Source organism: Cuculus canorus, chromosome 2, assembly GCF_017976375.1.
Source record: "Cuculus canorus isolate bCucCan1 chromosome 2, bCucCan1.pri, whole genome shotgun sequence".
Classification (NCBI taxonomy): domain Eukaryota; kingdom Metazoa; phylum Chordata; class Aves; order Cuculiformes; family Cuculidae; genus Cuculus; species Cuculus canorus.
In genome coordinates, this window is record NC_071402.1 from 118,455,337 (window position 1) to 118,743,694 (window position 288,358).

The following is a 288,358-nucleotide window of genomic DNA, read 5'->3' on the forward strand; positions in this document are numbered from 1 at the left end:
TCGTTTAGTTTTTATTAAAATAACAAGCAAGCAGTAATATTTGCTTAGAGGAACTAGGAATTTCCTTACTCTGGACTAGGTTCTGCTCTTGGTTACATTGACACAAATGAAGACAAGCTTTGAAGATAGTGAAACTGTCTTGGCATAATCTCTGTTTGAAGGCCAGTTCCACAGTCGAATCCTCACCTATGTAGGAAAGAAACACAGGGGAGTTTGATGACTAGACTAGTAACCTCAACGGTGTCCCATTGTAGAGAACAAGGAAAAACTACAGATGAACTACTTACACATTCCATCCATACTCTTTCAGTGCAGGTGTCAGCCTCTGGCCTGGACAGGCGCACACTCTCCTGGGTTGAAAGCTGGTTGGATGGCCGGGCCCAGAGAGTGGTGGTCAATGGAGTTAACTCCAGCTGGAGGCCAGTCACAAGTGGAGCTCCTCAGGGCTCAGTACTGGGTCCAGCTCTGTTCAATGTCTTTATCAATGACCTGGATGAAGGCATTGAGTGCACCCTCAGCAAGTTTGCAGATAACACTAAGCTGGGAGGAAGTGTGGATCTGCTGGAGGGTAGGGAGGCTCTGCAAAGGGATCTGAACAGGCTGGACTGCTGGGCCGAGACCAATGGCATGAGGTTTAACAAGGCCAAATGCCGGGTCCTGCACTTGGGGCACAACAACCCTATGCAGTGCTACAGACTGGGGGAAGAGTGGCTGGAGAGCTGCACGGAAGAGGAGGACCTGGGGGTGTTAGTTGACAGCCGACTGAACATGAGCCAACGGCATCTTGGCTTGTATCAGAAATGGGGTCACCAGCAGGTCCAGGGAGGTTATTCTCCCTCTGTACTCGGCACTGGTGAGACCGCACCTTGAGTACTGTGTTCAGTTCTGGGCCCCTCACCACAAGAAGGATGTTGAGGCTCTGGAGCGTGTCCAGAGAAGAGCAACAAAGCTGGTGAAGGGTCTGGAGAACAAGTCTTACGAGGAGCGGCTGAGAGAGCTGGGGTTGTTTAGCCTGGAGAAGAGGAGGCTGAGGAGAGACCATATTGCTCTCTACAACTACCTAAAAGGAGGTTGTGGAGAGGAGGGAGCTGGCCTCTTCTCCCAAGTGACAGGGGACAGGACAAGAGGGAATGGCCTGAAGCTCCGTCAGGGGAGGTTCAGGTTGGATATCAGAAAAAAATTCTTCACAGAAAGAGTCATTGGGCACTGGCACAGGCTGCCCAGGGAGGTGGTGGAGTCACCTTCCCTGGAGGTGTTTAAGGAACGGGTGGATGAAGTGCTTAGGGACATGGTTTAGGGATTGTTAGGAATGGTTGGACTCGATGATCCAGTGGGTCCTTTCCAACCTGGTGATTCTGTGATTCTGTGGCTGTGTTTCCATTTCTGAAGTCACAGTGAAAAAAAGCAGAAAGTACGACTGCTTCAGTGACACTATTAATTCAGCCACAGGCACAGCATGTGTGTCAGCATAAATCTTCAGTAGCCTTAAGCCAGCTTCTGAAACTGCTGCTTCTGCATTTGCTTTCTCTATGCTTACTTAAAGAAAGAAACTTCAGAAAACCAGAGGGCTGTAGAGGTGTTAGGAAAAAATGTCACTCAGAAAATTAACAAAAAGATAAGTATGATATTTTTCTAGGCATATCTACAAGATTTATTATTGCAAATGAACCATCCAAGGCTCTGTAAGCACGTTAGATGGTTGAAGATTTTGAGGCAAGTGTTCAGGAAAAAAAAAAATGACAAATAATGCGAACAGATTTTAACACAATCAAATAATAGTTTGAATTCTACCATAGGGTTTAAAGTAGAGATGAGGCACTCTGCATTTCTCCAAAACATTGCACATAGTGGTGGGCCTCCAGCACAAGGACATCACCAGTCAGCACATGGGGCCAAGTTTGAAGGTGGAAGTGTGTTGTTGGCTCCATGCTGGTGCTAAACAGCTCCATGTTGGCTGTGAAGCCCCACTGCCTGCAGCCATCCTCTCAGCCCCGTGGAGAAGGAAAGGCAGGTAATCTCTCAGCAGCTCCCAACATGGAGAAGAAGCGTGATGCAGGAGGGAGAAGGCTCCTACTTGAGAACCGAGCCACACATGAAATTAGTATTTCCTTTACAGTAAAAAAAAAAAAAAAAGAAAAAGAAAAAAAAAAAGAAAGCCTGCAACATAGGAATAATGTAAGCTTGAGGTGGGAACAGGCTTTGAATCTCGTTGTGAGAAGGGGAATGCTCTGGCTGGTTCATGTCTCTCCTTGTCAAACAGCACAGCACCAAGAAGTCTAGATTGAGTTGCACCGTTAGGTCTTGATACCTGACTGCAGCTTGGGTGAAATTCCTGTAGGTCTTGTGTTCTCAGTCTTCCAGGGAAAATCTCATCCATGAGGTACAGGCAGGGCTCATGCAATCCTTCAAATGCACAGGAATGGATTACTGCCTTCCTTCCCTGCTCTGAGCAAATAATAATTGTTGTGTTTTTTTTAAAAAAAAAGAAAAAGTGGAAGAAAATTCTTCCTTGATTGCTGAGGCACTGATGGCAGGACCCCTCCTCCTCAGTGGGTTTCTTTCCCCATCAAAGCACTTAATCAGGCCAGACCTGCTGCCTCCAGCAGTCGCATTCCCACAGCAGCAGGTGCGTGCCGAGGTCACCTCACGAAATCTCCTCATCACCAGCAAATGGCCCTGATGATGAAACAGCGGGTGCTGAGTGAAGCCGGCTCTTAGAGAGCTCAGAGAAGCTTCACCGGCAGTGCTGGAGCATCTTACTTCTTCTGGCAGTGGGAAGGCTGCTCCGTTGCTGCCCCAGACGGCTCCCTTGGGCTTCGTCTGATGGCTGCTCATGCTGAGGATGCTCAGCCCTGAGCCCTCGTGCTGACGGTGATGGTACAGCCCTGCACTCCCCAGTTTTGAGTGTAAGGGCTCGTAGCTCTGTGGACAGAGAGGAAACACTGGGATTTCAGGGGCTGTCTGTGACATAAACTGACTTGGCTGATCATTTTCCTGGCATTGCACCTCTGTTTTACATACACACAGAATCACACACACAGAATCACCAGGTTAGAAAAGACCCACTGGATCATCGAGTCCAACCATTCCTAACACTCCCTAAACCATGTCCCTCAGCACTTCATCCACCTGTTCCTTAAACACCTCCAGGGAAGGCGACTTGACCGCCTCCCTGGGCAGCCTGTTCCAGTGCCCAATGACTCTTACTGTGAAGAATTTTTTTCTGATATCCAACCTGAACCTCCCCTGGCGGAGCTTCAGGCCATTCCCCCTTGTCCTGTCCCCTGTCACTTGGGAGAAGAGGCCAGCTCCCTCCTCTCCACAACCTCCTTTTAGGTACTTGTAGAGAGTAATATGGTCTCCCCTCAGCCTCCTCTTCTCCAGGCTAAACAACCCCAGAACTTACAGCAATGTGACTGGGCAGGCACTCACCGCTCATCCTCTGGGAAGTTGTGCTTTCACAAACGGTGCCCATACGGGCCCCTATTCCCAATCTGAGTCAATCTTGCTCAATGAGGGTAGAAAGCACAGTTTTGGCACAACTCTAGTGCTTTCCCCTTGGCTTCTGTACCACGAATACCAGTGCTCTCTGGTGACCAGCATCTCTCTGCACTGGGCATTACCAGGGTTACATGGCTGTCCTCCTAGCTTTACTCAAAGTGACATGATTACAGTCCCTGTCTCCTCTGGATGAATGTCTTTAGTTGCTCAGCAACCTCCACACAAGGATTAAATTAACTTTGATTACAATTATAGACAGCACGAATCAGCCCGCACCATCAGAGGACAGCAAAGCACAGGCTGTTTTTTTGCTCAGGATTTTCTTCCCAAATCGCAGTTCTCATGGGGAATCACATCACCCCGCTTTGCTTTGTGCAGAGCATGGATGCATCTCATCTCTGATGCTTTAAATGTACAGCGGGATTGAGCACAAAAGAATTGAGGTACATGCCTGAAAATATTTCCCTGCACGGGAAAGAAGACAGAGAGGAGACCCAAGTGCTGAAGGCAGCCTGAAACTTCCTTTGGTGAAACCAGTAGGCTTAAATACAGCTGCTCACCACTCCTATAGGGCCCTTGCTCTTGTCTCCTCCTGGTCTTCTATTTAATACATGGGAATGTGTGGTTATTACATGTAGCTCCATAGCTCCCTGAAGCAGGCTCGCTGGCTGTGGGGAGCATCTCCAAGGACTCCTTGGGCTATGAGGGGTTGTGGGTGACTGACCCCAAAGGGATCAGACCTATGGAGTGCAAAGTGAGAGGATTAAACACCTCTGTCTGCTGTTCAGGCTCTTCTCTGCCCATGCCTGGAGCAGATCTGCTTGGCTGGAAGGACACTTTTGTGGTGCCCGGCATCTCACTGTGTGGCATGCCGTGAGCGACACCTGGACTGGCAGGAGACCATCCTGCCTGGGCCTCGGCCCCCTAGAAAACAGAATGTTGCCTGAAGCACTGCCCATTTGTTCCTGGCTTTGGGGACGTCAGGCTTCTCTGCTCCATGCTCTTACACCTCTTCATTTCACCTGCTCCTCTCAGCTGAACCAAAGCCTCTCCTTCACTGGTCCTCCCTCTTTCCTGGCTTGTCATGAGGGAGATGTGAGTGCTGGCCACCACCAGCCTGACAGAGAGCCGTTGGTGTTGCCCTGAAGTGCCTGCTGAGCTGCTTCTTCAGCTAAGAACCTCCTTCAGGTAGACGGAGAGGAAACCGGTTCAAAGCAGCATATTGGTGTGGGAACAGGAACTGACAGGGCTGGCAAGAGGCATGTAAAGCCTGGGTGTAGTTATAATTGAGATTGGTCTTGCTAAATGCCTTACTATAGGGGCTTCTCTCCTTGGATGAGGAGGAAGAGGAGGAGGAAAGGACAGGGCAGGAAAGTAGCCTTTGCTTCTCCTGCTGTCCCCTGGTCAGGAGACCTTCGCCAACTCAGTAGTTAGCATTGTTTGCTGCAGGAATTAGCCAGCAGCAAATGACTGCTCCCAAGTGGGAGCAGGGAAGGAAGCGTGGAGTCTCATTACATTTAATATAATTATTCTGGACTTACAGCAGGGTATGCGACAAAGGAATTTGGTCTTCTTTCTTTTTCCCCCCTCCCTGCCTTAATCATCAATGATACAAGAGTCTGGTCATGCCAGCCAGTGTTCAAAAGCAGCTCTCTGCATCTTCTCCTTAGACAGGGACACCCCTGGCTTTGCACAGGCAAAGGTAACATGGCATTAATTTATAAATTAAGGTAATTTATAGTATATATCATTATAATTTATAATTTATAAATTAAGGTAACATGGCATTAATTGATAAATCAGCCTAAAATCTGCCCAAAGCTGCTGCTTTGCAGAGGTCTGACAAAAGTGGCTCCTGCCCTGGCAGCCCCCCCGAGAGAGGTCCCTGTTCTGCCAGAGCTGCTGCCCTTCCAGTTCTGCCAGGGAAGGCTTGAATCTACTCCCTCACCACCTGCCCATCACGTGAATGGGAGGCATGGATGTGGAGGGCAGCAGAGTGGTCCCTCTGCCTAGGACTCACCATTTAACCTGCACCACCTGCAAAACAGGTAGCTGGAGAAGCGTCCGCCGGGTTGTCCTGCAGAAGAGAGGAATATAGGGGCTTTGATTCAACCACTTCTCCCTCCCCAGCTCTTGGTTTTGCCTTCCTTGCTTACTGCTGGAGGAGATGGAGGTGACTAAAAGGCTGTGGCAGCAGTGTCCTGCTTCCCTGGGCACATGCCTCTCCCTAGCACTTTGTGCACCAGGATTTTACCCCTTGTCCTGGCACAGACCGCCCAGATCCCAGGGAGTGGCCTCTGGGTCACCCAAAGCTTGTCCACATAAGACGGCCTGCAGCCACTTCCCGTCAGATGCCTTCATGGTTTACGCAGGCAGGTTCCTGGGCTGTGGCAGTGGGCGGCTACCTGCCCCTGGGAAAGCACATGGTCATCATCCATCACTGCTCACAGCTGTCTTTGAGTATCTGTTTTCTCTCTCTCGTGAGTGTTTTGATGTTTCCTGACACTTTCACCTTCCTCCTCTTTGTGTGCACCCAAGGGAAATTGTCTTTGACTCACATTTCCATTTCACCGTGACGTATTTCAGTCCTGCCGCAGCCTGCCCTGACCGCTCGTCTGAGTACAGTGCGTCAGATACATGAGAGATTGCCAGGATTTGTCTTTCCTAACAGTATTTCTTACAAGAGGAGCCTTTGCATAGTCCAACTCTCACAGACTTGATCTTGATCTCACACTTCGATCGTGGGATCATCAAGAAGGCTCAGGTCCATGCTCACCTTTTCACAGGGTCAGGTTGGATATTCACATGACTTGAATTTGGCTTTCTTCTGTCCCTTGCTGTAATCTTTGCAAACATCTCATACCCCAGTTTGTTCCTGCAGAAAATATTCTCTGGGGCTGCTATGTCTCCAGGAGTGCAAGTTTTATCTGTTCGTGCTGCCAGCATTACATTTACTTACACCCCCAAGCAGCCTGATTTAAACAAATTCCCAATCTGTGTACACTGCTCCTCATTTTCCAGTGCTGGAGGCAGCATAGGATGCTTGTTTTTTTCAGTCTGGCCAGTGCTGATTTGCCTTCAAGCCACTCTGCACTCAACTCTACTCAATGTTTGTCAGGAGCGGTTGGAGCCTCCCACCAGAGAGGCCATAGCACACAACAAGTGTGGCCAGGTCAGTCTTTTCTTCCGCTGAACTATTTGTGTCATACCCTGTGTGTCCCACTTGTGTGGGAGACACCTCCTGCTCCATATAGATGTAGAGCCACCGGTACTGTGTTTTGTAGACAGAAGGTGTGGTCAGCCATATCTCCTTCCTGGTGCTTCCTCCTGGCTGGTGGTTAGGCTGTGCGTCCTGCTGGCACCCAAGACAGCCCACAGTAACCACCCATCTCCTCCCTACGACTCTCAGGGCTCTGCTGCAGAAAGCCCCAGCCCGTTGACTTCACCAGTGATGCTCAGAGTCCCTCCTCCGTGGTGGTGCACGGAAGCACTAGCAGCCCGACCTGCCCTCAGCATGTCAGTGCTCAACCATACTTATTGTCCTCTTGACACTCAGCTGCAGAAAGTGGACTTCTTTTTTCACCCTACTGGTCACCAAAGTCAGTTGGCTGCATGCTACAAAAAAAAAAGAGGTGCAGAGATGCAAAGGCAACACAGAGACGCGCTGCTCCATCAGCAGTGACAGAGACATCCAAAATGAGATATCCAGGTGTTCTCATTTCCCCCTCCCCTCCCTGTCAACAGTCATGGAAACACCTTTCCTAGCCTTGCAATCCACACGTGTTAGCCTACATCCTCCATTGAAGCTGCTGTCTGTCCTCGGTTTCCCTTTCAGGAGTCCATGGCATCTGTTTCTCCCATGGAGATAAATCCAACTTTCAGAATATGAAGGACTTTAGGTCCATTTAAATACTTATTTGCTAGCACAAAAGCAAGTGACCCTGTAATTTAATATTCTTCTGGAAGTAATTGGATAGAAGTCCTTTGTTTCTTTTCCTCCTGTCAGCTTGCATTTGTTTAATTTGGCTGTCATGACACGAAGTGACAGATCCCATGCTCCAGTTTTACAGATAGTAAAACTCTGGGATTCTTCTTTCTGCATTGTTAGAAATTTATGTATTCTCCCCATTCACTCATACATCACAGTTGTGTCAGATTACCAACCCCCTTAAGAATAAATGCATTTTAATACAGCTGACCCAGAAACCTCCCAGAGGGGAGATAAAGCGTAGCTCCAAGAATCAGCTGAATTTGCTGTAGCTTAGAGAGGAACCAGAGAAGGGTCCAAAGCGGGCAATGGCTCAGTGCCACAGCTATTTCCTACTAACAAGTCTCCTGCCATGTCCGCATTTCCTGATGCTCACAGCACTCGTGTCCCAGGGCTATGTTGCTCCTCTGGGTGGAAAGGAAAAGCTCAGGCAGAGTTTTCTGAAATGCTTTCCCAGAGATACAGATCCAGGGCAGGATCAGGCTTCATCCTTGTGCAGAGCAGGCAACAGGGCTGTCCCAGAGACCAGGGATCCTGGTGTGAGGCACAGCAGACATGGAGGACAGCAAAATTCAAGGACAGGTATTATTCAAACTCAACGTCTGCAAGGGTAAGAAGGCAGGGAAAAAAGCTGTCTTCAGGGGTTGGGGAGGTGCATTGCCTCCTACTATGTTGCCTGGCTGGCAACATTCCTGGCATTTCACTTTAAAGAATATTTTTCAGAACAAAGGAGAAGCAGCAGGAAATTGCGGATTTGACTTTTCATGGAAATGTGAAGATGCTGTCTTTCTCCTGCTAGAAGTCTTTAGATATTTTCCTCAAATTTCACACCCTGTCCATTTTAGCAGGTTGGTTCAGACTGATTTCTATGAAACGCATTAGAAGGTTGAAGGAATTGCTCAGTTATGAGTACCACAGGCCAGTAATGCTTTCCTTGCTTTCAGGTTTCTCAGTCATGTGTTTGGGTCCCTGTGGGTGTCTTCAGCTCAGAGGAAATGTCTTCAGAGTATGGCTGTGGCAAATGGTTTGGGGAAAATTTGTGTCATGTTGGGTGACTCCAGCTACTCATCACGTTATTCTAACAGCTTCCCCAAGCACTACAAGCCTTAGGTGCTTAATCTGTGTGCTGTAATGTAACAGTGACCAAATAAAGTCCTTTTCAGGCAAAAATTCACTTAATTTATGAGCTGCATGTTGAATGTTATCCTCAAGTAGTTTATAATGGCCATGTCATTATTAGTCCTAAGAGGCTGGTCCTATAGTAGCCTGGTAATGATCTTGCCTTATGGGAACAGCAGATGCAGTGGGTGCTGCTGCTCAGGAGCCGGCCCCCCGTGTTCAGGTTGCCACCATGGCCAGCTGGGCTGTATGAGTCCGTGTCCACAGAAGAGATGGACTTCCCACACAGCACTGCTGACGGCACCAGGAAAGTCCCTCACCCTCACCACCCTTTGCACTCACCCTCAAAGGGACCAAACCTCCTCCCATTTCCCATGCGCACACGTAGGTAATTTTCCCTCTCTCACCTCCCAGCCTGGTCCCTGCTGTCATAAGCTGAATCAGGTCTCTGTTCTCACTGCTGAACAAGAAGTTATGGGCACAGCAGGCAGTTTCACATGAGCTGGTGAAGATGTGCTTCCCACAAATGTGTGGGGACTAGTGGTTCTGCAGGTACTGGGATGCAGCACACCTTGTGTAACCTATTAACCCAGTAAGGGCTGAGCCTTTCCTCAGTTGTATTATTGATGATTAGTGGCGTAGGGATGAATGAGAAAGCAGCTAAGTTCATTTGCTTGATCTTCCAGGGTAGCAAAGACTGAATAGGTTCTTCTAATCCTTGTTTCTCTTCCCTGAGGGCGTATGAAAGCCAAGAGGAGAAAATAGCTGAGGTCTCAGATCTCAGATTGATTTTGCAGCATGGGCAAAAAAAAAGAAAGCAAATTCCTCCTCTTGTTTGGATCTGAAGAACATTTGCTCTGGAAGCTCTGGCAAGAAAGCGAACAAGGTGTAATATGGTGTTGTTTGTACAATCAGTTTTCTGGGAAAAACTTCACTTTAAATAGTTATGGAGATCTGGATAATGTTGATCGTGCATGTAGATATAAGGACTCTGCAGTAGCCAGGGTAATATTTCTATAGATGCTCGATTATGGAATAAAACAGGCATCAGAAAGATGCATTTCTGAAAGCCACTCTCCTTCTCCCTGATACAAGTGGGCTCACACACATGCATATAATATACATATATATACGCTAGAGTTTGTTTAGATCTAAGGCCCATTAAACAACCTGGCTTCAAGACTCATGATGAGATTAATCGGGCATGGTAATTATACGTGCTTGAAGATTACTTAGCAATTATACTTGAAGCTACCAAGAATTTCTATGATGAACTACCCTAGGATTTTAATTCTGAAAGAGATAAGGACAAGGTTAACAGCGGTCTAGTTTGAAGATAGTCAAGCACCAGATAATTATCCTGTGCTGTTGTGTATTTACAGCATGTACTGCTGCCATGAATCTTCAGACCTGTTGCAAAGTAATTATTTTTGTTTTCCATAATATGAAATTAATTCTGCACCATGACTTGGGATTCCCTGCTCAAATCCATGGATATTTTTTTGTTTGTGGTCCAGAGGAGGGATGTGGCAATCTCTCATGTCACTGCAGATGGCTCATCCCACTCCCCTTTCCTTATGCACGAAGATGTGGATTAAGATGCCACACATCAAGCACTTATTTTGGGTATTTTCATGGAAGAGAACTCAAAAAAAATTGAAATTTCAGAAACCGAAATATTAAAGTTTTCAAAAAATGTGATGTTAGGGACTGCTGCTTGCCTGTGTCGGCTGAATTGAGGAGAAGGCAGAGGGCTGGCGTACAGGAGCACACTTTTTTCACCTACAGATATCTACTCTGTGTATTAAAATCAAAAGGGTCATAACCTTGTTTTGCTGGCCTCAGCCCCCTGGGGCTTATGAGGCTGTGGTTCTGGTGGAAGTTGGATGGAGCGGGTTCTCAGACTGACGGGGGACCAGGGGATGGTTTCAGCAAGCAGGCTTGGCACACAAGGTATGCAGCGCCTGCATGGGTGTCCCCGGGCACAGCGTCAGTCTGCTGGTGCTCAGGCAAGACCAGCAACCTCCTCATGGCAGGCAACAGGCAGAGCCCAGCTCATCTTCAGCAACATTGGTGGGTCTTCAGAGCGGTTTTGTCTCTAGTTCCCAGGTAGTGGTAGCAGGGGAGTGGTGGGGTTGCATGAAATCTCTGCAGCACTTAAGTTCCCAAGTAAATATCTAATTAGAGAAATGTTTGACTTCAATAATAGATGAGCAGAATATCAGGAGACATGAGTACTGGCAAAGTACATCTACAGCAAAGTGTTTACAATGGGGGCATTTTTTGGCCTGCCCTCCTATTTAAGATATTCACGTAAGTGGAAAAACCATGCATGCAGCTGCTAAGGGTAGGGCATGACTTTCCTTGCTCTTGCTCTAACAATTTGGAGGCACCCACCAACAAACCCACCCTCATCAATTCTGCATCTTCCTGAAAATGTACTTTTAAGCACCTTAATTGCATTGCAGAGATAACCCTGCAGGCAAAGTGACAGGAAGAGAAACCATATGGAGCAGTTTGGCGGTCGGGCTCTTTGTTTTAAATCAATCAAACATCTGCGGCTAATGCAGCTTTGGGCTGCTCCTCAGGAAACATTAGCCCTATTAGTCTGGGCTGGCAGGAACACAAAATAATATATTTATGGACAAAGCACATGTGCATTACTGCTGGAGAGCAAGCGGAGGAGGAGGAGGAGAAGGTCTGTGGTCAGCACTTTGCCTTCTTGGGAGGTCAGCTACAACGTGCAAAGAGCAGGGGCATGTGGTCCTGTCTCCTTGCCCCAGCCCTGTGCTGCCCACCCCTTGTCCAGTTGCAGTCTCAACACCCATTGCCCCAACCCAAAGGGCTTGGTGGATTGACACTGTGCCCAAGGACACCCACACAGGCACAGCATATCCTGAGTGCCAACCCTGGCTGCTGAAACCATCCCCAAAAAGTAGCCGGGTGGCTTCTTTCCTTAGATTAAATGAGATGAGATAGTGTGGTGGGATGTGTTGCAGTCTACAGAGGCAACAATGGGAGAGGAGCACTGAGCGGTAGGGCAGACCATGGGGCTATGTCTGGCTCCCCACAACACCACATCCCTGTAGAGCTGATGTACGCCTTGTATGTACAAGCACAGCACAGGGATCACTCTTATTGTTTACGGGTGGAGATATGTTAGAGCAGCAGAGCCTTACTGGGCTGAAACCAGTTTCAAACCAACAGCTATGAAAGCTAGCGGTGAGCTGGTTCCCAATATAATGTTCCCTTTTAAATCTAGACAGCTTCCAGGAGTTTTATTCCCTGTTCCTTCCATGTGGTGTCTTTCTGCGGGCTCACGTAACAGCAGCAATCCCAAGGAGGAGGTGGGAGTGGAAAGGGTAACAAGGTTTTTCGTTTGTGCTTTTGTGCAAATATGTGTGTATTTGGACATGCAGTTGTAGTTACATTTCTGTTTTTTTCATGAGCATGCTCATTTGTAAGCTCTGGGTTTCTTGCAGGGTCACAGAGAAGTTAAACTGGTTTGGCAAAGCAGAGTTCCCGAAGCAGGTAACTCAGCATGTCCTGCAGACTTCCCTACTGCCTCTGCAACTTATGTCCCCTCACATATCCTACGTCATATTCCTGCCCACACCCTCTCCCTGTGCCTCTCATGAACACAAGTCCCATGCAGGCATGTGGACGCTCCCTCCCCAATCCATCCTCTTGTTCCTTTCACAGTCCTTGTGCTTTTCAGAAATGCATGTCAACTCCCAATATTTTCAGGGGCACTAAGTCCAGTCCTGCCCCAGCAAATAGCTCCGTTTCAGAGCAGACATGAACTTCCACCTTCCTCTTCTCTAGAAATGGATGAATTGTGTCAACTTATGACCCTGTTCTCCCAAGAGGGAGCTCTACCTTTTATGAAATGATTCAGTCTCTGGGAAAGCCATTGCTGTCTTTTCCCTTCCCAAAGACTTGCAAATCTTCAGGTGCACAACTGCACAAGAGACTCACCATCCTTTGAGAGTTCATAAATGCAGCCTCTGCAAAATACTTTGTCTCTAAGGCAAGGCTGGAGAAACATCTAGGCTTTTCCTCTGGCGCATTCATGAAAAAGCAGAAGTCTGAAGACTGCTGCTAAATTTGTCAAAGGACGTATTTTCCAAAGTACTCCTAACTCAGACAAATTATCCAATTTATTTGCAAATTATTTGAAAATCCATCCTCTACTCAAAAGAGTAAGTGCTGTAATTGTGCCAGAAATCCGCTGCATCTGCACCAGTCACTTGCCACCTTCTCGACGCACTAAGAAACGTTGTAATTCTCAGCAGCATCCTCATCATGCCAAACACATTGGTTTGGTTTGAATTTTCCCAGCACCACAAACAAAAGGTTTTCTTGACTCATCCAGAGCCAATGGGCTTCAGGAATAAACTGAGGGATAGCTCAGCTGGACAAGGGAACTGCTGCCAATGAAGCTTCCCAGTGTGATCAAGGGCCCCCTGGGAGGATGGGAAGAGAAAATAAGAGGTATTTCTGGAAGGGAAAAATGGTAGAAGGGAATTTATTTGAAAATAGTATGTACCTCCACCCATAGGACACATAACATGATGGGAAACACAGGAGGTAGCTAAGGTCTTGCAGCGGACCTCCCCCAAGCATCAGCTGCCCCATGATCCCCTCGGTGTCTCAGCAGAGCTGGCACCAGTGTTTTGTGTGTCACAGAGCAGGATGGGGTTGAAGGCAGCACGTGGGGTTTGAATTGTCTGGATTTCCACAGCTTCCCACCAAGGATATTACTATTGGGAGGCCCATGTGGTCAAAGGCCATGATGAGATACACTGTATATGTGATCATCACCTATAACAGGGGGAAGGTTTTTCTATCTTCACCCATGCTTTGTGGAAAGTCTTTTTCCAAGGAAAGAGTGTGGAAGCTTCTCATCAGCAATGACAGCTGCTAAAAGCAAGAGTGACAGTCCTTCCTTGCGCGACTGAAGGTCTCTCGTGACCCCAGAGAGCTGATACTGCAAAAAAGATTTCAGAGAATAGTCAGTGTAATTCCAAGTTTGGTTTGTCCTGTCGCCAACTGCTTGAAAGACTTCAGTGCTGGACCAGTGTTTGAAGTGAAGGACATGGAAAGATAATGATACAAGGAGAAATTAAGTCCTTTGGCATGAGCGTTTGTTGCTGTGGGGAGAGGGAACTGGTGGCAACCCTTGTAAGAAGTGTGCCTCACAATTAAGAGAAGTGATAATGTGGTGACCACATGTGCATTCGAATATGGTCTGATAAAAGCCTGATCCGTGTTTAGAAACAGATACAGGGGTGGGATGTGATGTCAGGGAGTTGCCCCACTGCCTTCACACCTCCTTTGAATAAGATCTGTAGTGGCGCCCTTCTCCCAGGGAAAAAGCACGTGCAGGGCTGATACCAAGTGAGCTTTATCCCATGGCCTCCAGGCTGGATCACATTTGCCTCTTGCCCTTTAGTTAGTTCTTCACTGATGAGGCTGTGGGTGGGCTGTGGCAGCCCTTTGCAAACAGACATCAGGGAGGACATTTTTATGAGCTCACTTGGTGGATCACCAGATAAGGTGGGCTGATAGTGGCTCTTTGCACCTTCACCCTGACGAGCAATGCCTCTGTGAGCTTTGCAAGACGCATTGCCCAGCACCATCGTGGGCCTAATCTTCTCCTTGGGTACCGAATCAAACAGTGTTTGTTTTCTTTTGCTTTAAGCAGGCTCCGTAATTATTAACCTTTCAGAAGGGCTTAGGGTTTACTGCATGGGTTACCACCGAGAGCCAAGCTCTGAGCTCTGAGAAGGTACTCTGCACAAGTTGAGGGGCTTGTTTGCTCATTGGCATTCCTGCAAGACAAGTGAAGACATTGAACAATGGGAACCCAGTAAGTCTTCCTTCTTTCCCTCCCTGTCACCCGCTTTGACCATTAATTTGATCCATGCTACCTTTTTTTGCCACTTATGAGTAATGAGCTATTTCATCTTCACTCCAGATCTATGCAGAAATGATAGGTACACATCAAGCCACGTAAAAGACGTAGAGATTTAACCCCTTTGCCCAACAATGTGCTGCTAATATTATGTGCCTCAGGAATAGTGCTGTGGTAGCAGAGGGGAGAAGTTTTCTTTTTAAACTTACCTTTGATTAGAGACATACATTTTTGGAGTGACGGCCTGCCAGAAATACAGTGTTACACAAGCTCTCATCATCTGAACCAGCATCCTGGAGTAGCTCATTTTTCTCTCTCAAGGTCATTTTGTTATTATGCAATTGCACAAGCATGGCAGGGAGTAAAGGAGTAAACAGACAACGAAGGTTTAGATGCACCCCCAGGAACGCAGGGCCTTTAGCACTGTTCATTTAACTGTATAAGTTTGAAATATTCCCCACGCTTTCTCTCATTTTGGCCATTTCTTATGCAGCCTCTTTGCAGACTAGGGTACAGAAGCACCATCCAGCCCTGCACGCCTTGGGATCCTGCTCTCCCTGTGCCAGGATGCAGCTGTGTGAGGAGGGTGCTGTGCAAATACCTGAGCCTCCTTCCCACCCATCCACAGCATGGAGCACCTGCTTCGGTCTCACCCTGAGCAGTAACAACCAGAATACTCCATGCCAGGTCAGCTCGGTGGTCTCTGCAGCTCAGTTCCCTTTCTCCAGCAATGCCCGGTAGAGTATAGCGAAGGTTTGCAGCCACTGGGACCAGTATAGGTTACAGGCAGCAGCACCCAGGCACCCCTCGCTCATGCCCTCTGCCTCACTCCGAGTGCCAGCAGGAAAATATATGTGTGCGTTAATAGTGATGCCGAAACGGTGATGGTTTTCCAGAGCCCTCTGAAGCTGACTCATAGGACAGAGCTCAGCCAGAGATGACAGGGGGATAGAAATCAGGGCCCTGATGAGCTTCTCTGTCAATTATCTATTTATTTTGTGCACCATCTTCTCCTTCTGCCTGTTGGCAATGAGGAGAATTCATAAATGACAGTAATGAATGCAAAATGACAGCTAATCTTAATTGACCAAAGCTTCCCTCAAAAGCCTGGGTCATGCTGGATGTAATATGCTCTGAACGTAAAAATATAAGCCAGGAAATTACACTGGCATTTTTATGTGCTTTTAGTTGGGTGGGTTTTATGCTGCCAAGCAATAAAATCAAGGTGGGATCTGGCTGGGAGAAGGACTTTTTTCCCCCCAAACAGGAACTGTGCAGGTCAGTGACCTCGTGTTGCTCTGCCAGCCCACTATCTCTGCTTCCCAAACCTGCAAATCTGGGCTCTGCAGTGGCACCACTTGGTACAGGGGGTATTTTCTTTCTAATCTAACCTCATCTTTCTGGGCATCTGCCACCTGCCTGGTGCAGCCACTGTGCTGAGATGCAGCCGAGATGTGCCCTGTATTTTGCCAATGACATTTTACCCTGGTGGGTTACTTATTTTCTGTCCACCTACAATGCACCATGGACTGTTATTTTTCCAAGAAAACATTTTTTTCTCCCAGGAAATGGGTGTTGATAGTAAGGTGTCCCCTCAAGTCCCACCAACTCCAGCACATTTCTCTCTGAAAAACATCAGGGAATGCCTGGTGGGCTCACTGGGGCTGGGGGGGAGGAGGAGAAGAAGAAAACACACAACCCCATCTATTCTCTTCAGGACAGGCAGGCAGTGCTTAGTGCACCCCCGGCAGGCATACTTTCCCATCAGAGAGTATCCGAAAACTGCAGTATTTTCCACATCATCCCACAGAAGCTGCGCACTAGGGAGCCAAAATTGTGGTGGCTGCTGCTGGTCCCACCTTGGGCTTGCAGCACCATCTCGCTCTCCGTATTTCTTGGCTGAGCAGGCAGAACCTGGCATGCTGGGACTGGGACATAAGAAGGACGAGGGTCAAAGGAAAGGAGAAGGTGAAGAAGGAAACCTGAAGACAATAGTGTTTTTGCAGTCCTGCCAGGATGCTCCTGCTTGGGGTTTCTTCCTCTCTCCCCAGCTTGGGTGGGTCCCCTCCGCACCACCTCTGCTGCCTGCCATGCCAGCTGGGCTGGGGTTGTACTGCAGCACTTTGCTGAGAGCATCCCAGAGACTTCTAAACTCGTTCTGGCAGAATGACTTGCAGCTTTTCCTAAAGCTGGCAGGCAGCCTCAGTGCTTTACCATGTGAGGAGGTTTAACCCCTTCCCTCCTTTCCTCCTTCTCTCCCATTCCGCCAGTCCAGTGCATCATTCTGCCGGTTTGATTGAGAACCGTCTGAGAGGAAGGACAGAGGAGGAAATAATTTATTTTGAATAGTATTTAGCCCTCATGGCTCTGCAGCTCAGGGTGATAGGATGGCAGCCTTGCACTGACAGGCTATGGCTTCATCCATCATGAGATAAAATCATTTGCATGTGATTTTTGAAAGGGGCAATTACTGAGGATTTAGGGGTCAGCTGGTTGGTTGGGGGAACACAAAATGTTTAGAAGTGGGAAGAAAAGGTTTATTCCTCAGGCGCTGCAGGAAGAGCTGGCAGACACTCAAAGGGCTCCCATCCCTGAAGGAATATTTGAAAGTTTTCTTATATTCTAGCTCTGCGTAAGAGCAACCCACAGCAACTGCACAGTAGGATCTCCTTCTCTTCCTCACTTTGCTTTGGGCTTTTGGTAGGGTCTTCTTCAAGAGTGCACAATTTCTTGGTTAGTTTTCTAAAATGTTACTTTTTTTTCACAGGAGGCTTTGCAGGTAAAAAAATCTTTGGTGTTCAATAGCTGCAAACCCAGCTATCTGCTCAGCCCCTAGCTTTGAACCCGGTTAAAAAGTCTCCCAAGAGACCTTAGAGCAGCCTTCCCGTACCTAGAGGTGGCCTACAGGAAAGCTGGGGATGGAGGGAGTGCAGGGACAGGATGAGGGGTAGCAGGTTTAAGCTGAAAGAGTGGAGATTTACATTAGGTATTAGGAAGAAATTGTTTACTATGAGGGTGGTGAGGCACTGGAACAAGTTGCCCAGAGAAGGCACGGCTGCCCCACCACTGGCGGTGTTTGAGACCAGGCTGGACGAGGCTTTGAGTGACCTGATGTAGTGGGAGTTGTCCCTGCCCATGGCAGAGGGGATGGAACTGAACAGTCTTTAAGATCCCTTCCAACAGAAACCATTTCATGATTCTATTCTATGATTCTAGGAATGTGGGACCCTGGGGTGCTGCCTCCATCCCTCTCTGCAACATGGCTCCTCTGTGCCCTGCACGTGTTTGGGGCACCCCTGTCCCCCTGCCACTGCTCAAACCAGAATAACCATCCCTGTCAGAGGCTGGCTGGGGTGGCCAGAAGTTGTGTAGTGGGGGAGGTGATGGCTGAGTAGGAGGAAGACTTAGAGGCTGCTACAGTGAAGGAGTCCAACCCAGCAAGCAGGAATTTAAACTTTTCCCTTCTTCTTTCGCAGACATGATTCCCACTCTTGCGAAGTTGAGACTTCAGATTATTGGGAGATAAATTTAGAATAGATCTGAAAAGTAATTTAGAGACCTAAAAATAGCCTGTGAGCAGGCCTATCCTGTGACTGTAAAACCAGAATGGAGGAGAAAGGAGAAAAAATGACTGGGGGTGGTGGTGGAGGGACATAGGAATAAACAGTTATTAGCTGGGTTAGCTGTGACAAAGAGAAAAGTTGAGCTCATGTCTGCTTGATTGCAGGGATCAGGAGCTGGACAGCTTGTCTTAGCTTGTCCTTACACACATTGATAAAATACAGCCAGCTATTTTGATACTAAAATTGAGAGATGCTGTTTCACGTTGCAGTGGGTAGCCCCACACGAGCGCCCGCTGCTTTGCCCTCAGGACCTTGCCCTGGCAGGGGGCATCAGGGGTGCCCACAGTCCAGTGGGAGTAATCCCTGACCTTCTTTATTTCTTTCCTTGATAAAGTCATGGGAAACACCATTTGCCCTGGGCGCTGAACCAGACGCAGAGCTGGCAGAGTCAAATAGCAAAGGGGAATAAAAAACACCTGGTGATTCGGCATAGCAGGGTTGGACCTGGGGTCCAATGATAGCTCCCAGCACGGTGAGCCAGGTCTGGGGTGCCACCAGAAAATCCAGCCAGAAGCAAAAGGAGATGGGGGTGCAGGAAAGTAGCAACGCATGAGCAAGGTATCCACACTGGGGAGAAGCTTCCTGTAGGGCAACGGTCCATGTTGGAGGTAGGGCCAGAGGCAGGCAGGGAAGTGTAGGCAGGGCCAGGTTTCCCAGCTGGAGCTGAAAGAGATTTTCTTGTCCCCTGTGAGAAAATGACCCACGGTACTCCATCACCATCACAGCACCACCCTCCCCGGGGGAAGCACAGCAGCCGTGGGGGAGGAGGGGAGAATGAGGAGAGGGTGTCGGGAGCTGGCAGATGTTTCCTGTGCACTGAATACGAGCTGCGGAGAAGAGATAAATGTCGGCTCTGCAAGCTAAGCCTTGCCTCATATCGCGCCTTGCTTTTATAATCTCTTCTTTTTAATATCCTGTTGAGACAAACAGCCCACGTGTGTATGCTAGGGGGACCTGCAGAGCAGCTGAGCATCTTAGAGCATCTCAGCCTGAAAAATGCTCTAAGAAGTTCAGTATTGCAGCAAGTGCTGGGCTGTCAGATTGTTCCTATGGCGACCTCCATCCCCAAAGACAGACATGACATGGCCATGAGGTCTGGATTGGGCACTTTGGTTCAGCGATGACAGAGTAGGGGGAGCAGGAGCTGCAGTGGACAGAGAGATGATGTTACGGGTGCTGAGATGGTCAGTCCAAAGACTGATAGGGTGCCAAGGACATCTCCCTCATGATCTTTTCTAATGCCACCCTGGGCACTATAATGCTTTATTTTATCTGGAGCTGGCATATACAAATACTGTCTTTGGGTAGGTGAAACAGGGCTTTATATGTGACAACATTGCTGGCTACCACGAGTCCATGTCCTTAAAATGTTCCTGGCTGCAGTAACCATCACTTCTCCTTCTATATCTCCCATTGCAGCCTTCTGGCCTGATATATTTTTCCTCCCTCACCTCAGTAAAAATCTCTTTCCAGAAGGTGTCATTAGATGTCCATGGGAATGAGGAGTCAGAGAGCAGGAGCCTCTCCTTTACTTACACCCATGTCCCCTGATCGAGGTCCCCATGATGACTGGGACACAATGGGATTTCAATTTTCCCCTTGAACAGTGAGTCATGTTCTGTTACTGTAACAAGTGCTTTTGGGGCAGATGCGTCATCCCTCATGTGATCTGCCACCATGCTCCCACTGCTGATTGGAAAGAGAGACGTAGGGGAGGGTGTGGGCATGGGCAAGGATGACATCTCTTCTCACATCATCAGCACCCAGCCAAGGAAGGCAGGTGCCCAGTGACTACGTCCAGCAGCACAATGTCCACATGCACTTGGCTGTGTTGCCTCAGGTCCTTGGGCATCCTATCCAGCCCCATGCTCCAGTCATAGATGGGCCAGATACTGCTCCTGACCATGGACTGATCACCATCCTGGGTGGGGGAGCCAAGCTGAGGGAAGCAGTCTCACCTTGGCCCAGTTCCCGTGGTCACCAGTCCCACCAGTAAGGTCTGGTGAACAGTCCCTTCCCCTCAGCAGCAGCTGATGCCATCCCAGTTGTCCTAGCGAGGGTCTGGGCTGGCTGGGAACAGCCACTAGGCACACTTGCTGCTCCCCTGTCCCCACTTATCAACACCACGTCCTACTTTGTTGCCTCTCTCAGAAAAAAAAGCCACCCTTATGATTAAACATGTAGCTCAGACTACTCGTTTCTGCCACTTTGAGGACAATCTATTTTTGCAGAGGGAATTAGGCCTTTTGGCTCCTTTGCCTCTCTGGTCAAGGGATCTCATCTATTGGCTTCCTGCAGCCCATCTCCACCAGAAGTGGTCCTTATTTCGGGGACAGCGGGATCCGGCCCCACCAGAGCTGCATAAACCTCAGGCCATCCTAACTGCATCGCTCTGTCCTAACAGTGACATGCAGTGGCGGCTGGCTGAAACGAAGGCTGGAGATACCCTTCTGCTATGTCAGAGCTTACTTACAGCACCTAACAGCTTTCTGTGGGTATATCTTTATTTTTTATTTACTAACGAGTCAATATTATCTTGGTAATGAATTTTCTTCTTGTTTTTTTTTACAGCACTGTTTTTTTCAAGCTCCCTTTTTCTTGCACCCACCCACGCTCACATCCAATCCTACTACAAAATTTTCTGGGAAGACCCAGCTAAGCAGCAATAGAGCTGCCACCGCTTGTCCTAAGGGTACGGCCAGCAATGGGTTGCTGCACCTTCCAGAGCGAGCAGGGTATACCGAGAGGCGATGCTGGCAGAGGCTGGGGGGATCTGGGCTACATGCCTCACACCCTGTGCCCCACTGTCTCCCTGTCTTTGGGGGTCTCAACACCTGCCAGTGACAGGTGTTGAGAGCTTCTGCCCTGCCCTGAAGCCAAGGGTGGTAGCAGCCCTGCCTCTCAGCAGGGTGCAGTGCCCATCCAGCCTGGCAGAGCACACCCGTAACTATACCCCAGCACATACTTCTGCACTTCTTACCTGCTGCTGCTTGCAGATCAAGTAGCTAATGTCTATGCAGGACCATTTAAACCCACAATCAAATTACAGGAACAAAATTAGAAGCCAGACTGGAGCCACTTTAAAAGTTGCCCCTTATTAAATAATTACACTGCAGTTATTTTTCCTCTTATCACCATTTATTCTCATTCTGGAGCTGGTCTGTAATAACACAGAAGGTTCATTTGTGTTCCCTCTCCTCTTTCCAATGTCTAGTCTTTCTATGTGGGCTTCACTCCTGCCTTGCGAAGAGGCATTAGGATAAACAAAACAGTGACAGTGCTACAGAGGTCTATGTTAATGGGATCACATCACACTCACCCCTTCCATGACCCTCTCTTTCCCGTATGAAAGGGGTGAATCAAATAGGTGAATTTCCTATTTCACCCCTGCCTATACTAATAGTTATCAATCTGTCAGGTGTGGAAGGAGAAATTGTAGGGCAGCTCTTTCCATCAAGGCAGTGCCATGCAGAAGCAGGAGCCCAGAGGAGGTGCTGCGGTGGTTTGGGAGCACTGTCTCCCATCTAGTGGGATCTCCACAGAACTGGTTGAGGAAAGGAGGTGAGAGCCTCCCGTTCCCCTCTCTGCTCCATGTGGCCCCCTGCACAGCTGATGCTGCAGGCGAGGGGCTGTCGGTGTGGTGGGGACACACAGCCCCAGCTGGCAGCTAGCTTGCACTGAAGGAGCCTGGGGAAATGCTTTTGTAATAATTTGCCTATTAATTAAAGATGTGAGTTGATGAGAGTTTGGATTCATTCACCTGGCTGGATATTCATGCTTCTGGAAGTTGCCAGGAAAGAAAATAAATGCAGCTCTTCACTAGCCCTTCAGCATTTTAGTATAAACTGCTTTTAAATCCCTTTTAAAAACATATCTATAGGCAAACACTGCTGTGTGGTTAATAACTGTTGTCCTCTGTACTACTACTGAAATCTGCCAGTATGAAAAAAAAACAAACCAAAACAGTTTATGCCACATTTTGGTGACAACTGCCTCTGTAGCACACCTGAATTCTTGTTTTCTATGAACAAGATGTGACCTCAAATCATGGTAGGTACCAGCTTGGGCATTTCCTGGCAGGAACCATGGCAGGTGCCACACAGCCTAGAAGCTGCTACAGGATGATGCAGGGTCCCAGCATGCCCTGATCCTGCCTGTGCAGAGCAACGAGTTACCCACAGGAGTGGAGGCTGCAGCACGGGAGGTCTCCAGGAAGGAAAGGGTGAGGATTTGTGACCAGGTACAGGTGTTCCCCAAATAGGGGACCTGCTGCTCGCCAGGCATGTTGCAGGGCATGGAACGGGGCTGAAAGCTGGGCAGGAGTCAGTGCAGGGGGATGTAACAGGGTTTTCTCCTCAGCTTTCTCTGCACCCACTCCTACCCTGCAAAGTTCCTGTGTAGAAACAGCCACATATTCCTGAACACTTCAGCAGCAAGCAGGCTAAATCTACCAGTGGATCTCTTGGACAGACGTGCCCAAGAGGCTCAAAAGTTTAATCCTGCAGCCCAGGACAGCTGGATGTGAGGAATTAAATTGTGGGTCAGGGTCGTGCAGCAAGCAGAACTGGCAGAGGAACAGCTCTTAGCCCCTGCAAGCCTGGAAACAACTCTCCATCCCACCACTCTCAGGAGTCACCCTGTGCTGCTCCCTCTCCCCCGTGCATGACCCCACCACTGCAGTCTTCCTTTCACCTTCACACCCACGCTAAGAAGAGTGTTCGAAGAATGGTTATTTCCCTTAACCCTATATTTATCAAAGCATCTGCTGAGGGCACTCAAGAAGCAAAACTAGTCACTAGCTCGTGGTCAAACACAAGGACTCAGCATCCGGCAGGACAAGCTGAGGGAGATAGATCCCATTCCAAGGAGAACACGAACCTTGGGTAAATGTGAGCAATAATCCCCTTTTCAGAGGGGTGCTCCATCTGGAGGATTTGCATCCACTGAGCTGTTTAAGCCTCTGGTTTAGATATGAGCTCTGAGTGGATGCAAATGGTTTTAAATAAAGTCAAAGCAGGAAGGCTGCTGGGTATCAGGCAAGCGTTGAAATATCACGAAGCTGCAAAGGAAGTGATAGCCTCACCTTGCTCCACATAGAGCTCCATTTATGCATGAAGTAAGTGAATTCAAGAGTGCAGAAACCGACCTGTAAATATATGGAGATTCTGCTTTTGCAGGAGTTCATTTTTAAAGCACACCTACTTCTTAGTGTACGTTTGTGGTCGCACTCTGCCACCTCACAGCCCTCACCCAGCTTTCCCAGACTGTCTGAGCTTCCTATCTTTCCTCTGTAAGTGAAGCATTAAATACAAGTAAACACCTAACTTTTGGTGTTGTCTTTGCATCTTGCTAATTACTATTGTAAATTATGTGCATATTCCCAAATGTCTAAATTTCAGCACAGTACTATGTTCTCGCTACTTGTGATTCTTATTTTTAAAATATATGTGACAAATTTTCAGTGTTTTATATTCCTGCTTTCTGCTGACCACATTCAAATCTTAAGGTAGGATATTCCCACAATCAAAATGTAATGAGGCAAACTGGAATACAGTCAAAGCCTTCCGCTCCTCTTGTAAAAGATGGATTCATGATTAGTGACAAGTCTTATTCTATGTCTTGATTTTTTGTTTTACCTCAGGCAGTCTCTCACCTCATGCTTTGTCATCAGCTCATTTTTTGACTTGTGAGAATCTCATTTCTCATGATCTCCCGAGCGCTGCAGGAGGCTGTCATTCTTTAAATGCTTCCCATTCAAGTACCAGTCTGAGGCAACCGTGCCCATCTTGTGGAATAACCCTTGCATCCAGAGGACAAGCTTTAGCCAAAGCAGGGATATCAAAACTACACAGTGCCTGGTGTACCTCCAAGCTTGCCAGACAGTATTCCCTCTAGCTGATGCAGCAGGCATCTTCCTTACCCTGGTAAGCTGCATTATTGTGGGACAGCCTTAGCTGGTCCAAGAAAAACTCAAGAGAAAGGAGTGCGGAGATGGGAACGCTATCCTGCTGTCCTATTCCAGCACCCAGACAGAAAGCTGTAGTTAAAACAAAGCTTCAGTGTTTTAGGGAGCCAATGAGGAATTAATTATAGGAGAAGATACTTCAGTTTAGCACAGCACAGATGCTGGCAGCCTGGGGCTTTGTCATCTTGCTGTCGCTCCTTCTGCACCACACTACCTTCTGCTGCAGCCCAGGACTTCACACCCACTCCAGGCACATCAGCCAGGTTCTCCTCTCTCCTCGTTTGCCAGCCTTGGCTCTCTCTAAGCCCCAGGCACCCTGAACGTTTCCCTCACCACTAGCCTCACCCTCACCCAGAGCTGAACTAGCTCTTGAAGCAAACATTCACACTCCCTCGCTTTTCAGCTGAATATTGCTGTTTTCAGCTGCCTCATTCCTTTCTAGCTCTTACTGTTCCTTGTGGTGTATGCTGTCATTCCAGTTACAAGCCTCTGCTCTGCACACTGGTCCATCCATCAACTGCCCGAAAACCTGAAGTTTCTCCACCCATTTTCACCTAGTGCCACTAACGCCAGAAAGCAGCTGCTCCAAACGCCTGTGTCCTGTTCTGATCTTACCAGACCCACTAAAACATGTCTCTCCCTATTTACCTTCAGTGACTCATCCTTTGACAAGTTTCACTTGTGTCTCCTACAAAATAAAACCCCAAACAGAGGCTTCTGGCAACTTTGGTGCGCTGCCATGCTTACCATCGCAGGGTGGGCTGATGGTGAAGTGGCCAATGTAAAAGCCAACAAACTCATGGAATTATAGAATGGTTTCGGTTGGAAGGGACCTTAAAGATTATCCAGTTCCAATATCTCTGCCATGGGCAGGGACACTTTCCACTGGATCAGGTTGCTCAAAGCCTCATCCAACCTGGCCTTAAACATCTTTAGGTATGGGGCAGCCACGATTTCTCTGGCCAACCTGTTCCAGTGCCTCGCCACCCTCACAGTAAAAAAATTCTTCCTGATATCTAAACTAAATCTCTCTCTTTTCAGCTTAAAACTGTTACTCCTTTTCCTACCACTACACTCCCCATCTTTCCTGTAGGCCCCCTTTAAGTAGGACAAGGTCGCTATAAGGTGCCCCCCGGACCCCTACCTTCTCCAGGCTGAACAAACCCAGCTCTCTCAGCCTGTCCTCATATGGGAGGAGCTCCAGCCCTCTGATCATCTTCTTGGCCCTCCTCTGGACCTGCTCTAACAGATCCGTGTCCTTCCTGTGCTTAGGACTCCAGAACTGAACACAGATATGTGGAAAAGCCCCAAGAAATTACTCATTTAAACAGCAGTTGACTATTAGCCTTAGGCTTTTGGAGGATCACAGCTCAAGGAATGCTAGCAAAACAGGCATTCTTGAATGTATCTGCCCATACATTGATTCCAGGTATTTTTATTGTATTTAATTTTGTCTTATGCCCAGTGAAGAAGCAGAACCTGGAAGGACTGGGAACTCGAGGACAAACTGTAACAGACCACAAAGAGCATTTCAGAGATTGTCACGTCAATTTGGTACAAGCAATTGTAGCTACCTTAAAAAGACAAGGTTTTAAAAGTAATGCCAGCATTAATTTAAGACGAGTGAAATCAGATGACCGCATTTCCCCTCTTTGGACCTATTTTTCCAAGCTTGATGCCTACGAATTCGCATTCTCAATTTCCATTTCACAATCAGATACAAACAGAACTTGCTAGTGATGGTTGTGAATCTTTTATTATAGAATCTTATCAATAAATTACTTCTCTGAAAATCAGTTTTTCAGAACTAAAATCTAATCTGCCAGGGTTCAATAAGTAACAAGACAAACTCAGCCATGCAAACAAAATATTACTAAGTTACTTTAATAAAATTTTATCACAACAACCACAGGAAGAAGAGCGTGTCCTGGAGACTTAGACAGTTAATCTTGGATTTTTATTAATATTTTGGATTCCTTTTGTTATGCCCTAGCCTCTGCTACACAGCTGTCTTCATTTTGATGCTACAGCAGGATAGATCTTTGGGTGCCTTTATGCCTGTGATTCTTGTCTTGGTTCACAGTGTTGTAATAAAAATAGCACCAACAGTGTTCAGTGCTCGCCACAGTAAATTTAAACAACTGGTCATCACACTGAAACAGATCTTCTAGAGAAATTGAGCTTATTCCTAGACAGTAATTGCTCACAAAAGGTCTAGCTCCCAAGTCGTTTCGGTACGTGCCATTCATTTTCTGTTCAGTACCTCTTAACGCTGTTTATTAAAGTAACTTTATTGGGTTATGTTGCACACAACAGGATATTCAGAATTCCATCGTGACCTTCACAGCAGTATCTAATACTGCCTGCAAGATAACCAACAAACATTTTCTTTCTATATACAATCAGCATTCTGAGCCTGCAGCTACTTATTGACAAATGCTTACCAGTTTCAATTAAATACAAGAAAACCTAAGGACATTGAGACATTTGAAAATAAGCATTACCGTATTTTTAATATGTCTTGCATGGTTAGTTTAACTTATTAATTACTCTTGATTTCCAGAGCTTAATCACACGCAATTCTTACAAAAGTAATATCATGTCTTAACATAAATCAAACATAATATTTCAGATTTTTTTTTTTTGTGCAAAACTTAGGCAATAAGTCTTATTAGTACAGCAAGCTGAAAAAGCAAGGGATATTAAAAACAGTATTCACATTCAGTGTGCAATTTTTATCCCTACTTCCATCTTTTGATGTGGAATTTAGAATTCCCATCAGTAAGTGCTATCTAAAAATACCAATAGTTTGTTTCACCTTTTCTTATTTGGAGGACACTCAGAATATACCTTTGCATTAGGTTTTTGCACACAATTAAACCAGCTGTTTAAGTCGATAATTGGAATTTGACTCAGAAAAGGGTGAAAAAATACCTACTGAAGGCATCAGCCTAAAGGGTGGCATGACTGATAACCTATAGCTTATACTCAAAAATAAAAGTGATATTCTGATTTTCCATTTTGAATTCAAGCTTTTAGCAAACAACCAAAATTTTGTTTAAAATTTCTGGCATCTTCAATAGTTAATTTTAATTAAAATCTTTAGCTTGTTAGATTTTAAGCACTACCAGCCAGGCAGTCACAAAGACTGATGCTTACATAGCAACATATAGATAAACACCTCTTTCAGAAAGAAAGATACTCTGGCTGGGAACACAGAGTATTTCCTGAAGATTTTGGGTATCTTGTCCTTCCACATCATAAACATGTGCAACAATTTCTTAGTTTGTGTAAAAATGCAGAGAATTCCACTCAAGCTTTAAGAGGGTGCTCTCATTAATTCAAATTCTCTATGTATAAAAGTATCAAGAATTCTTTAGTAGTCAATTTAATACTCAAAAGTACATCAACAGTTTTATGTAAACTTGTTAAAAAACAAACCACCACATAATTTGGCTTTAAAGTGACAAAGTATTTTTCTTAATATAATCTACTAATGTCAAACTATGATTTCAAAAAGATGCAGAGACTGGATTATCTCTGATATTGAAACACTCAATTAAAATATATAATTATATAAAGAATCTCCAAAACATGTCATTAAAATCTGTTACAGTGATCTTGTTCATTCCAGTAACAACCCTTCCTATAAGGAGGCTGCATGTGAACTAAAATACACTAACTTGCTGTAGTTCCCAATTAGAGAACTTCAATATTCTTCCTTTGCTTCTTCTCTGCCCCAAATTTACTAAAAAGTGGATTAGGTTTTTCTATCTAAAAAGAGAATTATGCTCACTATCCAGATGGCCATTCCCTAGCCCTAATAAAATCTTGTCAACTTAGCTATGATTGTTAGGTTTAGGCTAGTAACAAATCCTGCAGTTAAGTGTTAAAAATAGATGGAGTAACTAACAAGCCATCTTCTGTACTTTAAATCACTGAAATCAACATATCAAAATATTTCTGGAAGCATGAGTGCTGGTGACATCATTGACTCTCACTGAGCCTTCCGTAAAAGTTGCACAGAAGGAAAAAATGGAAATAAAATCCAACAGAAGAAAGATTTCCTACTATTGAGCCCCAATTCCTTACAATTACCACATATACCTCAGTGACTGACACCACTCATCATCTTGGCCTTGTCCCTCTCAAAATCAGCTTTATAAGCTGTTATCATTCCAATTAAAAAAAAAATCCTCTTAAAATATTCTATATGGAGTTCTGTATTCTGAAAATAAAATACATAATCAATTTCATATTCTTGCTATGAAACGTCAACTAAAAAATACAAATGTTTATAAAGAAACCAAATTGCATTTTAGACATTCTATCGGTATCGATACAGCTCTTTGTGCCAATGGAGAATTCAGCATTTTTAGAGAGTTCAATATGTGCAAACTTCAATTATACTTTGAAGAAAATTCCAGTTTTAAAAAGTTATATGTAATTTCACATATGACAGGCCAATGATCTAAAGACCAATTCCAAACAAAGCTGTACAAAGTTGGCTTCAGATCTCCCTATCCCTCCCCCAAGAAGGCACTCAGTGGTTTAAGTGTGCAAATGGCTTCTTAGAAGAAACAGTGTGCAAATAGAGCCTGTTGTGTTAGCTCCGCATTATTTTGTGATTTCCTAGAGTGTATTGCTATTAAATGCTATCTGTGGTACGACTTTGTAAGGGACAGAAGAGACTCAGTCCACAGAATCACAGATATCTTTCACTTTCTGGTTGAAGTCTTCAGGTTGATCAGCGTACACATAATGACCCGCACCAAGGATAGCCTAGAGAATAAAGGAGAAGAAACAGGTCAAAATTACAACTACGTAATAACAAATAAATAAATATTGGAATGTGTGAAGAACCTGACTTTTATGCGTTGCTTACTTGATAAGTTATTACTCGAAAAGAAAGGTATCACTGGAACTTCTCTCTTGCACCCATCCTGTGTTAAACAGGCAGCACGGCTGCAGCCAGGAGGTGGTATCGTACAGCCTAAAAAGGGCTGTCAACGCTAAAGAAAAATGATAGCCTGCTTCACCCATTGAAGGAACTTTGCTACACAGGAAGAGAGGGTGAAACTACTGCTTATGCAACCGCACACCTTGTCAAACAAAAAGCACTGTTCAAGCAGACACAAGTCACTGCAAAACAAACCTAGGCGAACATGCTTTACATATCAAACTTCTGATTCATCTTCACCCCCTTCATTCTCCACCCAAACAGTTCTGCCAGGTCACTTTTTTGTTCTGTGTTTTAGAGGAAGCATCAAATACTTTGCATTCTCTTATTATAAAAACGACATGGAAGAGACTAAAAAAGGTGCTAGGATAAATGATTAAGAACTTAAAAGCTTAAATTGCTGGGGATCTCCTAGATGTGTGGAAGTAGATTTTCAGCCCTCAGAATTAACGACTACTATGTTAAGCAGGGACAAGTAAAATCATAATGATGCAGTACGTGGGGGAAACCTCATGTTTGTGACCTAGATTACTTCACAACAACTATGTAACAAAATGAACAGCTTAAGTGACCACAAACAGGGTGGTTACCCTATTTCTATAATTTATCATTCTCTGCCAAAATTGATACAAAGCAAGCCAACGCCATAGTGTACAGCAAAGGTATTTGACCTATTTTCTTTGCATTTTATAATCAGTTCAAGATTAATTTGCATTTAAATCTATTTCCCCTTCCCTCCCTCTTAAATCTCTAACCAAAGCCTATAAAGCAGTTATTGTGTTAAAAACCCCCACAAACTCAAAGTAAAAATTAATTAGAAATAAACACACACAATAAAATCCCAGAATCTTTGTGCATTTTACCAAGGATGTCACTGCCAGCCCATGTCTCAGCCTTACGCGGCTGCATAAGAATCCCTTCCTTTCTTCGGTCTCTTAAATGTCCCTATGATTTCTACCAATTTAGTTTTTAGAATCTATATCGAGCTTGACAGAATTTTAACCTGGAATACAATAAAGTTTTCCACAGTCCCTTCTAAAAGCCATTGACCGCACTGGAAAAATCTGCCTGAATGCTATATGCTCATGCTAGCAATCTATTGTACACTTCTTAAGAGTGACTTTTTATTACAGCTTTCTCTCTGGTGATGTGCCTAAGTGACACTTTCAGTCTGGATGTCAACATTTATGACACATATTTGTGCTCTCTAACACACATAAACAGTTTAATAACAATGTCTTTTCTCCAAGTTCCAGCTCTGATGTCAGCTAGATGAAGTTCACAGAACTTTATTTGAATGACTTGTTATAGTATACTATCAACACCACATATTGTACACTTCTGTCCAGATAGATCTAGACACCAGTAAGATGACAGCTGTTGTATTCTAACATTTTATCACCTCACAGCATTGTAACATATATACATAGTCAATTATCACAGCTCACAGATCTGACAATGCGTGAAGAATACTTTCAAATTTTGGTTTTTTTTAAAAGAAATCAACAAAAAAAAATGCAGTGTGCCCATTTGCATCGAACTGCAAGTACACACATTTTAAATGACAATGCCAAACCTCTCAACAGGAATGAGTCAGCTAGGAACACAACACTAAGTATTTTTTTAATGACTTAAAGATGCTTAGAAGAACCTAAGCATCAGGTACCAACCACTCTCTTATCAGAGAAATAAAAGCATTTTAAAGACAGATCAGAACAGTTTGTGAGAGCTTCCTCACTACATCATACGTGTATGTAGACATTAGGACTGCGTGTATGCAGATATTAGGATTGCTGTGGTTTAAAGCACAGACAAAACCCCAGACACATACCAGTGACCACAAAACCTACTTGTATTAGCACACTGTAGAGTAAAATATTTTGTAAAGCTGAAGAATGACCTTGCTCAAAGATCTAATTCAGCTCCTTGTGCTACAGTAAGTCTCCTTCTCATGCCAGGAACTCAATAGTCTTTTGTTTCCTTTCCTCTCACTTGCTTTTTCTGTGTTACAGAAAATGGAAGTTATTACCCCGGGCTTTAAGTCAAAGGGCCAGCATTTTCACAGCTCATATAAAAACCAGATACAATCTAAACAAATCCACACAAACAACCAACTGCTTTAAAAGTCAACTTACTATCGTCTTCACATATGAATTTGGTCTCAGAGACTGGATAGTGCTGCCAGAATTGCCATCTATACATGAACGTGCTCCATACACCACAGTGATAGGAATGTTTGGATTCATCTGTGGAATCCGTTGCAGCATCGGCCTTTTCGCCCATCCATAAGGAATAGTCATGTTCTTGAATGCTGTTTCACCACTTAAGTAATTAAAAAGAGTAAAAACAATTACATTTCCATTGGACCTGTCGTTTCCCTAAATTGGAGTATTTGTGCCTTTTGGTAACACAAACCATGGCAGTACATGAGGCTGGGATTTTTTGCTATTAAGAAACACAAGTTTTCAAGGTTTGCATGTAATTTTCAACAGAAAGAGCCTATGTTTTCACAGTACTGAGTGATAACACTGAAAAGAATGAAATATCCTACTTTTAAAGTTTTTTAAGACATTCTTTAAAAATTAAACCATTGTAACAATCTTTTAAGATGAAAATTAGTGCTTGAATTATCTCACAATTAACACGTAAGTAGTTTAGAAGAAATACAGAATTAGGACAGCTTTTACATTTTTCAGTTTCTGGAATTCAGAAAAAGTGCAATGCTATTTTTTTCTTCAATTAATACAATAAACATTACAATTAAAAAAAACCAACCCAAGCATGCACACTGGTGCCATGGCCATCAGAGGGAGTAGCAGGCACTCAGTAAATGAAAGACTTCAAAATCCACACTGGAGCACTCATACTTACCTGGGTGACTGTACATTGCAGTGATAGATATATTCGGCCACAGTGTTATCATCAAACATTGATGAATATTTTCGCTTGAAATCTGGTCTTAAACGCTGAACAAGGCTTAATCCTGTTAAAGCAGAAAATGCTATTAAATGAAGAATTAGCAGAGACTTTTATCAGATTGCCTAGGTAGTTTCCTTAGAACCCCCCCAAACACAAGTTACTTTGAAACTTGTGGCTAAGTTTGATGACTTCTAAACCAACATTTTGCACCACCAGTTCTGTCTCTTAGGAATGAAACATAAATACTCTAACGGATTTTACGCTGCACCAGAAGAGGGGCAATTCAATCCCTGCTGAATACATATTGGGAATGTCTGAGAAGGGCCAGCGCGGTAACAGAAGAAACATACAAAAGGGATCGGCAAAAGGGCTAAGCAGAGTATCTTTTTGCTATCAGCTTAGTCTCACTTGATCCCAACACTTTCTCCTTGCTTTGATAGCACTGGGTGGGCCAAAAACATTCTGCCGTTCAGAGCCAGAACGCACTGTTGAAAGAGCTGGGCTGTTTTTCTTCCTTAGATATAGCTCTGTGCTCTCCTTTTACAGAACAGTCACCTCCTGAAGCTAGTTCATCTAACTAGTGTTTAGTTGAAAGAACAGAAGTCTATGCTGAAAAACAGGTGTAGAAGCCTTGACAGGTGTATAAGACACCTGTATAAAGTATGAGATTTAACGTAGGAATGCTATTGTCTCCATGCTCTCTGAACAGCCAAAGTAGAGAAACAGGTCCCTTCAGGTGCTAGTTCAGGCTTTCTAAAGCTAAGCTTCTATTGTGAATCACTTCTTTAGTGAAGAAGCCTCTTCTAGTTGGCCAGGCCAACCTTTGCCACTAGAGTGTAACCAAAGGCTACTTTAGGCTAAGAATATTATTCATCGCTGAAGAGATAGGCTCGCAGTTTACTGCTTGGGTTTACCAACTGAAAATGCTGTTGTTAATCTATGCAATTATGATGACGTCACTTTTTCCCCACCTGTCCCTGCCCAAAAGCTGGTACTATTTATGTGGACCTTGTCACAGTGATCTATGTTTTTCTAACCTTGAGATTAGACTATTGCAACACGCCCTTGAGTATGCTTTAAATGAGTTTGGAAAACTAACATAGTGCAAGAGAAAATAATTCCCTTTAGGAACAGCAATTTAAGTCCTGAAGTAATGAAGATTTTACAAACATTCTGCAATTTGTTGTTCTGCTTGTATTTGCTCTACAGAGAGTTCAATTGCTGGACTTTTTCTGTCTGTCATTTTTTTAAACACAAATGATACAACTGGCTTGGAATAAGAGTACCTGGAATAAAGAGATTAATTCTGTGTCTTCCCCTGCTAGCAGCACAGAGGCCACAGCATCCTCATTTCCAACAGGCAGAGGACTGAAAGTTCTCAAACTTAAGAATTCAATTTCTGTTTTGACAAGAAGTGTTCTGTCTGTGGGTTCAATCGTAAACCTGTTCTCCTTCCCTGGCAATTTACAGGGCAGAACGTAACAAGGAGTTAAGGAAACTTGGAACAAATTTATGAATGAAATGATGGTTCATTCTTGTAATGTTTACTGAAGACACTTCCAACTGCCTGGCTGATGTTTTTCTGCAGTGTGGATGGAAACGTTAAAAGAAAGAGTAACACTGAAGATGGCGAGTTCCACAAAAAGGGTGTTGATTACAGTGACATTACTGTTGCCCTGAGGAATTTTTAGCCATTCACCTCTAGGAATGAAATTCACAAATCCAACCTAAGCACTGAAACACCTATATTGTGAGTCTCCTCGGTGACTGTTGCACTTAAATGAAGGAAAGCATGCAAATCAACTGGAAACCACTCAAAGCAAAATACCTCTCTTGATGTCTTTCAGGATTAAGTATCTGCCTGTGGGTCTGATTAAATATCCATGTGATACCATCGTCATAGTCCAAAGGAGCTGGCTCATGTTTAAGTGCCTAACTCATACCTTTGAACAAGAGTAACTGGCTTTATAGTGAGGATCAGACAGCCACTCCTGCCCAGCAGCTTAGGTACATGTGCATGTTGAAGGAAACCCGGCCTCGGCCCAGTGCCTTCTTCAGACTGGGTTTGACGCCCACCTCACAGCACAGTGTTTAAACTCACCCTTCTCTAAGAACTACACTTCACCTGTCAAGAATTGCCCGTTAAGTTGATGATGGAAAACTATAACCTGTTGAGTGGGAAACAGATGGAAAAGTTTGAAATGCACTGCTCTCTACAGCAACCTGTAAGGGAGGCTAAGTTGGGGACACCTTGCCATGACATAGTCTCTTTCTGCAGCATGGCTTTGACTGCACTTCGCTGCTAAGGGAAGCAACTTCAGCTTTGAACTCTTCCACATGGATTCCTTCATGCATACATTTGTTATTGCACAAGAGGCATTAAATCAGTGCTTATGGCTCCATATGCCTCAGGTTGTTCTGTTAATCGAGTTAGCACTTGACATAAAAAATGTTTGTGCAAAACATGCTGCTTGTCTGAAGAGCTAATTTTGTCACACTCCCCAAAATGATCAAATAGATCAGCATATTAAAAATATATATATATTCTATAGAAAAAGATTTAGGAAACAGATGTGGTTTAAATGTAAACAAAGCCTAGAAATGTCACAAGTGAATCATAGAATGATAGAATAGTTTGAGTTGGAAGGGACCTTAAAGATTATCTAGTTCCAACCCCCCTGCCACTAGACTTATCTTCAGACTAAATAGTAAAAATGATGAAAAGGTCACTCAAGTTTAAGTTGTGAGAGGCCCAAAGGATACCTTTTTCCAAGCCCCTCTAGCAGATATTCCTGTAGAACTGAGTGTAATTGACAGATAACCTCTTTTCCCTCTAGAAGAAATATATATGATGAATTCAAGATTTGATCACACCCTTCTCCCCACTCTCCACATAAACAAAAACCATATTATTTTTGGTCATTCCTACCTAATTTTAGGGTATATAGAGTTCATCTAACATCTCATCAGTGCTGTTGAAGAAATGAAGAACTATGAAGGACAGACTGTCACTGTAATGTAAGACACAAATGAGACCCACAAAACAGAGTAATAACAAAATGGCTAATGGGAAGAACCCAGTTTCAATTTAACTTCTCTAAACTCAGGCCAAAGACAAATGAGTTTATGAGAGTCTGTCTTCTAATGTTTACCAAATTAGGTAATCCTGTTTGTCCAGGAAGGAAAACGAAATGGAATGTGACAGGAGGCAACAACAAAAAACCCTTTTCACATTCATGTCTCTTTGTCAGGCTTCCCTACAGATGTCCACACAGTCTGACTCACTATAACTGTATCCTACAATAACATAGAGTAGTTTACTATAAACTATCATACTAGTATTTCTAATAGAAAGAGCTTGCCCTCTTGTCCTAAAGAGTCCATCTTTCACCAACCCCTCCCACTTTCTCCTCCAGCTCTTTTCTCTGTGGGTGACATGGGCTTGCAACAAAGCTTATCTTAATGGGGCATCTGCCCCATGTTTATGTGCAACGAAAACAGAAACCATATTTAAAAACAGCTAAAACTCACCAAAGGGTCCTGCTATCCTCAGTCCAGCTAATGGATTAAATGGACTCAATATAGCTCCTAGCGCTTTGATCCAGATTGGAATTGGTCTTTCATGATCAGCATTGTCAGGCCTCTCTGGAAAACCCCATGGCTCCACTAAGATAAGATGTTTGACCCTGTTGGCAAAAAAGGTTCAGAGGTTTAGAGTACATGAACTTTTCTTTGACTGAGTATGACAGAAATGTGCTATCTGTGGACTATGCAACCTGTTTCAGTCATTTATATCATAGTGCCTTATCACCTAGTTTCTTATTCATCAATCGGTTTGCTTTCAATTGCTAATTAGAAAGAGAATAAATTGCAATTAATCACACATATGAACACCAGAAACTTGGAAGCTCATGTCACAAAGAGAAACACAGTATTCAATAGATACCCACTGTCACACACACTTGAGAAAAAAGGCCAGTCTTGTTCCTGTTTCTAAAAATAGCCTAGTCTATATGCTCAGTCAATACTATTTGAAGGAGCAGTATTCTCTCAATACTATTTGAGAGAAACAAAGATAACTGCAACTGTTTCACTTAAGTAAACTTGCTATGAGACTTTCCTTTCCAAGCCATCCCAAATCTCTGTTCTAAGAAGAGAGAGAAAATTTACCTGAAAAATCAAGTTACCAGAGTAAAATTTAAACTGAGAGAGGCAGAGCAAAATTAACAGATGTTTTCTAAAGTTACTGGTTTTAGGGCACGAAAGAAACATCAGGGAGACAGTTTATAAAATTATTACTCAAAAGAATCTCAGTAAAGAGAGTTCAACAGGAGTCTCTAGCACATGCAACTATCAATCACCTCATCCTGCAAGTCCCCTTCACGCAAAAAATCAATTTCTTCTTGGTAGACTGGAACCGTCCATTTCTGTTTAATTACATAAAAATACCTACTCTAAATGTCCTACATGTTGCCAATTCCTGAAAAAGTGACTCTTAACTAAAGCTTTGCATATTTAAGGTGATTTGCCATGCAAGTCTCATCATCTTTACTTTCTTCTTCACAACTTCCTTCTCTTTCAAAGATTAGCTATTTAACACAGAAAAATTCTTAGTGCCTAAAATGATGTCAGAAGTGATTCCAACGGCTATTTCTGGACTATAATCAGTTGGGAAACCAAAAATCTGTACTTGAAATAAGGAGTTGAAAAGGATTAAGCTCACAAAGATGCTTCTTGGCTGTCAGCTCAGCCGTGAGCGCATTTGCACACAGAGGCAAACACCAGCGGTAAGGGAGGACTGGGTAGCATTTAACTACACAAACCAAGAAGGAGAGATTAGAGGCTAAGAAGTGCGAGCAATGAGGAGCCGTTCAGGACAGCCACACATTCTGTGCACAAACTATGGCTTTCAACATAACACAGCAAACACATGAATAAAAATATAGTAAGCCTCTTTTCATGTTTCCTTTCTTAATACTTTCCTTCCTATTTGGCTTTTTGGTAATCAAGCCTAAAAGATAACCCAGGATAATGGGAAGTTGACCAAGAATCATTCCAAAAGTAGTACTCCTGAAGCTGCAGTATTTGAAAATCATGACCCAACACCACTTGGGAATATTCTAAATGGGAGTTTTTTGGATTCATAACCTCAGCTGTCCCATGAACAACTTCAGCACACTGTAGTAAATTAATGGATCATCTAAGCTTGGAGAAACAGATTTACTTTCCTAACAATGAGTATCCAGAAGCCCTTAAGCCTCTAACGCATTGTTAGATAATCTGGCTGAAAGCTGTGCTATATTTATCACTTGATTCAATGCTGTCTTAAGATCCTATCAGTCAATTTGCTAATTTGATGGTGTTAGTTTAATTTCAGGGAAACACTAATAAAGTGAGAGCACAAACTAAAATACCTCTAAATTAATTAACTCCAACTTAATCATAGTGAAGCACGAAAACATAAAGTGTCACTCTTGATACTAGTCAGCAGGGGGCAGTAATAATATCCCGCAAGGATGGGATATAGTGCCATTTACACATACTTCAGAAAAAGGAGTAAGAAACTTCTAAGTGATCCCTTTAAGAAACTACCTAAGTTAGCTACAAGTTGCTTTATGCCTCAAAAGATAAAAGGTTTATATCCCTACAGCAGAGGATTGCATTTCTTCACTGCAATTCTGGATTTAGACACGTCTACTTCCACACATCATTGCCAGCTGTTGTTTACTTGGAAAGAGAGAGGTAAAGTGTTCTAGGAAAAAAATATGTATGAATTTATTTCAAGATCTCCAAAAGAGAGAAAAAAAAATGTATATGGTATAAATTGATGTGAACATAAAAGAATAAAATATTTTGTGTAATACAGAATCTGCTATATGATGTGGAAAGCTAAACTTATATTCATAGTTTTTCACAGGGGTCCACTACGTGTATATAAAAAAAGCACTGTCCTTTTTTTGATATAGAATGACCTCAGCTGGTGGGAATCTAGCTCTCCAGGGACTATATAACCAGACTGTATAAAAAAAGAGATAAATTATTCTTAAGGGAAAAAATGGATCAGCCGTTGACCACAATGTTGTACAAAATCCTCTGATGAAGACAAATTACAAGACTGCGGCAGCCGAGCTGTTTTACAAAGAATATGAAGTGGCATACAGATAATATAAATTAAGAAGTCACTAAAATAATTTTTACATCGTGCTAGCACTAGGCCAACTGCTAGCATATAGGCATAAATTACCTACAGTAACTGTATTCAAAAGTTTCAGTGCTATCCATAATATTGGGAGGTCTAACAGAAACAGGCCTGTTTTCCCTTCACAAACCTGTCTTTGATCAGAGATGCTACTAAATATTCACCCATAAATATGATCTTTGCAATTTAACCTTATAATATGGCAAGGGGGGTACCGAATAAAACCAAAGAGGTACTGAAAAGTACACAGAAAAGCATGTTTGTCATATCTACTTATTTCTATTCACCTGGAAAGAAACCATACAATTAATACTTTGGGCTTAAAATTCAGTATCAAGTTTCTTTAAATCAGCACTGTCATTTACTTAAAAATTATCTATACAGCACCTGTTAAAATAAAATATCTGTAAAAATCACTAGTCAAATACAGAAAATTAATTCCTTCATTTTCACATACCTTGATGGGTATTTTAATGAGTAAGCAGCAGCCAGGAATCCACCTAGGTTGTGTCCAAGTAAAATCATTTTTTCTAACCCCACCTCCTTCCTCCATTCTTCTATGGATTCCACAAACTGGTTTTCTGCTTCCCGAGCATCAGTGTCAAAGTGTGGTCTACTGCTACGTCCAAATCCCAAGAGGTCGAAAGCATGAATGGTCCTGTTCTCACAGAGGTCTTCAAAATTGAGAGCCCACAGTCCAACACCTCCTCCAAACCCATGCAGAAGAACGAGTGGAGTTTTATGTGAAAGGTCCGGAGAGAAAGTCAGTGTCCATATTTTATTTCCTTTAGATATATACACATATCGTTTATTGTATGTGCTTGTAATACCTGAAGAAAGAGTGGGGAAAAAATGACGTTGCTAGACATGTCTGATAAAATATGAAGTACATTCTAAGGAAACAACTGTTTTAAATAGGAGCTCCCTCTCAAAGCAGAAAGCCTACAATCAAATATCTAAATAAGGGAAAAATGGAAATCTAATTCTGAACCTGTTTATTAAATCTCAGTCTAAAAGACATATTTTAAAACTTCTCTGATTCTATAAATTTAGTACAAATTTATAGAAAATCTACTTATATATATATATAAGAATCTTATTAAAAAACCAAAGACTTACATTTCAGCATTTTGTCCTCAGCCTCCTTAAGGTGTAGCAGTGATGTGGGACACCAGGCAGGAAGCCAACTGAATAACCATCCTAACCTACAACACCAATACAGAATAAGAAATTCTTGAACAAGACGGCATTTTTTTTCCCCCATCTGATGCTTTGAAGACATTTATTTTGCTCCTTTTCATAAAAAGACCCATGTATATTACATGTCGTGCGGGAGAGGAGTGCCTAGTGGGAGGGAGTTCACTTCCTCCCGACTTGTCATGATCAGGGGCGTTCTTCAAACAGTGCGATGTTTCTCCACTGTGTGTTCCTTATCAGAGTGTACCGATCTACCTCTGTCAGAGCAGGCTGCTTCTGAGAATCAGGAGACATCAGCCCTCAGCTGACCCCACAAACTGGCAGAATACATAATAGAATCACTGGGTTTCTAGCGTCCTCTCAAGTTCCCTTCCTTGGAAGCCTGCCTGCACACACGTTACCCGGCATGAACCTATTGCTAAAAATGCAATCCACCACATGCTCGCGAGCCTAATCTGAATGGATTCACACACTAGATAAAATCTGGAAGTGAAAAATAAGCAGGTTTATTCTAGCAAAGCAGAAACCTAGAGCCTTTGTTACCAACCCAGAAACAAAGTCCCAGAGGAAAACAAAACAGCGGAGAGAAACAAGCAGCGATTTCAATTCCCCCAACAGGAGCTGCTTTTCCAGCTGCCAGTTACTATCTTGGTAGCACCGGCTTGACCAGAGAGCAGGGAGAATGACTCAGCGAGCAGCACTGCCTCACAGTGCTTCAAAGGACACAGCAATGGGTGCAGCTCCTCCTGGCTGCTAATTTATCCCTTGTTTTTTAAGATGGAATCCTCTCTTTCGCCTGCTTGTGAAGTGTCCCAGGCCATAGGGTTTGAAGTGTGCTACTGCAGGACTCCAGTCGTCACAGGGATGAGGATAAGGTCATTAAATTCACAATCAACTTGATTTCTTGAGCACTTTTGTCTTACACTGAACTGATTTCCAGGTAGTTACAGTATTTTTGGGACTGAATACTGCGAGTAGTAGTTGTACAACAATAAAGTTAAAAGACTGTGACGTTACTATTGTCTTATTTTTCAGTGCACCTATAGGATTTATAATAAATTACAGATTGGGCCTCCCAGGTTCTTTATCTGAAGGACCTTCTCCCCACCTTCTTAAGGCTATTCCAGCTGCACACTACTTAAGTTTACGATACAACATGGAAGGTTCTCTGGCGAACCACAACGCAATCGCAAGCAGCACTGTTGAGATTCATAGAAACATACTAAGGGATATCAAGAAAAAAAAAGCAAACCCAAACCATGCTTGATCAAAATGGATTAATCACCCAGTCACCCATGCCCACTGCTATTCAGTATTATTTACTCCTCTGAGAAACACACTGAGGTCTGGCTGTGCTGTAAATCACCTTCCCAAACCACCAGACCCTTGGAATCATTACAATGGTGTATTGAAGGACTGGGAAGGGATGGCTGTAGGTCCTTCCAGGCCATGTCCTCATGCAATCTAGGAACTGAAGGAACTCAACATCTTACAGGAATGGGCATCCAAGTGTTTTACTTCGATATTAATCTACACATTTACTTAAAAGTAAGACTTTTAAGAGGTTAAAGCTGGCCCCAGCCAAAAGTAATTTAACCAGGAAATAACTGTGAAATCTGAGTTTAGCAATAACACAAATCGTGTCCAATGTTATGAATTACTCTGGTAAATCATTAAACCATAGCTATATCACCACCATTCTCAGCCAAACTTTCTGCTAGTTATATGCTCAACTAGGCATTTTCATTCATAACTCCTAGGTCAGAAGTGTAAAACCCAGCCACTATTTCCACCAAGCCAAAACTACATGAATCATAGAATGTTTGAATCGGAAGGGACCTTAAAGATCACGTAGTTCCAACCCCCATCTGAAAATCTTCTTCTTGGCAAAATCACTGATTTAGCACAGAAGCTTCTTTAAATAATTTCTCTTTTTTTTTAACAGAAACATATAGCTGCAACATGTCATGATGAAAACAGCACAGAAATATGACCACAATGACAAAAAAAAAAAAAAAAAAAAAAAAGAAATCTACAGTTCACAGTCCCAGAATTTCATTTCCCAGCCTTAGGGAGACACCTGGGTACTCAGGAAAAAATATTTAGGAAATTGTATCAGCATGAGAAAGCTGTAGTACAGATGTCTACTCCTTCTTTTGTTAGTTACCAGTACTGTTTATAAATACTGAGATTGTGATTCAGAAGAGACCTCACATACACATAGTTTAACAACAGAGTCAGAAAGCTGAAACACTTAAAATAAAAATGTTTGCAAGTCATTGTGTACTTCCTGAACTAAAACAGCAAACAAAGAAGGCTCCCTGTAAAAAAAAAAAAAGGGCTTACTTTCTAGAAAAGTTATTTTAGAAGAAAAAATATTTAGTTATCTATATTCAAGATTTAATCCTCTGTTTTTCCCTGCCTCCTTCCAAAAAATTACCATATAGCTAGGCATTTTGCATATGTGGAGAACAATAACCTATTTAGTCTATTTGAATTCTTTCTCTGATATCTTTGGAAGACTAGAGTGTGGCTGTGTCATTTCTTCTGCTCACCTGTTCTGAATATGTCTTCTAAATGAAAACAAGGTCAGCTGCTTACATGGCCTAATATTTTTATTTCTGATAATACAGCGATATAAGTTAAAAGAGATATGCGATGTCAAAAAAACAGACTTCTCAAGGTAGTGTGCTCACCAGCAATGGAGTTCATATAGGAAAGAAAACTAAAGAATTCAGTAGTAGTTTCACATTGTAAGTGAGCTACCCACAAGTAGAATGACAGAATCATCAGGTTGGAAAAGACCTTTGAGATCATTGAGACCAACCATACCCATCTGCCACTAAACCATATCCCTAAATACCTCATCTACTCAACTTTTGAACACTTGCAGGGATGATGACTCAACCACCTCCCTGGGCAGCCTGTGCCAGTGCTTGATGAACCTTTTGTTGAAAGATTTTTTTCCTAATGTCCAATCTGAACGTCCCCTGGTGCAGCTTGAGGCCATTCCCTCTTGTCCTATTGCCTGTGACTTGGGAGAAGAGACCAACACCCACCTCTCTGCAACCACCTTTCAGGTAGTTATAGAGAGCAATAATGTCTCCCCATAGCCTCCTCTTCTCCAGACTAAACAACTCCAGTTCCCTCAGCCGCTCCTCGTAAGACTTGTTCTCCAGCCCCTTTACCAGTTTTGTTGCCCTTTGGACACCCTCCAGAACCTCAATATCCTTCTTGTAGTAAGAAGTCCAGAACTGAACACAGTATTCAAGGTGCAGCCTCACCAATGCTGAGTACAGGGGCAGAATCACTTCCCTGGTCCTGATGGCCACAGTTTCTGATACAAGCCAAGATGTCATTGGCTTTCTTGACCACTTGGGCACACTGCTGGCTCATGTTCAGTCGGCTGTCAATCAACACCCTCAGGCCCTTCTCCTCCAGGCAGGTTTCAAGCCACTCTTCCCCAAGCCTGTAGCACTGCATAGGGTTGTTGTGTCCCAAGTGCAGGACTCTGCATTTGGCCTTGTTGAACCTCATACCGTTGGTCTCAGCCCATCATTCCAGCCCCTTCAGATGCCTTTGAAAAGCCTCCCTACCCTCCAGCAGATCAACACTTCCTCCCAGCTTAGAGTAATCTGCAAACTTGCCAAGGGTACATTCAATGCCTTCATCCATGTCATAAGAGGCAGACTCCACTCTGCTCTCATCACCCACAACTTCCCAGACACCATTTGCATCTTTCTTCTTACAGCAAGAAAAATCAACAGTGGAATCTTCTATTTTGAGGCATTTAGAAACCTATCTGGCTTAGCTGCTTGCTGTATCAAAAAGCATGAAAAAATCTGGCAACTGACAGCCCAAATTTCTATCATTTTTATACTGATTATACATATGGGTGTTACAGGTCAAATTACCAAGGCACCTAACTAGTGGAATTTAACCTGTATATTTGTTTGGGGCCATGCAGTAACATGAACCGACACGCACATCCATGCCAAATAAACAATAATTGCTAGGGCAGAGCATGCCATAAGATCATAGAATCATGAAGGCTGGGAAAGACCTCCAAGATTGTCCAGTTCAACCGTGAGCCCAGCACCACCATGGATGCTTCCTCACATCTCCTTATTGGAGTCAGTTACACAGCCACCTGAAAAAGTTTGGAGTCCCGGAGGCTGGTAAAATCAGAGGCCAGTGGGTGGGTGGCTGCTGACCTGCTGGGCATTCAAAGAAGTCATCCTCTCTGTCAACAAATCTCCACACTTCTTATAACATGTCTGGGGCAGGAGATCAGAAGGTAAGGGGAAGCCCCAGAAGACACCCACTGAACACCCTTAGATATGGAGAAAGTCAATGTGCTTACTGTGAGGCTAGAAGATTAGTGAGGCTATCAGTAGCCTATGCTGACAACCAAACACAGTAAAATATAATGAAAACAAAAGGGACACATAGGCACTGTCATATCACAAAGTGGAGCTGCAACCACCATGTGCATGGACCAAACCACCAGCCAGGACCTAACATGTTGGCTGGATGAAGCAAGCATCCTCTTTCCTTGGGTCCAAGCATAAAAAAAAAATTAAATAGATGATTAAGTAAAATAAGTATTTAAAAATAAATAATGACTACTATTTTTAGACATCTAAGAAGTAAAGAATATTGTGCAAAGCATAACTAAGGCTAATACTGCTTTTCCTTAGATGCCTGAATGTTAATTTGAGCTCAGAACTTGCTGTCACAGCGCAGCTTAAATTGCTCAAGGGTGACTTTCAAAAGATCTGAGAATCAAATAGCGGCAGACACATAGTGAACCTGACCCACCCATCCACCTCCACTAATTAGGTCAAATTGAATGAAGAAGCTGGCAAATAGGTACCTCAGCTACTGCTGTTCTGCCAGCCTGATTAATCCTATTTAGCTCAGAGAGAATTCATTACATGCAAGACAACTGATGGATCTGTGGCCAGTTACAAACTTGATATACTCCACAAAAAGCTCTTGAAAACATCATTTGTAATGCTGAGGTGCACTCAAACAGCTGAATTTATGGCTTGTATTGGGGATTTAAAGAATGATGCTCTACTATAAAAAGATGCTTAATGAATGTTCAGCAGAAGTTGCTTATACCTCTATTTAGGAGACATAAATGTACAGACATGTAGCTCACTCTCTCACTTTTCAAACTTACAACTTACTTACATTAGAGTTATATGAATGCATGGCTTACAAGTACTAAGCTCAAAATCATCCAATGGAGGTGATTTTCCCATGTACACCACCATTCTGGAGCTAGCTGTAACCACCTCTGCAAAGCCTGTGTAGCCGAAAAGCAGGATAAAAACCTGTAAGCAACAGAATCACAGTAAATGAAAGCAACACCACTCACCACATGATGATTTGTCAAAACTTGCTGACCCACCAAGACAGGAAAAGCAGAAATCTTTCTACAATACTGAATATAAAAATCAGCTTTTCACTAAGAATTTTGATGCCAGTAAGGTAACCAAAACTCTCAATATAGACCAAGAAACGGATGCTTTAACGTGCATCAGTGACAGAAGTGTGGACAGTAAACTTTCCTGTCATGAAGACTACTTGGGCTTAAAAATTATATCAACAGGGAAGCCAGAGCTCAGGGAATATGACAATTGCACAATAACTCACAAGCAAAGATTACAGGAATGTAACTGAATGCACAAGCAACAAGAGTTGTTGCCTGGTTTTGTCTTGCTTCCAGCAAATGAAGGTATTTCATATTTTTAATTTAATTAGTGAAAAGCATGTTGTAAACTACCAAGGTTTTAGTGAGGGAACAAGCTCAAAAGCTTTAAAGCTGAAACAGAGTGAACTCATTGTTAAACCATTTCAAGCTTTACCCTTTACCCTTAAATCTTACTAGAATCAAGCTGATCATTCAAAAACCTTACCCTTTCCTCTCCTGACTCTCAGAACTAATTCCAGCTATTTATAAAGAAGGAAATAAACTCAAATGAATGCAAAGAATTTGTTGTACTCTTTCTGCTCAGCACCGAGAGGAATGGCATTGTGATTTTCAGGGCCATGTAGCCAGTGTGGCGGTTATGAACACCCAGCAATCTGAGCTAGCCCCAAATTAAGAGAACCTTGCTCCATAGGAAAAAAACAAGGGCAAGTTAATGGAATAACAGCTCAGACTCTCCCACCCTGTTTCCACGGATTTTTGAAGTACTGTGCTAGCAAAGGAATTAATAAATGTTGAAATCTTAACATGATAAGCATCATAAGGTTTACTCTTCTAAAGTCTCACGTAACCTCGTCACATAAAAGCACTTCAGCATTGTACTTCAATGAAACTAGTCATATATTTAAGTGTTCTGGTGAATTGAGGTTCATGCGCTCAGCATTTTACCACAACAAACCTTAAATACTTAAATATCATCATTGATCCATAAGCAACACTCAAAACAGATCAAGAATTAAAAGAATGGAGCAACTCCCTGCCGGCAAAAGCAACTCGCTCAGCCCTTTCAATTGTTACAAAAATATTAAGAGTGGGTAAAACAGGAGGAGTGAAAAGGAGTATCAGGTATTCATAACAGGGCAAGAGATCAACATACAAAATTCAGGGCCAAGTGCCAATTTTAAGAGTAAAACCATTTTACTACAATGCTCTAAGAACACTCTACAGTTAACATAGGACTTTGTATGGATGGATACTTAAGTGAAACAACTAGAGGTACCCTTCTCACTATATTTTCTTTTTTTTTTTTTTTTTTTAAGAGAAACAGTAGAAATCTCTGTTTACTGAATGTTTTCTGCACTTTTATCAGCATCAGCAGTAGTCTACACAAAGCCTAAGAGGTAAATAGGTGGTGGTTTCTTCCACGTTACCACCACCAAGTTTCCAAAGCAAATACTATTTTTGGTAACTAAATTTCAAGCTTACAGTAATAACCTGAAACAATACAAAGCAAAAGAAACACTCAAGGATGACACAATCAAACAGGACTATGTGTGTCAAAATGTTAGAGAAAGATAGTTGTTTTACATCTGCCTAACTTATGTCCAAGACAGAGTTAAGCTATAATAAACTTTTCCTTTCAGATTTCATTAATTTAACAGCCTGCAACACCAGAATACTGAGTGCTGTTTACATGACTGATTAAGGCAAGAAGAAATGCTTCTTTACCAGCAACACTTTCTTTACAAAAAAGGTACTATTTAAGTAAAGAAAAATATTTTTCTTTTCAGCATTCACAACACCCAAGTTCCATTTTGGTCTCTATTTAGTCCCCGGAGAATTTCTCTTGAATGTATCTTGTTTAACAAATCACTGGCGAAAAAAATTACTTTGGAGAAAAATGCAATAAACCTATTCAAAACCAGTGTGTGAAAGAACAAGAGAATACGTTTCTAAATCTCCAGTAAACTGAAAAGTAAACTTGAGGACATACCCAAGCTGCAAGTATCTTCAACTCAAGAAAGTTTTAAAATTGCTATATGCTGGCACTGCGTATCTCTGAATCAAATTTGATAATATTTTTCTGTTTGGTAACACAACATTAGATGACTAACAGTGATAAGAAATTTAAAATGCCTAAGGTAGTACCTCTGGAATTAGATGTCACTTAATCATTGGAGATTCAATTTTATGAACATGTACTAGGTCTCCTGTGTGGTTTCAGACAAACCAGCAGTCTCTTTAGCATTTCAACAACAGCAACAGTTTAAAATCCAAGAAAATGCAACAGTCAAGCTTGGTACGAGTTTAAATCAGAAATCTTGATATCAGAGGGAAAGCTAAGGTGGAGACAGTTTTAATATAAATAAGTAAATAAAACAAATTCTTACAGACCAAGATAAATTCTCCTTCTGTTCAAAGAACAGAAGACTATAATAGTGAGATTTTATTAATTATAAAATGAAGTAAAAACTATAAAGCAAAGCCTATTAAATTGAAAATGCCAGAATGCATTACTGATTAGCATGAAAGAGGACTGAAATTTCCTAATTAAATTTGGAAAGTTTAGGGAATTAGAAAAATATCTCCATCATGTGAAAGCAGCATGCTCTGCATAAAACTGAGAACAAGAGGCGGCAAATAAATACATATTAGACTTAAACCCATGACAGAGTAATTGACTGCAGTAATATTCAGTGTTACTTTTAAGTCAGGAAGAGTCAAGTTTTAAAATGAGAAAGATAAAACACACAGAGAAGTCGGTGTGTTAGCCCCACTCTGAGAAGCACCCCATTCTGCGTTTTCATCCCTGCTGGTGTCAGTATGTGGTAAACCGGGGGATGTAATACCTGAATCTCAGGCCATCCTCACTGCCAGAAGATCGGATCAGATCTAAAAGCTTACTACTCCCTCCACCTTGTCAATTCAATCGTTCTGTGGCTCCTCTCTCTATTAGATCTGTGAAATTATTTAGCTTTAAAAGAAACTATGCTCTAAACCAGATAATTACAGAGCTACAGAGCAACCAAACAGCTGGACCAACAGACCTATGGGCTAACAAGGTGAACCAGTGAGGCAAGGTGGATGGCAAGCTTTGAAGTCAGAGCTGACACTGATGGACAGTAACATACAATCGTGACCTCGGTCAGTCTGGATTTAACTGAGTAGGGATGTCTCAGGAACCAGGCTTAGGATACGGTTTCATGAGAACTTTAAGAGCATTAAAAAATTTTAGGCGTCCTTGTTGTCCCTCATTCCTGTTCCCGAAGTGCAGCATGTTCTTTAGCACTTCAGTTTTCTGAGAGTAATGAACACAGTCAGAAGCATTCAAGCACACACTATCCATCTACAGTAACTGTTTCTACAAAGGGTGTATCCGGTGGCAGAGCTTCTGCATGGACAGTAAAAGTCAGATGGAGCAAACACAACCCCAATTCAAACATGGTATTCCTAGGACAAAAATTAGGCTCTGGCAGTTGCAGACAAACACCAAAGAAAAATACTCCACGTTCCACTTCATAATCATTGCATGAAAAGATCAAAAATGTTATAATCCTCAGGGAAAGACCTTGAGGAACATACCAGAGAGACAAGACACAGAAGCAGGGAGTAGGCATGTGGTATGGGAAGAAAAGACCTCAGTCCTTTAGCAAATGTCTGGTTACCATTTTCATGCAGTGACAAAAAAAATGTATGAAACAGGATGTGAACAGGTTAAAAAGGAAACAATATTTTTCCCTCAGATGACATTATACCCCTGCCTATAAAGTTCTGTTTAGATGAGCTTGGAGCCAAGATGCAATTAGATATTGTGAAACTCTTGGATATTTCATTAACACTAAAATAGAATGTTTTGAAAATATTTCTAGGAAATGCAATGTACATCAGCCCCATTCCAACAAAAAGCCTGTGATAGGTTATTTCAGAATATTGCTACATTAGGTCAGAGGTAAAAACAATGCATTCCTCATACTTACTGCATCTTGGAACTCTGTATTCAGAACATTCAACATCAGAATTAATGTAAAAATTCACAAGCAAATTTAATTACTGTCTCTGTTTATATTACTATCACATAAAAATTAACCTGAGAATGCAAATAATGAATGTGAATCCACAACCAATGAGCATTTTCTGGCTATTTTAGTTTAACTGAATTAATTTACAAACTAAGTTTGTTAGTTAAATTCGCTTGGGCAACCTGAGCATTCAGGCATTTTCCTCCCTCCTATACTGAACCTCAGCCATACGCATGCCCTACTATATACCTTACACCACTGTGGCTCGCTCCTCACTGCCTTCTCTGTCTCCCAGTACAGCCTTCCTTTTTTTTATCCCTATGTATCCTTTTTATGTTTATTGTCATTTCTTCCATCCCCTTTCTAGTGATATCCAAAGGTGTTAATTTCAGGGCATGTGCTTTTCAGTACAACATGAACGATGTTTACCCATGGAGGCCACCCAAGCCTGCAACCTGCAATGCTCATACTGCTTAAAAGTAACTGTGGAATCAAACTGTGGTTTGGGTTGGAAGGGACCTTCAAAGATCACCCAGTTCCAACATCCCTGCCATGGCCAGGGACACCTTCCGCTGGATCAGGTTGCTCAAAGCCTCATTCAACCTGGCCTTGAACGTCTTTAGAGATGGGACAGCCACAACTTCCCTGGGCAGCCTGTTCCAGTGCCTCACCACCCTCAGAGTAAAAAATTTCCTCCTAGTATCTCATCTAAATCTCCCCTCTTTCAGCTTAAACCCACTACCCCTTGTCCCATGACTGCACCTCCTGATAAAGAGACCCTCCCCAGCCTTCCTACAGGCACCCTTTAAGTACTGGAAGGCTGCTATAAGGTCTCCCTGGAGCCTTCTTTAGGTTAAACAAACCAAACTTTCTCAGCCTGTTCTCACAGGAGAGATGTTCCAGCCCTCTGATCACCTTCCTGGCCCTCCTCCGGACTCACTCTAACAGATCCATGTCCTTCCTGTGCTGAGGACTCCAGAACTGAATGCAGTACTCCAGGTGAGGTCTCAGGAGAGCAGAACAGAGGGGGAGAATCACCTCCCTTGACCTGCTGTTTGCACTTCTTTTGATGCAGCCCAGGATACGGTTGGCTTGCTGGCAAGCGCACTAATGGGTCATGTTGAGTTTCTCATCCACCAGCACGCCCAAGTCCTTGTTTTCAGGGCTTCTCTCAATCCATTCTCCACCCAGATTGTTTTTGTGCTTGGGATTGTCCCAATCCAGATTAGCACCCAACGCAAGAAACCATGAAGCATGTGTACAATAATGAAGAAACCACACATGTGGCCATACAGCTATTAATGATTCCTATTACTGTTCACTGCTATGTAGGTTCCAAATATACAAACAAGGGCAGTGTCCTACCGTCCTTCAAAACATCACCACCTCTTCTCCACAGTCACAAATACACTACACGGTGAAGAATTAAATAATTCTACTGAACTTTCACAAACACTGTTCCTCCCGAACTTAAAACACACACTCTAACATACAGGTATTGTCCCTTAAAAACTTTACAATCCATCACCTGCTAACAGTAACCAGTTAAGCAAGACCTCAGTATTTCCCTCCATCTCTACTAACGACTCGCTATTTTATATTTTGATTTAGAAGCTAACATCAAACACAATCTTCAGAAAAAAATGTATGAGCAACTACAGACCAGGTAGAAGAAATGCAGAGACAAAGAAGCAGATGCAGAGGAGAAGAAAGGGGGGAGCTGCACAGTCCCACCAAAACTACTCAGCCTTGTGACAGAGATCACGTGTGTAACACACAGGTTAGGTACCCCTGCGGACCTGCAACCCTCTTCCTCCTCTACATCAACCTCACATCTGATAGAACTTGGTGGGGCCACAGCCATTATGCATTTTTTACAAACAACACATTGCATATTCCATTAAGAACTTGTGAAGAAAAGCAAAATTAAAATAAAGAAAATTAAAATTTCCTCCCGGTGCCCTTCAGATGTTACAGAACTTCCCACTACTTTCATTTTACTCATCCACCTACTGATGTACTCCTGCTGCCCTTCATATAGTGTATAACCGCAACCTTGCGTAAATCTTATTTATCAGCCTCTTCATACCTACCATGACAGAAGCCTGCAGTTCAGACTGTCCCCGAGTTCCATCAAAGAGGACAACAAAATACACGTCACAGGCACCTCTCATAAATCTGCACCACTGCCAACCCATACTCCACCTCATCTATCTTTTGTTCATACCCTGTAGTGTATTATACCGAATTTAGATCACAACTTAAACAGGAGATGGATGTTTCCACTTTTCCATAAGAAGCCATGTAAGAGCACAGTCAAAAGACTATCTGAAGCACCTGATTATTTCCCTCAGCCCCAAACACGCCATACACAAACCCCACTCATGCTCGAATGTGAATACACACTGGAGATCGGTTGTTTCACTGTAGATAATTAGAATAACTTCTTCATTGTGTTCCTTTATCATAGCCATCTACAGTGATTAACAGTTACCTAGGTCAAATTTCGAGAACAAATATTCAATGTTTTGGGCTCCATAGCCTCATCTCTACTTCTTGAAAACCTAAGAAGCGCACAATCCTTTTAATAACAGACTGTTTTGTGTACATGCCTACACTAGAAATGCTTCAAATGTCAAGGAAGCATAAGTAGTCTTAAAAATAGGTAAGAATTTACATGGGTCTAAAAAGCCCAAACACCCCCTTATGGAAAGGTTAACAACATAACCAATAAGCCTTTAGTGTCAGTCTGAAACTTACTAAATGTAATCAAGGGAACAAAACAATCTACAATACCCTGCTAGCGCTACCCTACCCAATTTCAGTTTTTTCCTCATTACAATACCCTTCTCTTCCTCGCTTCAGTATGAGTGGACTTTCTCAACGGTAACAGGCACTCTTGCATCTTCTGTTACAGAACACATTTTTCCATGCCTGTGTTTTCCCCTCTTTTCTGTAGTCTCCTATGATCGTGAGTTTTGTATTACAACTCATTCAAAGCACCTTCCTCCCCTGCCATTCCTCACCATGTTTTTTTGGTGTCGCTTAAAATCATCCTCTTCTACCCTCTTAACCTTATTCCAGACTGACCTCATTCCCTTACACAGCTTCACTGACTCACAAATCTCTCTTCTCCACTGACCTCTCTTCTGCTGTTCAGCTTCTCATCTGGATCTTTCAGAGCCAATGCAAATACAGACACTCGCCTTTCCTCCCATTTCCTCTTCTCTCTGGCTGTCAATACAAATCATGCACAAAACCCTATCCTGAAAGAATATCAGAGTTGCAAGTGAATACTCAAAAGTTATGAAACATGAGAATCAAAGTCTCCTCAATAAGCAATCTTAAAACCCCACTATAACCAGAGGGAAAAGAAAAGATGTTTTAATAACTTATCAGTTGGGAAAGTTGTTCAGATTCTCCCATAAAAGTTCAGAAAAGTCAGGGCTCCTCCTGGCACTGACATTGTCCCCTTCAGAGAGGCAGATCTCAAACTGGTCTAGCAGGCTCTAAAAATGCTTAACATACTCATATGCACGCAACACCGGCTAAAGTTTGTCTTCCGCAGCGACCCATAGTCACCAACACTACTCCAACAACACAGCTACACCCTAATTTCCACTGGGGCTACAACCCCCTTCACTCACAGGCAGCCTAATCCTACTTTGACAGCTTTTGTAGTGGAGTCTTTGCTTGATGCGTGGAAAGGTTCCACTTGACCAACACAATTAGTAGCAGACTTTCTAATGTCACCTCTTTAACCTGCCTTACCCCCTGCCAGTAACATTCTAAATGTAAATTTAAAGCTACTACATAATTGCTATCTTCCTATCTCTGCCTCTCCTACGTTTCTTTAAAGACTTCAGCCAGACGGCTGATAAATCTAGTCAGATTTTCTTCCTAATGGGGAATTTCTGTCATAGCAGATGACTTAGCAAGGTAGTCACTGAAGAAGGGGGATCTTCTATGGGAAGTGTGGAAACCTTCATGCCAGACACTGGAAGTCTGGTGACTGTATCTGTAAAAATGTATGTCCATCTACTGCATACACAGAGCATGACACACATAGCATGCGCTCACCTGCATGTCCAGCAGTGGCAATGGAAACCACACTCTTGAATGCCTCTGCCAAAGTTGGCAAACAGCTTTTCCACAGGCCACTGGGAAGGAACAACTGAGAAGATGCCGTACTGCTCAAACACAGGCGGAGACCTTCCACAGCTCACTGGAGCATGTTGGTGTGGCCTCACTTCCTATTGTCTAACATTAGAACAGGGTTCCAAAAGAGTGGAGGATAAAATCTCTCTGTCTAGATGTGTCCAGTCTGTGGCATTCAAACCTCTAGATGATGTCTCCTAAGGCAGTCTACCTTAGGAACTATAAAGAACTAAAAAGAACTAACACTGAAAACTCACAAACATATTTGTGAATTATAAATTAAATGTATAAGATGCGCTAATTTTACCTGGTTAGTTTATAAATGGTGAAAGAAAGTTCAGGGGCCTCACTGCCACCTCATGAACAGATCCTGACCAAAGCTGCAGTTCTTTGGTGACTCCTTGTCAGCAACTCTGTCATCTGATTTCCTGCTAAGCTAAGGGAGCTCGAAAAGTGGTAGGTATATGTATAAAGCTAAAAGTACCCTTCAAATAGCTAAGTACCTCATGTATAAACACAGAGAACCAGTGTGAAATAGGAGAAGTAAATGAAAAAAAATAACAAATAGAAAACTCTTTCTCTGAATCTCTATCCTAAGTCGGAGTCAAAGAATATCCATAAGCAAGGGAACCCAAAGGGCAGTCAAAACCAGGTGAAAAGAGCTGAACAGCTCATCAACTTCTATATCCTCACTACATTTATTTTTTTTTTTAACCTTGTTGCATAATGTTTGCCTACAGCTGCCACCTGGAAAAGCTGAATATTACTGTTCTATCTCTTACAGCATTTCATCAAGCCTCTCATTGGAGCATTTAGATGAGAGTCTTCCTTGTCCAGGGAAAGGTCCACAACCACACTGCCACGACCATCTTTTTTCTGCCAATGAAACAAGAAGATAACCTCTATTGCATCTTGCCATCTTTCCCTCTCTCTCTGTGTTGGAGGAGAAGAGAGATCTTCCTCATCATCATAGATTCTCCCTTCACAAATTCATACAAGGGCAGGAAAACTGAAACCATCCTACAAATGCTCAAATCCCTGGTCATACCTATACTTTCAGATGAGCACACAAATGTAACGAAACAGGCAGTGAGCACCAAATCTATGACTGACAAACCACCACCAGTGAAAAAGACAAACTAAGAAAAGAGGAAGGAAATGTCCCTTAACCCTTTCTTACCTGGCTTACCACACTGCGCTTATGTCTTACTTGCTCTTTAAAACTGCAAATTGTAGGTCCCAGACCTCCCGACCATCATGTGTGCTCAGGGAACGGCCTTATAAATAGTTTTCTTTCGCAAAGAAATGTAAGCAGGACCCTGCTTTCAGCAGCCTACCCACTCAGATTGCTTTAAAAACCGAGATGAAGAGCCGAGCAAAAAAAACCAAGCAGACATAGGCTCTATTAAGCCTAATGAACTATTCCTCTTTTATTAATGAAACAGTTCATTTCACAATTATAAAAAGAATTCTGTCGCACAAACAAGCTTGAAGAATACAAAAATAGTTGATTACTGGTGTTGCAGTGCATGCTTTTACCTGTTACTTCAAGCCATTATTTTGTGAGACTTGCAAGCATAGTTTGCTCTAGCCTCATAAACAAATATCCCTTAGAATTTGTTTTAAATAAGGTGACTCCACTTATCTCAGCAGGGGGGAAAGCCAGCATTCTGCGTTTTGGGATTTTCTTCCCATACACACGCACATACATTTAGTAGCTGCTGTTACTAGTTGTATTACAAGCTATAAGCAGTCCTGCTGAATCCAGAGTGAGCATAAGTGAACTGAATTCTGGCAAAAGGCTTATGCTAGGCTGTCTGCCTCACAGGCAGAAGTCTGCATCTAAAACTTAGGCAGAGAAGGTCCAAAGCTGTGAAGAGGTTTGGAAATCATTAGCAGGTGACACGTTAACCAAGCAAATGTTTCCACGATGAATACTAAAACATTTGTTTAGTTAATCTTCTCATTCAAAGTTAGGACAATGTCATGAGTACCATTCAGCTGCTATCTTCTATAAAGTAACTGAGCCAGTGCTATTCCTTTTCGGCCACACTTTACACGGTTACCAGACTGCAATAAGCTGAGTGTGTTGCATAACAAGTTGAGTCACACTATTTTTTTCAAAACAGATAAAGTAAACGTCATATTTATTGCTCATATACACCTGCCACTAACAAGTTAATCTAGAGTTTGGATGGTATATTGTAACTCTTCCCCTCACTGCCATGGAGTTTTAAATCAAAAAATATTCAACATAATTCACTTGTTCACAAATTTCCTCTGGGTACTGAGCTTTGCTCAGCTTCAAAAGATGAAGAAATGCTAATTTTGACTATTGTTAGAAACAGACCAATAAAAGCACTAACAACTCGGACCAATAAAATATATCAAAGCTAATGTGCTTTCCAAATTCATGGAAAAGAAGGATGAGATTTTGGTTTTAGAAGTCTTTAGTGAACTGGAGGGCTTACTCTGAAAGACCTCACATCAAATGGCCTGAGTGTTCAGAAGGGGGGCCTGACAACATCTGAAAAACAATACCCTTTAAAAGCAATCTAGCCCAGTAAATCATGAGAAACTTGTCATAATCCTTTGGAATATTCAGCCTATGATGCCTAACCCTATGTCCAGCTCATTGAGTGTTACGACCCTGCAATCCTGACAGGCTACTGAAGTCAAGGGCCCCTGGCACCCGCTCAGCAGCACTCAGCACTCGATGTGATCAAACCAGACAGCTAATACAGTTCAAGCTAATGCGCTGAATGAACACACAAACAAAACAGGTTGAGACAGAGCTATTTTAAGACTATGACTTGGAAAACCCACAAACCATCAACCAGAGGCTTTACAAATGATGTGTATTTCATGAATGTGAACAGGTCAGAACACGGAACTAAGAAGGGGACTGTAGTTTAAAATGGGTGATGCTGCTGAGGGTGGGGTGAGGGGAAGTTTATTTTGCAAAGCAATATAGAGTTTGAGCAAAGGAGAAGAGCAGAGTTACCAGTAGACAAACCTGCACAGTGCTTTGAGAGAGAAGCCTTTTAAGTTTATATTTGAAAAAAGAATGCTATGTATATATGGTGATAAAGGCATAATAGGGAGTTTGAAAAAGACGGATAGTCCACTTCTAGTCAGACTGAGCTGGCAGAGAAGCAAAATACGTAAGATGAAATATCAAAACCAGAAGTTGGAAAAAGGACTAGAAAGAGAACAAGACTGAGAATGCAGGTAGCTTTGAAAGACAACAGCACAGACACACAGCATGACAACATGCCAATAGTAACGACCTTGATAGGAAGTCATGAATGCACAGCACGACTTCCATGAGAGTAGCTAAAGAATTTTAAGTGGAATTTCTCAAAATAATACGTGACTTATAAAAATATGAGAGAAGGGAGATGGAGAAGAAAAGGCAATAAATGAGTTTTTGAGAGCCAGGCAATCAGCAATGAGGTATAGCACCAAATACTTAAAGGATGGAGAAAAAATTAGTGCAAACAGTGCATACAAAATACATTTACACATCTGACAGAGGGCATAAAGCACATGTATGACTACAGCACAGCTAGTATTTTTTTTACTAGAAACATAAAGTGTGATGGAACAAGGAGGAAGATAAGTGACCAGCAGACATATTAACCACGTGTGGTAAACAGACTCAGAGAAAGCATGACTGTATTATTCAACAGTGGTACAAAGAAGAGCAGAAAATATATTTGTCGGCAATGGAAGGGTATAAGAACAGGTCTGTGCTGGAAGCGGAAGTGTACAATGAGAAACAAAACATACACTGAAAGACAAAGTATGAGAAGGCATACACAAGTAGAATATCTGACCAGAAGAAAAGCAGATCACTGATTAACAACTTGATTATTATGGAACCATTTGAATGTACACTGACAAAAGATATAGTATGGAACTATGTGCTTTCATGCAGAAGAGCGATTAATAGATATAATGAAGTCATATATCGATGGCACGAGCAAACAGTTACAAACAAGTATTGGGAATATATGTCAAGAATGGGCAGGATGGTTTATACCAGAGGAGTTATTTTGGTAGACATGAATGCCCTGGGATGGTGAGAAGAAAGGAAGGTTAGCAGAGATAGCTGGAGATGGGGTATGCATACAGCACTACTAAACCGCAGTCAGAGCAACCAGTTGTTAGGGCAGCAGCATATATGTCTGTAATTTAAAGATAGAGGTAGGACAGGGGAGCGTATCAAGCATTACACAGAAGGATGATGATACGGTGGCAGAGAGGCTGGCAAGCCTTACTGTCTGCTTTACACATAAGCGAACATAAGGAATGAGAAGATGAGCTAGGTGCATGTACAGGTACAGCCGCACACGCAGGGCCGCGCCTACCGGACTCTGCCGTGCACAAGGCAGCAGTAACAGCGCGCACTCACGCCAAAGCGAAGCGGACAGGGTGTGTGCGTGCCCACACGGGCAGCTGAGCAGCTGCGGCAGGAACCACGGAGCCCGCAGGGGAGGCGAAGCAGCTGGGACACGGCGCCTGCCCGGAGCCGGTGCCAAAACCCTCCGGGAGCGAGCCCGTGCCAGGAGGGATCTAAACTCGCTCCCGCAACGGCGGAGCAGCCAAACAGGGCAGGCGGCGTGCCCGGCCGCAGCGACAGCGCCCGGGAGGCGACACGGGCGCTACGGGGAGGGCGCAACTCCCTGCGCTGCGCAGCCGGGACCCGCGGGAGCCACTCCGGCCTCGACCCCTGCCCTCCCAGCAGCCCCGGGCGAACCCTGCCTGGTGCAGAGGGAGGAGATGTGCGAGCCCTGCCTGGTGCAGAGGGAGAGGATGTGCGAGCCCTGCCTGGTGCAGAGGGAGAGGATGTGCGAGCCCTGCCTGGTGCAGAGGGAGAGGATGTGCGAGCCCTGCCTGGTGCAGAGGGAGGGGATGCGCGAGCCCTGCCTGGTTTGGGAAGGGATGTGCCAGCCCTGCCTGATGCAGAGGGAGGGGATGTGCGAGCCCTGCCCGCAGGAGGAGAGGATACGCGAGCCCTGCCTGATGTGGACGCAGAGGATGTGCGAGCCCTCCCTGATGGGGCGGGAGGGGATATGCGAGCCCTGCCTGATCCAGCGGAGGGGATGTGCGAACCCAGCCTGATGCAGCGGGAAAGGACATGAGGGGATGTGCGAGCCCTCTCCGGTGCAGGAGGGGATGTGCGAGCCCTCCCTGGTGCGGGAGGGACGGGAGGGGATGTGCGAGCCACCCCTAGCGCGGGACGGACGGGATGTGCGCGCCCTGCCCGCAGCGGCGGGAGGCGCCGCTCCTTCCCCTCCCCTCCCGCAGCGCCGCACTGGCCGCGCCGCCCGGTCGCGCTCCCCGCCCCCGGGACACCCGCGGCGGGGACACGGGCCGCGTCGGCCCCGTCGCACTCACCCTTCGCTGGCAGCCTCCTCCTCGGCCATGGCGGGGGCGGCGCGGCGGCCGGGCGGCGGCAGGGCGGGCGGCAGCGCAGACGGGGATAGCGCGACAGCGGCGGCCCCGGCCATGGCCGGCTCCTCCTCCGCCCCGCCCGCCGCTGCCGTCATCCCGGGGCGGCCGCAGCGACCACGGCGCCGCCTAGCGACGGGGAAAGGGGCCGCCCGGGGCGATCCCCTGCCGGAGCGGAGCGGGGCAGCACCGCGGGAGCGCGGGCAGCAGCTCGGGGGGTGGAACGGGGACAGAGGAGGCTGCAAGGAGGGCTGGAGCACCTCAGCCTGGAGGACAGGCTGAGAGAGTTGGGGTTGTGCAGCCTGGAGAAGGCTCAGAGGAGACCTTATAGTAACCTTCCAGTACCTGAAGGGGCGACGGGAAAGCTGGGGAGGCACTGCTTACAAGGGCGTGGACTGAAAATACGAGGGAAACCGGCTTTAAATTGGAAGAGGGGAAACACAGATCAGACATCAGGAAGAAATTCTTCACAATGAAGGTGGTGAGGCACTAACACAGGTTGCCCAGGAAAGTTGTGGCTATTTAGTTCTGGAATCCTCAACATAAGAAGGATGTGGAGCTGTTGGAATGGGTCCAGAGGAGGACTACAAGGATCATCAGAGGGCTGGAGCACCTCCCATAGGAGGACAGGCTGAGAGAGTTGGGGTTGTGCAGACTGGAGAAGAGAAGGCTCTGAGGAGATCTTATAGTGACCTTCCAGTACCTGAAACTGGAAGGCTACAGGAAAGCTGGAGAGGGACTGTTTACAAAGGCTTGTGGTGATAGGATGAGGGGCAATGGGAATAAACTAGAGAGGGGCAGATTTAAACTAGACAGAAGGAAGAATTTCTTCATGATGAGGGTGGTGAGGCACTGGCAAAGTTGCCCAGGGAAGCTGTGGATGCCCCATCCCTGGAGGTGTTCAAGGCCAGGTTGGATGGGGCCTATGGGGCCTTGGGCAGCCTGATCTAGTTGGAGGTGTCCCTGCTGATAGCAGGGGGGGTGGAACTAAATGATCTTTAAGGTCCCTTCCAACCCAAACTATCCTATGATTCTGTGCCCCCTCCCTAGGGGTGTTCAAGGCCAGGCTGGATGGGGCTTTGCGCAACGTGTTCTAGTGGAAGGTGTCCCTGCCCATCGCATGGGGACTGGATCTAGGTGATCTTCAAGGTCCCTTCTGAACCAAGCCATTCTATGGTTCAACTGTTCTGTGATCCTGTTGTCCTCCTCCCTGATGCTAAGAGAGCAGGAGCACCTGCCTGTGAATGGCTGCAAGTTCCTGGCTGGGCAGGAGGTGATATTACAGAATCAATCGTAGCATCATAGAATAGTGAAAGGATTGGTAAAGACCTCTAAGATCATCAGCCCAGCCGTCAGCCCAACACTACCATGCCTGTTAAACCGTGTCCCAAAATTTCACATCAACAGTTTTTCTAACACCTTCAGGGATGGAGACTCCACCACTTCCCTTGGCAGCCTGTTCCAGTGCTTGACCACCCTCATTGTGAAGAAACTCTTCCTTATCCTTCCCTGCTGCAACCTGAGGTTATTTCCTTTCATCCTATCCCCTTTTACTTGGGAGAAGAGACCACCGCCCACTTCACTACAACCTCCTTTCAGGGAGTTGTAGAGAGCTGTAAGGTGTCCACTCAGCTTCCTTTGCTCCAGACTAAACAGCCCCAGCTCCCTCAGCTGGTCCTCATAAGACTCGTGCTCCAGACCCGTCACCTAGTCCTGCTGTAGTCAGAAGTCTCTGACTTCTCTATACTGATTTTCAGTGAGATTTGTATCTGGCCTCCTTTACTGAATTAGTTTAATGCCATTCTCTTTAATAAGAGGTTGCTATTATAAGCCAGATTTGTATTTTGTTGTGCTCAGCAGCATCACCCTGCCCTGTGAGCCACATGTCTGCAGCACAATACATGTATACATGCCCACTGAGGGAAGTCCATTTCCCCCAGTTCCCCACTGTGGGACACTGCAGCGTGGCACCCAGGGGACCACTGAACACCAGGCAGTCACATCAGAGGGGCAGCGAAGCCTCCACTCCAGACAAGTGAAACAAGTGGAGTGGTATCAGGGACCAAACAAAAATCCCAACCCTTCCATAAACAGATAATTTGCTGCCTCGCTGGGATGACAATGGTAGCCAGCACTGAGTTTTCAGGTTGGTGGTTTGTTTTTGTTTTTACATACAAGAAGCAAATTAGGAGTTCTGCATGTAACCTAAATATCATCTGTCCCTAAAGCGATTACAAGTGGAACACCTCTTGTGATTTTCGTTTTCAAGTGTCTTAAAAGATTTCAGAGCAGCCGTGCCTACAGGGAGGAGAACGCTGGGGGCAAGGGATATGTTTGTTTTAGACAGCATTTAGCGTCACGATACAGGTTGCATTGTTATTAAGCTGTGTAAGAACTGCATTCGGACTGAACAATCAACAAACCTTAACTGAAATAAAGCAGTGAGGTGCAGTGAGGGGAAGGAGTCACAAGGTTTTAAGTCTTGTGTTTCTATTGAATTTTGCCACTGGGCTGAAACACTTTAGAAAAACATATGGGAGACTGATTGCTGTTTCTTTTGGCTTCTAAAATCCTTCGGTAAAAGGCATAAGGTTAATTTGGTAACAGCTGAAATTCTTCTCAGCTAAAACCATTCTGCAATTGTAACAACAGTGATCGTTGAGATTACACAATCTCAGCTAAAGTTTGTTTGGCTCTGTCACAGTGGTTTGACAATCTCACACTTTTCTCTGGAGAGTGGATTTATTTTTTATTATTGCTCTGAAAGGGTTTTTTTACCAAAGAATGTGAATATCAAGGAGTGCAGAAGTATATAATCACTGGTAGACATTGGCAATGATGCTTTCTAGAATTCGCAAACAGCCTGAAACAATAGCTCTGAATGCTATGATTTTTGTCTGAAGTAGTAAGTTTAAAACCTCATAAATAAGATTTATGCCCTACTCCTGGAACAAGCAAGTGTTCACACACAATTATCCCTGTGATTTTAATTCAGTGATGCATACACAAGCACTAATTGGTTACACTTGTTTAAGAATGTAAATGTACGAGTAGCCCACTCGGACTTTGCAGCCTCTCTTTCTCTTACTTTCTCAGCCTTTGATAGAAATTACTCAGTTTCTTTTAATGCTAATTTCATTATGTGGATAAATCAGCTGTATTTTTGTGCATTAAGAAATGCCAGCAGTAATGCTGATAGATGAAAGAAAGTCATGCATCAGTTGGCTGATGTTGCAGTGGAAATGAATGAAGGACAGCTGTATCATAATGAGAAGCAGATAGTTCAAATAAGCTTTTCCATTTTTGTATTTCAGATAAGTTTCTGGACACTGAAAATATCTCTGACTCTAAGGGAATGGTCCCTGTCACTGTTTAATCTCTGACTTCTCTATGTTGATTTTCAGTGGGACTTGTATCTGGCCTTCTTTATTGAATTAATGTAATTCTCTTTAATAAAAGGTTACTATTATATGCCAGAATTTTATTTTCATATGCCGTTGTCTCACATAGATAAGTTTAAAATAGACTTTCCTCTCCCACATAAAAAGAGATAAAATAAAATAAAAACCAACAGATGTCTGCTCATTTTGTTGTTATTCTTCCAGCTTTGTTATACTTTCTTTCAGGGCAAACATCTTTTCCTGCTAGCATCAGAAGAAAAAGCAAGTTCCCTTTGCTCAAAGAAGAAAAGCAATCCAGATGACCTCTCAAATCCTCCTTGTCTTGGATTGAGATTTAAAAAAAATAAATCAATCACTATGCTACAGAAAAGACTCCAGAGGACATTATAGAAGTTTGAGTGTCAATGCCATCTTGCTTACTCTGGATTTCACATAATAACTTTGAGACCATCTATGTTAGAGTCAGTTCACAGTGAGTATCATTGTTCTTAGCTGTTTAAGTTTTGGGCTGTACCGTTGCTTATGTCAACATTCTTCGAACACAGAGAATTTCTATATTATATGTATTACGCATGTGATCCTACTTTCAGTCCAACAGAAGTAGCTACTTGTCAGGCAGAGCTTGTGGCTTAATGAAGCATGAAAAGAGAGCAACAGACTTTAGAACCCATTTTTTTTCTTATGACACACTTAATAAGCTACTTCTCCAAACTGCATCACAAATAGCTTGCTAAAATCAGTCTGAGCAATAAATAGAGAGAAGGCTGACCAGGCCAAGTGTGTACAGACACTGGGGAAAAGGTTGTTTGTGCTTGTTATTTATATCAAAGTGACAAAAGTGGCAGCTTAATGAAAGGAACATTGTATACTATGCCTATTCTGATTTGGTAGCAAAAACCAAGATTATTGTCCAAAATGTGTACAGTGTGCAGTAAGCCAATAACTACATCACTGAGAGAGACATTGTTTTATTCATATTTGTGTGCAAATCCCGGGTGTTTGGAGGTTTTCCTCAAATCAAAGCACACAACAAGGGGTTTGTCCCTTTTATTTATACACAGAGTTACACAAAGCCGTACATTATTCATCAAGTGTGTAATCACAGGTTTACGTGTAATTATAATGTATGCCAAGTCATTCCTTGGACTATTTGTGGGTGCTCCAAGAGGGCCTTTAGGGGTGCTGGGTAGTCATCACCCCAAGAATTACCTGCCAAGTTCACTCATAGGTCAACTTCTCCCAGTATCCTCACAATTATTGGTGCTGGCTTGGAACTTCTTAGTCTAATTAAGTTCCCAGCTCCCCATCCAAAAGTCATGCTAATAAATTCCACTATTATTTAACCATACAGCTGAACAAACTTTAGTCCCATACAACAAAATTTACAAAAACTAATTAACTGGGACCCATCTACTGTATGTCTCCTGCCTGTCAGATGATCCTAAAATATTTTTTAAAATACATTAAAAATACCATGGGCTTTCACCAACATTTCCCCCATTTGAGACTTTTGAGGCCACTTGTCTTATTTTACAGGCCTCTTTAGGTCTCTCTTAGGTAACATCACATAGGTTCCAGCAGCTGCCTGAAGAATCAATTGTTTGATACAACTTAATGTAATAGGGATAATTATTAAAATTATTATAACAACAATAACATTTTGTAAAAGGCTTGCCAACCATCTGGTCAATGAAAATCCAAATCCATTCAATAGTTTATTCAACCATCCTCCTCCTAATCCTGCCCATAATTCCTGACAAGCCTTAGCTACTTTTTTAATTTTATCCAATTGAACATTTCAATTTTCCATTACATTTGGGTTATGAACTCAGCAACTATCATTTTGAAGCCATTTTTGAAGTTGCCTGTAATTATTAATTTAATTCCATAAATTCTAATTGTGTTGCATTTGCCATTTGTTTCCATTTGTAGTGTTAAGTTCAGTATAGCCAATCTATTCCTAAATGATGCTACCTGAAGTGTAATTATTGATTCTAATATCCATCCTACTGCTATTCCTGTACTTAGATATTGCCAATTCATCTGATCTCTTAACTCATCACCACAAACTATGCCATAGTGGGGATCTTTTCCACAGAGAACATAAAGTCAGTAGTCCCGATGTCCAATATTTCCTTTCTCTAAATAAAGGAAGGTGAGTTGTCCATCCAGTATCTCCCTGTTTACTGAACACTGTGCCATTATTTTTCCACTGGATTCTATAATATCATTCCGTATTATTCCATCCCACAGTACAGTTTTTCCACAAATGTTTCCAAGTTTCATAAAGATCTACTTTTAAGACCCACCAAGGAACTGGAATTTCTGCTGATTTAGGAGTAGGTAAGCAAGCAATTATAGAAAAAACATTTTGCACTTTACTAAAATCCCAAATCAGTTTCCAAACAGGATTACTCACTAGTTATTGTCCATTTCATCCAACAAAAAAATCACCAGAGCTTTTAGTTAGTCCATGATATCCTATAAAATAATTATTCCTTTTACACAAACCCCACAGAAATATAATAAACATGATTCCTATTAAGCTGAGTATCAACACCTCTCCCTGAATTCAATCCAAATGAAAATTAGACTCATGTATTAACAGTAATATAGTTCACAAAGATTTCTTCAGCTTCAAATCATTGGCCTGGTTTGTGTTAACTGCCATTTAGCAAAAGGAGCGTTCTTGATCTGGGTATAATGAATCCAAGGGTCCACTTTCAGTTTCACAGCAGTGTTGGTTGTCAGTAAAACCTGACATGGCCCTTTCCACTTCTTGGACAAAAGAGTATCATCCCAAACCTTTAAATACTCTTTTTACTCCCGGAGTAAAAAGGTGTACAGGCAGTTCAATTGGAAGTGGTGCTCGCACAAGAAGGTATCGCTTCAGACCTTCTGAAGTCTTATCCAGAGATAAAAGTTAATCTGTTAATATTTTATCTCCTGCTACATGCAGCTGGTCAGCCCCTCCTGTTAAATTTACATTACATGATTTTCCATATAATATTTCAAAAAGACTTACCCTTTCTCTGACTCTGGCGGTAACCCTGATTCTCAAGAGGGCTATTGGTAACACTTCAGTCCATTTTAGTTTGGTTTCCTGACAGAGTTTAGCAAACTGCCTTTTTATTGCCTTCTACCTGTCCACTTGACTGAGGTCTCCATGGAGTATGTAAAGTCCACTTGATTTTAAGGACTCTACATACCTCTTTTGCTACAAGATGGTACCCCCGCTCACAAATGAAGAGCTTTCACGAGCTGCATCCTTGTGGTGTTTCAGCATGTAGTTGACTGTCATCCAGTCTCACCTCTGAGTGTCTACTCCACATGTTCTCCATCTTTTAGTTCAGGCCTAACTTCCAGCTGAAAATCGGAGCCTTGCAACCCAGGTAGCCCTAGTTGAAAACGAAAAATCAGAATAAGACTGATTTCTGCAAATAAACCTGTTCCTGATGGCAGGAGGACCTTTAAACCATCGTAGGATGTCCGTGGGAGCTCCTATTTTCGCCTTGTTGTCACTGGAGGTCTTAGCTTATCTGCCATGCTTCTTGAGGGGAGAAGCCTAACATTTGTCATCTGCCTAGGGGACTGGAGCTGAAGGTGTCGGTGCTAGCTGTGACTGTTTCTGTGCAGAAGCCCAAATAGGGCTGGGGGACTGCAAATTTACACAGGTCTCAGGATCTGTAAATAAAGAAGTCTGCCCAGAGTCCTGTATGTCTGTGTTTCTCTGGGAAGAACTGTTGGTGTTGCTGAGGTGGAGGAGGAATCCTGACACCAACTGAGCCTCTGCTCTCTAATTCTAAACCTCACTATTATGTCAGTCTGGCAGCTGAATGTTTCAGCCTTGGATAAGTCAGTGAAGAAAGGAAAAGTCATGACCATGTCAGACTTTGGTAGAGTCTGGAGATTCATATTACTGGGCACTCTTCAATGCCACTGGTTTAGTGGGGCACTGTAGCCCACAGGCAGCTTGTTCAGCTTTTTATCTGTTGTCCTGCTTTGTAGTGTCTGTCACAGTGCTACCCTGCAAAGTTGAGTCACTGTTTGAGAACAATGGCACCACGCTTGTTGTGTTCCTAGTATGATTGCTCCGTGTTATTCTGTTTCCTAGATGCATCTGGGTGTGGGAAAAGAGTTTAAAATCAGTATAGGTTTACAAGGAAGTGTTCAACCACCTGGGGGTCCTCCTTCACATTAATTTTGCCAACGTCTTCCAGCCAACATGTGCCTACCTTTGGTGAGCATTAGGAGGCTGTTTCTACAGATATCGAAAGTCTTGGAAGCTGTAAGCAATGTGGTGACATCGGAGTCCCTCCTTGAAGCAAGGTTAGTGTTTTGCTATGGTCCTTGGGCCTGAGGCCAGCCCTCCATAGGGACACAGTCTCTTGGCCTTTCACCTTCTTGCTGTCCAGAAGGGCAAGCTTTCTTGTGCCCTTTTCAAGACTCATACCTGATCCTGCTCTGAAAACAGGCTGTGTGTGAACTGGGAATCATATGACATTGTGGCCATGACAGTCCTGGGGTCAATGGCTGGGGCAAAGGAGAGTCTCTGTGAGCCTGGCACTTGAACAGAAGTAGTCCAGTTGAGGAGAGCTGCAAGAAAAGTTTTGCTGGTTACTTCACTAGGGTCATGTCATGTAAGCAAAGCAAATAGCAGTCCTGACTGAGTTGCTGTTTACAACATCTCAGAGGGGTTTTGCATTCAGAGCCCTTACAGCACCGTTTTGAAACCGTGCCCACAGCAGTTGCGGTAGGAAGTTGAGTAACTATGTGCAAGAGTCAGCTACAGGGAGGCCAAGAGAAGTTTAAGTGCTCCAAGAAGCAAGTGAGCTGTGAAGAGGGATGCCTACATACATCTTTATTAATATATCACTATCAGCAACAGCTGAGGCTGTGGCAGGCTATGTTGCTAGCCAGAACTTCCATCTTCTCACACTCAGCTGTTCTGCAGTACATGACTCACATGTGATTAACCAGAAATTCCCTCCCGGATACAGGAGTGGTTGGGGAGAGACAAGGTCTCTTTTTTTTTTTTTCAGGTGGGTGGAAGGGTGCTTCCCTCAAGTGTACTGTGACTGTGTCTGCCTGGGTCATACATGTTAGCTGCGATAACCCAAGCCAGTGACACTTTCATGGGACAGGGCACGTAATCTAAGCAGTGTCCCTGTGCCACAACCTCCTGTTTTCCTCAGTTGATAACGTGAACACCTACATGAACATGCTAGCTGGAAACAGCTGAGCCTTCCAGGCTTTCTGGAGAAGTCCACAAAGAGTAACGAGGCTATTCTAGTTTTGATAACAATCAAGAAGAAGCAACTAGCTGAAAAGGTGAGGGTAAACATTAGGTGAGACCGTCCAAGAAATAGCAGAGTGAATTAGTTCTTTGCAGGACTAGAACAAGGGGTAGGAACAACATGAACCCAATGATTAATTCAGGAAGGCAGCCTTCAATGAGCTTAGAGAAGAGGAAGGCAGGGGCGCCCTTGGAAGTTGGTATAACAGGTAAACGGAAAAGAAAGTGAAGTCACAGGAGCTGCTAATATTAAGAGCACACAGGTTTTCATTAGGGAGTAAAGTCAGCAACTTTAACTAGGAAACCAGCTTGGCTAAATCACTCAAACAGAGGGAATGAGGAAGCAGGTTAGGCTATTAGGGCTGAGAGGAAAGGTATAAAAGAAGCATGTAGGAACAAAATAAAAAAGACACAAGAATGAAACAAAATGCAACTAACAACCAGCTTGCAAAATAAGAAAAATCCCACCTCACTCTAGGAGCCCACTAACTGTGTGAGGTACAAAGAGTTCTCTAACTGTAAAGTGAGAAAACATGAACGTGTCAGGAAGGGCAGTACCTTCTAGACTTGACTAGAAAATATCAGTAAAATCAGTTAAGAAAAGGGCAGAGTACTTAAGTCAGGCATTTTCTTATTGATCTCAGGTCTCTCTTTAAATTCATCCTAGCATATGTAAAGATCTTGCTAACAAAATCTCAGTATCAATAATCAGTGTCTTCGAGAAGTTATGGATGTTAGGTAGGACAGAGTGAGGCTGTAAAGTGACAAGCATGGTGGAGGGGAGGAAGGAGAAAAAGGAGGAAGTATAAAATTGCAGATTAAGCAAATTAATTTCAATTTCTTGAAGAACATTGAAACAAATAATTCTATATCTGTACATCCCCAAAAAATAAAATAGGGATGAGTAACTGTCAGCAAGAACTAACGTCTCAAAAATCTGATTGCCTTTGCAACAGGATCACATATCTTGTGGATAGAGAAGAGCTATGGATGTGATATGTTTTGATTTTCAGGTAACTTTTCCTGTGATTCCCATAAACAAATTAAAATCTGTTCTAAGTTGATTTACAGCTAGATGCTTGCAAAGCTTGGAAAACCAGAGAAACAGGGTGGCTCTCTCTCAAAATGGAAATGTGTATCAAGTTGGATTGCATAGATCCAGAATCTGGAAACTGAGGAATGCTTATAAGAGGGAAAACGCTTACTGAATTCACTTATGTATCCGTCTGGGAAGGAGAAAATATGCTGCAGGACAGGAACAGAATAAAAAATGATCTACAGAAACACAAAAAAACCCGGAAGATCGTAAACAAATACAGCTGCAGACCTAGGCAGGACTAACCAGCTGGTAGGGAAAACTGGTTAGGTAGCAGTTTTGTCCAATAGTAACTCAGACTTTGAGTGGTCACAAACTGTGTGTGAGTCAATGACTGTTATTGCAAAAAAAGATAAGAGCACTACTGGGATGTATGATGAGCATTAGGGTTTACAAGACTTCACAAGGAATACTGCTTTGCTTACCCATTGTAAAGCTGGTTTAGGATGTTGCATGAGAAGAAGGATAGGGACCACCTGCAGAGCAACCAGAATGTCCAGGGGCCTAGAGGAAATACTGAATTATTTCAGATTGCTTAATTAGGGAAGAATAAGATGAGTAGGAGGATGACAACAGTCCACAAATCTCTGCGAAATTACTGATGAGATGGAAATAACCTAATTTCTATTGTCCACAATGGGCAGAAATTTCAATCAGGTTAGGGTAAACATTAGGACAAACATTCTTCAAGGCCAGAGGTACTGGAAAAAAGATTGCTAGTGGTATGTATGGTCAGGGTCTGTTGTGGGGGTCTTTAAGAACAGGCTACATACACCTCTTATCCTCCATAAATAGAAATCTAGTAGGTGTAGTGGAGCTGCCTGGAGGCAGGGAGGCTGTGAATATGACTTTCTGAGGACACTTCAGTCCTGTGTTTCTATTGTTGTTAACGTCACAGAATGACATGGAATCACAGAATGATCAGGCTGGGAAGGGACCTCTGGACATGATCTAGTCCAACCCTCCTGCTAAAGCAGGTTCACCTAGAACAGGTTGCACAGGAATACGTCCAGGCAGGTTTTGAATATCTTCAAAGAAGGAGACTCCACAACCTCTCTGGGCAGCCTGTTCCAGTGCTCTGTCACTCTCACAGTAAAGAAGCTTTTTTTCCTTCATCAAGATAAGCTATGGCCGCAGAATGGACTGGGGTGGGCAGGGATCATAGAATTAAGAATGGTTTGGGTTGGAAGAGACCTTCAAAGATCAACTAGTTCCAACCCCTCCTGCCATGAGCAGGGACACCTTCCATTAGGTCAGGTTGTTCAAAGCCTCATCCAATTTGGCCTTGCACACCTCCAGGGATGGAGCATCCACGACTTCTCTGGACAACCTGTTCCAGTGCCTCACCACCCTCACAGTAACAAATTTCTTCCTTGTATCTAATTTATATCTACCCTCTTTCAGTTTGAAACTGATGCCGCCTGTCCTATCACTACTGGCCTTGGTAAAAAGTGGACCCTGTCCACCAGTACACACATTGTCCCATCTCATGTCCTGGATTCCATGCCACTCCACTTGATGCTGGTTGAAGGTTTCAACCCCCCAAAATCCTCCTCATAATCCTGATCCTATTTATTAATTTGCCTTTGAAACACAGTGCAACTTCTCTGGTGTAATCCTAACCCTGTTTGTTGTAAATAAAAACTTGTGCAATGTTTTGGAGTTTTCTTTTTACATAAAATACATCTCTTTTTTTAACCTTAAAACATCTGTTGTAACATAAAACTGGTCAATAATCTCCGAACATCTGCTATGGGTAAATACAGGAAGGGTCTTTTGGGCATTGTACTTCATATCTGGTACAGTCTGAACCTGACAATTTCCAGTCATTACTCTTGAGAAATAACCTCATACTGCAGGGTTTTTGTTGGTTAAAATAAGATTTTTAATACTTCTCTATACTTGAACTAGAAGAATAAATTAATGTTTTCAACCAGATTCATAAAAATACCTGATAGTTTCCCAGCCATGCTGAGTCCTAGTTATTTATATATACAACATGAGTAAAGAATTATTACCTTTACTAGTGAAATATTTTGCTTTTTATGTTTGAAGAGAATATAGAAAGCAATTATTTAAAGTCAGTAACCATGTTTTGTTACAATTTCTTAATTTTTATTTCTTATTTTGAGAGAAATTGTTCTTTCTTCTTTCATTCTCTTTTGACAATAAATCATTAGAGCTCAATAAGGCAAAAATATTTTCTATTTGTACTCATTTTAGCTGGTAGAAAATAGTAGTAGTAAGTAGCAGTAGAGTGAAAAATACTTCTCTTCTTGGGATCTGGCCTTCTTAACATCAAGATCATTTTTGTAAGGCAATGCCAAGATAAGTACTGCTTAAACTCAGTTTAAAGTCCTTTTATTTTTTCCCCCTTAACTCCGTAGCCTCTGCTGCTGGCCAGATTCAGCCTTGTGAGTTTTTTTTTATTTATTTTACATTACAGAACACAGGGACAGTGAACCCAATTATGTCTGTGGTTCACTGTTTTCATTTACAATAAATGTACACAAAGTCCTGTTTCCCTGAAAGGAGAAAGAATCAAACAAAACAAGGCAGATTGTCTGCTTTCAGTTTGTCCTTTTGACTTTGTCTGGGTGACATACAACTGTTGCTTCCCTTGCTCTCTGTGGCTTGCTTTCTGTTCGCTTGCTGGGTGCTGATGACACACAGACGGACACTGTCATTCCAAACAATACTCAGCCTTTGCATTCGCATTCAAACCCCAGCGCTACGCTTTAAACCACACACCTTTGTTCCTACCCCAGCCTTGTCATGCTCGTCTAGATTTCAGCCAGTGTTTTTTACCATGTCAGGTATTGATAAAGGCAATTTTAGCATGATTAGGTAATTCTGTCCTGCTTATTATTTTCAGCAGTGCCCACAGACCAAAGTCAATGGCCACTTCCAGCAAATCTACAGAATGAGTTTATACTAAAAACTATGTATGTATTTATGTAAGCCCATAGTGCTGTGGTACATGGCAGTATGTATGCTGCATTTGTGTCTTTTTTCCTTCTGGATCAAAATATGCTAGCATTTCTGAAGGAAAAGGGCTCTTTCTCACACTGGTATTTCCCAAAGGACTACAGGAGAGGGCTGGCTTTGGAACTACTGCTTCCCACAGCAACAGAATGGTGCAGAAGGGTGGCTGTGAGAGGCAGGGACCCACGGAACATAGCTCTCGCTCTTCTTGAGCTAAGTTGGAGGAAAGGATGAGTGACCCTGCAGCTCACGGAGGCAGCCCTTTCGTTACCTGAAGGTCCTAGTTCATCTGTTCCACAGCTACTATCCATCATGGCTGCATGATCTGCCCCTGTGTTGGGCAGGGAGTTCTCCCGGAGTTCAGAGCTTGTCCAAAGGTGGGGAAACTTGCAGTTGAGCAGAGGAAGAAATGGCTCTGTGAACAGTAGAGTTGCTGTACCTGTAGTGGCAGAAATTCCATTATTGCTACAAATGCCATTCAAGGATTTGACAAGACAGTCTCTGAAATGGAGTAAAAATATTTTGGGGAGGAAAAGAGTATTTTTTTTTTCCTAGGTGGTTGAGGAGCAAAGTTATTCTTTCAGCATTACCACATCTGTGCCTCAAGACAGCTAGATGTCACTCACACCTCCAGGTAAACTCCTTGGTGAACAAGTTCTTCAGCCAAACTGACTCGATCCAGATGGGATGCCAACGGCAGCCCAGGTCACACCTTTTCATTAAATCAAGCATATGATCAAGCGTGATGTAGGGGAGTTTTGCCATTGAATTAATTAGGATCAAAAGCAAATCCTAATGGCTGCATGCAAGACCCTGTTATGTCAGTAAAAGTTTTCCCATTGTACTTTCGTACCAACTTCTTAACACATCATGACTCCCACCTGCATGTGCACAGAGACCCAATCAACAGTGCTTTTATCAAGCTTCTGGGATAGAGTTGATCAAAAATAAAATACTTGGCCAAAATCTGCTTTTAGTTATTTTATGTTTCATACACATTTCACTCCATTAATTGTCATGGAATTTCTTTTCAGTTGCAACCTTTTGCCTCAAATGTGTCCCAGCTCCAGAAAATGTTCTAATCAGGAATCTTTTAATTTCTTTCATTTGTCTTGATGTTGACAGTATTTCACTAATCCTTCTTTATCTTTGCTGCTGAATATACATTTGATTACTAAATTTAGTGCTTTTCTTCACATGACCTATTTCTTTGGAGTCTTAATGCTGTTGCTTGGATACACTTCTCTCTTCTGAGGCACTTGGTTTCACCTTGCTTTTTTCTGTGCTTTGGGTGATACAAATGGATTGTTATTGAATATTTTTTTTTCAGGTTTTTAAATTTATTGGGTTTGTCTGGCACCTTGGTTGCAGCAGAAATTGTCTTTCGTTGCAGATCTGTGGTTTTATGTGTAATATAATTGGCTAGAAAAAGACACCATTATGCCCAGTAAAGGCCAATCACTACATAACTCATGAGAATACTAATATTTATAGAGGAATACTAATACTGATAGATAAACAGGGAGATATTCAATTTCTGTTTTGCATGCGTACTGTAGCTGCAAGTTAACTTCTGGGGCATCTTACATAATTCATCTTTTTGTATTAGACCTGGGCTGGTAAAAGTAGATGACAGGAATAAATTAAAGCCTTTTAATTTGGGCTGAATTACTCTTACCCCTGCCATTTACCAATATCTCTGCTTTTAAGAATGTTAAATGCTCAGAATGTTTTAGGTTGGAGTGTTTCAGACCTAGGTTAGTGTGAGTTTCAAAGTTCTCTAAAGTGATAAAACTCTGCAGCTGCATATACTTTCAACGGTTTCAGAGTACGCAACCATATGAAGCAGGAACAGGCCAAGAATAGCCTGTTCTACCAGCCGTTGCACAGATCCACATTTCTGGACACACAAAGATCCTTGCTTTCAGCAGGACCTACCTATCTGGCATGTGGAGAAACATCTCTCTAAACACACTTGTCATAGACCACTGCAGGCAGCCTTTCAGCGTCTCCACCAGCCATTTATAGTTGCCTGAGGGAGTGTCTTGACCGTGTGTGTTGCTTGTGCGCTTATACTGGCGTGGTGGCTACTTGTGGACATCTGAAACCATCTCACTTAGTCTGGAGTTGTAATTTCCATTCGGACAAGCTGGCTCAGCTGGGACAGAGGACCAGCCCTGCTTCCTACTCTCACTCTTATTAGTAAGCAGCCAGCTTCACAGTGACGGCATATTGATGAATGCTGACAGTCACACAGTATTTCGCAGCACTTCCCAGAGTATCCAGGAGAGCAGATGAGATGCAGGTCTGGATTTAATAACGCAAAAGAGAATTTAATTTCCACACACCTCAACATTAGTCTTTGAGGTTTTAAAAAAATGTGTAGATATGGCACTTCCGGACATAGTTTAGTAGGCATGGTGGTGTTGGGCTGATGGCTGGACTTGATGGTCTTTTCCAACCTTACTGAATATATAATTCTATTTTTCTATGATTCTATGACTGCCTAGATCCCTGCCATAGTACAGGGAGTTGGTGCTATTTGTATAGCACTGTGGCCTCTCTCAGATTCTTCAGTTACATGTGCCTGGGAAGAAGCTGTAGCTGTCTCTAACAGCTGAGAAAGGTATCTCTCTCTCCCCTCGCTGCTGGTCCACGCAGTTGTGTGACCCAGCCCAGGGAGCTTGCCTACCTTATGTGACATCTGGGGGAGCATGTTCTTGCCACATAGCCTGATATGGCCAGCGTGTGCACCTCCAATGCGTGGCTTTACACAGAAGAGGGGGGCCTTTGTCTGCCGTCTTCATGTACAGCCTCCACTCACCCCAATACTGCAGTAACATGTAAGGCATCATGTTCCCATGAGTTCTAGCACCTTACACGCAAACACCAGTGGGACTTGCTGTGACTCACATACAGCTTTAAGTATACTCCCTCACATCCACGCTGGATGAACTGAAACTGTCTGTGCTCAGACACCCATCACTCCTTACATCTGAAGGGAAGACAGACTCTTGCTTTATAATGTAGTAAAAATTGAAAATTATACATTTCCTGAAAAAGAAAGAAACCCAAAGCACAACTTGTATTCTGTGCTCCTTTCTCAGTATATGACTTTAGTTCCCCCAGGAAAAAGATTTTCAGGGGCGATATTAATTGTTAATCTTTTCTTGACTTTCACTTGACTTGACCTTTGATACTAAGAATGGAGAATCCTTTTTTAATTTAAAGTTTTGCTTAGTTTCTTTCATTGGAGTACTAGCATGAAGGAGCAGTCTCTTCTTTGGCTTAAAAAGGGGCAAATACTACACACGTGCCATTCTATCTTGACAAGCATTAGACATCTGCTTCAGAAAGAACTAAAAGAGGAAAACAGAAATAGGATTCGTGTTTTCTAGCACGTAGCATTTCTAATTGCTGATTGGAGATGATTTTCACTAAAATAAAGACTTCTTGAATTTAGGTTTGATACATCTGAGGGTGCTTCGAATCAGATTATAGAATTATACACCCCAGAAATAAAAGACAAATTCAATGACCCTAATAAAATCAAGGTTTTTCTGTACAAACTTATAAAACTAAATTTTAAATGGACCACTTGATACTAATAAAGATAATATACCAGTCTCTAGTAAGTTAGAATCTATAGACAATTTCTTTCAATTTACAAACATTATGTCTCTGTTATTTCTGAATGTATGACTATAACACAGATCAGATTAAGTGTTTTTTCAGTTTCACTTAGCATGCCTTGTGTTCCCCTGAACTGACAGAATATACCATATATATTTATTATCCCATGCTCTGAACATTTGATGACAGCACTGGGACCCATGTGGGCTCAGATAGTGAAAAACTGCACCAGAAACTGCATTCACAAAGGAAATAGATAGATACCAAAAGTACATGTTGAACTAAATCGGTGCATGCAGTCTTTTAACAATAGCATATGCACACCTCCTTGTTCTGTCAGTAATTTGCTTGCCAGCCCTGTAGAAGAGACTGCAAACAAAAGACTTTCTTTTTTAACTCATCCATTTTTTTCTTTAACAGCTAGTATTACTTCAGTGATTGTGTTGCAGTGTTTCGCTGATTATTTAAAATAGTACTATTTTTACAAGTTAAACATTATTTTCTTGGTAATGGTGTTGGTTTCTAAGGGGCCAAGTTCCATAACTTTGCAATTCCAGTGATCACATCTATATGTTGGTCAAAAAAATGAAGAGTGATTATTCAAGTCTTCCCATTTTTATTTCTGTTTTGGAGTCTTGAACCAGTAGGTATCTGTACTCGTCAACTGGGGATCATTTGAAAATGAAGGGGAAGCTATGTTTCTGAGTAGGTAGATGTAGTACGTAAACTAGATTCATATCAGTAATAATGACACACTTGGGCCCTTAGAAATAGCAATTAACAGAAATATATATCTGTAGTTTAATGGATTTATATAGTTTTGTCATTTTCCAAGCAATGGTGAGAACAGTCAAATGAACAGATGTACAATTCATACTAGCAGATAGCAAGTAAACAAAGAAATTACATACACACCAGTGAATGTATCACATAACACAACAATGTATACTGTATGAAAGGAAGACAGATCTCAGTGTCTTTAGTTTAAAAACTGTTGGACAGCTGTCAAATCTATGATTGTTTTGCCAGCAGTATGAGAGTGCTGCAGCCCTTGCCTAACTGTGTAAGCCAACGTATTTCCCTAGAGAAATCAATTCATGACAGTTTGAAAAATCAGCTGGAAAACCTTACACAACTCATCTTTTCATAATCAAGAGCTCCAAAAAAGACCAGCTCCCAAGTTATGCTTTGAGTTACCTAAAAGTTAGAGTGAAATGGAGCATATAAAGTAAAGATGTGGTATCTGCATTTTATGCAGGTACTTTCAAAGAAGTTTTCTATAAGAACACATGAAGTATTTTCTGAAGCACAATAAAAACCACCATGTGCACATCTAGTGTAGTTTGGAATGGCTGATAGCATTGCTGCTCTCTGATTTTGCTTTGCCTTAAAGCCTCATGCTTTGGTTGTCCAGCAGCTGAACAGCACCTGAATTCAGGCACAAGGGGTGAAAGACAAGGCGAAGGGTTACTTCTTCAGCCCTCCTACAGTCATTGCCATTAATAACGCAGAGCCCTCAGAGTAGAACTGTTAGGGGATTTATCTTATCGGATGTTATCTTGTGTTAATTTGAAGGTAGTAGCTGGAAAGACTTCTACTGCATGCTGCATTCCTGAACTTGCCCCTCCCAAAGCTTAGTTAAGCTCTTTCTGCTATGATCATAATTTAGCAGCCTAGCTAGGAGTTAGTATAATCTTCCTTCAGTTTCTAAATCCAGGCAGAGGTATTATTAAAATAGGTATTTGAAAAGCACAGTCTATTGAAAGGCTGCATCAGACGGTGCAGTCAGGGATCTCTGTGAGGCACAGGCCCAGTTGTAGCATCATAAGTACTGACGTATCCAGTCTCTACAAGTTTTGCTAGAGTATGTTCTTATAAATTCTGCTATATAACTCAGAGCAATTAAACAATTGACTGCACAGTACTGTTTCTAGCCATGGAGTAACAAATAAACCAATTGTGTTCTGCCCAGGTGGAATGAACTTTGAATCTTGGAATCATTTATGTTTTAAAAGACAGGTAAATCTCCAAGTCCAACCGTTAACCTACCTCTGCCAAGTCCACCTCTAAACCATCCTATCACCTGTTACTTGTAAGAAGAGACCAGCACTCATCTTGCTCCAACCTCCTTTCAAGCGGTTGTAGAGAAAAATATCTCCCTTCAGCCTCCTTTGCTCCAGACAAAACAATCCCAGTTCCCTCAGCCACTCCTTGTAAGACTTGTTCTCCAGACCTTTCACCAGCTTCGTAACCCTTCTTTGCGCACTCTCCAGGACCTCGATGTCTTTTTTGTAGTGAGGGACCCAAAACTGAACACAGTATTCAAGGTGCAGCCTCACAGTGCTGAGTACAGGGGAAAAATGAATTCCCTCATCCTGCTGGCCACACTATTTCTCATACAAGTCAGGATGCTATTGGCCTTGACGCCTTCTAATTCACTTTTCTTCAATTCTTGTCTGAATGATGATTAACACCACATGCAGATATTTTACCTTTTATCCGCTCTTTCTGGATAATAATCCGAGAGTGGTTTCTCTCACCTCTTCCACGCTTCGGCAGGCTGATCCAGCTTCTTAAGCTGTTTGTTTTGTTCAGTGGGACAGTGTTTTCTGTCTTTCTGTTTTTCTCTAATGACCTAATTTGGAAATGGTTAACTGGAGATAACACTAGATGCTTCTAATCATCTAGACACAGTGTGAAATGGAAGAAATGTGTCTTCCTTGTACCTTGCAGATTAAAATTGATCAGCTTCATTGCTCTGTGTTTATGAATCAAAGCTTGCACACTTTGACTCCAACAATGCTTGGACTGCCTGAACACACTTACATGAAAATTCCTGGCAGGAAAATTGTGCCAGTTGTGACTCAAAAAATAATTTCTCCTCCATTTGCAGGAATGTAAAATATTTTCGTGATGTTTATTACACTATTGAAAAGATCCTGCAGAATCCTGTAGAATCTGACCAAAAACCACCACTGAAGACTGGTAAAATGTCACTATTCCTTTCTCTGACAAGCACATGAATTTAAATTTAATTGCAAAAATTTTAATGTAATTACCATGTTAGCCTTAAACTTTAGGTGTCCCCTCATCCATTTTACACTCAAACCAATACATCATTAGTTTGTGTAAAAGTCCTTACTTCTATGATAACACAATGTTCCAGTATGCCTCAAAACGTAGGCAAAGGTAAATCTTAAGAGAATGATTACTAGTATGGGTGACTTCAGATAAGAGCCAATATTAATCTCATTTATGTGATTATATAAAGTATGGTCGTCACACCATGCACGTCTATGTGCATTAGAATTAATAAGGTTTACTGTTATGGAAAGGTGCTTACCTTGTGCCAGTTCTTGATCTTATCTAGCCCTTCTCTGAGATTATTTAAATCACTAAAATAGAACAAAGCAAAGTCAGCCCCAAAGGGATAGTTTTCCATGGAGCTGGTAGGTTGAATGGGCTCAGAGCAGGATCTAGTGAGTGCCAGAGGTGGTGCCAGTATTGGGCAGAGCCTCAGAGCTGGCAATGAGGGCACAGGAAAAAGGAAATCATAGAATCAGAGAGTAGGTCAGTTTGGAAGGGACCTTAAAGATCATCTAGTTCCAATCAATCCCCGGTCATGGGCAGGAACACCTCCCACCAGACCACGCTGCCCAAAACCCCATCCAACCTGGCCCTGAACACCTCCAGGGATGGGGCATCCACAGCTTCCTTGGGCAACCTGTTCCAGTGCCTCACCACTCTCATCATAAAGAAATTCCTCATGTCTAGTCTAAATCTGCCCCTCTCCAATTTATACCCATGGCCCCTAGTCCTATCACTACAAACCTTTGTAAAAAGTCCCACCCCAGATTTCTAGTAGGCCCTTCAGGTACTAGAAATGGTATTGTTGGATTGGAAGCAATATCTCATCCTTTCAGTAGCAGTGACTTACCGTTGGGCTCAATTAGTGATTGAACTATATCCAAAATGTGAGCACAGTTTCACAGAGGTGTAAAGAGAATTTCACCCCGCAGTAGGTTAATGGCTTGTTAATTTAGTTAAGTATTGTGGTAGTTGTTATTACAGCGAGAAGAGGTTTAACCACTCAATAAAAAAAAAATCCTCTGCTTTTGAAATTTTGATTCTTTTGTGTCTCTCTCTTTTTTTTTTTTACCCTGCCTTACTACAGGTCATCCATTATACTATGGCTACAGTCTGCACTGTAACTTACTGAGACACACCATGAAAATGCTATGGTCGGCTAACACAATTACAAGATGGGACTACAGTCACACACGGATGTAAGCCTGGATTTTATATTTAGCTACTGTGATAGTGGAGTTTGCAATTTATGTGTGCATACTGATCCATCTTTAAATTAGCTAATCCTCCTAATGGAAAATGCCGAGTCACTACAACCTTCTGCTCTTAGAATCTTTTAGAAAAGGACTGTCAATGGTTAAGAATTCATTGCATAGCAAGAACGTGACACCTAGTGGATAGCTGACATTGAGAAAACATGACAGTCCCATCAAGGAATATTGATACAAAATGACCCTATCCAGTACAACAATTAATTTTATACCAGAAAAGACATTAATCTTGAATGACTCTATGCACAAGCCCAAGTAACTGGCAAGTCCCCATTAAAGGCTCAGAAGTGAAGTGTCAGAGACTATTTTAAAAGGATGTTTTTTGTAAATCACTGGCAGAATGAAGATGTCGGGTCAAGAAGGCTAGAGGGCTCCTAGAAGACCAAAGCCAGTAAAGACATTGTGGATACTCATGAGATGCATTGGACATGGAGATTTCCAACATGCAAACCAAAAGAATAAAGCTTGCCTAACCCCCCATTTTGTTAAACACATGTCTCCGTTATTGCCATTCTCTTTAGGAAGTGAGAGTTTTCACAGTCAGAGATACTCAGTGGTGAGTAACTATATGGTTAGGCCATGGGGAGCTGGATGGTACTGAGACACAGTTTAAGAAGTCTAACAAGAACATTCTGCCCAAACTAGCTGATACAAACTATGTCTATCTGCTACTCAATGGTCCAGAGCTATTTGCTGTTAGGCAACTTGCAGTGTGCTCATTTGGCATAAACCATAAGGAAAACCACTGTGCAACTCCCAGCTGGTGTGTTTCAAACTGTGAGGGACAGCTTTTGTGATCATTCTAGATCTGCATGCACTATTCACATCTGCAGCTTTGCCTAGTTGGCAAGAAATACTTAAGGCCCTAATACTGTTCAAAATAAAAAATATTTAGAGAACCTGGTTTAAGGAAAACTAAGAAAAATTCCACAAGCCCAGCAGGGGAGCGTGCTTTGCTAGCCAGCCTCTTTCCCTGCCATCCCTATGCTGCTCTACACTTGGCTCTTCTCAGCTGCAAATGGATGCATGGAATGAGGTTCTCTAAAGAAATCTTGGTATTGAAGTGCAAAAAATCATAAAATTATAGAATAGTTTGTGTTGGATGATCTTGGCATAAAGAGCATCTAGTCTAGCCCCTGCCCCCACCATGGGCAGGGACACCTTTCACTAGACCAGGTTGCTCAAAGCCTCACCCAATCCAGCCTTGAACAGCTCCAGGAATGGGCATCCATGACTTCTCTGGGCAACCTGTGCCAGTGCCTCACCACCCTCACAGTAAAAAATTTCTTCCTAACACCTTATCTAAATCTCTCCTCTTTCAGCTTAAAACTGTTCCTCCTCATCCTACCTCTGCACTCCCTGATAAACAGCCCCTCCCCAGCTTTCCTGTAGGCCCCTTTGAGTACTGGAAGGCTGCTGTAAGGCTCTCCTTGGAGCCTTCTGTTTTCCAGGCTGAACAACCCCAACTCTCTCAGCTTGTTTCCTCTTTTCCCTGTAGAAAATGATGTTTAAAAATAAAACTCATCCAGCTGGAGTGCAGGGTTTTCAGCTTAAGCTCCAAAAGGAGATTGGGATGACCAAATCGGTGGAGAAAATACCACGAGGAAACGTGACGTGGTCATCACAGGCGGAGCGGAGCCACAGGGAGGGGGCGTGGTCAACGAGGCGCGGGGGCGGTGCCAGAGGCAGGGGGCGTGACCAAGGCAATACGGACGGTGCCACAGAAGGCGTGGCCAGCGCACCCGGGGGCGGTGCTATAGGGATCGGTGGCGTGGCCAGAGCAGTGCGGGGGGTGCCGGGGGAGGGGGCGTGACTAGTGCAGCCGGGGGCAGTGTCACGCCGAAGGGGGCGTGGCCATCGCGGCGCGGGGCGGTGCCGGGGGCGTGGCCTGCGCGGGGCGGTGCCACGTGCGCGGGGCGGCACACGAGTCCGGGCGGTGTCGCGCTGTCCGCCGCGCTGCGCCCTGGCTGCCCGCGGCCGCCGCCCGCCCTGCCCTGCCCTGCCCTGCCCTGCGGATGCGGAGCCGGCGGTGAGTGGGGAGCGGGGTCTGTCGCCCGGTGGGATGGGGCTCTCCCTGCTTGCGCCGCTGCCGCGAGGGGAGGAGCCTGCCCCTTTACCCGCCCACCCAGCGCGGTCATGAGGGTGGGGAGGATGCCGGCTTTGGCCGAGCCTGGAAGTGGCTCAGCTGCGGGAGCTGGGCCCTTCGTGCCAACCCCCCCGGGCTCGCCCTGATCCAAGAAGCGGTTACTGTGACAAGAACTGGAGTCATAGAACCACAGAACGGTTTGGTTTGGAAGGGACCTCAGAGCCCATCCAGTTCCAACCCCCCTGCCATGGGCAGGGACATCTCCCACCAGACCAGGCTGCCCAAGGCCCCATCCAACCTGGCATCGAACACATCCAGGGATGGGGCATCCACGGCTTCCCTGGGCAACCTGTGCCAGTGCCTCCCCACCCTCATCGTGAACAATTTCTTCCTAATGTCTACACTAAATCTTCCCCCTTCCAACTTAAAGCCCTGTGCAACCCCTCTGACAGCTTTGTGACTGGGGGAGTCGGGGTTAGCAGTCCTTGGTCTCTTCTCTGTGTAAAGCTGCTTCTGACAGCTCTGCTAAACTCCTCCCTAAAACTCGTATTTCTCTGGTGAAGCAATTTCTGTACTCACCACACCAGTGTTGGCTATAAAAGGTCAGGCTATTTTGCGAAGAGCTGTGATGTTTTCTTAAGCCCATCTTCTCATCTCTCTCTGTCCAGAAGCATAATAGCCCCCAACATGATAGTCACAGTTGTGACTGGGCTGTCACAGATGAGATGGCCATGGTGGTGTCATGGGATTCAGAAACGTGCAGCAATGGGAAGGGTAAGGCTTCAGCCCTATAAGTTCCCCTTCCTCCTTCCCTCCACTATCAGATCCATGCTCACCATCATATCACACTGTATAGGTCTGATGAAGGGGCTGGAGCGCAAGTCTTATATGGAGAGGCTGAGGGAACTGGGGTTGTTTAGTCTAGAGAAAAGGAGGCTGAGGGGAGACCTTATTGCTGTTTACAGCTACCTGAAAGGAGGCTGTAGTGAGATAGGTGTTGGTCTCTTCTCCCAAGAAACAAGTGATAGGATGAGAGGAAATAGCATCAAGTTGTGCTGGAGGAGGCTTAGAATGGATATTAGGGACAATTTCTTTCCTGAAAGAATGATGAAGTATTGGAGCAGGCTGCCCAGGGAAGTGGTGGAGTCGCCACCCGTGGAGGTGTTCAGAATATGTGTAGATGCGGCAATTCGGGACATAGTTTAGCAGGCACGGTAGTGTTGGGCTGACAGTTGGACTGGATTATCTTAGAGGTCCTTTCCAGTTTTAGTGATTCTGTGATTCTTTTGTCCCTGTGCCCCACTTTGCTGGGCCTGTTGTAAGTTACACTGTGCTAGGTGGAAGAAGAGGCCAAGTTACATCCCACAGGATCTGTGCTAGGCACTAAATGGCTGACTGTTGCGGTACAGGAAATCACAAATGCAGGTGGGAAGATTGTTTCAGCCCTGTTCTGGTTTTCAGTAGTACTAAGCATAAAAATAACAAATCTTAGTCACTGTGCCAAGGACAATGATTCTCAATAAATGATAGGAGCCAAGTTTACTGGGTAGGAATGCTGTTTATGCAAAGGCTGTCCTTAGGAGATAAGTGTTCTCTCAAGTGATATCGTTAGCTACTAATACCTAATAACTGTCTAGTGCTTTTCATTATTTAAATTCCACAGAAGCTGCAATATGCACAGTGTGACAGGCTTTATCTTTCTTTTAAAAAATAAAACTGACCATGGAAAGTGATGTGGTAAGGCATCGTGGTTTGTCAAGACAGTGTCGTCAATCGTTGGTAATCACAGTTACAGTGCCTAATTGCTGATTATGTTTTCCTTTGTCTGATTCATTCTGCTTGTACAGATGTGCATCTAAAAAGTTTGTAATACTTTATTAGTCTAGTAGATTTCTTTTTAGGCATACATACTTTTGTCCAGAGCTGTAAATCCAAATTCTGCAGAATTGTGTGTGTATGAACTGGCAGGTGAGACAAACTGAAAACCCCACTGAAACACTGCCACCTGACAACACAGCAGTGACAATACCCCAAGGCAGGATAGAGGGATCAAACTCCTGTGTTCTGTGGCCACCCTGCCCAACAGGCAGCCCAAAGACATCCAAGCAGAAGTCCTTGAAGAGATGGTGAGATTCCTTGGAAGGAGCTGCTGGAGGTTCATTGCTGCAGGGCCAGCTCCTGGTGGGGCCACGTTGAAAAACTGGATGGAAATGCTGCTTCAGCCCTCAGTGACCCTCAGTGAACAGACACTGGGTCCTCGGGAACTGAGAATAACCACCAACCCCAGTGGAGGACTGAGGGAATGCCTTCTGGAGAAGCACTTGAGGTGCTCTGTCCTCATCCTCTGGAGAGCCAGTGGCAACAGCAGTAAGCAGTGGGATACAGAGGTATTGCGAAGGTGCTTTGGAACACCCAGCGGTGTCCTGCCAGGCACAGGAACTTGTCTGCCCTGTGGGTCAGGCCAGGAGCGTGTGGCCGCTCTCAGAAGCCTCTGAGATGGCTCCAGGTTGAGGGAGAATAGGGCTTGGGCATCTGCTGGGAGGCATGACCAAACTGTGCGATGAGGAGGCAGGTCTTGCTCGGATGCTGAGGGACTAGCTGATTGCCAGTTCTGGGGTCAGGAAGGAATGCATCCGAGAGAAGGAAGTGATTCCTAGGGTGGGCCTTCATGGTATCCCTGGGGGTTGCTTCATGTTCTCTGTAGCACTGAGCACAGCCCCTCATCGGGGCTCCTCTGGGCCCCTTCAGTCAGTTCTTGCCTGGTGATCCTGCACCTCCAAGGCTCTCTTTCCCATCGCTGGCGAAGAAGCACAGCAGAGCAATTTTTGAAGGGAAACAGTAGGACTGGCGTCAAGAAGAGTAATACTTTGGAAAATATCATGCAAACACCTCTTCCTTCTTTATGTGGGCTCAGTCCAAGTGGTCATTCTCCAAATTCTCATTCTCCAAATTCTCATTCTTGAGAGACTGTTTGGCCTATGTGTGTTCTTGCTGCCCCATTCTTTGAGCTTTTCACCCTAACTGATACGTGACGTTGGGGATAGTCCTTTTTTCCTTCAAAGGCCGAAATAAGAAAAGGTTTTGGAAACACAAAACCAAGGAGAATTAGAAACTAGGGAGTGGGAATGTTTTGGGGTTTTTTTTAGATGCCAAAATCAAAATTCATAAGAAGACAATTCATCACTCAAGACCAAGAGAGAAAAACGCCATTCTGAAAATTGTTCTGTTTGTTTTTGAGAGTGCCTTCCTTGTGTGTCTGTCAGTTCCCTGTTTTCCTGTGCCTGGGAAAGGTTGCTATTTTCTTAGCCACAATCATCATGCATCCGGCTCCTCACACGACGCAGGGGACTTGCCATTTTCTGTGGCTCTCACTTTCCTTTGCCAGGCTACAGGGAGTGTTTTTTTTTCAAGCTAAACTGAGGATTGCATCAGCCTGTCCCTGGCTCTACCTGTGCACCGCGTTAAGGCTTGTGAGCATCTGCTCTGAACTGGGTTGAGGGAATAGAATAAACTCCTGTTCCCACTTGTAATCTTTGTGATAAGTGTCCTGGAAAGTGGTTTGGAAGCTGACCCCCTCCCCCAGCACTTCAGGCAAAGAATGGTCTTACCATTATTTGACTCACTGGGAAGGGAAGGAGGAGGAGATCATGTAATAGTTTGCATTGGAAAGGACCTTAGAGATCATCCAGTTCCCAGCGTCCTGCCATGCACAGGAACATGGCCCACTAGATCAGGCTGCTCATCCAACCTGGACTTGAATACCTCCAGGGATGGGGCATCCACAACTTCCCTGGGCGACCTGTGCCAGTGCCTCACCACTCTCATCATGAAGAAATTCTTCCTTATGTCTAGTCTAAATCTGCCTCTCTCCAATTTATAGCCACTGCCCCTAGTCTACAAGCCTTTGTAAACAGTCCCTCCCCAGCTTTCTTGTAGCCCTTTTCAGGTACTGGAAGTTCGCTATAAGATCTCCTCGGAGCTTTCTCTTCTCCAGGCTGAACAACCCCAACTCTCTCAGCCTAAGCTCATATGGGAGGTGCTCCAGCCCTCTGATCATCTTTGTAGCCCTAGTCCGGACCTGTTCTAACAGTTCCATACCCTTATGTTGGGGATTCCAGAACTGGACACAGTACTCCAGATGAGGTCTTACAAGAGAGGAATAGAGGGGCAGAATCACCTCCCTCAACCTGCTGGCTATGCTTCTTTTGATGCAGCTCAGGACACAGTTGGCCTTCTGGGCTGTGAGTGCACGTTGCCGGCTCATGTCGAGCTTCTCATCAATCGGCATCCCCAAGTCCTTGTCTGCAGGGCTGCTCTCAGTCATGTCATCTCCCATCCTGTATTGAAATCAGGGATTGTCCCGACCCAGATGCAGGGACTTGCACTTGGCCTTGTTGAACCTCATGAGATTCTCACAGGCCCACTTCTCCAGCTTGTCCAGGTCCCTCTGGATGACATCCTGTCCTTTTAGTGTGACAACTGCACCAATCACCTTGGTGTCATCTGCAAATTTGCTGAGGATGCATTCATTCTTGCTGTCAGTATAATTGATGAAAATGTTAAACTGCAGTGGTCCCAGCGTGGACACCTGAGGGACACCACTTGTCATGGATTTCCATCTGGGCTTCAAGCCATTGACCACTACTCTCTGAGTATGACCATCTGACTAGTTTCTTGTCCACCGAACCATCACTTTCAGGTAGTGGAAGGTCGCTATAAGATCTCCCCGAAGCCTTCTCTTCTCCAGGCTAAAAAACCCAACTCTCTCAGCCTGTCCTCATAGAAGAGGTGCTGCAGCTAGAAGAGGAAGAATGGAAGGGAGGGAGAAGAGAAGAAAAGAAGATAGGGAGAGAAGGGAAAGGGAAGAAGAATGAGGAGGGAAAGGTATTGGCAAACATTTCAGCTGTGCTGGTGTTACTGAAATGGATTTCCTTTCATTTTTCTTCTAGTTTATGTGTGGGTATCAGAGGAAAAAAGGCAGCAGAAGTATGCACTAGCTCAACCACCTTTTAATTGGCAGCAACAAAGGTGCCTCTTGGCTGGGAGCACAGGGAGGACCCCTTGTTACAATTCTGAGTTTCTTAAATGCAATCTAAAGACAGTGTTTGTATTTGTTTTTACAATTTACAGAGTTGTTGTCTTTGGCCGTGATATCGTCTGTTATCATTCACTTTTGAGTATTTGTACAAGTGAACCCCTGTGCAAGCCTGTAGATGTGACACTTAGGGACATGGTTAAGTGGTGGAGTTCGCAGATCTGTGTTTGCGGTCGGACTAAAAGTCTTTTCCAATTTAAACTATTCTGTGATTCCATGAAGGTTCACTTAGATCATGTGGTTTATTTACATATAAAGCTATGCTGATGCTCAACACTTTGCGGCTGGACTTTATTACAGAACATTTATTTTATATTTTTTAAGAAGTCATTTAAGTGCTTTGTGCATAATTTGCCTATCTATATGACAGGTGTCCTGCTCACCTACCCGATGTGGTGTAAGTTTCCTTGAAATGATTAAAGCTTCACAAGATTAGCTGAGGAAGTTCCTCCTTAAGCATACAATGTGTTTGCACACGCTTACCAGGAGAAGACTATTGGGTGTAAATATCAGTTTGTCGAATGTTCTTTCCTGTTAGTGTTTTCATTTTCTGACAAATAACACACTGTAAGAAATTGCAAGCTGTTGCTTTTGTTTCTCCTTATTACTTTGTTTTTCTGTATTTATTTGCTTTCTCATCACCATTACTTTTGCTATACATAGCAGCAACAATTTTCTTGCTTAGAGCAGGGCCTAAATGCCACCAGAGACAGGTAACATCTTGCCAAGATGGAGAGGTTACTTAAACTGCTTTTTTCAGCAGGTCCCCAGAAATGGGCACCTGCCACTTTGCTAAGCACAGACATATCACTACAGTAAAGTTTTGAGTTTTTTAGGTTGATATTAAACATCTTTTTAACACTGACCTTTTTGTTCTGTTTTTGTACTTAGCAAGCTCTCAAAAGATGGCAGAAAGCTGGTCTTTCTTGGATACTTCTGAGCCTAACTTCAGGCCTCTGGTAGTGATTGAGCTTGCAAAAGGCACCAAAGAGGAAACCGTAGCATGGTTCACTAAACGAATTGTGGACAAAAAAGGAAATGGAGGTGAGTACAGTAGGGTCTTGTGTAACTCTTAAAAATTAAATTGGCTGTCATCATATTATGAACAAATACAGAAAATTAGTTTCCAGGTAATTCATGGTTTGATTATTGTTTAGCCAATTCAACTCCATTTTGCTGTTTTGAATTTGCTTAATTTTATGTAAGAGTAGATCTTCATGCTGGTGTCATGAAAATGTAATAACAGAACTCTGGTAACTCAGTTATTACTGAGAGTGTCATATGCCTGTTGAACTCTAGAACCCTTTCATTCTTGCAGTGAAACTTTTATAGTTTATCTTTCAACCTAGTTTTGGTATAAGTTCTTGTATTAATTGTCTAGAGCATGTTTTTGTTGTTGCTTATGAGAACATTGTTAGCCTTGCCAAAACAATGTGCGTCACATCTACTGTTCTTTCCATAAGACTTGCTACCACGTCATAGAACAATATTAGGTTAGCAGGAAACAATTGAATCTTGATAAATCCATTTTGGATTTTAATTATCTTTTTGCTAGCTTGTAGGCTTTAACAAAGACTTACGTTACTTGTTTTAGTATATTTCCAGGAATCAAAGTTAGACTAATGAATTTGTAATTCCTTAGACTTTTTGGTTGGTTTTTTTTTTTTTTTTTATATTTTTTAGAAAGGAATGATTTATGTCTGTTTTAGCTTGTATCTTATGGTAAGTAATAATTCTGAGGCTGTTGGATTTGTGACTAGAAACTTACCTTCAGATGTCTGTTAGATACGTCAGGGATGTTTCTATTTCAAGAGTCTAGTCCCCTTAAAATGAGTGGGACTGTTTGCAGAGGTGCTGGTGACTTACATGATGTAGGAGTTAGGGGAGTAGATCAAAACTGTCCCAATTTTTACAGTTCACTGTCTGCATGTGCTTCCACAGAAACAGGGCTAAATCACGGAGTTAACCCTGCAAGACTGTGAACACCTCGTGTCAGGTGCTGTTGAAGCCTTCATTCTAGTTTAAACAGATACTGCTGAAGCCTTCTTTCTGCTCCTAAAAAGATTCAGCCTCAGCACTCATGATAACTAGGTCCAATGTGATGGATGCTAGAATACTATTTTTTGAGACATAATTTCTATGTATTCTCTTCCTTACTTTGCCTTTTTTTTTACTTTAAAGGGGCGCAACTGCTGGTTAAACCATTGGTCACAGAAAAGGGAGATGAAAACATTTATCTCGTTGGAGCTTCCCACTTAAGGCTGTTGCTGGGAGCTGAGGCTGTGGGTTTGGTGAAGGAATGTAATGATAACTCAATGAGAACTTTTACATACAGCAGTAGAAAAACTTTCAAAGATTTTGCAGGTAAGTGATATCAGGGCTCATTGTCATTGCGAAGCTGTTGTTAAAGATTATAAGCAATTACACTGTCAAATCTTTCAGTCTTTCTACTTCTTGGAATGGTTAACAGCAAACAGAAATAGGAAGAACAAGCCAAGAAAAAAAAAGGTTTTTGTAGAGAAAAAGACAAGAAAAAATAGTTGATAAACATGAGTGCAGGATTTACAGTGAATGCTATGAATTAACACAGCAGTTTGATTTCTTACACTTGTGAGCCTGCTTTGAGACTTATTATATTATAATTAGCTGGAGAAAATAGAAATATTTTGCTCTGTTAGATTTAAACATTGATCAGAATTAAATAATTAAATAACACTGCATTCAATGAATCTGGGCATGATTAGCAAAATCCTTCCTTTTTGTCTTTTTTTCTGTGAAGGGGCCAACACAGTAACATTTTCTTTGAAATGTAATACCTATAAGGTATTTAACTTCCCCTGCAGTGGCGGAACTCATTTTGCTGTCTTGATAAACATTGGAATTCCGGCTTAGTCATAGTCATACTTTTCACGTGCCTGTTTCAGCGATACCTTTCACCACATTTTCAATGTAAGGGCTCTTGGATCTCTGAAACAATAATAAAGTTTCGGTTTTTGTGCAGTGCCAGTTTATCCAACACTGCTGCTGTGTTCAGTCACTGTTGCAGTGTCTTTTTTGTGACCTTGCTCTCCTGAAATTAGGAAGCCTTGAGAAGAATTGTCAGTTCCAAAGGCACCATTTATGTTTTTCATAAATTTACGTTGTTGATGCTAATCTGATTGTCATTGCTAACAGATTCTCTAGTGGCAACTGGGATTCCAACTTCTGTAAACCTAAAGGCTAATTTTTGCTGCATCTCCTGATCTTTTTTCTTTACTAAAACAGATCTGATCAGAGGATAAAATCATAGGATCGTAGAATCATAGAATAGTTTGGATTGGAAGGGACCTCAAAGATCATCCAGTTCCAATCCCCCCTGCCATGGGCAGGGACATGTCCCACTAGACCAGGCTGCCCAAGGCCCCATCCAGCCTGGCCTTGAACACCTCCAGGGATGGGGCAAAATAGTTGACTATGCTTAGATGAGGTGAAAGAGGTGTCATCTACAAAAGAAACCCTGTAGCCTGTGTTGTCTTACTAATATCTCTAGTTCTGCAGTTTAACTGATAATTGTATTCTTATTCTTTGTATTAGAGTTTTGTCACTGTTTGACTTCTTACCTTATTTAGAGCAATTACTATAGTTTCTTATTTGTAAGGGGAAAAAGGAGATATCAACTGGGCATTGTCTGAAGGAAACACGACTACTTCCTTGATGATAAATTGATGGGGCCAACAATAGATTTGTTGCTGTAGCTCTTAAAATTTGGGGATTTTTTGAAAGTTTTCTTATTTTTTTACCTTGTTTCTTTATTTTTATTAGAACTAATTGTCTTAAGTGGCTTATCATTATTTTGTATGGGCAATAAAGAGCAAGATACTCTGATATTTGGTATGAAATGCTTACAGAAAAGGAGATTTGTCTGATATCTTACTGTTTTCCGTTATGAAAGTACCTCAGGAACTGTATGGCACGAAGTGGTATGGAGATTCTGAGATCGGCAGATAGTGGATGCCTAAGTAAGAGTCTTTCAACAAGGCAAGAGTGTACTTGCCACTATGCTAATCTAACCTCCATCAATTATTACAGTACATCAGGGATGTCTTTGTCTCTTGAGTGATTTGTTCTCTTAGTTCCACTTGGGGAGTCAAAAATGCAGTGGCCAACATATGCCGATTGAAGAAAACTTTTTCCCAAGGCATTTAGTTTGAAAAGTGGAGGTTTTCCTAATGGATGTCAGTGGGTAGTAATTGTCATATAAATTTTTTTTTTTTCTGGTTCTTGTCATTTTTGATAGTTATTTGCTGCCAGGGATGTCTTCATATGCTGCACAATTTCACACTGCCTTCTGTTTTATTTAGATGACAATCACAATTTCCTTACAATGGCAGAATGTCAATATATCATCAAACATGAACTCGAAAATTTGAGAGCTAAAGATGAAAAAATGATACCTGGATATCCTCAGGCAAAGCTCTATCCAGGAAAATCAATTGGTAAGCAATATGGTTTGTCTGTAACTTGTCATGTTGGTGTGGGATAGTGTTCACAGTGAAAATACACTAATTTTCATGCAAATAAGAGAAATCCTTCAGACATTAAAGTCCCCAACTTTGTTTTCTCAGAGCTCTGCGGTGATAGAACAAGAGGCAGTGGATGCACAGTGCAACAAGAGAAACTCTGAAAGATATTAAGAGAATGTCTTTTCACAATGACAGTAATCTAACATTGGAACAAAGTTTTATAGACATTCTGGTTTCTATGTCCTGGGAGACTTCTAGATTTTGACTAGGCAAGGTCCTGAGCAGCCCGATTTAAGCTGGACCTACTTTGAGCAGGAAGTTGGACTTCCAGAGGACTTTCCAACCTGAGTCTTTTTGTAGTGCTGACAATCTGGCCTTGTGTTCTTTTCAGCCAGATAATTTTCATGTATATTGCTGTCACACATTATTTTTATAATTAGTACAAAAAATACATAGTTTTTAAAATTACATAATGATATACTTAGCATCTCTGTATAAAAATGAGTAACAGTGTTCCAGAGCTATAAATTTCACAATATGAAGGAAGTAAGTTTTATTGTATCCACTTGATTTCATTTAACCTTCTCCTTGCTTCAAGAGATCTTTCATTTCATGGGTGAAAGAAGCAAGGGGAGGTAGTGCTACTTTTCTGGCAGCTCCAACTAGTTAATTGGCAGAGATGCTGCATTTTCTTAGGAGAGTTTATCTATCTTTAAATATTTGTATGTCCTTTTAATAATGTTTTTAATTCATTAGTGCTGGTTGTCGAAGAAACAGGTCTGTGTATGTTAGTGATTCAAGAAATGAAATAAATGTAGAAGTCTGAGTTTACAGTTTTGCTTTTTTGTATATATAGCTATTTTTCTAGTTATGTCAAGTAGATGCCGATAGGAAATGGTAAAAAGACACTCACAACTTCCAGTGCTTCTCCTCTCTTGTTTTTGAATTTATTTATTTATTTTTTTAATATATATTTCTACGGCTGTAGCTTCTGGAGCAGTTTGTTTATCAACACAGGTAGTATCACTTTCTATAACAAATACAAATTGTGGAATATTTGGTTTATTTGCAGTGAAGGTGTGCTTTAATTTATGGATTAGATTCAGTTGATCATTCAAAGATGTTTCTACTACCTTTCCCATAATTGATACAACAATGGCTCTTCAATGTAGTGTTTTGTTTTTGCTGTGTCAGTTTGATTCATTATGAATTTCTTTGCTTAAATGCCAGAGCCAGACCTTTCCTGGCAAAACTACTCATGGCATTTCAGTTCTGACCTGCAGCACTTTTTGTTATTCAAATTGCAGCTGTTTCTGTTGCAAACCTATGGAATAGTTTATAGATGTAAAAAGGTTGATCTTTCTCTTCTAGTGCACAGCACAGCCTTTGTAGGGATAAGTAGAACTGTTCTCTCGAAACTTTTTAGGGGAAGTTAACCTTCCCCTATCTAGAAGGCTGTTTCTGGAATGGATAATTTTTAACTACCATGCAGACACTTTATTTGTTTTTAGGATTTAAATGCTACATTTAGTAAAAAAAAAAAAGTAACGTTAAAGTTACTGTGGGCTTGCTAAGTACATATTGTAGCCTGCTTGCCTATGTCATCTTCAGTGTCCTCTGAAGGAGTTCTAGCTACCTTTTTTTTTCCTGTTCCTAGTGAGAAGATTATTGACCAGTGGCATTCTAGTTCAGATTTTCCCACTGCATGATAGAGAAGAGTTGAAGAAACTCCGTCACAGCTGGTATGGCCGAGTTAAAGTTGGCTATCAACCTTTAGGTATGTGAACACTTACCTCCACTACAAATAAAGTGCAGGGTTTCTTCTGGAGAGTTTTTCTCCTCAGTTTGTGTGAGAAGACCAGGGTCTTTCCTAACTTCTACTCCAGGATTTAGCCTCAACAAGAGTGAAACTGCTATGTAGAAGGTAAGTACTGTACAAATACTGCTGAAGGGAATGTCTCAGCCTGAGTGTGCTATCTGACATGTGTAGCACTTAAGATTTCAATATACCTTTCCGTCTATTCCTTTAGTTCCTTGAAGGCTGGCAAAGAACAGCTAGTCCTTTTTGGCCCTGAGCAGGCTGAAACAGATTTGTTTCTGAGGTGCATGTAAACCAGCGAGAAGCTTCAGAAGTAAGGTGTCACTCACTGTTAACGTATGTTTTTATGCCACATGTCTTCCATGCCATTGTAGCCATTCATTGACAGATTCATTTTTTAAGATTGCTAGTGTTTTGGGTTTTTTTTCCCCTCTGGATATACGATGTTGGTATGGTAAGCGTTGAGATATTTGACTTTCCTACCACCTGAATGTGTGTGAATATGTTTCTGTATGTATATATATAATGTTAAGAAAAAATAAAATTAAATGACCTTCTGAGTTTTTGAAACATGGCAGAAGGAGGAAAACCCCAACCAATATTCATTCTATTATTTAGAAAAAAACCCAGTTGGGCTAAGGGATTAATGTAAAGTCAAATTTGATATTATACTGACATTAAGTGTAGTCTTAATTGATTCATTTTTTTTCTGCAGATGAGATACGCAGTTACTTTGGTGAAACCATCGCTCTCTACTTTGGCTTCTTAGAGTACTTCACGTTTGCCTTGATTCCAATGGCTGTCATTGGCATTCCTTATTATGTGTTTGCATGGGAAGACTATGACAAATACGTGATGTTTGCCACATTCAATCTGCTCTGGTCCACTGTGATTCTGGAAGTTTGGAAGCGTATTTGCGCCATCATGTCATACCGTTGGGGGACGTTGTTGATGAAACGGCAGTTTGAAGAACCAAGACCAGGCTTTCGTGGTGTCTTGGGTATCAATCCTGTCACTGGGAGAGAAGAACCAGTGTACTCAAGTATTAGGAGACAGATACGGATTTACCTGGTGTCCCTACCATTTGTGTGCCTTTGCCTCTACTTCTCACTGTATGTGATGATGATTTACTTTGACTTGGAACAGTGGGCTCTGGATTATCATGAGGAAAACGAGTCTAACTTCAGCAGCTTGATGCTGTACGTGCCCAGTATCATATATGCTGTCGTAATTGAAATCATGAACCGTATCTATCGGTATGCTGCTGAATTCTTAACTTCATGGGGTAAGAAAGTTGTTTATTCTTCCTTAAAGTTAGAATCTCAGATGTTTAAAATTTGTTTCTTTGTAGAATACGTCACTGTGAATTCTTATGGAGTGGAATACTAAAGAAATTTCCTGAAATAGATTTTTACTGTGGGATAAAAGAAGTGGCCATTTTAACTTCTTATTTTGAGCATTCTGAGACTTCAGTTTCATGTTTGATTTATTTTGGTCTGCAGTTTCATGTTCGATTTAATTTGGTCTGAGTCTAGCATGCCATGAAAAGGGGTGATCCTTCCTTCATCCTCAGCCTCTCTCTGCCTTCGATGCTGAAGTCCTGCTTCCCCGATTGAGCGCTTTGGCTGTATCAGCCATAGTGCTGGCATGTCAGGTGAGGTGAGATTGTGAGGATGGGAGCTCAGAGGTTGATGGCAGGAAGGGCTGTCTTGGCAGCTTGCATCCACAGTCTGGGTTTGCTGAATATATCTTGGTCTACTGGTGTATCTTTGCAGAGGACAGAGGCGCTGAGGTAATGGAACAAAATCTGAAAACATCACCTGAAGACCATCTGAGGGTGTTTGTGTGTGCTATAGCGGCGACAGAGATTTCACATCCCTATCAAAATATCTTTCTCTGGCCATAGAATCATTAAGGTTGGAAAAGATCTCTAAGATCAGCCCAGTACCACCATGCCTACTTAAACCATGTGCACATCTATGTGTTTTTTCAACACCTCCAGGGATGATTACTCAGCTGCTTCCCTGGCAGCCTGTTAAGTGCTTGACTACTCTTTCAGTGATGAAATTTTTCCTAATATCCAATCTAAACCTCCCCTGGCACAATTTGAGGCCATTTCCTTTCATCCTGTAACTTCTTACTTGGGAGAAGAGACTGGCACTTACCTCACTATAGCCTTCTTTTAGGTAGTTGTAGAGGGCAATAAGGTCTCCCATCAGCCTCCTTTAATACAGACTAAACAGCCCCACTTCCCTCAGCTGCTCCTTGTAAGGCTTCTACTCCAGACCCTTCACCACTGTGGCACTCTCAGAAGAGGAGGACTGTTACAATAGCCTGCCTTGTTTTCCCTGTGTGTGACTTATTTAATAAATGGGGTCTTATGTTTTATAATCTAACATATGGATATTGAAATGTTAGTATTTATTTTGAGTTTAAGCACTTCTACAGACTTGTGCAGTCAATTTCAGACAAAGTTAATAGAGAACCTAATGGAAAGTGTTTTGTGTAACTCAACGTGCCATACATTTACTGGACGTAATACAGATTACTAAGGCTGGAGGCCCAGAAAATTAACCTAGAAAAGATTAAATGAAAGGGAGATTGATGCCGAAGACAGACTACAAAGAGGTATTGAAGTGGAGGATGGTTAAGTATACCAAAATTATTTGCTCAGCAAATTCAACTTGACAGCAGCAATAGTAAAAGCAGTCAATTTCTTCATTTGTTTATGACTATTCAAGGATTTTATTTAAATAATGTCTTTTAAATTCATGTGTAGGTTTCAGCTGACTGTTTTGTTTAATTTTTTTACTATACTGCAAGAAAAAGCCTTTATGTGAATTGCCCAGTTGTGTTGATCAGGTAGACTAAAATGTCTTTAGTAGGCAAGCCAAGTTTTTTTTTAGCCTTTTTTTTTTTTTTTTTTTTTTTAAGCTGATTTTTCACAGCAGCGATGGTATTTATGTAACTCACTACAGTGACAGAGGTTAAGTGAGGTACTGGTACAGTATAAATTCCTTTGGCCACAATGTGTTGAAGGAACTATTCCCTGTGAACTGTTAGTTAAGTAATTTGAAGGGGGAGGAAAAATGTCTGTTTACAATGTCTAGTATGTGATAAGTGCTTCTGCTGTTTACTGATTAATAAATTTGTTGGTATTTTAGAAAATCACAGGCTGGAATCTTCGTATCAGAATCATTTAATTCTGAAGGTTTTGGTGGTAAGTATGTAGTGTAAGCAGCTTTTAAAAAGATTTAAAAAGAGAACTTGTCATGTGTTTTATTAGTGCTTTCCTAGCATTACCTCACTGACCTGCAGTTTTATTCAAGGCCAAAAACTAGGCCAAATATCAGAGTAAACAGGATTTCTGTTGTGGTTGCAGTTAACTGCTAGACTGTTTTTGATGTTTCTTTTCATAGCAGAGAGTTGGGGGTTTACTTGTATTGATTTGTTTGTTCATTATGATTCTGTCTGTGTAGTTTTTCCTCTTAATTGATGTGATCCTGTCTTCCACTGGGAACTATTCTTTCCACTTTTTGCAAGATTGTATGTTAAACCTGTATTTTAAAAAGTTTGTGTATTAACTTCCACCTGTACTAACATTCAGACAACCATTCAGAGGGTGCCGGAGATACATGCCTGTGTGATTTATAGTATATACTGATGCATTTACTTTGTGGTTCTGAACAAGTAGCCTTTGTGTGTTTGTTTGGTTGTTCTTGTAGGTGTATATCGCAATGCAACACTGATTCTAAAAAAGTGTGTTGTAAATCTTGAATTCTCATATAAGATGTCCAGTAAAAGCAGTTGTAAATACCGGCTTGTTTTGAGACTTAAGGTTGTTCAGTCCTTCTCCAGAACTCCCTTTTCCCCCCTCAACTCAGCATGCTTTTTATTATTGTTTTTTTAGCCTGCTTATTATCCTTCTGTTACTGGTAACTTCTAGAGCTAAACTCTTGTATGCATCAAATATAGCTTTGTCCCTATCTTTCTCAAAAAATAGCACTCTTTCTTTTTCCCTATAGGAAATTCATAGAGAATAATTTAAAAAAATATAAAATTTAAAATGTAAACCCTGCCAAGTGTCACTTGCAACCTATGAGTGGCTCTCTGCATTCCCCAGTATTATCAATGTTATCAAAGAGCTCCAGCACTGATAGCGATTAGGAAAAGTTTTGTCCTACTTCAGAGCTTGATTATGATTTTTCATTCACAATACTGTGACTATGTCTCATTTTGGAAGCAGAGAGTATTTCTTTTGTCCATAAAACCACTTGAAGTGAATAAACATAAAGCTCAACTAACTTATATCACGAAACAGTTGTATGTGCGAGAGATATGTAATCTAATACATATATTTTGATAAAGTATTTCTTTGGGGAAAAAAAATCATTACTCTAAATCAAGATGAATACATCCATTTTATTGCATTACCTATCGGAAATTGTCAAAAGGTGAAAGCTGTGTAGGAAGTGATGTTTTTAATGTCCACATTTCTTTATATACTGTCTTTAGGAAAGCATTAAACTTGTCAAGTGAGAATCTGAGTAGAACCAATATTGAAAATGATTTTCTGACCTAAGTTTTAAAAATGGTAAATAAAATTTTAATAGAAAGTTTACATCTTCATAGAAGCTATTTAATCAAGGCAACTATTAATTTAGATAATATTCTGCATTTGAACTTTTACTTGAGTACTAATAGTAAGGATTTTTTTAATTGCAGTTCAACTTCCTAAATTGTTTTGCATCTCTCTTCTACATTGCCTTTGTGCTGTTTGATATGAAGCTTTTGAGACAGGTGAGTTCCAAGAACACCTTAAAAATGTTGATGAATCTGGGAAAATAAAAGATTAATTGTAATAGGACTTTAGTTTTTAGTTGTTTTCCTAAAATAAATATGAAATATGAGGTCCAACACAAAAAAATGAGACTGTGCCTGTAAGTCTTTTTATTTAACAAATTAAGAAAATCAACTACAATCACCTTGAAAATAGTTCCGTTCTGAGTTAACACACAGCTGCATATGATGCTGCCAATTTTCAAAGCAATTCCCCAGATCATTTTCTGAAAGGCTGTTGAAGATCTCTGTCATTTTTGCTTTCACACCTTCTACTGACAAAAAATGGATTCCTTTGAGCACCAACCTGATCTTTGGGATCTCTTCATCATAAGCCTCACTCAATGATTGAAAAGTTGCTGTCACAGATTTCTTCAGTTTCATGAGAAGCTTGATCTTAACTCTTGTGTTCACTCTTGCACACTGACATTTTCCTACCAAGTGTAAGAAAATGTGTATACTTGAACACATGTCCATTTGTACTGAGTGAAGCAGTTGAGTTGAGCTTTGTCTCACTGTGACAGGTTTGACCATGTTCTATAACAATCTTTGTCTCTCCCCTCCCAGTCTTCATTCCTGAGCTATAGGGTTAGTCTCATTTTTTTTGTGTGTTTGACCGTATATTCATTATTGAGTTAATATTTTCTTACAAATCCAGCTTCCATATTTCACTTCCTCTAGCACAGCTGCAGAATTATAACAGAGTAATAGATCATAGAATCATAGCACGGTTTAGGGTGGAAGGGACCTTAAAGCCCATCCAGTTCCAACCACCGTGCCATGGGCAGGGACACCTCCCACCAGACCAGGCTGCCCAAGGCCCCATCCAACCTGGCCTTGAACACCTCCAGGGATGGGGCATCCACAACTTCCCTGGGCAACCTGTGCCAGTGCCTCCCCACCCTCATCATGAAGAATTTCTTCCTAATATCTAATCTAAATCTCCCCCCTTCCAATTTAAAGCCCTTCCCCTTCATTCTATCACTCCATGCCCTTGTAAAAAGTCCCTCCCCAGCTTTCCTGTAGCCCCTTCAGGTACTGGAAGCTGCTATAACGTCTCCCTGGAGCCTTCTCTTCTCCAGGCTGAACAACCCCAACTCTCAGCCTGTCCTCATAGCAGAGGTGTTCCAGCCCTTCGATCATCTTTGTGGCCTTCCCTCCATGTAAATGAAGAACCGTTTTCAAATAAATTGATTTTTCTCTCACAGATGAGGCTGAAAAATTTTCATTTCTCCCTTCTTCTCTTTATGCTAGAAAATAGTTATCTCTGTAGTATTTTTAATGAGAGACTTTTGAGGATAGGACAATTATTTAGTTTTTGACTACAATGAGGAGCTGAGAATAAATATAAGCAAACAGAATTTATAGTTGGTATTTGAAATCAGCTTTCCGTTGTTAACGTCTTTTGAACTCAAATGCATGAAAATCAGGTATAAGGAAAATATTTTTGCTCTAAACATATTGAACAAAAGAAAAAGAATTTCAACTTAAAAACTCTGTTCCTCTAAAGAGATCTCTAGCAAGACACATTGCATATCTATGCCAGACATGACATTCATGACATTTCCTATACTTCAAGGTGAAAAGCAAAAAGAAAAAACGTAGAAAAATTTCATTGTTTACCAATGTTAATGGTTAATGGTGTTGTTATAGATTTAAGTGTGTATCTTTACCCTTCATTGGACTTTCTGTGCTTTCTCCAAGATACATCCTGATCCACAAAATATATAGACTCCTAACTCACATTTTATCCTTTTCAACACTTAACAAAGAATGGGAACAAGAGCAGCTGTATTTTTCATATGTTATTGCTAGTTTTGTTAAGCTGACCTTTTCTTGTCGTGTAATAACTTACAGTGTTACTAGAACACTCAAATAGGAAATGATTATTAGTTTAACAGACACTTACTAATTTTCTTTTATGTGTGTTTTTCTATTTTTTTTTTCTTGACTGAAGAGCTTGGCCACTTTGCTGATAACTTCACAGATCCTTAATCAGTTTGCAGAATCCTTGCTTCCTTACTGGCTCCAAAAGAGACATAACAAGAGGATGAAGAAACGCATGTGTTCCCTGAAAACAGATACGGACATGTCGTTATTAGAACAAGTCAACTTGGAGAAAGAAATGGGCACTTACTTTGTACGTTTCACTGCTGTAAAAGAGTTAAACGTTTTCTGAGCTGTAGTTGACAGAGACATCAGCCAGTGCAACCTAAAATATTCCTGGCTGTCTGGCCTATCACCTTATTTCCAGCTTCATCTATTTTTCTGGTAGTATTGTTTATACAGCTATGTGGTGCACTGGATCAGGAAACTGAGAGTGCAGGATCCCAGTTATACAAGCAGGACGAGGTAGAAACAGCAGCTGAATCTGGGACTACCTAACCCTGCGTCACTGGAACAAGTATTTGTCAAGTATGCCCTTAATCTCCAAGGGTAGCCTGAGGGTAACCAGGATGAGTAGCCTGTCACAGGGAAGGGGGAGGCTGTCTCTGATTTAGGGGTTTTCTTGCAGTGATACTAGTTTGACATGTCTATTAAACTATAGCCTGAGAGAGTGTTCTTTTGTCTGGGTGGGGCCAGAAATGGAGAGGGAAGAAGATACCAACTCTTCAAAGCAGTAGTGCTGCTGGAAGCTCTTGCTTCTTGATACTACAGCTTCGTCATTCACTGTCTTCCCATTTCTGTTTCTGTTCACCTCCTACCCAGTACAATTTTGAATTGTCTTTAACAGACTCCATGCCCTTCATTACTTGCAGTTCTAAAGGAATTGACAAAGCAGGCACTAGTGAGTATGTTAAGGCCTTACAGACTGGCTCACAGCTGGCTTGATTGGATGCTGCTAGGATAGTCACAAGAGGCTTGATACTGTATGCTTTATGCTTTTACAGAATGAGAATTCTATGTAGATAATGTGCTGTTTATGTAAAAGGTAGAGAATAACATCCTGAAATTTGATATCAATGCCAAATCAGATTCCTCTTTTCCTGCATAAAGTGCCATGAAATGGGAAGAGGAAAAAGAAATACGACCTTTGTGATTGAAATTCTGTACAAACATTAGTAGATTCCTCTGGAAGGTTGGTATTTGCACGTTTTATATGAAAAGAGAGAGATTTAGAGGCCATGGCCATCTTACAATGGAGAACACAGTGGAAATCCCCAAGTTAGTGTCTGTCTCAGCTGGTAAATCAGCACAATCCAGCACTGCGCCTGCGAATAGACCAGCCCGGCTCCAAAAGCTGTGTGTCAGCATTAGGCGTTGATATGCATTACGAAATAAGCTCTGCCTCTTAAATCTGAGCTGGGTGGTTCTCAGCTGATGCATACAAAGCCAGTGTGGTGTCTTTGAGTCACGTTGCCCAGTGCTTCTTGTGCAGAGCTGGATCAAATGTATCTGCACCTGTTGTACCATTCTACCCTGAATAATTTTCCTCATAGGCCTAATGGGTCAGTTGTAGCGTTGACTTTGCCTTGGAGGCATCCACTGTGAGCCTCAGTTTCAGTTCAAGGTGCCGTGTACCCAAGGCCTTAGTTTTATTTTCAATCTAAAAACTTTAATTGTGCTGTGCTTGTGAATACACAATATTAGAACCATGATTTGTTTGCAGGCAGTAAGCTGTCAGCAGGCAGGAGTATTTCTAAAATTAAATCTGTCACAAGGGGGAAGCATTTGACTGTGTTTAGAAACTGAGGAGTTTAGCAGGAGTCTTGACAGAACTTGGTGTTTCAGGCTCTTCTCTTTTCCTTACTGCACTTACTCTTTAACTTAATTCTCTTTTTTAATTTGTCCTCCTTCTCTCTCAGTTTTCAAGTCTTCAGCCCTTAGCCCAGTTTAAGATGGAAGAACATTCTGCAGTAATTTTTAATTTTTTTTAAATTTCTGCTTCTCTATTTAATTTTTGCCCTGAATTTCTCTGTCGATTCTGTTTACTCGATACCGTAGTTCATGTGCTGCTTTTGTGGCTGACAGTGGCACCCTCTGAAATTTCTTTAATGTCCCATCAGACTCCTCTCTTCCTGCACAAAGTGTCATTTACTAGGAGAAAAAGAAATACTCCTTTTCTTTTCACACTCTGCTGTTCTAAAAGTAGGTACTGGATGAGAAAATGGGAAGAAATGTGTGAGGAAGTAGTGGGAATACTGTGCAATTACCAGAAGGAGGAGCAAAAAGGGAAGCATTGCTTCCTACCTGCAACAGTTATCTGAGAACGTGATAGCAGGGACAACTATGTGACTGCAACTCCAGTGAGTGATTCTGCACAAAGGTCCCAACTGACTAAAATTCAAAGTTTGTACAAAACATTTCTGTGGAAAATTCTCTCTGGTTTTAGAAGCTAGGTAGCTCATCAGGGTGTGGCCTGCAGATCAGTTTGTCAGACCCAACTATATACACTACTTAAAATTGAGCTGAAGTGAAAAATATGTGGGGGTAATGACCCCCACATGTTGATTTCTGAGCTTGCAGGCTTCTGCTGCCTCAGTTAGCAAAACAACGCCAGGTGCTGGAGAGGCAGTCAGTTTAACAGCTATAACCACCAAAAAGGTTAGAGAACCATGTGTCTGATGTGTGGAGCCCAAACCAATTTTATATGGTTCTTATATCTCAATTACTATCAAGTGTTTAATTTTAATATCTCATTTTTGAGAGATATGAAAAAGTATGCGTCTTTATGAATACAATATAGCTACATCCCAGTTTAACTTCTTCATGGTATTTTACCATCCTTTGTTCAGCAAAAACCTTTTCTTTAAAAATGGTTTGGTTTTGTTTTTCACTTCTGTACATAGCTGCCACAATCACAGAAAACTATTATTAATATACAAAACTAGTACGCAACTATGCATAATAATCTATACGTGAATACTTAATTGGTAATTAAGTACCCACTTTCTTGGTTTAAAGGTCAGGTGGTAGATGTGTTGCATGTTTGCCAAAACAGAGCTTTTTGTTTGCATAAATTGTTTCTTTCAGATGTCAGTGCTGCATTCTGTCATTTCATCTTTCAAGGGGGCCACTAATTTTTACTTACCTGGTTTGAAATAAACAAGCAGAAATACCAGGAAAAAGTTGCCTATCTGCCAGCCTGCCTTTCTGCTTAGGTCTTTCATGGACGGTCTGAAATACTAAGACTTTTCTTGTCACTATGCTCTTAAGAAAATGTTCTGACAGTTTAAATGTGTGGTGCTGTTTTCCTTTGTCCCCCTGTTCCTTCTCTAGGAAGCTGAGATAGTCAGGAACTTGATTGGAATGAATGTGTTTATAGAATTACTTCATGTAATAAGGGTAAGAAGTATGACTGTTGCTGAAATTGCGTCAGGCAAAAAGAAAAAACCTTGGTGTCCCCTAATTAAGAAGTTTTGAGTAATTGAATAATTCCAAATTAATTAGGTGCATTTTGTTGTTGTTTTCTACCTCCAGTCATTCTCAAACAACTGATTTGTGATGAGGAAACATATTTGCATCTGTATTGTTAATTCTGTGTTTCTTCATGTATTTTTTTGTGGTTTAACGTTGTTCTTATTTTTGCTCTGTTTTTCAGGGTACTTTTGATGATTATCTGGAATTGTTCTTACAGTTTGGCTATGTGAGTCTTTTCTCCTGTGTTTATCCACTGGCAGCTGTCTTTGCAGTGTTAAACAACATCACAGAGATATATTCTGATGCCTTGAAGATGTGTAGAGTTTACAAGCGGCCCTTTGCAGAACCCACAGCAAATATTGGTGTTTGGCAGGTAATTTTTGTGTGTTTTTTTCCTATTCATTTGTTTTAAAAGAGATTTCAACAAAGATATTTAAGGCGTGTGTTTGACCTATCAGTCGCTTTTAAGGTTTAGTGGGTACTTAGTTCTCTTCACTGCCTTAGGATATTGCTGATCCAACTGTAGTGTTTGGGGTTTGATCAAGTCAGTTACTTGCCTTTGAAAAGAAAACAAATGATTCTTTTAGTCCTTGTATGTGTATGTTTTGTGGTCCTGTTGCAACTGCAACAAAGCAAAGCTGCCAGGTACTGTCCAGTACTCTTTACAGCCAAACATATTTTACAAATTGTAAGATCTGACGCAATCTCAGAAGCATGAAGCTCTGCAAGGGTTTCAACAAAAAAGGATGGATGATTGGTAGGTACTTGGAATCCTATGCCATGTTTGGCTCTGTGCTCTTGTGATTACTGGTACTCAGGCTGATTAATTTTAAAATAACCTAGATCTGTGAGCAGGAGCTGGACCTTTCTGCACAACCTGGATGTTGTATTTTATCTAAACAATTCCATCCTGGTCATACTGGCTTAGAGATTTTCTGTCCTCAGTTGTTTGCTCATGTGAATGTGGTAGCACCGGCTAGTTTGGAGTCTGCTGAGTATGCTCCATCAGTGAACTGATTCTGACTAAAAATAACCGGTAAGACTCCTCCAAAACCAAAGATTTTCCTGAAGGGGAAGAAGGTAGTTAAGTCACACCCAGATACTTCAGTATTCTGTAATAGCAGTGGCCAGATAAAGAGCGTGATATAGTTGGAGGAAATTTCTGGGAGATGATCCATACTCTAGTTTTATTTAACAAATTTTCTAATGATATGGAATGCAGATAAAGGGCACAATGAACTAGTGGATTGTTTAATTTGGAGGGGTTGTAAATGTTGGTACCAAATGAAACAAATGGAAGATGAGAAATGAGATCAGGAAACCTCGAGGGGAACATGTTGTAAGATCGTGCAAACCAAATATTCTGAGCAATGTTTGTAAGACACATACATAGGTATTAATGAAGTGGACTTAGAGGAGAAGTCTTTTACTATTAAGTCATTAAAATTGTAAATTATAATTTTAGTTATTAAAATGTATAAATTATAGTCTGATTGCATTTTAACATCTGATGCATTTTCAGTCCAAATCTGTGCTGCCAACATCTTGATAACATTGCTGGGTTGACCCAGTGGTGTGATTACTAGTTAAATGAGGTGGTGGTCCTAAGTTCCAAGCATAGCTGCAGGTGTATTAATAGCATTTGGTTTTGCTAGAATAGTTTGTTTCAGTCTAGGGAGTAGGCTGAAAAGCCATAGCACTAATGGTACAGTCATATGGGGTTTTTTTATAGTGTAGGTTTTTAACTAAATAGTAGAAATACATTTGCTTTGTGAAATAAAAATAATGACTTAAAATTTAGTTACCTGATTCATGTAGAAAGGTGGCATTGGCTGAGAGATTACTGTTAAAGGAATATTGGAATTATTTTGTCAGGTTAGCTGAGTCACCAGCTTGTTGTCAAGGAGAAGGTTACTTCTGCTAAATCATTGAGAAAATTGCTATGATGCAATGTCAGTCTTTCTCATTTCAGAGAGGACCTTGGAATACGAACCATTATTTTCAAAAGTAGATGTCACACTGTAGTGATATTTTCGGGCATTTTGTGGGAGCTCTGTAGGCAAGAGGTTCTTACACTTGTGCAATTGCATACATTTAAATTTAAATCTTTTAACAAATATCAGCTTGTATAACTGGTTGTGATTTAAGGAAGGCATTCTGAACCATCCTTATATTTTCCTATTACTTAACATTCAGACAAAACAGTGTTGGGACTATTAGTTTCTCTAGGAGTTTTGCATTTTTTCCTTTGTCTTGAAAGAAATTTATGTTTAGGAGTAGAACTGTAGATGAGCACATAATCTTTTATGTGTTCAAATTAGGATTCATGAAGATACCAGGGATAAGGCTGCTTTCCTGTCTTCCTTCTTCCTTTAGGATTATTTGAAGATTTTCAGGAGGTATTCTGGCATTACCTACATCTAGGATGTCAGTGGTCTGTAAATAACTTCTCAAGGTCTTTTCAGTACTACAGAATTGTGGAAGGATAGTATTTAACTTCTTCACAGCAAACACGCATACATGCACATAGAGAAAAAAAAATCAGAGAAAAATTCAGGGTTGCCAAGTGGTTTTTGTGGTGTTACAAACCTTGTTGTGGTCTTGTGGTTGCTGGTTCTTAAAGTTGATAGAGTCTGGACTGCTTGCCAAGCAAGTTCTATGCCCTAGGATTCAAAGGACAAAGGAAAAGAAAATGTTGAAATAATGAGTCTTCTGAGGACTTAATGGAGAGAGAGATATTGTCCAGAGCATTTTGGAGACTGGTAATAGAGAGAATGGTCATAAACATAAATATGTTTGTGTTTTGTTTCAGTTGGCTTTTGAAACTATGAGTGTAATATCAGTAGTCACTAATTGCATGCTGATTGGAATGTCTCCACAAGTGAATGCCCTTTTTCCAGACTCAAAAACGGACCTTGTTCTGACTGTGGCATTGGTAGAAGTAAGTCTGCCTTCAAAAAGTCCATGTGTTTTTATAGCAGTTAACATAAACAATAGAAGAAATAATACTGGGAAGTAGATTTTTATTATTTTGCTCCATATATTAAAAGGAAATGAAGATTTTCCTATCAAAGAAATCTTTTGAAGTGTTGCTTTTTAATTTCTTTTTTTTCCCCTCTGTGATTTCATGTACTATGAATGTTGTTGCCATACTTTGCCGTACATTTGCAAGATATTGTGTATTTATCACTTCATGTATTTCAAGAATTTAATGGTGCTGTTTCAAGAAGCAAAATAACCATATGTTTGTGAACTGTTTGTTTTTCTACTTGGTTTGTGACCACAGAGTATCTTACAAAGACCTCCTACATGATCTTTATGGATATTTCCTCTAAGTTTTATCTGAAACAAGTATATATGATGACCACAAATACTGGTGGTTGTAACACCTTTTGGTTTTCATCTTATTGTGGTTCTGTGTGGTGAACACTTAAGTGTCATTTCTCTTCATTCAAGGAGGGATGACTATGAGTATCTTATCCAATAAATGAGACTGTAGGACTTCTCCTTGACGTGTGTTTCTATCGGAGCTTTCTTGTATTGCATTGCAATACAACATTATGCTGTTTTAGCTTTTAGGAATTGGATTACTTTTCTCGTGGCAAAAAGTCTAGATTGTGTAGATGTTAAACTGCATCACCTTACAGAAGTGCAGCAAGAGCACATACTTCGTTGTTTGCACAGGTGTTGTGAGTTGTGCAATGAATTATGAGCTTACTTTGGGTTTTCTTTTCCAAGCTTTAGGGTTGCAGAGTGTCAGCTGGTTTACTGAAGTTCAAGGCTGCAGAAAGCCTGATGTATGTGTGAACATTTGCATTAACCTCAGTGAGGTATTTTAATATAAAGCTAGTTTGGCAATTTAAATGCAATGCTATGGTTCATTACTGGACAACATATCCAGAGAGATCATATCATGAAAACTGTATGGCTAAATGTCAGCAATGGGGATTTATGGCAGCTTAAAGAGGCTGGTTTTGCCTTTGCTTCCTGGATATTTATTCCCATCTTATCTGTTACACTGGCAATTTCTTTTATCTGGTGCATGATGAATCAGATTAGGGAATCGATCTGGGAGAATGTCTGACCTAGTTCACCGGTGAAAGGGAGAAGGGCAGAAGCAACTATATGTGGAAGACTCACAGCAGTGCTGTAGGTTTGTGCTGGATTAAATTTGTGGGATTTCCCCACCACTGTGTCTTTCTCCTGGGAGTATTGCTTCATCTACAGGAAGATCCTTAAACTACGAGAGGAGCACAAATCTCATCTATTGGCAGTATTCCTATGTACCTTTACTGTATTTATTAGTAGTTAAACTGTGCATTTCAGTTGTAAAGAACAATTCAGAAACAAAATACATCACTCTTAAAGCTCAGGGACAAACCTGGCCCATCTAAAGTACATCAGTGTGAAGAGAGGAAAAAATTCTGTTGAATGTGTCAGGGTGTTGGTAGAAATGCATTTTAGATTACCTAGTGAGATTCAGAAACATGTGATAGAAGTGAGTTATTTTCCTTTCTGGTGTTTGCCTAAAGTGGAGATGAGAATTTTATGGTGTGTTTATGCGATGTTGCCCACATCAGGCAGTGTGAAAATGTTAAGGAACACAAGAAATTTCTTTTACTAGGTCATGTATGCCTTTACCTGTTCAGTTCATGTTGTAACCAAAAGCCAAAGCACAAGGCACAAAGCACGAAGCACTTACCAAAGCCAAGCACAGGTATTAGCAATGTCCTATTTTTTTTCTCAAAAAAATAAAAAACCCCCTAAAACTAATACTGTTCAAGTGGAAATATATTTATACGGCACCATTTGCCATCACTCAGTACAGGCTTAACAGAGAACTGTGTGGTGTTCTTGTAAGGATTCTGTGCCCAGCCCTTACAGATTTATGCAAACTAATTTTTTTTCATTAACAGCAATTACTCCGATGCTGTCTCCACTTTTGGTGGGTATACATGTACACCAGCAAAGTAAAAGCTAATTAAATAGAATAAAATATTAAGCATTTAATAATAAATAATGATCAGCATTAAAACAATAACATTTAATGATATTTTTTAAGTATTAAAACTGATTCATTTTGGATGGTTGACTTATTCTCATCAATTCAACATCTGCCTCCATGACAACATGATTTGAACCAGAAGCAGAATCCTGAAACTCCCCTCTTTTACTTATGGATGGATGCTAACTGAGTGCAGCAAGTGCAGTTTTCAAACGAAGTAGATGAATGTCCTTAAAGCAGGAAACAATAAGCCCTTATTAACATAATTTAAAATTAATCATATCCCATAGTGTGTTTAGTTTTTCTTTCTCTACATAGACACGTACTTCTGGCATGAACCAGAGGTGCAAAGTAGGACATTCCAACCGAGTGTCTGTTCCTGTGTGAAACTGTTTCCAATCACCTCTGACTTCTTACACTGATTTGAACAAACTGAGGAAATTACTCTGAAAAAATTTGGTGAGTGTTTGAGGGAGTGGGTTAAGATGAGGCGTAACCTTAATTCTGTGGGGTTTTTTTATTTTTCTTTGAAAATTGTGGACAAAGAGTTTTAATTCCTGGCGACTATTTTTAATTTAGATTCTCACAAATCTGAAGAATGCTTGTTGAATCAGTTTCAAGACTACTATGAAAGCTGAGTCCAAGAAATCAATTGTGTGTACAACTCTTAGTAGTAGAACATGAGTAGAGGTGTATTGAAGCAATAGTCTTACAGGACAGCTTAACGTGAGCGTATCCTGATCTTGAAAAGTAGCTTGTTGTGTGTCCAGCATTCAGTTGTAGTAAAATATTGGAAAGCTTTTATGCAGAGGTACACTTAGCCTGGATGTTTTACGCCACATTATGCATTCGAGGGTTAGCTTGGAAATACTAAGTAGTAATGAGGGACCATCTTGATAGTTGTAATATTAAAGCTGACCTTACAGTCAACAAATACAGTGTTGGGAGGAATGTAATCAGCTCTGATATAGATGATAATGAGTACCTTAGTGTAAGTACAGGACTAGCGTATTTGTAGTACACATGACTTAATAAAAAATTGGGCCACGTGGATTTAATTTCATGGATTCTTCATAAGGATTTGAAATAGATCTTCATGATCTTCATAAATATATATGTAAATATCTATATGTAAATGTGTATATTTAAAAGTCAGTTCTGTAAGACGTATAGGGTGGAATAAGGGAAGTCACCCTTTCTTAAGCTATGTTTTTTCTGAGTGAGAAGGAGCTGACAGTCCATTTATCTCAAGGCCAGAAAGCAGAAATTGTAGCTTGTTAATAAAGCTGAAAAGGTAGTGGTGTTACTTTTAAAGGTGGTAGCCGATCCAAAATCAAGGTGGTTGAAAGGTGCCTGGTACATCTGCTTTTCTCTAGTGTTCCATTCTTATTAAGTGTGTTTCTTCATCAAATTCCTGGTGTGCGGTAGAAGCTCTTCAAACTTCTTCTGAGCGGTCTTAATGTAATGGTCTCAACACTCAGTCAACTAAGCAGTAAACTTGACATTTTTTTCTGAAATAATGTTGCAAAGAAACTGTGAAACACTACCAGAGTCAAGCAGTTTGGATTCTAGTAGATGGAAAGGTATACTTAACATCTGGTTCTAGGCATCATCATACTTTGCCTTCTAGATAAACTTGGAAATTAGTAAACATTCCGTCCTGAGTGCAGTTAAAGATCTTTTGAATTAATTCCTGAGCAAAAGTAATTTTAGGTGGCTTGCTAGATCAAAATTAAAGTATTTTCCCTTTAAAAAAAAAAAAAAGAATCCTTAGATGCTTTGCAACAGATTTCAGTGCTGCTTGTTTTTTCCTGATAAATCTAGGGGGGGTTACTTTTATTTTTTCATCACCAGTACTAGTTGGCATATTTCTTAGCAATGATGTACGTGACTAACATTGCAGCAGGATGAAGCTAAAGCCTTGTTCTCGTGGTACAATGTTCTGCATTTGTGAAACAACCAGCTTTATTTGTGTGGAATTCAGGAGTCTGGCATTTAGCAGATACGCAAAGTGCACTTACATATTGGCCAACTTTATATAGTAAAAAACTAGGAAAAAAAAAAGGAGAAAAATTGACTGCATCAGCTTCTACACATGTATAAATCCATTGAGATTAATGGAGTTACAGCAGTGCACAGTTCAATCAAAAGAGCTGTGCATGAAGCTATTTTTTGCTAAATTATTTCTATGTTTGTGGCAGGTACTACTTTAAAATACTGTAGCTGCAGAGCTTTGCATCCTGAATCATAGAATAGTCTAGGCTGGAAGGGACTTCTGGAGATTCTTTGATCCAGCCTTCTGCTGACAGAAGGGCTCCAGATTAGGTTACCTAGGGCCTTGTCAGGCTTAAGCTAAGACTTGAAGAATTCCAGTGAGGGCAAGTCCACCACTTCACTGGGCAAACTATTCCATTGTTTAATTTTTCTCATGGCAGAAAAAATGTTTTTTTTCTTAGGGCAAGACAAAATTTCCCTGAAGGAACTCTGTGCCCCATGGCCTCTTGTCCTTTTGTCGCATATCCTTGTGAAGAGGGCACCTCCATCTTCTGTAATACAACCCAGTAGGCATTGGAAGACTGATTAGATCCTCCCCACCCTCCTGAGCCTTCTCTTTTCTAGGTGGAGAAAACCCAGTTCCTTCAACATTTCTTCATATATCAGGTTCTTCAACCCTGTAATGTTGGTGGCCCTCCAATAGACCTCATCCAAGTTTTCAGCATCTGTGTTTTCCAAACTGGCAGTGCCACTTCTGAAGAAACGAGGAATGCTTTTCATGTGTGCTTGTCTCCTTACATCTCGCTGCCAGCTGCAGTGTGTATTATTTCATTGTCCTCAATCTATTTACTCTTCAATCAGAAACAATCATTGTGATCATTTCTGGGAGCAGTTGCACAATTCTTAACTTCCTTACTGCTGAATGTTTTTTGGCAACAGTCTCCAGGTATTTGTCCTTCCAAGTGCTGATTCTTGTAGTTCTTCTTGAATTCTTCTTGAGTCAAAGTAGTTTTCCTGTACTGATACGCATACTAGTGTGCATTCATATATACTACACGAAGGCATTTAATTTCTAAGTTTTGGTTGGAATACTGCTACTTCACTTGTACCCCGAGTAGCTTGTCAGTTTTCACATATAAATCTAAGGATAGTTATTTACTGGTAAGTATTTGATGTATGGTTTAAATTTTTGTCTATAAGTTTGATTTCTCTTAAAGAAGTAAAATGTATTGGAAAAAAGTAATTGATTATTTAGCAATAATGAATAAGTATTAAATAGAAAGTTATACATAGGACTCTTTTTCTGAAATGTTTCATGGTAAGGTACAAACCTTACTGACAGCTTTGCAGATCTTTTTTGAGAAAAAACTTAGCAAACTTATTCATCAGGTACTTTATTTTAGTAAAACATATTCTTGCCAAGACCAGTCTGTTCTTGCACTTATGATGAAAGTCAGAAAATGCAGAAAGGTAAATGCACTTTATATAAAATTGTGTATTTATATGGTTTGTTGATGTACACATACATAAAATAATTCTGCAACTTTACTAATTCTGTATGTTAAAAAAGGTTAATCCAAGCCACTGATGCTTTCTCAACAATAGCTGTATCTCAGCTGTGAACATATGCTTAATATATATGCATATATATAAGAAATCATATCTGTAAGTCCTCCTTTAAAAATCTGATGTGTGTGCTTTCATTTTTAATGTCATTCAAAATAGTAATTTGATTTTTATATTTTATGCTAAACAGGTATGTCACTGCAATACAGTTTATTCCTAGATTTGCAATTGTGAGCTATAAAAATAGTTTGATATTTTAATTCCAAGCTGAAACTCTGGCAAATATTATCAGAAGATGCTGAATAGCATTGGTATAATGCTTAGTGGAAACTTCCAAAGGTTACTGTAGTATAAAGGCTTAGTACAGTTTAGTGGTTATTTATTTTTGTGTGACGACATTTTACAAACAAAAAGAGATTCAAATTTGTGTGCATTTTATACACACTGCTTTGCAAAACATTCTTGAAATTATAAGCTTAATTTGACTATAAAGTTATCAAGTAATTTTAGATAAGTTATTTTTCTGAGTAATGCGAACAGAGTGTTCTCAGATTTTTCTCTTTTCTGCACCTCAGTGAGAGTTTTAGTCAATAGATCAAGGGAGGATTAATGGATTTTTCTGTATAAAAATTTATAAAATGCTGTTACAGAAGCCTGAGACCATATCAGTGAAGTAAAACAATAAATTACCATTTTACTAGCTGTACATTATACATACTGTGTTTATTTCCAAAATCAAGTTTTGTCACAGATCTTTTTATTGCCATCTACTGGCTCTATTGAGATATTAATTCTGATTTAATGTAGATTGAACAGTAAAGATTAATGGAAAAAGCTTGTCAGAATGAAAACAAACATTAAAAAATTCAGAGATCCAAGTAAGATTGTAGTTGCTGGTTGTATTCCATAATTTTCTGTTATTATAGAAATGGAAATGCAAATGCATATTAACATCTGTCTTAAATAATCCTATGGCTTTTTGAAAGTCTCAGAATTTAAAACCGTATTTGTACATTTCTCTGTTAGTTATTTTAATCCATTCTTCTTAATTTTGTGTTCTTTTATCAAGCCCTGTTTCAGATTCTCAATTTGTGATGTTGGAAGTTGAGAAATAATCACACAATGAATGAATCATGCTGTTCAAGCCATGTACAAACACTGAAACGTGTTAGATATTTGGGTATGTGTAGTAATGTGTAGGAGAGCAAGAAACCACTGTACAGCATCAGGTTTTTCGACCCTAATAACTGAAAGACGTTGATCTATTTTACTGCTTTGTCTACCCCAACTGTGGAGCGTTGTAGTTTGACAGTAATTTTTATTCCTCAGTTTAGGATAACGGAAGTCAGAATGCGATGTTATCTTTAAATAAATACATGTGTTGGCTGTAAAGGTTGGACTTGGTGTGTGAAATACAGTTTTATTATTTTAGAAAGATTTTTGTGATAGAATAGAACTTGTAGTATGTGCAAAGGGATGGCTGAGCTAGGTTCGATCATGGGTCTGTCTAGGCCAGAATAATTTCTGCAGCAGAGGCCAAGGGAAGAGTAGATTAGTATAGCCAGCTGTGTTGTCGTGCTTCCTTCAAATTAATACCTGAGATCTAGAGATTTGGAGTGTAAACTGTTTTAAGGACCTGTCTTATTAGTGGAAGTGAGCTGTCCAGATCTGCATACAAAAGTGTGAAATGCATTCAAAAAATGGCATATCCACTGTTTCAAAAGAATTTCGATTATTTTATAGTAAGAAGCTGTTTAAGCAATTGATGTTAATGTACTCCTAGCTTAGTAAATTGTCATTGTGTGTATCATAGAATCATAGAATCACTAGTTTGGAAAAGACATTTGAGATCGTCAACTCCAACTGTACCTATCCCCTACTAAGTTATACCCCTAAGCCCCTCATCTACCCATCTTTTAAATGCCTCCAGGGATGGTGACTCAGCCACCCCCTGGGCATCCTGTGCCAGTGCTCGATAACCCTTTTGGTGAAGAAATTTTTCCTAATGTCCAATTTGAACCTCCCCTGGTGCAACTTGAGGCCATTCCCCTCTTGTCCTATCACATGTCACTTGGGCGAGGAGACCAACACCTACCACTTGTCAACCTCCTTTCAGGTAGTTGTAGACAGTGATTAGGTCTCCCCTCAGCCTTCTCTTCTCTAGGCTATTGGTTCTGCCCTCATTTTTTTCAGCTTTGCTATGATCTTTTTTTTTTTTTTTTTTCAGTTGTCTCTTCTGTGTAAGAAGGATTTGTAATTCTGAATTGGACACTACCAGCGTGGGTGTGGCATTATAGTGGAGATTAAGGAATCAGTGGCACAGGAAGCCCTCTCAGTGGGAAGGAAAACCTGGGAGGTACCTTAGTTGAAACAAGGACAGCAAAAAGGGAATACTCTCTTCTTGCCCTGGTGGTAGGAATGGGGGGTTACAAGTGTGTCAGGTGCTGGTTAGCTGAAAGACCTGAATGTTGAAGAAAGATGTGGCAATGTTTTAATTCATGTTGAGGTCCCTTCAGTAAGAAGCAGAGATGAGATTGTGCCATTCCTCATGCATTCAACACCTTCAAACACATGGTGTGAATGTCGGGGTTGTCCAATGCAGGAGTTGGACTCAATGATCCTTCTGGGTCCCTTCCAACTTGGAACATTCTATGACTCTATAACATTATCTGATAGATACTACTGTATTTTTAAATTATGCACATACTAGGAAGGTTGGATGGGGGAGATACCTTAGGAATTCTTCTTGGAAAAGAGCATATTTCTTAACTATGCTAATAAGTGCTTCAGAAGTGTCAACCTGGAAAAAGAGCAGAAGACTGAGTAGGTTTTTTTTCTGTTCCTTCTGGGATTGTGCAAGGCTGCCAAAATGACAAAACTTCAAAAGATGAATAGAGAACAGAGCTTTGGAGACAATTAGAAGCTATTTTAAAGAACTCTATAAGAATCAGACTTTCAGGTCACTTAAAAACACAATTAGCCTAATATTTCCCACAGAGAAATTTCCTTTAATGCATAAATATGATATTTCTAGCTCTAGCCTGATCAGAATGTACAGCTTCCTTGCTGGAGCTTGGAAGCTGAATGGCCAGACAAAAGCCAAGTTAATACCTGTTAATATTCATTGTTTACCTTCCACTTGGTTAAGATTAGTAATTGTTTAATGACAAGATAGGGTATGAACATTCAAAGCCTCCTGGCTTCGTAATCATTCCAAGGTTGGCTTAGCATTTCATGGAATGGAATTGTTCTGTTTTGCAAATAATGTGTCAGTTTATTTGGTCAAATTATTTAAATAATTTTCTGCAAGTGTGATATCTGTAGCTGCCAGCAGTACCCTGAGTAATGGGTTTTCCTAGAGAATAGGTAGAGCTGTAGGATTTATTATTCTTACTGGAAGTTTTCCTTCTTAGAGACTTCCCTTTTCCAAAGTTTTATGTAAGTTCTTTGTCTGACCTGGTATGTTTTGGTTTGTTTGTTTGTTTGGTTTGGTTTTTAAACTGTGTGTAGCATTAGAAGATAAATTGTCATTTTTATCCTCAGAAGACTGACAATGAATGGCTATTACCAATGAGTAGATAAAGGAATCCAAAGACAGAAAATGTGGGGTTTGCAGGAACAGTTGGAAAACAGATGGAAAACAGTAGAAAAAATAAAAGTGTCTCCAAATAGCAGGAGAAAGCCAGTCATACGTGTATTGATGCCTCTGTATTGTCGATTAGATATAAATATCTCTCTTCAGAGAGAATCTTAATGATGTAGTATTGTTGCTCACATGCTTTCCAGATATAAAATTGCAGAAGAGTTTGCTTTTCTAACTTCTAACCCTCTGGTTTGGAGTGTTAATTAAGCCTTGTGGACTGACTTTCATATTCATATTGTTGACTTCATTACACACCTACTCAGTATTGTAAAAGTAATTAGTAGTCATTTATTGGAAACTTGTAGCATGAGTTCTACGGTCTTATTTAAAAATGAGTGAAATCTGTTGCTGTAGTTTTTGCCCACCTTACTGTCTTTAGAAAAAGTTCCAAAGCATCATTTGCTTTTTAAAATTTAGGTTTATAAAAAAAGTTCCCTTTGTTTTTTGCTAGCTTCCATTGTTTTGTGTTTTAAGTCCTGAGAGCCTCAGCACACAAAAAAAGCACAAAAAAAGTGACTGCAGGCTCACTTACCCAAAAACTGATTTTGGAACTCAAATTGTGCAAGAAAAAGCACTGAAAGGCTGTATTATAGCATTACATATTTTTTTAATAGTGTCAGTGAAAACGTTTTATTAAATGCAGCCTGAAGATGGTCATGAGTCATGCTGTAAAGTAAATGTCAAAAGGAGTGGGGCTTAATTACTTCATTTTTGCACTGAATTTTTATCTCATACTGGAAGGAAGTGTCAATCTAGAATGTCACTCTTCTGCTCAGAAGAAATTAGTGGGGCGATGTGTAATTTTCAAAGGGATTTTTTCATTAACTGTGGCAGTGTGCAAGCTGCCTGGTATGCTGCTACTTTCTAATCCACCTTGAACAGTCCTTTTGAAGTCATGAGAGATTTCTAATGCATGCCCATAATTGGCTAAATCTCTACAATGAATGATACAAAGGAGATACAGTTAGAAACTGCTGAGAATTCATAAACCATAATATGTTTGATCAAGGTTAGTTTTAGTCAGAGGATTTGTCATAAGATAAACATTAAGTGCATGTGCAAGAATGTGTGTGTGCATGGTATAGGGATTACGGATAAGCCAATATCAAGTATAATGTATATTTATTGAACCTGAAATATAGAGTTTATGATACTTGAATTTATCTGCGTCTCACTGTATTTTTTTTTGGAAGATCATCAATTTGGAGTGAAACTTGTTTTAAAATCCAGTGAAATGGGAATAAGAAATTTAAGGGAAACAGGTAAATTTTTCCTATTACAGCTTAGGAAATAGTTATTGAATACAAGTACTTTCTTGTTCATCTAGCTTCTAAAAGGCTTAATTAAAAAAAAAGACAGCTGAACCAAGAATAGTTTGTAACAGATATATTCTTAATTCCCCTTGAAGAATAGTATGTTGGAAAAAATTGAAGTATCAGTTTATTCTAAAATAATTTGCATTTGGTAGTCCAGCTTTGTTTCCTATGTAGTTATAGGAACTGCAGGGGAAACCAGGAGAAACATGATGAGTATTGGTGTATTGTGTATATTGTGTATTTTCATGCCAGTGTAACAAAATAATTCTGGAGAAAGTGCATTACATTTTCTTAAAAGCATCAAATGTGTATCTGGGGAGGATTTGAGGGTTAACTCCTTACATGTGAATATGGCATCCATAACCCAGAGTGCAGTGTGTTCCTGTAAGTGCTTCTGTTCCAGTTTCACTCCCTATAATTGCAGGAGACTATACAATTATTCTTAAATCCTGACTGCAAACTGTGCTTTTAAGAGTCAAAGACATAGTTAATAGTGTGAATGGAATGTGACCACATTCCTTTCTGTAGAGAAGGTAGGTTGAAAAGTGACACTGGTACCATTATTATGTGAATAGGTTCATGAATTGATATTTCCTGAACTTGAATGGTCCTGTATAACACTGACTTCGGAAATGTCGGAAGGGATGAGTGAATCTGCCTTCTTAGGACTTCTAGTTTTGATGTTTTGGTGCATATCTTGAAAGCTGTACGAAGCACAAAATGTAAGTGCTGATTTCCTAGGTAGTATTGAGACAGCAGTTCTTTGACAACTGCATGGTCTCTGTATCAGTGTGATTGAAATTGCAAGTTCTGGATTTGCTGAGTGTAAGCAGAGCTGTCTACCATTTTGTTTTACTGGTTTTATGAATCTTTCAAGTTGCTGGGGCTTTCCAAGCAACCTCAGGTGCCACAGTGGTTACACTAAGGCCTTAGCTGGCCAGGGAAGTTAACAATAACAGTTACTGAAGAAGCAGTGTTAGGGATGCACCTCCTCATATTGATGCTCTGTTATTGTATTCTAATAGTTTTATTCTCATAGAAATCTTTAAACTGAGAAGTTCAAAATCTTCTGAGTTTTTAGTGTTTTCCATGTCTCCTCCCCTTCTTCCTAACTGTTTCCGAAGGTGTGGTAACAGTAATGCCAGCTTGGTCTCCCCTCCTGTCCCTGTCCCGCTTTCCCCCCCTTAATGTATATTAAACTCCAAGATCTGTAGTTACTGTTCAAATACACAGTGATTTGTATAGCAAAGGATCAAAAGTTGTATGGTGTAAAATGTCTTCTAGAGCTGAAGCGTAAGAGTACGTACAGCTGTATGATGAATTTCTTAAATTTTGGCTAGGGAAGCTATATGCAAGAATTGCCTTTCTAATAGAAACTGAACAAAAAGGAGGAGGGAATCCAGCTTCCTTTGGAATGCCACATTGTATTAATAATTGCAGCTGTATCTTGCTTTGCTCAGCTTCCCTCAAGAAGAGCTATCTGAGCTGCAGAGATAGAGCGAGTGATAGGAACACAATCTTAACAAGTTATAATAAGAGACAGATCCTTGTTTTGATTCCACAAAGCAATTGTGGCCACTATATAAAAAGTTGTATTGTGGCTTTTTTTTTTTTTTTAAAGCTTGGGAGAATTACACCTTTGACTCTAACTTCAAACAAAAGAAGCCTCCTTTCTTGTCATTTTCAGTCAGCGCATTTTCTAGAGATTTTTGCCTTGGCATAATAATGATGTGTTTCTGCTGGTGCAAACTTATGCATGTATATACAATTTGTAATATACACTGATAGCTTAGATTTTTTTGGCAAAAGATCAAGGCTTAAGGATAAATTCATGTTAGATTCTTTGTGCATCTACAGCTATAAACTGTATAGCTACATCTGGAAAATCAGTGTCGAAACTGCGGAGAGCCTGAGAGGACTACCTGTTGTTTTAGGCAAAGCTTGACTGTGTCAGGATGGGACTCAAGCATACTGCATTCTCCCTCTGCTCCTATCTATTCTGGTTTTCATCAGGACAAATCATGTGTGGCTATTTGAAAGTGGAGGAGCTGCAGAACGGTGTAACAGCTCCTCCGGTCTGGCTGATGTGGGAACGAAGATAGAGTGTGTTTGATAGACTCTGCCCTTACGTTTAGCTTATCTAACTTTTCTTTCCCTACTCTGAACTAGGATATGTATATTTTAACCATCCTTAGGAGTTGTGAGGTTCCTGACGTGTTTTTTTAGCCTTCCAAAGTAGCCTATGCATGAACTTTCTATTCTTGTAGTTAGAAAGCTTTTAACCAAAATCCCACAGGGACAAGTTAAGCTGACTGCTACTTGTAGTACAGAGAAATAATTGGACACTGCTTCGTCTTTGAGACCTTCAGATTGTCATCATATCCTTGTCTCTATTTTCTAAACTGCATGAACTCAAAAAGATCTCCCTCAAAGGTAATTTTATTTCAAAATACTTGGTTTTGTTATTTCCTGAAGTGGGATACATGTGCATAAACCGCTACTTCTGAGTCTAGAAAAGTTAAAGTAGATTCTGTGTTGTATGCGATGATCTTTTTAGCATGTCAAATATTTTTTGTGTTTTCTGCCATGACTTTGTACTGAATATTTTTTTTCTGAATTGAAGCTATACATGTTTCAATGTGTAGCTGTTTGTGATTCTTTTCCCGAATCTCCTGTTGTTCATTAAGATTATTTTTTCAGTTTTTCAGGATTGCTGAGTTCTAATCCAGCTCTTCGGAGGACTTGAATTTCTCCTTGCTTGATGCCATATGTGCAGTTCTTAAGCAGATTTTCCTGTTCAGTCACCAAAATTGTTAATGAAACTATTGAACTAGGATCTGTTCCAGCACGGATATTTGCAGGCCCCCATGGGATAGTCCTTCCAGCTTGGCAGTTGCTGTTGCAATTATTGTAGGAAGAATTTTCTTTTCTAGTCAGTTGTGTGCTTCCCTATTCAGTATTTTGATTTAGAGTGTTGCGAGAGTGACAGAGCTACTATCAATCTTGTCAGAGTACTCACATTTATTATACTTCTATTGTTGCTTCCCAACCCATGTTTGAGGTTATATGCAGTTCTGCACTACGGTTTCATTTGTGAATGGCTTTGCAAGGAATGTCAGAAATACACAGTGATTCTTTTAGAAATTGGTTTCTAGCTATCAAATACATTATAACAAAAATGTGTTCTTCATCTTCCGCTGCTGTTCTCTGAATTATAGCCACTTAGTGTTATATCAAAGGATGGCCATATCTATTTTAAAACCTGTGGAAGATAGGCAAAAATCACACACAAAAGGGTTTATGTACGCCAAAATGTTAATTGTTTTTTTTAATTGACAGAGCTAGCTAGCTAGATAGACAGACAGACAGACTAGCTGTTGGCACTTCTGCAGAAGTCTTCATTTTAAATTCTAACTGGTAGGCTGCAGGTTTATGCTGGTGAGAAAAAATCTGTTCTGTGAGCTGACGGTATGCGCGGTTTCCTATGCTTGCCAGCACTCAGGACAGAAAGTAAGTCTGAGGTGAAAGTAAGCAGTGTGTCTGTGGAAGGTGATCAGAGACCTCTCTCAGCATAATCTCTTTCATTTTAGCGTCCGAGATTGCAGATACACCAAGGTACTGTCAGTGAGTCCTTGAGTCATTAAAAACATTGCGAAAGCTCTGATCTGACCAAACGCCATCTAATTCTGTTTAGAACTTTAGAACTGCTGAATATTTGCAAATATGTACCAATTCAGAATGACCGAACTATGAAAACAATTTCTTTTAGTGTGTACAGTCCCTTTGAGCCATTGTTCATGGAATAACATGTTGCTGGATTACTGCCTTAAAAGAAAGAGGACAAGTTTGTAGGTGGGAGTTTTTTATTCGTAATTGTTAATATGAAGTATAACTGTTTTGTTTTAAAACTAGATAGTATACTAGTCTTCTGTTTAGAAATGATAAGATAATATTTAGGAATATTTGCCAGCGTGGAGTCTTGGTGGTGCTTGAAGCTGAGTTGCTATTTGAGATAAAATATCTGACACATTGGCAACCTTTTCCCAATCATAATGCAAATCACTGCCGCAAACATAGGTTGGAGTTGGTGTTGTTTCTGTTTTCAGTTCACTGAGTAGTGTTTAGAAGCAGAGAATAAATATATGTAAGGAAGGGAAAGGAAATGCTGTGGCTTAAAATGTGAAGAACACAAGCATACATTTGTGATTCTGGTAACCCAAGGGTTTGATTACGTGCTGGTGTGTTATGGAGTTTATTATCTAGGCACTAGTACACTTTTCAAAAATTCCTAAAATTTGAAGAATTCATATGACATTTTGCTAAATCAGTTTTGTGCCTTTGTCGACTCTTCTGTTCTTTGTGGATTATTGTGTTTTTATCCCTGGATTTAATAAGCAAGCCATGCACTCATGCTTAAGATAAGGTAAGGTTCTCATCTTCCATGAACAGTTTTCAAAACAGGTTGCATACAAGCCATTCGTGGCAAAACTTTAGATATCATTGTAGTAAGATTTTTATCCTGGAGAGGAGGTGCATAGAAACTCTGGTTATGGTAGGCACAACGATTATTTTACCACTAGAGGGCTTCTTTGTATAACGGTGGAAAGTGTGCTGCAGAAGGATGCCTTGAGACGGCTTTCTGATGCTTCACGCAGTCCAAGAAAAACAGAGGAAGGAACCACATATGGCAGCGTGACATTGAAGAGATGATTAGACTACAAAGTTACGACTATTATGATCTAGAAATTTTATATTTCTAGGTCTTGCAAACCCAGAAAATGAAATGAGAGCTTGTATCTCAATCTACAACTAGACATAGAGGCTAATTAGGAGTAAGAAAAGACTGGAGAAAATACATGAAAATATCCCATCAAATGATGTTTTTAAAGAGTTTTTCTGTTTATTTGAGCTATGCTTAAAGCTTCTCTCTGGCAGAGCCATGCATTTTTTTCCCATCAGTTGCATTATCTTCGTTTCTACTTTTCTTTTGCTTTTCATCACAGCTGACCATTTCTTCATTTTTACAGATCACAGTAACATGCAACATATTTCCTTGGGAATCTGATTAGTACAGAATGTGCCTCATTCATAGTGCCAATGATAATCCCAGTGCAAGTGTCTGCTCTTTCCTATTCATAGAGCCTTAGTATTAATGGCAGAATATAGCATTTCTTTTGGCACTTCCCAAGAGCCTCTTTTTTTGTTTTTAAACATTGTTTGGCAGTTGCTTGGCTTGTCAGCACAGAATCTGTGGAGACAGCTTTCCTGGAAACTGCTACTAGCTTTGGATTTTTGCATGCATATGTACTTAGAATTATTTTTTTGCAAAACTAGAGTTGTTGGTCTGATTCTATTCTTTTCTTCAGAGACCCTACAGATTCTATTTAATGAGTCTTGAAATGTGCAGTTGTCATCCTGAGTTTTATGTCTGTCATTGTAAGTTACGGAATCCCTAATGTAGACAGCGCAGCTTCATATTTTCCTCAAAAATGTGTAGATACCTTGTTTTGGTTTTGAATTTTTTAATAAAAAGTGCATAAAACTTGGCACAAAACTGTGTGTTATGTAGCAGAGTTCCTGCTGTCACTGGTAGTAATTACACAATAGGGAGTTTAAAGGAAAGTTTGACAGAATAATCCCCCGTTTAAAATATGTATTTTTTTAAAGGCAAAATTTTGTATTTTGAAACACAGAAAAAGAGTAATTTTCTAGTTTTTATTTCCGTCTTGTTCACTCGTATTTCTTTTCCAAAAAGATACCATCTGTTTGGAAGTCTAACATTCCTCACCACTACAAAACTATTTCTGTGCAGATAATGCTTGTAGTGGCTTGGTACCACAGTGTTGAAACAAAAGGTGACACGTGTCACCTTTCAGCACTAACTTGGTTCTTACTAGTTGTAGGTAAAGAATTGGGTTTATTTTTATTTTCCTGTTTCCCCAAAGAGTAGACAACAGTGACTTCTCTCATGAATGTTCCTGATAGCTGTAAGACCCAAAAGCCAAGTTCTGGCTCCGAAGCCTTGACCTCTTCTTTGGCTTCTTTTCTGGTCTCTTGGCTGGCTCCTCCACTTGTTGCCGTGGCAGCTGTGGAATTGTCTTTGGAGCTGATCAATGCAAAGCTGGCTCTTTTGGATTCTGCTTTATTGTTGGTGACACCACTTTTCTTAGACTTAGCTCGGTGAGGATGATCCTTGTGCTTTTAGTAAAGTCTAAGAGTGAGAATTCTTAAAATTCTCAGATTGCCATGATACAAATATTGCTTTTTAATTTTCTCACAGTAAATAGAAAGTGTTTGGTTCTACTTTGCTTGAAGTAAAAACAGTCTGAGTATATACACATAACACAAAGAGCAGTAATCCTCCATCCCTGACATTTTTGTTTGGCGCTAGCTTTCTGGATGAAAAGAATGGCAGTGCCTCAATTGTATGAAATATTTCAGCAGCTTTATAAAGAGTGAGTATATCTGAGACATGATTGAAAAGGATTAACGGGGATATGCTTATAATTTAAGAACAATATGTATGGAAAGTGTGTTACCTATTCATGCATTTAATGCCAGTACTGTGCATGAAGAGAGTCTAATCTGATTTGAAAGAGTTTCAGTAGATTTATTAGAAGGAAGGGGAGTAGCAAATGTATGAAGACAGGGCTCAGGGCTGGGTTGTGTGTCTAAACCTTGTTTTGGACAACTGGAATTTATGAAAAGAAAACAAGAATTACAATGTAGTCTTTTTTTTTAATTGCAGCAAAAAGTGAAGTTTTAATGCCCAACAAAACTATCTATTGAACGGTGGTATTGTTATAGTCAGACTTACAGTGAGAAAATACAAATAAATGTCTAATCATGTTAGAGGTGAAGCACTATCCCTCTCTTCAGCTAAACTGTAAAGCAGGACCAAAATCACCCCTTCGATGAGGATTATACGGCTACGCATTGGCAGAGGATATGCAGGGTTTTAAGAAGTGATGCTGTAACTGGATAACCTCTTGGTATGTTTATTGCAATGCCTGTGGTTGTATTTCAGAGCAGAAGAGACAGTTATAAATACTAACTAGGGGAATGTAAGCTGTATCTGAGCATTTCAATAAAAAAGATGATTGGGGAAAAAATCAGGCTTTACCCTAACTACTTACAATATATTATAACATAAACATTCTTCCTGAAACTGTTCCAAAATAGCTGTGAAATAAACAGAGAGAGAGAGACTCCAAAGTGTTAATGTCCCATCTTGCTGGAGAAAATGGAAAGAACATATATTCGTTGTATCAAGGATCATTCATATAAATGACAGTTTGGGTACTGATTATAAGCTGGATTTGGGTCATTCCCTATGGTTGTATATTTTAGGGACTCACAATATTTTGAGATAGTCAGGGATTGATTGCATCCACCAAAAATGTAAAATGCCAAGTCCTTCTGTTTTGTTGCCGCCCTGCATCCAATGGGTTTGGTTACCCTTCTTTTTGAATCTGATTTAATTCCTCAGGAGAGTTACCTCATCTGAAAGCTGATCTCATTTGCCTGAGAGAAGACAAGTAGTGGAACAGTGCTGTAGTGGCTTGCAGGGGAAAATGTAGAACTGTAGGACTGTCCAGAATGGCTCCAGGCTGCAGAAATACTAGCTCAGAAAGAACAAGAATCTGTTTAGTTAGGGTTTACATCTTCACAACAGTTTCCAACGCTAATGGATACTGAATCAATAGTATTAATTCACTCCATGAACTGGAGAGAGACAGAGCTTGTCATGGTTGCAGTCTCAGCTGCTTGGAGAGAGAGAGAGAATTTAAAAAAAAGTGCAAAATGAAATGTTTCTGTGAATGATTTCAGTACTTGGGAGCGTTTTGTAGATGAAGAACATCAGGTGCATAACTGTACAAAGAGCAGGAAAAGGAAAGGACTAGATCAAAGCCCTTCTGGTTGGAATTATTAAAACATATTTGCATATCAGTTAATAATTTGCCATAATTTTTAAGGCCTATATTAACTTTCTAAATCTCGGCAGAAATATACATCGTCATTTACACAAGTACATTAACTCCATGCTGTAGCCACTTTTAAATTTTCACCATTTAGTTTAAACATTTATCACAGAAGTAAGAATAAATTTAATATCATAAATGTTAATGCCAAGATTTTACTCTTAAGTGCAAAGTGAATCCAGAACGGATTTAATGTTGCTGATTTGTGTCTCAATGAATATATAGTTTTGCAGAGTGTTAATTAATTAGAGATGCAGAGTGTTAATTTCTAGCACACTGATAGTTTTCTTATCCAGTTTTAAATAGAAGTTCCCAAAATAAAAATTCTGCCCAGACCCACCTCCAGATCCAAGGGTCCAGACGTTCCCTTAATAACGGAAACCTTTATCCTCTGACTTCTGGATATCTTCTACTGTGGTTTCAGGTTTGGAAACTCTGTGTTGGTACATATTTGAATCTAGGTTTCAGGCCTGTCTGTGAAGACACGTAGCAGAACACTGCCTTTGTTTTGCACAGGAGAGGCCTTTTCAACGCTGGATGCCGTGAATGCTAGGCATTCTTTGAAGACAGATATGAGGGGAATGTTACTTTGCTTATAGAGTTTTATTATATTAGTACTTTTCCATCATGGTATTATTGCCTCCTGCTGCCTACCAGTGAGCAGTGGTAATCGCTTCCAAATGTATGCTTTCCTAACCTCTAACCTTTTGCTACTGTGTATGTGGTTTTTGATCAGTGGTCATTCAAGCCCTCCATGAGCTTGAAGCTGTCCTGGCTGTGTGCTGGTCTATTTTTAGCTGATAATTGGTTTTCCTGCATGAGGGATTCACACTTTGTAAATGAAAGCACTGATTTGACTGGTCCCTGCATGATGCTTCTGTTTCCTGGTGTATTGCGATGTTGCTTGGTAAAACAGGTTTATTTTAGGATATTTGCTGCAGATACCTTGAATCAACAAAAGTGTAATTGAAGGGGAAAAAATAATGTAAATACTTTGTGAATTTGATAAAGACAAAAGTTGATAATTACAATATGCTTCCTTGTGTGTATACAGAGGAGAATTTTCAATGTAAGGCCATCTATTTTTTTATACAAAAATAATCAATTTATATATGATATGTATCCTTAAAATTGGTTTAAACCAAAATTAAATTTCAGTATTTATGAGTTAGGAAACTGGACTTGAAGGATGAGGTTGTTTTTGTCAGTGCTAAGCATTAATCTGGTGAAAGGAAAACGAAGAATTTAAATTCCTCATTTATATAACTTACATAATGGAATAAGTATAAATATCTTACTTGGGATTCAGTCAGTCTACTGCAGCTCATGCTATCTTCTTCCTGTTGTATGGAACCCCTGCCCAAAGTGATCGACATTATTGACTCACAGCTCAGGCTTCCTTCCCCTAGCAGCAAGTCTATAGGCAGATTTCTTTTCTGGATCTAGCTGCATGTTTCCACTCAGGCTTTCTAGTCCTTTGTCAGAAGTAACATCCCTTTTGGACTTGTTGTGAGAGAACTCCTATATCCATATCAGTCAAAAGGACCTATTGTGTGTCATACGTATTTGCTTATCTAACTTATAATGGATCAGGAGCTCGTGACCTTCAAATTCTGTAAAGAACGTCTTGGAATAACTAGCCTAAAAATATCCCAATACTCTTAGGAAATTACTATGAGAAAAAGTTGGAGAAGGCTAGATTGCTGAAATACATGGAAAATGTGTAGTTATCATCAAGTGAAGCACTCTGCAGTGCATGACCAGATAATTTGCATGATGTTAATAACGGTAGGTAGGAGTTGCTGAACAGAAGCTGTATAGTGAATTTAGTTCGCTGATATATCTTTTAAATTAATCCTGGGATCTGAAGTTTCTTGTTGCATGGAAATAATTTATTGCAGTACCCTTTCACACATATCATCATTTTGTAACCTTGTGTCAGATCTTTATGGAACACTTTTGACTGTTTAATTAGAGATGCAGTTTGATTGTGTATGTTGAACCGAAACCCCCATACGTTTACTACAAAATCAGTTGATTCAAATATTGGATCAAATTAATATTCAAACACTAAAGCATCTGTAGTGCCGCTTTCAGTGTCAGAGTGATATTGACATGGATAAAAATCTTTCTATGAAAAGTTCTACGCAGATAGAACAGGATTGTGTTTGTCGTGAACAAAATAGGAAGAAAATGTTCATACTGTTTTGTATATTAATGGGTTTTCAAGCTACTTTCCATAACTGATAAGCTTTTATTTCCCATTTAAAATTGTGAGTATTATGTTAAAACTCTGTTAGCTCAGTTGCATGGCAATGATATTATTCCAGAATGGCATATAATGTTACCTTGTTTAAACTGGAACACCCCCCCCCTCCAAGACATGTGTATATATTTTCAAGCTGATGGTTAATTAGCCAAGGTTAATAAAAAGGAGAGGTAGTATGTTTACAACCTGTTAGCAGAGTGAAAATACAGCAAGTGGAATTGAAGAGCCACTTTATGGGACAGAGCTAATTATGAAAATGGAGCTTATAATGGAAAAGATAATTTTATAGTCCATATGTGAGTTAACTCCTTAAAATATAAATTTGCAGTATTTTTCACTGTATCTTTCATCTGTTTTTGGTGTGTGTGTGTGTATTTAAAGTGCGCATCCCTTGCTGCATTTAACACTGTTGTGCTGAGTGATGGCTGACACAAACACGGGACGTCATCTCACCAATGGGGTTAGAAGAAGAAAAGGTTTGGTTCTCAATACCAACATGTTCTTTTAGGGAGTACCAGAGAGGGCTAATTAAAAGAAGATTTTTAACAAGTTTTTGCGTTCTAGTCTGTCATTTCACATTGATAACTTCTAATGTGTTACCACCTGAAAAAAATGAGTCAGGTTTTGTTTGAATGGGGCTCTTTACCTATTTTATTACATGCATTTTCATACGTGTTATTTTGTTGTAGCAATTGCCTTTAACTGTTTGTCTTCTATGAGGAACTCTAACTTCTACCTGGAATGCTTTTGGTTCTTTCTGAACAAGCGTATTTATTTCCAACTGTGATCCCCATTAGATAGTTAGAATATCTATCAAGAAGTTAGTGACTTGGTTTACATTGCACAGTTTGTTAGGGTACACCCAGGAATACAATATCAAAATCATCACTTGAAACCTTACACTGCACAGGATTGTTCACAGGTTTTGCTCAGTAAAGGGTTGTTTTTTTTTTTTCAGCTAGGCTTACCTCATAGCTCTTTCTGCAAAATAACTTTGAAACGCAAGATGTATAAAAACTTATAGTTAAATGAAGAGAACTTGTAGGACTGAGTTTGTTTCAATGCTTCCTTTGAAATAGCTTCTAATATTGGATAAATCCAAATGTTACATATATCTGTAATTTCAAAAAGAATCTTGAAATGAGAGAGAGAAATTTTGACTGGACAAATACTACTACCTCCGAAGTCAGACAGCTGTTTAATTTTCCTTCTTGATGATCTGCGTTTTTTTTTTCCTGAGCTTTAGCCTGAGTAAATTAAACTGGTACCAGTATAATTATTTGGTGCATTAATTATACCAGGAGAATGCAGGAACTAATATTCTAACAGGCCTCTGAAGTGACATAAACTGCTCTTGTACTAGAATAAATGTACCTGCAAGGAATTATACTGAAATAACCCTAGCTGGATGGATCAATGTGTGCCTTACCCCATATTGGTGTCATCTCTTGATGAGGCAAGCTCTAAACTATAATATGCATTTCGTTGTTTTGGAAGTTGCCCTTTCTCTGTGCTGATTTACTATGGTACTCATAACAGTTTCTGCTTGTTTAGTCTTAGAGCTTTAAATTCTGTCTGCGTTAGCATTTTAACTGTATTCAAGAACTAGAAGGTTTTAAAAATTCCTTAGTATTGTTTGGGCGCTCAGGATTTTAGTCCAGGTCAGTCCTAAATTGGGAAAAGGATAATTTTATGGAACACACTAAATGGAGGAAAAACCAGCCCAAAACTCTATCAGTCTAGCTGACCTGGTGGATCTAGTTGTTTTTTTTTTTTAATATTTTAATTGCAGAGTTTTTGAAAAACAAAGCAAATTCTTATGTTTTTTCTTTTATGCCTCCCCAGCCGTAATTGGTAATTTGCATTCCTGCCTACAGATGTTTCCCTAGTGACAGGATGTTGGGGCTGTGGAAAATAAACTCAATGAAAGTTGACTTAAAATAGTTTTAACAGGTATCTGTTTATAATCATCAATAACATAGGTATGCCAGAGTAAGCAAAATAATGATTTTGCTTGATGGAGAAGAGCAAATCTGTAACGGCTTGAAAGGAGGGCACTTAAACAGTTTTTCCCTTAATATAGAATGCTATTTGAATAGTTCACAGAGAACAAGATGCCTCATTGTTATACAAACTCGCTGTTTTGCAACACAGTAAAATCAAGTTGCTGGTCCTTTGAACTAGTAATACATTTTATGTGAAGAAAAATGTTTTAATCCCATGTCAAAGTAGCGATTCCACGTACACCGCCGTATTAACTCAGCAACTGGGAAAACTGCCTAAGCACAAATAAATGGTCTGACAAAGACCAACATTCTGTTTTATTTTCCATTTGCAGGCATGTTTTCTCCTGTTGATTAAAAAGTGAAAAAATGTGAAATGAGGGGTTTAGAATTTGGTACAGGGGAATTAATTTATTCCTTCTCATTATCTGATGCATACTCATTTTGCCGTAAATGATAAAGTTCTCTTTACAATGCAGCTAAGAAGCTATTTTAAATCCCAACTGTGGGAAGCAAACGTTGGAAAAAATATTACATAAGCAGACAGGATGTCATTTGCTCTCCTTTTCCTCTGCTTGACACTGAACTGGCTCTGCAAGTCTCCTGTGTGCGCTCAGGAGTATTTTGAGCCAAATGTTTCCATATTTATATCACACACAAGCAAACAAAACCAAACAAAATAGGCAAAACAGTCAGCCAGGAACCCCAGTGGGGTTAATTTAGCTGGTCTCCTCTGCAGTTCAGGTTTAATGTATGTATTTATTAAAATACAGATTGGTCTTCTTATCTTAACATCTAGCAGATACTTTGAGAACAAAATCATTGTTGTGCAAGTCCATCTCTTTTTAAAGTAAGCTAATGATGAAAGAGAAATGACAGCTTTGATCAGTGCTGTCAAAGTTGTTTTGCAATAGTTGCTTAAAGGTACTGTAAGGATGGATTCCATGGTCGAGGATGTACTTCATCCATGTAGAGAGTAAATTTTAGGGTTAAAAAAAGCTTTTCAGTGAAAACAGCTTATTTGGGTAGTTTCTCCCTAGTAGTGCTGTGCAGTTACCAGGCTCCAAGGAGTAATTGATGTTTTCAGTTACATCTTTCAAAATATTTCACGAACAAAAAGACTAACCTAAAGACACTGATACAGCCTCTGGCATGAGGAGTCCCGAAGCAGTGGTTTGCTTAAAGGTAGGCTGTGGGAAGCTATCATTATCCACTTGTCTTTTCTTCTGCACTTTCTTCCAGAGACAGGATGTTGGGTAGTTGTATGTACTGTTTGCAAGTAACACAATAGCATTCATTTTCATAACCTTCTAAAAGCAGTTTTCATATTGTTCACTTTTAAAACTATCATTGAATGGGTAGGGTAAGGGAAAAAGGACTAGTTTGGGGAGACTCAGAAGGTGAGGACAGAGATAGTAGCTTCTCCACCATGAGCTATCTGGGTAATCTGCGGTCTGACATAGTTATGAAATAGCACATAGTTATTAAATAAACCAGTTTTAAATAGAGTGGACGAATTCTTACTGTGACCCTGTTTGGTAGCTTTATGTCTGAAAGGACATGAAAGGAGATGATAAATAATTACTGTGGAGTTATTCCTCTTCGGCTATCACTGTAATAAATGATGTTCCTGTGTTTTTCTCTTGTTGCTAATAACGACATAAACATATTGGTTAATGAGGAGGTTTTATGTCTATTGGCAATCTTGGTTTGGTTTTGAAAGGAACAATCCACATGTAATAGTGTTAGAAACTATAAACTGCCTTTTGGAATGCTTGATCATTCCTCCTGTTCCTGCTCCTGCACTCTCTGTAGCCTGTAGTGAAATGTAAGACAAGAAAATACGTGTGGCTTTCTTGGGAGTGTAGTGAAGAGAGAGGACTGGATCTGTACCAAGCGGTATTGTTAGGGCTTTGAAGGGGATACTGTAAAATATGCTTTAGCCAGAAACATGGTGACCTTCTGCAGTGTCGGGAAAGTGAGACTGAGACTGCTGAAACTTTTACTCAGAGAAATATATTGAAATTAATTCCAAAAAGAAATCTTTAACCTCTTATTCAGCTACTTGAAATAAATTTTCTTTAAGACAGGTACAAACGTTGAATAGAAATTTATGGTGCCTTCACATATAAGCTGAAAATTTCCAACTTTAGAGTTGCTGCCTTTCTTGCAGACAGCGTTAAAATGAATTTCATCCTTATCTATTCTTATCAAAACCCTGTTTACTGTAATAACTCCCTCTAATTTTGCTTCGTGGTTTTTGTTCCACTTCTGTGATCCCTTCTTCCTTCATGATCAGGTTGGAATTCAAACCCCTCTCTACCTTCCTTCCTCTCTCTGTTCCCCAAGTGACAACTGCCTTTGTTTTTTGTGGTTATTTCTGTATGCAATGCTTATATATCTTAGCCTTTGTACCTTATCTGACGCACAAGCTTGCTTTCCTTAAATCCATAGGGAGGGATTTTCTAGACTGCTTTCTTGGTCTTAGGTTATTCTGGTTAACACTTGCTCTGCATGTGGGGTGTTACACCAGGGGATCTGGTAGTTGCCAGGGCTCTGCAACAGCAGTGCTGGCTGTTGCTGTATCTTCCCTAAAGTTCCTGTAATGTTGCCACAGAACTGGATGAGAATCTGGTGAAAAATGATGGAGAATGAGTTTTTGGAGTGGTAGCTTATGCTGTCCATAGTGAACAGCAAAAAGGAACAAGGGCTTATAGAGTGGCGTGACTTACAGCTTTACAGTGCATTAATCACTTCTTTGGGCAACTATATTACTATCGTACAGACTTTCACATTATGTATCTACAAGTATGACATAATTCAGAGTATTCATGTACTTCTGAAAAGCTCTTCTTTGTATATGTGTGACTTCTCAGTGGATGATTTGTGCTGCAGGACTGTTGCCTTTTTTCTTAGGAAACTAAAAATTAAGATTTGAAATATATATTTATGGCTTCTGTTGCTCAAGTAAACAGGCATAGGATATCAAGTGCAGACTCTTATGTGATGAGGAACAGAGAACAAAATGAATTGGTTTGTATCCATGTTCTGTGAATAATGCAGGAGACGGTCTCTACAAATTTCTCGCTCTCCAAGCTACCAGTTAAATAGTTCTGTAGTAGTTTTCAGAAATGGGAAACTGCGAATTTGTTATTTCTTTGTTTCTTTATTTTTTAAAATAGAAAAGTAGCTTTTTAATTTCCCTGTCTACTTGGTGCTGTTTGCTGACATGCAGTATTGGGGGGTTTGTTTTGAAAAAGGAACCAGCCAGGCAGAAAGTTGAACGAAATTAAAGACATTTGATTATTTTAATCTGTGGAAGTGTTTATATGCTTCTTACGTAACACAGCCTGCACTGTCAGCCTGGACCTTTTCTACATTTAAGATGCATTTGGACCACTGCAACTACTATGAAACTGCTGAACTAACAGATGCGAATTCTTCAGTTTACCTTATTTTACCCAAACAGCAATAAAACTTTAGTTTCGATATTTACAAATGCAATTTAAACTTCATTCAGTGTGTTGAAATGATGTTTTGTTGGGCTTCACATGAGTTTTGTCTTTGCAGATGATGGTTATTTTTTGCTTTAACTGTCTATGCATTAATTCAAGGAAAATTAAGAGAACAATTTATTGCAAGATGTGTATTTAGCATGATGTCAACTGATATAACAATCTTATCAAAATATGTGCAGTGCTTACTAAAATATAAAGTAACTTATACCTTATTACGAGCTGCATGGTTATTTTGCAGCTAAGCATGATTGCTTCGTCCTGTTTAAGAAGATTATCTTCTTTCTGTTTTTAAAACTGTATCATCTCTCCTGGCTAAAGATAGAAGGACAATTTAAACTTCTGATGAGATAGGCTAAGGGCTGCTTGGGAGCTTAATAGAAATTTAGTTTATTTTAATTAAAAGTCAATAGAATTAAGTGCATTTACCCACTTTAATGTTACTCCTTTACCATACTGATAATTTACAGATGGATCTTATTTCAGTAGGAAAAAGTGACTAATGTGGTGACAAAAACTTCATGGATTTTTTTAATGGATTGTGCTCTGCTTTCAAAAGCAGATCAGCATTGAACCTGTCAATCCTTGTAAAGATCCAAACGTTGCTGTCACATGCATACGCAAATACAGTTACTATGATTTAAAATCTGAATCTTTACCCTTAGCAGTTGATGAAATGAACTATTTAAGTAGCTTTGCATGCTAAATTTATCAAATGCTGGGGTTAAAATGAGTGCACCGAGTGAATGTGCTTGGATAGTCTTATTCATGACTTATGCTTGGGAGGTGGCAATCGCTGTATCATCTAGCAAGGCAGTAAGAATTGCATATATTCAGCATTTCTGCACGGTGCTGCTTTTAGGAGCGGATACATATTTCTAACCCAGAAACCTTTGCATTCTAGTTAAATAGGGTGTTAAAAGATAGATAACAGGTAATAAGTTTAGAAAAGGAAAATACGTAAATCAAAGTTATGTATTTACTTTATGTCATGCATCTATGTCATGCATCTATGTCATGCATCCATTTTTGTTGCTATTTATTTTTTATTACCTACGAATTTAAGGAAATTATCCATAGGAATGTTCAGCTAAAGTCTTGTGGTAAGTTTTAAAGGAGGAATGGTGAATGTGTACAAATGTATGGATTGCCCCATATAAAAATAGAGTCCTTCGACAGAAAAAAACCCTAGCTTGAATGAACATCTAGAGATGAGAATTTTGAGACATGCATTTTTACTTCTGTACAACTACAGTGCTATGTGACATTTGAAGTATAGCTGAACAGCTAAATTAAATGCCCTTACTTTTATTTTCCTGGACTTTGGTAGCTAATAAAATGTAATGGAGAATGTTGGTTGTAGGAGATGCTGGATAGAAGGTACTGCTGCAGGAGATCCCAAATTTTATTTGAAATTAATGTTGGTAGAAGCAACTCCCTGTTTTGTTTCTGACTGTTAAGCTGCTTTTTGTTTGCAACACTGGTTATGCTTATGCCAGGTCTTAGGAGCCCCATACCTAAGTTCATGGCTTAGAAGAGAAGGTACATGGCTACTAGAAAATCTAGATCCAGACCAAGATCTTTATACTGCCTACAGAAAGCAGAGGTGCACTGGAGTGTATACAGGAGTTAAATTGGTCAAGAGAAAGCAATTAATAGAAAGATCTTGTTTATCAAAGTAAGTGCAATTCCACATTCGGATCAGCAGATTGGTGATTTCTTGGAAGGAAGTAGTACAGAAAATATTAACACAAACGTGTCTTATGTTGTGTTACTTCAGTGCATCTTTATAATACACTGCTAATCGGAGTAGCCCAATGTAAACTGTTGGGGCCATGTAATGAGTGATTTATGCATGAGTTAGATTGATTTTCTGCACTGCTAGTAGTTACATTTTATGAAATGGTAATAAAACAACCTGAGATTGTTCAGGGATAGAATTAATGAACGTACGGAAAATACTTGCAAGAAAAAACTAAACAAATATTTTACAACTTTTTATAGCTGTATAAGAAAATGAGACTGAGTTCCAATCCAGATGGAAAAGTAATAATAAAAGTCTGTTTAAATAGTGCATAATGATTACATGGGCTAACCTCTGGTAATTTGTAATAAAAGCATCTCAAAAGGATTGAATAGTTCCAGATGTGAAATCATTTTGCGCGTGTCTCCTTTTACACTGTCATTTCTATGGCTGATTTATTGCATAAAACTGTTCTTGAGTTCTGAGAGTATAGACAAGGAATAGCACGGAATGGCAAGAACCTGAAAGCGAAGCACTCCAGAGTGCCCAGGGTGAGAGTCTTACCCTTATGGCTTAATTTTCTTACTAGATAATTATCTTTAATTACCTAATAGAGATACTGTGATATTGCATATATCAAATACTTTTAAGATGTTTGAATGATCCTCCTTCCACTAAACCAAGAAGAATGGAAGAGAAAGGCTAAAGCTGTTCTTGTATTAATTATTTACTGCCATGAGGGTTGTTGCTAGCTTCTTTCCTCCTCTCAAAGTAAACGCGGCAAGCCTTTTACAGTTGTGTAATGCCATTTCTAATGTGGAGCAGAATGGATGACTCAAACTTATCACCCACTTCTGAAAGGGGAAGATAGCTCAGTTTTCAGGCATTCTAAGGAGGTTCCTGAATGGCTTTATGCAAATTCCAAGTCTTTGACAAAAGGTTTCTACCTACAGAATAAGCTCATTCACAGATGCTTTATTTCCTATTCTGAATTGCTCTCAGGATCTTCAGTTCATCTATGACAACAGAGTCACATTTCTCTAGTTAAAAATAAAATACCTTCACCAATTATAGCTGTACGCAATACTACATGAATTCTGGTAGGGAGCTCCAGTCTCTTCACGTTCCTTATTTCCTCTCTGATTGCGTATTGAAACACCCTTCTGTACAGATCCTCCTAGAAGCTATGCCAAGGCACATGGTGGAGAGGGAGGTGACTCAAGACAGTGAGCATGGCTTCACTGAGGGCAAGTCCTGCCTGTCCACCCTAGTGGCTTTCTGTGATGGAGTGACTATATCAGTGGACAAGGGAGAAGTTATGCATGTGTTCCTCTTCTGTAAGGCCTTTGACATGGTTCCCGACATTGTTCTCTCTAGGTTGGAGAGGTATGGTGGGTGAACTGTTTGGTCAATGAAGAATTGGATGGATGGTTGGATTCAGAGGGTAGTGGTCAATGGCTCAATGCCTAGATGGGGATAGATGACAAGTGATGTCCCTCAGGAGCCTGTATTGGTAGTGGTACTGTTAATATCTTCATCAATGACAGAGGCAGTGGGATTGAGTGCACCCTTAGCAAGTTTGCAAATGATACCATGATGAGTGGTGCGATTGGTATGCCTGAGGGACGGGATGCCATCCAGAGGGACCTGGACAGGCTTGAGATGTGGTCCCATATGAGTCTCATGAGGTTCAACGAGGCCAAGTGCAAGGTCTTGCACCTGGGTTGAGGGCAGCCCCTGGTATCAGTACAGGCTGGGGAATGAAGTGATTGAGAGCCTCCCTGCCAAGAAGGACTTGGGGTACTGGTGGATGAAAAGCTGGACGTGAGCTGGCAATGGGTGCTTACAGTCCAGAAGGCCAATCATATTCTGGGCTGCATCAATAGAAGCGTGGCCAGCAGATTGAGAGAGGTAGTTCTGCTCCTCTCCTCTGCTCTGGTGAGACCTCACCTGGAGTATGGTATCCAGCTATGAAGCCCTTAGCATGGGAAGGACATGGGCCTATAGAAGCAGGTCTAGAGGAGGGCCACAAAAATGATCAGAGGGATGGAACACCTCTCTTATGAAGACAAGCTGAGAGAGTTGGGCTTGATCAGCCTGCAGAAGGGAAGGGACCAGGGAGATCATATTGCAGCCTTCCAGTACTTAAAGGGGGCCTATAAGAAAGATGGGGACAAACCTTTTAGCAGTCCTGTTGTGACAGGACAAGGGGTAATGGTTTTAAACTGAAAGAGAGTAAATTTAGACTAGATATAAAGAAGAAATGTTTTACAATAGCAGTGGTGAAACACTGGAACAGTTTGCCCAGAGAGGTAGTAGAAGCCCTGTCCCTGGAAACATTTAAGATCAGGTTGAGTGGGGCTCTGAGCAACTTGATGGAGTTGGAGATGTCCCTGGTCATGGGAAGGAGGTTGGTCTAGATGACTTTTAAAGGTCCCTTACAACCCAAAATGTTCTATGAATCTTTGCATCACGAGTTGATCTCATTCCAAAGTAGAGCAATCCTTTTCTTCTGTTTACATTTCCAAGATTTTGATTCTCAGATCTCTTAAGCAACTAGCTTGACCTGCTTGCCAGTTAATCCTCAAATGGGTCTGTATCACTTCCCTCAATTTGGGAACTGACAAAAGAAAGGATGTCTTGTTAGTCTCATGTCTTTCAAAGCATCCTAGGTGGTTATCCACATTATAGGTTCTTAGCAACTCACATTTTCCTCCTCCTTGAAAACATCATTTACTGCATATTGGAGTAACATGACTTCAGATGACTATTGGGAAATGCCAGATCCCCGTGCTTGCCCAAACGACTTTAGGGTACACCTAAATATTAGCATATTAACTGCATTAAGCTCTGTGATACATTAATTGTTTTCTTATGATAGCTCCCTTAAGCCTTACATAAGCAATCTTTGATTTTATTTTTTTTTGATGTATGCTAATGTTATATGAACAGGTAGAATTTGAGTTTAGACAGTTTTCTGTGGTCATTCAAGGTGATGTCATTTTTACAAGGACTGTATCATATCTGCTGGAGATTGACATCTTCTTGAATGATTTGATGAATTTGTCTTCCTTTGTTACTTTTTCACGGTATTCAGCCTCTCAGTAAAGGTGGCTCAGGTTCACAGTTCATCATGTGAAGTGTTTTATCTTTCATTTGAGTGCATTCTGCAGATTTGATGTCCTTTCTTTGAAGTTCATCTTCTCAAATGCATCAAGAAGCTTGTTTCCTTTCAGGAGCTGATAAGCAAGAACAAATCTGTACAATAAAAAAGCCCCACCACTTCCATTACTCAGCAGCTGTGTGTTTCAAAAGAGAACTCTGAAATGTTGCTGTTAGGTGCTATGGCATTCTTTGAGATTTGACTGAAAATATACTTCATCTGAAGAACTGCCTTTTCCCAAATGGGTGCTGCACAGGGTCAGCTGTTTTTCTTCTCTAGACAGCAAACAAAATTCTGCATCATCAGACTTCATTTGTGATAACAGGATTGCTAGGTCCTGTGTCTTACTGAAAAATTGATTCTAAAACATAAATGAAATACTAAACTTGGTTTAGAGTCATTTACTAGGCGAGCCTGTGAATTCTTGGCCTGTTTGTTCATTCTGCTCTGTGCCAGTGGTTGCTTTCTACTGCCATAATTTTCAGTTTGTTCTCAATGCTTTTCTCCATTTTCTCAGATAAAAGAATTTATTTCAGTGTTAATTAGATGATTTATATGTATTTTGAAATTTAAGCAGTCTGGTTTCTAGGGGGGTTTATTATTATTGTTATGATTCCTAACTGTTGCTTTTTTTTATTCTTCACTTTGAAGTAAAGCAAACATAGGCTTTATACATTTGGCACATTCTTTAGTTTGTACCAACATGCCGATCTGTTGTGATGTTTCCAGCTTATAAAATAGAGGAAAGTTCCTTTGCTACTACAGTAAAGGTACAAAAATTTTTTTTCACTGTTAAGGAAAAAAACTTGCGTGAAAAGAAGGAATTACAGAGCTTTGCAGTTTTAATTTTCTGTTGCTGCTCTTTGTAGAGTGTATGCAGTATTTGGTATGTTGACATAATGAAGTTACAGTAGATTTCAAGTAAGTTAGAAGAAAAATGAGATTACTGGAAAGGAAATTCAATAATCAGTGTTTTTCTTGGTTTAGTCCTTTGGGACTCAATTTCATGTGTAACATAACCTCTTAAATCTAGCTTTCAGCTAAACAGAAATTCAGTGAGTATGCAGTACATAGGTGAACACTACTGGATGTTTTTCAAAGCATTAATTCGAGTTCTGTTAAAGCAAATGTTACTTTTTGAGTTATTCTTGTTGGTTTAAAATTAGTTCTTTGCCTTTTGTTGGCAAGTTTCTGTAGAATATTTTTTACAAGAATTGTTTGTAATGCAGTTGTTTATAAAGTCAATGGTTTGAACTGTTACTACCTTATAAACAGGTTATACTGTAAGACTAGTAATAAGAAGAACTTCTTACAGGACATTGGGTTTGCTTTATAAGCTACAAGATTGCCAGATGACTTGCACTTGTGAAAGTACTATGCATGAGAGTATAGATGTGCCTTGAAAATGAGTATTTTACGTAGAACACTTTGGGCACATTAAGAAATTATTATTTATTATCTTATTTGTATTGAATATTTCTGAAGATGCCAGGTTTTAAAGTCAGGAAACCACTCAAGTTCTTTTACCCCTGGCATGACTTCCATCACATGTTTTCAGTTCTTGCTTTTTAAAAATTTGAGCTTGTAGTATAGTCTTGTTTTTTAAAAAAAAATTGCTGAAAATTATGCATACTTGTACACAGGTTACAAGAATTGTGACCCTTGGTACTTTCTTTCAAGCATAACTCATCCTTGCCATTTAAGAAAAGAAAGATCACCTGGTTTGCATTTGACTACCTTCAGTCTCTTGTCATTCATTCTTCTTCTGTGCCTCCTTAAGTTCAGGGCCCTTCTGTTCTCTTTGATTTCTCATTTGCATACTTTAATCAAATTACCCTTTAATTTTCTTCTTGGTAAGTAAAGGCTTCTTTACTCTGTAATTGTGATTCTTTAATAGTTGTTTTTTATTTTTTTTCTGTGAGCTTTCTCTATTTTTCCCAGTGGTGTTGTTGAAGTAAGGAGCACTAGATTTCCTATGCCCTTCCAGTACTGGTCTCATCAGTGTCAGAAGCAAAGTATTTTCACTCCCTATCTTCTCCAGAGCACATTGTTTACCAGCTCAAGTACAATAGTGCCATGCTGTCCAAGGAATAATATTCAAATGATGATTAATCAGTACCCAAATCTCTTTTTTGAGTTGAGTTACTGCTTCTGAGGACAGCGATCCCACATTCTGTACCTGATCTTCCTGATCTTTAATGTAGGTACAGCTCTTCCCTTGGTTGCTCTGAACTTCTTGATTGAATGCAGTCAGGGGAGAGATGGTAGTACCTATGCATCAGCACCTTGGATTCTTCAGAATTTATTGCTGCTTAGGCACCACAATTTTTTTCCAGAAGTAATTAAACTTTTCTTTCTAGTCATCAACAGCTGAATATTCTGATCAGAACAGCGTTGTTATGAGACGGATCATGTGCTGCTGCGGCAAAGGTACAACCATACTTGAATAGTGTCCTTGAGCTTAATCGTGTGTCTCATTTTTAAGCCTCTTTAATTTATATCGTGCTTGTGTATTTACTTATTCAAAATGTTGTGCAGAATCAAGTCACACATTTTCAGAAGCTGCAGATATACTACATCAGAATTGTTGCTTTTTTATCAACCAAGTTTTATACTGTCCTCAAGAACCAATATCCACTTCATGTGATACACTTAGTGCTGATATAAGTTGATTGGCACTAACTGTTGGTTGTTAGTGGTGACAAGAACTTATGACTCAGGCATAAAACAGGCAGTGATGGTGTAAACCACCTGAGTCGTGCTCTGTGTCTGTATATTAATTTGTTGTTGAGGTAGTTTTATTTATATACTCATTCTTTCTGATATTTTCTAGCTAGCATGATGTGTCATACAAACACAGTACTCGGGAATGAAGACATTCAGGAAACTTAAGTTGTGATTGCAAATACATGAAAAACAAAACGGCTCTGTTGCAGAAGCAAGACCTGGCCTAATAATAGAGATCACCATGACAGAGACAGTCTTATCCTTCATAGAATTATGAAGGTTGGAAAAGATCTCTAAGATCGTCCAAGTCAACCATCAGCCCAACACCACCACGCTTACTAAACCATGTCCTGAGGTGCCATGTCTACACGTTCATAGAACACTTCCAGGGAAGGAGGCTCTGTTTGGGATTCATTAGTTGGCATACAAGGGGGCTCTGATATTGGGTGTGACAGGTAAAACAGGATTCTCTGTTATCTGTAGGTACTTACTATTGTAATAACCACATCAGGTTTACCTTTATAATATAACTGTGCTCTCCAGTGACTGTAGGACTCTGATAAAAATTACTGATGCAGTTATTGAGTGCAGGGTACTGTTGAGAAGTAGTCGTAGATTGCAGTTCAAATAGTTCAGCCTCTTTTAATATGCCATTGTATAATCTGTGGCATTTTTCTTTCTGCAATTTTATACTTTAACTTGGAAAGATGCTAAAAACAAGACTACATTTTTATTGAAGTGGGTTGTTAGAAAGTCAATAGAAACACAGCAAAAACTGAAATGGTTGAAAATTGTCAGTATAAATTCATCCCTGGTTGAGACCCTCTTATTTTCTCAGGAGCAATTGAAACAATTATACTGGAGTGTGGGGCAGGGAAGGCTTCCCCTGAAGCCCCAGGAAGCAAGCAAAAAAACTCCACTGTATTTTTATCACTATCCAACTACCAGAATGTTCACAGCATCAATGAACCATAGTTTTCATACTCCATTTCTGTTACATGCTAAAATTTTTCAGTTTAGTTTAATGTCAGCACGCTACAAGAACATGTTATTTAGATACATGAAAACATGTTATTTGGATATTAACTAAATAAGTGACTTTATAGTACACAGGTAAATTGTAGATTGGCCTTTTGATTCATGTTTAGAGGGAGGAAAAAAAGGAGTTTTTTACTGTCTTTCCAAAGCAATAGCTTAAGACTTTTTCCTTTGTTGTATGATGTGCTGTTTGCAGTAACACGTATATGTGCCAAAATAACCAAATTCCTAGGAATGCCACAGGCATTTCAGCATTGTCCAGAAACTCTTATATAGTATTTTAAAACTACAAAAAATTTTAGAACTCCTTTAATAGGCAACTTCTCAAGGAAGTTACTCCTTATGTATTGTATAGTAGCTCTGTTTGCTTTCACTTTTCTTTCATTATGTTTCTTCACTACAATTTCTTGTTAAAAAGTTAACAAATATGCCATTGTCAATAGCCCAATTTATTCTCTGCACACAAAGAAGGATTGTCTGGAGATGACTATTCAGTGTCCCAGTGGGCTCAGAAACCCTGGACTAGTTTCTTGTGTGACAGCGAGATAATGCTGCTGTTAAAGCTGCTCAGCGTGTTTAGGCTATAATAGTGTCTGCACCACTATTTACTGAGAGAATTCCAGAAGCAAGTTGCATGAGAGGTTATTTGGTAAGACTTTACACATTTGGTGGGTTGTTGAATCTTAAGGAAAGGAGAGGGAAGCAGTAGTTGTTAAATGAAATGTCTAGACTCTTGTCTGCAGGAATCAATTGAGTCTCACCTATTTGTATATTCATAACACACGTCTCTAGCATCATCATTTTTCTCAGCTGTCACTTCACGGCAACAAAGCAGCAGCAGCAGTCCCTTAGACATGGCATTTATAACTACCAGAGCAGTAAAAGAAAACAAGCAGTCATTCCCTATTATACTCTGTTTCTTTTGTCTTTATGAATGAAGAAAGGGATCTTCAGCTTCTTAAATATTTTTGCAAGCTTAAAGTATGTAGATACTCGTGTTCTCCTTCGGTTTGCTATATTTTCGCTTCTGATTTTTTCACTTGCTTTGTTGTTTTAAAACCTGCTGCACTGTATTGTTTTCTAAATACAGTAACTCTGTCTATACTGTTTGGTAATGCAACTCCTTTGGTGACCTATGTGGCTGCTAGTCAGACTTGATTGACAGTATTTCCTCTTAGGCATGCTAGACCTGGATGCATAGGAGGCACTCATAAATTTCAAGTGCCTTCTGACGCCAGCCTGAAACACTTAAAAAAACCAAGGTCCTGATAGCATTAATACCATTCATGGTGAGAGGAAGTAAAACTACAACAGCATTTTGAAATGTGAACATCTAAAATAGTCCCAGGTGAGTGACAGCTGTATGCAGAAATTAATTCCAAAAAACCTCAGTAAATTATATCCCATACATGCATTTTTTTAGCTATTTGTTCCCCCCTCTTTAATGTTACGACTTGGGTTGTGAAGCACCTGGTGAAGCACGCTTAATGACATCTAACACTGTATGCAATAATTCATAAAAACTATTCTCTGCTAATAGCATGTCAAGGATTTAATTTCAGAAAGCCCTAGTATGTATCTTTAACTCCTCATTACAAAAGAATGAAGTAAAAGGAGATGGGAGATGCTAATTGTTATGAGGAGTATTTTGGTTTACTGGTAAACTCATGATAATGATAATAATGCAATTCTCCTCTGGAATAACAGCTCCTTCCCCTGCATCTTCCCTCAACAAAGCCTAGACCCTCTTTTCAATGAAGACTGTTCCAGGAGATTGTGTCAGTAGCTTTTAAGCTGGTGGGTTTTTTTGTGGGTTTTTGTTTGTTTAGTTGTTTGTTTTTTTTTTTTTTGTTTTTTTTCGTTTTTTGTTTTTGTTTTTTTTTTAAATCTCTTTTATGAGGAGTGCATCGTAATTCTATGGCTGTAGTAATTCTTTTGTATGGTTCCACCTTCATGAAAATCTATGAATTCTAGCTTAATTCCATCAAAGAAAATATAAAGTTTTTGATTCTGCTCAAAAAAAATATCAGTGGACTGCTACGTACCATTCACATGTCACTAATTTCAAGGATCAAGTGTAACATGAAACCTTCAGGTGTAGTTTGGGATTGCAGTAGAATGTCAAACACAGTGCAACGAAAGGTTGAATATATGTGTATTAACAGAGGGTGTTTCAGTCATTAGGGAGTGTGTCTTGCAAGGATTCTTTTTTTCCCTCTCCTGTCATTGGTACACAGAACTTCTCAGTTAATGGACTGTAAAGTGGATGTGTCCTGCAGGGCATATTTTCACCTGGGAGGCCTGAGGAGCAGTAAGTGTTGTTTGGTCTATAAATTAAGCATTTCCCATCTGGTGGGGACACCTCTTCTCATGAGTTATGGCCATGAGTGCGTGGCCAGAGGACTTGCATCCAAATTGGTCAGTGCTTATTTTCTTTAAAATAAAGAGGTGAAAAACCCTAAAACATAAAATAGAAGAATGTTTTTAAGAAAATAAATAAATAAATAAACCTCATTACCCCCATTGGTGGGGTATTAATTTTTGTTTGACTTTTCTGGTCTGTAATTTTGTAAAATAGACTTAATAAATGGTGATAATATGTGTCATGTCTAGTAGAGATTAGTCTTTCAGCGTCTACTGAAGTGGAATATTGACAGTTGTAGTGATGTGGTTGTGTGATTCCAGACAGAGGAAGATGGCAACTTCATGAGAGTAAGAGGAGGGAAAGTTGGTAGAGAGTATTATCTAACACAATTTGGAAAAAATGTTGCCATTGCATCAGGAGAGGCAGTGCCCTAGGTGTTGGGACCTGAGGTTAATGAATCCTGTTACAGAAGCATATATGATGAGACAGAAAGTGAAGTAGAAAAAATAGCGCGCAAAATAGGTTCTTGGTTTGCACACCTATCAATATTGATTTGCTGCAGTAGGCAACCTTTGGAGTACAGGACTCCCATCTTTCTTGTTGGTTATCCCCTTCTTGGAAAGCGTCACATGAATTAGCTCACTGCCCCAGTCTCTTGAACTGAAAGGTGCAGATAATGGTTGCAAAACACCTAAATCAGTAAAGTGTACTTGTGGATTGAATGTATGTGTCGGTACATTGTGAGCTCATACTGTAATGATTTCTCACCATCTCCTGAGAAGCTTTTAAGATGAAGATCTGGTCTTTGCTTAGTTAATTTTTCCTGAATGACCAAAAGCTACTCTGTTTTCAGTGGGATGTTACCTTAGATTGATTTGCTTGAGCACAGAGGGGTTTTGAGGTTTCTTCTCCTCCAGTGAAGACAAAGTCAAAGGGATTGAAATAGCTTCTAGCTATGGTACGTAGTTCTGACTTGTGTGATAGTCTTTTTAAAGTGTTTGCTTTGGGTTTTGAGTTGGGTTTTTTTTGGTGATAAATCAGATCATAAAAATCTGCAAGTTTTAAATGAAAAAAATGTTTATTTATTTAAATATCCGTAGGAAAAAAATACTTCTGTTTTCAGGTCCTCTGGAAGAGGATGGAAAACTTTGCTAAATTCCCCACAGACTGGCAGCATTCAAATAGAAAGTAGAACTCCTTTAAACAAAAAGCATTCATTTCACAGTCTCAGACTGGAGGCATAACATTAAAATGAGCGTCAGACAAAATGATTCATTCAGTAATACATAGTCAAATAACCTGAGCAACATAAACCCTTCTTCCACTCTCCACACCCCTCTTTTTTTGAAGGAGAGAAAAAAAGGTTTAGACTGTACATGTGTTAGTGCTGTGTTATCCAGGTTACAGTAACTTATTTGTAGCTGAGTTCAGAAGTTGCTTTGCTGTCCTAAGATGGTTTCTTTTGTTAAGATTTATCACTACTGAGGAACATGTTTAGCTTTATCATCAAAGGGGATGTAGTACCACAAAACAGAATCTTTGAGTTACTCGTTTACCATTAAACACTAAGTCTGAACAACTTGGAAATAATGGTCTTATAGCTCTATTCAAATGACAAGTTAATGCTTCAAAATTTTTGTGAGTGGGAGCTTTAGTTACGTTTATCAGAGAAGTAAAAGGTGAGGGCAATACAGTTCTGTATAGTGTGCAATTATGATTTATTTGAAAGCTCTTAGTAGATTGCAGCCAGAGGATAGAGTTGATTTCTACCAAATTTTACAGTAGCTTTAATCTGGAAAAACTGACTGTCATCAAACTGTTTTGTTAAAGGTGACAATGTAAATGGTGTGTTATTATTGATATTGGGTAAATTTCAGTACAGAGACATACTTGATATACTCGTCAACATTGTCTTTGCAGCTTAACAGGTAAGGGACCTTCTGAAGATGTTAAAGCAAGCAGTACAGTACTGAAATCTTAGGAGCATCATTAAATTTTAAAGTAAAAATAGTCTATTCAGTTTTGGTTTGTTTTTTTTTTTTTTTTAAACTTCATGGAACCCAGTTACTAGGACACCACATAAGCTACACTATGAATAAAACAGAATACTGCACATTGTGATAGTTCTGGTAAACCAGAAGGTCTGTGAGTGTTAAATCTACATAGTTTCAATCTGTATTTCTATATACCTGGATAATTAATTTACTTTTTTTAGCCTTGAGTGGTGTTAGTTCAGCACTAGGTAGGTGTGGTGGATAAAAACAAAGATATCTATAGCAACCTTCCAGCACCTGAATGGGGCCTACAGGAAAGCTGGAGAGGGGCTATTCATAAAGGCTTGTGGGGATAGGACCAGAGGGAATGGATATGAAGTGGAGAGGGGCAGATTTAGACTGGACATTAGGAAGAATTTCTTCACCATGAGAGTGGTGAGACACTGGCACAGGTTGCCCAGGGAGGTTGTGCATGCCCCATTCCTGGAGGTGTTCAAGGCCAGGTTGGATGGGGCCTTGGGCAGCCTGATTTACTGGGATGTCCCTTTCCATGGCCAGGGGGTTGGAACTAGATCTTTAAGGTCCCTTCCAACCCTAACTATTCTATGATACTCTGATACTATGATACTGTGACACTATGATACTACGATATTTTTCAAGATAGAGTTATGTGTTAGAGGATTGGCCGTTTGGGAGTAAGAGAGGAAAAAAGAATGTTCGTTTACAATATGGGAGCTATTATGGCTTGATCCTGCGGAAAGGCTATTAGCCATTTGTTTCGCGTCATCTTCTTTTCTGTCAAAAGAATCACAGTTATTTTTTTCAGAATTATGTGTCAGATGCCTGAAGAGGAGAGCCTAGAATTATTGATTGGTGTTTATTGTAGAGATTAGGACAGACAGAAAGGTGTTTACTCATTAGAAGAATGTGATGGTTCACTGAGCTCTTTTGTCTCATAGGAATTCTGTCACACTTGGATAGGGCTGCAGTTTGATTGATGTAGAGTCACCATAGGCAGCATAACAGCTCTGGATTTTATCATCACCCGGTGGTGTGCCCATATTCCTCTGAGCTACCTGTGTGTAGACGAACTGAATATGCAGCCATAGTAAAGAGAGATTTTAAAGTGGCTTTGTACTTTTGAGAGGGGGGTGTCTTCTCGATATTATATCCTTGAAGCTTGCACTGAAGTAAAGTGGAGTTGCTTGTATATATCTGTGACTTGTATACATCTGTGATATGAGTAAGGCTGTGGTTACATTTGGTTTTCTTATGGTAGGGTAGGTAGATCTTAAAATAATGTATCAGTTGGAGACAGTGCATGGGTGAGAAAATGAGAGATGTACTTTTATAAGCTTTACCTGGCATTTTTTTTCTGTGCCTATAATTGAAAATATACATATTTTTATTAGCTCATTATTTTTTATCATACTGAAAAATGCATGCTGAAGTCTTAAAGTAACTTAGCTAGAATTTAATTTGTTTTAATTTGTACAAAGAAAAGCTGTGATGCTTTCTTTCTTCTGATAATTTCATGCAGAATTGTAGGTATTTTTTCCTTTGAAGGTTTTTTTGCCCATAATTTTTTCTGATCTTTTCCTCTTATTTAGGAATTATTTTGAATTTTCTTCATTCTTGAATCTTACATTAAATGAAACAACTTTTCAATATTGTATAAACTAGCAAAGAGTTCCATTTACAGAAGCAAAGTATGTGTAGTGTTTCCAAATTTTGTGGAAATGATGAGTGGGCCTGAGCCAACAATAAGTTTTTGCTTTGACTGTAAGATCCTTCTTTTCCTCCTTCATCACACTATCTGTCCATCAGAGCACCTGACTGGAACTACACAAAAATGGATTTCCACTCTCTATTGAACTTGAATGTAGGCAACATTTTACCTGTTACCTTCGCTTCGTTCTTCTATATTTCTTTTTATATTTTTAGATACTTTTTTTTTGAGCTGAAATACAACTTATTCTTGTAAGAAAGGTTCTGCTTTTGCTTTCTATTCCAACATTCATGACCTCAGTGCTCATTATCAGCAATAGATCTTTGAGGGGACAAAGAGGGAGTTTGGCCTAAACATGCTGTCAAAGTAATTGCATGAGAAAATAATGAATTGAGAAAATAAAATACGCCCATTTAAAACTCTATTACTATTTGTTTAGTGAGCTTGCTGTTTTTAATTTTGATGTGAATGTTAATTTATTTCTAAAGTAATTCAAATTGTTGCATTCTGCAAACAATGAATAAGATGGCAGTGTAGAAGGAATTTCATTTTCCAGCTAGATATGTGTTAAGTTTTATGTGCATAGAGTGTCTTAGGCATAATGAAAAAAATTTTTTTTAGTGGGATCTGCAGTGTTAGGCAAGACAAAAGACCATGAAAGGAATAATTTAATATTTCTGAAGCTATTGGTAAAACCTCTTGAGCAATCCTGGCCTCATTTACGAGAGTGCAGGAGTATTGGCTTATTGACCTGAAGCACTTGAAATAACTGTCTTAAACATCTCACACAGAGGCTGGATTCTCCAGCTGAACTACCTGGGCACTGAAGTAATAATGTTGTATCTAATAATATACAAATGGGGTTTTTTTTTTTGGCGGGGGGGGAAAGTGATTTGCAGTCTCAAGAAGTAGAAGAGTCCTAGAATTCTTAGGACATGAGGCTGATGTGCTAGGGTAGTTGTGCATCCAGATTCTTGAAAATGTAATATAGAGTCATCATGAAATGCAGAACCTCAGAATTCAACATTTTAATATAGCCTGCTCTTCTGATTTGCTGCACAGCACTCGCGAAGTGGATTAACCTCACTGTTTTTTTCAGCAAGAGAGCAGGGAGGGCAATTTCACTCTTGTAACAGATGGTATGAATAGTTTAGTGTATGATGCAAGTTCTAAGTGATTTTATAATACTATAATCCCTCTTTCAGCTTAAGAGGTAGAGTACTATACAACAGCCTAGTAGGTAATCAAGAAACTGGCATTTGGGATTGCTGAAGGCTAGTGAAGCATAAAATGTTCCCCTTAGATTCAGTGATGGGAAATATTATAATGGAAATGCTAATGCCCAGGGGGCTTTACTGGTAAATTGACCTAAATTTTTGGAAAAAGTGTGAGACTTAAAAGCACATTTGACTGCACTAACCTGCACTGGGAGTTCATAGAATAGGTTGACTAAAAGGAAGATAGGTAGAAGTGTGCAGGGATGCTGCAAGTTACCTGTTTTGATTTGGAATTCCTGGACCATATCTGACGAGAAAACTATCTCTGAACACCTACTCAGCCGTTTCAGAATACTGCTTTTACCACACATTCCTTTGTCTCTTGTTTTTAATCAGAATGAATTTCTCGTTGTCTAGGCCTTCTTCCTGTGAAGGTGGACTTTTGTTTATGTGTTTGCTTTTCTGTAATCTGAGTGAGTTTTCTTTAGCCATGTAACTGGGGGGCTGCTGATACAGTAAAACCACAGTTAAATGTCTGCTGATGGGAGACTCACACTAATGTGGTGAAAGTTCACTTTTCATCAAGAAAAGACAGTGTTGGGGATGTTGATCGACAGCCAGCTGAACGTGAGCCCAGGTGGCCAAGAAGGCCAACAGCATCCTGACTTGTATCAGTAACCGTGTGGCCAGCAGGACCAGGGAAGTGATCATCCACCTGTACTTGGCACTGGTGAGGCTTCATGTGTGATACTGTGCTCAGTTTTGGGCCCCTCAGTACAAGAAAGACATTGAGATGCTGGAGCATGTCCGGAGAAGGGCAATGAAGCTGGTGAAGTGTCTGGAGCACAGAACCTATGGAGAGCAGCTGAGGGAACTGCGGATGTTTAGCCTGGAGAAAAGGAGACTAAAGAGAGACCTTATTGTTCTCTTCTGCCACCTGAAAGGAGGTTGTGGTGAGGTGGGTGTTGGTCTCTTCTCCCAAGTAACAAGTGAAAGAATGAGAGGAAGTGGCCTCAGGTTGCACCAGGGGAGATTTAGATTGGATATTAGAAAGAATTTCTTCACCAAAAGGGTTGTTGAGCATTGGAACAGGCTGCTCAGAGAGGTGGTTGAGTCACCATCATTTCTATGTGTTGAAAAGATGTGTAGATGTGGTGCTTAGGGACATGGTTTAGCGATGGACTCGGCAGGCTGAAGTTAATGGTTGGACTCAATAATCTTCAAGGTCTTTTCCAACCTAAATAATGCTGTGATAATTTCCTCAGCAACAGAGTAGCCCACATAGCTGGGCAATGATGAGCAAGTCAAATGATTTTTATATTTTGGGAAAGTGAATGAAGTCAGTAATTTTATTGTACAGGAAGAAGTGTTTCATAATTTCATCCCAGAAGCTTGAAAACACTGCATCCTTTCTGATTTTCTTTCAAGGTATATGTGTGAATGTTTGGGATGTACCAGACGGTGAGCTAGGATCTTGGCTTACAGAGCTATGACTGAATTTGTCAAAATAACATATGAGTTCATATGAAGACTTCACAGTTAACAACTGGTATCCAGATAACATCACTGTCATAGTGTCAGGAGCAGAAAGACTGAATTTTACTGCATTTAGCCAAATGGAGCCATGTGGTTACTGAGGTTACAGTGCTTCTGATTAATCTCTATGGCCTTCTGTTGCTGTGAATTATCCTTTCATTCCTAAGAGACCATGGTTTACTAGACTTCACCATCCACCTGCCGTGGAATAGCATCCTACATCCTATGCCCCAGTGCTTAATTCAGATTTAAGTAATTCTTCACTGGAATTTTCAGTACTTTGTTTTGGACTGCCTCCATCTAGTGACTGGTGTTTTTTCTCTCTCATCTGGAGACTTCATCAGCTGTAGAGGCTGGAATAACCATTTTCTGTCAAAAAAACCCAAACACAAACACAAGAAAAAGCTGTTGGTACTTTTAAATTTAAAGTTTTTGGGTTTTTTTTTTGTGGATCTAGTATTATTGAGAACAGCATCTGAGTTAGTGAAGATACTGCTTTATGTGATTTTTTTTTTTCCCCTCCCCAGCAGAAGTCAGAAATGAAGAAAAAGGTTTATCTCCTGATAATCCAGTGATTTGTAGTCAGAATACAGTAATTTTAAAATGAATGAGACATCAAAACATATATGAGGACATTTGCTAAAATATTCTCCAGTATTGTATTCTCAGCATGCTTTATTTTCCACTAGCTGAAGGGGCTACAAGAAAGCTGGGGAGGGGACTTTTTACGAAGTCTTGTAGTGACAGGAATAGGAAAATGGGTATAAACTGGAGAGGGGCAGATTTAGACTAGTCATACGGAGGATTTTCTTCTCTATAAGTGTGGTGAGGCACCGACACAGTTTGCCCAGGGAGGTTGTGGATGCCCCATCCCTGGAGCTGTTCAAGGCCAGGTTGGATGGGCCCTTGGGCAGCCTAATCCAGTGGGAGGCATCCATGCTTATGGCAGGGGGGTTGGAACTGGATGATCTTTTAAGATCCCTTCCAACCCAAACTATACTACGATTCTATGATTCTATAAAATAATAGCTCATAAAATTTTCTCTAATATTCTTCATTTCATACACAGGTTAAATGTTTTCTGAAGCCTTACTGATTCTTATTAAAATATTGAATGTGCTATACAGAAGTGCCAAAGAAATCCATGTTGTAAAATGTGAGCCCTCTGTCTGCACCCATTCACATAAATAAACCTATTAAATACAACACTTTGCAGCCTAAACAAGATAACTAGTTTAGTAATTAGCTCTACAGCAAACTAGAAGCTGTGTCTGGTATTCCATATTGCATAAATTACACTTAGACATTTTTTTAGTGCTCTGAAGTAACTTTTCTGCAGAAACTTAGTATCATAAAAAGATTTGGACTTGTCTTCCACTCAAGCATTGTTGCACTGATTCCCCACTGAGTTGGACTGGTGAGATTTTTATGGCATTTACTCTTAAATTTATATAAGCTAGGAAACATAAGTCTCCTCTAACCTTTGAGAGAGCTAATATCTGACTGAAGCCAGTTGCCTAGGCTACTGTATGGGCAAGAGGGATATGTAGACACCTGCAGAGAGTCATTCCTGCCTGCATTTGGAATGGAACAATTTGCTATTTGGGGATGAGTAGTCTGCTAGCTTTGGCTTAATTTATTAGATAATTAAACTTAAATGAAAGAAAACCTCATACATGATTTTCATTTACTTTTGCTGCATAAAGAAGTCTTGATCAAACTTTGCATGTCTAGACTTAAATTTCAGGATAATTATTAATAGTGCTTGTCTGTTTCAGGGACCCAAATACGTGGACAAGCTGTAAATATTGTATAAGACAGAACTTTTAAAATACAGGTGTCTGATTTCAAGTATCTGGATGTAGGTACAAAAGTAGCTTTGACCTGATTTTCAGAACTAGAGCACTGCTCATTGTGCCAACAAAAAGAGAGCATGCCGACACTTTCTTAGAAACTGGTTTTCAGCATGTGATCTCTGAACTCATGTGCTGAGGTATGTGGTGACAGGAGATTGCTTTTTATTTTTAATTTCCAAAGTTATTGTTCCAACTTGATAATGGTATTCTGCTATACAGAGGAAAACATGTTCCACTTCTAGTCTTGTTCTATGCCTCTGTGCTGTGTGGTGTGAAGGTTTTTTTGTCTTGTGAACTTCATAGTTAAATGAGTTTTGCAGGGAAAAAGAAAGGTCGCTATTAGTGTTAAAATGTTAAAAAGGAGCCTTCAGGGTGAGCTTGTGTTTCACCTTTGGGCACTGCCTTTCTAATTGTAAATCTATGCCTTCTTGCTTGTTTGGAGTTGACAGATAACAGCTCTGTGATTGATCCAAACTGTGATGTTTGGAGCAGCAGCTCTTGGTCTGAGTCATCACTGTACATGAAACATGTGGGACCAAGGAACAAGCAGGTATCTAGCCAGACTGATTTAAAGTAGCCTTGTGCAGAACCAGATTAGGAATTTTACATCAGTAGTGCTGCCTTATGCTCCTACCCGTCTTCATGCAGCACGTGACCCATCTCTGCGCACTTCCATATGCTTAGTGTGGAGGCTGCTGCATTCATTTAGCTTTCTTCTGTGTAGAGTGAATGCTCGGCTGATGGACTCTAAGCCACAAAGGCTATTTGCACTAATTACGCTTAAGCAGAGTTAGTGAGCAAGGGAATACCCCCTCATGATTGGAAACTTTGTTGTTAATCATTCAAGATAAAAACAAAGCTAATATTCTTGAAAAATCCTTAGTCTATTTAAAAGCCTTGTTTTTATGGTGTAGTATGGCTCAGCTGTAGATGCTTTCAGACACCAGGGGTTACTTTTCTTTGCTGGTGAATATTTAAAAGCAGAATTCGTAAAGTAACTTTACTTTGTGTAAAGAAGATCTTTTATTTAGAAAATGTAACAGAAGTTAATACAGGTCATTGAAGAATAGATTGACTACTGGGAAGTCTTCCTTATATTGCATATAAGGAAGAAATACGATACGCAACAGAGGAAATGCAGTTTGTGCAGTCATCTCTTCTAGAGCTATTACTGGTTGAGGGTAACAACATGCATTTTTGATAGCAGACCTGGTTGTCAATCCTAACCTGTAAGTTGTGAAGTTATTGAACACAGACTTATAGCACGGGAAAAAAAAGGACATTAAACCAACACCAAAGCTTTGATCAGCATCGTGATTTTTAATAATTTGTATTTAGTTGGATGTTTTTATTGGCAAAATCAGATTTTGCGACTCCCTATTGCCTTGTGGGAAAAGGCAAGTGATTCCTGATCTTAATACCACTTTTCTCCCAGATCTAACCAGACTTCCTTTCAGAAAGTGTACATAAATGTTGCATGTGAAGCAAATGTGTATTAGATTTGAAGCAAGTAGTAGTTGTCTTCCCTCATTTCTTCTCTTTATTTATGAGAGATGAGTATGTGTTCTGAAAAACTGATTCATGTGTAATGTTGCAAGCAGCATTATATGTTCAGAAAATTCTATGGTTTTAAATGTCCCTGTGTTAAAACACTGTTGCTGTGCAAATATCTAGAAAAAGAAGACACGAACAACATTTGAAAAGAAAACGTGAGCCATCACCCAGGGTTTCCTGTTTATAGAAATTCTTTAATGGTTAAATCTTTATAATTCTTGTAATAATTCTACACGCTAAGCTGTCACCATCTGCTGTTTGGAATGGACCAGGATTGCTGTGGTGGATATAAATGAGTGGTCCTGTGCATCAGTGTTTTGAATTACACAGGGATGGCACATTAATTACATGAATGGCTGTATTCTCACTGTAATATCAGGGACAGAGAACAGAGCTGAGGGCTCCAGAGGCATAGCGCCTTAGGAGCTTTGGTTCACAAGTAAAGCCATTACAGTGCAGTTTTGAAGGCAGCATGTTGAGAACTAGCTATGCAAGTTACAGATTCATCAGAGAAGCCCCGTAATTCATCCTATTAAGCACGTTCTGTTGCTGACAATGCACGAAAGACTACTTGTACTAGCAGCAAGTTCACTTGCAGATAACAAGTTTGACAATATTCAGAAAGTATGAAGGAGAATTTAAATTAAAATAAAGGTCAGGTATATATACTTAAGCTTAAAAAAAAATAGTAAAAGGATGAAGAAAAAAAAGAATAGTCCATGTGAAGATAAGATTGCTGCCATGGTGAGGAATAAAAAGAAGAGAAAGAGAGGTGAACTTTAACTAATCATGATAAATGAAATTTGTGTCCCTCAAAAGAAAAGTCTTATCAGAAAGATTACCTATACTAACAACCAAGCATGTCCCTTAATGAGCTCAAGGAATCAAATCTCTGACAGAACAGAGTAACGAGGCACCTCTCTCATCAGTGCAACTGTATCTTGTTTGTTCTGTAAAACTAACCTCTGTTCTATCTCCTTCGGTGTTATAGCAATAAAATTAAGTAAACCTTTCCATAATGACATTCTTTCCTTTAGAAATCATGTTTTAGAATTCTTAAGCGTGTTTTATATTCACTTCAGGCAACCTAAACTAGCACAGAAACTCTCACGGTTTAACTGATTTCAAAGTCTCAGTGTTCATCTTGGAAGAATAATGATGCTAAAGATGGGCTTATGTCTTCAGAAGAATTGCAGGTGTCAGTGGTCCCCAAATGGTTTTGGTTTTGAATCATATTACTTAATGCTTTTTGTCTGTGTGAGAGAAGTTAGGCAAAAATGAGTAAATGTAACATGGAAAGATGCAAAGTTACTTAAAACAAAAAATGTCCCTTCCCTGCAAAACAACAATGGAAACCCTCCAAATTTCTTACCACCTGTGCCAGGATAAAATATGATGATATGTATGTTTACTATGTTTAATGATCCAGTTTTTGAAACATGGTAACTGATTTTAAAAGATCAGGTAGACAGTAAAAAAAAGATCATTGTCAGCATGGACATGTAAGAGAAAAGCAGCGGCAGTACAGCTTCTGTACAGTTTGGTACTTCTGTAGTTTACATTTGGCATCCTTGAAATTCTGAAAGAGATCCAGATGCATTTCAGGTTTGAGGTGACAGGGTAATATGCTTGTTCCCATTAGAAGTGAGAAAATCAGTATAATTTCATCATATATATCTGCTGACTACTAAAAACACTGTTTCTAGCTTGAGAGAGCTAGGTATCTCTTATGCTAAAATGATTCCTCATAGAAATGGACTTTAAAATGCTGTAGACAGCAATGTCATCTTGTCTAACCCAGAACTGTTTAGTACTATCAAAGAAAGGTAATGTTGTTCCGGGTTGAACAAAGAATATACTCATTTTTTTTTTCTCATAATACTTTTATGTCAAGCTGGGAGGTCCTACTTTTGAATACTGTTTGACTGAGAGATTTTTATCCTGTATTTTGGACATACTGATTTCTTCTCCCAGTAAAAATGCCAGGTGAGATGTTAAGAAAAGTGTGAAGTAGCAAAAATGATTTATGAGCCTGTTATCTGGCATGAATTTAGCCTTTTAGGATTTTTATGTGACAATTTACTATGTTAGAAGGTAATTCATTAATAGTTATGTCACAAAACTCCACACAACTTCAAGTACTGCCAGATCTTTCAAACCTTCCAAGGAAGTTATTCCATTGTATTTCTTTTAACATTTTGAGTATATCGGGCAAATCTCTTTTATACCTAATGAGGTGTGCATTTGGATTATCAAAGAACACTTGGTCAAGGGTATAAAAAAGAAAAAAAAAAAAAAGAGAAAATCTAGGCCAAGAAGTTTTAGAGATTTCTTCTCTCAAGTAACAGCTCTTAAAATATTTCTAAGGGGAAAAGGCAGCTTCACAGCAAAGTAACATTTTGAACCCTGAAAATTTTGCTCGTTTTTGCCTGTTCACTGTGCAGTTAGTTTCTTTCTCCCTAAGATTCATGTGATTGTTGAGGGCGTCTGTGTTTGGATAAAAGATTTGAAGTGCTGTGATCTTCAGTGATCTCACTTCTATAAGCATGTATCTATTTAGGACGGAAATCGTGCTAACTTATCAGAGCTGCCTATTTCTAGAGGTGATCACCTGCCTCTGCACCTCAGGAGTCATCGTGTTGCTTCTGGAGACAGCAGGTCTTGGAGATGGTAAGCTGGCTTACTTTGCTGTTTTAGGGGCAGTGAAGCTGCCAGAATGGTGGCATATCACAGCACATACCAAGGCACGCTCTGTTTGCAGCAACAGCATTGCCCTGGGGCACCAGGCTTGCTGCGTCCTGTGCATTTACAATCTTTTGACTTTCTCAGGGTGCTTCTCTCGTTTTTCCAGAAGAACTCTCCTTACCCGCGTTTAGCACAAAAAAGGGTGACGTTCTTCATCTAGAAGCTGAAGGAAAGGCACTGTAGAACACTTTAATTTCCAGCATTTCCTTAACTCAAAGACTCACTTTTCAGTCTAGTCATAAGGAAGATGAATAAATATAGATGGCTGGCAGATTCAGGAAATAAATATTTGCTTTTCAACAGTCTGTTTGTGCAGACCCAGGAGTGGCTCAAGATTTGAGGTCTGCAGGATGCCTAGTTCTGTAATGACATCCTCTTGGTTCACAGCAGGGCCAAATCACTACTGCTAGAGGTTACTCCTGTAGTGAGGTAATGCTTCTTCACAGGTTTCTCTTGTTCTCAGAACGTGTTTTGAAGCTGAAACACAGTCATTTTGGGTACCACGTTACCCCTTTTATTTATGAGTAGCAAAGCAGTCACAGGTACCGATGATTTCTTCCTTCAGTCCCTGGACTCCTCCAATTCCTGATCAGCCCTGTTGAGATTCGTGCGTGAAAAGTCTCAACTTCCCACCTGTCTCTGCTTGCGTGTTATATTGCAGTTACTCCAGAACCTGTCCAGGTTTAGTCACTTGTCCAAGATCTTGTCTGGTGTCTCAGCATTGCCCATTTGAGATGCTCGAGGCATCTTTCAGAGCCATGCTCAGAACTGCTACTTAATTCATTTCAAATTGAAAGTGGCCTTCTCAGCTGAGATAATTTAAGCCAGAGAATGAGTCAGCTGCAGGTTTTTATGGCTGATTATTCCTGTGTGATAATGTTTCATAGCAACAAAGTGATGCTGAGCCCTTGCTGGAAGTTGACTCTCAAATGGTCTTAAAATTGTAATTGAATCTGTAAGTAGTGCTATTTTCTTTTTTTTCCTTCCTTTCAGCTTTGCTATTTGTAGGGAGAAAAGAAGTTGTGCTCACTGTGTGTTGCTGAAGCTGTTACACTGCTGAAATTGAACTGTTGGTTTTCTGTTCTGCCTGTAGTTCCAAAGGCCAAACTACCACGTCTCAGAAAAAAACCCTAAGTGAATAACAGTCTTTGTTGCTGCATTATCATTTTGACTGGTATTTCTTTCTCATACATCAAAATTCAATTGAGAATGTCATCCTGATTCAAACGTGGTGGTGTTTGAGGTGTCCCAGATGCCACTGAATTTGTCAAGCAGTAAGCATTGGATTACGCTGACAGAAATCTAGTTTTGAAGAACAGTACTACACTGATGCAGTTGTGTGTGTCCCGATGTGTATGAGAGTTACTGCTTTCTAATCTTCATGTTGGGGTTCACTTTCTGACTTGCATTCTCAGCTGATAGACAGGCTTGGTACCTCTCAGTTACTTCCAGTGTGGAAAATACAGCTTGTTCTTGCTCTCTTCCACCCTGTTTCTACCCACCTCTCTTCTGGAGCCTGCACCACTCGATGGGTTTTGTGTTCCTTGAGAATGGAAGCAGTTCTGGAAATATTCTATAGACTGCTTTTATGTCGGAGCATGGAGAGCTAAAGCTGGGAGGTGTGTTATTGCTGAAAACCTTGATTGCATGCATCTGACCTACAGAGGGATCTGCATTAACTGCAGTGTTTTGTCTCAAAGGTGCGTTTGGCTCATAGTTAAAGATTCTCTTTTTGCCAGCTTGAACAGACCAGTTATGTTCCCAACAAGGTGAAGCAGGTCAGTGGCTAAGGCTAAACTCTGGGTTGTGCTGTTGCAGAGATCTGCCGTGGCTGTAAACGCTGGCATGAGAATTGCATGGCTAGATTCCAACAGCTTTGATGAAGAGCTCTTTTATAGCAAGGGCAGGTACTGGTGTTCCAAAACAGAGAAAATTCTATGTGATTTTGTGAATAACCATTCACAGAAAAGACAGATAAAGAGGGCTTGAGGATGTACAGGTCTTTATTTTTTTTAAAAGTACGGTTTTAATGCAGGCTTTTCAAGAGTTGGCAGCATATGCAAACACCTGCTGCAATGTTTAATTAAAATACTCCAGCTGAATGGAAAGCTTTTCTTCTGACCTTTATTTAAAAGCAAAGGATTATTTGACTTTGCATAGTTCTGACAAAACTCTTCAGTTTTTACAGAAAAAAAATGCAGGTGGTGAGTTTCCAGTATGAAAATTGTTAGTTTATTTTTTTCCCTACAGAATTGTTTCAGATTGGCTAGTTTGATTGTACCCATTTCAATTAATTTGTTTTGATTAAAGTTGCACAGGAATAGAGACAACAATCTGCAGCTTATGATGTGATATATCACAACACCAATATTTTTCTCTGAGTCATGGCTGTGACATTTTCTTCATTATTTAACATTGCATGATTCGCCTTTTGGTCCAGATTTTGAAATGTGCCATGTCCTGCAGAATTTACTTCCAGCTTCAAACAGAAGTAAAGCATGCCGCTTAGAATAGGATGAATACACAGAAGAAACCTGTGCTACCCTCAAATTTTGACTCATTCAATGAATTTGCAATGTGGTGAAATATTATGTCTTGTTTTAAACATATTTATTCAGATACAGTTCTTTGCTTATCTTGGTGTTATGAGGTAAACAGACTTCTCAGTAGGAATAACGTTCTTGTGAATAAGCTTTGAAAGCACCATAAGACAGTGGTATGTAAAAGCCAGGTAGTTGTGAGAGAAATAAGGAAATATCAATACAATGTGATGCATCTAATCGGGGAACTTACTTTTCACAGTTAAGGGTAAAAACTTAGGTATATATCTTCTTTGAAGAATAACTGGCTGAGACTTCACTCTTAAAATTAATCCCCAATTATGTTTGTGTTACTTGCTGTCAAGGCAACAGACAAAAACATCAATTTCAAGGTTTAAAATAGTTTAAATTCTAATATAGGTGCAACACCACCTTTTCCTAGCATAAACTGAAGAAAACAATCAGATTGACAAGTCTAATTGTCTCACAATCTCCAGAACCAACACAGAGTTTTGGAAAAACCATCTGTAAGGCTTATAAATTAAAACCACTTAAAATATAATGGTTTTATTTTTGTATTTTACATATTGATATCTTTGCTGAGTCTGTTCAGTTGGGACTTTTATACCTGTTTTATACTTTGACTTGGACTAGGACAAAGGAGGTTTGGATGAGGCAGGAGCAAAGAGTTCCCAAAATCTTTGATGTCTGCAGTAGGTGACAATTCCTGCTTACCACTGAACTGACTTACAGTAGTTTCAAAATCCAGGCAGAAACAATGCTTCCTATCTCCTTACTAATCCCAGGTCATCCAGTCATGTAACCAAGGAGGAATTTCTAGGTCCTGACAATCACAATTCCTTACAATGCATAATTTGTGCTTTAATTTACTTGCATCTTTTTTCCATAGAAAAAAACCCACATAACTTTAAAGCGGAAAGAAGTATAAGTTTTGTATATTCATAGAAAATAGCAAACTCTTTTTTTTTTTTTCTTTTTTTCCTTCCTTGATGTGGAACATGAGGGCATTTTGACAATAAACTGTACCTGTCAGAATGGGAGCCAATATGTAATGTTAGCAATCAGCTAAGAGGCACTTCATGTGGCTTGGTATTAATCATACTGTCAATTTTAATTCCATGGGCATCCTTCTTTCCACTTTTCACTTAGAATTTATTTCAGAGCATGATCAAAGCTCTGCTGTTCATTACATTCAGCATTAGCTAATTTGGCTTTTGGCAACTCTCATCCCAGTTCCTATTAAATGCTGGCCATAAATTGAGATAAAAGTTGTGCCAAAACATTTCAGGATTATCACATGGTAACGCAGAGGTGGGTGCATTATCATGCTGCTTTCAAGACTGTTAAAATTAACCATTAGCAAATACCTTAGGAGCTCCAAGACAAATTTACACCTACAGTGCTTTTTTTTCCCCATGTATTTTGAATTGACTACAGGATGAAACAAATGTGAGAAAAATTATGTCTTAGAACATTCCTGAAAGGCTCATTGGTGTATATTGTGTTTTTATAGAGACATTTATAGAGACATTTTTGCAAGCATGCTGTATCATAAAATATTTTGGGTCATGAAATATGCTGCGTTTATAAAACAAGATTGTTAGGATAACTGTTGTTTCCCAAGCTGCAGTCAGTTAGAAGTCTGTGTACAAGACTGATATCAGAAGTTCTTTTATTTATAATTTTTTTCTTTCAGGAGGTATTTCTAGAACCTGCTGAATGTATAATTCCTAGTGATAGATGTAAAAATGGCAATTTGTCTGCAGAGAGGAGAAAATGTTGCTTGGGTATGTAAATAAAACACTTTACCTTATCAGCTCTTGCCCCTCTTATTTTTATACTTCAGTCTTGAAAAAAGTAATCTGAAAGTAAGCTCAAAAATTCCATTGTAAAAGATCTATAAAAAAGCTTGAACAGATATTTAAATGATGAGAAATAAAGAACTAGTGGCTTTTTTTGCAGCATCAGATAAGTTAGGGACAATATTTCTATAGATTTCCAGGCTGCCTCACATCTTAATTGCTATTGTTGGAGGAAATTATGGAGAACAGCTGGGCATCTAAATCTTTGCAAAAAGACTATTAAACCCAGATACTGCTTCAGTTCATTAGTGACTGAATGTGAGGTGTAACAGCTGTGGTTTAAACATTAGTAAGGAATAATCTAAAAATAATTAGAAAATTTGTGGGTTTTTTTTAAAATATTGAGTTACTAGAAAGTATAGTGGTGCTGTAAGATGAAAAAATTGTGAGTGTGCAGTTGATCAGGTTACTTGTGCTTTCAACTTTATCAGCATGTGGATTGGTAGAATATTTATTTATTTAACAGATTGCCCCCGATGACTTATGTTTAAAGTTGCATAGGGTTTAAATATTTCCTAAGGCTTTCTGAGAGAGGACTTAAGTTTCAGAAGTAGGTACTGGCTTACTTTGCTTGCTTTCCTGCTGCTCTTGTGGAGATTTTTTTAGAACAGGAGGAAAATGCAAAAATCTGTAAGGGCAGAAGGGACCAGCTCCCTCACTAGGAGATGACGTTTGCGATGTTTTGCTTTGTTTTTTGCTTTGCTTAGCCCATTGCTTTTGCAGTTCCTTCCTGGAAACATGACTACAGAATCTGCTTCCTTAGAGATTATCTTTACTTTTTTTTTTTTCCTCCAATCTTTCATGTTTTCTTATTATGTTAGTCTCTTGCTCAGGAATGCTGGTATGGAATTGGTGCTGGGTTTTTTTTGGAATAGCAATATTTATATGAAGTATTTAGAATAAACCTATTTCTGAAAGAAACCAGTTCTATAGTCTTGGAGCATAAGGCCAAGAGTTCACTGGAAGGAGGGGTGTACCTGTGCTACTAGAGCTCAGTGCTACTAATGTATGTGTAACAGTAATAAATCAAACCTCTATTCTCATGTTGTAGCTTAATACTTTTTCCGTGATTGAAAGATTCTCAAAACTGCATGTTAAAGCCTGGTACCTTTTTCAGTGTAAATTTCTGATGGGAAAGTTTCATAGTGGATTAGTACTAAAAGTACAGAACAGGATTTCTGCACTAATTAAAACTGTTTCAGAAGTGTAAATTTAGAGAGACTCCGTGCAAGCCAGCATTCATCTCTTCACACATGTGAATTTAATACAAGTTGCATCTTACCATCCCCAGAAAAAGAAAGTACGTATTGTGATTCTGCCATTGAATTTTAAGACCCAGATTCAGCGAATGACCTCAGCACTGGTTTTTTATCTCCTTTTAAGCCTGGGCTTAATTGTTTTTCTGAAGATAAATATATTTATAGATATACTTAAAAATAGACATAAGCTTAAATGCCCTGTTGAGTAGGGCTAGATTTCACAAATGTGTTGGTGTGGTAAACAGGAGACTGGTGAGCTGCTCTTACCCTTCTGATGGTCCGAGAGATGTTCTGTCAGAAATGTAGCTCCTCATTTTCCTTGGGCTGCCTTTGCGGGTTTGTGTGTGTGTGTGTGTGTGTGTGCACACGTGTATTCATCAGCTCAAAGGAAGAAGTGGATGTTCTGTTATAAGTTATAAATGGACCAGATAATGCCATCTCTGCTTATGCTTTCTGACACGTTTTGTGATAAGTGTCTGTGCAGTTGCATCTCAGCCACAATTTATTGGGGCAGGCTGAGACTCTCCCTGCTGGATGGGTTTTTCAGTTTGTAGCTTTTGCATTTTTATAGAAGTGCCTTCCTCCTTTTAAGAAAGGATAAAACTTGTCTTTATAAATACGTAAGATTACTATTGTATTGAGAAGATGCATTGCATCTGTGCTCAGAAGTAGCAATGCAAAGGCTGACAGAAGGTTTACTCTGATTTCTAGAATGTGCTTTGTGATGCTCTGTGGTTTGTAAAGACTTAAGGGAGCATGGCAGGTGTAAGTGCATGAACATTTCACCTGTACTGAGCATATTCCAGCTGGGAGCTGAGACAGACTTCACTGTGCTGGAGCGACAAGAGGCATCAACTCTGGAACAGGAAGGCTGTACTTTGGTCCCAATGTTTCCTTTGCGTTTTGGCAGGGAGGAGGAGAAAGCTTATTCTGGCTGAAATGCTGGGTTAGGGACAAATGGGGTAGGCATCTGGACTGTAAGGGTGTGCTTCCATCTGTCTATGCGAAGAGAAGACCAAGTCTCAAACTGGACGGAAGATGTGAAGAAACCTTGAAATAGGTTTCCTCCCCCCAGGATTTTGGACTTGTCTATAGATAAAGTGAAATTTTGAAAGGAATATCAGAGACAGATTCCATTACTATTTTACAAAAATCATATGGAATATGAGGTTTTAACAGCAGCATTTATCAGTGTAGCAGAAGACAGTCCCTCAGCTGTGATGATTCTGCTCCCTTAACAAGACTCTGTAATGAAGCCAGTTCAGTCTAAAAGTGGGGAGGAAAGTTTGGTTGTGCTTTCATTTTTACGTATGTTGCAGAAATATTTGCTCGTAGATTTATTTTATTGCTGTTTTTCAAAGACAATTTAAGTGAACTTCCCATGCTTTATGGAAATTTTTCTTTGCATGTATTGCTCCCTTGACAGAATTATTTTTCACTTTCCTCCTGCCATTTTCCTACTCTCAGAAGGATGCAAGACCCTCAAAGCTAAAAACTGTTGCTGCGGAAAGGAGTTTAGTTTTCTGATCTGCTCCTAGTGTTTGATCTTAGGCTAGTTTAATGTCAGAGTACTGTGATCTGGAGTCCTAGCAACTAGTCTAATGATCTCTTTGCTTCCTGCGCTGAGAGTAGCATGATCTTGCAGTGATATTTTACATTTTCAAAGGTATTTTGCATGTATCTGTAGAGAGCAGAGGTTCAAAGTGATGTGCTGTTTTCAGGTGTTGCCTTTTGCCTAGGGTGGTTTACATACACAGAGTTAGTAACCAGTGACCATCTTGTTTCACAGCATGTACTGGGTTTAGGCTGGACTGGGTCCAGATTTCTGATCTCAATTGAAAGTGTTTGTAAATATTAGATTCTAAAATAGGCTTTTGATACAGAAGTTTATTAAAGTCTCTCTGAGATGATGTTTGGCATGCACATTATCAGCTAACCAGCAACACAGGTATTCCTTATATCTATTTTTTTTCAGTGGCATAGATTTTGAGAGGAGTTGAGCTGCAGTCAGGCCAGAAATCAAATTAGCTGTTCAAAATTCCAGGAATTTAACCCTAATTTGCATTTTCTGTTCTAGAAGATACAAGGTTGGGGACCCACTGCTGCAAAACACAGCTGCTGCTTTTGCTCTTGTTGGTGGCTTTGCAGAGCAGAATAGTTCTTCTGGCTCTTTAAGCACCTGGCACAAGACCACAAAGGGTTTGATGGCACTGCATTTATCAAGAGGGAGAGACTCATTGCTGTTTCTCTCTGTGCCCACTTGGCAGATTGCAAAGTAGGAGGGACTTTGCTGTTGACATCGCAGAGCTTACAGCTTGTGTGAACATTACCCTGGCTTTTGCTCGCAGTGAAATACTTCTCTTGTAATCATTATGAAGAGCATGTTCTTGGAAACAACATTGCTATTGAGTGGTTGCAGTTAGAAATAATGGTTGGGTTTGTAACCTGATTTAACAAAAAATAAAATAAAATAAAAAAACAACTCTTTGAAGAAATTTTATTATTGGACAAATCCATTTGGACAAGTAGTGTAGGAAATTTGGATTAACTTTAGTATTTTCTTTTTGTAATATAATCATGCAAGTATTAACATAATACTACAAACAAGAATTCTGCGGTCTGTTTTGGTGATTTATGTTGTACTCTTAAGGCATTTCCTTTCTGAAAGCAGCTGGCTCCTTTTCATGGATCTAACTTGCAGGAATTATTCTAAAACAAGATTGAGTTTCGTACAGAATATGAATGATAAAATGAATATAGGTACTCATCTCCCTACTTTTTCTTCAGTTTCCCTTTAATAACTACTTAAATTTCCTTGGTCAAATGGCAGTTCCAGAATGCAATATAAACTGTTAATAAAATGAGATACATTTTCTTTTAAAGAGGTTGCATGAATCATATGACAACATTCATAATTTCTGCCGGTTACCTTCCCAGTTTTATTACTGTTGCTCCTAATTTGTGAACAGGAACATCTGGAGAAGTTATCCAAGGGGGTTCTTGCCCTGATGTCTTTTTTTCAGGTTCACTGGAAGTAATGAGGTGGAATTGAATTGAATTTGCTGTCTGTTAAGTCCTGTGTGTTTACTGAAATCCCAGTCTTGCGCACAGAGACATCCCATGCAGTTCTGAGCGCTTTGACTGATGAAACTTGGTTTTGATGGGAGGGAAAAGAACACAAAAAGCAATTCTGAGGGGTAAACCAAGGGTCTGTCCAAGCCAGCCGTCTTTTACAGTGGCCTCTAGCAGATGCCTGGGAAAGAGGATGGCAGTAGGGCAAGCAAAAATAGTGACTTTCCCCATCTGTACTCCAACTTTCAAGGCCTCTCTGGCTTGAAGGACTTCTGAATCATAGGTTCTGCCTTCATGTTTAAGGCTGTATCCTGGTGTTTACAGGCTATGAGTTGTGTTAGTAGGAAAACTGACTTCTTTTCTGGCCAATGGCTAGTTTGTGTCAGAGGCATTTTTCCATACATGCAGGTAGCAGGTAGCCTATTGCCCATATCGCTGGAAAACTGCTGAACTGCCAGGATATAGTTAGTTAATACAACAGTAAAACTCTTCACATGGTTAAGTAGTTAATACACGTTGCCCTTCTAAATCTGTCTTTAAAAGTACAGTATTTTCCAGGATTAACTGCAGCATTTTTGTTGGGTTTATTTCTGGTTTCCCCAGATATCTCTTCTGCTATTCCTTCTTCACTCCTGTCAAAAATGGGCAAAACTCTATCAATCAGTGTCAGTCCTCCTTAGTATTATTTAAATTTCCCTGAAATTATTTTGGCTTATTTTTTCAAAAGTTGTCTGGACTTGGAGCTACTTTGAAGTTTCCATGTGAAGTTAGGAGCTTGGCTTTTGTCTTCAAGAGGCTGTGGCTGAACAATTGCAGTTTTAAAATTTGATTCTCGCTCTTTAGTAGATCAAAGCCCCCAATTTATTTCTGTGATTTAGATGAATCCCCAGTCCAAAGCACTATGGGCAGCTAGAACCTACATTTTGTGATGTTGAGTCTTTTTTTCAATTGAACTGTTTATTGTAACATTCCAAGTAAATATCCCAGTCTGAATCCCTCAGTTTCTGCTGGTTCTGTCAGCCATTTGTCTCAAGTGTAAGATTTTACCCTAATCCTGTTATCTAGTTTTGAGTTACTCCAAACTTGATTTCCCTGTTTTCCTGTTTACAAACCAAAATGTTATCTATAGATTAGTTATTCCACTTCAACTCGTGGTTCCTTATAACTCTATGCTGCATGAGAGCATTGTTTGTCTTATTTTTTTTATTTGGGCAATTTTATTGTCTTCAACATTTTACCTTTTTCCATTTAAGAAAGTGCTAACTCTGAGACATCTTTTATTGTTAGGTATTTCTAGCATAAATCAACATTGTTTGCTATCACTTTTTCTGCCAAGTTCCTTTAGCAGACACTATTAAGTTGAGTGGGAAAACAGAATTTGTATGAATAAGAGAATGTTTTATGGTTGACATAATTTTTTTTTTAATGATGAGGTATTATACAGTGGACTTGCTAATCACTTCATTAACCTCTTAATCTGTGTTCGGGTTTTCACTGATGATTTATTAGTGTTACATCAGTTTTCAGCCTTCCTTTCACCTCTTTAAATAAAGCGTTAGTCCTTGCACTACCAGTTTGTTTCCCAGACCTACTATTTTCCTGTAAGACATTTTAAAAAATAATTTAATGTATGGATCTTTGTTGTTGTTCTGTTACTTGCTACTGTTATCTGATTTCTTAATTTAAATCTCCCTTATTTATTGGAATTGTTACATCTAGAGTCTCATTACCCCTCCTGCGAAGTGTTTAGTGGTTTTGCTAGCTTCTCTGGAATCTCATGGGTTTTTGTTCCGTTATGTTATTACTCATGTGCCCAAATGCATCAAGATTATATAGTTCAGTAAAATGTATTTCAGAACGGAGCAATGATCTGTTCCATTTTGTAGAAAGTCAGGGAAATTTGAAAAGTAGTTTGAACATACAATCCAAATTTAAGCATGTCTATGCATATCATCGTGCTTAAAGTTAAGCGCATATATTTAAGCATTGCCTCATGTTGCTCAGTGTTTTCTCAGCTAGGAGCAAGTTTCTGCATGCAAAAATACAGCATACTGTTTGCTCAGCATGATTCTTGTTTAGATTATATTTATATTTGACCAAAATGAAGAAATGAAATCACTGACTTCACATTTTGACAGTTGGTTTTGGTGAGATGAAGGGGATGGTGCATGTTTAATAAAGACCGGTCAATAATTAAGTTCAACAGAAATTCCTGTTTATTTTCTCTTAAACAAGTTTATAATCTTTTGTGGTAAATGACTAATTTGTCATTTTATATGTGGAATACTTCTCGGAAAGTTTCTGTTTGTAAGTGTGCTGTTTCTGTAGACATCATATTTTACTTTGTTTTGTTTATTTCTAGTGCTTTTTCAGGAGTGCTTTTAGGTTTTAATAATTTGTCTAATGCAGAAATTCTGGGTTTGTACATAATTTTTACAATGTGCTTGTTTCATTTCTATCATGACAAACACACGTGTGCATGCACGTATGTATGTTATAATTGCATCTAATTATATGTAATTATATTTATGTGTCTATATATGTAAAAATTTCACTATGTAACTGGGTGTCATTTAATTTCTATGCATAAAAAACCTATTATTTTATCAGGAATCTCAACGGTTAAGACATTTATAATACATGGGGAAGTAGGATTCTTGTGAAAATAAGACAAACTATATGTGTTAATATTGAAATTGTGAGTGACTGTAAACAGAAAAAATAGAGAGTAGCTGAGGCTCCATGTGGTTATAGTGTGCTATCCCTGCTGCACATGTCACAAGAAATAATTTATACCTCTGTTACTGAAATTTGGAAATTGTATTATGCAGTTCTCTCTATGCTTTGAAATTTATAGAACAATATTTTTCTTTTTGCTTTTTTCCAGCACTTGCTACTAGCAATAAAGTTTATTATGGCATTTGTAATTCCGGATAAACCAAGAGATATCCAGATAAAACTAGCCAAATTGGAATTTGAATCTCTAGAGGCTCTCAAACAACAGGTAAGAGCAACTGACTTCATAACAGTGAAAAGAGTTGGTGGGAAGATAAACTAGGGAAATTCTGCTTTTATTTTAGATAGATAAATACATAAATCTGGGGATTTTGGAATTCCTGTTTACATTATATTGAGATTAGTTAACTAAAGCTGTTCTGTGCCTCATGTTGGAGTGGCAGAGCTGGGGTGACTGAGTGGCACGTGGAACAGTCACTCTGTAGCAAAGCATATAGCACAGGGTCTTAAATAAATTGAAAATAGCATTAGTTTACCACTGCAGGTTGGGTTGTACATGGTAACACTTTAGATACTGCTTCATTTTCTGTTAATCCCTCATGGTTCAAGAAGTGGAGCAGAGAGCTGGAAGTTTTAACTGATTCATCTGTCCTTTCAACCCACCAATGTATGTGAGTCAACACCAGGAAAATGGTCTTCCTTTTCAGGTCAGGGTTGATGTTTTTGGTATGGCTAATAATGTAGCAACTTGTAATGTCTGTTGTCCTTGGGTGGGCAAACATACTTTGTTTATGTTTTTGCTTTTAAAGGACTTTGGGCTCTGTGAAACCTAGTTTCGTCCCCTGGAGGTATTTGTTGTGGTGACGCTAGGATTTCTTCCTTGCTGAAATACCACCAGAAATAAACAGATAACTTAGCTCTAAAACAAACACAAATTGTAAACAGTCTAAACTTTTAAAAAATGTTTGAAAACTAAGGTCGCGTTTCCTTATTTTCCTGTCCATACAATATTCTCATTTTATTGCATAAGTAATTTATATTTTACAATATATTTAACAGGCACTCCAAAGCAATTTAGGAAAATAAAGAACTAGATTTTTGTAATGAGAGCGTCTGTTTTGACACATGATTCCATAGAGAGAGTGGTGGAGGTCACAAGAGGATTAGCTTCAGTAGGATACAAGGATTCTACAAAGCTGGTTTTTCAATGGCAACCTACTTTAGGAGTTTCTGACTGTACTATGCTAGAGAGGATTTCTAAGGTAGCTTACATATAAGAAAAAAAAACCCCAACAATCCAGCATGGAGCTGCAGAGAGTGGTTCACCTATTTATTGTTGGCTTAGATATTTTTACACTGCAGTGCATGGTTTTACATGAATATATGTGTGTGCTCCAGATGCAGGTGTGTAACCTCCTCTATACTCTAGGGGTTTTTTTGTGTGGAACTGGAGATTACTTTGTAGAACATCTACCATAGCTGCATGTGACAAAATGATCTCTTACTTCTGGACAAACTGAGCCTGTAAACAATACACTACCCTTTCTAGTTAAAATCCCACAGTTGCGTGTAATATTCGAACATCACTATTGAGGTCAGCATTGTCTTCCATAATCAGCCATAACAAACAAAACTCTAATTACAGTGGAATCCAATGCCTGATAGTTTTGTTTTGCCTTTGTCTAGTATGCCAGTGTGAAGTTACCAGGAGCTGGTCATGGATCTCAAGTACTTTTTAGATAATATTAAAAGGAACAGGACTACATTTCTATCTTAGTTGTTCCTTATTTGTTTTAATTTTGTAGACAGGCAAAACTAGGCCATCCACTGGAACCTTAAGCTGAAGTGAATACAGTCACCTTTGGTTATAATGTGCCGAGTGGAATATATACAGAGTCTCTTTGAATATGACTGTGGATGTCAGCAGCTAGGACTTAATCTCCTATCCTTCCTTCTGTGTATTCTCTACAATGATATATGCCTTATATGCAGTTCTTCAGGGTTGTTTTACTAATTCAGTAGTGAAACGTTGGTTTAGATTTGAGTAAGGATGAGAAGCCTGGCAGTTCTGACAATGCTTTGAGTCTTCCTAGAGGATTTGGGAAGAATATTTGATGTTTTTTAGGTACCTTGGTAGGTACTTTAAAGTATCTACCGTTACCTTCTTTAGATTTCCTCTGATTGATACTGTGCTGTGTATCCCATAACCACACAGAGATTCAGTCTTTTTTTCTGGTGCCTTTTTTTTTTTAGTGAAAAATACCTGCATTTAAAAGTAATAGATTGGCAGTGCAAGAAAAGATACTGAAGCATCTGTCTTAAGAAGCACATTTTCAAGTTCTTCCTCTTGTTACTGAGAGTAATCATGGTAATTCAAGCTATATATCTTTCAAGTAGAAAACAACAACAAAACCCTCTAAAACAACTGTTTAAGAGAATAGCCATAAAAGTCTGTGGCAAATGCATTCTGGGATTGCATATTACAGAGAAACTAGTTTATATAATTTTGAGCAAGTATGCATCACGTTCCTCTTTTGATGCTATCCAGACATGCAGGCTGTTGTGTTTTACCATATGAGCTTTAAGAGTACTGTTGTCTTGGGATGTAGCTATGAGAAGGGTATTAACACTGCCAGACTGTAGACCTCTGTATATAGCACACGGAGAGAAAATCTTCTAATACAGCTCCTTTAAACAGTTGTATTTATTGTGCTTGGGTTCCTTAACTTTAGGTAGTGTCAGCACCTTTACATTTTCCTTAGCTAAGCTAGTTGCTTTTTAACCTGGTGCAGTGGGACTATAGCTATTCTGCCTTTAAAACCATTTGAAGACTGAGTTAGTGTCTATTTGAAAGGAATTTTGGGGAATACAGTGTCTCAGCTCTTTAATAAAGATGAACGATCATCATTAGATCTTGTTGAAACCTCCTATATGGTGAAAAATGCCATAATTAAAAAAAATCATTTTATATTGAAATGACAGTCTAGTTTTGAAGTTCTCAAGCTTTAAGAAAGGTTTTTAGGAAGTTGTGAAATGTTTTTCCTTATATATTTTGTATTGAGACTTGAAAGGACGTGGACTGTTGGATGGCTTGTAATAATTTAATCTATTTTGAAAATAGTTTGTTATGATACACTCAAAGTATGTGTTTCATCTGTAAATGTTGCTTCAGATATCCCTGATGGCCTTCACCGTAAAGAATGGTAGAGAAGGCCAGTGAGACTCTATTGTGGGGGGAACTGGGGCAAATAGTAAACTGGTGAACTCTAATAGAGGACTGAAGAGAACATGGATCAAGATTTTTGGAAGAGGAGCAGGAGCGATTCCATTCACACTCCCTAAAGTGTTGTCACCTGAAAGGAAGCCTGGATGCTGGGCGACCAGAAGTGGGTACTGTGTGCTACTGGGATGATGGACCCTGTTCCAGTGAACACTGTGATCCTTCTTAGGGAAGTAGCTAGTGAGTAAAGTGAGGTGAGGTGCCTGAGACTCCCATTGCTTCTTCTCAATACCCTGCTCTGTTGCTTCTGTTTCTTGCAAGTGCAGAAGCATGCCCTGCTTTTTGGTCTAAATCCTATTTTAAGGAAGAGAGGCCACGTATAGGTGTGCCTGCAAAGAGCAAGGGAATAATCAGTTAATTCTTCAGTGGCTCAGGATAACTATAGGCATAGATGGGAGCAATGCTGTAAAACTAGTGTGAGGATACCGTGGAGTATTTTTTGGGCAGTGACAGTGAAAGCTACACTGAAAAGCATTTTCGTTTCTGGATAGATTAAAGCTTAATGAATAGACTAAAGACCCTCATGGTTGGAGATAAGTCAGCAGTCTATTCTAATAAAAGGTCGAAGCTCCAGAGATGCAAGACAGCCACAGATTAAACAGCATAACTTGAATTTTGTGGACTAGGTTACAGTCATGTTTTCATGTAGGATGAGATCTCCCCAGGACTACCCTCTTCTGATTGAGGCAAATATCAGATCAATAACTTCTTTCTGCACTGAAACTAGATTCAGGCAAAGAAAACGAGATAAATTGGTGGAAATTAATCATTCATGCTTTTATTTTCTGAGCATGAAATATAGAGAGTAGCAAGTCTAGCATGGTGTATAAATGGCAGCCATTTTTCAAGGAAAAATGAAGTTTTAAATGGTGGGGAGTGGTGTATCTTTTCACAAAGTGCAACTACCTAGACAGCATCAGTATTAGCTCTGAAAACAAAAGCTTATTGATGTTAAAATCCCTGTGTTTCTTTATGGTACTTTTGCATTAAAAAAAGTGTTTATATAAATTGGATAAAGATGTTTTTGCTTATAGCATCTCCATCACTATCTCAGCAGAATAAACACAGCCCTGATAGCAATAATAGAGAAATACATATTAGTGCAAGAGTTTTCTTTTCCAGAAGAACTAAAGGGGGAAAGCTGTTCTTAAGTTGAAGCTGAAATGCAGATTTGGAGGATTTTTGTTTTGAGCATCCCTTCCGACTTCCTTCTCTCTCCCAGCCCCTACCTCCAAGGGGACCTAATCCATAAACATCCTGTCATCCCTGTGCTGTAGTTTCCTTTCTTAGTATTCTAGCCTTCAGTAGCCGGTGTCTTTTAACAGTAATGCCTTTCAGTGCTTCCTGTGGAGAAGCATGTCCATCTGCTGGGTATCTGGCATCCATCTGTAAATGGACAGGTGTCCGTTTGCCTAGGTGTGGTTATATGGAAAATTTAAACTCTTTTGCTCTCCTTCTACAGGTATTCTGGCATGTAGAATTTCCTGTTCTCTCCAGTAAAAAACTTCTGCTTCAAGCAATTGCAGTGCTTTAACATTGCAATTCACTGCACTGCAGCAGCTCTAAGAACTGCAAAGTTTTCTAGTTTCAGACAGGCTGAGAGAGTTGGGCTTGTGCAGCCTGGAGAAGAGGAGGCTCAGAGGAGACCTTATAGCGACCTTCCAGTACCTGAAGGGGCTACAGGAAAGCTGGGGAGGCTTTTTGTTTACAAAGGCTTGTAGTGATAGTACCAGGGGCAATGGGTATAAACTGGAGAGGGGCAGATTTAGGCTAGACATAAGGAGGAATTTCTTCACAAGGAGGGTGGTGAGGCACTGGCACAGGTTGCCCAGGCAAGTTGTGGATGCCCCATCCCTGGAGGTGTTCAAGGCCAGGTTGGATGGGGCCTTGGGCAGCTTGATCTAGTGGGAGGTGTCCCTGCCCATGGTAGGGGGGTTGGAACTGGGTGATCTTTAAGGTCCCTTCCAATCCAAACTATTCTACGATTCTATGATTCTGACTGCAATGGACGGTCCTTGCCATTTCCCCTAGGAATGTAACCCGATGGCACTAATGATGTCCTTTCCATGAGGAATACACTAAGTTGGAGTGTGCTGGGCCATCCTGTTACAGTACTTAGCCTCTCTGAGAACAGCTTTCTGTAGCTTAGTGCAAAATAAAGAGGAACTGCTCTTTTAGGTGTCTTCTGCACTGGGCAATATTCATGGTTTGCTATTTACTAACATGCTGTGTGCCTATGACCACAGGTGTGATGGGCCAACATAGTTGCTTGAACTGTCATTGAGCCTCAGAAATGTCCCTTCTTTTTGTTTGGCAAGGGTAGGAAGAGAACAGGATCTCTGGGTTTTTTTTAACTATTTAACATTGGGAGAGCATGAGTCATTAATGCTTAATATCCTGCTTATTTATTTTGCAAAATGGGAACAGAAGACAGTTTTTGTGAGGCTGAAACAAGCTCAGTGAATTACTGCCTCATTCAGTGCTGTGATTACCAGAGTTAGAGGGCTCAGAAAAAGGACTACCCGTAGCTTGAAGACTACCCTCAAAACACTGCTGATAGTAAAAACAGAAGCTCATCCTGTGCTTGCTGGCAATGCTGAGCAAGCACAAGGCTGCAAGTGGACCAGAGGAAAGGCATGAAATGAAAAGATTTCATTCAAATAATCAAAGATTTGCAAAACAACCTGTAGAAAAAATTGGTGGAACTTGTGCTCAAACTTTGCATTTAGGTTAAAACAGAATTAGATGTGATAAAACACTTGCTTTTATGTTTTGACCAAAAAAATATTCTTAGAAATAGTATTGTTGTAAAGAAAAAAAAGATTTTTAACTAAACCTCATTTTTTCAGAAAAATTGTGTGGTCACACTTTTTATGATTGGCTGCACTGGTTTGTATAATCAGACATAACTCACAGGTGATGTTAAAATAGAGTCATTATTAATCATTGTTTGCTGTAGGGTTTTTCTTTATAAAGCCCAAAACACTGCAAGTAAAATTTTCCCCTAGAGAATAGTCAAAATGCTGTCAGACCTGTCAATATAACATTTGCATGCATTTGGTAGCAGTGGGGATATAATGCAAGTAAGATTCACTATATTTTCGTAACACAGTTTTTTAAGCATAGAAAGACTCAGTCATAGGACAACAGGTTGTGTTCAAACATAATTTTGCCAGTGTATTTTAAACATGAATTCCTTTAATGCTGGACCTTTCTTGAGAGTGTGTTTCTGAAAATTACTTTCAATATAAGGGTGTTAGCAAACCCAAAATAAATTATGATCCTTTGAGAAAAATGCATAACCAAAACCCCATTCATTTAGGAGGAAGGTTTCTGTTGTCCAAATTTGTGACTTTTCAACTGAAGGTGAGATGACACAAGTCTGGCTGGTTTGATGATAAGTTAAGCTTTTAAATATGGTCCCCCTGAGTGCTAACAGAATAAATATAAACTTCTAAGTAGATATGAATATAATGTGATGGTAAATGATACTCTTGCATGCTCTCAAAGGAAACAGAAACAAACAATGCACCAACTTCCCAGCAGGTGTAATTTTCTCTTCCTACAGTCCATTTGTTCTCTATGACAATTACGACAATTGGTAGGGGTAAAATTTTCCATCAAGTTATGATTCCATAACAGCTAACTCTCTCTGGAAACACAAACTGCTTTACCTTTCTCAAATCCTGACGTAGAGCCTGGTACTGGAACAGACATCAATCAGTCCAGTCCTCTTTTTTTTGCCTGACATCCCAGATCATTGACAAGATATGATTTCAACAGGAAACCTGAAGTAAGAGGATAGGATAAAAACTAGGTTAAAATTGTTCCTGCTGTAAGAATACTGCAGCTACATCAGACTTTCATGGTTTCAGAACCCACAGGGATCCCAATTATATGTGAAATGGTTTGCATACAAGAGAAGAGGCTATTCCATTTCCCATACAAATGAGAATAAAGTGCACAGTGAGATTTGATTTCAAGAACTCTGTTAACCAGCTTTCAACAGGACATTCATGCATCTATAGTTACAGATTTCTAATAATGGTTGCACCTGTTACTGAGAAGGTGAAGGATTTGAGCAAGAGAAAAAAATGAAATATCTTGTCTCATTAAAATTCCTTCAAAAGAAAGAATTCCTAGAAGATTACACTAGCCATGATTTGATAATGAAATTTTCTTTATAGAACTGAATAAATTCAGTGATTAAAAAAAAAAAGCATTTGTTGTATGCAGCTGTGGACTCCTATATGCCTGTCACATTTTAAATATCCTTTTCCTTACTCCACCTTAGAACATTCCAGTGAAGACAATGAGACTTTAAAAGAAGTGCTAGTTTAGTTGAAATAATTAAACTTGACTTTTGAAAGCTTTCTCTGTGAGCAGGAAGACAGCAAATAGGATATATCTCAGCTCTTCAGAGGTGATGATTTCAGTCATATTTTAGATGTTTAAAAGTACCCAATTGCTCTACTCCTGTCTATAAACAAAATAAATTATCTTTTTTTTTTAGTATTATTATTTTTATTTTAAAGATGTCTTTTCTGTCATCCAGCCTACAGAGAGAACTCTTTCTGAGTCAAGCTGGAGGTCAAACAGCAGGAATCCACAAAACTCTGAAAAAGAGACAAAAAATTTAAAAGTGGTTTCATGTCCATGTGTTTATAATGATGATACTTGAACATACTTCACTGTGCAGCCTGAGCATGGTGATTCTAAGAACAAGTACCCAACATGATACCTTGCTGGTGCAGCCACTGGAGTTCTATTCATTTTGAACTTGAAAAAATCTGTATGCCTACTGGTGCCGCCTTGAATGCTCACACTTTTTGTTGTGTGAGAAATAGCTCTCTGATATGTGTCTGCCATTTCAGTGAGATGGTTAAGACTCAAGCCAAATAGCCACGTCCTTGCTATATGTATATGGACTGATAATTTTTGTTCTGAAAGGAGATGCGATTTCTTGTTTGAATAACTTTAATAGAAAGAAATAACTGTTATTAATGTGTAAATTTTGTTTAAATTCGGTGTCCATGGACACTTTAATGTTCTATATATGACTTAAGTAGTACGTGCTTTTTGTGTATTAGAGTAATCCTATGTAAATGTTTTTTTACACTTTCACCATGGGGCACTTTGTAAAGGTGGTTTCGTGGACCACTGCTTCTTGCACTTTCAAGTATCTAATTCTGTATCTAAGTGTATGAAAAGCACTTTCAAGTATCTAACCCTCCCCTGGCAACTAAAGGGTTAATATAGTCAAAAATGTGTTGAGAGGTGTGATTTTTTTGAAAGACAAGATAAAAATCAGCACTTCTCGTGTCCATTCTGTATTGTTTTCCCTATTTTTCAGTCTGTGTTGTTGACCTGAACATAAAAGTTAAAAAAGTGCAGATATGTGCGAATAAGCCAGGCATGAACAGTGTCAACAATGTATACATGGATACAGAAAATTTTCACTTAATTCGGTAGAGACAGCAGAACCACTCAGTGCAAGCAAGGATTGTGTTGCTGGGTAAGAAAGGAGACGTGCTCTACAGACATTTTGATCTGTTGCCTACTGAATTCACTGCCAGCGCTGTCTTTTCTGATACTTTCTGCTGCAGAATTAACAACGATTTACCTTAAAGTATTAACTTTCTTCTCCCTCACCCTCTCATGTAGTTGATGAGTGAAATTCTTGCTCTTTCTTCTACAAAGCTAGATAGAAAAAAGACTGCATTGCAGGAGGTTTCAGGCTTTGAACGTCTCTGGCTCTTGAGGTTTCTTATGGGGGACACCTACCTAGCAGGTGGTGCAGGTGGTTGTCTCTTAGTCAAATTACAATCCTCTAGGAGCCACTGCAAGCTGAACAACGTATGGCAGCATTTGGGTTTTGGCTTGGGGATTTTGTGCCACTTGTAATTTTCTAGAACGAATTATCAATTCATATTTCATTTACATTCTTGTAATTTATGCATGTTATTTGGCAGCTCGGTTTTGTCCACTTGCTCTCTTTTGCTGCTTCTCAAAATTTGTGATAAGTCACAAATTTGAATGCAGTAAAATTTATGCTGAGGAAAACCTTCCAAGTGAACAGATGGATGTGAAGCAGCCTGGTCCAGCAAAGGTGTATTTATTTGGTTTAACTCCAGTGCAGTTGAAGGCTTCTGCAATCTATGCATATGTTGATCTGTGTTAGTTGAAAAGTAATCATGTCTGACATAGGTATCTCTATTGAATCGGAAGAGGCCACCCATTTGTGCATATATAATTAGAAAATACCTGTTCTGTGTCAACACCCATTTTCTAGGACTTGATGCACCCATAATTTTAAGAACTGTGCTATGATGTCTTAAATAATTTTGCCCTCTACTAATATCTGGATGGATACCTAAACTACGTTAAAACATAACCTGTAAGAGTTTGTGATTTCATAGAATCATAGACTGGTGTATGGAAGGGAGCACTAGAGGTCATCCAGTGCATGTTGAGCTAGTGCATCCTCATGTTGAGCTAGTGGTGTAGCTGAAGCTCCTTGCAGGCTAGGAAAGATTGTATTTTTAAGATAAATATTTCCCCAGAGTGACACTCTCTCAGAGAGGTATTGGGGTTTTTTCCTCCTACTTGTGTTGAAAGATTAAAATAAACAAAATTCATTATTTGTTTTTGGAGAAACATTGAATTGTATGTGAGCTTTTCTTTGTGACAGCATGCCGTGCATAGGTAAAACCAAAAAGCCCCACCGCTGTCACTAGTAGAGATGTAGGTGCTCTAACTCCAAATTGAATATACGTGTGTGGCAGGACAGTGCCAGCAAAATCTAGTCTGTGTATTTCATAGATATTATGAGTGAGGAATGTAATATATTCAGTGATTATCATGTAAGCATGGTGGAGATTTGTTGTTCAATGATGGGCACTACTTGACTGAAATGTAACTGATAGATAATGAAGGACTGAGGAAACTTTGATCGCCTAACAGAGCATGACAAGATATCCAGTTCTTAAGGGACGAGCAGAAGCAGCCTTTGCATGTGAAGGGGAAGGGAAGTCCCCTTGTTACCCCATGCCAGATGAGGCAACAGGACTGTGTCCCTACGCGGAGTCACTTAGCTGGAAGCACGGATGGAGTGTCAGTCAGAAAGACGTTTTAACTTTCTTTTCTCTCCATTTTGCGTGCATACCCCACCAAAACAACTTGCTAGCTTCCTTAGGAGGGGCCTGGTAGCACTTCTATTCCCAAAGGACCTTGGTTTTGGCCTTTTTTAATCTGCTATATAAGATTAGGAAATTGGAAGATAGCTGTGATGCCATAACAAGAATAAAGGAGATGAAGATGGGGAAGTCTGTACAGAGATTAAGCTCTGATAGTTTTTCTGGCTCATGCACATTTAACGTGTATACGGGAAGAAGTCTGTCTACTATAGCTACATTTAGAAGCACTTTGTCCCAATATCAGCAGTTCTTTTTAATACTTGTGCAAATTATTCCCTTGAGTTATGTGACACACTGAACCAGCAATTTGTAACCTTTGCTGCCATAACATGGAGGAGATTATTTAGTGATGTGAGTCTTATAAGACTCAATTTATTGAGCTTGTCAAGAAAAGGGTTGAGAGATTCCTTGTTATGTATGTATTTACTAGTGCATGGAAGGGTAGCGGGAGACTTTTTAACCTCCTTGACAAAAGGGTAATGTGTCCCTGTGGGTGAAATTAGATGTTACATAAAGTAGGTACAGCTCTGTATCTATGAAAATGGATGAATGTTGGACCAGATTAGAGATGGAGTATATCGGGGATGAACCAAACTCTTATCAAAGATAGTATGCCATCTCTATGAGCAGCCACAAAGAGATGCCAGACAGAGAGCAGGAAAGCATAGCAACTAGGTACTGTGCTTCCTCCTAAAACTCTCCAAGATTCTAGTCATTTTTAGCTCTTATTTTTCTAAGCCAGATGCAATGTCTTTGTATTTAGTTATCTTCAGTGATTTTCTATTCCATGGTGGTGTTCTGTCTCCCTTTGAACCATTTTTAGCCTTAGGGTCCACAGTGTCCTCCCACAAGAAGTGCTGCAACTCATTATTCTTAGTGCTAAGCACATGGCTTGATTATTTGAAGATGTCTTGATATATTCTAATCAGGTTTGGTGGAAAAGTTCTTTAGCTTTCACATATGAGAGGAGGTATTTGGCTGAACTATCATTGAGGTCCTTTTGGCTTCTGGAATCTGAATTTGGGTTTCCATAATTTTATTTTATGGGCTTTGTGGAAAACATGATGGTCTGATTTGCTTCTAGCTTGTTAATGATGCTTGCAAATTTGCTTTAGGACAATTAGTATAATCAAATCGTGCTTCGGGGCTTTAGCTAACTCCTTTTCCCTACTGTTCACATACAGATGGACAAATAATGTGAGTTGGTGCAAAGTCTCTTCTTTCTTTGAGGCCAGGCTAACATTTTGCTAACAGAACAAAAGCCAGACTCATTACTGAATTTGGGAGAGTTCAAGTTGGCAAGACTCGTGTAGTTTCTGGTCTTCCTCTATGGTATGATGCATGAATCAATTTATCTCATCTGTTCCTTGCCTTCGTAGAGGGGATATTAAGTGCTGAGTGTACTTTCCTATCCTTTGCCCATGGAATATTTTTTCATCTGCCAAAAGCGGAAAAGTCTGAGAACTGTCAGTCTGGTAGTTGTCATCAAACAGGATATACAGGAGTTGGTGCTGGTTGATCTCATGGCCTGTTGTGTCTCTGAAGTATGCTGAGCAGTTAGACTGCAACATAGCAAGTTACATTGTTTAGCGTCTTAAAATAGCTAAGGTCACTTGGAACCAGAACACTTAAAAGTCCATCTTCCAAACTCTGCTGACTATAGAAGAGAAATTTATTGCATTGATGAGGAGTATTTTTATATCACTTAATAGATTTAGTTTCTTCATGTGTGACATAGAAAATTGTATTGTGCATCTAAAATTTTAATTTAACGATAAATATAAATGTAAAGTAAACACTCCATTAGTGATCAGCTGTATTGGCTTCTTATCAGAGGCATTTATATGCAGAAGGGTCAAGCATTTATTTCATGACAGGAGCACTCAAATACTCAAAGATTGAATCCTTCTGCTGTTACGGATCCTCCTGCATTTCAGGGGGGTCCTTTGCTTGGGGAGTTAACAGATGAGTTAACTTTCCTTTGTAACTGGTGTATGCCTTTCTTAAAGGCATCTCTAAAGTCACAATAAGGCAGTTTTTCAAGAGTTCAACTGAATACAGGCAGCTGCTTTCCCTCGCATAGATGCATGTAAAACTTACCTGTATTGCGTGCATGTTTTCCAGCAAACATTAATCATACCAGGTAGCTTTGAGGGCAGAACTGTTGCACTAAGATAAATATTTGAGAGTTTGCTTTAATGCCCAAAGCCTCTTAGCATTCTAGGTCAAATTATCTTGTATCCTCTGACTGTGTTTCTAGGCATGCTACTGCAAAATGGTACTCCTTATTCAAATTCTGTGTTGTAGTTTTGTTGACAAGGTTAAAGAGAGGTTATCTCACAGTTAAGGTCCGAGCTTCAATGGCAAGAACAAAATAGCGGTTCTGCTTTCTTGCAGCTGGCACTTAAGAAGAATGCTAGTTGTATTATTCTTACAATACTATCTATGCTTTTTGTATTTTGGCAGTGTCGATAATACTGATGCAAAATGAGTATGTTCTGTTATAACAGCATGCTAGGAGTTAAAATTTTTGCTGCTCAGAATGTATGAGTTCAAGTAATTTACACTTTTAGCTTTCTGAATGACTTTATTTTACAAATACTGTGTTCCGCAGGATATAAATAATTATAAGCAAACATGATTGAAAAAAAATAAACGTTATGTACTGTGTAACTGTCCTAGAAAATACAAATAGAACTAATTTTCTTAAGAGCAAAATGCTTTGTTTTTCTCTGCATTGATATCGGCCAAGAAAAATAACTCAATTGATAAGAATTGTTTTTCACAAGATTTCTTCAGCTTTCTTGTTAAGTAGATAAGTACTGCACAACAGATTTCCTTTCCCTTCCTCCTCAATGAACACCCTCAACTAATATTTGCTCTCCACTCAGCTAACGATTGGATTATTGAGGAATAGGAATAAACATTTGTAAAGTGAGGGTTTCTGTTGCTGTGAAACAGTGGCTGTAGCCTGTGCTCAGTGTGGTTTTTCTAAAGTTGTGTTTACTTGCAGGGAATATACGTGGAGATGTTGAAAACCAGAGGCTTCATCCAGTTCTGTCAGTAGTTAATGTGATGCCACTAGTGTCTGTAATCTGCAAGGCTTCCAACCGGGGGAGTGCAGGGGAGGAGAATTTTTAGTAGTTTTTTTTAAAGTATCGTCTTAAAAGCCGGATAGTGACAGAGTTGGAGAGGAAATGCTGACGGACAAATACCTGGGAGATGGTTTGGCTGTCACAGTGTGTAGAAGTTACATAAGGTGTATGAGCACATTGCATAAGTGCTCCCCAGTGCTCCAGGTTACCGGCTGCTCCTCCGAAACTAACCACCACCTGCCTGAAACCAGCCCAGAAACACAGAGAGCATGCTTGGAAAATGGGCATCTGTGTTATTTCTGCAGCAGTGGCAGCATGAATGCATGAGATTATGTATATAAATATAATGGAAAGTAGTAGCATGATTTCTAAGAACAAAATCAAATGCCCGTAAGAAATTAATTGTGTTTTATTTTAACTAAGTATTGGTTTAAAAGAGTGGACCATATACAAAAGCTTGTATTGCAGTGAAATATATTTCAATACTGTGTACAATGGGGGATTTTTAGGCCCAGGAGGAAAGACCTGCTATTTATATACATGACAAATAACTTCTTTGCATTTGGAAAAAGAGAATTGCAGCTCAGCTTTTTGGTAATGTTTCTGATACTGCTGTTAATGTTCTATAGATTTAACTGCAGTTCTCTTGCAAACAGAAGCATCGATAGTTCTCTAGGGGAAAAAAGAAAGGTGGGGGGAAATCTGCTGAGGCCTTTTTAATCCATCATAGTTTAAGGTCAAGAGCGAAAGGTATTTGATGATGAACCTTTTCCACCTTCTGAAGCACACTTTAATGGTAACAGTGAGAGCTCAACTCTTCACGCTTCAGTCAGGTAGCTGCAGCACCTTCATGACAGTTTGCCAGATTTAATTTATATTACAGGTTAAAGTGGTTGAAATTCCTGTATTTAGTAACTGTAACAGATAACAGGTGATAGCTCTACAAGATTTTGTCTTCTCCTTAAGTTATCGGAGAGATTGAATTCAGCTTTGTTAAGGAGTACTCTTTTTCATCCTTAGCCTTCTCTCAAAAACTCACGCAGAGGTGGGGCAGATGGCAGAATGACTTCATACAAATGGCAAGGAGTCTGCTAGGAGCTTGTTTTCATCCAAGTGTTCTGGAACACCTCCTCTCCAGAGGTTCCAGAGGCCAAGTACTGACAGAGCTCTATGATGCTCACTGTCCAAACAAACCAGGAGCAAAAGCACTTTGGGGTGTTGGAGTATTCAGCACCACATTGAGCTCTGTACCTGTCAAACATCTAACTATACTTAACACGTGTTTTATTAGAGACATCTCTTGGGTGTCCTGTAATCACTCTGGTCTTCAAAATCCTGAGAAAAAGGTGCATGCGTAAATCTCCATTACCATGATGCAGATTGTGCTAGTATTCTGCTAAGGTGTAAGTCCAGCCTATTCCTCCATTACCTCCTGTCCCTGATCCTACTTCACAGAATTGCAGTCAAGATCCAGCGTGTTTGCTTCTGGCGTGTTAATACAATTCATTGCCGGAGGCTTGGGGGGGGGGTGTAGTTCAGCTGCAGGTCAGGACCTTCTTGTCCATGAAACAAAGAACAAAATTTTCTGTAGACTGACTTGCTAAGTAAATTGAAGGAAATTTTGTCTGTTGGCAGTATAACGTTAATCGCTAACGTCCTGTGAAAAGCTTTTTCTTGTCTCAGTCTGTTTACTGGTCCTAAAGCAATCACAGCTTTTTCTTAACTCTACAAAGAAATATTTGGCAAAAGTTGCTGCAGCCCATTTTCCTACTTTAGTGTCATAAAACTTGTTTTGTCACCTCACAATTCCTAGGATCTCATTGAGTCATTTGTGAGCCACTCCTTTTGGCTTTGTTGGTGCAAACTGAATTTTGTGACTTTTCCTTGAGGAAAATCTGTTCTTATTTCCTGTGTCTTGGAAGGTTGCCCTATGAAGCCATCCTGCAGTTCTTGCCTTGTTCAAATGGAACATTTCACACACCCCTCCTGTCCACATGGTAACTCATTGCTAATCACTGGGTGTGAGATCTCTGTGGACAGTTACTTGAAGAAGAATATTTATTTATGTGTTGTAGTAAGTAACAGGTTATTCTTCAAGATATTGAGCCTATATTCATCTTATCCTGCACTCTAATTCTTTGTCTGGACAGTTTTATATCTTACAGATTCCTTATTGATAAAGAAATGGGGAGCTGGTTGTTCCTTCTCAAGTTGGGACTTCAGGACAGCCAGACCACAATGGTCATGGCTGTCAAGTGTATCACCAGCAAATTCTATATGGCAATATAACTTAAAGAACTAGATAAAGGAAAATAATGTTTCTTTGGCATTTAGATTGTAGGTAGGCAAGGGGCAAGCAAGTTAGCTCACTGTTGTAGCTCTGTGCATCAATCTGCAGCCAGACTGTTAACCTCTATCTGACAAAAAGAGTCCCTGACTATGAATTAAATGTGGTTCATGGGGATCGTTTGGTGTAAAAACAGTCTCTTCCCGTTCCTGTCCAATTCCCTCAAATTTTGTATCTGCTTCTCTTCTTCTATTGTGCTTTGTTCTGAAAGGGTTTTTGTCTTTATTCATCTTGGTGTGGAGACTCTTCTGATGTTTTCAAGTCTGCATCTCTTTGTTTTACTTATCTTAATGTTTATAACCTCCGTGGGAGAGACGTTGTTAGGCTGTAATGCAATGTGTTTCATGAACCTGATTTAATAAGTATACTCTTTGCCTTGTTGCAGTTCACCCTGAACTCTAATCAGCTTTTAGGCATCTTAACGTCCCTGTACAGTGACTGTTTTGAAAACATTCATTTATTTGCCACTGTGAGTGTTCCACAGCTCTACACACAGTGACAATGGAATTAATCCAGAAAAAGAAATGAGCTGAAAAAAATCATTTAAGTACCCATGCCAGCCTTGCTCCACTAGGCAGTTTATTTACATTGATTTTATTAGGACACAAACAAAAACCTAAGGAAGAAAAGAATCTATTCTGAGTTGTGTTGTTCGCTCATCACGATATTCAGTATTTGAACAAAATCTCCCAGCCTCTCAAATGGATGAAATTGCATTTAATTTACCCTCATTATACACACATTTTGGTTATAGCACTCAAAATACTCAGTTCTTGAAGGCCTCCATTTCAGTGAGAACAGAATGTGCTGGCTTGGAAAGTAAGCCTGGTGCAAACAAAACTGAATACTGAGACCTGAAACTGAAAGTTGAGGGAGGTGGGGGTGGGGGGAGAGTGACAGGAAAGGTGGTTTCACATGACACACTTGTAAGATATTCCTTCATTTTGATTTTTAATTTTACATTGATACTAAAATCAAGCAATTTCATTGTCTCCATAGCAGAAAAATGATGAGAGATTCCTGCTGTCATTATCATGTTGAAGTGTACATTAGCTGTGAATTCTCTCATTTCTATTTGAAGTTTATCTTTATTTTCCTAGTACAGTAAAGCCTGTGCATCTATACATTCCTTTATACACCTGCATGTGCGTATGGGTCTGTATATAACCATATGTCCTTTATAGCTGTTTTTTGGCAATACTGAATCAGCTTGTCAGTGACAATTTTGATAGTAATTGTGGTACCGAATCATTCTGTAGCTGTTTTATTTAACTTTTATTTATTATTTCAGGATTTTTTTTAAGTATTTTTTTTTCCCTTCTGGGTGCATGTGCAGCTTATGACCCTGATACTCTACATGCTTTTGTGGAAATATAATTTTATCTTTATGAGCTGCTCCATCTCTTATAACATACTTGCTTTTAGGTGTATTTTTGAGCTAGAAGTTCTGCAGTTTGAATAGAAGGGCTAGGCTAGGCACAAAAAGTCGGTAGATATATATATCGAGCCCTGAAATATTGTAATAAAGCCTGGTTTAGTTTCTCGGACTGGGAATAAGGAATGCAGATCTAAGAAGATCAAGCCAGTGATTCTTTTACAGATGAGTAGAAATAACAGTTTCTGAAGCCTAGACTGATAAATGAACACGCTGTGGTTGTGCTTGGAACTACTCAACTAAAAAAGAAAAGATTACAGTAACGTGAATCTGTAAGCAATGTGATATAAGATAATGTTATTTTCCAAACATTGTTCAGTTAAAATAATAAAAGATGTTTATGTTGCTCTGCCAAGATTTTGACAACATTTCTGTACTGTCTAAGCACAATCCTAATGCTTGGTATATATGCATGTAAAGATACTTGCCATACACCTTAAATCATTGAAATCAGTGGGTGGGTATAGAAGTTAAGGAGCCCTGTGCATGTGAGTAAGAAGAATATTTGAACAGCGTAAAACCCCTGTAACTAGTTGGAAATATTTGTATAGTACAAGTGTTTTGCTATCTTAGCTAATATAATTAAAAGTAGAATATCTGCACCAAACATTACGTAGACATACTGGGAGAATTTACTTTAGATACGTTGGTCTCCCTGGCTCCTTGAAGAAAGCAAAAGAAGAGGTTTCTCTGGAAGATAATTTGGAACAGGAATATAACTTTGAGTTATGAGCAATCTACAAAGGAATGTATCCCTCTCTGTTAACTCTGCATGGAGCATGTCGGGACAAGTCTCGCTTGGAGTAAAGTGTGAATATCTTTATGGGTAGACACCAGCTAAGAACTTGGTCCTTGATATAAATCCTTCTTGAAAATGAAAGCCTTCATATTTTGACCAAGTAAGGGACAAAATTAGATATGTAATGATTTACTTGAGGGTGAATAATGGGATCCATTAACAAAAGGCTGAATTTGAGCTTCAGAAAATGTATCATCCCTATCAAATATTGTGCTTGGTAGTGTCCATTCCTGTCTTTTTTTAAGCTTTATTTAAACAATATTGCTTGACTGAAATGGATGAATTCCTGTCTTTTTAAGTGGTAACCCTCATTTTTACACATATTTTGTCGAAGATACATAGATATCATATATGTGTATATATGATGATACATATATTTACATGTATCATAGATACAAATAAAAAAATCTATGCATAAAGATAAATCACAGGGTGATTTTGCTTGTTATCCTGTTTAATTTTTTGTAAATATCTTAGATTAGTTCAAAGAACACTAGGACCAAAATTATTTGTATCCTCTTGTTTGTTTGTTTATGCCTAAAGGTCTTTCTGTTTTCACTTTTAGGTTTGTTTCCTCCATTATCATGATCACCCTTTTACGCAGAGGGAAAGTTTACAATTGATTTTCCTGCAGAGTATTACGCAAGAATGATGTAGTTCACTAGGGGCAACTCAAAAAAAGAAAATTGCATTGTAAACAAACAGTTTCTGTTCTAATCTTAAGAACTTTTGCACCTGCAGCAAGTATAAAATTAGCAATTGGAAATGTGACTTCAAATCAACTAAATCCCTTGAAATGAACACACTAGAGAGCAGTCTTTGTTTCCAAGCAACAATCACCTGTCTTCCTAAGGACGTGAAAGGTGTTTAAATGACAGGGTTAGCTTCAGAGAGACATCTTACTAAATTTAAATTTTCCATTCATTCAGACTATCTGGAATTATGAAATTCGTAATGTGGAGTAGAGCTCTCAATACATCTTTACTCAGTCATGAGAAGAAATCACTCCTACAAAATGTATTCCCTTCCCAATACTGTATTCTAAATCTGCTACAGTTCGTGCTGCTTTTCCAACTTCTCCCTGTGCTTGTTATAGGAGACAAGTAGTGGTATCTGTAGCTAAGATTATCTAGTACTTTCTCATACGTTAAACTACAATGTTAGATGATAGCAGAAATCAGACTCTGGAGGATGTGGTAAAAAAATAATCAGGTGTTTTGGCAGATCCAATCACAGTTAGATCTAATGAAGAGCTCTTAGCTCCCCAGGAAGACGTGATCATGGTGACTCACTAATTCCTGATCATGGTTTTATGAAATGTTCTCTATACATCAAAAGTACTATTTTCAGGATATTGTGGAGAGCTTTTCCATACCTGTGAGGTAACGTGGAAGAACAAACAATGATTTTTGAGGAAGAAGTGTGCTAGCAAGGTAACAATGATAGCAATTGTTTGGCAAAGTGGTGAGAAGAGTTAGCTCTCCATGTCAGAGTGGAGCAGGTGAATGAGTAGATTCTAAAACTTCTGAAAGTCAGAAGCTGTTAGTTACATGCACAAGAACAGTAAGCCAAAGAGAATGATAATGAAGTCAAAGGGACAAATCAGACAGATTGTTTTATTGTTGATATTTGTAGTGGTTGCTTTTTTTTAGTGGAATAAAAGGGGGAGACGAGTGCAGGCATAATAAAGACTCGGAGATTCAATCAACATGGAGACAGAGGAATCTGGTGTTGGGACAAGTTCCGCATCTGCAAATGATTCTTTGCTCTCCGGTTACATGTTTTATTTCATGAATGCGCAGATTAGAATTCTTAACACATTTTGGAGATTTGTCTAGCTTGTTTGGGAAGGGAAGAGTAGATTTGGAAAGTAATGATCCTGAGGCAGTACTGTTGGGGAGAAGTGATTTACTGAATAATGTAAGTACTTCTGCAAATCCTTGGAGACAGAATGCTATAATTACAGTTTCTAATTCCATGGAAATATATTAACTTGAAATTGTAACCTATTTAATTCTTTTTATGAAAAGATTGGTTTGTTTTGGAGGTTTATTAATCAGCAGATACACTTTGCTGAGAGCTATTTTTATAATGGGTTTGGAAGCCTCAATTGTTTCCTAAAATATAGGTACTAAAACCTGTGTAGCTTTCCCATTGAGTCTAAATGGTGGAATGTACATATCTGTTTCACTTCATTACTTTTTACAAGAGTCAAGAAGCACAAAAGTCTTCTGGAATAATCAGCCCAACTCTGTTAGATTTGGGAGCCTCCTACTCTCAAGAGATGTAGCCCAGGGGGCGAGTGTGGGGTGGCATTCCTGGTGTTAGATGCTTAAAATGCCCAATGTTTCAAAAGACCTTCTAAAACTTAAACAGCATTAATTATCAATACCAAAATGGAGACTGAAGATTTGTTAACGATACAATGACTGTAAAGTCAGACTAAAGTGAGAAGTGGTAAATTGAAGGGAACACACCAAAACCACAGTTCTTCTCCTTGTGCTCTGGATCATTATTCAGGGTTTCACTGCAGTTTTTATTGCCTCCAGTATTCCTAACTCTGTGGTAATTTAGATGATGTTCAGTGAGTGAGATTGCTTTACCTAAATTTATTTTTATTTTCACTGTTTAGTGGGAAGGTGAATGTTTTCTTCTTTGGTTAGAACCTAACCACTGTTCTTTATTTACGTGCTGTTTATTATTCAGGGTACACAATTCCTCCATACACAGCATAGAGCACAATCTATACTTAAGCAGTGCAAATTCAGAATTGTCTCATTTGCAAATAAATGGTAGTTCTACATAAGTCTTGGATCTTCAAAACTGTAATTACACTAACTACTCTTTGTTTCTTTGTTGCCTGCTTAATGTATTCTGAGTTGTGAAGAAGGTAGGGATTTTGCAGAAATAATGTATGATAATGTAATCAAAAGCTGAAAGTGGGATTTTCAGAAATGGTGATAGATTAAGTGTCTAATTTCCACTGTCTGTCACCACAAATTATGCGTGGCCTTTAGAAATTTTCGAGAAGTTCACCTTTCATTCATTTTGGTTGCCAAATACAAACCCAAACCAATGCTATTTGTTATCTTTAACCTCAAGTAACTTTTATCGGACTGGCTAAGGCAGATTTTGAGCTGTACATCCTCCATAACCACCTAAGCAATCCAGCTGTTACTCATAACTGCAAAAAACTTGAAAGCTGTTCACTTAATACAGCGAGTGAAGTACTGTCTCTTGAACCTTGCTAGACTGCAGAGGAGAACTTGCAGAGGTCTCGGAAGAGATAAGTGTTTGTGCTTTCCTAAAACTAGTTCACTAGCTCTCTTAATGCTGTAATCATTTGTAAATGCGTTTGCACTATAAATCTTGTTTTATTACAAGTTTCCTCTTGGTTTTTTTTATGTTGTACAGTATGATTGCTTGCAATATAAGGAAATCAGTAAACAAAATACTAGAAGATTTTATCATGGGAAGCAAGATTCCACAGTAATTTAGATTCCAATGAAGCAGCTAGATTTTTAATATACTCTTCTAAAATGTTTTCTATAAGACAGTTTTCTTCATTGAGTTGTCTGCTGCCCATCAGATGCTGCATCTGATGAAAAAAAGGTGGTTTGATACATGTAAGTAGGAAGATGCGTAATTATTTATTGAGGTATGTCATCACTTGAACTTCTTGTAAATTCAAAATAGCGTGAGATGCATGAAAAAGACTACTGCTCACTTACATGGCAGTCTTTCTGCTGTCTATATACTGTATTTTAAACTTTTTTTGGTAGGTTTTTCTGCTTTTACATGTTTTGTAAATTTCAAAGTCACATAGTAAAAAGGCTTATAGTAGCCTCCAAATATAAATAAGCTTAAAAATAAATCCTGCAAAACTTCAATGATCCATTTAATAAAGTACCCGATTTTGTAAATGCCCTGAAAGGAGTGGGTGAAAATAGTGTGACACATCATGTGGGCTTAATCTGTTTCGTATAAATTTGCTGTGAAAGCTCTAGTTCAATATAGATAATGTGCAATCTGTTCTAAACATCCAGTTGTACAATAAGGGTAATTTGTGGGAGACAGTTATGGATCTCAAGAGCCCTTTCATCATTCGGAGTATTGAATTAATCTCCTCCTAAATGCTCATTCAGAAAGTGCCAGAAGACTGCTCTGTTTGGTTGCCATGGTAGATATTATTCTCCTGGCGCCTTGGAGAGCTAAATTTCTATAAACTGTGAGTGTTTTCAAATTTATCAAAGCAGTAAGCTGTAGTTACTCTGGGTTTTTTTATTTTTCTTTTTTTGTTGACAGTTTCCTTCTGTCAAATACTCACATTAATTTTATTCTTTCAAAAATGTTCTAAAATGTCTTTACCTGCTTGCACTCTCAAATAGAACAATGACTTTCCTTTAGAGACAAAAAAAGGGTGGAAAAGCATTTTGCATATAGAGTCTTGCAGTTTTTCTTAGATGAAAATAAAAATAAACCAGAAGATTCAGTACCAGTGTTGCTGAAAGACCAGTGAAAATGGCAGAGCACTCAGATAAACACAGGATGTAAGCAGGGAAGGGAATGAAAATACTTTTCTCAAGTCTGTACAGGGGCAGATACTGTGAAGGAGATTGGGCTGGTTTCTTATGCAATCAACTTTTCCATTTGCATGTTCTCATGTTGCACACAATCTTGTGAGTGGCAGAGGTAATGAAACCTGATATCCTCAGGATTTATGTTCTGTCTTTTCTGAACCTCTATGCAGCTGTGTGCACGTCTGATTAAATACCTGGCAGCCACTTGGTAGATGGTAGAAGGAATTGAGTTGCAATTGTGTTTTCAATGATAGGGTATTGGTCTGGATTTCCCTTTACACCAAGCTACTAATTTTCATAAAACAAAGAGGTGCTTAGTGTCCTTGAGACCTCTGCAAATTTCTTTTGTTGAAATTGGCTCATTGCTGGAAAGTTACTTCAGGATTTCAGTGAAAGTTGCTTCATGGACTCAATCTCAAAGGTCTTTTCCAACCTAGTGATTCTATGATCCCTTCCTCCAAGGCCCCCCACCCTTTAGACACCTGATTCAAGTAATGGTGAATAGACATAGTGTTGCTGTGACAGCTGCGGATTTTAGGAGATGGTTGTTGGCCACCACTGAAATTCAGAGGCTGACTGGAGCTTTAAAGAAGAATTGTTTAATAACTATTCTGTAGTAATACATCCTGTCAGTTCAAGGTGTGTGGTTATGGTTGTTGTTTCCTTGTTCAGATGCCTATTACAAGATGGATGTGCGTGTGCTTTGAACACTTGAGCTTGAGATTTTTATTTCATTTTGATGCTTTGGTTACTCAAGGTAATGATACTCAATATAAGCCTATCGCTAGGGAGACAAACTGGGTAACAAGTCACAGAATCACAGAATCACCAGGTTGGAAAGGACCCACTGGATCATCGAGTCCAACCATTCCTAACACTCCCTAAACCATGTCCCTAAGCACTTCATCCACCCGTTCCTTAAACACCTCCAGGGAAGGCGACTCGACCACCTCCCTGGGCAGCCTGTTCCAGTGCCCAATGACTCTTTCTGTGAAGAATTTTTTTCTGATATCCAACCTGAACCTCCCCTGGCGGAGCTTCAGGCCATTCCCTCTTGTCCTGTCCCGTGTCACTTGGGAGAAGAGGCCAGCTCCCTCCTCTCCACAACCTCCTTTCAGGTAGCTGTAGAGAGTAATAAGGTCTCCTCTCAGCCTTCTCTTCTCCAGGCTAAACAACCCCAGCTCTCTCAGCCGCTCCTCGTAAGACTTGTTCTCCAGCCCCTTCACCAGCTTCGTTGCTCTTCTCTGGACACGCTCCAGAGCCTCAACATCCTTCTTGTGGTGAGGGGTCCAGAACTGAACACAGTATTCGAGGTGCGGTCTCACCAGTGCCGAGTACAGAGGGAGAATCACCTCCCTGGACCTGCTGGTGACCCCATTTGCAATGAGGTACTTGCCTGCGGTTACCCAGGTACACACATCGGTGTTTAAATTATGGTGCTGATCTCCCAGAAAATTCTGTGGCCCTGACATCTGAAAAGTAACCCCGTTGTTTACTTCCATATTACTAAACTCTTCCCTTTCAGAGCCATCCAGAAGCAAAGCTGTTCTTGGCAGTCCTGTGCTCTCTGTACAGCTGAAAGACTCTCAAATCTAACTCCTAATCAACTGTGAATATGTGGGAGGATACTGCTTTGAATCAGTGGCAACGTGAATGATTGTATGGACAGGCATTGAAGGGAGACAAGGAAGCTACCCATTAATAATTGGAGTTGTCAGAAGTGTTTTGTTGTTATGCAAATTTACTGTTTACCTACTTCCAAGTCCTTTCCAGTCTGGTATGAGAGGACAAGGCATATATAAACTCTTTGAGTACTGCATAAGCAAAAAAGTATTCATGTTCTCCCTCGTGACGAGTGTGCATCTACAGTGTGAAACTGCGTAAGGATTGCGTGTGTTAGTCCTGCTGGAAGGTGACATTTAGTGTGTGTACAAAATGTGAAGATATTAAGAACAAACCTGAGGGAAAGGCACATAATCAGGGAATCATTTAGGATAATACATCGTAAAGCACTGGAAATGGATGTATAAAATACATGCACCACTATTGCATTTCCTCTTTAAATCGGATCTGTTACTAGCACAAAACTGGGGAGAATGCCATCCTGGATAGAACGTTCATGTCATTCGGACTGCCAGCAAATCTGTTACAGCCCATCTAATTGAAACAGCAGCTGAACTATGAAACGATTGAATTGTGAAGAGATTAAACAAAGAAGAATTAATATAAGAAGGTTAGAGTTGCACTAATATGACTTTTTTTCAACACATAAGCACATTAAGTGGAGCAAATGAGGCCTGACATGTCATGAAGGTTTTGGGGTTTTTTAACCTAAATGTCTGTAACAGTCAACGTACAAGCATTGCCTGTTCTTTCTCTCATTCTCCTGTGGTGCATCATAAACACAGCACTGCTGCTGCATTTGAAGTCTCATTCACTTCTACGGGAAAGCAGCAAGGCTTGACATTTGGGAAATGCAAGAGGTTTTGTTTTCAGAAAAAGATGCTTAAAGTCAAAGAGCATGTCGGTCTTTAATTAATATGCAGCATCCTTTTCAGTTTGCATGGGGAGTATTTTAGATTCTTACTGGTCTGTGTGTAGTTAACTCATTATATGCTGTGCAGCAAGAACTGCAAGAAATGTGTATTTGCCAAGCTGAAAGTAACCATTTTTTATTAGTAGCACAGAGGTATGGATGTTGTATGCTTAACAGATTACAAAGTACTAAAAAGTAGTCTGAGGTAATATAGAAGATAGACAGCAATGGAGTTCCCTTAATCTTCTCTTGCTGAAACAAGTATTAAACTGAAGTGTCGGACATACATATTTTTGTCAACTCAATATCGTATTCAACTAGGAACTTCTTGAAATTATGGGACATACTGTAGCTTCCTATTGACAGGAGAATATACATCACTACATATGTATCAGGCTTGGTATTGCCATGCTACGGACGCAATATTATGTTGATGCGCTGTGTTTATTTAAGAAGAGGCTGAAGTTTTCATAAAAAACAAATTTATTTATGTAGATGCGAAGCATTATAGCATTATATAAATACCTGTGCACTTAAATGGAAGAATAAGTTTTCCTGTGTGTACTTCAAGCATTGGATCTCTCTGATGTGCAGTTATATGAATTACAAGTAACATGGCGTGCAGTGATAGGTAGCTCATATGCAAAATAGAACACTGTTGAGAGCAGGTCTTTTGGTGAGATAAATGTCTTTTTGCTTCTGAGAAGCAGCCTGTCAGGAGGTTTCAATGGTACTGTTAGGCTCTGCATACCAAACTATGCTTTTTAAGATGCCAGCTCATATAAAACGGATTAGAGAAGCTAGGAAGAAAATTTCTGGCTAAAGACTTGAATTCAGATGGATACTTTTCGAAGCTTTATTGTAATTTAAAGTTTAAGTAAAATAAATGAAAATTAAATGGAAAAGCAGGACTAGAAACAAATAGAACATTTTATAAGTTAGGTTTTCTTTTTTTCTTTTCTATTGACAGCAAATAAAACTTCAGAAATCATTTCAGAGCTGTGCGCTCCTCTGTAGTTTGTTAGATTATTCATTCAGTAATAGATGTAGTGTGCTCTGCTTATGGCTATATATCCTGTGAAATGGATTGAAAAGAGAAAGATTTGCTTTCCTAAGGAGCATTTAGATTCTCTTCTTTTCTTGGGAGAATGCTTTTTTCTTTTTCTCTTCTTCCTCAGATGATGATAATATCATTCACATTCCAGCATGCTTTTTTTTTTCTCTACTGCCTCAATTTTTATCTCCCCTGGAAGATTTAGTTGGAATGTGTGTGGAGAAAGAAGCAATACATGGTAGATCGTTTCTGCAGGGGTGTTGCCTTGGGCTCAGCCATAGCTGTGCTTTCTACCGTGTTATCTTGGAGCACGGCTACCCAGAGCAACATAAGCTGCAGCAGTGCACATCTCAATTGAAGAGTCTGCTGCAGCTCTGTGTCCCTCAGAATAACAGAGGAAGCACTCCAAACATGTCCTGTTTGGGCAGAAATTCTTACCTTGTTGGACACTGAAAGTATTCTGGAAGACAAAGACAAGCCAGAAAGGAGTACCTCCCACATAAAACTCTGAAATAAATCAATGGGGCAGTTGAACAGAAAAGGTGGAGAGGTGCAGAGAGTGATTATCTCCTTAAAAATAAAGGAGAAAAAAATACCAGCCCACGACAAAACCTCAGGAAAAAACAACCAAGGTTTTAAAAGTCACAAAGCAAGGATTTTTCCTTTCAAAGATAAAAGCCAGTTTTTGATAGTAGAGCAAGTGCTTTCTTTAGAGATTTTTACCTACTGATAGAAGCTGGTCACATTTCATACCCAGGTAAATGGAGATAATACCATTTCTAAAAAAAAAAAAAGAAAAAAAAATTTGGTAGCATTCAGAGCAATGTTGCCCTAATCGTGTCCAGATTGGTTGATCCAACTTTCAGGGATGTGACCAATCATATAGTTCCTTCAAGAACACATTAGGAGGAGTTTCAATTTAAATGTAAAGACAATAGTTTGAAGGCTTAGCAAATGTGTGTGTGCATTCTGACTCCATAGCTTTTGATAGGGAAGAAATAGGAAAAAGTTGCAGGATTTTGAAAGTCTTCCTACCTATTTTGGTAATTCTCATGTAGAAGATGATTCATCAGCCAAAATGGCTCACCAAAGCCTGGTTTCTAAGGTTCAGGTCAGACTCTGAAACAAAAGAACTGTGTGTGTAGTAGGTAACTATTTCTATTGTAGTGTTTATAGAGTTGTAGCTCTTAAGGGCTTACACACATTAAGACTTCCGTTGCCTTAGCTCTGTATAAAAGTGCACAAGTGCTAAGTTCTTGCCCGAGAGGTCTTTTTGGCTGTCTGTGCTACAGATACAGGTCACCATCTGCTTGGGCGGGCAGCTTCCAAAAGCTTTGGAAGCTTTTTACAATTCTGCCTGTGAGCTGCTTTTGGTTACCTAGGGAGAAGAAGGAAGAGTTGAAAAAACTTCGGCAGCAACACAGCCTTAAATGTGTAAGGACAATTTGACCTGTTATTGGAAGAGTAGGGCTGCCGGAAACAAAGCAGGGATTGCTGGGTATTTGTTGAAGAGAAGTTCTGGGTTAGTGCCTTCTTTGCTGGAATAGTTTGAAATAAATTGGAAAATTATGAAAGTCTATTTCCCTGAAAAGATGGGATTTCTTATCAGCATCTTCTAAAGCTGGATTTTCTCAGAAGGTGAGAGTACTCCTGTATACATGTAAAGGAGTAGTAAATTTGCTAAATGGATACATTTCTCGTGACTCTTGTTAATTCGTGGTTTTGACTTGAGATATGCTGTGAAATTAATCAGTCTGCCTCTTGAAAAAGACTTGGTCATGTGGAGAGATGGAAATGCCTCTTCTTACCACATTTCAACTAACATTTGGTAACTAGTGGTGAGGTAAAATCGTAATGAAAATGAAAGATGGGTTTGGGTTAATGGATGTACTGTTGAGCAAACTGAGATTTTAGCTGCTGCCAAGTTGAGAAACTCTGTATGACTAAGTTAGGGTCACGTGGTAAGAAGATGCTTTTCTTCTTCAGGTGGGACACACCCAGAATTTCCCTCACTTGTTTTTAACTGAGTGATGTTGCAATTATCAGACCAAGCCATTAATTAGTTCATCCAGTTACTTCTTCTCTGGGAATGATCAGTTCTGTGTTTCTATGAGAAGTGTACGAAAGTGTCGTGAACACGGTTAAGACTTTAAAATAGCTGATGATGGGAGCAGTTGGTCACTTTCTGTATTGATTAGTATTAATCTTATCTCACGAAGCAGAAGAATTTTCATATCTGTTTCAAAAACAAGATTTTTTTCAATGCCACTGTGGAGGTTCCAGTTTGTTATATAAACATCTAATTCAAGAGCATTTACACAGATCTCAGCAATTTTGGGTTGCATTTTAGTTTCACTGATCAGCAGAAATCAAGAAAAGAGATTCACAGGACAGAGACTTCTTTTCTTATTTTTAGTCAAACCCCTTTATTAAGGTGTTATTCCTGTATTTTTTTCCCTAGTATTGTTTGTGATTATTCCCATGTTACAAAAAGATCAAACCAAGTCCAGAAGCAAGTCCAGCAGATGGCATTTTCAGTGGGATATGCTTCTTTGATCAAAAGTAATAGAGTAACATATAATATATACTTTAAATTAATGCTTAATGCTAATTAGTCTTTAGGGTATACTCTCTGCTGAAGAACAACTTTGCTCATCTGAAGTGTGAATTCCTCATAACGTTATGGTAGCAATATTGGCCGATTTCCAGATTTCATAGGTTAAAAATTAGGAGAATTCTCAAGGTAACATCCCTCCCTCCCAAAACCCACATAGAAGTCAAAACCTAACAGCCTCAAGTTAATATTGTTCCTAATGCCCCTTTAAATACAAGCATTACACTGACACTGCTCATCCCCACAAAACCAATATTGTCAAAAATCTTTATTTCTTCTTCTGTGTGTGTATGTATGCGTTTTCTTTAGAATGTTTATATATGTGTAGATGCAGTGTACAGGTACAGAGGGAGAAAATGAGAGCATGTGTGTGTTTATGCTATTGAGTTCCTTTTGTAGATGCACTCTTAACACTGGCTTATTGTAAATCAGCCATTTCTTTTTACTAGCCGTACCCTTTTCCTTTGATGTTTTTCCTCACACCACTAATGATTACTGTTATTTCCTATTAATATGGAAAATTATGCACTCTCTTTTTTTTTCCATATGCGAAAGGCATTTGCTATAGATTATTGAAGAAATCTTTTGCTATGCTTGTAAATTATGATTATTTTAGGAAAGGATGTAACTGATGGCTGCAGGTTTTGCAGTTCTGTTGGTCCTATAATGGTATATGGAATTTTCACTCTTTGCTTTCTGATTGCTTCTGGTGCCAAAATGGAAACACGAGCATGTGAGCACTGACATATTATCAAGCTCAAAGTGCAGAAAATGGACTTCTGCAGCTTGTTAGTATTTTGTAATTATTTGTCCTGTCCCAGCTTGTGTTTTTGATTTGCCCTGAAGGATCTGTGGAAATCTGTGTTCACCTTCCATCTTATACAATCACTTAGATTTACAGTGAATTAACTAGATGACTCACTGGATAATATTAACTCACTTTACTGATGCAAAATCATATGATGTCTTAAACACTTATTTAGAGTCCTTTGACAGCACTTGCTGGCATGTTTCTTAAAATCTTGTTTATTTAACACTTCTAACAACTTATTTAAAAAGGTCTTATGATAAAATTTATAAGACAGTGTTTATTTTCTGACGAATGGTAATGTGTGGTGTTTCTGTAGCGACGGGGGAGAGTTTTAATGTGCTACAACTAATGTTTTGAGAAGAAATTATTTTAGATATTTGTGATTGCATGCTGGAGATTGTATTTATTGTTGTGATAGATTGTGAAATAGGAATGTGATGGTACTGCTAACCCAGGTTACTCAGTAAAAGCACTCGCAGTGTATAAGAAACATTTCAAAGCGAAGCCTTGGGGTCTGATAGAATTAAATTAGTGTGGCAATTTAACATGAATCACGATAGTTAATCCCTCAGTGCAGGCTGAATCCGGCACCATTAGCTCTAATTTCCACTGAAGCAAAAGAAGGTCAGTCTAGAACAGAGGCTGAATGAAGCAGGATATATCTATTCAATACATTTGTTTCTGGGCTTTAGTTTGTTGCCAGGCTTTATCCAGCCCCTCAGAGCAAACCAGCAAAGTGTGCCTGTGCTAACAGTACTGTTATTCCTTTCCTTCCCACTGCTCCTGAAAAGCAGAGCAGGGTGATGGGAGCTGGGGAGGATTGTGTCTCTCTTTGCACCAGGGAGCTGCCAGCCTCCACAGCCAATCCTTTTGGCAGTTTTTTAGCCACAAAGTTGGACTCTTATTGACCAGTGAATTTAGATGCAGAGGGGAGCAATTCCTATGTTTAAAGAAATTGGAAGTAAAAGTCTAAAGAAGAGGGTGCAACTAGGACAGCAGAAAACAGGACAGGGAATCAGCAAGGAATAAATAGTGGGGGGGAGGTGAGTAAAATGCTGTAACAAAGAAAGCAAAAATACCTTACAAAACCAAAAAAGCAAGTAAAAAGGGAAGGAGGAGTGTTACCAAAGCATATGAAAACCGACATGCTTTGTGTATGGAAAGGCCACATAAACATGTTGAAAAAGTAAAATAATTTCATTATGCTTGTCCTTTTTTTTTGTAATTATTCATGTTTTGTTTGGAAGGTAATGGTTTTAATACGATGTTCTAAAAATTACGATGTTATTAAAGCAATTCTCGCAAATGTATATGCATTTCATGTAATACAATTAATCTGCTTATGCCTTTATATATTGTTTTGCACAAAATATAAGTTAACTTAGAGAAACTGGGATTATAGGGTTGGCAAGGCTTAAAACCAATAAATTTTTGTAGTAAGAAATTAGTTTTATGTTTTTCCCAGTCTACGCCTCATCCTAAAGTCTTTTTCTGTAATTGCCCAGTTATATAGAGTAGCGTGTTCCAAGGCAGTAAAGCAGATTTGGAAACAGAGTACATGCTAATATTCAGCAGATCTACTGATCATTGTTTGTCTTCATGTTATAAAGCTGCTTAAAAATTCATAGCTCTTCACCCTGAAAATGGTAGCTGTTATACAGCTTTAATTTTCCATAGCTTGCGCTTTATTGCAAAATAATTTCATAGAGCTTTGCGAAGAAATTGTTGATATTATTAAAGGTGGAAAATGATGAAAATTTGTTGGGATCTCTTGGAGCAATACAGATAGCTCTGAAAAGGGGACTGTGGAAAAGGAGCACCTAGGGCAAGACAGTGTTTATAAGTACAGCAACTCATTGGGGATTGGAACTAGATGATCTTTAACGTCCCTTCCAACCCTAATTATTCTATGATTTTATGATTCTTTGATTCTATTATTGATGTAGCACAGGGATACTTTGTTGTTCTAGGGAAGAGGCAGACAGACAAACAAGAGCTTTACCACTAGAGCACTACATCGTTTATGAACAAATGTGGTAACCTGTAGGAGAGGTTTTCTTGCCATTAATTTGTTGGAAATAAAGGAAAGGTGTTTTGTTCGCTTGTAACCTAGGAAGCAAATAAAGGGAAAGTCTGGCTTCGCTGAAGTAAATGAATACTTTGTCATTGCCTTCAAGGAAACCAGATTTTTTCCCTTGGAGTGGTTGTTTCAAATTACTACAGGCAGAGCAGAGTAATTTATAAATATTGTTATACCTGTGACTGAGGACTCTGTCAGCTGTTATAACTTTACTCATTTTGAAGCCATGCAGAGTTATGAATGACCAAACCTACCTTTTACTCATTTTTAAAATATCTGTGCAAGCTAATTCAAAGTTTATTCTGACTCTCCTACGTGTCTATTAGATGATCTTTTGTAGTTCTCCAAGAGCAATGCTTCATTAGGCATCTTAAGTGCTATCCAGTTATGCATCTTAAATGAAGATGGCAAGTTTAATAAGCTGTACCTGTCCTTTGGGGGTGTGTGTGTATATCTGCTTAAGGGTTCTGAGATCAAGGGTTTCTCTAGGCCAGGCCCCAAAGTGGCCATAAGCAGATGCCTAGAATAGAGCAAAAAGCAGGGCTAATGTGTATTTTCCCCATAATAATTCCCCTTCCTCTGTCAGTGCTTAGTTCAAGAACTTTCAAAGCCTAATCGCACCATAAAACCACCATAACTAATTTGATAATTGGCTTTGTCTGAGTATGTCTAAAACTTTATCTGATCAGATAGATATTGACACAAATATATATTTATAAAAGAAATCCATACCTGTAACTGATCAATTCTTATGTTTAGTTGACTGCTTAACTACGAGAAAATAAGTTGCCTTCTTTTCCATGCATGCATAGTCTTCCCAAGGAGTAGGGTGCTCGGCAGGAAGGGAATTTTGCCTTCTTGTGGGTGTCTTTGGTGGAAGAAGGAATTCCGTTAGTGGTGCCATTGCCATTCTGAAAGTATCTACAAAAGGGCACTGTAAAACTGATAGAACTGAATTCTTTAGAATATTTGTAAAGTCATCGTAACTAGCAATTGCTTACCAGCAATATGTTGTTTATTTTTTCTCTGAGCTGTGAATAGGCAATTGCAGACCCCCACAGGACATGAAAGAACGCTTGTCTTTGAAGAGACAGACAAGAATTAAAACATTACTGGAAATTATCTTGCAAAGACAAGTATTTGGGGCAGGAGAGCCTCTACAGGGTAGGAAAACAAATAAGATGACCTGGCAGGTCCCTTCTGTTGCTGGTCTTGGATTCCTTGTCTGTTAAACTCTTGAGCTGAATGGAGAATAGTTCCTCTTCACCAAATAATTTAAACATTGAATTGTTTTTCCTTCTTTACTGCAGTGAAATGTTATTTTTTAAATAATGTGCTGACAGTAACTTTAGAATTAAACTCTCTGTGCTGCTATAGCACAAAAACAGAGACAAATTCCTTCTTAGAAAAAACTCCTTCAAAAGTTGCTTTTGCAATGTATCTGCCCAGTACTCCCTGTGGAAGTCTAATTTCCAAATGTGGTTTATATATATATGTTAATTTAGATATATATTTATTAGATCTATATTTTAATATTTTCTACTCGTATTGTTCAGCTGTTTGACTTCTCTGGCATCATCTGTCTTGTCTGTCAGGCTGAAATTTCTTGCCTGCTGCAAGACAGGTAGAAATTTTGTACATGTGGCATTGTGGCTTGTGTGTGGTAGCAGGACAGAGCACAGGCATGCACCTTCTGTGCGTGTCTGCTTTTCACGTTAGATTTATGTCACAGATAGAAGTCTCAAAAAATAGTGCCTCAAGTTGCATTCTTCATTTTGTATCTGGAGTCCAGCCTAGCTTACCTAATTAACTCCCTGCATAGAGGAGTTACTCTTTTTTTGATGTTATTACTGGGGTGTTTTGGAAACAGAGTAGGACTCTGGACGAATCCACAAATTAACAGATTTGGGAAAAAATGTGAGCCCTGGTTATAAGTCAAGCCATGCATCCTTTGTGTCCACTGACAGAGCAGAGAGTGGACAGGGCACCAGTGCTTTGGATGCTGAGGTGTCGGGCTTCGTGTGCCTGACTTCCAGTGACAGCCACATCCATAGCCAAAAAGTAGTGAGATTATGGAGTACTTTTTTGTTGTCTTCTGAAAGTTGGGCATAGTTTATTTTGAGAGAACATTTTTGCTTTTCATATAGCATATTCCCTGTTTTTGCACAGATTACAAGGAGATGCCTTCATGCTCTTTGATTTTTCCCTCTGTTCTTTTTGTGGCATTAAATAGTTTAAACTACTCTTGTCTTTTGTACAACAGAATCTGTTAAAGTATGTGGGCAAAAACTGTGTGGGTTTTGGCATGTCTAATACTGGAATAGATGTTGTGTGGTCTTCTTTGGGCTAAACCTCTACGATGTGGGTTTGTGAACTCAAGGGAGGCTTGTGTCTATAACCCAGCAGTTCCTTTCCAGCCCTAAGCTGGAAAAAGTGGAAGCACAGAGCTCACATAGCTTTACTTGTCCTGAAGATGTTAGACCGAAATGTATATTCTCTCGGAAGCGGTAGAGAGCCGTGTATTTTGACATCTTAATCATTCAAGCAGAAGTGTGAGGAGGAAGGGCTGTGGGCTGTCTCTCTGTGATACCACCAACAGTCATCAAGTCCCTCACCACTGGTGCTGGCCTCCTTCCAGATGTGGTTTCACATTTCTCAGCTGTGCCTCCTGAATCTTGAGGGAGGATGAGTGCAAAATATGTGAGCTTAAGGAGTGAATTAGCATAAACTGAGCAACCTGGTTCTTAATCAGACTGCTGTTACAGTTGATATAAGGCTAACTTAGCTGTGTCTGCAGTTATGCTTTGGTGTCAGGCATAACCGTACCCATATAGTAGGGGTTTGTGTCCAGAGGACAGGCTAAACTCTCAAAGTGCTGGATATTTCTCTTCCAAAGGAAAGTACCTGCTCAGGTCATCCTGCTTAGAGTGTAAGCTTGTAGAATCACAGAATTATAGAATGGCTTCGATTAGAAGGGACCTTAAAGATCATCCAGTTCCACTCCCCCTACCGTGGGCAGAGATATTTTCCACTAGGTTGCATTGCTCGAAGCTCCATCCAGTGTGGCCTTAAACACCTGCAGGGATGGGGCATGCACAACTTCTCTGGGCAACCTGTTCCAGTGCCTCACCATCCTCACAATAAAACATATCCTCCTAATATCTAATCTAAATGTCCCCTCTTTCAGCTTAAAACCATTCCCTTTCATCCTGTTACTGCACTCCCTGATAAAGAGTCCCTCCCTAGCCCTCTTTAAGTACTGGAAGGCTGCTATAAGGTCTCCCTGGAGTCTTCTCTTCTTGAGGCTGAACAACCCCAACTCTCTCAGCCTAGCATTGTGAAAATTCAGGGAGGATGAGTGATTCGTTTTACCCATTTGCTCATCTGAAACTAGTAACTGCAAGCTGATAATTAACATTATCCTAGACTCCTTAGAAATAGAGTTTATCATAGCTTATCCTGAAATCATTATAAATATTGTTGACATGCTGTTAATCCAGGGACAGACTGCATCCATAAATTATAGAGAAACCTGTTTAATTCGGGTCACAGAATTAAAGATCTGTGTGAGTGACAGGCATGGATCTGGAAGGACTGTGCATCCCACCCCTCTGCTCTGAGATGTGATCAAGGTCATGTACTTTGGATATTTTTGCGTTACTGCTTTCATAGCTAGTCAATAGTTTCTGACTCCAAAATCTATTGACTGACGGTATTGGATGAGAGGTAATTGCATAAGCCAAAGGGGAGAGCATTTCCTAGGCTGGTCTGTCATCCTGAGAGTGCCGTTAGAACACAGGCTCTTCGTTAGGCCCTCAGGCATATTGTTTAACGGTTTGTATTTATCTTTCACTTTGCAACTGCGAGGTCAGATACAGTGAAAGAAGTGAATTTTTAAAAGTATGAACTAAAACAAGCTAAGAGTAATTTAAATGTTCTGAGGATTAGAATACATAAGCTGTACTTTTGAAGAAAATGCTATGATTCTATCTAATGTGGCTTCTACTACTATTTCTATATTTTTGTACTATTATCTGAACTAAAATAAGGTTCAGCAAAGGGTGACTAATACTGTAAGAATAATGTAATGAGTATTAATTAATACTTTGCAATTTAAATCAGAGACAATATGAAGTAGATGATAAAAAAGTCTTCAAAAAAAATCTACTACAAATGGGGTTGCTTTGTCTGCCATGGCTCACAGCGCTATTATTCAGGCACGGGGCTCTGAGGCTCCTATTTATGTGATTTTGCAAGTTTTCCTGACTCTGCACTTACTAATTTTGCAAACTTATTCTTTCATTAAAGCTAACTCTTTGTGTTAATACTTGGTATTCTGTCATGAATTAAGCATACAAATAAGAAAAGAAGAGAATTTTTTTTTTTTCCTGTTTGCTGTTACCTGCTATTTGTTGTAGCAGATTCCCACTCTAATCCGTACAGTCCGGGCAAGCGTCTACCCTGCAGTTCCTATAGGAACAACAATAAAAGTCTCTCAGCCTAGAAGGGACCTCAGAAGGTCTCTTGTCCATCCCCTGCTCAAAGCAGCGTCAGCACCACATTTAGATCAGGTTGCTTGGGACTTTTTTCAGTCAGGTCTTGAAAACCTCCAATGAATCACAGAATCACAGAATCACCAGGTTGGAAAGGACCCACTGGATCATCGAGTCCAACCGTTCCTAACACTCCCTAAACCATGTCCCTAAGCACTTCATCCACCCGTTCCTTAAACACCTCCAGGGAAGGCGACTCAACCACCTCCCTGGGCAGCCTGTTCCAGTGCCCAATGACTCTTTCTGTGAAGAATTTTTTTCTGATATCCAACCTGAACCTCCCCTGGCGGAGCTTCAGGCCATTCCCTCTTGTCCTGTCCCCTGTCACTTGGGAGAAGAGGCCAGCTCCCTCCTCTCCACAACCTCCTTTTAGGTAGTTGTAGAGAGTAATAAGGTCTTCTCTCAGCCTCCTCTTCTCCAGGCTAAACAACCCCAGCTCTCTCAGCCGCTCCTCATAAGACTTGTTCTCCAGCCCCTTCACCAGCTTCGTTGCTCTTCTCTGGACACGCTCCAGAGCCTCAACATCCTTCTTGTGGTGAGGGGTCCAGAACTGAACACAGTATTCGAGGTGCGGTCTCACCAGTGCTGAGTACAGAGGGAGAATAACCTCCCCGGACCTGCTGGTGACCCCATTTTTGATACAAGCCAAGATGCCGTTGGCCTTCTTGGCCACCTGGGCACACTGCTGGCTCATGTTCAGTCGGCTGTCAACCAGCACCCCCAGGTCCTTCTCTTCCGTGCAGCTCTCCAGCCACTCTTCCCCCAGTCTGTAGCACTGCATAGGGTTGTTGTGCCCCAAGTGCAGGACCCGGCATTTGGTCTTGTTAAACCTCATGCCATTGGTCTCGGCCCAGCAGTCCAGCCTGTTCAGATCCCTAAAAGAGACGAAAGAGACTGCAAAACCTCCCTGGGCCCCTGCTGTGGTGCTTAGCTGTCCTTGTAGTGATTATTTGGGGTGGCTTATTTCTTTATGACCACTTTGTTTCTTGTTGTCTTGCTGTCCTCCTCAGCAAAGAACCTGTCCCCAAAACTAGACACAATATTCCAGGCACGGCCTAGAGGTAAGGAGAATAATAGGTGCAGTGCTTGGTAACTTTTCAGTCCACAAAAAGTTAAGTCATTGTAATTGCTTCTGAGTCCTTGTCATGAGAGCTACACAGTTCAGCACGTGTTTCTTTGTTAGCTTCAGTAAATACTTCTTGCATCGTCATAAAAAAATCTGCATTTTGGCTCAATAATGCCATGGATGGCTTTTTTTTTAATAAAGAAAAGATGCTACTGGTTTGTAGCATCACAGGGGCATTGGTCTTGGCTCTGGTAAATAAGAAAGTTGTGAAATTGTTCCTATGAGTCTTTTATCGTATTACTTCAGTAGGAGGGGAAACTGTGTTCTGGAAATCAATAGCTTTCAAGAAAGCTTAAGGGTTGTGCTGGATGAGTTACTGAAAATAAGCGTTCAGTGTTATGTTGTGGCTGTGTGGTACAACACAGAAATCCTGGGATTTATAAACAGCAGTGTACTAGTATAGAAGGTGTTTATTGCAACTGTACACAAGCATCAGTTATCTCCAGCTATGGCAACTAAGATGTTGCTGAAAAACTGTTCAGAGTCAGAAATGAGACTTGTAAGTTACTCCAGACCTGAAGTCCTTAAGCTCTGTTCCCTGCAGAGAATGTTAAATGCCATGCACAAAAATCTGGGGTTTTGGTTCTGGATACAAGGTTACCACAACTTTCCACCATTTAATCAGTGAGAAAAAATGTCCATTGAATAAGTTTTTACACTTTTGTGCAGAATAAAGTATTAGATATGGAAGATACTAAGCAAGTTTTGTAGAGGGTGTTGATTTACCTCTTCTGTAACTGGCTTGTATTTACAGGTGAAGCTGATACGGTCCTTGCAGGTGTCAGCAAACAGCTCCAAGGCCCAAGAAATTACCTTTATTGTGACTGGACACCATTAGGGAAGAACAATTTTAGTATATACCCATTGTGCTTTTATGTTATAAGTAATCTGTGAAAGTGGAAAATAACCAGGTAACACTATGCTTTCTTTAAGTGGTAAATAGAATCATAGGATGAATCATAGGATTATTTTGGTTGGAAATGGGCCTTAAATATCATCCAGTTCCAACCCCCCTGCCATGGGAAGAGACACCTTCTACTAGATCAGGTTGCTCATAGCCTCATCGAACCTGGTCTTGAACACCTCTAGGGATGGGGCATCCATGACTTCTCTGGGCAACCTGCTCCAGCCCCTCACCATCCTCGCAGTAAAAAAATTCTTCCTCATATCTAATCTAAATCTCCACTCCTTCAGCTTAAAACCATTACTGCTTGTCCTAGTAGTTAACGGCTAATGTGCTTTTTGATATGGTGAATACAGGAAAAGCAGGAGTTGGAGTTGCTGATAAGAAACATCTGCCCTCATGTCTTCTTATGTTTAACTATATAGCTATTTACATGTCTGTTCTTCATTTATACAAACGTGTATGTGTGCAACAAACCAGTGAGTCATCAACACCCATTTTCGTTGATTTTCGCTTGTAAATGCTTTTTATTTTTTAAAATTGATTTCCTCAGGTTGCAGAGAAATTGTTGAATTGTCAGTTGGCATTTGTACACATGGCGATAAAATTAAGGGTAGTTAGAGGCTGGATTACCAGGACCAAGCATAACTGGAAAATAACAGTGTTCTAAGCATCTGAGGCTGAGCTCGGCAAGTGCAAGAAATCAACATTAAGCAGACAAACAGAAGTGTGGAAAGCAGACTGTCAGCCACCTGATAAAATGTTTGCCGTCCCGTAGAAACCATACAGGAAAGCTGAGGGTATTGGATTAGATTATGAGTGAGCGTGAACTGAGCGCTGGTAACGGCAGAAATGCTGGGTTACTTGCCATCCTTTTGTGCAGAGAGAAGGTCACAGATGGATTTGCAAAATAGGGTTTGTGAAAGGCAGTGCATGCTCCTCAGTCATAGGGGCAGAACGCAGCTTCACGCTGGGCCATGCGCTGTCCTTGTTCAAAGCAGCACTGCTGTGCAGAGCGAGAGACAGAGCATCTCATTGTCCATGGGCTCTGTGCACAGGGCTGGAAAATGAAGGTGGGACATGGTTCTCCTCACACCATGGAAAAGTGACCTGGATTTCCAGGAAGGCTGTGGCTTAAACAAAGCCCTAGTGCTGCTGGTGGCAAAACCCTTGACGGGCCAACTGCTTGTGCTTTAGTTGAGGGCTGTGGTGTTACTGTGTATTTCTGTTAGTGTGTTTATAGCTATTTCTTTTAATTGCATGTGTTTGTTAGTATTCTTTATAGCACTAAATCACAAGATCAGACCACTGTATTCCCACCAGCTGAAGAATAACCAGTTGTTGATGACTACAGTCAATGCCCTGTGCACTAAAATTTGTGTTTCTGGTTGTAAACACACAAATGAAGCAGCCTGATTTCCAGGCTTGGCATGCAGCTGCATTTGTGGTGTAAAAGTATCTGTTATGTTTTATTCAAGTGCTTTCAGAAAATCTAATATTGAAATGTAGTGAAATCTAATTAATTTGTAAAGCCTATTTGTAAACCACATTGAAGAATTTTTGATATTTTTACTGAAAGCACTGTCTAATTATATTATCTGTGCTTTACAAAGAAATGTAAACTTAATCAAATGGAAATAGCCAATCTATTGAATTACAGCAGGTAAATATTTAGAGCGATTCCTAATAGTAGAATTTTAGAACACTAGTTCCACTACACTAGTTCCATTACAATAAACCAATATGAGTTTCAACATATGCTTCAATTATTATGTATGGCATCCATGGGCCACTGTTGCTACATGTGCTGCATAACGCAGACCGTTACATTCATCCAGCCATGTAGCAGGAGTGAGACGTGAGCCTGAGTCATGCACAGAGCCGAGCCCAGCTTGCTGGGGAGCAGGGCTGCGCCATCAGTTGTCATGCATCAGCCACCTGTTTGGCAAAACAGAAGCATAAACTTTTTGCTAGTAATTATCAGCTGATAATAAATGAAGAATGGTTTATCGAGCCGACTCATTTCTGAACTATGCCTCTGCTAAGTTTTCAGAAGCTTTTAATACCCTTCAGCTGTTAACTATTGCCCTTCTCTTGTGAGAGCTTATCTGGTGTATTGTGTTCAGTTCTGGAATCCTTGACATAAGAAGGATATGAACCTGGTGGAACAGATCCAGAGGAGGCTACAAAGATGATCAAAGGGCTGGAGCACCTCCCATACGAGGACAGGCTGAGAGAGTTGGGCTTGTGCAGCCTGGAGAAGAGAAGGCTCTGAGGAGACCTTATAGCGACCTTCCAGTACCTGAAGGGGCTACAAGAAAGGTGGAGAAGGGGCTGTTTACAAAGGCTTGTAGTGATAAGACTAGGGGCCATGAGTATAAACTGGAGAGGGGCAGATTTAGACTAGACGTTAGGAGGAATTTCTTCACCGTGAGAGTGGTGAGGCACTGGCACAGGTTGCCCAGGGAAGCCGTGGATGCCCCATCCCTGGACGTGTTCGATGCCAGGTTGGATGGATCCTTGGGCAGCCTGTTCTAGTGGGAGGTGTCCCTGCCCATGGCAGGGGGGTTGGAACTAGGTTTAAGGTCCCTTCCAACCCAAACCATTCTATGATTCCATGATTCTAAACTGAGCATTGTTTATCATTATGTATCCAGTAGGTTTGATAAGTAGATTGAGAAGTTTTTAGTACCTCTTTTTCTATATTTTTAAAATAAAACTTACAGAGAAAATACCTTTGTGATGGAAAAGCAGTTAACTCAATCCCACAGGTCTCTCAATGAGCCTGTTGGGGCCAGTAAGGGAAAAATAATCTTAAAATAAAAAGTACCTTGTCAGTTCCCTTTCTTTTTATCCAAAAAAAAAAAAACCAAAAAACGCTCCCTTTTCCATACATCATCCTTGAAAAATATTTTCCCAGTAAAAAAGGAACATTTCCTTTCACGGTAGAAGAAAAGAAAATTTAAAATCTTCAGCCTGAACTTGGCAAAGGCTGTCACTGCCTAACGGTGCCACCACATACTGCTTGCTGATGTGACAGCTCATAGGGGAGCCTGGGCTTGCCAGGTCCTGCAAAATGTTTTGGTATTAGAAATTATAAAGAAAAAACAAAATATGCATGCGTTGCTTATGATTCATTTCTTGAATATGTGAGTGACTGCGTTTGGATGGATTTTGCTCAGGCTGTATGAGCAGTGGCAGCATGAGAAGCTGTTTTATGGGGGTTTTCTACTCACAGGCCCATTGAAGAAGGTAGGAAATTCCTATGTTCATCATATATTTTAAACGTATTAGCATAAGGTTGCCAGCATAAGAGAAGACTAGCATAAGATTAGCTCAGTTAAAATTAGGAGGGCCTTCAAAAATAAATGACAGTAGTCCCGCTTGTACAGAATTTTTGGGCAGATTACCAGCCAGTCATCATTGTCATGTGCTTGGCTTTTTTCCAGGCTTTCATGATCCCTGCAGAAATCAGAGAGTAAAAATACCTTTCCTGTTTTCTACACTCCTCATCAATCCCCATATAGTTACAACAAAGCTCAGAGTTTAAGAAAATAATTCTAAAATAAGAAAATTAGGTTTGAATTTGATGAATCACGAACTGTATTAAGTGGCCGTCCTTTGAATCTTTTAAATGCTTTTACAGCAGGGGTAGAATTCACTTTAATTAAGATGCTGTAGTTTTATACAGACATTTATTTAAATACATGAATCAGGATGCAGAAGAGGAATCTGTATTCCAGCATTTAGCTGTGGCTTTTTTTCTGCGCTGTTGCTATGGAGAAGCATATAAATATTTGTATCACAAACTAATTTTACTTCCCTTATAGATGGCATGGAAATACAGATAAAAGTAGTTAAGAAAATTTATTGTAGGTGGGTTTTATCGTGCAGAGTAATGTTTTGGAATGGGTGCAAGCCCAGACTGGCAGCAAGGACAGTTAGAAGATGTGTTAAAGCAGTCTGACATCTTTACGTCCTGGGATAGAAACTGAATGGAAGTGTCCCTTGTACTTGCAGTTTCCCCTTTTCCATTTTTTTCCTAATAGCATTGTTAGGTGTTTGTCTTTCTACCAGCCCGTCAGTATAAAACCGAACACAGACGTTTGTATAAAATCAAACACAGGCATAAAAAAAGAACTTCAAATTTAAGTGTCCATAGCATCCACTGGGTTGATGATACAAAAACTACAAAGTTGCTTAGGAGTTAGAAGCTGCATAAGATTATTCATTCATATGATCATTTACATTTATCATGTTTAACTCTTCTTTCCTTGTGTGCCAAATTGCTCAAAGGTGGCAGTTGTGCTGGACATCAGCCTAGTGCCTCCTGAATTCCAGCACTGCTGCGCATCTCCTTGCCTTTGCTCCTCACCTTGTCCTTTGGGCTGGTCTCCATCTAGTCTCCTTCCTTTGTCGTCTCTCGGTCGTCTCCTTTGGGGATTTAAGTCACTGCAATTATTTAGTATATCAGAATGGTTTCCAGACATTGGAAGACCCTTAGCTGATAACCCCAGGTGATGCATTGGGGACACCTTTGGCACAATTTAAACTCAAACATCAAAGAGTGGCCCTGGTTTCTCTTGCTCTGCAGATATTTTTGTGCGCCTGGAACTGTTATTCTGGTTTCTCATTGAGATCTCTCTGGTGACATCGTAAGATAACGAAAACAAAACCAGTTAACAACAGGACTGCAAACAGCATGCCTCACTGTAGGAGTCTGCTACCTCTTTCTTATATCACAGGATGTTTTCATGCAATTTGGCAGCAAAAAAAATGGGCGATACAGATGTACTGAGTAACAGTTACAGCTTAATGTTTGTGCAGTGGGAAATTGGAGTCAGAGTTGTATTGGTAGTTCACTGAGTTTTTAAGATCCCTTAAAAACTTAAATATTTAAGGCTAAATGACTTCTATGATTTTTCTAAAAATTAAAAACGTCCTCTACAGTGTTGAAGACTTCAGATGGAACTAAATTTTTACATTTGTAAAGAATGGACCTTAAAAACGTGCACACCACTAGGTCAGGAGGTTGTTTCTCCCACAGACCCGGCAAACTGCATTCATGTCTTCAGGTCTTCAGAATTAATATTGGCTGTAAGAAGAAACAACTAAAGATTTTTTTGTTTAATACCCTTGGTGTCTGTGGTTCCGATAGCCCGGTCCTTCATTGTGGTGAGCATTTTGCTTGTCTGAAGTTATCTCGAGGTTAACTTCATGTAACTTCAAGATGTATTTTAACAAATAAATAAATAAATGCATAAATAAAGCCGTGATCTCAAGATAAGGATTGTTAATTCCAGCCTAGTATTGATGTTTTCCTAACCATAAGAGGGGATTTCCATGAAAGTCAGTCAGCTGTTGAGCTGCTCTGCTTTTGTGTACTGCCGTTGTTTTAGGTAGGAGTCAGTGCTGCCTAAAAAGAGGTGCAGTGGCTGCCAGTTCCCCTGCATGCAGGTGTGACCAGAGGTGGTGGCTGGGACCTTCCAGGAGCAGCGGTGGCAATGCCAGCAGACACATCACACTGTCCTGAGCACGGTTACTGCCTAGGAGTGGCAGAAAAGAGTTCCAATACAACAGTAATTTCCCCCGGCTTTTCCTTTTGCTGTTTTTCCTGCAGTTCACCCTGGTGATGTCTGAGGGAGAAGGTTTTCCTCTGTATCTGCTGGTCCTAGTAATTTCAGCATAAAGTATTATTCATTGCAAAAAGAATTAATTAATACACAAATTGCATCATCATTTGCTGAGTCTTTTGATGGGAAGACTGTGTCGTTTGTAGGAGTTCTGCATAACAGGCTTGCAGGCTTATTTTTGTTTTTAACTACAGAAGCTTAAGTTAATTTTTTGTGTGTTTTTATTGTTCCATTGGATTCAGACGTATCCTGCTTTCAGGCTTCGCTGGTTTGTGTCGTTCACCATGCTACTACTGCACTTATTGTATTTTTCTTTTTTCCCTTCTCTCACAGCAAATGAAGCTTGCGGCTGAGTCACTGAAGGAGTAAACATGAAGGAATGAGGATGAGTAAAGCAGTCACATGTGAATGTGGGCACTCCTTCAGCGTTTGTTTATGATGATGTGTAGCGCTCAGAGTGTGCACTTTACCATCTATTCAGTAGGTGGCACCTGCTTTTTTGATACTTGGTAAATATTCTTTGCCTGCCACTGTCAAAGAAGATATTTTCTCTTGCTCTCTTTGTTCCTGACATGCAACCGTTGGTGAAGTTAACATGAAATAAAGTCCTCCAGCTTATACTAGGGCTGGTTGAAATCTGCCAGACTCACCATGCTTCAAGCAACTGAAAACACATCCTGTGAGCAAGCATCCAGAAGCTCAATAGAGTTTTCAGCTGCCACTTTGTAAGAGAAAAAGAAAGAAGGTAGACCGGTATTTAATTCACAGTGTCCCTTCGGGGCTACTGCCCCTTTTATTCCTTCATTACAACAGCTAATCAATCCTGTGCTGTTTCAAAGACTTGCTTATGAGCTACCGTTTGCAGATAGCAAATTAATTTAAGTATTTTATACATTTCATTATGAAATATGTGATTGTCCGCTATATAATCTGAGAAATAGTCGAATGTAAATATTATAAAGTATGCATCATGTACTCCTGTGCACTAGTTATCTAAATATGCTCCAGCTAAAATCTTTTCAAAAGCTGGGTGAAAAGCATTCAGCGGGAAACAGATGCTGATCAGTAATCTATGAAGTGTATTTTGCTTTAATTTACATTAGATTTTGGTATAATTTCTCTGGCTCTTGAACTGCAGTATTATATGAACAAATCTTCTGGTTAAGTGAACTGACAGAGATCAATTAAACTCGATACTCGATATACCAGTATTTGTGTTTGTAGTGAATATCTGATGCTTTTTCTTGCCTTTCACAGAAAGGTGGTTTTCCTAATGTTTCATTGTTTTCTGACAATAAGACGACCAAAATCTACAGTATTTAGAATGATTTCGGTTGGAAAAGACCTTTAAGATCAAGTCCAGCCATCAGTCTTGTGTCCAACCATTTGTTCTCGTGACCTTGAGACAGCTTATTTTCTCCTACTGTGACCTTCATCTTTGGTAGATGTAACTCACCTGTATGTGATGGTTGCTGGAATTTCTCTTTGGAAAAACCTGCTGTTGCAATAATTGAGGTATTTGTCTACTTCGCACATTTTGGGTTTCTGCCACGGGGCCCCCATAGCAGAGTAACAGAACTACGCCAAAATAATGTGTTCTGTCTGGAATTTAAAATTAACATTTCTCAAACTCCACAAGCGTGACCCAGTAAGAAAACGACTTCATTCCCTTGGGAAGAGGAGAAAACCGTGCTACAGCTGCTGTCTCTGTTCTTGCTTCTCCCACTGTGCATCTCCCACGCTGCTGCTATTTCAGGGGTATCTCATGAGCTGCTGCTGTTTCAGAGCCTGCTCCTGAAGATGCAGCAGGGTTGTGGCTGCACAAGCTCTTCCCTGAGCATCCAGCAGGGATCTCTGTAGGCAGCACACCTCCCTTCTTATAGTGCTGATTAGATCCCAAGACCAAAGCTTTTTTGAGGAGAGTTTCTCCATGAAAGTTCCTCAGCTTTGCAGTTTCTTGCCCACTTTGGTCTGAAGTAGCTCGTGTTTGTGGGTTGGGTTCCTGGTGGAATATGTTCTTGTGAGCTTGCCATAGCCGTTTTGAAGGAATTCTGCTGGTCTGTTATTTGTGCAGGTTTATGAGCATAAAGTTGTTGTGTTTTGCTGATGGCGTCTGTGTGGGTGTCTAGGATAATTTTCTAAGATGAATTAGAAAAGGAATCAAGTTGGGTCTCAACTGGAATCGTGTGAAAAAAAAAAAAGTAGTCTTCTGCAAAACTGACTTTGTAATTGTTCTGGTGGTCCTTTTATTCTCCTGTTTTCCATAGACTTAACAGGGAAATCTCTAGTAAAGTTTAAGTACCCAATGACATAAGGAACATTAGCTATTGCCCTTGCCTTAGGCAAATCCCTTCACTTCTACTTAGTTTCCTTACCTATAAATGCAGATAATACTGTTCTTCAGGTGAATTCTCCATCTCAGGCTAGTAGGTGTGAAGGAATTATGACCTTCCATACTGTGAATGATTGAGAAGCGTGGGAATCTTTTGCTTTATAGGGATTCGAATCTGTTCTGGACACTGGGAGAACTCTTACTTTAGCATCACAGACACTATGTGATTGTGACAGGGAGTGTTTCTGCCCTGAAGAACATACACTGTAGCTTGTTGAGAAATGTTACCGGTGTATTGTCAAGTAATATTTTGTCACTGAACTGAAATTTAGCTCCTATTTCTTTGTAGGCTGCTCTTTGTCCTTTTACTGGGGTGTGTATGTGTGTTTGCTGTGTTTCATACTGTTTGATATTGGGTTTCAGCTTCGTTTTTTACATTCACGATGTCATCTGTATTCATTTCTTATTTGAGAGAAAAGATGTTTCTGTCTGTGCTTCTGAAAGTCTTCGTATCATTTTCTGCTGTAGGTGCAGCTGTAGAAGTTGTGGGATGCTAGGGATGAAACTTACTGAGAAGAATCTGTTGTCAGATGAAAATATTAGACAGAATGAATAAGATATTTACCAGTAACCGCCATTCATGTGCTGTGTCACCGGTGTGTCTGTTCCTAGTCCCCAAGGCACACAAGAGTGGAGACTTCATTTTCCTGTCATGCTCAGGCCAGCCCTTGATGCAAAGCTGACGCGTAAGGCTGTTGGTCTCTTTTTTTCTCAATGTGCAATGGAGAAGGACACAGTGGGCTACAGGGAAAAGGGAAACGTGACCTGAAGTGAAAGGAAACAAAGACACGTAGATCAGAGGTATTTGGTTCCCAGTGACTGTCTTCTGTCTTCTTCCTTGGGGTCACTAAACTGTTTGCATTCAGCGGTAGCTGAAGCTGCTGCTCAGGCCCTTCTGGCAAGTGGCGGTGGCTTTGTGCAGTGTTTGTGGGAAGCGTGGATGGGCTCTGAGCAGCTGCCTCCGGACCAGCCATGGCACAGCTTATGCTCTGCCTGTACCTCCATGGTGGGCAGCAAGTCCCTCCCTGGAGATTCGTGGCACGGATCCCTCACCCAGCTGGAGAGACCCTTACACCTCACAGAGAGAGCCTGGGCCTTTCAGGAGTGCCAGCAAACAGACTTTGGTGGGTGGCAGTTCTTCTGGGTCTAAGAAATAAGATAATCTCTGGTTTCAAGCTTTAGGTTTCAACCTAAGATGAATCTGGAGGCATCTTGTTTGAGAAGAGAACTGTGTGGGAGTAGCCCGAATCCGTGAGGCTTGAATTTTCCATGGCTCTTTAGCAGCAGCACTTCGAACCGAGGACGACAGTTTGAAGGAAAAAGGCAATCATAAATAATTTACTGGTGATACGAAAGTTCTCATGAAGTATATTGTGAGCCAGAGGCCTAATTGCGTGGCCCAGGGGGATCTGCTGACTCAAGATCTCTACTGTACTTGCTGGACTGCAACATCTCCTCTTGACCTTGAGGACAGTAGAAGAGGAAAACTCTGGAATCATTACATGGGGAAAGGTTCTTCTGTAAGCAGGCAAGCAATTGATCTGTGGTAATTGATCTCAAATCTCTCTCAGTAAGTCTTGCACTGATGGAGAGTTTACCTCCTTATTCAAATAAGGAGGGATGAGCACCAACAGCAGAACCTGGTGACTCACCTGTCAGCCCTGACGACTGATGTCCTTAGAGAGGAGGGATCTCTCTGCACCCAAGTGGTTGATATAAACCACAGCGGTGATGGCAGCTGTCATCGCTGGTGTGATGACGATGATCCTGGGCATGGTGTAAGAGAGCTCATCAGCCTTTCCTGCCCATTCCTAGGTCTGTAGTGCTGAGCCAAGCCTCTCCCGGGCCTTGGGCTGAGCGTATGTGGCATATGAATGATCGGAGAAAACAGATCCTTCCCTCCTGCCTCCCCCAGGCTTGTGTTTCACAAGAGAGAGGAGCGAGAGGGAAGGAATAGGAAGATGTTACACAAGAGTTTGCTGAAATTAATTGTTAAGGAGCTCTGACATGACATGTCTGAGAGCTTAGTGAAGTCCTTACACAACCACTGTGCTTTTCAAGTCCTCTAAAGTATCAAGTATACTTTGCAGTTTTCATGAGCACTTCTACCATTTGGGAAAGTAAATAAAAGCCACCTTTTGGTTTTTTCCCCCCTTTACTATGATGGACTACTTTGTCACTAATTCGGGGTTCTTGACTTAGAAATTCACGTCACTTATAATACGCACTGCCAGGCCAAGCTGAGTCACCTTGTTACAAGTGATTACAATTTTAAGCTCAAAAAATTAAGTAGCCACAGCTTGTGCTTCCAGAAGGGAAGACGTTGCTCTGGAGAAGGACAATCCAGCTGTGCCCGTGCGACTCCAATGAAGGAGCGTTGCTGGCTTCAGTCAGTTGGCAACCAAACAAGTGAGTCACCGTTACGCTTTCCCAAGCGCCGGCACATCACAGCGTTGTTGCTCAAACCTCTTCCATTGAAAGCAAGTCATATCTGGAATTAGTGACTGGCGGAGCTGCTGTGATTCATTCATAGAACTTAACCATGGGAAAGGCTGTTGGGGTGGCGTGGTTATCTCTGTCTAATGTTTGGGACGTTCCGGTTTGCTCCTGTTCTCCGTTCCTTGCCAGCCATCCACGCTGGGAATTCTGTATGAATCCAAAGCGTGTTTCTTTATTTGCTAACGCAAAATTAGTGAAAAAAATACCCTGACCTGTGTGTAGCAGCTACTGAGATGATGTTGCTTGGCCTTGTCTTAAAAAGAGGAGGGGAGGACAACATTTGTTACACCTTTCCTTGCTCAGGCATGGTTGCAGCCCCAAGTTTCTCAGCTGCTCCTTGCCTTCAACCACCTCCACCGTGTTTTTGCATTGTCCAGAGTTGGAAGCTCCCCAGCAGTGGCAGAGTCCCAGCTCCAGAGGCCTGTGGGCACAGCTTCGCACCGCCAGCCCAACATAAAGCAACTGTACATTAATTGCATGTAATTACCTGACCCGTTAAATGCCATTAATCCTTCTAAATGCACCAAACATTGTGTGTCCATGTCCTCTCTGCCCCACTACGAGTCACGTTTCGCGAGCAGTTAAATCACAGGCTCTGTGTTAAATCACTGCAGGAGACCCTGCGCAGGCTGTGCCGAGCTGCTCCGACGGTGGATCACCAGAGGTGGCTCTAAGGGTGACCTGGTAACGTGCATGAGAAGATACTGGAGATCACCCACCCTCAGGCTGTCCAGGGCACCTGACACTGCACACGCTGCTGGGGCAGAATGGGCAGAGCGTGTTCTGGATGCGAGTCTCTCCACAACCCAAACTGCTTTGCGCAGTGCCTTGCAAAGCACACAGCCCCGAACTGCATTATTCGACACTGGCTACACATTACAGCCCAGCAGTTTCTAAGTGATGACAGTGAGAGCACACGCTGGGATTTGAGCGTAGGTATTTCAGTTGTTCTCTCAGTTCTCTGCTGACGTATTTAATTTTAGACTCAACGTTCAGGAGCAGATGTTTTCCAGCACATGGCAGCCTAAACACTGCAATGTGGGACACAGTTGTAACATGTACACTGTGAAGCAGTGGCAGTAAATAAGTGGAATTAAATCCTGGGATCGCGGTCATGTGTGACAGCAGAAGCAGAGCAGCTGACATGCAGAGAGCGCTGTCCCACACTGTGGTTTTAGAGCTGGGGCAGTTGGGTGACAAGAGCTTTGTCTTAAGGCACCCATCGTTTGGTGCGCAGTCAGCGTGCCCTGTGGTCGCTTCTGATCCCTGTCAGTGCTGATGCTAAAGTTGATTTTTTTTTCAGTATTACCCATTTTACATTGTAAAGAAGAATAATGCCAAGTTTGTTAAGTTTGGGCTAAACCCCTTCAATCTCTACTGGTGAAATGTCAACTCACTTAATTGTCGCAAGAGAAAAAAAACATTGTTTACCCACTGCCTATGTAGATTTGGCGTGCTAGCGCACAACCAGTCATCCCACCGAACAAGAAAAACCTGAGACAAGTGCAGTGCTGTGCATTCCCCAAGAGCTGTGGCAGAGTGGGTGAGGTGTCCCTCCCATCCCTGTCACAGACACGCACATGGCTGAGGTGACACTCGCCCGACTTACCTGGGCACATGCACAGCAAATATTTCACCTGAGATTGTGAAGCCCACTGCGTTCTGTACCCGCGAGCTGCCAGGACAGCACCAGGTTTGCAAAGATATTCTCAAGTTCTGCCTAAGGAACAGCTATCTCAGCCTTCTAAAACAAAAAGCCGTTTTGGCAGATACCAACCACGGCGGCTTTTAAGCCCAGATGAACAAGTTCGATCGATGTAAGAGAATAACGAGGTGTCTGCAAATTCACATCCAACCACACACAAAGTCATGTTATTTCAAGGGAACTGAGCTTATGTTTCTACTGCTTTCTATTTCCATTTATTACTCTGTGAACTTGACCAGCGCTGCTCAGTGTCTGCAGCCTTGAGCGCTCACTCCCTCCCAGCAAGCGTCTCCGGAAGGGCTGATGCCTCCGATGTGCGGCTGCTGCGTGAGGACTCGGCCAGGAGCTCGCGCTGCTCCTGCAGCCAGCAAACACCCGGAGTAACAAACTGCATTGACGTGCAAATCATAGGGTATGCATCAATCAAGATATCACTTTTATTAACCGGATTTTCCATTTCTGTCTCACACCGTGAATGTCTGTACAATGAAAAAGCCAAACATTGCTGGAAGCAATAAGATCAGCTGATATTTCTGTACCCTCTTAACACACACACACACACACACACGGATTCTTTCTTGGTGAGAAATTTTTATATTTCTGTTCATTAATTCTGCTTATTTATACTGCTACTCTTAAAATTCTGTGTCAAGATTGTCACATCTTAAATACAGATTAAGTTGCTAGAGGTACATTTTTTTATATATATATTTATATACACACATACAGAAAAATACAAGACTAATTGTTTTCCACAATATTTAATTTATACACTACTGTAACTATATGCAACTTTTAAGGACACGTTAAGGGGTACAAGAAACTCTTTACTTGTTCTAAATAGTTTGGTCCAATATTACCTTAATGTAGTGGTTATTCTCGCCCTTCCTGTTACGTGACAACATAATACAACATACACCACATGCACAATCATTCACCTGTCAACAAAGGGATAAAGGACACCACTCAGACTAACGTTTGTATGCCCAAAGGTTCAACCAACCACACACAACTATAAGGCTATGATACAACTATGCAGCATAAATGGTCAACACTGCTGTTCTAAAGTGAGCACCATATATACAGTTGTATATAAAAACATTGGAAACAAAATACACCTGGGGTTAGTTAAAAGGTGCCATTCCAAGGCTGTACATAATATCAGGAAAGAGTATTTACAATACTTGGAAAAAAAGCTGCAACAAATAAGTTTATTGCCAATGCCCTTTACAAACTTTTCTCCTACTTGGATGTTACGTTCACCGTCCGTGAACCACACATCTCGTTTCTGGCCCTTAGTAAGATCCCTGCTCAAAAATTTTAAGCAAATATGTTCTATGGCTTCACCCACACATCTATTCTTGTAGCTTCTGATTTATAGGTATCATGCTGACTAAACCGCAACTAGAGTTTAAAACTTAAAGAAGTAAAATGCGTATCCTTTGCCTTGTTTAGGAAGTAGGATGTAAAATCCCTGGCTAGGCCAGCCAGTAAGAACATCCCGTGCAATTTAGACTCTCTTAGTAAAGTCTTTTCCTAATCCAGAAGAGCTGTGATGAGCTGTAGAAATTATGACCAAGCGTAACGCCATTCTTTGGTGCTCTGCTCACTGCGGTGGATGTGAAATGCGTTGTATTTGACCATTCTGCAAGTGTTAAAAGATGCTCAACAGTGTAAACTCCTCTCAAGACATCCAACGTCGGCCCAGAGCGTTGCTACATCATACCACCAGTTTTACTAGCATTGCTTAGAAGACCCAGTGCACAGCATGAAAAAATAAAACATTCTTGCCCTTCCCAAAACTAGGAATCTGCAATATATTTTATTCTAGATAATAAAATTCCACAAAGTTAATTCATCTGGTCAAAAGTATCCTTTTGTACAGAAATACTCTAAAGCAAGACCTTGCCGTGGCAACGGGAAACCCCATAGAAAGGCTAAGAGCTGTAAAATAAATACTTCCTATACGCTATTTTAAATTGACTTTATGAAAAAGCGTGATTACTGAGGGAAAATAAGGGTGTACACATGGGGAACAGCAGTATTTTAAGTCTTAAAGAGAGTAATAATGAGAAAAATGTAAATGACAAGAACAATTTCAATTCCAATCCAATTACCTAGAGGTTTTCCAACCCTTATTGCCTTTTGAAATCTCAGGGAGGGGAGCAGAGAAAAGGGGAGGAAGTTTGCAAAGTAAAAACCTAAAATATTAAGTGTTGTGATATACTAATAACAAAAGTAATTCATACAAAGACTTTATTTTCAGTTAGCATGTAAAAACTCAGAAGTAGACTTAGTAATTTACCTTTGTTATATTAAAAAAGAAGATTGTCTGCTTGTAATATTAACATATTTCTATGGGAGAAAGCTGAGTTACAAATCTACTCTCCTGTTGGTTGCTTTTTTTTTTCCCGAAAGAAAACTGCCTCTAGCGAAACAAGATATTTTCAGTTTGATTTTTGAGCCACAACTTTATCCGTATCATAGCTTAAGACAAATAGGTGTGGGGTTAAAATCATATTTCAAGATCACTACTTTTCAGTGCATCTTTGCTTTGTACAAGCCTTGGAACATCTGAAAGCTCCCTGAAGAGTTTTCAGCATCAAAACATTATTGCTTTGGTTCTGTTTCAGACACATAGAAGTATGCCACATATCACATATTTTAGTCATCACAGAAGGTCAGAACAAGAATTAACATTTCACAAGCAAACAAAAGCTTCTGTCTCTAGTTTAAGTGCAGAACGTGAAACTTCTAAGTGCTCCATTTACATTAGGATCCAGATATTTATTTTAAATTAATCCAGATCTTCCATAGTAAAATTATAAATGTAAAAATTACACAATAAAATATTCTGTTTTGTTGAAAAAGAAAAACGTATCGGCTAGCAGCATGCAAAGACCATGCATTGTCATACCATCAAGCAAACACAAAATGAAAGTGTAATAAATAACTGCTCAAAGCCCACTTAAAAATCTTAAGACAACAAAAGGGGGTCCGTGACAAGGTTTTCACAGCTCTGAACAGGAAGAATGATGCTGTCAAGTAGATCGAGCCATTAAAGTTACGTCACTGTCAAATGACATGACAACAACTGGTTTGACTGGAGGTGCACAGCAGCCCCTCCTTTGGGTTCCGCTGAATATTCACAGATATCGTCTTTTCGCAGAGAGGTAGTTGTAGCACATTGTTTTTCAAGTTCCTGTTCTTTATCCGTTCCAATTCATTTGCTGTGTCTGACATTTGGTCAGAAAAAAATTTTAGGTTGGCCAGCGATGAAGCCTGGTTTGAGCTTCCGCCGGAGCTTATACACATTTTCCATGTTGATTTCTCCTGTACTTTTACACTGGAAAAGGACAGATTGTTTTGAGGATCAATAATGTATTTAGTGCTGCTGTGGATCTGTGAGCCTAGGCAAAGGCTCATTAACTTCAGGCTTTCAACCAGTTCCCCTGCACTTCTAGATGATAACTGCATTGAATTTCCAGATCCAGCGCATCTCCGAGTGGAACCTGAAGTGTTGTTGGTGCTGCCGCCGGAGCTACCAGAGGGACTCCCCCCACCTTTGTTGTTGTCACTTGGGCTCGTTTTGTCTACCCCTCCGTTTCCATTACTTGGCTTGCTTTGTCCACCGCCATCTCCTTGGCTGCCAGGTGGCCCTTCGCTGCTATCCCGTCTATGCCAGGAGTAAGTAAACCCACTATCCTTGTCTAGGCGTCTCCTGCTTTCCGAGTCATCATCGCTTGTTTCTGAGCTACTGCAGCTAGAGCCCCGTCCCTGGCTTTTCCTCCTGTGATAGCGTTTATGCACGGTACTAGGTGAAGCGATGTTCATTTTCAACCTGCTGAGCTTTGGGGGTAAGTTCTCATCCATGTCAAACTCGTCATCTGACTCGCCCTCCTCAAAGATTTGATTGAGGACTGGTGCACTCTTTCTAGAAGTAAGACGGTTTGTAACCGACGGCTTACGACGCAGAACAACTTGAGTAGAAAGTGAAATAGGTTTCTTATCTTCTTCATCCTCCTCTTCATCTTCTTCTACTCTGAACAAGCACTTCCGGCCACTTGTAGTGGGTTTTAAGCTCACTGACGGGACTGCTGAAAGTGCCGGTCCAGCTAATTCAGAGATCTCTTCTTTCTTTGCTGAATCGCCGAGGGTCTTGCTTCTGTGGCCGTTGAGAACGTTCTCAGCTGTGCGAGCTGGTGACTGAGGAACGGTTGCATGGGAGAGAGGAGTAGCTGTAAGGTCATCCTCCAGATCTTGGGGGACATCAATCTTCGTTGGCCACGATTGCCTAGAGAAGCAATTAGAACGGATGAAAGAAAAGTTAGGTCATGGCGAGCATTTCAGAAGATATAAGAGAATGTAGGATTTGCATGAGAGAAGCACAAGTACTGCCCTACAAAGGGGCCTCCCGAGTCGAGTGTTTGTAAATAACAGAGGACCCAGTAACTGAGGAAAAGGAAACATTCTCAGAGAATGTGCATTCCTTTAGAAATAACAGGAATTCCTGTTATTTGAAAGGAACATGACGTGCACAAAAGTATAGTTTAGAAATTACATCGGTTACTGTCAAATGAAATCTCAAGATTTCAGAATTAAGTAATAAAAAACTTTTAAATAATTCTGTCTCAAAGAAAACAATCTGGATTGGATACAGAACCATTAGTACCTGGAAGATGATATGAGCTGATTCAAGCACAATTTAAACATGACAGTATTGCAAACTACTTTTAATCTGAGGCTTCTGTTATTTTTCTCCCAATATTCTTGATATAAAAATCAGGTTGGAATTAGCATGGGCAAGACTGAAAAGTCGAGTCAGAAGAAACATTCTCTCATTTTCAGTAAGTCTCATTCAGACCAAACTCTGTTCTACAAAATCCCCTTTAAGCTTAAACACACATAAATTGAGATCACACATTTATTTAACCTTAGCTGAGTGACTGGAATAATACAGCTGCATGAATTCAGGACTCAATCTGCTTAAGAATATGATAGTTGAATAAACTGTAAATCAAGAGTTCAAAATGCATGACTGTACTAGTGTTACCTCAAATCAAAATGAAAGTAACACTTGAGTGTAAAACAGTTTTGCAGTCAGCGGCTGTCTTACCTCTGTCTTATCTGTATCCAAGCTAGTATCTAATGATTTGTATTTTACTTTAAATCCTGAAATATATTGTAATTTTCCCATAGTACACACAGACTATATTAAGAACAAAGGCCATCAAGTCTTTCCTCTCTCTCTCTCAGCATTTTGTAAGTCTAATCCAAAAGACCCAACACCTACAGACCAACACCTTAACACTGGACAATTCTTCAGTTCCTTCACTCAGCACAAATCCCATATTTCTCGTGGAGACCACGAAATTTTTTCTACCCTCTCAAAGTAAGTTATCTTTAAAAATGTTTGCAAATGACTTAACTTTACATCACTAAAATACTCTAGGATTGCATGAAAAGCTGTAGTAGAGACCTCTGTTCACATGTGGATAGCATGTTACAAGACATTCCTAACCATATTTTGGTCTGCCAAATGAGAGGGCTGTGTGACTTAGAACAGTTTGGAAGTAAGGTCTAGGAGGAAAGCATGACAGGAAGCAGAAAGTGTTCCATACCAAGTGTGACCCCAGATATCTGCTTGGACAGCCTGCACACGAAGACGGATCACACCAACATCCTGATCTCTGCTGTGTTAAGAGGTCAAGCTGAAGAAACAAGGAAAGCTTGGGCACCTCTTTGATATTCTCATTCTAAACATATCCTTTTTAAGCACTTAAAGTTAATGGAAGTACCTGCAGTAAGACTGCATTTGCTCAAGGCTCCCTCTGTAATGGCTGGATAGAAAAGGACCCTGAAGCATGAGATGTCTGTCTACACAGGGAACAACTGGTAACTCTCTTTCCAACTGTATGAACTTAGAAGAGTACTTCCTTAAAGCCAGCAGTAAACTCATCCAGCCTGACTGCAGACCTTGCTTTGAAGTGCTAACTTCAGTTTTGCTTAACAAAGCAGTGACACAAAACCCCACCAGGATCCTCTAACAGTGGGGCCTGGCTGCCAGCACACCCGTGTCAGCCTGTGTAGGAAGAGCCGCACAGGCTCCTTCCCGTCTTGTTGGGCACCAACTCCTTGTTTGCCTCCCCCTGGTTTTTCTCCCGTGAGCAGCTCTGCCTGGAGGGAGGCCACTCAACCAGCAGCATGGACCCAAGCTGTCCAGACAAGAAGTGGAGCCTCGTCTGTGGTCCTCCTTGGTTTGACACTGGCATTCTCCTGCCTCAGGCCCCAGCTGACTCCAGAAACGCTGGGAACCACTGACCTAATTTTCTGATGACTTGTGCTATGCTGGGTATTTTAAACACAAACAACTGTCCGGAATTAGCAAATAGGACTTAAATAAATTACAAACATAACTACAAAACCCACAGAAAATGAAGATCTAAATCTTCCAAGAATTCACCAGGCTTTAAGAACAGACTGGTTTGTCAGCAAAAAAAGGAAGAGCTCTGTGGCTGTCACAATAAAGGGTAAATATAGTATCTAACAGTGCTGTAGTTTCCAGGCAATAAACCTCCTCACTACAGTATGTTTATCTCTCGTAGCAGCCCATGTTTGCCTTCCTTCCCCTCCCCTCCTCCCTTTATTCCCAGTAGGCCTGAGAGGAGAGTGGGACAGAAGGGAAGCTCTAGGTTGCAAGTAAGTTAATTTGGTCTTTAAATCTTTTGAAGTCTCAAAATCAAAGTACTCCACTACTTTGCTTTCTTTTCCATGAGGTCATTCTATATAAACACTTTAAGTTTAGAAGCATCATGAAGGCAAGGAATAGCTTGGACCATTAAGGGCAAGAGTTCCTGAGTTTATGCAGATGTCTTTGTCATCAAAAGAAAATTCACACTCATAAGGCAGGCTTCAACTACTCCATTCAACTTTAAAAACTCGATTTAGATTCAATGAACGTTTGTTCCAGTTCCTCATGTAACTGCAGTAGCTCCTCCATTGATGCAGAGAACAAACCAAAACAATTCTAAAGCAGAATGCGAAGTTTTAGAATTGTCATTGGAAGGTAGGCTCTAAGGTTTCACAGAAGTAATTTGTTTTATAACTAATACTTAGTATTAGACACATTTAATGCTCTGCTTGGAATTCTTTTTTTAAACAAATTGACATAAAATAAGAGGAGAGAACTGCAGAGTGAGTGTTACACTGTTCCCCTGGAAGAGAAGGAAGCTCTGTAACACCAAGCTCCCAAGCATTTAGGTTCTGTAAGCAACCCTCAGCTGCCTGCAACAATAACTACATAACCACACAGCAGAAGATAAAATTTCCTGCACAAGTGAACATTGGGTGAATGACTTCTTAAGTGCAGCAACAAAATTTCGATCTACTCTAGCACATACCAGAGGGTGCAGTCTCATCTAGAGACAACAAGGCTGTTGAGAACCACTAGCAAAGTCCAAGAGAAACGACTCATTATTCAGGTAGATGGAATGGTATTCAGAAGGGACTCCTCTAAAGCTTCCAAAATATCAGCCTAAATCCAATGTAACAATCAATGGAGATGATGTATCTTTACTGTGTTTTCCAAAGTGCATCCCCTTAAATTACAATGTGTCCATTTTCTTCTAGATTGAACTTGAGGTAGTAGATAGTAGTATCTGACTTTTATAAATTAGGCCAAGGAAAACATGGGTATGCACCAGAAGGACACCATAGCATTTATGTCCGCATTATCATTCCTATTAAATGATTCCACATGTGACCTTGCAAGAAAGTTGCACACAGAAACCTTTGGAATGAACAAGCACTTTTGTCTTTTTCTCTAAATCCTACAGACAGATTAATGCCAGTGGAGGTGGGCAGCAGCTCTAAACATCAGCACAAGCACTTAATTAATATTCTGCTCTCATTAGAGATTAGCTACTAGCAATGTTATTGTTGCTAGTAATAGTTACCAATACTACTACACCAAAACATAAAGGGAAGTTCTGAAGAGACTGGAGGCTAAAGAACAAAAATTAACGTAAATGCCTAAGCACAGCCTCCATCTTCACTGGAAAGACTGTCAAGATGGGCCAATAAAGGTTCTGCTCAATACCAGGAGATCCCTAGTCATAGTCTAATACTTAACTCAGGAAACTAAAACCAAAATGTTTAAGAAAAATAAGCATTCAAACTGTATGTCCTCCAATATCATCGTGCAGGTAGAAACTATACCATTTGCCTTGTGTTTGTTTCGATTGTTTTTTTAAAGCACGTGCTGCTGTAACTGAAAATATGGGATGCTTTGATAACTGGCTGCAGAGCCAATGGGCTGATTCAACATACCAGTTGAATGGCCAGATGCCAGAGCCCCACTTCCCCCTTTAGTTTTATGGTGTCACAAGCTGAAGCTTTGAAAAATTTCCAGGAACCTTACCGTAAAGGTTTTTAAATCATCATTTTCTCAAAGTAAAAGAAAAAAAAATTAAAATCTTTTGCAATATCTTTAAAGGGGTGATTAAAGCAATTAATTCAATCGTTCTCCTTAGACAACAGGCATATCAACTGATACAATTTAGAGGATGCTCAGCCTATTAAAATCAAAGGTAGCAACTAAACCATAGATCAAGTTCAGAGTGATTTCTCATTTATTCCCCATCAACATGTTTATGGATTATGCAACTGATTTCTTTTCAGTGATACTACATACACAATTTGTATGAGGAACTGAAGGTCAGTGAACATGCCTCTTCCTCGCAGGTGTGAAAACTTACTGCTTCACATACAGACTTCAAACTGATTGGACATTTCCTCAAAATGGTAGCAATTGAAAATACTATTGGTAACTGATCTCTGAACAGCTTCTGAAGCATCCACAGCACTTTAAAGAAATTTAAGATTTGCAATGAATAATTATTTTACTGTTTTAAAAAAAAAGAAGTACTAAAGCAATTCAATAATATTCTCATTAAGCCAGGTTAAAAATTTAAATTCCTAAAGTCTCACCTGAACTGAGCTTTGATGTTGCTAGGGCTTGCAGATCTGGTCTGAATTTCTTTCTCTTGTTTTTCTCGCAGAATCCTTTCAGCTAATAAGAAGTAAGTAGCAGTGATGTGATTGTATTTGTTAGTTTCCAATGCCCTGAGGAAAGTACAAAACATGAAATAAACAATACGTCAATGTTTCTTAAAAACCTGGACACGCAACTCGCACAACTTGCTGTATTTCTCATAGCAGGAAACGCGCCTGCACACGGAACCGTGTATTTTTGATGTTTTGACAAACACGGTTTTATTAAAAATAGCCAACAAGCCTAGCAGTTTCAACTATAGCTGGATGAGGGCATCCTCAGGATATTATCCAACAAAATTAAGGAATTCTTCTTTTATTGAGCATTCTTTAGAAACTAAAATTGTATTTCATTAATATTATGCACTAATGATGGGCTTTCTCACCAGCACATACAATCACAAAGTACTAATATTTATTTATGCAACAACTGGAGGAAAAACCTTCATTATTTTATTCACATTAAATTTAGAGCAAAATTAAGTTCATAAGCCAGTAAGCATCATCCAGACATTCTAACAGAAAAGACGCTGCTGTTGTGCAGCTAAAAGCCTAAGAAGTGAAACTGCTGCTTCCTCCTGCCCTGCCACTGGTAAGGCAGTAAGTTTTTTCCAGCTTAAACACAAACAAATAGAAAAAACAATTTTAAGTCTTCCTTCAGTTTGGGAAATATTTTATTTATTTGGGGTGTTTAATCTATTAGATGAAACTATGTAAGCTTCTAGCAAGCTTACTCAGTGGTAATGACTATTTTGAATCGTATAGATAAAAAGAATAACATTTTAAATTAACAGTGATTCAGGTTGCCGGCAATGTATACTGGAAATGCTTACTATTCAGGCATACTGGAAAAATGCTAGAAGTTATCACCTCCAAACTTGCATGAGATATGAAACACTAGTAAAATCATGGATTTCAAACCAGTTATTCAAGATGGCAAACTACTGCAGGAATCAAACCCTGTTCAAACACATTTCCTTGAAGTTTTTCTTCAGGCTGGGTCTACTTATGGATTTCTCATCCCAGAACATCCCACCACAGAGCAAGATTCTAATATATTGTTTGTTAACTGCATGGCGTGTTATTTAAACACTGAAGTGCCCAGGTTCCCACTGCACTTTTTAATCAAAAATGACAGATAAACAAAATAAACTGCAAACAGAAAATGGACAACTTACTCCACTATTGTATCTCGGTCTGCTATGTCACCAAGAACCATGCGTTGTATTATACTGTTGTGTTCCTCCTCAGACAGATTTTTATATGACACAAGAGGAATATTGTACTTTGTTGCAGGAGACGGGTCAACTCCTTGGAGCCATGCATGGTTTTCAATCTCTTCCAATGATGCCCTTCGCTTGGGGTCTCTCTGCAACATCCGTGTAATCAGACTGTGAATGAAAAATAAATCTAAACAAAATGCACTCACATGTTTAAAAAGCAGCCATTGTAAGAGCAACATCAGGAAGAAATTTACTGCTGTCCGTCCACATAGATCTTTGGAAGACTTTAGGTAAACAATGTGATGGGAAATTATTTATTCTCAAAGACATTCCAAATACTGCTGAACTGAGACAACTTACTTATTAAAAATAATAAATATCATAAACACTGGCATTTTCATTTACTGTGCTTAGATTCTTAAACCGATTTTTCTGGTATATTTGTTTTTAATACATCTTATAGGGCAATTGTCACAGATAGCCCACAGGCTGGCCTGCAAAGTAACAGAAATATAATTTTCTATTATTGCTGCTGTCAACAAGAATATGGAATGGCAAGATAAGAAGAATAATTTTATTCTGAAATAGCTATCAGACATTTGATTCTTCAGTATCCCTGAAAGAACAGTGATCTGTTCTATCCATAGAGAACAAAAACCCTAAAACAAGACGCTATCTGGGATGATGTGAGATCTTATGTGGAATACTGTCTCCAATTCAGAATCCTCAACATAAGAAGGATATGGAGCTGTTGGAATGGGTCCAGAGGAGGGCTGCAAGGATGATCAGAGGGCTGGAGCACCTCCCATACGAGGACAGGCAAGAGAGTTTGGCTTGTTCAGCCTGAAGAAGACTCTGAGGAGACCTTATAGTGACCTTCCAGTACCTGAAGGGGCTACAGGAAAGCTGGGGAGGCTTTTTTTTAACAAAGGCTTGTAGTGACTGGAGGAGGGGCAGTGGGTATAAACTGGAGAGGGGCAGATTTAGACTAAACATAAGGAGGAATTTCTTCATGATGAGGGTGGTGAGGCACTGGAAGAAGCTGCCCAGGGAAGCTGTGGCTGCCCCATCCCTGGAGGTGTTCAAGGCCAGGTTGGATGGGGCCATGGGCAGCCTGGTCTAGTGGGAGGTGTCCCTGCCCATGGCAGGGGGATTGGAACTGGATGATCTTCAAGGTCCCTTCCAGCCCAAACTATTCTATGATAAAGTGACAAACCTACTAATGGATAGATGAGGAGTATTTACAAGTGCAGGAAAGGAAGTGCATTAATTCCAGAAATAAATAGAGAAAGACGACATGATTCGCACCAGCATATGCTTGTTCACTTACTATATGTGAAGAATTCTTGGGGGAGGTGTTTTAGGCTTTACAGAACAATGAGAACATGGATGTACATTTTTGGTGCCAAAGGTTCAATGAAACTTTATTGCTCCAACATGTGGAATGAAACTTCTGCGGTTCTCACATAACGCTTTTTATTGCACTAACTACACTTCACCATGCAAATTCAAACTGTAAGGTCACACAAATCATGAAGGTAATCACAAATATTTTTTAATTTTTTTTTTTTTAGTGTGAAATGATGTATGGAATTAAAGATGGAGGTTAATTCAGACCTCTTAAAACTCTACTGTAAAAAAAGTATGTCACATATATACTTAGCAGCTGTGGTCTCTGACTTTACCAAAAGGAAAGGCGGGGTGAGACACGGAAGCCTTGATTTTCTTTGCTTCTGTTAAATAATATGACAGAAAGGGAAAAAACTAAATACTTCATCTGACTTTTTTTAAACTCTACTTGTAGTAAAACCACACAAATGCATCGCATGTGTCTCTTGCTTTAAGCTTGCTTTTGCGTCCCAAGCTACAAAGAATGCTTTCACCTCAAGCAGAGTCTTTTCCCTAAGAAAACCTAACCTATAGAGGACATGCGTAACTGATTGTACATTGTTGATGCATTGTGTAGAGAAAACAGATCTACTCGGGCCTTTAAGCATATTACTGTTAGCCAATATATTAAGCAAAAGGCTGCAAAAAATATGTTTCCTGGCCTCAACACAGCATGCTGCATCTCAAGAGCTTTAGTTGATTGAATTCACTGATAAGAGCAGTCTTTTAAACCTCTTCCTGCATCATATTTTAAACCTCTTCCTGTGTGTAAAGCTCTTCAAGCTGCTGAAAGCACCAACAGCAGCTTTTCCATGTTAGTGTAAATGCTAGAAACTAATGAAAAGACAAGAAAACCAGCTATGACACTGTGTTATGCATTAGATTCCTGGACCACACAGATGGTAAGTGAAGAGAGGAATGGTCATTATGACCGCAGCTGTAATAAATGTCATTCTGTGTAAAAAACCAGAACCCTAGATGCTGTTATAGTTTTCTGACTGGACCAAATCCATTTTTTAAGCATTTATAAAGGCATCTGGACTTTCATATGGAAAATTAAAAGACACTCTATTGTAGAGTCAAGAATACAGCGAAACATTGTAAAATACTCTAAGTGATGCAACTAGGATGTATATTAAAAGGACTAAAGAGGTCATTAACTGGCAGGAAATATCAGAACATATTAAAAAAAATAAAAAAGCTGCAGTGAACACTGCAGGAAAACAACACATCAAAATGAGTCATGATTTCCAAGTGGCATATGGTATTTGTAGACAGAATATTCTTCTGCCTTGATTGCCCAGAATGTTGATTTGGAGTTGCAGTTTCAGTAAGAGATGAGCAAAACTTGCTATGATACCTGTGGGTTTTGAGAACTTCTGTTTTGAACAGAGATCCGTAAGAATCTTTACCATTTAACCCCTGCCAGAAAACACTCTCAGCAACACCTTGTAATTTGTCTAGCAAGAGCAGCGGCCAAAGCCAGATAGTGGTGAGCAGTCTATTCAATCATTTATAAAATGCATGGCAAACGAGACACATAAAAGAAAGATACATTTTGTAAAATCAAAATTAAACTTCAGACATGCATGGGGAACAACCTATTGGCAAAAAATATCATTAACTTCTAGTAAGAGACAAAAAGGATAAAAAAATGCAATACTGGTGCCTAAGAAACTACTTAATCGATGTGAAGAAATACTAACAACTAAGCAAAAGCAGTAGGCGTAATATCTTATTAACAGGCAAGGAATATTCCTCATGCTGATAATTTGGTGCAGGGAACTCCCAATGGTAATGAGAATCCATTTAATGAATGCTTCCAAGCTCTTTAGTACTCTACTTACTCTTTACATTCTTTGGACACATGAGATGGCACTGTGTATTTGCAGTCCATTATCATAGTCAGAGTTTCACTGTCATTTGCTTCTTGAAATGGTGGTTGTCCACAAACCAACATGAAGAGGATGACCCCCAAACTCCATATATCTGTAAATATATAGTACATATTTTAAAATAACTGTGAGAAAGAAGACAATTACCAGCAAAACAGTGAAGTATTCTTGAGATGCATACTGGGGTTATTACTGCATACTCAATTATCTGCATTACTTATGTAATTTGCAATTCCACTGAAGTACAAAACACAGTAGTTCCACTGTTTCCATAGTTTTAGAGGAAAAAAGTATCATATTTCATGACTTCATGCATACATAACAGTTTGAGATGCATAACATCTTTGATAGCAAAATGTTAGATACAGCTGAAGATAATCTGGTCACTCAGAAGATAAGAATTCATTAGCCTTTTTTCCGCAGGTAGGCATAGATTATTGAAGAGATTTGTATTCAAAGCACATTCCTTTTTGATGGACTAACATAAACCATTCTCAGCGTTGTTTTCACATTACTCTATGAAGTAAGACATTACAATGAACGTCACTTATTTCAATGAGACTGAGGTAGATATCTTTGTACTTCAGTAGTGTTGCTTTAAAAAAAATCTTTGCTACTTCTAATAGTAAATAATAAATTAAATCATTTAGGCACAGCTACCTTCTTACACCAATCATAATACAGACTGTGGAGTGTTTTGTTTTTTCTTTTAAATACCCATCCAACATAATTAATAGTGATCTCTACTACATTCTGGGAGACTTCTTGTTTCCTTCTAATTCCTGCTTGTGCAAAATAAAAAACGTCTAACAACTGTCTTGTTCCCCAATGAAATGATGTACCAAAAGATGAAAAAGAAGCACTGCTGGGCATGAAGTCCTTTAGTTGATCTCTACCTACTGTAAAAGCTAATATTTAGTTCAAATCTTTACTAAGAGTTTGCCTAGTCTACCTTTCCCAAGTCTCACTGTAGTCAATATAGAAAGCTTAAACATTAAGAAATATATCCTTACTGAACAAAAATAAATAAATATGTCCAACATAATCCTTAGAGAAAAGGTCATGCTCTTAAAATGCAGCTACAACATCAAGTTATAACAATGCCAAGGGCAATTTTGGGTCTTACACCCTAGAATTTCACAGATTTGTACCCAGTAAAACCAAACTCCAGAGGAGGGCTATGAAGATGATCAGAGGGCTGGAGCACCTCTCATATGAGGACAGGCTGAGAAAGTTGGGCTTGTTCAGCCTGGAGAAGAGAAGGCTCTGGGAATACCTTGGAGCAGCCTTCCAGTACCTAGAGGGGGGCCTAGAGGAAAGCTGGGGAGGGACTTTTTATCAGGGAGTGCAGGGATAGGACAAGGGGTAATGGTTTTAAGCTGAAAGAGGGGAGATTTAGATGAGATATTAGGAAAAGATTTGTTACCGTGAGGGTGGTGAGGCACAGGAACAGGTTGCCAAGAGAAGTTGTGGATGCTCCATCCCCGGAGGTGTTTAAGGCCAGGCTGGATGGGGCTTTGAGCAACCTGATCTAGTGGAAGGTGTTCCTGCTTATGACAGGGGAGTTGGAACTGGATGATCTTTAAGGTGCCTTCCAACCCAAACCATTCAATGATTCTAAAATAAACAGGCAGAAGCCTCTTGAGGAAAGAGGGGAGAGGAGCCAGCAGTACTCTAGAGAGCAGAGCACCAGCTCTGTCCTGGAAGGGCTTGTAAGGGCCTACACTAAGTTCCCTACCCAACTGCATCTTGCTCTCTATGGCCTTCTTTAATTCACATGCATTTAACACTGAGAGATGGCTACAATTTTATTTAAGAATGTAAATCACACACATTCATCTTTACAACAATTACTCATTTTGCTAGTTACAATCCATTCTTCATATGCTTTAGCTGACAGCGGAAGAGACACACTACATGGTAATTTTCTTTAGAGCTCTAATTTGTAGTAAGTGTATGCTATTAACTCAGACAATTATCTGATATCTGTTATGCTTATAGGGTCTCAATCCCATAGGTACTGAGCATTTCCAGGCCAGTACACCATATATATACCTGAAAATCCAATATGACTATTCACATGTTTAGGATTCATGACGTGCTTTATTAACTGTCCTGGGCTGCATCAAAAGAAGCGTGGCCAGCAGGTCTAGGGAAGTGATTCTGCCCCTCTATTCCTCTCTTGTGAGACCTCATCTGGAATATTGTCTCCAGTTCTGGAATCCTCAACGTAAGAAGCACATGGAGCTGTTGGAACGGGTCCAGAGAAGGACCACAAAGATGATCGGAGGGCTGGAGCACCTTCCCTATGAGGAAAGGCTGAGAGAGTTGGGCCTGTTCAGCCTGGAGAGGAGAAGGCTCTGAGGAGATCTTATAGCGACCTTCCAGTATCTGAAGGGGTCCTACAGGAAAGCTGGAGAGGGGCTATTCATAAAGGCTTGTGGTGATAGGATGAGGGGGAACGGGTACAAACTGGAGAGGGGCAGATTTAGACTGGACGTTAGGAAGAACTTCTTCACCATGAGAGCGGTGAGATACTGGAACAGGTTGCCCAGGGAAGTTGTGGATGCCCCATCCCTGGAGGTGTTCAAGGCCAGGTTGGATGGGGCCTTGGGCAGCCTGATTTAGTGGGATGACCCTGCCCATGGCAGGGGGCTGGAACAAGATGATCTTTAAGGTCCCTTCCAACCCTAACTGTTCTACGATTATACTTTGACAGCCCGATGCCAGAAAGCTGAATGTTCTGGAGTATGGGATTTTAAAAAGCCTATCTATTTTGCAATACAATGTATCCTAGTGTTCTGTTCCAGGCCATCCTTACACTAAAACAATGCTTCATGTCTCCTTTCAGCATGAAGTATTTTACAGGAGTCCACACAAGACTTCATAATTACAGACAAATTACATTTGCTATAATGAAGTGATATACATTGGCTAAATTTGAGCCAAGATAAAAGTACTGGGGAGGGGAGCAATACAATTAAACCAAAAGTTAAAAGTAAGCACATAAAAAGCTCAAACAGAAAAGAAACCACAATATTCTAAGAAATCAAGCTTAAACCAATAAGACAGTCCTAAGAAAAGGATAGTAATCACAGTAAGACAACAATTAAAGCTGTGTGAAATCATCATATATAGAAAATTCTAGCAGGCCTTAAAGTTTCATCTGCACTGAGTAGATACTAAACATCTATAAGTACTTTCAGTTTTCAGTTTTCTGTTTTACACTCGTGGCTTCTTTTCTAGGATATACGTACACTTCTGTGTTTTTCAGTTTGGGAGAATTTGAATGACAGATACTGGTTAAGTTTTCCGAAAGTTATTTAAATAAATATGTATGTACATTTACTTTATTAAAAGAATTTAAAAACCCCACAACTTTTCAGAAGCAGAATCCAGTTGATCCTCTAAATGAAAAAAAACCCTATCGTTTGCTATAACACAGTGTCCCATTAGGTATCAACCTATATGTTTTGACAAATAAAACAGCAATTACCGATTAGCCAGCATTTAACAAAGATTTTTGTGTATTTTTTTTCAATAGTTACTACATTTTGCACTCCATATCCACAAATCTTTCCAGATAAGAGGAGCTGCAGATGGTGAAGTGAAACAACCTTTTTCTTTTCTTTTTTAATGCTACTACATGAAAAATAGAACACAAACTCTTGTTAATAGAGAAATATCAATCACACCCTGAACTGCTACTTTACTTCCTTGTGTCATGCATTTTGTATGACTAAAAGGGCATCGTAGATACAGAAAAAAGTTTTGTTGGAAACTAAAAAAGGTGATAAGACCTTTTGACCTTGTTATTTTACCTAAATATTTTCACACTGTCAGTGAAGAGCACTAGGGTAGCAACAGCTACACTTTATCTCATTCTTACACAATGCTGGCAAAGTTTACTATGCATTTTTCTGACAAATGTGTATTTTGTTAGCCTGACAGCATAGCAGACACGTATTCTGATGTGGCCAAGTGGACAGAAACAATTATGTGACTTTCAATTCCCACCGTATTTTTTGTAGCTGTGACTGAAGAACAGCTTCATTGCATCCTCGGTCACAGCTACTAAAATGACTCAGCTCAGAGCGTCAAGGACACAAATGAGTAGCCTAAGCGGACTTAAAAGTTTACTAATAACTAGGAAGCAATAAAACAATGTGCCTAAGTCAGTTGAATCTACATGTGAAGACCTGGAAACAGAAAAATCATTGGAAGACTTAATGCAATCTTACTATGTCACAAGACTGATGTCATCTTGGGGTCATCTTTGAAAGTCCCTCCTGGTATCATACTATAGCAAGCCCCTCATCATTTCTGGAAGCAGAGCCAAGCATAGGGATGTCTATAGGTGTATTAGGAGGACACACTAAAGAGTTCTGCCCTGCCCCTTCACATGCAGCCTCATAAACCAAGAGGTTTCTCCCTTGTCCATTTTTTGTGCCACAGTTTAGCTAGATCCCATCACTTGATTGCAACTCCACCATGAACTAAAACAAACCAGCCTAGTGAACTGTGCAACATGTTTAAGAAGGCTCTCCTTCAGATCAGTCGCAAGTTGCCACTTTGGCAAAGGTAAAGGCACAAAGGAAAATTAAGTGTTGCTATAGTCAGTCACATCCAAGAAAAAAATCACAATTTTTTGTGCCTCCAAAGAAGTAACAAATGTTACTTAATGAATCTTCCAGCAACTTTTGTCCTACATAGAAGCGACTGCAGATTAGCCCACAGACCTTGGGTCACAGATGCTTGCAGAAGCTTTTGATGATCTTTGGATGGAAAAGTAGTGTGATGGCCAAGTTCACTCCCATGTTTTGCCATTCAGCGTTTCAGGCAACAATCTATGGGTGTTTGTCTTACAAAAGATGAACACTTAATGAATCACCACCATCGTGAATCACAGTTAAGAGGCGTGATGCCAGCAGATTGACCGAGATGACCCTTCACCTCTGCACGGCACCAGTGAGGCTACACCTGACGTACTGTGTCCAGTTCTGGGGTCCTCAATACAAGAGAAAATTGCACATACTGGAGAGTCCTGTCTCAACAGCGACAGAGTCCAATGAAGGGTCATGAAGATGATGAAGGGATTGGAGCATCTCTCCTGTAAGGAAAGGCTAGAAAGCTGGGTTGTTCAGTCTAGAAAAGTGAAGGTTCAGATGGGGACTTTTACCAATGTGTACAAATAGCTACAGGGAGAGCACAAAGACGGAGCCAGGCTCTTTCCAGTGGTGCCCGATGACAGGACTAGAGGCAATGGACACAAACTGAAACATAGGAGGTTCTGTTTGAACCTCAGGAAACATTTGTTCACTGCAAGGGGGACTGAGCCCTGGCTCAGGTTGTCCAGGGAGGCTGTGGAGTCTCCATCCTTAAAGATATTCAAAAGCTGTCTGGACACAGTCCCAGACAATCAACTCTAGGTGTTCCTGCTCGAGCAGGGGAATTACACCAGATGATCTTCGGAGATACCTCACTGGAGTGTGAAGGACCATCTATACTTCCTTTTGCCTGCCAGAAGGAGCGCATTGTAGGTGTTTATTTGCAAAAATGAAAGCATGACATAGCACAGTAAGAGCTAAAATAATGTTGATAGTGTGTGAGCACACAGAACTTGAATGCTCCATTTAAACCAGCACAGGGTTGTCTCAATAAAATGCAATTGTTTTTCACTCTTCACACCAAACACAATGTAAAGGACAGTAAGCATGAAGGAAATGATTAAAAAAAAAAAAAGCTGACAGGAAGCATTAAACAAATTTTCAAAGTAACTTCATTTGAAATATACAAACTCTGCAAGAATCATGAAGGCTGAGGGGAGACGTTATCACTGTCCAAAACTACCTGAAAGGAGGTTGTAGCAAGGTGGGTGTTGGCCTCTTCTCCCAAGTAACAAGTGATAAGATGAGAGGAAATGGCCTCAAGTTGTGCCGGGGAAGTTTAAGATGGATATTAGGAAATGCTACTTCACTGAAAGGGTTGTCGAGCATTGAAACAGGCTGTTCCAGGGAACTGGTTGAGTCACCATCCCTGGAGATGTGGTGCTTAGGGACATGGTTTAGTGGTAGACTTGGCAGGGTTAGGTTAAGGGTTGGACTCAGTCCTAAAGGTCTTTTCAAACCTAAATGATTCTATTATTATTCTTTCCTATTAATAAAGGGAAAACTCATCTGTCCTCTAGATCTCAAGGATTCTAAGGAAGATGGAGATGGTTTGCACTCAGCTGAACAAGTGCTTTGACCGGCACTTGGTCATAACACGCTGCCCATCCTTGTGCTGCACTCTGCTATTGGCAGTTTCTGCTCCCATACTAAGTGTAGCAAAGGGGGAGTAACTGCTCCTACTGGGGGAGACCACTTCACTAGCAGAGCAGACAATGGCATCCTTGATCTTTCATTTCTAAATCCAAAGTGTTCTTATCCTATTACAAAAAAAGAGTTTCACTCAAACTGAGTGAAAGCTTCAGTCAAGGTCTAGTGATCCAATTTGGTGAAAAGCACCAACTTTGGCAAAATAGTTGTGTAAGCAGGTTAGAAAGATGTTGGAGCAGCAACAAAATAAGAGCCTGACATCTCATCAAAGCAAGGCTTCTAGAAAAGAAGTAGCATCTCTTTTTAGACCAGGTAATAACTAGGGAAAGGGGGAAGAAAAATAAACCAAATTTTAAAGGAATAGAGTTTTTCTTTAGATCTCCACACACTTACAAAAACATACTTTTAAAGTGAAGGCATACTTTATAGTATGTACTTAATTTGATATACCTTATGTCAACTCAGTGGATAAATCCTAGCTAAGACAGCTTCCTGCTTTCACACATTATTAGAAGCTATAGATAGAAATTTAGAAGCAAAGACGACAACACCTGTTTACAGTTTTATTCCTTCACTGAATGACTCTGGCTCACCAAGGTGTTGCACAAGCACCAAAGTGAAAAATACAGAAAGGTGGGTGCAGAACTCTATAGCAGGACTTGAATGCAGAGCAAGACTGGGTTTTTTGAGACACATTAAATGGGCTGTGTCATTTAAAAATAAATAAAAATCTCACCTTCAGTTCAATGCAAACATGGTTTGGCATAGAGTATACACAGTAAAGAATTCTGCAGAGATGTGTCTCTGCTCCACCTTCACACCCCCGTGTGAAGATTTGTTACACAGAAAGATAATATATTAGCTACAGTGCTATGCTAATGCTTAGAAAATAATAATCAAGTTTTAGACAAAACCATCAGATGTAATATATTTACTGCTGGAGAGTTTAACCAGATAAAGGAGCAGCTTTTGTAAGCAAAACTCCTTAGCTTGGGCCAATGAGTTGGCATACATTTGCAGCTATACTCCCTTATGACAGGTCAGAAATCAGGTGCCAGTGCCAGTTCTAAATTTAAGACTTCTAAGTGAAGAAATGCAGGGAAAAGAAGGGTTACAGAGACCTATTTTTAAAAGAGCAGATTTAAACAAGAATTTATTTTTCACAATTTCAAGTTTTTTACTACTTTTAGTAATTAGCAGCTGAAATCTTTACGGCAATTGCTTAATTCTCCCTCCCACCCCCCCAAGGGTTATCTAGCTTGCTTTCTGCAGAAAATTGATGGAAAAGCAGACTTCAGACCTGACATGCTGCATGCATTTAGCATGTTTATAATCTGTACAATTTCAAATACATACACTGAAGGAAGGCACACTCATACACTGCACTAGGCAAAATCAAAGTCTCTTTCAAAATCACAGTGAAGATTTCAAGATGCAATTTAGCCTTTAAATTGGGTACTAATAACTTGAAACTGCCATTTCTTTAATAATAAAATAAGAGAGAATAGGACTTTTAAAAGCGCTAGCTAGCAAGCTGCAGTAGAGACTACTTTATTGTTTTTAAAGCCATTAAATAATGCTGATGAGGAAAGGGCTGCTCAAGCAGGATTCCCAGAACCATGACAACCAGGGCTGTGTATACGCAACTTCCTTACATAACATGAAGTCACTGCCATAGAAACCAAACTACGTCATTAGCTGTTTATGCTATGCCTGTCTTAAACACAGGGCAGTCAAACATCTGTTATGTTCCAGTTTGTACACTGCACAAAGCACATCCATATTCATCTGCTTAACCCCTGAGCTAGGCTTCACCATTTCACGAGCTGTTTATTGCTTTCCAAAGTTCCAGATTTACTCCTAAAAGGAGCACTACAGATTTCAGAAAGTAACAATTCATGTGACACAGGAGATCCTTATAGCATAAGATTTGCTTAAATTTCTAACGTTCCTCAGAAGTCAGACACTTGTCCCACTTTATATATGCTATGCGAACTTGTGATTTTAAGCAGCTGAAAATCCATACTCCTTTTGGAACAGAAACATTCGCATTTAACTACATGAAGCAAATTGAGTCTGTTTAATGAAGTTCTTTATTTCAGACCTTTATGGGAAAAGGATTCCTTTTCTCCTCCTAACTTAGATGTAGAAGTGCTTAATGGTTTACATAGTGTATATGGCTCAGTTGATAAGACAGCTCTTTCTACAGAAAGTCTTTCTTCAGAAGTGATTTGTAATATTAAGTAAATTTAGTCAGGTTTTACATATTTCTCATTGGAATGTTTACTATAACAGCTGAATACAATAGCCACCTTCCACTAGGAGTCACTTCACAAGCAAAGAAAAATATAAATCAACTTTTGTGGAGATGACAGAAATGTTTACATGTATATTTTGCCACTGTAGATGTATCAACAGACTGGATAAATGAAGGATGGAAACAAAGCCTGATTTCCAGCATCACAGGCAATTGCTCCAACCACTATCTTAAGACATTAAAGAGAATGTCATCACCACTGCTGCTACAACCTCTTCAGAAAGTGCTGAAGATAAGCCTTGAGAAAGAGACTCAACACATCAGCACTACAATATCAAGTTCTCCTATGTAGATCTAAATATGAAAATCTCATCATCAGCACCTCTGCACTCTGGGCATGTTCAGGGCTAGGCAGCAACTGTATCTAAAGACTGCTGTTTTGAACTCAGACAAAAAAAACATCATGGGCTACTTTATTTGGATTAGAATTTAGTGGTGGAACCCTCATTGAGCTCAGGAGTAGGTACAGCCTGATTACTCACAAGGATAACGGTGGTAAACATGTTTGTTACAAGTTGAAATTTAAGGTCTTGTTCACAGCATAGGCTAATTTATAGCACAGCTTCACACAAGTGTCTGAAGAACCAAAATACGGTTTAAGAGTAAAAATTTATGACAAGTCAAACATTGTAGAAAACGAGACGTCGATTAAAAACAGTGATGAAAAATTACACACTACAGTATAAAAAAGGATAAAAGCTGGTATCATACTACTGAATTGTTTAAATGGTGCCTGTTATATTGTTGAAATAATTGTGCTTCAAAAGGAGAACAAGCAAAGGATTTCCACCCCATACAAATTAAAAAGGTTAAAAAAACTGTATCCCCTGTATCAAAAGTCAGTAGCAAGATAGTATAGAATAATTTCAGCCTTTCTATGCATGGCAGGTATTTTCACACTACCATTTGCACAGACTACTAGAAAATGTGGAAGATGCTCAAACTGGAACAGTTGTGAAGTTTAATGAGCATGGGTAAAGAACAAAGATTACTTGATTTTTATCCAATTGAACTGTTCTTGCATTCTGTAACTTCTCATGAAGAAGGCTTTCAATAAACCTCTGCACTGACCTCTCTAGTTATCAGAGATGCCACCATCTGTTAATTCAGCTATCTTTTTGCATTTTGCAAAATTAACTTTTTCCCCCCCTTTGCAGAAGGCTACGGAAAAGATCATCTGCAATTGATGCTAACATTTTCAAAATTAACAGGCAGAACTGGGTTTTCTCCTTGTTTTAAAGCACCACAAATCCAATTAAAATTACTATTAGAACACAGAGCAGACGAGAATTAGGAAAAATCTTTTCTTTCCCCTATCCCTCCAAAAAAGAGCATAAATAGCAAATGGCATTTAGCAAATTATTTTCATAATTAGCTTATCTGTCTGATGAAACAGTCTGTTCTATATATCTTCTTTTATTTGACTAAGACATGACCATCAGTAACTAGTCTTGTCTTTGGAAGCAATTCTTATTTTCATTCAATCTGGCAACTAGTACTTATTTTTCCCTGAGTACAATAGCATGGGTTTTGCTGGTTGCATACAACTATTAAAATACAGAAAACAGTTGTTCTTTGCTTTTTAGTAAGTAATGCATCTCAAATTTCAGTAAGGTTACTTTAAAAAAAAAAACAGCACCACTGAAAGGTCTTACTAAACACATGCCACTGCCTTTATTCCAAAATAGCCTGTTTTACTCTGATTCATCAATTCTGCATTTAGAAATGCATTCTTTCTCCTTTCGTTTCTGTTGCTTAGCCACATTTTAGAAGTTACTGAATCTACATTATAAACACAAACAAACCCAAATGTTTCCTACATGAACTGACATTACTCCAATACTACTCCAGAAAATAATTAGCCAGGTTAAAAAAAACAATATTAGTTAAAGGCAGAGGAAGTTTTTCTCTGTATAAAACATGTTCTAAATATCACTGGGCATGTCAAAGTCTATAGAGCACGTACTCTTATATACATGTTTCACTGCAATGGTTTTGATTTTTTATATATAAATAGTAAAGACATATTGCTCCTAGCACCTAAGAAATCCTTTATATTTTCTGATCAACTATGTATTCCTAAAAGTTTTAGCTGTAAAACATATAGTTTGTACTTTATTTATAAAAATTAAAATCTTAGTACAGCTTTATACATGACTGCAAAACCTGAGCATCTGGCTTACAAGTAAGTAGTACACCACTGATTTAGGTCTCACCAAATTCATGTTGCCAAATCAGTCAGCCACAGGCTGAACATAAGTAATCTGAATATTTGCTTGCAAGATACGTGAAATGAAGCTTCCTGGCTGTGGAAATGTATTTATCATAATGAAATCTTTTTCCACAACAGCAGTTTGAAATATTATGAAAACAGTTCTTCCATGAGCACAGCAAGATGACTAAGAAACGTTCCTATACTTCAGTTACAGTTTAGCTGATATGGTACTAACCAAATCTTGACAGTTTCTCTCTGAAAATTCAGTTGGAAAAATTATTCTTTACTTCACACCACAGTTTACTGGTGAATGCATTAGAACTTGTGCATAAAGTAATCCAGAATGGAACATAAATTATACTTCATAAATACTAGCCAGCACAGATTTACTGAGAAGTCCTAAGAATCACAGACTCCCACTCCTCATTACTGCCTTGTCACATCATAACTTTGCTCCTGAAAGTAAGGCTCCAGCACTTATAGCACAACACTCTCAATTTGAGGCATCAAAAGTATTTTCTTGTCAATAAAATAATTAGATTGAGGGGGAAAAGAAACCAGAACCAAATGACAGCATACCACACAGAAACTGGACTCCCATACCTGCATACAAATTGCCATAGTACATAAAAATAAATTATTTAACAACATGAATATCCTCAAGACTGAAACTTTCTGAAAGTATTCTACAATCAATTCCTTATATTTGCCCCTTCTAAAAAGTATAAAATGTCATTCCTGATAATTTTTCAAATTTGACTCAGTTTTTTCCAGCATTGTGAGATACACAGCACAGCAGGGAGAAGGCAGAAAAGCAGGGCCACTAACACAAGTTAACAGGACGAGAGAGCAGCACAGAAATACATTTTACGTGCATGCTCCAATTCCTTCTGTTTTTGCTTCAAAAGCATTTGAAGCTGAAAAGCAGAACACATAATTTTCCTAAAAACGTACTGGCAATGATACTTGATGAATTTCAGTCAAATGAGTTTCTCTTACACAGGAGGTGAAGATAAGTGAGCTAGGCTGAGTTATCTAACCTAAACTTGCTAAAACAAAAGAGGAGCAGGTCCCACCACCTTCCCTAGACACCCAGTCCAAGCTGCCTGCTCCCTTCACCTCCTCTGCACCAGCTCTTCCACTCAATGCTAAGAGAACAAATAGCTCTGCTATCCTGGCAGAAGTTAAGACTGACAGAAAACTGTTAACAGTTTTTCTGTCACGTTAACTGATAAAATCAGTGCATCAAATGATCATCCATGCAGAAAGGAGGGGTAAGCTCTGCACTGATACAAGCAAAATGGAAGGGGAAGACCTCTTAGGCTGGAAGTAGCCAAGTATTACACTTAGCTTTTTGCACTCTCACACCTTCTAGCTCATTCTATAACATATTTACCTATAAATCTTCTAAAATGTTGCAATGTAACATTAAAAAGGGAGACTGTCAAAACAAAACAACTGGTGAAAAGCTTTTGTAGTAATTTTTGCTTTTTCTTTCCGTCAAATGTGGCTGTAATCAGATTTTCAGCATACCGAAACTCCAAAATGCTGTCAGGTACGCTAAATGATTCAATACCATGCAGGGTTTGCAAGTATCTTCCCAGTTAGTTTTTTTAACTCAAGCCTGTCAAGCCATATATTCAGCACTTTTAGAGCGTAAAAGGTTACTGTACATACCCACCGGCTATTATGCTTACATTAGTCACTCAGTTTGTGACTAAAGTGCTATACACATGCAGAAACACCAAAACAAGCTCCACACAGGCAGGAGAGGGTCATCTGGGGCTACAAGCACCTGATAAAGATGGCTGAAGCTCTGAAAGACCAAACACTGATGCAAAAGGGGGAAAAAAGAATTTGGTATCATCTGAACACAGACAAAAGCAGGTCTAAAAGCAGTATTATCACCTCAGGAAATGTATGTATGACAAATCCTCTGCTTCCTTTAATAATAAAAACAATGTGTGACTAGATAGTAAATACATACATTCATTACTGTCTAACCATATTGTCAGAAGATATCCACGTCCGAGTTGTGCAAGAAAGCCAGCACCTATCTACTAAAGTAATGAATGTTTTCCAAGTGGTCAGTCCCAGCAACTTCCAAGAAGGCAGCAGAATGCATCTGGACTACAAACTGTCAGTTGAATAGCAATGAGCTACAGCAACTGTAATAATCTTGTTGGCCACATCTTTTGTGAGGAACATCTTGCCACCATTCTCTTGGTGTTTCTGTGACAACAGACTTCAATACTAAATAACTGTGATGATCCCTACAATCTTACTTGTGCATTACAACACCATTCTAGATGCCTGTGCTCAACTGAGCTAAACAGTCCCAATCTTACAATCTGAATCCGCCCATTTCTCATCCCCAGAAGGATGAATTTATGCTGCAAATGTTCCCATTCATCTGTGTAATCATGTACTGAATACCTGACTACAACAATAAAAACCTATCAGAAGTGTCAATGTCTTCCAGAATGACTGCAGCCTACACAGCACTTAATATTTTGTAGAGATGCCACACAGTTAAAACAGAACTTGTTCTCCTCTGAAAGAATCACCTAACATGAAAAAAATGTAATAAAACCATTTCTATTTATTTAGTGATACAGTCTCTGTTGATGATAGTAAAGCAAAAGGAAGAGTATTAACCAGAAGCATGCTTTAGCCTTTCTCATCTGTAGTTATCCCCTCTTGAATACTGCTGGAGTTTGCTGGATTATACCACTGCTCTAGAAAGAACTCTGCCTGATCTAAAATAATAAGTCCATTTGATTTACGAAATGAACTTTATGTGCAGCCATAGTCCTCTCACTTTCAAACTTAATTAAAACTTGTTCTAATCAGAGGAAAAAAACATGGGAAACTACAAGTAACAGAACTTCTCATTATCTAACTCACTCGGCTTTTTGAAAAGCCCTGGGAACATACAATCATTGCCTAATATTCCTCTTGCATCATTTTAACTACCGCCTTAAACACAAAAGGAAATGAGAGACCTAAATTAACTAATCTCCTTTCAAGTGTGAAAACTTTTAAGTAGCATCACAAAGGGGAGATTAATCCCTAAACTAGCTGAAACAGTTAGCTTTTCATAAAGCAAGCTTTTCCATTATATTTATTAAGCATATAACTTAATAAAAGACTGAATATTTCAGCTTTTGTAGCAAGAAAATGTGTTTTCCTTTATATATTCATACTAATATTATCAATAAGACATCAGAGAAGTCATGTTTGTGGTAAAGGTCTTTGGTAAAAACAAACACCATCATATCTCTTGATCGATTTTTCTTGCAATAATTTTTGCAAATATAACGATTTTGGATAAATGAAAACAGGTGTGGGGTTTTAAAAATATTATAATGAATGCAACTGTACCGTCACAGGCACAGCGTATAAGCATGGCAATCGTTTTTAATTTGGCATTTTAGTAAACTGAGTTGGTTTTCAAGTGGTCAGATGCTCACAAAGAGGCAGGAGCATGTAATTAGAACGGAGAAAGCATGACCTCCTTTCTTATAAGCAACTAGCTTTTACATTGGTTCAGCTACAATGTAATTTTATCTTAACTGGCAAAACACCTTTACCATTGTCAGTCATTATTATTGCAATATTAATAGCCCTATTCAGCCAACAGCTGAATGAGTTCACAGCACTTCACCATTACTTCAAGCTATATAGATACCTCGCATGTTACCAGTATCAAAATGTAACTGATGTAATCTCTCTTTTGCAAATGTCTGCTTCTGAATTCATACATACTTCTACTCCACAAATATGACCTCATCTTAGCATGAAAGTTTATCTTTAAAGGTTAAGAAAATTTTGCATAAGCCGATTTCTCAGTTGCATAATTACATCATTAGTAACACATTTCTTGAACATATATTCTTTTAAGACTCTTTTGGGGGAAGGGAGGCTTTGAAGTGGAGTCCCTAATATTTTTTTCCCCCACAAACTTTGCATTTAAAGTACACAAATATGTCATATTTTGTAACCTTACATAGTTCATCTTGCCTTTTTACCCAGTTAGAAATGGAAATTCTAAATTCAAGGTTGCTATGTTATTGGCAGCTACTAGTGAATTCTGTTATCTTCATTCAATATCTATAGTACTGACAATATTCTAGAGATTTTTGTAGTGCATTACAAAGTGATGAAAACTGTACCACTAAAGAACTTAGAATATAAGCACTGCAATCTGTCAACTAGAATAGAAGTTCTAGTATCCAGTAGCTGAGACAGTACCGTGGGGAATAAGTAAACAAAAACTAAATGCTGAGGTGTATTTAAATATTCTCAGAAATAAAACTAGCATCCTTAAATATCAACTAGAAGAAAACATTTTTATTCTAGTTCTTATACAGTTTGCATCAATCCACTCTATATTAGCCAGACCTCCTCCTCTATGTATCCATCTAAACATTTTTTTCTAGTACTTCTCATATTTTACCTAATTGCTTACAAAGTGGTCTAAGAACATTTTATGTGATGTTACATTTATCACTAGGTAGTCCAAAGCGTGCACTGATAACGATATAATTCAGTTTGGACTATCTGGCCATAATGCTCTTAACGCTACCAACCACTCCTCCCCATTAATCCCTATACACCTTTTTCCAAGCATCTTCAAATTGGGCAGCAGTATCAAAACATCATTTTTTGCTCATCCTCCAAAAGCTGACTGCTCTTCCACTTTTCAGGAAATGTTCTTTACAGTGCCTTATGTTAATTATTTAAGAAATGCACTTTCTCCTTAGTTTTGGAGGCCACTGCAATCAGCTACAGTCATGCTTCAGGAAATTCTCAAAACAAGAAGTACAACACAGAAGAACTCAGGAGTTAGCATCTCTAGTTTGCCAGTAATAAACACAGTATCAACTCATCTAAAACATCTGACTCTAAATAGAAATAATTTTGTCAAGCATCACTGTAGCATGAACATAGATTTGCAAAATCACAAACAGTACAGACATCTAAAATTCCCCATTATAGCACACTTGAGAAAGTACTTTCAAGTCCAGAAAACCCACAGTAAAATACCTATTCAAAGTCAGAAGCCATGAAGTGACACTCAAAATGTTCTACTAGCTAAAAATATTTATACTAAGAATAAAGCAAAAATTTTAGTTCAACAGTGTGCAGGATTTGTTTACCTCGGGTAAATTAGCAAAACATTCAACAAGTCAGTCAATAACTTGGTACACAAGAACAAGTGGCATGTTGACTACAACAAGTGATTTTTGAAGCGTCATTTGGAATTATATGTACCTAAATTGTAGAATTGTTGGAGAAGTAGTGAGTTCTACCTCATCTATCAGATACAAGCAACCTGTATCACTACAGGACATTATTCAGTGAATATTAATGTTTACAGCTATCGTTAAAAAAACTTTAAATCACTTCTAACAGCACGTGCAGCAGACTTAACAGAGGGAGAAAGACCATTATCTGTAGTAGTCTGTCTAGCACACTCCACTTTCTGGCTAGAAATATGAAGGCTAATTTACACATTACTATTTCTCTTACCTTTTAAGGAATTGGTACCAACTGGGAGCTCACCCTCTACTTTCAATTTTCAGACAAAGAAAGGGAAGAAGGTGAAGAGGGAGTTAAAGCTTTCTAAATTCCCTGCCTCCTTCTTTGACAGCCAAGTTAGTATTTATTAGAAATAGATTCCTACCACTTCGGAGCAGAACATGTAAGCAGCCTGGGCTCACAATGTCAAGTCTTATATGGCTAAATAGAGCAAAGAAGGGTGCTTGGAGTTTTTGGCCAGGGAGGGCAGGTTAGTGATGCTAAAAATAAACTAAAACCAAGCACTTTTCTGAAAAGGTCATGGATTCTCTAATAAAGCAAGTACAAGCATACACATCACATTCATATTTTCAATAGAAAAGCTAATTACAACATACACAATTGCAACTTCTAAGCATTTTAGAAGGAGATAAACATTCTCAAACAGAGCTGCTCAAAACTGCATACTCATCTATAACTCACCCAGTTTACAATATTATTTCTTGCCAATTAGCTTGCTTCCACACATCGCATTATTTTGAAACAGAAAGCAGAGTGGTACAACATCCTGGTACTTAAGTTTAGACTACTAGTTGAATTCAAAGAGGACATACCCACTGCTGGTGCATCATATTCATCCCCAAGTAAAATTTCAGGAGCAGAATACGCAAGAGATCCACAGCTTGTGGTAAGCTTCTTTCCAGGCTGAAACTTGTTGCTGAAGCCAAAATCAGTCAATTTCACAAGTCCTTGTTTTTCAAAGAAGACAACATTCTCTGGTTTTAAGTCTCTATGAACTACGTGCAGTTTATGGCAGTAGGATATAGCATGAACTATTTGAGCAAAATATTTTTTTGCCAGATCCTCATTCAAACCTTCTTCATGTTTCATGATGTAATCAAACATATCTCCTCCATCGCCTAGCTCTAAGATAAGATAAAGCTTAGTCTGAGTGTCAATCACTTCGTACAGCCGTACTATATTGGGATGCTGCACTAGTTTCATGCATCTAACTTCTTGAAAAAGATGTCCAGTGGCTAGAGTGTCCAGTTTGGTCTTGTCAATTACTTTTACTGCTACTTTTTCACCTGTAAAGACATGCCGAGCAAGCTTGACCACAGCAAAATGACCTCTGCCCAAAGTCTTATCCAAGTCATACAATCCTGCAATTTTTCCATCATATCCTCGTTTGAAGCCTGCCATTCTGTTTCAGAAGATGAAATTATATTTAAGCTCTTTGGAAATGTTATCTTTTCATATAAGAGTATCTGATGCAAATAAGTAGTCCATTGTCACTGCCAAGCATACCTAAAATAAAGAGACAAGATTATATATTTGCTTAAAAATAACCAAAATTATTAAATTGGCACATTATTACAGATTACTTATGAAATTCTTCAGGCATTTTTGCAAAGGGTTCGATAAGCCATGCTATAGTAACCAACAGATTTCTGAAATCACATTATCAGTATGCTTGAAGAAAGTGAATTTCAATAGTGCAGTAATGAAAATTTCTCTGAAAAGTCAGTGGTGTTTATGTTCTTCAGTTAGAAATCTTGCAAGCAACACTTGAAGAAGTCAGCTTCATAAGGACTGTTAAAACTGGAGAAGCCAAAATCTATAACTTTTCCAGCTACATTAGAAATCAGTTGGGTAGCACAGAATACTGACAAGAGGAACATTCTTGATTTATCTTATTTTCAGCATACTCCTTCACATTGCAGCAAAACCCAGCTCTAATATAAAGCTCTGATGGCATGACTGAATTCTTACCTTCTCCATCCTAACAGTTTCCTGCTTAGCAAAGCTCAGACTGATGTACAAGACTTAATTTTGTTACTTTAATTAGTTTGAGCATTATCAATTAATGCTGTAATTACAACAAATGAATAAAGCTTTAAAGGCAGAAATGAAACATTTGGGTTAGATGTACTCTTACTGCTAAATAAGATGTCTTGCTAAATATTTTGACTGGAGTTCTAAAAACTGGTGATAAAAAGTTTGAATGTAGGCTGCATATGTTGAGCAGTCCTGGGAATGAGTCAGGAGAAGGGGAAGAAGAGTGGGAAGGAAGGGGAGAGAACTCAAGAGTTCAGCTTGTTTGTGCTGAACTCCTGGTTACCAGTTAAGTTTGCATTTAAGCAAACAGGATCCAAGTTATAAAATGTTCATATTCAAACCTGGGATTGAAGGTTTTATGTCCCATTGCCATTTTCTTTCAGACAAAATCTCCCAAAAACTTTTCCTGCATCTTTAATATAGAGTGAGTTTTAAATAAAAATCTGCAGCTATCAAAAAGCTAACCATTTCTCCCACTCTGAGTGCTAAGTAGCTAGAAATATGAAAATTAGATGGCTTATTGCCAACTCAAAATACAGAAAACATAGCTCTTTAGAATATATTTTCACAGTTTCAAAACTGAACTTCAAAAAGAAAATCTTTGAAAAGGTAGCTGGCAAACAAACAGCCCTTACATTAGCTATTCTCAAGTTGAAATGTAAGCATTAGATTAAAAACACTCCCTGCTAAACAAGTTATTTCACCAGCAGTGAAACTAATGAACCTGGTTTCATATGGATTCAATTACAAGGCTGGGGGTCCTGTGAGGATTCTCTGATGTTTAACAAGCTCACCTTACTGCTTCTCTCAGTCGGAGCCATGGTATAACCTCTTCTCTATCCAGCTTTCTACTTCCACAAAGTCTCTGGGAATTCAGTTTGAGACCTCCACGCCTGTAAAGTTGAACGAAATCAATCAGCTTCTGAAAACTCATAACTTAGACAAGGAACAGAGTAATTGTAACTATGATATAAACGGGGGGTGGATTTTTTGTTTTGTTTTTCTTTAAAGATAATAATCAAGCTTTAAAAAACTTCACTGGGTTTTGTGTTACTGCACCCTTTCATTCTGCTACTAAGGACTATGTTTCAGATGCTCTTCCAAAAACCACTCCACTTCACTAGAAGATGACACAGTATCAGAATAGGGGTTGGCATACCTGCTTCTCAACACATCCCACACTGCTCATCTTACTTTCCCCCTACCACTCTTAATTAACCATGTAATACCATCCCATCCTTATTCCAGAATGTACAAAACTAGATTAGAGCACACTGAATTAAACCAAATGCCCACGTCACACACTCTCCTACCCAGTAAGTAATCACTGGAGGATGCATAGGGAAGAACACAGTACAATGGCAAACAAAAATAAGGACAGATTCATTATTTACTCTTAAGAGATTCAAACACTTCTTTACAGAGGGCAGCGGCTCTATGCTTAATAAAGCTTCCCTGTGAAACCGGGCAGGTGCTTTGTTAAAGCACGTCAATTTTTAGTATCAAGAACACTCTTCTACAAGGAGTTTAGTAGCATAACTATATGCTGTGAGAAGAACCACTTCCTCTTGTTTGTTTTTAATCCTCTGATAATTCGGTCATTTTCTCATTCACCATCTGTTCCAAAACAAGAACCATCATACTCTATTTACCTTGCCTCAAGCAACTCCCAGTCTTAGCTTCCTCCCTTTGTAGCTTCAGCTCTATCTTGTACAAATCCTAGGCTGTCCTTCCTTTTACAGAAGTTATTCCACAGGGTTTAGCATTTTTCTCACCTTTCTCTACACATTTTCTGGTCTGTTCTATACTAATTTCTCAGGGCAATTTGGTTATTTATTGAGCACCGACATAATGTTTTCATGTAATGCTTTATTATAGTTGTATAATGTTTGATCATACTGATCTAATCCCCAAAACGCAGGCTAATGAAAAGTAGTCCATGTACACACATAACCCGTCTAACCTTAACCTGTATGAAGCAAGAGTCTCCATCCTAAAAGGATTTTAAAAAAAAAAAAATCTAAAAAAAACCCATATCCCCCTGCAATAGGCTTTATAGAACTGCTGCCTTCACAACACCCTAATCAGACTCTTCATTTCTGGATTAAAGAAATAAAATAAAAAGAAAAGAGTAGCACATGAACTTAAAGACAACTTTGTTTAATTGTCACTAGGTCGTCACCTCTCCTTACAAATCTTTTTTACCCATAATGCCTCCCATAGTCAACATCTAACGCTAAAGTACTGGACAGTTTTAGAACCCTTAATTTTTCTTTTTTTTAAGTAAAGGTTGTGTCAAAAAAGACAGCCATTCCCTATGCAATTGAAGTTATCAACAACACAAACTGCAGTGCTCAAGTTTTTACAGACTACTTCTTTTTTGAATGTTATGTCAAACCTCAGGATTTACATCTCTGTTCACACAAATTCATTAAACAACTTTACTCTCTGAGGAGGAGACGAAGCTTTAAGAGAGTTTTCTGTGAAGTCTTGGACTCAAAAACACACGCAGACAAGACAGAGCTTTCTTAGTGCATGGCAAAACCAAAGTTTTATTACTGGAAGAGGTAAGAACGATGGAGGTAAAAAAGCCTCATTCTATTTTGACTTAGCTTTTCTTTCTTAGATTCAAGAAGTTTCCATCCCTAGCAGAGCAAACCCAGCCAGACGTAATAGAAAGCAACTTGTCTCAATTTAAATAACTACAATGCTCAGCAGTAAGTAAAGATTTATACTAATTATTTTGTTCACTTGGCACATTTTCAACCACCTTTTTACAAACTCAACAAATGATTTATCTCTAAATGGCAGAATACACATAAACACCAACCTGTCAACAAAATTCAAGCAAAAATAAGTTATGCTTAAACCATGGAGAAACACAGACAGTAATCAACAGGATAAAAGCTTACAGAAATGGATGGTAAACTACATCTACTAATATTGCAGCCTCAGTAGCTGAAATAAAATTTATAGACTTTCATTAACAGTTTAACATAAAATCTCCACAATAACAAGCCAACTAACTTTTAAATCCTTTGTTTTAAAATAAATCTTCAGACAAAGCTCCCACAGCTAAATACAATGATCTTAGACACATGCATACTTAGAAGTGAACATACAAAAATTAAGAACCATTCAGTAGTAGGAAATGGATGCAAGACTGTCATCGTGCATTTAGATACAAATCTTGATTCCATTTTAAATATGCTGTCTAAAGAGTCAGAGTTGCTGTACCAATACTTTTAAAAATATTGGTACCGGAGAAGTACTTTTTTCTGTTTCTCTCTAGAATAAAAAAAGCAGAATTTTGACAGCACGTAAGGAACAACTTAGAGCACAGTTTCACAAGGTACCAGCTTTTGAGATGAAGCCTCTTTGCGACCCTTTCTTTGCAGCTGTCTCCTTAGTTACATCAGTAAAACTTTCGGGGCTAACTATAAATGGAATCACCCAAAACTTTCAGATTTAACACATTTACTACCATCGTACTCCAAAACAGGGTTGGGTTTAATGACAGATCAGTCTTCCAGTTTACAATATGACCTCTTGAACACTTTTACCAAACGAAGGAGCTGCAAGCTGCAACATGCAACAAACACAATTTCAAGCAGCCATACCTTGCCAGCAAGTGAAACTGCAGCCTGAGGAGAAGCACTTAAAAGACAGCACAGAAAATACTTACCTGTCTTTGTTTTAATTCAAGTTCTTTATAAGTTCATTGTTCAGCACAAGAGAGTTTGGGGTTTCTAGCTGATGAGCTTACTAACCATTAGCAGCATTTAATCCATGTGGCTAAATTTGGTTTTAAAAATGAAGTTTTCCTTATCTACACCAGAATTCAGCTGCACCCCCAATACTCATTTCATACCATGTAGATATTTACCAGTAAATAGATTCAGAACAGATCCTTCCTTTCAGAGAAGCTCATGCATCCTATCCCACAAAATACTGCAAACAGCCCCTGTAATGGAGATCTGCAGAGGCCGTTTTGTAATATCACATCATCCTATTAAGAGGCTTAACAACAGTACCGTAATTCAACTGTCTCCTCAAGATGGATGAATAGGTCTCTAATAGATCTGTTTAGAAAAGCAGCATGTTTCAGAGACAGTGGTTTTTCTTCAAGCAATTCATCCTGTCCAGAAAGTTTCATTATATTATACATCACATGCAAGAGCAGCCTAGTTCATCTTATCTTAATGTATGTATTAGCTTCTTTCTTCAGAAAATGAAGATTCAAGTTCCCATTTCAACAAAATGTTATAATGTTATCAATGCAAAAACTTCCCTGCATTATCAGGCCAACAGACATAAAAGCTGAAGTAATCTTCACTGGGACTCCTTCATCCACAGACAGCTAACCATTCCTGTCTCCCTTCATGATAAATAGAGATTCAGTCAACACAGATAAGAGTGTATGATAAAATAAATTGCACCCTAAAGCAGATAGCTAAACAGATCAAATGAATAATTTCTTAAAAGCACACATTTTCATTTTCTGTAACAGGAGCTTAGGATGACTATTTCAGTGAATGTACATATTACATACATCCACAAGACAGATTAAATCGGTTTCATCCTGTTTCTCCTTTTTCTCTCTTTTGTCTCAGATGAATAACAGTATTTATATTGATTATTTACTACATAATTCTAGGTTGAAAGCAAGACTTACATTGATATTCTTCCTAGAAACTGTAAACCAAAATTTGACATAAACTGATCAGAGATCCAGAAGCAATATTTTTACTCTGAAAGCAATTTGTACAAATCTTTAGAATCTAAGAGCAAACAGAGGGAAACATCAACTCAGTATACAAACCGTGCAAGTATAATTTTTCACATTTTTTCCAATATCTCCTATCAATATTTACCTGCTACCCTACTGTAAGACACCTTCACAGCCTAATGCATGAACCTTTATATTTGTCACTATATGAGCCACTACTTATCTGTGATGATGTTACACCTTCACCAGTGTGTCAATCTGTTTTCCCTGTGAGGGAGAACCAAGACACTAGAGACAGGTACAAAGTGTTGCAAGACTGCAGTGTGAATAACATACACATTTAATGCATGCCACATGCTCTGAAAACTAGCCATCATTCAATTCCTCCAGAGTATTTGAAACTTTAAGCCTCACACTACCCAATATTCCATGAATGTTCAAGACAGAACATGGGACTTAAGATCCCAAGAACCCATATTCTTCCTTTGCTTCCACACAGAGATGTCACAGCCCAGCAAAGTCCTTCCTCTCCAACCTTCCCGAGGCCTAAGCCTTCACAACTTCTAGTCAATGGTACTCAAAGAAACAGCAGCAATCTATACCTGCCGTACAGCCACATGCTTTGCAGATGTGACATTCTTGGAGGGTGGGGGCAGCAGTGTTACAACTCAGCCCTTGTATGTACAACGCTATCTAATTCTTTATTTCCCTCTTTGCATGACTGTACAACTGCATACATGCACATCTTCCCCTCTGCTGATGAAAAACTCCATAAACTCTCCTGTTCCTGACAGATTCCACAATAAAACACTGCAGTAGATTTTAAGGTGTACACACACTTCTACTTTCATATTAAGCCTCATTGTACTCTCCAGTGTCAGAATCCAACTCACCCTGCAGTGTCAAAATATATCAAGTGCATCTCTCCACCATTCAGCATGGATACACCTAAAATGACAGAGTTCTCAAGTAGTTCTATGTTCCAAACATAAAAGGAATTAACCTGCACAATTTAATGTTATTCCCTAGTTCTAAACAGTGTTCAGAATTTTGCTCTGAAAAGATATGAGATGAAGTTTGCTGATGAAATTGCTGATGGAATTTTGTCATTAAACATTTTGGAAGCCTGTAGTGAAATATCACTATTTCGTTACTGTAGAATATACTGCAGGCAGCAGAGCTACTGATGTCAAGTCTTAGCTCTTCTTAGAGTCCAGAAACAAAACGAAAATGCTAACCAGAATGCTTCAACTCTAAGGTTCATCATCCAGTAAACAGCCAGCAGTAGAAATATTTGGCAGACCAATAAACTTAATAAAGCATTGCTCTTGGACCTATAAACAAAAGCCTGGGGACAGGAGGTAGCATTACAGATTTGAGAAGAAATAAAATTTACTAATGCTATTTTGTAACAGAAAATTATGACAGCCTGCATGACCCAAGTCCTAAGAGCAAGACTTTGAGGAAGTGTCAATGCATGAGAAAAACTGAACTTAAGAAATATGATGCACAATTCAGGATATTGTCAATTAGATAATACATTTATTTCTTAGAAATCCCCATACACTCAGATATATAGATTGCTGTCTAATATTGTCTTTTCTTGAAGTCACAGTGCAGTCACAACAACTTGTGTTGTTTAAGCTTTCCTCTTCCACAGGAGTTTGCAAATGTGTGGTAAGTGGTTTGCAGAACACTAGTAAAGAGAACACTAAGATTTGAGAACTGTGTTGTAGAAACCCCACTATGTAGCTGACATCTTTGTCAGAATCATCTTATCATCTTCAATGATGAAGTGCAAAAAAGTGCAAAAAGCCACTGGATCTGAATTGGTCCTTCAACACCCCCCCACTTTAGAAGTCAAGAATGTGTATTTCCTTTTTCTTTCACAACATGTAAGTGAATGAGGAAAAATACAGACAACACTGAAGTAGGTATATATTGCAAAGCAATAGCAAGATAGTAGGTAGTAATAGCAAGATTATGATTACAGACTAGATGACAAAGCTATGAAGAGGATAGAGGCGCTAAGAGTGATCAAACTACAATCTATTGACAAACCCATCATTAGGAGTCACTGGCATTGGTTCCAACTGCCTCTAGTTGTGAAATGCGTTAAAAGCGCAAGATACTTTCATAACCATGCTAATCATCACTGCAGTTCACAAGGCACTTTCCATTTCTAAGAAGAGGTATTACACAAGATAAATGCAATCCACCCTATGGATCTGAGAACGCAGCAACAGCTTTACAACATTTAAAGTCCTTACAACAGCCACAGCTCCAAAAGCAATTAATTCCATGTTGCCCTTGTTTTCCTCCTGCGCCTACTCTCCAGTCCAGTATGTAGCTAAACAAATGAAAAAGATAATAGAGACACCACTACCACCTTGTTCACATATCAGACACTTCAGCAATACAGCACTTATGATCTAAAGCTGCTCTTAAAGTATTAATGCAGAGAAGAAGAAGAATACCAGATCTTCCCAAATGGCCATGTCCATTATCTTCTGCAAAGTAGTATATGATAATTTCTTTTAAAGAGGACTTGCTCCAAATTTTGTGATATTCTGCTCATACTTTCTTTTTGTATCTGTTTATGAGAACAAGACTTTGCTCCGACCCAGTGATGTCATTATACATAATAAAATTAGTTTCAATTGAAATTATCATGTTTTGCTGTTCCCACTGAAAGAAAAATTTCTCCTCAGCTACAGGAAATTAACATGGGTATCTTCGTTACATACATTCATAAACCTAACCAACCAAGATCTGCAATCAAAGAAGCCTGAAGATTACAGAAACCAACAAGCTTTTCAGTCAACTATTCTAGAAGGAGCAGATATAACTCAAGGTACTTAAGACTCCCTATCCCCAAATGATACATTATCAAGTTTGATAAGCAAAATCCAAGTACCTTCTTGAAGGGTTTAATACTCTAAATGTCATCACATTTTCCTTATTTCTTCTCTCCTCCCTTCCCTCAACTAACTTGGAACACGAAAAACAATGAAGAAATACTTTGCATATCAGACAGAAGTCATATTATTGTGATTCATGATGGTATCACTATCTTTTAGACAGGGCAGTACACCTTCATTTCCATTAAATCTTCTGCAGGAACTCTGTGAAAAACGAACAACTCAGATTTCTCTTCCACCAATCTGGACTTTTTCAGAGGAATTGCCTCATCCACTTCATGTTCCTGAATTCTCAGAAGTGTTTCACCTTTTTCAAATGTCTACTTATTAACATTACAACATAATTTTCTCATGCCAGACAGCATGGCAAAGACCACTAACAGGAGCTGTAAACATTCTACCACTAATCAATGAGCACTTCAGAGTGGTTTAACGTTTTAATAAGTTACCACTGTTGAAACACCTCTCGTCATCTTTGTAGTGTAAATTCAGAATCACAAATAAGATTTTTATTCTGTATCAATGGAGGTGCAAGCATAAAACGCTATCTCAAATATGAGTATTCAGATGCAAATACGTGTACATACTGTTAGCACCTATTACCAGCAATAAAAATTTCCTTAAATGCCTTGAGAAGTATCTTGAGCTTAAATGTCAGTTTGACTTTTTTAACAATACACCTGGTAACATAAATACTGAATTGATTTAAGTTGCCTCTGAGATACTGACACTTTCCAACTAGAATACAAATTACTTAAACCCCTAATCTACAGTTACTCAGTTTCAATACTTTATCCTGATTTATAGCCTCCTAAGTTAGTTTGAAACTGGAGGACACCTGAAATACACCATGCTTCAACATGATCTAAAACTATAAAAGTCTAGGCTATCTCATCTTACCTCTCAAGTAAAGTTGGTTTAAGTCCAGTCAGTAACCAGATAGGAGATTGCTTAGGAGAACACATGAAGAAAACAGTAAAAAGCAGCCTGTCAAATTCAATGCACATACCTCCCGACACTGTTGTAGATGATCACTGTACAACTGAGAAATTCAGCTTTTCAGAAAGCTAACATGCTCTGTTTTATAGTTTACAAATATAAAAACTGCACAGTGTATTCTCCTCATTAAGTTCTTAACATTGGTGACTTAATCAACTTATGCATACTAGAACTCTGCCAGGGTAAGTTATCCTAGAAATGTAAATGAATACACAGTTTTTCAAATCCTCTTAAGCTCTTACATAATGCTGTTATGTATATTAAAACAACAGCTACTTTACATTATTACAGAAGTGTAGCATTCCAGTTAAATACTAGGAAGTAGTGTGACAAGGAAGATGCACAGAACCCCACAGGTTACTAAAGTTAGGAGCTTACGCAATTTAATGTCAGTTTATTCACTGCAGTTCAGCCCTATACACAAAAGGCAGTGTCCCTGATCAGAATCATCATTTCATCATTTTCTTATTCTAAGACACAATTGGAAAACACTGTTAAGTAGGAACGGACAGAAGTTCATCAAGAAGTTTTATAGCTACAACATTTCAGTGGAATTTTGAAAGCAGACAATATCCAAGAGAAGTAGTACATTTTTTCAGGAGACATACACATTCTGAGGAAAAAAGCTAGCTGCAGCAGGATACCATGCCCTTGAAAGCAAGGCAGACAACAAAGCAAGACAAAGGCACCAGTTTGGCATTAAGGTTGCTAGTGGGATAAAAAGGGCAATGATACATTCAAGATGTAGACTACAAAAGAATTACTCAAATATGGTACCAAAGGCAGGGAGTTAGAGCCTTAGGAGAGACCAGGTTGGTCAGAATAGCACACAAGGAAGATAACTACTGCAAGTACAAGAATATCTGCAGTAGCATCTTAACATGCATACTCTTAACATGCTATTTGATTAAAGTAATCAGAAAGTAAACTATGAACCTATAGTGCAACCCCCTACACCACATGGGAATATTAGTTCTCAAAGCAAGATGATTCACTAACCAATACAGAAACTTTAGTATCCAAAACTCAATCTGTACCTTCTTGCTTCTTAATTGTGTAGAAAGAAGAAAAAAAAAAAAGCCAAATCATTTTACATTTTATCACTAAATCCATTTAAGACATCATCTTCCCTTTTTCCTGTTTTTGTAGGAAGCCTCAGTTATGGATCACAAAGATTCTCTTAAAAGAGCCAGATGAGTGTGGTACCTTTTGTACCAGGCACTACTCCAGCATCAGCTTTTCTTCTCAGTCACTTGAAAAACTATGCCATCCTTCTACCACTTTCCTGGTAATTTACAATATTCAGGAAAAAATTTGAAACAAAACTGCACGTTTTTAAGACTTCAAACCTGGATTTTTTTTCATGTACTAGAAGCAAAAGGGTCAAATGTGAGTCTATTTATTGATTGCCTTATGTAGCAATGACTGTTAGCTCTTGTAAGTTTGTTTCAGACCTGTTCTTTCTAAGGATCAGTAACAGTACAAAAATAACTACCAGCCAAATTTCCACTGTCTGTGATATATCTATCCAAAAACAGCCATCATACACTAACCCAGTTCCTATTGGTGCGTGCCTTGCAAGAACTGCTTAAACCTAACAAAACAGCCATTTGCTTGTAAACACTTTCGTACAGATTTCATTTTGCTGAGATTCATTAAACTGGTCCTTCCCCAGAGCCCGAAGATCTAAATATATCCATAATAAACAACTCCAAAAAAGCAGACTATATGACTAAGAAGTGACTGCACTACAGAGGGCAGGCGTAAGCAGACTTGCATGGAATTCATTCATGCTAGATGGCTGTAAATCATACCCAGTATACTTCAGCTGCTCCAGAAAATGCAATGGTACCATTGAGGAAACCACTTCTTTGCGTATCTACCCTTAATAAGCTCTTGAAAGCGAGATGATCAGCAAGAAACTATCCATGCATAAGCAAAAACGCAAAGCTTTTTATATTTCCATATCCTATGTAAAGCTTTCTCCTTCACAGGTGTTCTAACACCACTTAACAACAAAAATATCCAGTCTGAAAATAGGTCACCCTTGTCGCCAGCCATTCTCAGGCCAATATAGCCTTTTTCCCCAGTGGATGTTCTCTGATACTTTGTTCAGTCTGAAAAAAAAAAAACACCTCACCAACAACCACACTTATCTGTCCTTCAGCTATCACAAGACTGTACATCAACCACAAACACCTTTAAAAATCATCTGCCATAAATTTAACTAGGGGAATACCATCTGGGCCCCAAAACCCACCTAGCAAAAAGCACAAAAACCTCTCTCCAGGACTTACCTACTTATCCAACCGATTTCTATAGTAATATAAAGGCAGTAAATCCAATGTTATAAGCAAAGCAATGCCCATACTGACAAAGAACAAGGGGTACATACTCGCCCTTCCAGCCTCTCTCAGGGGCTTTCTCCAACCCTGCAAGCAGAAAAGACTCCAGCTTGCAGGCTGAGCAAACCTGTTGGCTATACACCTCGTTCCGAGGGACAAGATGCACTGTCATTCCCCCACAGCACACCCGTGACTGGACCGATTCTCTCACTGGAGGGCTTTTGCCTCGCTTGTTTATCTGGTTTGGTTTTTTTCCAAGCTACAGAAAATACGAGGCGGGGCTGCCGAGGGCAGCGGGTGGCTGGCGGGGGGAAGAGGGTTTACACTTGCTGCCGCTTTTCCCGTGGTGACCCTGCGATGCGGGAACACTGTGGGTGGTGAGGGCACATGGACACAGGCATACATATGGATATGGGAATAGACAGGAAGTGGTGAAGGCACACAGGTGTGGGTATGGACACAGTGCTATCAAGGGCAGCGGGTGGGACACACACACACACACACACACACACTCACTGTCACTTTTCCCGCGGTAACCCCACTAGTGCAGGAATGCTGTTCCAGGACGAGCAGTGAGGGGGCATGGGCACAGGTATGGACACGGGCACAGTTATGGACACGGGTACCGCACTGCCGAGAGTGGTAGGTTGCGAGGGGTCACATGCTGCCCCTTTTCCCGTGGTGCGAGTACCCTGCGACTGGTGAGGGCACACATGCACAGTTATGGACATGGGTATGGACACAGACACGGCACTACCGAGGGCAGTGGGGACACACACACACACACACTCACTGCCACTTTTCCCGCGGTGACCCTGCTGTGTACACACAGTGCAGGTAGTGGGGGCACAAGAGGACAGGTATGGACACGGACACAGCGCTGATGAGGGCAGCGGGTTGGGGGAGGTCACACATGCACTGCCGCTTTTCTCACGGTGACCCTGTGGTGTGGGAACGTTGCTCCAGGGAGGGGGCAAGAGCACAAAGACACAGGAATGAACATGGGCACGGTGATGCCGAGGGTGGAGGGGACACATACACTACACGCTGCCACTTTTCCTGCACTGTGCACATGGTGCAGGTGGCAAGGGCACACGGGCATAAGTACAGACATGGGCACGGACACAGACAGGGCACTACCAAGAGCGGTGTGGACACAGACACACACTGCTGCTTTTCCTGCGGTGACCCTGTGGTGTGGAAAGGCTGCTCTAGGGCAGGAGATGACACGGGTATGGACACGGCACTGCCGAGGGCACACAGACACGGGTATGGACATGGACACGGCACTGCCGAGGGCAATGGTTTGGGGTGGGTCGCACGCTACCACTTTTCCTGCGGTGCAGGAACACTGCGGGTGGTGAGGGCACATGGGTATGGACGTGGACATTGGACATAAATACGGACCAGGATATGGACATGGGCACAGACACGAGTATGGACATGGGTACAGACACGGACACGACGCTGCTGAGGGTGATGGGTTGGGGACGGGGGCCACACACTGCCAGTTTTCCCATGGTGCAGGAATGCTGCGGGTGCTGAGGGCACACGGGTACGGGTATGGACATGGGTAGGGACACAGTTATGGACACTGAACATGGGTATGGATCAGGATATGGACATGGGTACAGACACGGACACAATGCTGCTGAGGGTGGCGAGTTTGGGGGGTGTCACACACTGCCAGTTTTCCCATGGTGCAAGAACGTTGCGGGTGGCGAGGCCACCCGGGTACGGGTAGGGACATGGACAGAGGCACGGACATGGGCACGGATGCACATACGGACACTGGACATGGGTATGGACCAGGATATGGACACGGATATGGGCACGGCACTGCCGAGGGCGGCAGGATGGTGTTGGGGAAGGAGCGTTTGTCTCACGCTGCCACCGTTCCGCCGGTGCGGGGACGCTGCGGGTGGCGAGGGCACAGGGACACGGTCGGGGGGGACGCGGACACCTGCCTGGCCGCCGCTTTGCCCCCGCGGTGCGGGAAGGGCACGGGGACTGCGAGTCGGTCGTACTCTCTCCTCCGTCGCCCATCCCGCTCCTCGAGCCCCGCAGCACCGGGAATCACGTCGTTCCCCCCTCCCCCTCCCCGAGGCCGCCATCGGGATAAACAGGGAAAAGAAGGGAGAAGGGAGCCCACCCGCAGCCCGGCCCGGCCCCGGCCGCACTCACCGTGCGCAGCAGCGGCGCCGCGCCCCGCGCCGCCCCCCGCATGGGCAGCGGCCGCTGCAGCGGGGACAGGAGGAAGAGGAAGGGCAGAAGGACACCCCGCGGGAGGGAACGGAGCGCGGCTGCCTCACGCTGCGGCCGCTCCGAGACGCGACTGACAACAACGGCGGCGGCGGCGCGGGGGGAGCCCGGGGCGGGGGGAAGGGGCGGGGCCACGGGCACAGCGCCAGCACGGCCGCCGCCAGCTATCTGCGCATGCGCCGCCCGGGGGCAGAGCCCCTGCCGTCACGGCCGGCCAATGGGCGAAGGGGCAGCGCGGCGGGAGGCGGGGCCAGAGGGGAGGGAGGGAAGGGGGGAGAGGAGAGAGGGGAGGGGGAGAGGAGGGAGAGGGGAGAGAGGGGAGGGGGAGAGGAGAGAGAGGGGAGGGGGAGAGGGAAGCGGAAGGGAGGGGGAGAGGGAAGGAAGGGGGAGAGGGAAGGCGGGGGAGGGGGGGAGAGGGGGAGGGAGACGGGGGGAGACGAGAGGGGAGAGGGAAGGGAGGGGAGAGGGAAAGAGGGGGGGAGAGGAGAGGGAAGGGGATGAGGGAGAGGAGGGGAAGTTGGGGAGGGGAAGGGAGGGGGAGAGAGAATGGGGGAGAGGGGAGGGGGAGAGGGAAGGGGAAGGGAGGGGGAGAGGGGAAGGGGAGAGGAGAGGGGAGAAGGAAAGAGGGAACGAGAGGGGAGAGGGAAGGGAGGGGAGAGGGAAGGAGGGGAGAGGGAAAGAGGGGAGGATAGGGGAGAGAGGAGGGAAGGGGATGGGGAGAGGAGGGGAAGGGTGGGGTGGGGAGAGGAGGGGAATGGGAGAGGCAGAAAGGAGAGGGAAGAGGAGGATAGGGAGGGGAGGAGAAGAGAGAGGAAGGGGAATGGGAAAGGTAGAAAGGAGAGGGAAGGGGAGGATAGGGTGGGGAGGAGAAGAGAGAGGAAGGGTAAGGAAAAGGCTGCCTGAGGGGAGGGTAGCACTCAAGGGCAGGGATTGCTGCCTTTCCTGCCCACCCTGGGCTTAGTCTTCCAAAGGGTCTCTGGCGATTCACCCTGGAAATGGCAAAAATAAGAGGGGGGGTCGAAGAGTTGAATGTCTGAGAAGAAGGTGAGGCGTTGAAGGTCTGAGGAGAAGGTGAAGCTCCCCCTCTCCCTCTGGAGGGGACACTGGGCTGGAAGGCTAGTTGACGTGGTGAAATGGCCATGCCTGTGTTTCCTGGCTTTCAGATCACAAGTGAAAGGGAGTAAAAATCATAGATCATAGTGCATTAATGAGAGTATAAAGTGTTCTGGGCAGCTCGGCTCGGTCGCGATGGTGTGCAGGCAGGTGCTTCTGTGGTGAGGAGGGCTGGATCAGGATGGATGCTGGAGGTCTGCTGGAAGCAGGAGTGGTGAAGGGATGACATTGAGATTAGTGGAAGAAAATAGGCCAGGGAATGAGCCTAGCAGGTATTTCAGAGGGAAACGGGAGTACATGTAATGAAGGGAGGGAAAAACCTTGAAGGATTGTGCTACAGAAATGTTCAGGCTCCTACATGGTAAAGGGTATGAGCAAAGCGGTTTTTCAGGGCATCAGAAATAATGCATGACTTTCCTCCAAAGATCAAGGAAATGAAACTTTGAATAGCCAGGGAAAGGATAAACTTAAAAGTGGCACATTGCAAAGTGCCCTTTTTTTTCAAATGGAAATGGCCAACCAAGATCTGTGGAGAAAGAACACAAAACCTTGTTATACTAAAACCCAGCTTTAGGAAAAGGTTTGATAAATGCTTTTTTGGTTTTCCCCATGCTTTGACAAATTTAGATATTATTGCTTCATGAATAGCTTATATTACACTGTGCAGCAGGGACTGTTGAATTAACCTGGAATTTCTTAGGTTGAAACCAATCATTTGTGAATAAACTCCACTATAAAATACAGCTCAGGAAATGACTAACCTGAAATAGTGTGATCGTACGTAGTAAAAGGACCTTATGATTTCATGTTTTAAGGTTTCAAAAGAGAAATAAAAATACACCAAGATTTCAGGATATATTGATTTTCATCACTACTTCCTAACTAGAATGAGAATTTCTTCATTTTGTCATCATTTAGACCCATTTAGTAGGCCTGATTCTCCACTTTTACACCAACTTGACACCAACACAACACAAGTGATTGCTGAATTCACAAGATGGATCTGATGTAAGATTTTGCAATAACCAGCCCATCGTTTCTGGCTGCCTGATCGTCACTGATTTCTCAAGTCTGAGTTTGCACCGGTGTGCAACACTGATTTCTGAGCCTACTAGTCTGATGATGCCTAATGTTTATGGTTCTGCAAAATTTAAGTCTAGATCCTGTCTCTCACTTTCTTGTTAATAATAGCTATGATTTCCCTTGTTTTTCTGTTTGAGTTTCATTTGCATGTTGGAGAAGGCACGTTCTTACAAAGATCTTATTCATATGGAAGTTGTACTGACATTTCAGTTCCACGCCACTACGTCTCCCTTTGCAAATATTTTGGCCTAAGGGACTTTTTTAATATTTACTAGAAATCACATTTCTTGTTGTGCTGCTGCACAGGTTTTTGCACTCATATTCAGTGTGTTTGTGTGTGTGTGTTTGCTTATATGGGAGAACATGTGAGTAGAAAAGGATGCCTTTGCAGGAAAAAAAAATAATATTCACACCTGCAATACAGTTGTAAGATACTGTACTTTGGGTCATTTGTGTAATACAACAGTTCTTTTACTCTATGTGATGAGTCTTTGTGGATGAACATGTGTGAGACTAAAAAGAAGAGGAGGGTTAAGGACATGCGCAGCACTTAAGGGGGGACAACAGGAACTGGAAGGAATTTCTCATTCATGGTGAGCTGGAATTCAGTACAGGCTGGTTTGCTTTTTTCAGGCAGTTTTATTACTGCTTACACAAGATCACACGCTGCAGGGGCAAAACCGATACCATACCATAAATATCATGTCACATATACAGTCAAACACTGGGCTTTGTCTTCAGTGGCACATGTCCTTGTTTCAGTTTTTTGAGGTTTTGCACAGTGAAAACTTAATTAGTGTCGTAGTTACATGCCTGTAAAATCAGTCAAGCTGCAGCTATGTTGCTAAGGGAGGTTGACACTGTGCTGTTGCTTTTGGTTGGCCTCACCTGGTTTACCTTGCAATACCAGTGTCGGGCCTTGTCTCCATGTTAGTTTTGAAACGAGATGGCTAATGAGTGTTAGCTATGCCACAGCAAAACACACCTCATCTGTCAGTCATAGCCTGAATATATTTGTCTAGGAAAGGTGAGAGCAACGGCCTCATGCATCTATTTGAGAGGTTGCTCAGGGCATTTATGCATCCAAATCAGACTAGACAACATTCCTCTGTTAAATCCAAGCTTGGTCTACTGTAGAAAGAAAGTAGTAGGTAATATTTGTTTGTACAGAAGTCCTAGTGGCTTGCGTTAGAAACAACCTTATTTTATGTAAGATACTAAACTTGTAAGCCATCTGTGAAAAGTATGGAGTATGTACAAGCATACGAAATTGTTAGTCTACAGTATTTGAGAAGGGATATGTTTTTCAAATGGTGAATCATTACACTTCATCTGATTGAAAAATTAAGCTAATACTTAATGTAAATTATTTTACACCTTTCCAAAGAGATGCATTTGAAATGCAAAGTAGTTAAGATGTTGGGAAGTTTCAAGGTGCTTGAGGCTTAAATAATGAATTTGGACCAGCCTTTGTCAGCTGGTCAAATCTGAATTAAAGGGGTAGATATCTCCAGAATTACATGTTTTCATGTCGTGAAACTAGGCCTCGGTACGGGAGAGTAACCTTACCTGTTTCCCTGTACAGCAAAAGCTGCAGCGTGAGCTTACTCTTTATTAGTCACAGGAGAATCCACATGGATGAGAGTGGCTTTTTCCCCTCAGGGTGGAAAAAGCTTCCGTCAAAATTCACACTTCATTAGGCACTGGATAATCTGAGCATGAGGCTCAAATCCATAGGCTTCATTAGTTCCCTTTCATTATTAAATTATTAACGGTTTCCCTGGCAAAGCAGAACAAAGCAGCTGCCTTTGGACAGATATAGAACAGTACAAATTATACTGAACTTCTTGCAGGACATTCAGGTATTACATTTCTTAATAGCCTCAGTGCTTGAGTTGAACGTTCCGTACATTTCCACCATCAGAATAGCTAACTTGAGTTTCTGGTCTGCTGCAGAAACTGCTGCAAATATCCAAAGGAATTGCAAAAAGTCTCTTTTCTGAGGTCAAAAATCAACCGCAGTTAAGATTTGCAAGATATCTCAAAGGCAGGCAACAAGAAGAGCTTCTGCTACAACTCCAAAAGTAAAAGACTGAAAAAGGGAAATGTGATCTTGGGGTAAACAATTTAGTAACAATTAAACAGATAAGGCTGTGGTCGCCAGAGTCGTCTTTGTCTCAGACATATCAACAGTGTCTCCCATCTCTTTGTACTTAGACTTCAAGGAGAACTACCAGCAATCGTTGAACATCAAGGATTGCTTAGGAGAACTCAACTCAACTTATTAACATTATGAGATTGATTGAGCTGCATCCAGGGGATCTGGCTGGTGTCATTGCAAGGCCACACTTTTGTCTTTGAATAATCATGGAGACTAGGAGATGTCCCAAATGAACAGAGAAAGGCAAATGTTGTGCCCATCTTGAAAAAAAAAGCCCAAAGAGAAACTGTTGTCTGATAAATCTTACTGAGGTCCACATGGAAATCCATGTCCTCTTGGAACATATTTCTGGGCACAGGAGGAGAAGGGGATCAGGAACAGCCAGCATGCATTTACCAAGGGTGAATCATGCCTCACCAACCTGATTCCCTTCTGTACTAAAATGACCGGGTTTTGTAGAAGAAGGAAGAGCACTGGAGATCATTCACCTTGACTTCTGCAAGACGCTGCCTATCACAGTCTTGTATCCAAATTAGGACTTTATAGTCTGGATGGACAGACAACCTCATGGGTAAAAAACTGGATGATAGAGCTCTTAGGACAGTGGTTAACAGGCTGTACTCTGTCTCGAGGTTGGTAAGAAATGAAGTACTGTAGGAGTTTATCCTGGGTCCTGACCTGTTTATCATCTTTATCAATGCCTAGAGGAGATGACAGAGTGCCCTTTCATCAAGTTTGTGGATGAGAGCAAATTGGTGGGAGTAGTCAATATGTTCACGAGTAGAGCTGCCATTCAGAGGAACTCAGGCTGGAGGAATGGGATGACAGGAACCTCGTGAAATTCAACCAGGACAAGTGGTGCCTGGGACAGACCAATGACCTACAGGGTACTGGGGCAGGGAGCAGCTCTGCAGAGAAGGTCCTGGGGAACATCTGGGTAAACCCGAGCCAGCAATGAAGGCTAGCAGCTCCCTGGGCTGTGTCAGTAGGAGCTCAGCCAAGAGATGGGGGAAACAATTGCCATCCTCTGCTCGGCACTCAGACCACATCTGTGCATTTCCATCACCGCTTAGTTGCTCCCCCATGCTGCAGGTCTTTCCAAAAAGCCTCTTCTCCCTCCAGGAAGGAAGAAGGGCACAAACACCCACCCACAGCCTGTATCAGGACAAGAAAGACTCAAAGCGAGGTCAGAGGTACTTTAGTGCTGTGGAGGAAGAAGGTGTGTGCTTCCTGCTGTGGCTGGAGAACAGTATTTCCTGCCAGTGCCAAGGACAATCAGCTAGTTGCTGCCCACTGTGAAGGAAGCACGTATCACGTCCACTAACTCTTCACTTACTTTTTTGTGAAAGCAAACAATTCGGCTGGTGACACAAACAGCAGAGGCAGCGATGTGGGAGGCAGGGAGGCTTTTACTGACAGGAAACCTGTGCCACAACCTGACTTACCCCAGACAAGGGGGGGCAAAAAAATCAGACTGAAGCCCAGCATGCAGCTTCTCTGAGTCCTGATTAGCACAGAAGTGATGTGGAAATTTCACCTTTCCTGTCCCACATCTAGTTCTGGTGAGTTGACAACACAGTTCACAAGCTCCCACTTCACTCAAAACAGAACAGGACAATACAAGAACATCAGGCATAGAAATTATGAATGAAGTCAAGTATGACGTGGTCTTCTAATGCCTGTTTGCAAAGATAATAAAGGGTGAATCTGGAGGGGAAGGTAGAGGCATAAGGTCTGTGGACATGCCATTAGTGTTTTAGGTGATAAACTAATTAAACATAGTAAAGGTAGGAGTGGTTCTAAGGCTGGTGATTTGCATTCCTTTTCACTTATGGTTTTGGGTTTGGCCCAAGTTATTTAGGGATTCCAAGTAACTCTTCTAGGAGAGCCAGGGTAGGAAACAGTGAGTCAGTTTCAGAAAAGAATTTCCTTAGTGCTAACATGTTAGTTCATAACAATCATGAGTTTAACTCAGAAGTACTCTCTGTCTTTGTTCGAAGAAAAGTTGGGAGGCCTTTGTGTGGGACAAAGTGCCCAGTTTCCCCATGCAGGTGTCACGTTGTCTAGGGAAGACTTTATGTGAACCAGATTCTCGAAATTCCCCAGCACCTTGGCAAGAGAGAAGAATAAAGAATGCAGCATTTACCTGGGAAGAGGAAGAAGAGAAGGTATAGTTTAGAAAACATGACCTTCTGAAGAACAAATCCAGAGTGAGAGACTTCCCAAAAATAAATGGCAGAAAAGATTCTTTTAGTTTCTCTATGAAATATGGAGTTTGAATACAGTAGTGGTAGGAAGTGTAGAAAATGTCACATGTTTGCTGCTACAGGAAAAAAAGTACGCAATTAATTTGTGTTAAAATAAAAATTAGATTCTGATCATGTGACAGATTACTCAACCACAGTGTTTGCTGCTGAAGCGTAAGTGCTAATGGCTAGAATATGACCTATATTCCACTGTGCCACTTCAGTGGACAAAATAAGACCATGATGTCCTAAAAAGCAAGTACTTAAAAGCTTTTTGCAGTATTATCATTACTTATTTTCAGGTATGTTCAAACATACTTATGAAGGGGCTTTAGGAATACACACCTCTGGTTTGACAGCAATGGTTCCTTCTGTACTTGTAAGAAAACTTAGTTGCATTCAATGCACTGCAGAAAACAAGAAGATGCAATGTGGAAACCTGTAGCTGAAGGCCTGTAAAACACATCTCAACAGTGTAATGCCATGGATTTAAAAATAAGCAATTTCTTGGAAGGAAAGCTTGAGAATTGCACCTTTGAGGGCAATTGTAGTCACGGAACAGCAGTAATCATGTTTTACACAGCAAAATGTGTTTCCCTGGAATAAGGGATGTTCACCTAAAAGGACAACCAGTCTTACAAGTGCAATGATTTAGTTTTGTAATGAAACATATCAAAAATTCTTGTCAACAAAGGGCTTAGGGGTGGCGTGTTTTTTGTTTGATTTTTTTTTTTTAATTCTAATGAATATCATACTAAATGCTCACACATCTGCTTATGGCACTGCAGCAAATGCAGTCAAAATGGAACTTCTTCCAGCGCAGTAAAAAACAATGTTTAAAGCAGTGTAGTTAAATTCACTCCCTGAAATGAAGAGCGAAGGGCAGAGCAAATTTCCAGAGTTAGTAGATTTAGGCTGCACATTCCCAAGAATTAATAGTTCCAGCCCTGGCCTGCACTTCCCTACCAGCCCTGTGGAAATTGTAGCCACCTACACCTCATCTTCAACCTGGCCTGTGCTTTAACACCCAGGAGGCAGTCCTTCTGTTTGGTTGGGTTTTTTTCCTTACTCAGTCTTCCTTTCCGTATCCAGTCTTCCACTTCTTTAGGTGGCCTGAAAAGAATGCTGTGCATTTAATTTATCAGATTTCTGATTTACGAAGTTACAAGCAGATGTGTACGATTTCTCAATTCAGGCTGGAAAGAAAAAAAAAATGCAGTTTTCTTATAATGACTTTGCTTTTCACTCTGAGAAGGTGCACCAGAAATTGAGGTCTCAGAGAGAGATAAAGAAAGGGTAGAAACGTTTTCACAGGAATTGTATCTTAGAAAAAGGAATGATAAGAAATAGAAATGAGACTTCAGAAACTTCTAGTTTATAAGATCTGTCATATAATGTAGTGGCTGGAAATTAAAACAATGCAAAATAACTGTGCTCATACAATGCATGATTATTTGAAGAACTGAAAGTTTAAATACATTTTAGATAATATTCATGCTGTTACAGGCAGCTGGGATAGGTTCTTTAACATTCTTCCCATTTTACAAAGAGAAACAATATTGGAGCCACATTTTTTTAAAATCTCTAAGTTTAACTCAAAATTAAAGACAACCCCAAACATAATTGAATGCAGAACTTTAAATTCCATTTCCATGTTTCAACAATGACATTCTCTTGCTCAGCCGCTGGTAAATAACATTTGTTGTCCATTTACAAGTAGGGTATTAACAAAAAAAATAGGAAGTCGACGTTCCTAATTAGAACATTCATGTGGAAGGGCTGCCAATCTTCATGATAAATGCATGGATTTCTCTGTTCCTGCAGTAACTGTTTCATAGCTGAGCTGGATTTGTCACTGATATCTCTGAAACTATGTCAACATTTTCTTGAAGTCCTACTGTGCCCATTCCTGCAAACAGTCCCACTGAGAATCAAAGGGACCAGATTCTTTGAGGACTGAAACTGAGCAAGTTATGTCATGAAGCCACTGTTGTGCTTGTTCTCTGTTCCAGAGAAAGACCAGGATTAGTCTTTCTTTAGACCCACAACAGGAAAAGGTTGCTATTTAATCTCCCTTCACTCCATCAGTCTGAGGATTGGAAGCTCAAGGAGGGGGGAAGAAAAATGGTTAAGGTTTTTTTCCCTTTTTCATCACTGCCTGTACAGCAGTGTCTGTCCCATGGCACCATAACCACATTAATTGCAGGACTATTTTAGAAAATTATTGAGACTGTTTATCGAATACTACTGTAATGTATAAATGAGTCCATATATTACTCACAGTGAACATATGCTTTGCTGTGTTTTAGTCTCATGTCAATGCAACCCCATTATTATAAATCAAACTGAGGATTTGACAGACTGCTTCAGTGATATCTTGCTCACTGCTCCCACTGTTCATTGTAACATACACAATGTGCCATTCTTAAAATGAACAAAACCCAACAGATGACTTTACTTCACTTAACAGCTGAGCGCATCTTGGTGTAACATCAAAGATGGTTTATGTATTTTTTTTTTACTAACAAACTTGCTAGCTAGCTTAGGTAATATTTGTGGAATTAGCAGATTGTTAGAAATGTAGTTTAAAATAGTTGTAATTCACTAATATTAAAGCTCTTCAAAAGACAAGGTACAATCTTATCAGCAAGAACTAAATACTCTGCTTGAGAAATAAGAGACACACTCTTTATCTGTTGTTTGAACAAAGAAAGGGTGGGGACATTTCTCAACCAATCACCTATTTAAAATGTTTCCAGATGGAATCACACCTGATGTGTTTTACGCTGAAGAGTATAAATTACTGCAGTGAAGTGTATCTTATAATGGAGCAAAATGAAAGCTACTTAAATGTAAGGTTTTGTGACTAGTAATATATTTGGTCCTAGTACCTTTTCTTTCACATTGATAACCTATGATTGGAGTGCAGCTTGGAGAAGATATCTTAAAGACGCTGTTTTCTTAGCCTTTGCTTTAAATTACTCATTGCATTTTTTTATGTTTTTTGCTGCTCGTTTTTAAATTACCGATCTGTTTGTTTTATAATGTCTCAAGGAAACACAAGCACGTACATGTAATAAAACTGTTATGATACGTGTTTGTGCACTTTGCATGCTAGCTGACTAGACAAGCAATTATGCTAATCTAGCTTCTAAATTTATTTATTACTTCTGCTAGAGTTAGAGCCACACCTGTCTGCCCTATCTCATAATAAGGCATGGGAGTTCATGAACAACAGTCCTTCAATCCATGGCCAACTCTGTAAGAAAGTTCATGTGTAGCAGACCCTTTCTACTCTGGATGTCCCAATCCCCAAATATTTCATCTTCAAGAAATTTGATCCAGGTATCATTGGGAAGGACTCGCTGCTGAGTCATAGACAGCGTTTTGAAATCAGTCTGACTGCTTTTCAGTCTTCGGTGGATCCAAGGGCTTGTGCTAAAGTAGTCAGAGAAACATGATCGGAAAGAAGATCAGTTGTGTTGTGTCCCATAACGGTATGTGAAATTCACTGTTCTGCCCTTACTGAAAGGATATTCAGGTCTAGTGATAAGAAAAAAAGATCTGAAAAAGGTTAGGAATCATGCTGCCAAGGAGGGCAAAAGAAATTGTTTTCTTCTCTTCACATGCCCCTCATGGGTCACACCTAAAGTCTTAAATCTGTCCTGAGAAAACTGAACGAGGATGGGTTTGGAGGTGCTGGAATACAGAAAAAGAGCAAGTTCCAGGAGAGGTGGTAAACTGTATTTCCCGAGAGGTGCTAAAATGGTTCCCTTGCCTAAAAGTCAGAGAAGGCTATGACAAGCATTAGGTCTGTAGGCATCTTCCTTTGTAGGCACCTTGGAGGTACAGTCTAGTCTTAAGGCCCAATTTTGTCAGGACTAGATTCCACATAAATCTGACTACTTCATATTGACAGCTGGTGGACACAAGTGTCTCTGTGCTCAGAGCCTTGTTCAGATCTCTGGAATAATTAGAAGCCTTGGAGATGCTAGCCAATGGGAACAGGGGTCTAGGTGGAATATAGGCCAGGAGAATCTGGGACTAACATCAATATTTAGATTAATTGAAGGTGTTACTCACCCCTCTCTCCCCCTCATTTTGGATAACTAGCAATCAGTCTTTTCCTTCTTTTCAAGGTCTGAACATTTATGCAACCAGTAACAAACCTATCCCAACTTCCTTTAGGCTTTCCACAATTAGTCCTACCAACTGCATTCTGGCATCGAATCACATACCTTCTAGCCACGATGTTCAGAGCACAACTGAGTGGCTGTCAGCTGGCCAAGCTTGCACATGCTTTGGAGTGCATCTCTGATTTCCTAGGGAACCTTGCCTGGGTCCTCCTGTGATGTTCCAAGGCACCCAGGAGATTTTTCATTACTGCCAGTCTTCATGGCTTTGTACATCCCTAAGTAATCAACACATCAAAGGTGCATTTGCATTTTTTATTCTTAAGTTTCTAAAGCAGTAAAATTAATTGCTGACCAGACAAAGCTGATTGTAATTCTAGCTGTAAAACTCAAGAGCCTTGCTCAGAAGTTTGGAGTTGAAACTCTACCTTATTCGTCTCATCTATAGTGCCAATATGGGCTACTGAGCAGTACTGCTGTTTTTCTTCTTATTATGTTGACCAGCAGGCCACTGTTCATCCAAGCAGCTACTCGTGGCTTTGCTCTGATTAATTTATCTGCTATTGTTCAGGACTAGTTATTCTTCAAACATCCAAATCTCTCTCACAGCCCATATTTCTAATGTCATCCTGCAAACGTTAACAACTTACCTCTTACCTTCCATGGTCAGCCAGGAAGCTGAACATTCTCCAGGGAGTCTTTAATGGATGCACAGTATCTTTGCTCAAGAAAAAGCTATTTATTTCTTTAAAAAAAAGAAAAAGAAGTGGAGGGGGAAAGCATTGAGAATATTGGCAAAAATCTTTTTGGTGAGCTTTTCCTTTTAAACAGAAAGCACTGCAGAGAGCAAATAATTCTGGGGAAAGCGAAGGTTTAATAGGAAAGTTTTCAGTCAGTCTTCATATGCATTCACTCATCTGTCTCTAGAGATGCTGAGACCCCTGTCACAGATGTAGGCTCGATATGCACCTTATCTTCTCTTCTCTACACATATTGGTCACAGATGTCTGAATACTACATTTTCCATGGCAGACTGAGGCTTTAATGCTTTCCCCTGGAGGAGAGATAAGAGCCAGAACACGTGTAGACTGCATTACATTTTCATTTGTAATCAGCGATGTGTAAAGTTTCTAAAAGTTGTTGACACTTGTATGATATATTCTGTCTCCATTAGAGGGGTAGTGGACAGGGATATATGGTCAGATACCATTTTGTTTGCAAAGACCTTCTTTCCTTTTACCAGCCCAGAACCATTCTCCATCACTTCTGTCTCATGTAATGAAATACACATCCTTATCATTTTTCAGTCTTATTCCTCTTTCTTATCATTCATATTTAATGTATTTCTACCTTCTATTTTGTAGCCGTTTACATTTTATTGATTCTTGGGTGCAGTTTACAAGTCAGTGATTTATTATCTTTCACTTCTCTTTGTGCTGACAGTAGACGTTGCTATTTTTCTACTTCAGAGGTAGTGTGAGGCAAAAATATTGGTGGCTGAAACTCGTCAAAATTTAAGGTACACAGTTAAGCCATTCTAATTGTTACTGTACTGATTTTTAGAGAAAAAGAGAGAAGGAAATTCACAGTTAAGGATGACACCTCACTTTCTCCTAATGAAAGCTGGTATTGCAGCATATGCAATGTATTAACCATCACTGTTTAAAGAGTGTGCAATGCCTGATATGAGAGAAGGCATGAAGGATTCAGGGCAGATTTTTTTAAACTTAGGTGCCAGAAGGTGTCTACACAAGATTTCTGAGCCAAGGGTGAGTTTAAGAGCCGCTAAGTTTTAAAATAGAATTGCAGATGCTGTGGAGGGTTGGATGAGGGGCAGCAACATGACTAAAACAGGGGTAGAAGGCACAACACGGGGCAGGGAGCTAGCTGCAGTGGCAGGGCACTATTCAGTTCCCTGTTGATGGCAGCAGCCAGGAAGACAGGCATTAGAGCCTTCCCACTCCTTCCACCTTGGGCATTTCCAGAGCAAGGGTAAGATCCTCCTGGGTGCAGTGCCATTTGTCCTTCCCTGTGCTCCTCTCTGCTTTGTATATGAGGTATTGGGGACAGAATAGGAAAAAGGAGGCTGCGGTACTGCAGCTGTGTTGACAATAACCGCTCCTGTTTCTCTGGCTCACCTGACAAGGCTGGTGCTGTTGAAAACATGACAGATTGAAGGAAGGGACCAAGGTCATGATGAAATGGCTTGGCAGAAATTACACTTGGCAAAAGTGACTTATTTGCTTAGGAAAATTAGTCTTTTCCACTCCTCATGGTGAATGCATGTGCCTGTCATTTGTTGGCTTGTCACATGGAGGCTCTAGGTGGGTTCCACCTGCACGATCACAAATCAGCAGTTTCTGGGAAGTTTCTCATTCTTGTTTGGCTGGAACGTTGCAACAGCATATTTTTTTCCCCAGAGTGGACCTCGCTATTGCGAATCAGTTATTTGTTGCTTCACAACTAAAATGCTGCAACATGCTAGTCTTTGGGCTACATCTACAGCCAATCCAGGAGCCGCAGGCAGCTGCTCTCTTACTAAGCAAGGTATTTTACCATAAGCAGCAATCATACAAGATCAGCTGTTGATTTTGATGTGAACAGCTCACATGGGATTTACTTACCACTTCCCTTTTCTGCTGTCGAAGAAAAGGATAGAGCACAGTTTGGAGTTCAAGATAATGGAAGGACACTTTCTGTGACGAGCTCTCAGCTTTGGCATTTGCTCCATGCTGTCTGGGGGCTGCAGGGAGTAGGAGTGACAGCATTCCCCGAATCTGTTTTGTTTGGAAAGATTTTTAATAATTTGGCCGAAAGACAATACTGTGATCTCCAGTTGCTCATTGTAAACTCTAGTGTGGCTGTCACCAGGATTTTATGCTTCATCTCCACTACACTCAACCTACAGGACGCTTTTCAGGTGCTAAGCAGACTGCAGCATTTGCCTTTTTCTCAGCGTCTGTCACCCATTGCTTGGCCACAGGGTCTCTCTGTCTCTCCCCTAGAAGAAATGGCACTCTGTGTAGAAACTGTATGTCCCAGACCCACAGCTGCCCTTCTTGGGCTGCTCAGCAGCTTAAGCAAATTCCCGCCTTGAGCTCCAGAGCTGTGAGTGCTTCAGGGTTCCCAGCTCACCTCTGTGGCCACCCGTTGGCTGGTGAAACAGGCAGATTTTGTGACAATTCCTAAATCAAACTAGCACACTTGCCTGGATGGTGTTTCCTACTGGTTGGAGACAGAATATAAGTCTGTGCAAGGCATTTCTTGTGTTCTCAGGTCCTACGTCTGGCAAAAGAAATTTATTGCTCTAGGAAAAAAAAAACCCACAAACCCCACATAAAGCTGATATATATTTTCCCATTTTAATTTTCTCCCTAGTTGACAATGTTCTTTGGGCTTAAGTCTAAGGCTTCCTGAGTACACAAGATCCTCCCCTCTCACCCCTTCTCACACAGTTCTGCATCCTTTTCTCAGCTCGTTCAGCTCTGCTGTTCCTTTTTCCTGTCAAGTTCACCCACGTCTCCATAAGTCTCTCTAAGTCTCTCAAGCTTTACAGTATTTAAGATCTCAGGTTAATACCTAATCTCTTTGCCCTGCTTGTAGCGCAAGTCTCTTCTTCCAAACATCCTCCCTGCAAAGAAACTTCGCAGGACAAGTTCTCCCAAGTCTTGCTGTACCATCATCCAGCTTGATGACTAGATCAAAGGAAAAGGAAACTGTGGAGGGATGAATCGTCGGTGTACCTGACTCAGGAATTCTAAGATTTATTGCCAGTGCTGTATCTATAACTAGTGGGTATAGAGGGAAAGGGGTGGATGAGTGGCTGATGAGTTGTCCAGAACACTTAATGGAAAGGTACAAAGAAAATGGTGTTTGTACGGATCATATGCAGTTATTTAAAATAAAAGGAAATGTACCTCCTGGTGCAGTAACCTGTAGACCTTGCCCAAATCTTGCTGTTGATTTCACATGCTGAACTGACAGCTGTTGAAAGTCAATATTAGTCTAGTTCAAGAAAGGGAAGGAATCTTTTGGTCATCCAGCAATGCTCAGTTAAATCCAATATATTTAGCTACAAACCCTTTAAATAGGGCCCATGTGTCTGCTCATTGAGATCCTCTTGGACAGCATGAAAAATGTGGATTTTTGAGCTGGATGAGAAAAAAAATAAAAGATTCCTCAGGGCATCAGCAGATGGAAAAAAAAAAAAGGAAGAAAACAAATCCTAGGCACTGCTGCTCTCTTGCTGAATGAGGTCACACTTCACATTGTATGTGGATAAAAGACAAGACAATTTCCCACTTCCCGTTTCTGTTCTGTATTGCCAGGTTAATTGTTGTCATTGTATTCCCCACAAGAGAATCTTCAGCAGTGATGCCAAATAAACCAGATTAGTGTTCAGGGGCATTTGCTGGAAGTGATGCCAAATCCATTCTTGATCCTAATTATATGAAATATGCTCCAATAATTTTCCACAAGGTGAATAAAAATAATGCCAGAACTGCCGCTTTCACTAAAGCTCAATTAGGAGGCATTCACTAGTCCCAAGACATATCATAGCTTCTTCTGTGCAATTATATTCTCCTTTTTATCAGCTGATGTTTACTTAGAGAGATGAATCCTCATTCCTGGCACCCATATAAGAGTATTGGGAGAGAGAGGAAAACATAGACAAGACCTGGCCCATATCCCAACGTTAGGCAAACTGACCTTTGGTTTTGATCCCTGCAGACAAGTTGTTGCATCTGCACGATTTCAAGAAAACATAGGAGATATGCACTGGAATGCAATGTTCAGTCCTGAATCTAAAAGACGAGATGAAAAGCCACTTAACTTGGAAAATATAATCAGATTAAACAAATTATCCTTTCTTAGTCACAGAACATTTCCTGTTGTGTACAATACCTCGTTCTGCAATGAATGTCCAATTCCATGATTTGAAACAGTTGACTGAGAAAGAGGTATGTGTCAAAACCAGGCATTACCAGGAGTTGCAAATTTGGACTTTTGTTCAAACTATTGAAAATTCAATGTAAAATTGAACATTCCTGTTCTTCCTTCATGCCTTTGCTTTCGTGGAAAGTCTCATGAACACCAAAGCTACTATTACAGTAAAAGTTGCTTTGTTTTATTACTTCATTTACCTTCTTTCCATTTTTGAACTTTCTTCCACCTCTAAGATTGCTGAGGAGACCATATTTATTGATTGCCTGATATAGAATCACAGAATATCTCAAGTTGGAAGGTATCTGTAAGGATCATCGAGTTCTATTCCCTGCTTCTTCCAGGACTACCTAAAAGTAAACTATATGACTAAAAGCATCATCCAGTTGCTCCTTGACCTCTGATAGGCTTGGTGCCATGATTGCTTCCATTGGAAGCAACCAGCCACCCTCTCAGTGAAAAACCCTTTCCTAATGCCCAACCTGAAGTTGCCCTGATGCAGCTTCAAACCATATATTTTCTGGCCCGAGCTCTGATTAATTTGCGGGATCACGTAATGGTTAGTGTATGGCAGAGTGAATCATGACATTTAAAGAGGACAACAAAATTGTTCAGGTGAGTTAGTGACTTCATGCTCAATGCATTCGTATGCTCACGGCATACTCTCTGCTTCTGTCAGAATTGATCTCTCAACTTTGGCTGATAGTTGCAACGGTATCTCCATAGCTCTATCCTCCTCAGTGGGATAAGAGAGTACATTTAGATTAAGAAAAAAACAGATACACATCTCCTCTCCACGTATGCTGAATTCTGATCATACTCCCCCACCACAGCCCTCTTGCAGAATTTGGCTAAGCAGATGATGCACAATAGCTCGCACCCATTCAGGCTGAAGTGCTGAAGCAGGCTATTGTTTTACCCTTGGCGAAGATCCAAAACAGATTTCATTAGCAGTTGCTTATCAGGAATAGGGACAGGAAATTGTTGTGTCTCTGCTTGGAGACTGGTCCCTAAAATCCAGCATGACAGGCAAGCCCTTATATATATACAATACAGAGGTTTACATCTACAGGGCCTCCTGATATTCAAGAGGCAAAGGCTCTCTGGATTGCTGTTGCTGGATGGCATAATGGGTTTAGTTCCATTAACTGCATTATCTCTTAATACAAACTAGTATCCTTTTTTTTTTTTTTTTTCCAGGAGTGCTGGAAACTTGCCAGCAAAGCTAAAGAGGTGATAAAAGAGGGTTTAAAATGTCTCCTGGGTGAAGTCTGAAGGAGACACACAAGAAAGTCAGAGCTTGAGAGGTAGGGGCTGAACTGGGCTCTAGATCGAGGGATGCAGATCTGGCAGCTGGTACCATTTGAACAACTCTTTTGCCTTCTTCGCCACAGCTGGATGCCCAGGGACTTCTAAAGCATGACAAAGTTAGATGGAGGGAAGCTGTATATCAGAAAGGGCTTGGGGTTTGTGGAGCTCTTTTGTTTGCTTGCTTTTAATGAGCTGTTTTAGGAAGCCACATAAAATCTAGTTGTGTTGCTGTATTTCCTCATTTTTTTCTCACAAAATGTTAGCTGGAATGTGGGAGATAGGGGATATTTATAATCTCTGGGCTGAATCTGAGGATTCAATACTAGATCTTGAAGGAAATGCAGGTTTCAGGGAGGAAGCTGACAGAGAGAATCTGTGGGGAGGCTGTATGGTCAACAGGCTGTACCTTAATTCTATCTTAGGGCTTGTGATACCTGGAAATTCACTGCTAGGTCCCCTGATTTATAGTAATCCAGTGCATGTCCAAGGCAGGTAAATTCCTATCCCATTTTAAAGTATGCATAGAAGACATTGATATACAGAAAAAATTGAAAATCTGACCTTGGAAACAGGTCCATGGCAATCAAGCAGCAAGTCTCCACCAGAGTTGCATGTGTTATGAAATAGTCACCGTGGGTTAAATCTTGAATCCTGTCAATATTCTGTTTAGCCAACTAATGACAGTAACAGTGCTGCTGGAATCTGAAAAACATACATGCATAAAAAGCAGTATCAATATGCTGTGTGATGTTATTAATCGAGCTGGCCAAGTGGTGTTGTTTTGTGCCTCTGTGAATTGCATGATGTAACTTGCCTGCACTGACAGAGATTCCTGGAGGCTATGCTAGTATCAGGGTAGGAAGATGTATGCAGTCATGAGACAAAGCAGTTGCAGTAAGCATGTTCTCCATCAGAGAAAACCAGGTGATTAATAGAGCTGTAAAAAGACCTGGGACAGAGCTGTAAAAAGACCTGGGACGAGGAGATTGTTGTCTCTTCCCAGTGCCAGGAACGAACATTTTCCATTTGCTGAGTTGGAGTGTATATGTCAATTAATTATCATTTTCCAATTAATTGTTACTGTGACATACCTTTCCCTAAAGAAATTATTGAGCAATACAACCAGAACTCAAACTGGATCTGTCACAGCTGAGAGAGTAACTGACTGCATTTGCAATTCCCACTTACCAGGTGTCCCACATTTCTTAAGGTAATGGACAGAAGCACAAAAAAGGTAATTTGAGATAGACATCTCTGTTCCCAGGTCTCATTGACTGACACAGCTTTCTTCTTATTTTGTCAAATTTACTCAGTGTGATGCTGATGGGTTTGTTAGCCAGTGGTCTCAGTGGAGCTTGAAAAAAACTGAATGTTTGCATGGACTGTGTATTTGCAGCGTGATGGAAACTAATGGAGGCTGTCTTTACAGAGGCTTCAGTGGTCACTGCTTGTCATTAAAACACTCCTAATGAGCAGCTCTTGCAGGCCCATTAGAGAAACAACCTGCCAAAAGTAAGCCACTTTTTCATGTTGCAATCACCGTATTCACGTTCCTATCCAGAAAACAGTGCTTTATTCTCCCATTAACAGATGAAGACTCTGCTTAGATGTTCTATCATATAAACGCAATAGTACTAATTTCTGTAAAGATACTTTCTCCCTGGAACTTTTTGAGCTACAAATGCACTCAGTGTGCCAAAATCGCACTGTCTTATTGTTCTGTGTTCTATAGACCCACAGCCCTACTCGCAACCCTGGAGTGTAGGTCTCTGTACCTTATTCTATTTACCTGGGCACCTATCTAAAAAGTAGGAGCAAACAGACTGAAATTTCTTGCAGGATAGCTGGTAGGAATAACATTTACCTTCTTCTAATAAGCAGCAAAAGTTGTTGGAAGAAAATTAAAGCCTGGAGCACTCTTGGTTTAGTTGTTGCTGTTTCAAACTATTTTTGAAGCTCCACTAACCTTGGTAGACTTCTCAGAGGAACGATTGCCTAAATTAGAATATCTATTTCACATGAAATATTGGGAAAGGGGAGGAAGGGTTATATTAGCTATTTCATTAGAACTAACTCTCAGGGTCTGTATCCCAGCCTGCAGCAGAAATGTCAAGAGGAGCAGCTGCTACAGCACACAAGCCAGCAGAATATTTCCATCTTTGAATGAGGCAAAGGCTTGGGGGGGGGGGGGGGGAAGCAGACGGGTGGAAACTGAGTGAATTGCATCAGACGTGAATGTTGTAAAGTAGCGATGAAGGACTGTATGTCAGCAGAGATTGTGCTGAACACTTTATCTGTCCATTTCCAGAGAGTAAGCACCTTTTTCTTTGTGAAACGTGCATACCTTTGATAACATTACTTTTGGGCTCTAGTGTGATTAGGGCAGAGTATGCTGTCCACCTCAACCCTTTTTAATACAAGCCATTATCAGCACAGTTTTTTCTTACCTCTCTACATTCACTAGATGCCAAATAAGCAAACCTCTCGCCCTTTTATGCTACTTAGTGTTACCAAAGAGCTCTCAACACCGTAAGAGTAGACCAAATGAACTGAAAAGTACAAAGAGATCAGTCTTTCATGGGTCAGCTCCCTGACTAGGTGGGCCATCAGCTATGTCATTAGGGTTTATCTTTTCTGACATATATTTCTTTGCCTGCATAAAAGCAGTATCCAGGTCTTCCTGGGAGCTACTTTGCCTAGTATTTCTACAAATATTGCTTAACACTAACACATTGTACTCGTAAAGTATGTGAAAGGGCTGGGTTGTTGCTATGCCTTTTTAGTTGATGTCAGCATGCTGGACTGGTGTCTCACTGTAAAGTTGTCATAGTAATATGCCAGGCGTTGGAAAAAAAAAAAAGTAAGAAGAAAAATATTGGCTCTTAAAAAGGCATGCAAAGCATATAACAAACCATGGTGCATACTCACTGCCAATGCATGCTTTGTTTCATCCCAATGTCATTACCCCAGATTTGCAGAAGGATTCATTAATAAACACCATCCAAAGGAGAGAAAGTAGAGCAGAGTGTGACTTTGGGTATTTTCACATACTTCAGTCACCATGTGACGGAGCTACTGCTTTTTGACAAGTCAGGTTATGGGTGTATGTCTTCTTTTGGCTGACTTAAAAGGTTACATCCTGCAGCTCTCTGTTACTCCCCACATCTCCTCTACCCAGCCTCGACTACTTGCTGAGTCAGTTGTCTGAGCATCTCGTAACCTTTTTGGGACCATTTAAACTGATTAGTCCCGTCCCTTTGGTGGGAGAACTTGGCAACTGTTTGCCTGAGCACCATACCAAGAGGTGTAAAGGAAGAGTAGACATGAGCATAGAGGCTGTGGCAGAGCTGGAACTGGTAATTTTTAACTTCAGCTCAGCTATGGTAGTAAGAGGTTGCATGGGTGCAGTCTTGCTTCTGAGCTGAGTCACACTCCAGCTCTTAGACCAAAGAAGCTGTTCTGCAAAGAGGAACATTAGCAGAGGGTCGTAATTATCGTAGGCTAAAACTGTATCCAAAACAATTTACCACAGCTCAGGCTAGTTTGTGGTGACCCGGTCACAATCAGATGATCTTACTTACTGGTTTTCCTTTCCTATTAGGTCTCAGGCCACTTTCTAGGTACATTGACCCCTGCCTGTTCTGTTTGTACGACATCCGTACTGAGCCGCAGGAATCCAGCATTGCCTATTCTAATGTGCAAGAGCAACATTGAGTAGGAACTTCTCATATTACTTGGTGAATTTGCTTAGACTAAGAATTTGTATCACAATTCAGATTTGCTGTACCATATCCAACATTACAGAGAGCCTTTCCTGCAGCATGTGGCTATCACACTGTGTAAAGTCCTCGTGATTCATGGTTAAATGACTGTAGAAAGGCTTTTAATTTTTATCTGAATTGGAGATAACTGTAATATATCTCTCTAATCAACAAATGAATTACTTTGTATTTGGTACTAATATAGAACTGGGAGGCCACCTGGGCTCTTTGACTTTGGTTCCACACAGTCTTGGGCACCCAGATGGTAGACGTTTATGGTCCAGAAAGGTCCACAGAGCATTTGCTTTTCTTATATGTCATCTGCCTTTTGTATAGATCAAATTATTTGTTACTGTAAAATTATGTTCAGGGTTAGAGATGACATTTAGCCTGACTTCCTTATAATGCTCATCCTAATGCTCATTCCTGCAGTGGAGGAAATTAATCTTTACTATTAATATTGCCTATTAAAGCTAGAATGTAGATCAGTCCATTTGCAGTCCTTATTAAATAAGGACCCCTGCTGGTCCTTATTAGATAGATGAAGGACCAGAGCGAAGTTCCTTGTTGCTTAAATGAAACCCATGTTTAGCAAAGCTGTTAAATCACAGCTGAAGGCAGACATCTTGATGAATAAATCAGTTTTCATGAATAAATAATTGACATGAGTGCTAAAATGGGATTATCGTTTTCATGCTGTTTCTGTCCTTGGCCAAAAATTGAGACAGTCTATGTGAGTGGCGGTGGTGGCCCATGCGGTGAAGACAAGTAAGGTCAGGTCAGCAGAGGTGTAGCTATGAGTCTGGTAAGACCAATACAAACGTCTCAGCCCATTGGAGACTCATGCTTCTTTGGTTTCAATGGTTTTGATGAGCCAGGGAGCTGGAATGAGCCTTACTAGCATCTTTCCCATAGAACATCAAATAATATTGAGTCAGTGCTGCTCTGGAAGAAATTCACACTTTGATCTAACAGTTAAAGGCTCAGTGTCCCATTACCAGTTCATTGATGATGGCTGCCTTTCCTTGTAATTGTGCTGGTTATTCACACCAGCGGAACTTTGCTCAGCCACCCACTTCCTGAGGATAATTAGTTCCCACTTTGCATTACCAACCTTAAGTAGGTTATGAGTCCTGCAGCATTTTGTTTACAAGGACATGAAAAGTTCCAAAAACAATGCTTATGGAAGAATCTTTGTGGTTGTGTGAGTGTAGTGGCTGCATTCTGCCTGAGAGAGGGGGGAGAATCACACCCAGTGCTTGTCTTCCACAGAGCCAACTGGAATTTTTTTGTCTCCTGCCTAAATGCTACATGGGACTCATGAGAACCACTCCGAAGTGCCATTTCATTTTGCTAAATATTTAAAATACCTGTGGTTATGGAGAAAGGCCAGTTCTGAAATCTGCCACTTTAATAATACAAGTGGTTTTCAGATGCTGAGGATAAGGATGCAGCTGCTCCAAGAGCCCAAAGTGCTGGTATTCTTAAGAACTGCAGCCAGGCACTTACAGTGCACTTGTGTCTTGAAGCCACAGCAAAGGGCAGGAGCTGGTGCCACGTGGAGAATCAAAGGCTGCCATTCACGCCCATGCAGAGTGGGCAGGCAGAGCCTCTGGAATACCCTCAGAACCAAAACAGGGTTCAGATGGGGCTAAAGTGGTGCCAAATTCTTGTTATCTTTGCTGTGGTTTTCTCCCTCTCACCTCACGCAATGCATTCTGTAAACACCAGTGCCGTTTGCTGTGTGTGAAGGGCCAGCATAACATACAGTCCCATGCAAAGAGCCAGCTATTTGATAAAGAATGATGTGAAGGATTCCCCGTGGGATTTTTTTTTGACCCCCTCTTCCAATTTTTCTGTGCTGAAAATCTTAGCATTTAACAGTCATCAGAGTCTTGATTGCACGAAGAAGGCTGTTAGGATCTGGATAAAAGGAGAAGACTTTGAAATGTGAGTATTGTTGCTTTGCTTGTATTGATAGAAGTAAAAGAGTACTTCAAGGGATGATATTTGCATTAAGGATGTCAGAGGAAGCTCAGTAGTTCTGGAAAAGATGGAAATGCATCTTTAGAGAGTGTGAAACAGGGCTTGCAGCGCTACTGCACTTCCAAAGAGAAAAAGCAGGATGCTGTCTTATTACAGGCTGTTTTGGACTTATATCCCTTGCCACATGAGATCCTCACCTCGTATAAATGGACCCACCTTCATCCAGGAGCTAAGCTGATTTACAGACACTGGAGATGTGCTTTGGATTTATGCAGTATAAGTCTAGTCTCGATTTTGCTGGCTCATAACTTCACAAACTTACCAAATGGACAAACAAATATTTGTATATGATGAAACTAACAGGTACCTTCTGAAAACAGAGATTCCTGGAGTCCTGTGGCACTCATCTGCCCAAGCATGTCACGTGCCAGCTGTGTGGTGTGAGACGTATGAAAGCCACTTGCTTGCATCAGTCTGTGAGATATTTTAGATCTCATCGTACCACATGGCATGTAAAAGGAGCATCAGACTCACGAAAAGTTACGTAAACTTTATAAGGAATGTTCTAAAACTCCAGTGTTCAGGTGAGACAGCGAGCTAGAAATTTGGACCCTGACTCAGGCTTCCGAAGCTAGAAGTGACCTTGCTCCACGGCCCCTGTCACCCTACAGCATCCTCCTCTTCACAACTGTTGCAGCAGCAGAACTTCCCTTGACAGTTTCCAATTCTCTCACCAAATCTTGTCGTCTCTTGCTGAGTGTTCTGGTTTTATTTTGGGTATGAAGCACCTCCCCAGGATAGAGCCTGTTATTTGGTAGCTGCAGCGTGTATCTAGGACACACATTTTCCTATGCTCTTGGGAGAGGAAGTAATGCCTGGGATTCCCACATTGTGGATGAAGCTTCTTACTGTAAAAGGGGTGGAGAAGTAAAGTAAGAGTAAACTGTTTTACCTATTTCAAGTTTTGGGAAGGAAATTAATTGGCTACATGTGTGGTGAGAACACTTCCTAAATGAGGTTTAGCAAATGACCTGGGTGGAGGAGCCCCTAATTTTGGACCTTCTGAGCCCTCCTGTCCTTAGCTGTGCAGCATCACGAAAACTGTGAACGCATGGGCCGATGTATTGGTGTCTTCTTTTGTGTATCCTTAGCCATGGGTTTGCTGTAGGTAACGCTAAAATACATATGAACGTGGGCCCATTGGAAGACATTTGACTTCATCGTGCTCTGTTCCTAACTGATGTTAAAGCCTGCCAAATCCTATTAGCTTAGAGGCCTACACCAGCTGTGCCAGGCTCGGAGAGGCTGACTTAGACCTTCTTCAACCCTGGGAAACCACGGATACTGAAGAAGTCATGTGGAGTCTGTGCTTCCTAGAGTTGCTCCTGGTTAGCCTTATAAAGGACTTCCCATACACTTTTTCTGTTGAGTATCTCAAATGGAAATGCTGTTGTTTTGAAGTTGTTTATAGGACTTCACATAGCTTCCTTCAGTTTCTCCAGGATTTTAAAGTCGTGATGTATATTTTTCCCCTTATCTGTTTATTGCTCTGAAGGTTTTCGGAGGGTTTCCCTACCCTCTTCTTCATGGTAACTACATCTCTGAACTACAGATCAGACATTCTGGACTCCTGTATGCTAGGTTTTAAGGGAGTGATGAAATCTGTTAAAAGCTGAAATGCAGGACAAAAGACACATTGACATTTTTGCAGTCACCCAAAAAAAAAGTCAGTATTTTGCAATGGAGTCCCAAAGGAAGACCGTGCTTGCCCAAAAAAATCTTGCAGGAAATGCTATTGTTCCATGTAAACTTAAAAAGGGAGAAAAATCTCACAGCTTTTATTAATGTACACATTCCCTGGTTCCTCAGTGACTGGTAACAGCAGATACTGAGGCTGCAGAACGAAATTTATTTAACAGAAAGGCAGGCGAAAGTGGAATCGGAGTCACCTCAATCAGCTATGCAAAAAATCCCAGCTCAGAGGCTAAAGTGCTGGAGAAGCACAAGGTGCTGTGCATGGCAGGTAATATGTTTTGCTCAGGTAATCTCCCTGCCCTGAGCACTTTTGGGATCACACATCCACAGATGATTTCAGAATCTGCTGTAGAAAGCTGGATAGGTTTTCTTTGAAATGTTTAAAAAATGTCTTTGAATTTTTTTACATATTCTAACATTCTAACATATTCTAGTCAAAACTGTGCTTTTGTAAAACATTTCTAAGGCTGTTTTCCAAGATTTCCGTTGACTGCATCAGGCTTTGGCACAGACTCTAACTGTACGAAGCCTAGGACTATAAATATGGATTCCCAAGGACTTGACTGGAGGGAGTGACAGATGTATAGCCTGACTCTGAGATCTGCCAGGGCAACATTTTCCAGAAGCAAAAATCAGAATCATCTATGTTAAACTTATCCATACTTAGACTTCTTTTGTACGTGCAGGAGGAAATCGCTAGGGAGCAGATGACTTTTTAATCTGCCAGTAGTGTAAAGTTTGTGCGCTGTCTTTGCAGTGCTACTGCTTATTATGTTCCTTGGGTAAATTTTACCTCTGATGCAAACTATATAAAAC

At 40.3% G+C, this 288,358-nt stretch overlaps 3 protein-coding genes across 4 annotated transcripts; 1 reads left to right on the plus strand and 2 right to left on the minus strand.

Moving 5' to 3' along the window:
- Positions 1-25,624: 25,624 nt before the first annotated feature.
- On the minus strand, positions 25,625-58,566 carry ABHD5 (abhydrolase domain containing 5, lysophosphatidic acid acyltransferase). Of its 2 annotated transcripts, none has more exons than XM_054059931.1 (7): positions 58,409-58,566; positions 39,311-39,396; positions 38,649-39,021; positions 35,524-35,678; positions 31,945-32,056; positions 31,209-31,395; positions 25,625-28,895 (listed from the first exon to the last, which is right to left on the minus strand). In XM_054059931.1, exons 1-7 carry the CDS (start codon positions 58,558-58,560, stop codon positions 28,806-28,808), a joined length of 1,155 nt encoding a protein of 384 aa, XP_053915906.1. In that variant the 5' UTR covers positions 58,561-58,566; the 3' UTR covers positions 25,625-28,805. The 2 variants fall into 2 exon arrangements, with proteins under 2 accessions (XP_053915906.1, XP_053915907.1); XM_054059932.1 differs by lacking the exon at positions 58,409-58,566 and adding an exon at positions 44,775-44,794 and having other exon boundaries at positions 25,626-28,895.
- A 22,551-nt stretch (positions 58,567-81,117) lies between these two features.
- Positions 81,118-214,494, plus strand: ANO10 (anoctamin 10). Its single transcript, XM_054057861.1, has 13 exons — positions 81,118-81,260; positions 87,304-87,456; positions 88,594-88,776; positions 90,753-90,887; positions 92,572-92,691; positions 93,449-94,018; positions 95,898-95,953; positions 97,459-97,533; positions 99,530-99,712; positions 103,115-103,306; positions 105,746-105,874; positions 167,537-167,653; positions 211,762-214,494. The coding sequence occupies exons 2-13, from the start codon at positions 87,318-87,320 to the stop codon at positions 211,795-211,797; spliced, it is 1,935 nt and encodes a 644-aa protein (XP_053913836.1). The 5' UTR covers positions 81,118-81,260; positions 87,304-87,317; the 3' UTR covers positions 211,798-214,494.
- Positions 214,495-218,429: 3,935 nt separating this feature from the next.
- On the minus strand, positions 218,430-263,152 carry SNRK (SNF related kinase). Its single transcript, XM_054057860.1, has 7 exons — positions 262,972-263,152; positions 250,588-250,686; positions 248,569-249,262; positions 231,535-231,676; positions 228,254-228,466; positions 227,013-227,147; positions 218,430-222,318 (listed from the first exon to the last, which is right to left on the minus strand). Exons 3-7 carry the CDS (start codon positions 249,155-249,157, stop codon positions 221,100-221,102), a joined length of 2,298 nt encoding a protein of 765 aa, XP_053913835.1. The 5' UTR covers positions 249,158-249,262; positions 250,588-250,686; positions 262,972-263,152; the 3' UTR covers positions 218,430-221,099.
- Positions 263,153-288,358: the final 25,206 nt, after the last annotated feature.

Excerpts from the sequence above, each read along its gene's own strand:
- ABHD5 (XM_054059931.1), bottom strand. The coding sequence starts at position 58,560 with ATGACGGCAGCGGCGGGCGGGGCGGAGGAGGAGCCGGCCATGGCCGGG. Across the intron at positions 39,022-39,310 it reads TGAGGACAAAATGCTGAAAT|GTATTACAAGCACATACAAT; the intron begins GTAAGTCTTTGG and ends CTCTTTCTTCAG. Across the intron at positions 28,896-31,208 it reads ATTCATATGTGAAGACGATA|GCTATCCTTGGTGCGGGTCA; the intron begins GTAAGTTGACTT and ends TTTATTCTCTAG.
- ANO10 (XM_054057861.1), top strand. The coding sequence starts at position 87,318 with ATGGCAGAAAGCTGGTCTTTCTTGGATACTTCTGAGCCTAACTTCAGG. Across the intron at positions 87,457-88,593 it reads GGACAAAAAAGGAAATGGAG|GGGCGCAACTGCTGGTTAAA; the intron begins GTGAGTACAGTA and ends TTTACTTTAAAG. Across the intron at positions 92,692-93,448 it reads AGTTGGCTATCAACCTTTAG|ATGAGATACGCAGTTACTTT; the intron begins GTATGTGAACAC and ends TTTTTTCTGCAG.
- SNRK (XM_054057860.1), bottom strand. The coding sequence starts at position 249,157 with ATGGCAGGCTTCAAACGAGGATATGATGGAAAAATTGCAGGATTGTAT. Across the intron at positions 231,677-248,568 it reads ATATGATGCACCAGCAGTGG|ATATATGGAGTTTGGGGGTC; the intron begins GTATGTCCTCTT and ends ATATATTTACAG. Across the intron at positions 222,319-227,012 it reads AACATCAAAGCTCAGTTCAG|GCAATCGTGGCCAACGAAGA; the intron begins GTGAGACTTTAG and ends TTGCTTCTCTAG.